Here is a 288,358-nt window from a genome sequence, read left to right as displayed (position 1 = left end):
GTTATCCAATTCAATAGTCAAACAGAAAGTACACATACATATATCTATGTGTATGATTCATCTATGTATCTATCTGATAATAGATACCAGACAATACAGAGTGAAGGAGGTCTCCCTATGGGGCTCAAGGTAACTCAGCTCAAACAAAAGAGAGAGTTCTAGCTCTCACCCGAGGCGAACTTCCCTGAAGTCTCTAGAGAAGCAAGTTGGGGAGGTGAATGTGATGGATTCTGCCAGCTCCTCTCAGGTCTTCCCAGAGTCTTTTCCTTCAACAACCTGAAGAGGAGTTGGCCTCTTCTGTCTTCTTTCTCGAAACTGGAAGCCAGAAGTACATGAAGCAGCTCCAGGGTGAGAAGAGACTCAAAGATGGATGAGAAGTAAAGAGCTTCCTTCTCTCCTACTGTCATCAACTCCACCCTGCCCCTCACCAGGCACGGGACATTGATCTTCACCAATGAAGATGGAGCCCCATGCCAATGGGCTTTGGAACTGGGGTTTTACACATGCAAGCACATACACACACACACACACACACACACACACACACACACACACACCCCTACACACATATAAATAATAGCGATAGATAGAGATATAGAGACATATCATTTTGATCTTCACCAGTATTCTGTGAGGTAGGTGCTATTATCATCTCCATTTTACAGATGAGGGAACTGAGGCTGGCCGGGGTTAAGTGATTTGCCCAGGATTTGAACTCAGGTCTTCCTGACTCAAAGCTCAGTGCTCTATTCATTAGACCGCCTAGATTCTTGATCATGTGGCACTTTCTACTATTTATTTCCAGTGTGTTTACACTCTGTCTTCTCATTTAGATTGTGACTATACTTCTATCTCTGGTACCTGACATAGCACCTCACATATATTAGGTGCTAGGTTAAAGCTATTGTTGATGATATTACCCAGTTTGGGTTCAGGAAATATCTGGGAGCAGGGAGGACCTTTCCTCAGACCTGTCACATTATACCGTATAGTTAACCTGCTGTTCTTATTTTTAAAATGTGGTGATATTGAGGCCCACAAATATTTGCATTCTGGCCGGGCTCCAGGTCCACAAGCAGCCAGCTCTATACTTCTCCCTTCTCTTTTTGAGTTATTTTCAGATGTAGTCCCAGTGTAATATGCATACTCAGGCCCAGCTGCCCTCAGGGGAAGACAGCATCTAGAAAGGCAAATAGGAAGGTAATGGAGTCGACATTGTGAACCCCCAGACTCAGTGGAACATGCTGATGGGAACAGGAGACACATTGCCTGGATGCAAAAACAGAAGTGAAACAAATGGCTGGAAATGGAAAAAAGATTTGTTTGAGCAATACAAGAAAGGAGCATTCTCTTAGCACCCTTGGAGTAGAAGGGTAAGGATTGTGCATAAAATTAGATTTCAACTTAGAGTCAAAAGACCTGGGTTAAAATCCTAGCTCTGTCATTTACTGTATCTGTGATCTTGGATAAATCACTTCATTTCTCTGGGCCTCAGTATTCTCATTCGTTTAAAAAACAAACTAACAAACTTGAATCCAGTACACTCTAAAATCCCTTCTGGTTCTAATCTGCGCCTTGGTGGCTGGAGGCACTCTGTCCAGGAGGTATGTTTTTGAGCAATGACGCTTTCAGATAAGATTTCAAAGTAATCTCTTCCCAGGCCATTTACTGAAGAGCTAGTCTTCTGGTGAAGGGTGGCAAAAATGCACAAGTGAAAAAAGGAGCTGAGCTATAGGAGGTGAGACTATGGAAAACAGTAAATGGGTTCTTTGAGGATCATCCACTAGGACTTGGGGCTGAAGGGGGCTACTGAAGGCAGAGAATGGAGAGCAGCCAGTGATTCCTGAAGAGGGCTGCTGAGGAAGAGACTTAGTATTGAAGGGGAAGGGGCCTTGAAGGTGAACAGTGTTGTAGAGAAGCAAAACCTGGTTTCCTTCCTTGCTGGAGCCCACTTGACCTCTCAATACTGAAGGAGTTCTTGTGGCTGCCATACGACAATGATTCCCATGTTGACTACATAATCCACCCAAACTGGTAGAATTGGTTCACATGAACTGCTATCTAGTCATGCTTTCTCCATCTTGTACTTGTGAAGTTGACTTTTTCAAGTGAAAGACTTTACATTTATCCCTATTAAATTCAACCCAATGTCCTAGCCTGTCCAGATCTTTTTGGATTCTCACTCTGTCACCCAGTATGTAAGCTATCTCTTCTAACTTAGTGTCATGTGTTAGTTTGATAAGTGTACTACTTACACATTTGCCCAAGTCATTGATAAAAATGTTAAATAGAGCAAGCAGCACTTCCCTGGAGACCTCTTTCCAAATTGATATTGAATTATAAAAAACTACAGTTTGGATGGGCAGCTAGGTGACTCAATGGATACAGCATTGGACTGGAGTCAGAAAGACTCATTTTCTTGAGGTCAAATGTGGCCTTAGACACTTAGTAGCTGTATGTGACCTTGAGCAAGTCACTTAACGTGCTTGCCTCAGTTTCTTCATCTGTAAAATGAGCTATAGAAGGAAAGAGCAAACTACATTAGTAATTTTGCTGACAAAACCTCAAGTGAAGTCATGAAGAGTCAGATATGACTGAAAAATGACTTAACAACAACAGTTTGGGTCCAGCTATTTGACTAATTCTGAATCTAATTATAACATTACTTAATCCAGATTTCTCCACCTTTTCCACGGGACTTTTTCAAATACTCTTCTAAGAGATAGGTGGCACGATGGATAAAGCATGGGCTCTGAAATGAGGAGGACCCAAGTTCAAATCTGACCTGAGACACTTGACACTTAACTAGCTGTGTGACCCTGGGTGAGTCACTTAACCCAGATTGCCTCACCAAAAAACATTTAAAAAATCAAATACTCTTCTAAAATCTATGTAAAATATATAGCATTTCCTTGATCTATCAGTCTAGTAACTATCAAAAAGAAAATGAGGTTAGTCTAGATCCATTCTTGATGAAACTATGCTGGAGCTTTATGTTCACTGCTTGAGAGGTGGAATAGGATAGTTATACAGAGCACTGGACTTAGAGTCAGGACACTTGGGTTCAAATCTTACCTCAAATATATTCTAGATGTGTGATCAGAGACTCGGTTTTCTCCTTTGTAAAAGAGGCATAATAATCTCTGTACTACCTATCTCATGGTGTTGTTGTGAGGAAAAAAAAGCATTTTCAAACTTTAAAAGATGAGTTGTTTTTGTCATTATTATTTTGTCCTTGTTGTTGAGTAGTTTCAGTAATGTCTGACTGTTTGTGAACCCTTTGGGGTTTTCTTGGCAAAGATACTAGAGTGGTTTGCCCTTTCCTCTTCCAACTTATTTTGCAGGTGAAGAAACTGAGGCAAAAGGGGTTAAGTGACTTGGCCAGTGTCACATAGCTAGTAAGTGTCTGAGGCCAGATTTGAATTTAAGAAGATGAGTCTTCCTGACTTCAGATCTGGCACTCTATCCACTGTGCCACCTAACTGTCCCCATTATTATTTTGTTATTGTTTTTATTATCACCTTGGTTCTTTGTGGGCTCAAATCAAAGTCCTTTTTATATCCTTTAATTTGTAAATAAATCTGTACTGTTTTGAGCCTTCGGCTACCTTTGGTAAAGTGCTAGATACTGATGTTTCCATGTTCTACCTGGGCGTGAGTAACAAGTCAGGGAAGAAACCCCTTAAATGAAGTCAGACCTTTTGTGTCAGTGGGGAGCTTCTGATATAAGAGTTATATACATTAATTATTTATTATTATTATATGCATTTATTTTTATCATCTTGACTTTCCCTGGGCTCCTCTAAGTTGGGGATTTGTTTTATGTTTTGAGCCTCATGAGTCTGAATGATTATAAAGTGAGCTGATGGCCATCCTTGAAAGAGCGAGATACTTGCAAGCAAAGTGTTTTCTGCAAACCTTTAAAAGTTCCATAGAAATGGGAATGATTAGTATCATTCATTCTACCAGAGGGTAACTTCTGTCAGGTAGGAACATACCTTATCTATCTTTCTATCTATCTAGGTAGCTAGCTAGTTAGCTATTGAACATGTCTTATTTAAACTTGGTTTCTCCCCGATGGTTCTCTACCATGCTCTTCTCACAGGAAGTATCTAATGTTTGTGTTGTCAAAATTGAATTTGAAAAGAAGAGCAATAGAGGAAAGCTGCCCTTCCTTAGAGAGGAAGAAGGTGGCTCAAGGCAACCTGGAGGATGTACCCTCACAATAAACCAAGTTTGAGTCATCAAATGCCTGCCGAACATCTCTAGCGGTGTGTACAATGGACATCTCAAACTCAATATTGACAAACCACAGCTTAAATATCTCTCCCTTCCCTCCATCATTCCATCTCACTTCCTTATGATCTTATTTGTGTCAAGGACACCAGCATCTTTCCAATCACCCAGGTTCTCAACAAAGAAGCCATTTTTGATTCCTCCCTTTCCTTCATCCCACTCTATCTCCAATAAGCCGTGCCTTTTCAGCTCTCCCACAGCATCTCTCAGATCCATATCTTTGTCTCCTCTTGTATAGCCCCATCCTATTTCAGTCTCTCATTGCCTCTTTCAAACTATTACCTCAGCCTCTTATTGTGTCCCCCTGCATTTGATTTCTGTACTCTCCAAACCATTCTTCACAGGGCTGCCAAACTGATGTTCTTAACACACAGTTAGGATCCTAGAGGTTCCTTATTGCTATAGAATAAAATACAAATTCTTTTGGCAGTTAAAGCACTTCACAATCTGCCCTCAACTTTATTTATGGGATAATTATGCACCACTGCCCATTGTACACTCAGTGGTTCAGCCAAACTGGCTTACTCACTGTTTCACTTTACCCAACAGTCATTCTCCCCTTACCATGCCTTTGCACAAGTGGTTACCTACTTACACTCCTTCCTTATCTCCACTTCTTAGATTCCCTAGCTTCCTTCCTTCAGGGTTGTGCTCAAGTGCCACCTCCTATAAAAGTCCTTTTTGATTCTCTATTACTGGTTACCTCCCCACAAGGAGGGAAATTATTATGTGTTTATTTTGTATATATTTTATTTTCGTTTATCTGTCTGTGTTGTTGTTTTCTTTCAGTGAAATGAAAGCTCTTCAAGGGTCCAAATGTTTTGGTTTTTTTCTTCTGTATCTCCAGCACCTAAAGCAATGGTAGGCACATAGTAGGAACTTAAGGAGTACTTGCTGGGATTGGATTGGATGAGATGGATATAAGGCTAAATGTGTGAAGCCACAGGATGTCAGCTGGCAAAGATCTTAGTACATAGAATGTTAGAACTGAAAAGGAGCTTGGAATATACAACATAAAAAGTCAAAGCTGAACAGAGCCTTAGAACCTCCACTATAGAATGTCAAAGGTGAAAGAGGCCTTTGAACATAAAATACAGGATGGTAGAAGTGAAGGGATCTTTGAACATGGAATACAAATAAATATTAGAGTTAGGAGGGTCCTTAAAATATAGAACATGGGGGGCAGCTAGGTGGCGCAGTGGATAGAGCACCGACCTTGAAGTCAGGAGGACCTGAGTTCAAATCCAGCCTCAGACCAAACACTTGACACTTACTAGCTGTGTGAGCCTGGGGAAGTCACTTCACCCCAATTGCCTAAAATATACACATATATGTGTGTGTGTGTGTGTGTGTGTGTGTGTGTGTGTGTGTATATACACACACACACACACAACATAGAAGGTTAGATCTGGAAGGCACCTTAGAACATGGAACACAGAATATCAGAGATAGAAAGGACCTTAGAACATAGAACACAAAATGCTAGTACTAGAATAGAACTTTAAGAACATCTAGACTAGATGAAGAAATATTTTATAGAGCTGAGTCTAAGAGAAGACAAGTGACTCATTCAAAGTCAGGGTTTGAACTTGACCTCAAGCCTCCTCAGCTCATTCCACAGGACCAAATGACTCCCCTTTCCCAGGATCTAGATTTTGCCACTTTCTTAGGGCCCAGAAAGATGGCACTGGCTCTTTAAATGTCATCACACTTTAATTGGATACTTTTGACTCAAGTCTCATCATTTCTTTCTCTCTGTTTTTTTTTCTGATGCAATTTGGCCTGAGATTTCTGTCTTTCCCTCTATTACCCACTCTGATTAACTCAGCTGCACCTGTCAGCTTTTATCCTGCAGAACCAAAGTGGGAGCCCTCAGAAGAAGTTGTTAAAATGCATGAGTTTTATAACCTTCACTCTTTCCTGACCAGTGCCATTCTGAGAAGCAGGGCCACAGTTTGAGCCCCACTATTGTCAGTATTCTCCTCCCTATTTGTGGTGCTTGAACTTCACTGGCCTCTACTGTCTTGGTTACCAAGTGCTCTCATGATGACCTTAGATAACCAGATCCTTCCCCTTTGGGACCTCTTCTCTAGGTGGGAAGTGACCTGTGCTTTCCAACTTTCTGGGCCCCACCAAAAGTAGAAATTATCTCTCTGGCTCCTTCCAATTCTAACATTTTACATTCTACATTCCTTTCTCCCTTTGACATTATATTCTATTTGACATTATGGTCTATGTTCTAAATTCCCTTTCATTCTATGTTCTAAGGTCCTTTGCAGCTCTGGCATTCTGTATGTAAAGGCCTCTGGCCTTTTAACTGGGAATAATCCCTTAACTCTAATGACAGAATTTCAGGCATTGTCATGGCCAGCATGAAGATATTTTGGATGTCAAGTCTTTCCTGAGCCCCTCTCATCATAACATACAGGGGCCACCAATATCTAAGAATTGTGGTTATAAGGTAGACTCTTTTGGTTCCAGGACCATGCTCCTCCTCTAAGTTAAATCCTCATTCATGCAGAAGCAAGATTTCTGGGAGTCCAGAAGAAAGTATTTAGCTGAAAATCGGAGTTTAGAGTTAACTCAACATCTTATACTCTCTAGTTCTACTGTATCCACCCTCATTCATACCCATACAAAGGTATGGTCCTACTTCTGGACTATATTAATAGTGTATTTGTCCTGCCTCCAATAACTTCACTCTCCAATCTATTCTCTGCACTCTTGCCCGAGTAATCTTCATAACTCCTCATGTCACTCAACTTCTGCTAAAACCTTCAACGGGTGAACATTTCCTGTTGAACAAAATTTAAATTCCTGATCCTTACATTTAAGCCCCTCAATAGTCTGGCTCCCAAGTACCCTTTCACCTGTCTATCCATGTCCCATGCTATTCCCTTTCATGTGCTATCCATTCCAGCCAAACTGAATTAATCTCTGTCTTCCTCTTTTGCCTTCTCCAATCTCTGTGTTTTTGTTTACTCTATTGCCCATGTTTGCAATGGACATCCCCACCCAAACCAATCTCATCTGTAGACATCCCTCTCTTTCTTTAAGCTCAAAAGATCCTTCCCTCATGATCCTTTTTTTGACTTCCCACGTCTCCTTCAAAGTGAAACTGATCTCTCTCTCAACTTTTTCATAGTACTTTCTTAGGATGTACTTTCATCACATCCTAACTTGTATCACAGACATTTGTATGCACAGTGATTTACACCGCTCTCTAAAAGAGAAATTCATACCACTCCTTCAGGGTAAGGATTGTATCTTTAATTTTTTGAAATTTTGTTATAAATTTTTATTGATTTTTTTTTGAAGTATCACCTTTGTTTCCAAGCATACCACTCTCCTCACCCCCATGGAGCAGCAGCCCCTTGTAACAAAGAATAAGAAGGAAAGGCAGAAACAGCATTTCAGCACAATTAACCAACACATTGTTCCCTACCCCTGCAAAAAGAAGAGAGGTATATTTTCTCCTCTCTTTTCTAGGGCCAAGCTTGGTCATTATAATTATACAGCTTTCAGTTTCTTTTTTTTCTTTCCATTTCCATTGTTGTAGTCAATTTGTTTTCCCTGTTCTCATTTTACTCTTCATCAGTTCACATAAGTCTTCCCATGCTTTTCTGAATTGTTCATAGTCATGGTTTCTAATAGAGTAGTAATATTCTATAACAATTATCCACCATAATTTTTAGGACTGTGTCTTTTTAAATTTTTCCTTATCAATATATTTATGTTTTTATATCACAATAATCTCCCTGCTCACCCTTCTGTTGTAACAAAGATAAATAGTCAAGAAAAACTAATAGAGCAACTTTCTATCCATATTGGTCACATTCAGCATCTGTAGCCATTTGAGTTCAATATTGGTGATTATATTTATTCTAAATCCTATTGCTTTTTTGTACTTTAAAAAAATAAACATTATTGTAGTCATTATGAATACTATTCTCCTGATTCTCCTTACTTCACTTTGCTTCAATTCATAAATGTCTTTCATCATTTCTCTGAATTCGTTAAGTTTGTAGTTTTTTTTACAATGAAATGACATTCTGTTACAACTTAACTAATATGTTCTACTGCTCCCAAATTAGTGGTGACACACTTTATTTCTAGTTTTTTGCCCTGACAAAATTTTTTACTGTGAATATTTTAGCATGTATAGTATCTTTCTTTTTGTCTCTGACTTGCCTAGAGTAAATGCCTCTTAATGAGATTACTTGGTTTAATGGTATGAGTAATTTAGTAACTTTTCTCACATAATTCCAAATTATTTTCTGGAATGGTTGAACCAATTCACAGATCCTTGACTAGAATACTATCATGGTTGGCTACAGACAGCCCCTCCAACCTTGATTATTTCCATCTTTTATGATCTTTGCAAAGACTGTCTTTCTCATCTTTGGGTCCCCAGAATCAATCAAGAAACACTGCACATAGTAAGCACTTAAAAAGATCTATCCAATTGATTTGAGGTGTTAGATCTGGCTCCTATCCTCAAAAATAGTTAAGACTCACACATAGAAAAAGATCATTCATAATACCAGGTAGGCAATTTATGCCCACTGAGTGATACAGTTAGTAAGGGCTATAGGAGATCAGATCAAATGAGTTAATATATGAAAAGTATTTTAGAAACCACAGAGTTCTTTAATCAATTATTCAAATCAATGACTATTTTATTAAGTACCTACTAAGTGCAAGCCACCATACTGGCCCTGAGATTACAAAGATGAAAAATTATCTGGTGCTTGCTCTGAAGAAGCTGACTTTCTATTGGAGGGAAAATACATCCTATAAATAAATAAATTTAAATTTAGCATGGGTCCCACAAAACTCTAAAACCCCTCACTAACCTAGATTCAATATGATACATTTGTGGGGTAGCATAGCTATAAATATGGCTCAAGGTTCCACCCAGTGCATTCATGAGATCATAGATTTAGAGGCAGAAAGAATTTTAGGTCCAATTCCTCCCCTCTTACACATGAAATATCTGAAGTCCAAAGAAGTCATTATTTATTAACTCACTCTCTCATTCCCCAATTACTATTCTAAACCTTTTCCTCTATTAAACCACCAACTGTACTCATCACACTTAAATAATTTAGTCTTCTCCTTTATTAAGATTATTAGGTCATTTGGGATGAACTCCTTCAAATCCCCTCCTCTATAGTTAAAAACTTCTCAGCATCACCACTTTTTTCTCCTTCCTTCCAATCACAAAGGAAAAGGTATTCCTGTCCATCGACAAAGCTAATACCTTACAGTCTTCTCCAGTACCTTGTTCCAGCATTCTTCTGTTCTCTCTCATGTATCTTCAGTTTCTTCCTCTACACTATTTTCTTCCTACCTGTCAACATATATCCTTAAGCTTTCCAGATCCCAAACACATCCTTCCCTTGATCTTTCTACCTCTTCCAGCTACCATCCTATGTTTTTCCCTGTTCCTTGCCAACTTTCTGAAAGAAAAAAAAAGTTTTCTAAACTTGTCTGTGTTTCGCACTCTATGCACCAGTAAAGGAACTTTATAAAACATTCCAATACCCATCTCTGCCCTCTCACTAGCTGTCCCTCATATTGGAAGTAATGTACTCCTTCTCACCCTCAGCCTTTAGAGTGCCTAGTCGTTCTTAACATGGTACCACACTGGGCTTATCTTGACTATCTCCTCTTTCATTTGCTAGAGGCCCCCTGGAATTATTTTGTATTCACTTTGTATTGGCTTACATGTAAATATGTTGTTTGTCTTCATAGGATGTAAATTCTTTGAGGGTAAAGACTTTTTCATTTTTGTATCTCTGGTGCCTAATAAATGCTCACTGATTGATCCTATGATTGTTTAAGATTGAAGACAACCTGGGGTCTGTTACTCATATTTTTGATAACTTTTTTCAATATGACTGACTTCCTTTGTAATCCCATGTATTTTATTTTATGCATTTAAAAACGATTTTTCTGAGAAGGGGTACCTAGGCTTCATGAGATTGCCAAATAGTGCTAGGACACAAAAAAGGGTAAGAATTCTTCGTCTAAGGTCACACAGGTAAGGTGTTAGAGTCAGGAAACCAAGTCTTCTAACTACAAATATATTATTATTTCCACTTCCACTGCACTGTTCCCTCCCATTCTCTACCAACAGACCAGAAAGGAATCAAATAACAAGGGAAATCCGAAGGGAATAAGCATTTATTAAGTATCTCCTATGTGCCAGGCACTATGCTAAGCACTTTACAATATTATCTCATTTGATGATTGCAAAATAGCACAGTAAATAATAAGGGGAAAACAAGCAGTTTTTCCTCTCTCTCTCCTCCACAAAGGTTCAGTTTCCCACAGATTTCCATACCAATAGAAAAGGAAATGCTTCCTGGACAAGTCACTCTCCTCGGGTTGCATCACAGCTGGAGTTCCTCCTAGGGACACTACACCCCAACTCCATTTTTCTCTGGTTGAACCCCATGCATAAAATACTCTCCCTCTTTATCCGCCTCCTGATTTCCCTGGATTCCTTTGAGTTCCAATTAAAATCTCAGCTTCTACAGGAAGCCTTTCCCAATCCCTCTTAAGTCTAGTGCCTTCTCTTTATTGATTATTTCCTATTTATCCTGTATATAGATTGTTTGTACATATTTGTTTGCTTTTTGTCTCCTCTCCTCCACCTTTGAATATGAGTTCTTTGAGAGCAGAGACTGTCTTTTGTCTTTCTTTGTATCTCTAGTACTTAGCACAGTACCTAGCACAAAGTACATGCTTACTAAATGTTTATTGACTGACCAGCTCTGACTCTGGAAAATTAGTTGTGCCTCCATCCAGTCCGCCTCTAAGGGGATATAGTTCTCCACCAAGCTGCTTCTGCCAGCTTCTATAGCTGTCTGGGATTGCTGGGAGCTCTCAATAATAGTCAATAGCCAGTAAGCATTTATTAAGAGCCTACTGTATTTCAGGCATTGTGATAAGTGCTGGGATACAAATGTGAAAAAAGAAAGTTCCTGCTCTCAAGGAGCTTACAACCTAATGGAGGAAGACAAGATACAAAAAGAAGCTCAGAATCAGGGGGAGGGATGCATGTTGGAAAAGTCAGAGAGGTCTCACAGTAGCACAGCAAAGTGAGAAATAAGATGTCTGAGTTAAGTTCCTCCCTTACATGGAGGTTTTGGCATTCATGGTTCTACCCTCCAATCAGAGAGCCAGAACTTAGTAATGAGGTGGAGTACGAAGGCTGATGGCATCTCTCCAGAGTATGAGATTTTTTGCTGAGCTGCTACTGCCCTCGGCTGTGGAGGCTTCTTTTGCTCAAAGGAAGTATCATTGTTTTTTTTGAAACCTCCCCTCTCCTCAGTACAACATGAGGTGGGGGAGGGAAGAAAGGGGAATGACTGAACAAGCTTTAGTATATGAATATGATAGAATACAGTTGTTCTGTAAGAAATGATGAAGGAGACAGTTTCAGAAAAGCCAGGAAAGACTTGAATGAACTGATGCAGAGCGAAGTTAGGAGAACCATTTATACAATAACACCACTATAAAGTCAAACAGTTTTGAAATACTTGGGAACTCTGACCAAAACAATGACCAACCATAATTCCACAGGACTCATGATGAAACATGCTGCCCACATCCTGATAGAGAGCTGATATACAGATTGACATATTGTTTTTAAAAAGGGGCAGTTCGGGAATTTGTTTTGCTTGACTATACATGTTTGGTTTTGTTGCTTTCTCAGTGGAGGTGGGGAGAAGGAGGTGGGAGGGAGAGAAGGAAGATTTTTGTTTGAAAAATAAAATAAACTTTAAGAAAAAAATGGCAAAACACCTACCCTAATATGGGGGAGGGGGCAGGGCTACTTGACAGACATTTCTTTTGTTGAAAAAAAAAAGATGCAAAAAAAGAGCATCAAGAAAACATTTTAAAAGTACACAGAAGAAAACAAAAAGTTCAAAAGGGGACACAAAAATAGTGTAATTTTTGTTGTCATTTTATTTAACGATAATAGCTGGATGAGGCAAAACAAGATAGGGAAATCAATAGCTGTTAATAATAAACAGAGTAGTTTAATGTTTGCCAAGTGCTTTACTCACTATTTCCTTGCTAAATACTTTACTAATTCTTCTCACTTGATCCTTAACAATAACTCGGTATGATAAGTGCTATTAGTATCCCCATTTTACAGAGGAGAAAACTGAAGTTGAGAGAGATTAAGTGACTTGCCCAGGCTCACGTAACTGAGAAATGTCTGAATCAGGATTTGACTTCAATTCCAAAAAACCAAACAATATGTAATGAGTTCACAGTTTCATATATAATCCTTTTTTGTTCTTCTTTGTGTGTTAAAATGTTCATATTTGTTGATGATTAAGTTCATAATTTTAGAAAAGAAAATGAGAAAAAACCCAAATGATTTAGGAATATTTAAGAAAGGAGAGGACATTTTCAGCTAAGAGGAGCAGGAAAGGCTGTTTACAGAGGAGGGAGCATCTGAGCTGGGGCTGGGAGAGAGGACTTACAGCAATCAGAAATAAGGAGGGAGCTAGCCATAGGTAATGGCCTACAGGAATGCACCAAGGTGGGAGACAGAAGGTCAAGTGTGGGGAACAGTTAGTAATACAGCTTCATTGGAACGCAAGTGGGAGGAATGTGAAATAGGACTGGAAAGGGAGGTGAGAACTAGACTCTGGAGAGCCTTAAATGCCATACTAAAGAATTTGTATTTTTAGCCTATAGGCAGTAGGGAGCCACTATTATTATTGTCACCAACATATTTTTTTTTCTGCACTGGCAGCAAATTGCTGCATGGCATCAAGACATGAAATAGAACATTCTCTGAAGAATCAGAAGAGAGCATTGCAAAAAGGGCAAGGGGAAAATGAGCAGCAGGTGTGAGCAAGCCTAACCAAAGAGGACCTTCAGAGAAGATTAGGAATGAAAAAAGTCATGAAGGAAATGTATAATAAAAGAGAAGATGGGCTGGTAACAGTGAAGGATAATGATGACAATAATAATAACTAGCATTTACATAGTGCTGTAAAATTTGCAAAGCACTTTATAAATATTACATCATTTTATCCTCACAACAACCCTGGATGCTATTATTATCCCCATTTTACAGTTGAGGAAGCTGAGGTAGGCACAAGTTAAGTGGTTTAGAGTCGCACAGCTGACCCTGAATTAGGTCTGCCTAATTCCAGATCCACTGCTGTATCTATTGTCCCACCCAACTGCCAGGATAATGGATGGTCTCCCAGAGTGCTCTACTATTACCCTTTCAATGTCAGGCCAAATCAAGGAAGGTCTCATAGGGTAGATTCCTTTGTGAAAAACTTATGGGAAAATATGGACAGGTATTATACAGGATGGTTTGCCCTTTGCATCATTGGTGGGAACTTCCAAATCAATCCTGTGGGCTACAAGGGTGGGCAGGGTGGTTTTAGGGAAGAATTTCAGGAAGAGATGGGAGCTGGTTTTTAAAGACTGGATAGGATGTGGACTGGTAAAATACAGGCAAGGGAAATGACATGATAAAAATGGGAACCAGGACTGCAGTCATTCAGCATTGTTAGGGGACAGGAATAATTAATTTAGTTTGTTTGAAGAATGGGATCCATGTCAAAAGTAGTGAGAGATGAGAGTGAAAAGGTAAGATAGTGAGGCACCTTGAATGTCAAAGTAAAGAGTTTGAATTTGGTCCTACAGGCAATGGGAGGTCATTGGAAGTGTCTGAGCAAGGCAGGAACAATAGAAGAACAGTGCAATGAGAATATGAGTTTGGTAGCTGTGCAGTATGAGTGGAGAACGTTGAGACTGAAGTCAGGGCAATAGTAGTTACAATATCTGTAGATTCGTAGTGAGCACAAGAAGAGTCTGAAACCCTTGAAAGACTTTGGCAGCTTTGGGAACAAAACTTCCCCACCGTGCACCTCTGGAGCCCCTGGAGCTTTCTGACAGCACTGAACACAATGTTGGAACTAGAATGGACCTATGAACATAGAATGTAGAATATCACAGATGGAATGGCTCTCAGACCATGGAAGTTTAGATTTGTGAAAGGACCTTAGAGATCTTAAACCAATTTGACAGTGAAACATTTGGGGGCTTGAAATATATTGTTAGTCACCTCCCATGCTATAATAAACGCTGTGGCAAATTTCTGGAATAATGGACAAAAATCTCAGATGATGGGCTCACATCTGGAAGGAATTTTCTAATCACTGAAATCACAGATCCTCTGGAATACCTTGGTGATAAAAGGGAGTTGAGAAAATTTTGGAGCAAAATAGAGAAAATTAAGTGTATTTTAGTACTGAATGTTTGCCACAATTTGTAGCATGTATATATAATATACGTACATACATATATACATTTTTATATGTATATATAAAATATATAAAATATTTTAGAGGGGAAAATGTCTCTAGTTATTGAAATTTTCTCACAGAGGCCCTTCCTTTCTTGCAGAGAGCACTAGGGCTTCCACAACACATTTTGGCCAATAATGCTGTAGTCCACCACACCGATGGGGAAACCGAGGCCTGTAAAAGGATGGGGCTTATCTACCACAACAGCCAATTTATGGCATTGTTCCTGGCTCCCGGAAGCTTTCTTCTGCCGCACCCTACAAGGAGCTCCTTTGGGTAAGAGCCATTATATGGCTGCCCCAGCTGCCCCGCAGCTGTAGGGGGATAAGAAAGCGGAGGGGAATCCGGGGGCTTTCTCTGCCTGCTGCCTTTAGCTCTGGGATTAATTTATGTACTCTGGCTCCAGAGTTCTGCAGTGGGAAGGACCGAGTCGTCTGTTAAGGCGCTGCGCCTTCCTCACCCCACCCTCCCCACCACCCCCAGGCAAAATATATTTCCCTGCGGCTGTCCTGGTGCTGAACAGTCGCTAATTTTGTATTCCAATTACAATTTGTTCCTTTTTCCTCCTTTTAATAAAAACGAAAGCATCCGGAAACATCCGGGCGTGGGCCCGGGAAGAGAAAGGATTGCCATAATTAAAAAGTGCCTTCAATCAAGCTCTTCTAATGGATTGTCAGCTCCGCTTGGCCTTCCTCCTCCTCAACCTCCCCCTCCCCAAGCTTGCCCCTCCCCCCGGCCCCACCTCCCAATGCCCACTTCCAGAGGCATCATTTACATTCCTTAATAACCCCTCATTAATATTCATGAGGTGGGGCGGGTAATAATGGCTGAGAGAACTGCACTAATTCAATTTCCCCCGCCTCAGTGTGTTTAGTTAATCACCAGGGGACCTGGGCTACTCAGTACAATTATTTATTCGGAATTAGACCTTGAGGCATCTGGATTGAAAAAGGGAACCAGGAATACAATTAAAATGGGACTGTCTTTGCACCATGGCTTGTTCCTTGCACTCTTCCCAGCCCAGTTCCCTGTCCTCGTGTCTTCCTGTCTCCCTTCCCCCCCCCCACTGCCTGTCTTCCTGTCTGTCTGTCTTTTTCTCTGTCTCTCTATCTGCCTGTCTCATGGTATGCCTGTCTCCCTCTCTCCCTATTGCCTGCCTGTCTGTCTGCCCTTGCCTCCCAGGAGGGCTACATAGAAACGTTGAGAGTTTTTTATGAAGCTTGGGTGGAACTGACTAAAATCAATTCCCGACAAAGAATTGAGTCGAAGTTCTCTAGCTTCAGTCAACTGAATCTTTCCATAGAAATCTTTAGCTTGCTCCTGCCCTGGTCCCTGAAGCAGGAAAGGATGTCAGTCACCAGGGAGAGTGGGAGGGTTGGGGCCAGTGTGGTGCTGGGTCCTGGGCAAATCCACAAAAGGTATACCAGATTTATGCATTCATACATTCATTAATCTCTTTCTTAATTTGTTCCTTTACTCTTTTTCCAAGGGCAGCTAAGTGGGTCAGTGGATAGAGTGCTGGGCCTGGAGTCAGGAAGACTAGTCCAAATCTAGTCTCAGACAAAGCTGTGTGACCCTGGGCAAGTCACGGGCAAGTCACTTAACTCTGTTTGCCTCAGTTTCTCATTTATAAAAAGAGATGGAAAAGGAAATGGCAAACCACTCCAGTATCTCTGCAAGAAAACCCTAAATAGGGTCATGGAGTATAGGATACTATTGGAAAAATGGCTTAACAATATGCACTTCCTTCCTTCCTTCTTTCCTTCCTTCCCACTTCTAGGGTCAGAAATGAATCAGAATTGGATTCTGCCCTCAATAAACACAAGATCTAGTGAGAGAGATGGACAACACACACACACACACACACACACACACACACATTACATGTTCACAACAAAAGGCAGGATATAGAGGTACAAATTGTTATGAACGTTCCGGGGGAAGATCAGAACCATGTAGGGACTCAAGAAGGGCTTCATGGAGGAAGTGATATCTGAGTCCGGCCTTGAAGGATGAGCAGTATTCTACTTCCCCCTGGCTAGGCAAAGGCCCCTGTCTCCTCTACCTGCTCCTCATTCCTGGATTCAGGCTTTTCCTTTAGGCACAAGCAGTAGAAAACAAGGGAAGGAGGGATACAGACAGGACAACTGTTTGCTGTTACGTTGTATTCTATTCTTGCAAAGCTGCATTCATAATTGATTTATCTGATGGTCACAGTGTAGTAAATGTAGAATGAGAGTGAGTGGAAAGGCTGATTCTCCCGGGATTCCCACTGTTTCCCTCCTGACTGGTAGGGATGCTTTTGCCCATATGCTTGTCCATTTCATGCCTCACACCTGATGACTCATCCAGACCATTTTCTGTGCTTCCAGATCTCACCTCCTTCCCCCTACTCTCCCTTCCACTCCCTGTCCCAGGTGCTTGCTCCTTCCCTAGCTCTCCAATCATCTTCATTACCAGCATTATGTTCCTAAACAACAGTTTGCATCTTTCTAATGTACTTTACAAAATATTGTGTATTACAGTTACCTTCTTTGGTGTCTTATTCTCTCATTAGACTGTGAGCTCCATGAGGGCAGAGACCATATCTTTTTCATTCACTCAATTACTGAGCAGATGCTGTGGTTTGCAGAACACTGTGCTTGGGTGTTGTGGGGAGGGATATAAAGTCTAGGTCGGATATATTTGTTTTCTGTTCTCCTGGAACCCAAAGTGTGCTACTTTGCCATTACATAGGCTGTATCTCCTGGCATAGTGCTCTACAAAGAGTAGAGCTTAATACATGTTTGTTGTATTATATTGTGCTCTAATTCACAGTACCCTAGAGAAGGCCCTGGGCCCTAACCCATCTTAGGGATGGATCGTTCTAATCTTCAGATAGAAAGGTTTGTTCGTGAGATCTGTCAACTGACGGTTAGTCCATCATGATAAAATTTATGTAGGTATCATATCAGTCGGAATATAGGCTGTATTTTCTCATTCAAAAGCTAGCTTGTATAAAACATGAGTGTGGCCTATAATCATACATACATAGATACATATATGTATATATACATATATCTCTACATATGTATTTCCCCCTTTGAAAGAGATCTTATTTTAATATAGAGTATATATATAATATATAATATATAGTATATGTATAATATATACTATATGTTATATATATACTATATATAATATAGTATATAAATTAGTGTCTTTACTTACAGCTTCAGCTAAAATTATATATGTATACATTATGCATATACGCACAAACATATGATCAAAAATATGTATGTCACCTACTATGTGCTCATCCCCATATTATCATACCCTTATTCTATTCAACAAATATTTACTAATTAGTTAATAGTAGTTATAGTAATAGTAATAGTAAATTAATAGTAGTAGTTCTACTACTTACTACCAGTTCAACTTAGACAAATCTAGTGGATTGCATGCTCCTTGAGGACAGGGACTGTTTTCATTTTTGTCTTTGTATGCTCAGCACCTGACATACACTTGGTGTTTAATTTTTAAAAAGTTTGTTGAATCAAAGTTTGATATCTAATCTCTTTGGACCTTACTTCCATCATCTATAAAATAAGATTGGACTAGATGATCTCTAAGATTTCTTCCAGTTCCAATGTTCTGTGGTCTGTGATCTCTCTTAGTTTTTTATATTCTATGTAATTTGATTTGACAACACTGAGTTAGGTAGGATTTGGATGGATAGAAAGGAGAAAGGGAAAGAGAGAGGAAGAGATGGGAGGGGCTCTCAAGCAAGGCGAAAGCCAAGAGTAAAAAAGTATGTAGTAGGAGTAGTAATAATAATAATAATTATTATTATTACTATTATTATTATTACAAGAAGGAGGAGGAGGAGGAACAAAGTGCTTTAAGGCTTACAAAATGCTTTATATACATAATTTCATTTGATACTCACAACAACCCTGTGAAGCAGATACCATTATTATCTTCATCATATAGACAAGAATACTAAGGGTGAGAGGCACTAAATGATTTGCCCAGGTTTCACAGCTAATAAATATCTAAAACAGGATGTGAACCCAGGCTTTTCTGAATGTAAATCCAGTGTTCTATCTACCATGCCAGGCTGATTTCTCAGGAATTTGCCCTGCTTTTCTTTTTGAGGCTAGGATCTATTGGAGAGTCAAGGCATAAGCCTTTCTTCTCCCCCTCCAACTCTCCAAGACCAAGCTGTATCTCAACTCAGCCCTTTCCAGCGCCACCAAGCCCATGTCAGAGGCCGTGACAAACAGCTAGCTGATGGCTTATAATGTCGGAGATGATGGAAATGGGGATGTGACAGTTGAAAGAATGGGTTGGGGATGCTTGTCATAACTTTATTTGTGGGAGGTGAGTTCTTGTCAGCAAGTGATGGATCATCCAAGGCCAGGGCACAATGCAAGTCGCAGCAGTCTCTCTCTCTCTCCCTCTCTCTCTCTCTCACTCTCTCTCTCTCTCTCTCCCTCTCTCTCTCTCTCTCTCTCTCTCTCTCTCTCTCTCACACACACACACACACACACACACACACACACACACACACACACACACACACGGACCTACCTTTCTCTCTCTTCTCTGAGAGCCGAATGACTTTGGGGATGACAAATGAGTTTCTCAGCATGAGCAGGTGAAGGGAAATTTGAAGGTAAAGAGGCTGTGTGGCCAAGCACCTCAATGTAGTTTCTGTTTATCCTGCTGCCAGCAGGCATCTACCCACCCTACTGTTCTGGAATATGCCTGGGGCCATAGTGCCCAGTTCTTGGGTTGCCCTCTTACATGACTAGGGCTCTGGCTGGTGGGGGCTGATCTTCATCTGCTCCATGCCCTTGACTTGTCCAGGTAAGGGAGAATTGTTGGGCCTCATGACAGGAAGAAGGATGGAGAGTAAGATGAAATAGCCAAGGGGACACCTTCTCATGGAAGTAGGTTCAAGAAGGAGTTGGGGGAGTAAAATATTAGACTATAGGATGCTAGGACTAGAAGGTGCCTTAGAATATATCATAAACTGTCAGAGCTGAAAGGGACTTTAGAACATAGAATACGGAATGTCAGAGATGACAAGGACCTTAATTTAAAACATTTAATGGTCAAGCTGTAAGGGACCTTAGAACACAGAATAGGAAGACTGGGAGAGGAACATTAAAAAGCTTAGAACATAAAATGAATGAATGATGAATGAAAAATCATTTGTGAGGTATTTCTTATGTGCTGGGCACTGTGCTAAGTGCTGGAGATAAAAATATAAAGAGTGAGATAATTTCTACTCTCAAGGAGCTTATATTCTATCCTAATGAGAGAGACAACACATATAGGGTGGTGGTTGCCAGGGAAGGTTGAAGTCACAGAGATGGTGAGCAATTTGATGGGTAATTTGCTTATTATTCTTGAAACAAGAAATGGAAGGTGTGTTACATCTGAGGTATAACAGGTAACTGGGGTCAGCTAGATAAAATGGTCTCACCAGTCAGCGCATAGAATGTCAGAGTTGGAAGAACCCAATATATCGCCTACTCAAACCCTCTCTTTTTACAGATGAGGAAACTGAAAGCCAGAGAAGTAGTGACTTCAGTAAGGTCATACAGCCAGTTAGTAGTCAAGCTAGCAGTGTAATTCAGGTGGCCTGACTCAAAGCCCAATGTTCTTTTTATCACAGAATGCTGAGTTCCATCTTATCCCAACTTCTCCATCCTACTCCCTCCACCAAAGACGTTCGGAGAAGTATGGCAGGAATAAGGAAGGTATAGACCCTCTTGTTCTCTGCCCTGGTCAGATCACACCTGGAGCATTGCTTTCAGTTCTGGGTGCCGCATTTTTAGGGGAGTTAGGTGGCATTGGTAAACTGAAGAGTTTCTGGAGAAAAGCAACCAGAATGGTGAGTCCATACTATCAATTAAGTCTGAAAAGACTTAATGTGAGGGAGGTACATTATTGCTGTCTTGAAGTATTTGAAAGGAAGTGAGATTAGATTTGTTCTGTTTGGCCTCCCAGGGCAGGACCAGAAACAACGGGTGGAAGCTGTGAAGTGGTCAATGTAGGCTTGACATTAGGAAAATCTTGGTAGTAAAACCAATATCTACTAAGGTCCAGGCTACATAGGTTAGGCTAATTCTTAATTAAAAGGCAAAAAGGATATTGTTCTTGACACTTGATTCATCCAGGGAACCTAAGCTTGAACAGCTGTTGTTTTCTAGCTGTCTAAGTACAAAAGTCCAGCATGTGAGGAGGCATGAGCTTCTCAGATTTGACATACACTTTTGACCGCGGCAAGTATGGAGGCAGGGGAGCCATACTCAAATGAATTAGCACTGTAACCTGACTTAATACCCTTTCCATGTTGTTGTTAAGTAAGTTTCTTTTTGTTAAATGTGTGATGGCCTACCAGTGCTTTGTTTCATCGCAGTCCCGAACCTGAACCATCCTACCAGCCTGAGCCGTACCTAGCTCAGAACAACTTCTCAATAATTAGAGTTATCCATGAGCGGAATGAATCACCTTGCGGGGAAGTAGGTTCTCTCTCCCTGGATGTCTCCAAGCAAAGGCTGGATGCCCACCTGTCGGGGAGGTTGTTAAAGGGATTCCGGTTGGGGTGTGGATTGAACTAGAACACTGCTGAGAGCTTTTCCAACTCTGAGATTCTGTGATTCTCTAGTTCTTTGAAGTACAGTGAGACCTCAGCTAGCTCACTTCCCCCATTTTCTAAAAATGATGATCTTGTGCTGGGAACTATCCTGCATACTTTTCCCTGGGCCTAGGTCTCTTACTTGAGTCAGCCCTGGCTACACAGTCATGTGAGGTGGCAGGGCAGGTTGCTAAATGTGTTTCAGTGCAGACCTGAAGGTCCTGCCATATTCATCCCTCCTTCTCTCCTCCCCCAGCCTTGTGGATGAATGAATTTCTTGGGCCAGCTGTTGTTGTTTCTCTGGGACAGGTCCCCTGAGATGCAAAGAGAAGCATTTTTGCCTCTTCTGGTGTCGAATCTAATTGCTACTTTTTTTTAGCCTTCTGAATTAACTCCTTTAGCATGCTAGAATCTTCTGTTCCTATCAGCCCCAAGCAGAAGTTGAGTCACAGCTGAGTGCCCTTTGTCTCCCCCTCCCCCCTCATTCCCTTTACCTTCTGTCCCCTACTATGGCCTCCCACTCCACCTGTTTAGTTTGGCCAGAGGCGTTCTTAGAACACAGGGACTGGAGTGTAGGCCCTGAGTTTCACAATTTTGGGGAATAAACAGCCTTAGCTGTTTGTTCAGCATCCTTACAAAAAAGATTTACTGATTACCTTTAAAGGGCTTTGTAAACCTTAAAGTACTAGAGAAATAACAGTTATTATTGTTACCCATATGACCTTGGGCAAATCACACAACTTTTCTGGGCCTCAGTGTCTCCATCTGTGAAAGGAAGGGGTTGGACAAGCTGATCTCTAAGGTCCCTTCCAGCTTTAAATCCCATGAGGGCTATGATCTTAGGAATATGATCAGCATCAGCATATAAACCCTGGTGATGCTACATGGCCAAGAATCACAGAACACTAGGCCCTCAGGAGGAGCAAAATTACCAGTCCTAGCATCATATAGAGTTGGAAGATATCCCTACAGGTCGTCTAGTTCACCCCCCTGATTTTACAGATGAGGGAAATGAAGCACTGAGAAGTTAAATGACGTATCCAAGGTTACACAAGTATTAAGTGGCAAAACATAGGCTAGCTGATTCCAAAACCAGCATTCTGTTCACTATACCCCTCTGTCTTCAGGGCATGATCCAAAGGACAATAGGAAGATGCTTTATGTGCATATAAGAAGATTGTAGCACATTTACAAAGCTGATTTGCTCAAGAAGTGTTATAAAATACATTATAGAGGACATGGACAACGAGAAGTAAGATGGACTCATCATATAGTAGGGGCAACTAGGTGGTACAGTGGATAGAATGCCAGGCCTAGAGTCAGGAAGACTTATCTTTCTGAGTTCAAATTTAACCTCAGACACTTAATAGCTGTGTGACCCTGGGCAAGTCACTTAACCCTGTTTACCTCAATTTCCTCATTTGTAAAATGATCTGGAGAAGGAATGACAAACTACTCCAATATTTTTGCCAAGAAAACCCCAAATGGGGTCACAAAGAGTTGGACATGACTGAAAAACAACATGGTGGCAGCAGCAGCAGCAGCAATACCACCACCATATATTGTGAGAGGACCCAGAGGCAAACCCCTTTGCCATGTTCTGTAAATCTTGTATGGAGGAGTTATGGAACACCATGGATGAGACCAGCTTAGGCTAGTGGATCACTTGAGCTTGGGACTTCTGATCTATAGTACAGCTAAAGCTGATTGGGTGTCCACGAAAAGGCTTCCGTGCCATTCGGTAGCAGGATAGGGATGTGAATGACCACTGCACTTCCAGCCTGGGATAGGGAAACTCAGTCTCAAAAGAAAAGAGAAGAAAGAAAGTAAAAGAGGAAAGAAAGAGAAAGACAGAAAGAGAGAGAGATTGACATCTTAGACAGGAAATGTGCTGTACTGGAGAGAGTCCTGTTCTTAGGACCAGAAGTCCAGGGCTCAAACCTGGCTGTCATATTTATTAGTTGTGTGACCTTGGGCAAGTCACTTTCTTTCAGCATCAGTTTTCTTCCTCTGTAAAGTAAAATGAGTAATATTTTCACTGCCTACCCCAGGAATTATGTGAAAAGCCCTTTACAAACCACAAAATGCTATAGGAATGTGAACTATCATAATTATTGTTGTTGGTAGGGGCTCCTTTGTTGGGTCTGTGCTGGTCTTTGCTAGTCATTCTCCCTTTTGTTAGGTATGCCTGGGTGTGAATTACATCTGAAATCACCCTGCTCTGCTGGCCTGGGTCTGCTTCTGAATCACTAGGGAGCACTACTAACCATGGTGAATCAGCCTTTTGTCCTGTTTAGAAGAGGAGTTTCTTTGTGGTACAGATAATTATCCTTCATTCATTCGAAAGGTATTTGGTGAGCATCTGCTCTGGGTTCAGCACTGTGTGCCACATTGAAGAGAAATGAGAGGCAGCGTGGGACCGTGGAAAGAATACTGGCTATGAAGTCAGAAGAGTCAGGCTCAAATTTTGCATCTGACACTTATTACCTCTGTGACCTCAGACAAATTACTTAACCTCTCTAGGCCTCTATTTCCTCCTCTGAAAAATGAGGAATCTGGATTAGATGGCTTCTAAGGTCCCTGCCAACTCCAAATCTATGATCCTATGATATAAGAAAAATTGAGGTGAAATTAATTGCTCAGTGTCACACAGGAAGAAAGCAGCAAAAGCAGGATTTAATAATGATAGCTAGCATTTAAATAGCACCTGCCATGTGCTAGACCCTGTGCTAAGTGCTTACAGATATTATCTCATTTGAGCTTCGCAGCAACTCTGGGAAGTAGGTGCTATTATTATCCCCATTTTACAGTTGAGAAAGCTGAGGCAAACAGAGGTTAAGCAACTTACTGAAGGTCACACAGCTGGTAAGTGTCTGAGGCAGGATTTGAACTCAAATCTTCCTGACTCCAGGCCCAGTATTCTATCCACTGCAACATCTAGTTGTCTTTTGATCTGAACTTAGGTCTTCTGACTCCAAATCCAAGGCTCTTTCCTTTATACCAAGCTGCCACCCATATAAGGACTCATCCTTTGTAAGTTCACAGAATAAATTGGGAGATGACAAAAATATGAGCCAGTTAAAAAAACAACAACTGTGCAATATGGGAATAAAAGCTAAGATTAATGATACATATTTTATCACAGTGTTCAGAGGAGGGGGAGATCCCTGTGGGTTAGAGACATTGGAAAAGGCTTCATAAAGAAGGGAGAACTCTGTTGTTCCTTGAAGCATCCTTGAAGCAAGAATATAGAGAGATGGAAATCAGGGGGTGGGGCAGCAGTGCATTCTGGGCACCATGATGTAATGGAAAGAGCACTGCCATGTGAGTCAGGAGACAGTTCTGCTGCTCGTTAGCTGTATGACTTTGGGCAAATCACTTAGCCTCCCCAGACTTTAGTTTTCACATCTGTAAAATGAGAAGACAGGATTAGATTGTCTCTGAAGATCCTTATTGCTCTGACATTCTGTGATTAGCATGAACAAAGGCTTGAAAGTGGGAATGTGGATGTCGTGTTTGGTGGATCATTTGATTTTTTCCTTAATTTTAAAAAATGTATTTTAACTTGAAAACTATCAATACAAGCAAACATTCAAATGTGGGGAACAGTTTGGAGAATGACAGATAATGAGATCATATAGATGTTTGGAAGTATGTTATTGGCTAATATGGACATATGTTTTGCATGACTGCACATGTATAATCTAGAGCAAATTGCTCATCTTTCTCAAGGAGGGGGGGAGGAGAGGGAAGGAGGGAGATAATTTGGAACTCAGAATTTTAAAAAACAAATGGTGAAAATTGTTTTTACACATGATTGAGAAAAAATAAAGCAAATATCACTGACAAAAAAAGGAAGTATATGTTGTGGCCTGACAATGAGGGGAGCAGGCTTGAATGTCAAGCTGAGTAATTAAGACTTTATGTAGGCAATAGGGAGCTATTTTTTGTTCCTGAATAGCAGCAGGGGAGGGGTATCATGAAAGTTGTGGAAAGGTCTGTTTCTAATGAAATTGCTTTTTCTAGTGATGAATAGGAAGGGTGGTTAGGGTAGGAGGGGGTGACATGACTTGGAGTCCAGAGAGACTCATTCACCAACTTGTACTGATCCCATACTAGTTGCTTGAATGTGCAGTTAATTCTCACTACTTGTCTGCTTCTTGGTAATTTGACCACCTCAGAAGCCATTTTCAAATATGCCCTCCTCACTTCCCATGCAAGACTCAGAGACATACAGAGAAGCTTAATCCTACCAGGGAATTCTGCTTTCCTAAAGTCAAAGCTGCCTGGATCCATGACTTCTGCACCATTGTTCAGAACTTTGGACAATAGCAAGATATGGGGTGGGAGTGGAAAGTCCTCATAGGTGCATAGACAAGCATACAAACAAAACACACACATGTAACATACAAGGAAAAAGGCATCAGTCACCAAGTAGAAAGGGGCCACTATAGCATGGGATAGTGGAAACAGTACTAGATTTAGATTCAGAAGACAGGTTTGGATCCTGGCTCTGCAGCTTACTCCTTATGTGATCTTGGACAAGTCACTTAACCTTTATGGAGATGATGTTGCCTCTTTAAAATGAGGGCATTGGACTTAAATGATCCTTAAGGTCATTTCCCACTCTAAGTTCTATGACATACTTTTGGGGATGAAGAAACAGAGTATCAGAAGTTTTGATATTTCCTTAAGTCCCATTCTTTTAAAGGGCTCCTTTGTAGCATCAGCTACCAATGTCATAGCTCTGAGAAAAACCTCCAAATGGCCTTGAGGCAGCAGCTAGTACTAAGATAAACAACAAGGCTTTGAGTTCCTTAATGGGTCTTTATATGTGCTTTAACTTTATTCTGTAGGCAATGGAATCATTACTGGACAGGCAGGGCTATGGTTTTGCTGCACCGGCTGAAGCTGTGACAAAGGAAATGAAAGGAGGAGCAGATTAACTCCTTGCTTCTCACTGTTAAAGCTTTTCAGACCCTGGACAGCAGTTTTCTTTGTCTGTGAGTTACGACATTTTCAATGCTATCTTACCATCTGAACCTTGTGAGGTAGGCAGTGCAAGTATTTTTATTACTATATTAAAGATGAAAAACTGAAAATCAGGTTAAGTGACTTGTCAGTGGTCACAGGATCATATAATTTGGAGCTTTGAAGTACTCCTGAGATCATTTGTTCACCCCTCCCCCTAAATTATAGATAAGGAAACTGAAGCCCAGAGAGGATATATTACACAGGTAGCAAATAGCAGAGTTGTAATTCAATCCCAGGTCCTCCAATTCCAAATTTTTTAAATTAAATTTATTTTTTAGTAAATAAAAATCTATTTTCTCTCCCTCTCACCCCCATTGTGGGAAAAAAAAAACCTCATAACAAAAAGGCATTATCAAGCAAAACAAATCCCTCCATTGGCTATGTTGTATACACAAACACACTCACACACACATTATAATGTATAATATAATAATTATACATTATGTACACACACATTATTTTTGACCCTGAGTCTATCACTTCTCTATCAGGAGATGGGTAATATGCTTCATAATCAGTCCTCTGGAATCATGCCTCCAACTACAAATTGAGTGGTTTTTCCACTGTAATACACAGCTGTCAGAAACAGGATAGAAATGAACCAAGGTTTTGACTCCAGGTCCAGGGCTTTTTTCATTGCATGCCATTGGCTTGGTGAGCAGAATGGGTTAAAGAAGGAGAGTCTAGTGGCAGGAAGACCAGTTAGACTACAGTCTGTGAAGTGACCAGGACCTGTACTATAGCACTGGCCATGAGAACAGAGAGGATGGGATGAGTTAGAGAGTGGGGATGAGGGCTTCCAAATTCTTCTCTGTGTTCTTTCTAAACAATCATTATTTTTCAACCAGCTGACCACATGCTTTGGTCTTTCCAGATATTCTTGGTTCCTCACTTGCATTTGTCAGTTACTAACCAGGACTTGACCAAGATGGAAAGAGGATGAGATAAAATGAAAGAGTGGTGATTTTGGAGTCAGAGGATTTGGCTTTGAATCCTTCTGCTACTTACTGCCTGTGTGACCTGTGCTGTTGTTCACTTTTTCAGAACCCCAGTTTCCTCATAGGTAAAATGAGAGGGTCAGACTTGTGGATCTCCCTTTCTATAATAACAGCTCACATTTATATTGCCCTTTAGATTCTATCAAATACTTTATAGACATTATCTCATTAATCCTCACAACCAGGCTAAGAAGTAGCAAGTGCCAGAATTATTCTCCTCATTTTGCAGAAGAGAAAACTGAGGCCCCCCAAAACCTAAGTGACTTACAGCTGGTAAGCACTAGATCTGGGACTCAGATGTAGTTCTCCCAACTTCAAGGTCATCTTTTGCTCCACTACACTTTAATTCCTCTCATGGGGACGTGAAATTTATCATGACTGGGGAATGAATGTAAGTGGACAGATGGCTGAACCCATGGGTGGCTGAATGAGGACAGCCTCTTTTGTGTGTCCCAACAAATCTGAACTTATGTCATGGAGGGCAGAGACCTATATTGCATAGCAACCAATGCCCTAAGACATCATTAGAATCATGGAAGGAAGGAAACAAGCATTTATTAAGTGCCTACTGTGTTTAAGGCACTATGCTAAGCACTTTACATTTATTAACACATTTGATCCTCGTATCAACCCTGGGAAGGAGGTGCTATTATTATACCTCCTTTGTAGTTAAGGAAACTAAAGCAGGCAGAGTTTAAGTGACTCACTCAGAATCATACAACTAGTAAGTGTCTGAAGTCAGGTTTGAACTGAGGTCTTCTTGACTCCAACCCCGGAACTCTATCCACCACCTCAACCATTAGAAGTGTTAGATATTGGGTAGTCTTACTCTACTGTCCCCATTTGCAGAAGAGGGAACTGAGGCCCAGAGGGATGAATGATTCACTCACAGTCATACAGGTAAAGTATCAGAGGCAATATCTGAACCCAGGCCCTCTGACTTCAGAGCAAATATTTTCCCCATTGTACTGCACCTGTCCCATTTTACAAATAAAGACTCAGGTCCGGAGAGGTAAAGTCTGTTGCCCAGACTCCCTCATATACTCAGGTGGATCTGTGAGCTCATTGATTTTAATGCTTCCTGCAATGACTGCAGCTCAAAAGGGGAGGGGGGTTTAGGGGTATCCTTTTTCATCCCATGCAACTCTTGTCCGTGTCCTCCCATAAATTTCATCACATGGGCTCTGCTCAACTTGTTGGAAGGCTTCCTTCCTTTCTTCTGACACGGTGAGGACACCAGTAGAGCACTCTGACTATCCACCCTTGCCACATAACCAGCCAGCCCATCTATTCCCAGTGACCCTGATAGGAAATAGCAGAGCTCAGCTCAGGTTATTTGATTCCAAATTAATTGCTCTTTTTACTACACAATGCCATTCTATTCCATTCAACAAATATTTAGTTAGCAACTAATATGTCAATTCTGGTGCCTTCTCCTTCTGCTAATTATTTCATATTTATCCCATATTTAGCTTATTTGTATATATTTGTTTGCATGTTATCTCACTCATTAGATTGTGAGCTCCTTGAAGGCAAGGACTGTCTGTTACCTTCTTTTGTATTGTGCCCCAGCACTTAACATAGTGCCTGGTATATAGTAGGCATTTAATAAATGTTTATTGATTGACTGTGTTCAAAGTACTATGTTGGATGCTAGTGATACAAAGATGAAAAATGATGCAGTCCTCTGCCCTCAAGGAACTTGCCTTTTAATGGGAGAGGTAATTATTGGGATTGTAGGTTTTAGAGTTGAGCCCAGGGCTTCTTAGACTTTTTCCACTCTTGACCCCTTCAGCACTTCTTAAATGGAGAGTCAAGACCCCAAACCAGGTTGTGAAGTCCAACTCCTTGAATTTACAGATGAGGAAACTGAGGTCCAGAGAAGTGCAGCTATTTGCCCAGGATTACACAAAGCCTGTGAGTGACAAAGCTAGGATTTGAATGTAGCTTAAACCCAAGACTTTCGACTTCAAATGATTTCATTGCGTCTCTCTCTCTCTCTCTCTCTCTCTCTCTCTCTCTCTCTCACACACACACACACACACACACACACACACACACACACACACATCCTTAGGAGGATAGCAGCAAAATGATTTGGTCCTTATACCTGTCCTACTGATCAAACTATCACAATTAATAGTTCATATCTAAAGAGATTCTACTTCTATCCTATCCCATTCTGGGTTCTTGCCAAGGAGATGTGATTAGATGGGTGTTTTCTTTTGGACAGCCTGCTTTTCTTTAGTCTCCATTCACCCATTCCCAAGAATCAGCTCTGTCTTGACCTTATCTCTCTCCTACCCATTCCAGCCCTAGACAGAATTTCCACTGAATCAAGTGAATCATTTCCCTGGGGTTTTGGTTACCAATTTACAATGTGAGAGGGAGCCCAGCAGGTTAGCCATTCTTTCGCAGTGCTGATGGGCACCTGCAATCTTCCTGGACTCCACTGTTCTGGTATTGTTTTTAATTCAATATCTTGTCCTCCTATTCAGCCTCTCTTTATTGGATAAGAACACTCTGTTATTGAATCCTGCCCTGCAGGAGAAGATGCAAGTTTCCCAGACAGCAGAGAGGTTGTTTCCGAGGCTTATAAGGTCAGCCACTATATGAAGATGGGAATAAGTCCAAGAAACCTTAGTAGTTACAAACTACCTGCCTGGATAACTGTGACATTGCTTTGGGCATTTCTGGAATTTATTCTGACGTTCATTTTTTGTCCTGTTTTGTGCAATGAAAGAGAGTCAGCATTCTTGAATCCCAGGCCCTCTGTGGCCTTGAGTTATCATCTCCTGATTCGGTGCCTCTTTTCCCTCATTTGCAAAATTGGGATAATTATACTTGCATGCCACGGAGTCTTCTTAAGAGAAGTATTTTGTAAAGTGCTTTAGGTGCCTTGAATATGATAGGTAATTAATAAATGTTTGTTGAATTGACAGTGGGGAGAGAGAGGAAGGCATGGGAATGAGGAAATTCTATGCAAATTGAATTATGCAATTCACAATTCTATAACCTTTTAAAGTTTACTTTAAAAGCACTTTTCTTACAATGACCTTGAAGTACAAACATTGGCTTTGGTTTTGGACCTACTTTTATGTCTTTGTTGGTACGGGGAACTCCCAGTAAGAAAACTGTCAATGTAATTCAGCTTCTGCTCTGTAACTTATAGTCTTGGGGCATTGAGAGATCAAAGTGACTTGTCCCAGAGTCACGAAGTCGGGTATGTGTCAAACGGCAGGGCTTGTACCCAAATCCTTCTGATTCCCAAGCAGACTCTCTGTTCATTCTCTATCTACATTTTACGGATGAGGAAACAGATTGAGGGAGGTTGTTACTTATTCAGGGACATTGTCGCTCAGTTGTGTCTGATTCTTCATGACCCCATGGACCATGGCACACTAGGCCCTTGTATCCTTCATCACCTCCCAAAGTCTGTCCAAGCTCATGTTCATTGTTTCCACGACACTATCCATCTTATCCTCTGCCGTCCCCTTTTCCTTTTGCCTTTAATCTTCCTTTCTCATTATGTGGCCAGAGTATTTAAGTTTCAACTTTAGTATTCAACCTTCTAGTGGATAGTCTGAATACTAAAAGTCTTAAAATGAGATTGTGGATGTGAACCCAGATCCCTCCTGATTCCAAGTCCAGTAGATTTCCCACTACCCGGTGCTGCTTCATACTACAAAGGCCAAGAGATAGAAATGGACACCTGGGACAGGCAGAAGAACTTTGAGAAATGAAACTATCCCCAAACAGGCACTGTGGACAACATCATGATGGTCTGCTCTCCTGAGAACTATTTGGAAACAAAAAAGAGTTAGGATTGCAGAGGTGAAAGGAGTCTCAGAAGATAGGGTTGGAAGGTCACCTGGGCCAACTCCCTCATTTTACACACTAGAAGACCGAGGCCCACAGAGGGAGGTGATTTGCCCAGTTAATTAGTGATAGATCCAGGACTAGGACCCATGTCTCTTGATTCTCAATTTTTTGCTCTTTCAAATGTATCACATTTTCTCTATCTGTTAGAATGAGGAGGGTCAGGGACCTGAATTTTTGAGAGGAGAGGCCAAGAGACGGAATCTTTCTGAGCTTCTAGCAAAGCATTTGGCTTCCCTCCTTCTCCCCCTCCCATTTCTTCCCCCTCCCTATCACCCTCTCAAACAGAAAAGCTGTAATCTCCTCCACTGGATCACTGTGTTTCAAATCAGCACAAGATTGCAGGTAGGAGCTCAATATTGGTGATAAATATATTTTATGAGTGTTTTTTTAAGGATATTTTCTTAAGGGCTGTTCCAATAAATAATTTACTAGGGCAGTGAAAGATGGAGGAAATGCTCAGGCTGCATCTCAGAGCACCTAAATGTTGAAGTTTATGGAACTCCAGGCAGCCCACAGCTATTTAAAAACTTTTGGGAAGGGATAATTCTTCCACATTACATTTTTAAAAAGGTTACAGCCCAGCATGTGGCTCCTCTCCAGCTTGTGAGTGCAGCAGGCAGAATGCTGGGTTAGAGTATTCCATCTATCTTCTATGTCTAGCACTGAAACATGGCTGAGTGGTACTAGAGTGGTAGATACCCAGGAACAAGCAGAGTAGAGTAAACATAGTCCAGGCCCTAGGGGCACTTACAGTCTTAAAGGCAGGAAGGAAACAAGCATTTATTAAGCACCTACTATATGCCAGGCACTTAAAAATATAACACCTTTGGGAGAAAGGTGCTATTATTATCCACATTTTACAGTTAAGAAAACTCAGGCCTATAGTGGTTAAATGACTTGGCCAGGATCATATAGCTAGTAAGTGTCTGAAGCCAAATTTGAACTCAGGTCTTCCTGACTCCAGGCCCAGTGCTCTATCCACACCACACCTTAGCTGTTTCCATTTAGGGAAACAACAGCCCACTTATGAGTACATAAATACATGTACATATAGTCACATATATGCATATATATACACACACACACACACATATATAAAACACAACATAGATAATAAAAACATATGTGTAATAGTGGGAAGATGATTAAGAAGAGACCTGGGTTTTCATTTTGTCTGTGACACTTACTAGCTGTGTGACCCTAGCTAAGTTCAACTCTCTTGAGACTCTATTTCTCCATCTGTTAAGGGGGTATGCAACTTGTAGTCTAGAGCCCCAGACTCTATGCTTACATAAACCAGGTTCAACCTTGGAGGATTCTCAACAATCTTTTTTTTGTTTGGGTACTCATCCATATCTTCCCCTTGGGAGACTCAGAATTTGCCTTATTTTGTTGCTTTATAGGCTTCCCCTGAGACTATCAGAATATAACAAGTGTGGGTTTCTACTGATTTGGGTAAAAGGGTGCTAGCTCCTATGCAAGCCCTCAAAAAACCATATCAGATTCAAGGTGGCCTTTATTTCATCCTGCTGAAAAAAATGCAAAAAAGCAAAGGACTCAGTGGAGCCAGTAAATACCCTTTATTTCCTCTCTGGTGACTTAATCCTGCCTCCTCTCCCTCTACTCCTACATAGGGGCCCATACAGTCCTCTAGAGGCAGAGTAACAAGCTAGAGTTTGAACTCCTCCACCTTAAGCAGAGAACAAACTTGAGGTTGCTAGAAAATTAATTCCTCATCATCTAGTGAGGCCTAGTCTTCCCTAGGACTTATACAGACCTCCACATATATAGCACCACTCTAAGCATGTAGTGCTCCCTGGAAAAGGAATTTTGTACTTGAGGTTGTTACAGAGGCAACCTCATTCCCAGTGGACCTGCAAAGTCCAAATAACTCAGAGTAAGAGGAGATGTCCAGGTTTGTTTCCTTACATCACAGCCCAGTAGTTTTCTGATCCTCCAGCTGCAGGGTGCCTTGCACTTGCTCTTTTTCTCCCTAAGAGGTTTAGTTCAGGGACAAGCACTGTAAAAAGCTCCGCTTGTGTTTCCTTCTCTAGGAACTCCTTCACTGCCTGTAGTATTTGCATCATGTTCAATCCCTCTTTTTCTGAGGCCATATGGTTGAAAGGTTCTACCACCGACCCTCCATGGTTGCTGTTACTGGTGGATTAGATAGACAGGCATCATCCACCCCACCCCTAGGAACTCAGTCAGCTCTCATTTTTCTTAGCTTTGGTGCCTTTATTGCTTATACTTGCTAGATAGCTCTTTCTCTGTCTCTATCTGCTTTCTTCGTCTTGGCTTTTTCCTTTTGTGTTCCTTTTTCTAGGCCCACCCTTGATCCAATCATATCATCCTACTACTCAGTCAATGAAGTATGAACGGATCAATAAGAATCCAGGCCAAGGGTGCTCACTACTTTCATTAAGGCAGTGTCGTGGATCATCTCAGTGAGTTATTATTGGGTATGTCTCTACTTTCTACAAACAGATTGAAGTGCCCAACCTAGTTATGCTATTAAGTTGCCCAAGCTTACTGCTGTTCACACATTTTCAAGTGATAATAATCATTCTACTGCTACCCTCGAAGTTTTATGAGGATCAAATGAGATACTTTGCAAATTGCACAGAGCTATATAGATGTCAATAAACTGGTTCAACAGTACTAGAAAGCAATTTGGAATTATGCTAAGAAAACGACAAGAATGTCCATCCCTGTTTATCAAGAGATCTCACTGCAAAGCTTATGATCCAAGGAGGTCAAAGACAAAGAAAGGTCAAATGTACACCAAAATATTTGTAATAGTATTTTTTGTAGTACAAGGAATTGAAAACAAAGCAGATGCTCATTGACTTGGAAATGGCTAAACGAGTTGTGGTACATGAATATAAGGAAATGAGACTATATATGTATACATACATACATATGTATGTATATGTATATACATATGTTTGCGTATATATATATGTATGTATGAGACAATGAGTATGATGAATACCGAGAAGCATGGGAAGATATATGAACTGATATAAAGTGAAATAAGCAGGACTGGGAAAACGATTGGCACCATGACTATAAGAGTATAAATAGAAAGAACAACAACAGCAAAATAAATGAAACTGGACGCAGTGAAATCATAATGAGCAAGTTTGGCCCTGAAGACGAGATGAACATCCCTCTCTCTTTCTCTGCAGAGGTAGGGTACCAGGATGTGAAACACTCTATATCATGTTAGACTTGGCTGATATGTTGATTGGTTTTGTTGAACTGTCTTTTTTTCTCTTTTAAAATTATTTGTCATGAAGGAGGTTCTCTGGGATGGAAGGAAGAAAAATATAATAGGTAGATGATATAAAAACAAAAGATAGCTATAAGCACTTTTTTAAAAAAGAAAATGGGCTGGAATCTAAGGCTTGGACTGAGTTGGAACAAATATAGGCAATGGTACGTTCTATGCACTTTCCTGTATCTGTGATTTTCTCAGTTGTAAATAGTTGCCATTATTATTATCACTGCAAAGTTTTAAATGTTATTCTCAAGAACACTGTCCTGTGTTGTGTTGCTTTCTATTGAAGTAAACAGTCACTCCTGAATGAATGAATGAATGGATAAATGTCAGTGAAGTGGGAGTCTTGCTTTGGTGTGATTGCATGGTTAAATGTATAGCCTTCCTGGGATTTTAATTGAAGTTAAAGGGAGATAGGGATTCTGGTTAGTGGTACTCTGACTATAAGCCTGGCCACCTTATCATAATTATCATTATCATTTGTCCTGTCATCCTGCCTCCTGGAGGGACACCAGGCCAGAATCAAAAGACCCCATCTGAGACTACCACCTTGTGGGAGACCATCTACTTAAGACCGGAATGAGAGTTGGGGCAGTTCTGACCTGGCTGGTGATTTAAGGGAGTCTCTCAAAAGTGCCTCATTCCCCTCTAATCAGTCAAATCAGTCAGTGAACATTTATTAAGTGCTTACTATGTGCCAGGCACTGTGCTAAGCTCTTGGGGTACAAAGAAAGACAAAAATATCTCCATTCTCAAGGAGCTCACATTCTAATGGAGGAGACAACAAGCAGAAAATGTTTGCGTACAAGATACACAGTGCAAATGAAACCTGGTATAAAAGGGAAGGTGCTGGCAGTGGGTGGGATCAAAAAAGGACCTCCGGCAGAAGGTGGAATTTGGTCTGAGTCTTAAAAGAAGCCAAGGAAACCAGGAGATAGATGTGAGGCAGGAGAACGTTCCAGGCACGGAGGACAGCCAGTGAAAATGCCTGGAGTCAGTTCTGCCAATCCTAACCTTGACCACTAGGCAGGACCAGGGGCTCAACTCAGCCAGGCCTCCGGAAGCCCAGCCTTTTCTATCCTTTCATGTCTTACTTACTCTATTACTCCTCTATTTGTCTCTGTGTGTGTGTGTGTGTGTGTGTGTGTGTGTATATATATATATATACACACATATATGTATATATGTATGTATATATGTATGTATATATGCATGCATGTATATGTATGTATATATGCATATATACACATACACACATACACATACACTATATATATACACAAATACATACAAACATATATATATATATATAAAATATTTTATATATGCACACACATATATTTTGGACGTGTCCAATGCAGGAATTTGTGTAACTTGACTAGGCATATTTATTATTGTAGGCTTTTTTTTTTCCTTCTAGTGCTTGGCAGTGAGGAGGGAGTAAAAATTGATTTTGTTCATTAAAAAAATAAATTTTAACTTAAAAATGAGAAAAAAATCAATTCTATTGCAACAAAAAGGTCTTAAAGGACATGCATAACATAGTGACAGAGTACTGGGCTTGGAGTCAGGAGAACACCTGTTCACATCCTGCTCCTGCAACTTACTAGCTGTGTGACTATGAGCAATTTACTTAACCTCTCTGTACCTGTTTTTTCTTTTGGAAAAAGGAGGATAATAATATCTACAGTACCTTCCTCCCAGGGTTGTTGTGAGGTTCAGATGGGATAATGCATGTGAAACACTTTGCAAACTTTAAAGCTCCATATAAACACTATTAGAGAATGGTGATAGAATAGAAAAAATATATATATATATATTTTTGAGATTAAAATGATAGGTCTTGACAATTTATTGTATTTATAGAGTGAGGGAGGTAGAAGAATCAAAGATTTTCTAAGTTTTCTAGCTTGGGTGATTGGGAGGGAATGATACGGAAGCCAGGAGGAGGGAAGGTTTAGGAGGGAAGATGATGTGTTCAGTTTTGGATCTCTTGGGCTTGAGGCAGGTAGGGAATGGAATATCCTGGTGGTAACATTTAACAGATACTTGGAGATGAGATTAGTTTAAGCTAGATCTAGCACAGTCAATAGAGTGCTAGAGTCAGGAAGACCCAAGTTCAAATATAGCCTCAAACACTTACTAGCTGTGTGAACCTGGGCAAGTCACTTAACCTTTTTTTGCCTCAGTTTCCTCAACTGCAAAACAGGGATAGTAATAGCACCTACCTTGCAAGGTTGTTGTGAGGATCAAATGAGATAATATTTGTTAAAAGTGCTTAGCACAGTACATGGCCTATAATAAATGCTATATAAATACTTATTTCCCTTCTCTTCCCCCTAGACTACTAAGTAGCAAGTGTAAGTCCTTTCTGTACCAGGTCACATAAAAGGATAATAAAGTTTGTAATTAACACATCAATTATTTGTATTTATGGGGATGATTTTAATGTAATTGAAAACATATTTCCTCTTTAATGGTAAAAATCATTTGAAATCTTGCCTACACTATTAGACTCTCGGGAAAACCAAACAACAACAACAAAAAGAAAAGTGTTTGAAGGGCTCACGAATGAAAGAGGGATTGGACTTATTCTGTTTGGTCCCAGAGGACAGAATCAGGAGAAATGGGCAGAAGCTACCAAGAGGCCAATTTAGGCCAAATAATTAGAATTGTTGACAAATGGAATTGATTGCTTCAAGAGGTTGGTTGTTTCAAACCGAAGCTAGCTGATCACTTGTCAGGTGTATTGGAGTGGGTTTCCTTTCTAGTATGACTGGTGAGAGCCCTTTCAACTACCAATTTTGTAGTTCTCTGTGATTGTGTGAGAAGCTTAATCTTTACATGTTAACAAGTCAAGTTGGCAAGCATTTATTAAGTGCTTACAGTGTGTGCCTGGCACTGCAATAAGCACTGGGGATATAAATACAAACTGAAGTAAAGACAGACCCCTCCCTCAGAGAACTTACATTCTAATGGAAGAAGACAACATGTAAAAGGAAGCTGAGAGGGAGAGAAAGGAAGAGATGAAGGTGCCCAGCTGGGTTGGGGAGGGGTGGAGAGAATGGGAGAGAAAGCCCAGAGAGTCAGCACAACCTGAGGAGGACTGAAGAAGTGATTGGCCTGCATTCTAGAGTGCACTGGTAAATGTTTATGTTTAACAACTCAATGGGGGTGAAGGACCTGAAGGAAAACATACACAAGATGTGTTTAATTTGCACTATTAACATTTTTTTCCATCACTTTTTAAAGTCTAGCCAATCATTAAAACAATACATTAAGCCTTTATTTGTAATATTTACTGATTTCTGTGGCATAAATATTCACACTGAAAATTCAACAATCATCTCAATTGGCTCTAGCACACCTTTACCTGCATGCACCTTCCTTAAAAAGCAGATTTTGAGAAGCAGGAAATCTGGAGATACTGCAGGGGCCTAGGGTACTTTTCAACATGTGAAGCCCAGGGCTGGAGTTGATGGGGTACAGGCCCAAGATGAGACCTTTAACCCGTACCCCAAAAAGAATTTGGGTCTCATTTTACTGTGGGCCCTAGAAAACCCCTCCTTGAGCTCCCCTTGAACTCTTCCACTTGATCAAGGGAGTCTCTATGTTTGCCTGAGGCTATAATCCTATCAACTGGCCTTTCACTGTGGCTATGCCCAGTCTCCCAATTCTGTTACCTCTGACCCAGCCCAACCTTCATTGTCTGTTACCTCCCTATCCACCTGGGCCACTTCCCACCCTTACCCCATTCTATCTCTCAGTTGCTCCCTTCAAGATCCTCCCTAGACCACTCCTCACAGTCACCACAAACTACTTGGCCTCTACTAGGTCCCTCCCACAGTCTTTTTGTATATAAAGTCCATCTTGTCTCCATTAAGGTCCTCAGATTCTTAAAATCTAGCCAATGGCTGTGATTCACTCTAAGCCACTTGTCTGTTATAAAGATGACCCCAGACTCAGTTCAGAAGACTGGTGTCTCAAAGACTTTTTATTAAAGAGGTTGAAGTGCGTCATTTCGATTCTCGGAAGAAGCAGGTGCACCTCCTTGGAAGGGGAGAAAATGCTCGAGGTAAAAGAAGCCAGAGCAATCTTTATAGTTAGTAATTGCCTAACTCTTCCTTTCTGGATCAGGATTGGTCCTAATCCTTCTGGGTTACAATCTTCCTTATATGTCCCACCCCTAACATACCTTATGTGCCTAGAATTATGGTATCACTCTACTCCCGGACAGAGAAGTTAGCCTTGTCTGTGCTGATTTCTTATCTACTTATGTGTAAACTTAACTCTTTCATTTCTCACATTGTCTATACCAGCATCACAAATGTTCAGCTTCCTTAAGAATCTGGCCAATATGGGGAATCTTTAATAAACCTTTTCATTGGCTGAAAGAAGGCTTGGGTCAAATTCATTCGGGCAGGACCCATGTGTCTCTATTTCAGGCTCCCAGCACCCCTAAACCTCAAGAAAGTGAGCTTCCAGGTGAAAAAGTTTCTATGGAATATAGAGAAAATCTGGAAAGGAATAAACAGATCTGGACCAATGTATTAAATCACAATATTTTAAGGTTTGCAAAGTTCTTGTTTTCTCATCAGATTCTCTGAACAATCTTGTGAGGCAACTACTACAATTAATATTATCTCCATTTAGCAGGCAAAGTTCAGAGAGAGAAAGACTTGCCCGAGGTTACTCAGCTAGCAAATATTAGAGACTGGATTAAAATCCAGGGCTTCCTGACTCCATTCCCAGCCTTCTTTCCAATAAATCATTTTGGTGGGGGGAGGGACGAGATGGGGAGAAAATTTGGAACTCAAAATCTTGTGGAAGTGAATGTTGAAAACTAAAAATAAATAAATTAATGAAATTCCAATAAACTATTCCACCTTCTCAAAGGGAGGGAGAAAGATTTTTCTTTTTAGAGAAAGATTTTGAAATGATAAAATGCTTATGGGATCCTATGCAAGTGGGTATGTATGAAAGGTCTACTCTGGGTAACATCTTACCAAATACTGATGTGATAAGAATGTCTTGGCCAGCAGCAAAACTCTTTCCCATTACTTTTGGCATGCTCCCAGCCAAGGTGAGTATGTTATTTTTGGCCAGGATACACCTGATAGATGGGGCCATCTCCAGTTGTCCTGATCTATATCTTGCCACTGGACCCAGATGGCTCTGGAGGAAAGAGTGACGCTGGTGACTTTGCACAGCCTTCCCTCATTTAAATCCAATTCACTTGCAAGTCATGGTATCACCTTCCTGATGTCATGGTCCTCTTTGAGAACGAAGGACAAATGACAATACCTGAGAGATATATGTAACAGTGGCTTCCTTGGCCCATACTGCTTGAAAGCCAGATAGGTTACATTTCGCCCTTCCACCTCATACCCTTAAAGGAGACCAGTCTCAGCCATTGGCTTCAGCCCCCCAATGACAGTGTTCCCCCCAATTTTAGGGGGATCCTGCACTCCAGTTCTATTTAGCCATAGTTGGAAAATTTTCCAAAGAAATCTTTACTTCAAAGGTATAGTAAGAACAAATATCACCTCTAACATCTGGCAGCATAATCTCTCCTTCCTTGCCCTCACCTCAGTCTCTGGAAGGAGAAGGGGATTAAGTTTAGTTTAGCTCAATTCCTATATAATCTCACCAAGTTCCAAGTCTAAAGCCCTCTTGGCCTTGAGTTCCAGACTCCCTGGGTTCTCAGAGCTTCCATACTGGGCTGTCTGGCTCTACATCTGGCCTGGAATGCTGATCCTGAGGTCCTCGAGGCTCTTGGGTCTAGGGAATCCACTGCCTGTGCTTAGAATTGAAAAGGACAATGAAATGGACCAAGATTCCAAGCACATTTCTCAGGGCCATGAAGCCGAAAAATGGGGAGAAGAAGATAGTTTTTCTCTTTTCTAGCTCAGTTCATGGTCCCCTGCTGTGGATGAACTTCATTCTCTCTGGATGCAGCTAGAAAGGGAGAGCAAGACTGGTTGTAATCTGGTAGTTTTAAAGACACAGCCAATGGAAAAACCACCATTCCCCTCATGGTAGGGGAATGCAGAGTATCATTTCCCAGAAGTTGGGTGTCCTCATCTTAGGTGATTTGGCCACCCTCATTATACATAGAGAAAAGCAACTAAATCCAGTAAAGATTTGGGAAATCAACCTTTAGGCTACCGAAGTCATTACAGAATCAAATGAGATAAAGTATATAAAGTGCTTTGCAAACCTTAAAGTACCATGTAAATGTTAGCTAAGATGATGATAAAGAAGATGAAATGTCTGAGCTGGAAGGGAATTTAAGGACCTAGTACAATCCGAAGGAACTTTGTGTGAGGGCGCACAAGGAGTCACTAGCAGCGTTGGAAACTTGGAAGATATAAATAACAAGGAAACAGAGAATTCACTCCAAGGATCTCAGGATGTGTGATGTAGAGATATTTAGGGGAACAGAGCAAAGGGGCAATTCCAGGCAACATGATCGGGTAGGTTCTAACCTTCCAGTTTTGTGTATGCTTTTCTCTGCTCATGGCTATCATGGCCTCACAAGAAGCCTCACAATCTTGGGGGTCATGAGCCATAAAAGCATGAAAATAATTACAGTTCTTCAGGGAACATCTCAAAGGCACTTAGTGAATTTTTAGCCTGTTGAATTGTCCAGATCATCAGAAACATATTTTAGTATCCATTACACAACTCCTTGTGTGATGTAGTAGTAAAAGCACTTATCCTGTAATCTTACCTGGATTCAGAATCCAACTCTGCCACTTGTAACCTTGGGCAACTCAGTAACCTCTCCGAGCCTCAGTTTCCTCAACTAGAAAATGGAGATAATAACACTTGAAACCTTATAGGGTTTTTGTGAGAAAAGTTCTTTTTAACCCTGACAATGTAATAGAAAGTGTGGTTGAAGTTATTATTATTATATTATTATTATTATTATTGCCACAGATATCTGGCTCAAAATGAATGATAGCTGTAGTACAGTGGAAAGAACAGTAGACTAGGAGTTGAGTGTGAGACTTAGCTTTATCACAACCATGTATAAGTCACTTGCCCTCTCTGGCCTTCAATTTCCCTTTCTGGGAAATAAGAAAGTTGGGCTTAGTGATCTCTAGGGTCTCTTTTAGCTGTAAGCCCTATGTACCTTTTAATTAAAATGATAATATTAATAAGTATTTATTGTGTCCAGTCACACGTTGACCTCTTGGCTATTCCAAGAACAGGATGCCCTGGCTCTCAGCTCCAGGCATTCTCTCTGGCTGTCTCCCGTGCCTGGAAGGCTCTCCCTCTTCTTCTCTTACTACTGACCTTACTGGCTTCATTTAAGTCCTAACGAAAATCTCATTTTTGACAGGAAGCCTTCCCTAGCATTTCTTAATTCTAGAGTCTTCCTTCTTTCAATTACTTCCTATTTATCCTGTTTACAGCTTGCTTTGTATGTATTGTTTGCATGTTGTCTCCTTCATTAAGTTATAAGCTCCTTGTGGGCGGGGACTGTCTTTTGTCTCTTTTTGTATCCTGAGTGTTTAGTGCTGTGCCTGGGACACAGTAGGTACTTAATACATGTTTATTGAATGAAGGAAGTGTCTCCTATGCTCGAGCACTATGCTTTGAGTATTCTGAGATAAAAATGAAACAGTTTCTGTCTTTAAGGAGTTTGCACCTTACTGAATAGACAATAGCTTACATTTGATTTTACACTTAGAATGCTTAAAACGTGGTCAAAAGCCCATTTTGAGGAGAAACATAGGGTCCTAGGATTTAGAGGTGGAAAGGGCTTCAGAGATTATTTACTCTAACCTCTTTTTATAGATGAAGAAATGAAGGCTCAGAGAAGGTAAATGACTTTGTCTGAGGTTGCAGAATTAGTAAGTGGTGTCCTGACACACTGCAGAAATTTAACCAAGGTTTCAGTATAAGATGTGAAGATTTTAACTGGTTTGCATCTAGACTCATTGATGATACATATTTCTCCATCACTTTAGGGTTCTCAAAGCACTTTCCCTACAACTGAGGTATAGATATTATTTTTCTCATTTTACATATAAAGAACCCAAGGCTTAGAAAGGATAATTAATTTGCTCACATTTGCACAGCTAGCAAGTGTCAGGGCCAGAATTTGAACCCCCAGATCTCCTGACTCTGAAGTCTAACAGATATTTTTTCCCTTGAAAATAAAAGATCTTACTGATACTTTTTTAGTGATTTTTTTTATACTGTCACTACCCAATAAACTCCACTCCCACCATAGAACCTTTTCTAGAAGAGAAAAAGTTAAGTCCCTAATTTCCTAACCCCACAAAACCACACCTACAATATGGGGACTTCGTCTGACAGCACGTGCAACTATTCAAATCCACAGACCACTGTCTCTATGTAAAGGAGGAAAGTGAGTTTCATGATTAATTTTCTGGTATCAAAATTAGGAGTTGTGTAGAGTCTGAATTCTGATGTCTTTTAATGTTTGTGACTATTTCCATTTTTCTTTGAATCCTCAGGACTTAGCACAGTGCTCAGTCAATAGTAGGTGCCTAATAAATGCTTATTCATTTTTATTTGTAGTATTGTAATCACTGGGTATGTTGGTCTTTTGGTTTGTATCATTTTGTTCTGCATCAGTGTCTTAATGTAGTCTGAGGGAGGCTCAGGAGCCCAGGGTGCAGGATGAGGAGTGGGTGGCAGTTTCTGTTATGTGCCACTTATGTTTCTGTGTATATATATGTAATGTACATATGTATATGTAAATATATGTGTATATATATGATATGCATACACACACACACACACACACACACACACACACACATATATATATATATATATATATATATATATATATAATATATACGTATATTGTAGCCACCACAACAGAATATAAGCTCCTAGAGGGCAGAGGGGTTTTTTTTGTCTTTGTAACCCTTTTTTGTCTTTATAACCCTTTTGGGGGTCATAGTAGCACCCGTTAATAAATGCTTGTTGAATTAAACTTAATTGGAAAGGTGCAGATAGGATGCTGTTAGATCTAAAAAGGAAAAAGTAGTTATCAAAATACATATGAGGAATGAGGAAAAACTTAATAGGTAAAGTAGAATTTGAATTGGATTTTTAAAGGATAGGTAGGAATTCAACAGGTGAATGCGGGGGAAGGACATTCTAGGTAGAGGGAACGGCATTAGCAAATGTACCAAGGCAGACACAGGGAATAGTCCATTTTGGCTGGAGTATGTCATTTTGGTGAGGTGCAAGGTTGTTGTAGGCATTGAATGCCATGTTAACAAGTTTGAATTTAGCTGGCAATGGGATTTTGAGCATCAGTGTTACATAATCAGATTTGTACATGAAGAACACAGTAACGTAGTGATAGGAAGTATGAATCAGAGAGGTGAGAGACTGGTGACAGTGAGATGGCACTAGGTTTTGAGCCAGAAGGTTCTCTGCCATTAATTTGCTATGTGACCTTGGGAAAGTCACTTCCACTCTGAGCCTAGGTTTCCTTATAACAATCACTAACATTTACATAGTGTTTCAAGATTTCTGAAATGCTTTACATGCATGACCTTATTTGATCCTTACCATAACCCTGTGAAGTAGGGACTATAGGCATTTTTTTATTCCTAATTTTACAGATTTGGAAGAGAGGATAATTGACTGGTTGCTCAGCTGGTGTCAGAGCAGAGATTCAAATCTTGACTCCAAGTTTTCTTCTTTTATGGTTCATCAGTTGGGGGGGGAGGAAATAAGCACTTATTAAGCACCTACTATGTGCCAGACATTGTCCCAACAACCCTGTGAGGTAGATGCTATTATGATCCTAATTTTACAGTTGAGGAAACTGAGGCAAAGAAAGATTAAATAACATATTCAGGGTCATACATACTAATAAGTGGCTGAGGCTGGATTTGAACTCAGGTCTAACTGACTCCAGCTGCTCTAAGAGCTGGGGATACAAACAGAAAAGCAACCCTTATCTTAAGGTGCTCATACTCTAAAAGGTGGAGATAACATACATAGGAGGCTTCAGCTGCAAATCATATGAAAAGGTCCAATGATCCTTAGGGTGCAGTGACAAAGCAGATGGTAATGCATTTTCTTTAATATATAATTTTCATTTTTAAAAAGTATGTAGATTTTTTATTACATTGAACCATTTGACAATGCCAAAGACTTTGGTGAGCATTTCCTTTTCCCAATATCCTTCATATCTCTGCTAAAATCTCATCTATTGCAAGAAGCCTTTCCTGATCCCTCTTAACGCTAGTGCCTTCCCCCAATATCATCTCCAATTTATCCACTATATATCATTGTTTGCAGTCCGTCTTCCCCATTAGACTGTGAGCTCCTTGAGAGAAGTGAGAATTTTCGTCATCTTTCTATCTCCAGCCTGGTATTAATAAATGTTTATTGACTTGAGTCTAGGTTTTCAGTAGCTTCAGCTGCTGAGAAGCAGGTTGCATCATCTGCAGAGGCAGCTGCTAGGTTCTATCTCCAGAGGGATTGTTTCACTGGATGATGGCTTCTGGAGCTGGAATGAAAGCCAGGCTGTGAGTTTAGAGGCACTACTATTCCTGAGGCTCTTGGGCTCAGGGTCCTGGGCTATCTCCAACAGAGTCTGAGAGCAAGTGGTTATTTATTAAAAACTATTTCAGGCACTAAGCCAAGTGCTGAGGATAGAAAGACAAAAATGAAAAAAGTCCCTACCTTCAAGGATGTTATATTTTACAGAATAATATAGAGAAGTACTTTCGGTAGAAGCTAATTGTTCTAAGAGGCAGAGGTGAAGATGAGCCTGTTAAGTATAGGGGACAACCTGTGCACAAAGTGGGAAAATGGAATATCCTGTGTGAGGAACAGGAAGAACAGTTTGGTTAGAATGAATGAACAAATAAAGCATTAAGCACGCTTACTACATGCAAAGCACTGTCCTAAATGTTGGGGATACAAACAAAAAAGCAAGATAGTTCCAGCTTTCAAAAGTGCTCTCCTTCTAATAGGGGAGACAACTCATATGGAAGGTTTTAGTTTCAAGTCAGATGGAAAAGTCTCACAGTCCTTAGGGTGCAGTGACAAAGCAGTCCTTACCCATACTTCCTGAATGTCACTTCTACTGATCAAAATCATATCAGTTTCTGCTTAGCACAGTGCCTGGCACATAGTAGACACTTAATCAATGTTTAGTGATTGGTTGATGCTGACCAGTGTCGAGGACTTTAGCGGTAAGAACTTTGCTGTCTGGGTCTTCGGGGGCTGTAGCACGTGCAGGAGAGGTTGCGAAGCAGCATCTCCATTGGGGTTGATGTCTGATGATGCACTGTGGCAGAGGTAAAGGTGAGCATGCCCGTCGTGGGGGACAGCCTGTGCCACACCACCACGTGGGAAAATGGAATGTCCTGTGTGAGGAAAAGGAAGGTCCGTTTGGCTCGTCTTTCTATTCTGGCCTGGAAGCACTGCTATCCCCAGGGTTCCTGGGTTCAGGATCCCGGGCTGTCCATCAGAGTCCAGGTGGTAGTGGTGCTGGTTTGACTCTCCGGGCACATGCTGCCTCCTGTCCCTCTCCTGGAGTGCTTTGCTGCTTCACCTAGGCTGGCTTGCCCGCCCTGTGTGGACACAGCATGTTACATATAGGATCCATAACACCGAAAGAGAGAAGTGTGAAGTGAGCCTGGAGGGGTGGTTGGGGCAAGATGAAGGGTTAGACCCACCACCAACTGTTTGGCATTTTAAGACCTTCACAATTAGACGTTCAACAGAAACATCTATTTCTTATCCAACTTGGGAAAAAACACCCATTATTATTGTTCCACAAAGACTGGTGAGAAGCCTGGAAAACTGTTCCTCCACAGGGTCTCCTTTCCCTCCCAGGCGGGTCAGCAGGTCAAAAACAGCCACGCTGTCGTAAAAAAGAGGCACTTTCCGGCGGAGCTTTCTTTTACCGCAGTGTGGCACGCCACTTTTCCTACTCCCCGGGCCGCGGCGCGGTGGCGGCGTGCTTTGCGGCAGTGTGGCTCCAGGGGCAGCGGCGGAAGAGGAATCCAGAACCTAACGCTGAGCGTTGAAGTGGCGGTGGGTCTCGGAAATTATGGACGTAGGAGAGCTGCTGAACTACCAGGTGAGAGGTGGCTTCAGAGAGGACTTTGGGTGAGGGGTGGGCCGGTGGGTTTTCCTGTGCCGTCAAGGAGGAGGCCCCCGCGGCCTGACCCTTCCTCCCGAGGGGGTCTGGGACCCTATAGGAGCTGAACACTCCCTCTCATTGCGGTTCCCTACCCTCAGACCGGGCGCAAGCGCAGACGGGGGCCTTACGCTGAGGCTCCCGGCCCCTCTGCCCCACGCTAGGCCCCTGGAGGACTGGCGCATCTTTTGCTCTGGAAGTTCCCCAGAAGAGGCCTTGCTGTCCGTAATTGCGAAGTGGAAAGAGACCTGGATTTAAAGCCAGAAGATGTGGACTCAAGTTCTAGTTGTACAACTTTACAAGATGTGTGACCTTGGGCAATTCACTTCTCCTGGTCCCACCTCAGTTTCCTCCCCCCCCCAGCAAAATGGGGAGGTTGGGCTAGGTGGTCTCTTCCTACTCTTTTTGTCTCATAGGGTCCCTTAGAACTTTGACATTTCATGATAATGTATTTTAAAAAGTCCCTTTCTGTTATGACTTCTACTTGGATGTCCTGTAAGCATTTCAGATTCTCCAAGACTCATCTACATTGTCCTTCTATCAAACTTTCAAATTTCTGTGGAGGGTACCACCGTCCTTCCAAACACTCAGTTTTACAATCTTGGAGGCATCTTGACTTCTGTCTCCTTCAGCCCCTGTATACAGTTAGATGCGAAGTCTTGTCCATTCTACCCTCCTCCCCTCCCCTCACTCCCATGGCTACCATCCTCGTTTCAAGCCCTCATCACCTCTGATCTGGACTATTCAAATAGCCTCCTAAATGGTCTTCTTGTACCCAATCTTTCCCCTCTCCAGTCCAGCCTCCACAAAACTGCCAGTGATATTCCTAAAGCATAGGTCTGACCATATCACTCTTCTGCTCAGGAAGCTTCAGTGTTTTCCTCTGGTCTTAACATACAAATGACTTGTTTTGGCATTTAAAGTCCTTCATAATGATACTCAAACCTACTTTTCCAGGCTTAGTACACATTATTTCTCTTTCTGAACCTTATGTCGCCACCAGTCTGGCCTTGCTGTTTCTTATAGGACAGTTCCTCTTCTCCTGACTAGATGCTTTTGTATGGACCGTTCCCCATGTTTATAATTCACTTCCTCCTCACCTCTGCCTCTTAAAATCATATCTCCTTTCAGACTAGTCTGAAACACCACCTTTTACATGAGACCTTACTTGATTCTCTCCTCCCCTGCTTAATAGAGCCCCTCAGTTACCTTGTATTTACTTTTAAATAATTTGTGTGCTCATGTTTCCCTTTGTATCCTCAGGGTTTAGCACCGTGCCTGGAATAAAATAGGCATTTAGTAAATGTTTAAAGTTTCATTTGTTGTTCATTTCATACATCTACATCTCTCCCCTCACATAGCTACCAATGTGGTTCAACACCTATAATAGAGACTGTTGGATTAGCCATCTGTATGATTTCCCTGTCTCTAGTCTCTTCAATCTATCCTTTACACTCCTCCCAAATTGATTTTTCTGAAACACAGCTCTGACCATGTCATTAACCTATTCAGAAATCTTTAGTGGCTTCCTTTTGTCCCTAGAATAAAATACAAGCTCCTTAGCTTGACATGTAAAGCTTTCCATGGTGTGCTTTCCACCATCTTTCCATTGTTTTAAATTCCTCTCTTTCACACACTCCAGTTCAGTTAAATACACCTGCTGGCTATACTCTGTTCACAACATTCCATCTATCAACTCTGTGTCTTTGTGCAAGTAGTCTCCCATGTCTGAAATGTACTGTTTTCCTCTGCCTCACTCAGTCCCTGGCTTCTTTTAAAGTACAGCGCAGGTAGCACTTTCTACATGAGGCCTTTTCTGATCTGTCCTCTTTTCTAGTTGTTATTGCCCTTTCTGATTATTTTATGATTTATCTGTGTATATTTGTATCTCGTCTCCCTTCTCAGTTAGAATATAAATGTTTTCTTTCCTTTCTCTGTCTCCCCATGGGAAAAAAAAAAGAAAAACTAAATCCTTGTAACAAATATGCATAGTCAAGGAAAACAAATTACTGCATTGACCACTTTTAAAAAATTGATATCTCATTCTGTACTCTTTAGTCCATCACCAGGAGGTGGGTAGCATGCTTCATTAGGCCTCTGGTATCCTGGCTGGTCATTGCATTGAGCTTGAGATCATTTAGAGTTGTTTGTCTTTACAGTATTACTACTGTTGTATAAATTGTTCTTCTGGTTCTGCTGACTTCACTCTGCTTCGGTTCATACAGGTCTTTTCAGAATCTCTGAAACTGTCCCTTTCTTCGTGTCTTTTAGTACAATAGTATTCCATTACAATAATATACTGTATTTAGCTCAGCCATCCCCCAGTTGATGGGCATCCCCTCATTTTCTACTTCTTCTACCACCACAAAAAGAGCTGACATAAGTATTTTTGTACATATCAGTCCTTTTCCTCTTTTTTTTGCTCTTAATGAATCAAAAGGCTTAGGGAAGGTGAAACCATAACTATATTTATAGTCTCTATGAGATATGTAGTCTCCAGTAGAATGACTGGAGATGTAGTTAATGGGGCAGATGTCAACTTGGAGGGAGGTCTTTAATGGAATTTAGGGATCTGCCCTTGGACCTATACTATTTGACATTTTCATCAATGGTCTGGGTGAAGGCATAGGTAGTATCTCTAATTTACAGATGACACAAAATTGGGAAAGAGAGGTAATAGATTGGAAGATAAGATGCAACAATGCAGCAGACTAGAATGATGGTCTGAATCTAATAAGATGAAAGTAGTGGAGGTAAAATTATGATCCTAGACTTGAATTTAAAAAAAAATCCCATCTTAAATAGAAGATTGGAGAGGAATGGCAAATCAATGGCTCATATGAAAAAATCTTAGGGTCTTAGTGCTTTGCAAGCTCATTAATCAGGGTGATAGACAAAAAGGTAATGCAGTTGAGGATTGCTCTAGAAGAATTGTGTTAAAAAAAAGTTGGTGGTCTCGCTCTATTTTCACCTAAGTTCACATCTGTAGTATTTTGCTTTGGGTGTCACATTTTAGGAAGGATGTTGTCAAGCTGGAGCAGGCAGAGGAGAGTGACCAGGATGTGAAGACATCATGGCATACAAGTTGATGGAAATGAGAATGATTACTCTGTTAAGAGACTTGGGATCATAATAGTCACCTTTAGTTATATGAAGGGCTGTTGGTGGAAGTGTAGCTAAACTTGTTCTGCTTGGCCTGAGGAGAGCAGAATTAGAAGTAATGGGTAGAAGTTGTAGGAAGACAAATTTTGATTTGTTATAAGAAAAACATTTTCTAGCAAAGCTGCCGAGCAGTGGAACAGGCTACCTCAGGAAGTAGTAGGTTAAACTTCATTAGAAGTCTTCAAGGAGAAACTGGATGACCACTTGCCAAGGATTTTGTAGAGGGATTCCTTTTTAGGCATGGGTTGTACTCCCTGGCCTCTGAGTTTCTTTTCTTTTTAGTCCTGGGATTCATTCATTCATAAATCTTTTTTTAAAATTTTTTTATTAATTTATTTTGATTTATCAGCAATCACTTCCGTAAGCTTTTGAGTTTTAAATTTTTCTCTCCCTCCCTCCCACTCACAAATCTTTTACTAAGTTCCTGCTGTGTACAGAGGATAGTGCTAGGTGCTGAGGAATGTTTAGGTAAGATACAGCACTTGTCCTCATGGAGTTTACCATGTAGTAGAAAGATGAGACATACATACAGTTGACCCTGGAATACAGTATTAAATGTTAAATGCATAAAACCTTCATTAATCTTTGTTTTAAAGTTTTTTGTGCTCTAATATTTCATGTTCTATGTCCTAAGGTTTTTTCAGGATGTAATCTAATCATCTGTGATATAGTCAAGAGTGTGCTTCTGTGATAATTCAGTTCATGCTATTATAGAATTTCAGATGTCTTCTGGTTCAAGCTCTATTTGAGTAGGAATTCTCAACAAGAAGGACCCTTCTGCCTCCTCAATGAAGATTTTCTGTGATGGGGTACTAAACATGTTCTCAGTCATTGTCCTTTCTACTTTTTGATTGCTCTAATATTTAGGGATTTTTTTCCCTTATGCAGAATTGAGATCTGCTACTATTATTATCACCTAGGTATAAGCTTGAAGGCAGGGATTATTTTTTGTTTCCTTTTTATCACCAGTGCCTAGCACAGTGACTTGGGCATAGTAGGTACTGACTAAATACTTGTTCAGTATTATTCAGTTTTATAACAGTTGACATTTGTATGTTGTGATAATGTAAGGGTTTGCAAAATGCTTTAGAAACTGCTCACAATAACCCTGTGAGATAAATGCTTATCTTCATTTTACAGATAAGGAAACTGTGGCTTAGTGAGGTCAGCTGACTTTCCCCTAGTCACATAGTGGCTCAGTGGTGGGATCTGGACCCAGGTCTCTCCTGATACCTGGTCTAGCACTCTTTCTAAACCACCACCACCATAATGCCTTTAGTTCTGTTATTTGAGGTGAAGTAGAACAAATCAAATATTCCTACATTATAACTCTTTAGATACTGGAGACAGTTGATATTTCTTCATAAATTTTTCTTTTTTCAGTTCAATCCATATTTATTAAACTATTGCCAAGTACAAGGCACTGTGCTAGGTGTTAGGAATAGAAAGACAATAAAAACAATCCCTTCCCACAAGGAGCTTACATTCCACTTGGGATATATAATGTATAAATAGTTAAGTTTATGCATACATGTGAGAATATGATGAGAGTGAGAGCGCTTTAGGCTAATTAACCTTGATTTCTTCATTGGGTCCCTATTTAGATAGCGTGGGCCCAGGGCCCCTGCTGTACTTTGACTCTCAGCCCCACTACCACCTTTTCAACAATCTTTGGTCAGGGACATGGCTGCTTACTCACACCATTTCTATGAGCAGGGAATTACTAATTACAGTCCTTCCAGTGGTATGGTATGCAGCTGCTCCCTACTATCCATGCTGCCTTGGTCCTTATGGTCCACTGGAGTTTCTGTCTTCTGAACCCCCTAGGCATTTTCATCTGATTTGCCCTTATTCCCTAAGGACTCCTGGGCATTGCTGTCTTTTCTGCTGCTGTAATCCAAGGACACAGGACCACCAGATAAATGAGTGATTAGTTCATGCAGGAGAAGTCATTTGACTTGGTGTAATCAGGGCAGGCTTTGTAGAAGAGGTGGTACCTGAATTGGGTTTGAAGAGATAGATTTTAACAGGCAGAGATGAGGTAGGAGTGGGGGGAGAGGGGCACCCAGATATGTGCAGTATGGTGTAGATGCATGGTTATACTGCAGGATGGGAATAGGAAACCAAGAATAGTCTAGGTTGCTTAGAACATAGTGTATATAAAAGATAGACATAAGTCTGGAATGATTATGTTGAGCCCAAGTTTGGAGGGTAACGCTAGTATGAGGGATGTGGGTTGATAATTGGGGTGATCTTTTGGATTGGGGAGTTGGATTTTTGTATTGGAGTAGAAGTGGAATGACTTAACCATAGACAGATACTAGACAGGCCAGTTTGCTCAGCTGTAGTAGATTTGGTTTCAGGACTGCCCTTCTCTGTGTCAATAATAGTTTTCAGAGCAAGTTCTTTTATTTGAGAAATCTTTAGAAAACCTTGATCAAGGAATGATGGAAAAGGTCCAGTTTAATGATAAGAGGATAGAAGTCAAGCTGAGATCTCCTTGCAGAAGTACATCTGAGGGGCAGCTAGGTGGTGCAGTGGATAGAGCTCCGGCCTTGGAGTTAGGAGTAGCTGAGTTCAAATGGGGCCTCAGACACTTGACACTAGCTGTGTGACCCTGGGCAAGTCACTTAACCCCGATTGCCTCACCAGAAAAAAAAACCACAACCCCCCCCAACACACACAGAAGTACATCTGCAGTAGGTCAATCCTCTGTGACTTTGTTACTGAACTCTGTGCCTTTGTTTCTTCATCTGTAAAGTGGGGCTAATAATTTATCATTTGAAATGGGATTCAAAGAAAGGAAGGCAACTAGGTGGATGTGAAGACACCCTAGTTCATCTTCCATACTGATGCCAAAGTGTATTTTTAAGGGCAGATCAAATCATGGCACTACCCTACTCAGTAAATTCCAGTGGTTCTCTGTGTTGCCTCTAGGATAAAGTATAAACTCCTTTGTTTAACTTTTAAAGGCCTGCATAAACTGACCCCAGTCCATCTTTTCAGTGTTATAATGTACATTACTCTCTCTCCTACACTCTGCCATAATATTGTGTTAAGTGCTTAGCACAGTGCCAGGCACCTAGTGGGTGCTATATAAATGCGAGCTATGATGATGATAATGATGATGATTATCTATCCAATTGTCCCTCTCTGTGTTCCTCACACGTAATATTCCAACTTCTGTTTTCATTTGTTGACTATCTGTCCTCCATGCGTGGAATGTACTCCTTTACCTTTTTGTCCCATAGTAGCCCTTTCTTCAAGATACAGCTCAGGCATTATTTTGTACATGAAGCCTTTCCTGAGCCTCCAACAGCTAGTATCCTCTTTCCCTAGCTACCTTATATTTAACTACGTTGTGCTTTGTATTTATTCTACCTGCTTATCACTATCTCTGTCATCTATATCAACCTCAGTCCCTATCTATGTATCCTTCTTGTCTCCCCCTATTAGAGTGTAAGCTTTTTGAGAGTAGCGATTGTTGAATTCTTTTTATTTGTATCCCTGTGTAGCATAGTGCTTGATAAAGAACAGGTGCTTAACAAATGCTTGTAGAAAAATAATTATAGTAGCTCTTTTTGTGGTGGCTAAGAATTGGAAATTGAGGGGAATGCCTGTCAGTTGGGGAATGGCTGAACAAGTTGTGGTATATAATTGTAATGAAATATTATTGTGCTGTAAGAAATGATGAGCAGAATAATTTCAGAAAAACCTGGAAAGACTTATATGAAATGATGTAAAGGGAAGTGAGAAGAACCAGAAGAATATTGTACACAGTATGATGGACAACTGTGAATGACTTAGATGTTTTCAGCAGTACAGTGATCCAAGACAAACCCAAAGGACTCATGGTGAAAAATGCTGTCCACCTCCAGAGAAAGAACTGATATTGTCTGAACACAGACTGAAGCATACTCCTTCCTTCCTTCCTTCCTTCCTTCCTTCCTTCCTTCCTTCCTTCCTTCCTCAAAATGACTTATATGGAAATGTTTTACATGATTGTTCATGTATAACCTATATCAGATTGCTTACCATCTCAGGTGGGGAAAAGGAAGGAAGGATACAATTTGGAATTCAAAACTTATAAAAAAAACCCAATGAATGTTAAAAGTTGTTTTTATATGTAGTTGGGGGGGGAAGTAAAATACTAAAAAAGAGAAATGTTTGTAGATTGATGTGAGGTCAGAGTTTTTTCCATGAGTATAAGATGACCTGAGAGGTCCTTGTTTTAAGTTATCATTTCATTTAAACCAGACCTGCACAACTTGGCAGTAGGTGGGGGCCAAAATTAAAACAGGCTAAACTTCTTCAGGCCACAGATAGGTTTTTAGCAGCTCACTTTCCAAGTAAAGGTAACTAGAAACAGATTGATGATGGTTGGTTGCTGCAGGTAACGTGACAAATAGGAGAGAGTTCTCAACGGCAGGCCTCAAGCAGCCTGCAGGCCTTATGTTGTGCAGGTCTGATTTAAAGTTTGGTAGTCTTTGTAATTATTGTTCTATTGGTTTTGCTTATTTCATTCTGCACCAGATAATATACATCTGACCATGTTTCTCTGAATCCCTGATAACTCATAATTTAACTTATTTTAGATTGTTTTATTTTTCAGTGAACAGATTTTTTTTTTTTAGGCAGTTGGGGTTAAGTGACTTGCCCAGGGTCACATAGCTAGTAGTGTCAAGTGTTTGGTCTGAGACCAGATTTGAACTCAGGTCTTCCTGACTTCAGGGCTAGTGCTCTATCCACTGCACCACAGCTGCCCCCCAAAATTTGTTTTTCTCTCTCTCTACCATCCACCCTACCATTTGGGGGGAAAAAAAGAAAACTAAAACCCTTGTAACAAATATGCACAGAAAGCCAAAACAAATTTCTGCATTGGCTGTGTCAAAAAATGTCTTATTCTATACCTGGAGTCTAAGTCTATCATTTTTCTGTTGGAAGGTGGGTAAACTTGCTTTCATTATTGGCTCTTTGGAATCATGGTCATTATATTAATCAAAGTTCTTATAACTTTCAGAGTTGTTTTTTTTTTTTAGTGTGGCTATTGTATAAATTGTTCTCCTGGTTCTGTTCCTTCACTGTGCAATTGTCTCCATCATTTCTTATGGCATAATAGTATTCCATTATATTTATATGCCATAATTTGTTCAGCCATTCCCCAGTTAATGAGCACCTTGTTGGTTTCGGGATTCTTTGCTCCAAAAAAAAGAGCTGTTATAATTATTTTTGTATATGTAAATTCTTTTCCTCATTCTTTGAACTCTTTGGAATACTTGGCATGCTTTCTGAATTCCATTTCTGATGAAGCCTTCATTTTACTATTGAGGTATAGTTCTTATAGGAATTAAATCAGAAAAGAAGCACCCCCAAGATAGTGTAGTATAGTCCAAGAGTATTGGATTTAAGATCAGAGTAGTTAGGTTCAGGTCTTGGTTCTGACATGTACTATATAGGTAACCTTGTGTAAGTCTCTAAATTTTTCTCAGGGGCAACAAGGTTATACAGTGTATAGAGCACTGGCCTTGGAGTCAGGAGGACCTGAATTCTAATTTGACACTTTCTAGCTAGAAAGTGTGTGACACTGGGCAAGTCACTTAACCCCAGTTGCCTCACCCGCCCCCCCCCAAATAAACCCAACAACAACAACAACAAAAAACAACTTTTCTTGGCCTGTTTCTTCATTTTTAAGGGGATTTGACTAGACGATTTTAAGATCCCATTGAACTCTGACATTCTATTCTATCTCTGGCTTATATTAATATTCTGTTGCAATGGCTAGAATGTGTAACTTTGGAGTAATGTATTGTGATTAGGAAGTAGTGAAAAAGACTTTAAAAAGAAGACACTCTTCACTGTATGGAAACCTTAACTTTTTGATGCCTTCAGGTTTAGACATCTCATCAAAAGTGTGTGCAGCAATTTCTTGTCTGGAGTTTCTGCTGCCTGGGCATGTTTATGAACTCCGGAGCAGTCTCATTAACACCAGCTCCACAGAAGCAGGAAAAAGTTCTTACCACAAAAGTTTTGTATTAAAGAATTCAGTATATATTGGATGAGTAGCCATTACTTGGTATTTGACATGTGAGGCATAGTCCATTCAATTGAAATATAGTAAATTGAACTTGTACTGATCTGTGATTTTGGTCACATATACATTCTCAGACTTATACCATTTGCTGGTATTTTGAGGTGGCAAGTTCATAGAAAGTCTTTAGTCTCAATATGTAGTTAGTGTCCTCTTTATTCTTATCTGAACTGCCTGCTTCTTTTTAAGATGTTGCTTGATAAGACTCTAAGCAGAGTCATTAGTGGGCCATTGACAGCCTTAAAGAATGAAATATTTTAGTGGAATTCCCAAGGGATCTGTCTTTGGCTCTGGGTTTTTCAACATCAGTGACTTGAAGGCAAAGATGACATGCTTAGTGGATTTGTAGCTGACACAAAATGGGAAGGTATAGTTAATATATGTTGTTAGACAATAGATTCAAGACTCAAAACAGTTTTACAATCTAGAACTATGAGCCAGTTCTAATAAAGTAAATTTAATAGGGATAAATGTGAAGTTCTACAGATGAGTCCAAACTATATCAACTGAAAAAAATATAGAATGGTGAACAGACTAGTCAAGATGGTGGAATGGAAGGAACTAATACAGCTGAACTCTGTCCTACTACTACTCCACACAGATCTAGAAAAATTCCAAGAGTGAGTTGTGATCAAAAAATCCAAGAAAAAAAATCACAGTGAGTCATTTTTCCAGCCTAGGTCAGCATAGGAAGATAGAGTTATCTTTGAATACCTCAAATGGAGTCTAGCAAGGGGTGGCTATGTGCGGCATTCAGTTTCAGGAACTGAATGAAACTTACCTGTGGCTGCGCAACAGGTAGAGAAAAGGTCCCAGGTCTGGCACAGAGGAACAAGTACCAGCCGGCAGCTCTGTCACTCACTGTCTAGTATTAGGTCACAGATCCAGTTCTAAGGTGGGGACCTGTGCCTAAGTGTGGTGGTCTAGGGCAGGGATTAGTCATAATCTCTAGGATGAGTAATGAACGAGGACAGAAACAAGTAGCAGGTGTGGGGCTCTGACTTTGAAAACATTGAGGTCTTTTAAAAAAATTGTTATTATATTTCTCCCCAATTACATGTTAGAACAATTTTTAAAAACATTTTTAAAGTTTTGAGTTCCAAATTTTTTTACATTTTTTATTTAAAGTTTTGATTTCCAAATTCTGTCCTTCTCTTCTTCCCTCCCCTCCCTCCTCCCTGAGATGGTAAGCAGTCAGATAGAGGTTATACATGTGCAACAAGAAGACTTGAATAAAAGAAAAAAAATGAAAGAAAGTGAAAAATAGCATGTTTCAGTCTGTATTCAGTTAATATCAGTTCTTTCTCTGGAGGAGAAGAGTATGTTTCATCATTAGTCCTTTGGGATTGTCTTGGATCATTGTATTACTGAGAATAGCTAAGTCATTCATAGTTCTTCACTGAACAATATTGCTGCTACTGTGTACAATGTTCTCCTGATTTTGTTCACTTCACTGTGCATCAGTTCATGTAAGTGCAGGTTTTTCTGAAATCGTCCTGCTTGTCATTTCTTATAGCAAAATAATATTCCATTACAATCAGATACCACAGCTTGTTTAGCCAGTCCACAATTGATGGGCATCCCTTTGATTTTCAATTCTTAGCCACAACAAAAAGAACTTCTATAAATGTTTTTGTACAAATAGGTTGTTTTCCCTTTTTTTGATGTCTTTGGAATATAGACCTAGCAGTGGTATTGCTGGATCAAAGGGTATGGACAATTTTCTATCCCTTTGGGAATAGTTCCAGATTGCTCTCCAGAATGGTTGGATCAGTTCCCAATTCTACCAACAGTGTATTAGTGCCCCAGTTTTTCCACATCTCCTTCAACATCCAACATTTTCCTTTTTTTGTCACGTTAGCCACTCTGATAGGTGTGAGGTGGTACTTCAGAGTTGTTTTGATTTGCATTTCTCTGATTAGTAGTGATTTAGAGTATTTTTTCATATGACTTTGATTTCTTTGTCTGAAAGCTTCTTCATATCGTTTGACATTTATCAATTGGGGAATGACTTGTATTTTTATAAATTTGACCCAGTTCTCTATATATTTGAGAAATGAGGCCTTTATCAGAGATATTTGTTGCAAAAATTGGCCCCCAGTTGTCTTTTAAGCTTCGTTGAATTTGTTTTATTTGTGTAAAACTTTTTAATTTAATGTAATCAAAATTACTCATTTTGCATTTCATAATGTTCTCTATCTCTTGTTTGGTCATAAATTCTTTCCTTCTCCATAGATCTGACAGGTAAGCTATTCCTTGCTCTTCTAATTTGTTTATGGTTATCACCCTTTATGTGTAAATAATGTACACATTTTGATCTTATCTTGGTATATGGTGTGAAATGTTGGTCTATGTGTAGTATAGTTTCTGCCATACTGTTTTCCAGTTTTCCCAGCAGTTTTTGTCAAATAATGAGCTTTTGTTCCAAAAGGTTGGATCTTTGGGTTTATTATATAGTAGATTACTATAGTCATTTACTATAATGTAATATGTACCTTATCTATTTCATTGCTCCACCACTATATTTCTTAGCCAATACCAGATTGTTTTGATAATTACTGCTTTATAATACAGTTTTAGATCTGGTATGGCTAGACCACCTTTCTTCACATTTTTTTCACTGATTCCCTTGATATCCTTAACCTTTTGTTCTTCCAGATGAATTTTGTTATTATTTTTTCTGGGTCTATAAAATATTTTTTTGGTAGTTTGATTGGTATGGCACCAAATAAATAGATTAATTTAGATAGCATTGTCATTTTTATTATATTGGGTTGGCCTATCCATATGCAATTAATATTTTTTTTCCAGTTGTTTAGATTTGACTTTATTTGTGTGAAAAGTATTTTGTAATTGTATTCATATAGTTCCTGGGTTAGTCTTGACAGGTAGACTCCCAAGTATTTTACTTTGTCTGCATTTTTTTAAATGGAATTTTTTTTAGCTCTCCCTGCTGGACTTTGTTGGTAATATATAGAAATGCTGATAATTTATGTGGGTTTATTTTGTATCCTGCAACTTTGCTAAAATTGTTAATTATTTCCATTAGGTTTAGTTAATTCTCCAGGATTCTCTAAGTATAACATTATATCATATGTAAAGAGTGATAGTTATGTTTCTTCGTTGCCTAGTCTAAATCCTTCAATTTCTTTTTCTTCTCTTATTGCCATAGCTAAAGTTTCTAGTACAGTATTTAATATTAGAGGTGATAGTGGACATCCTTGCTTCACCCCTGATTGTATAGTGCTTGCTGATGGATATTGAGGTCTTAAAGCCAGTGTGAAGGCTTCAGTGGAATAACCAGGGCAGGAATCCCAGACCAAAGGGGAGCCTTTAGTTATATTACTCTGAACCTGAGAGCTGGCTGAGTACAGCAGTAGTCACCTTGAGCTCCAACCAGGGACAGTTGTGTTGATCAGACCCATATCCAGGTCAGGAAGTTATACGGTGCAGATCAGGAAAGCAGAGAACTTTTGCTCCAGATCATATTGCTTTGGGTACCCTGAAAGCTTTTAGTCTCCTATCCCTGAGATCTTGGAATAACACAATGTTCAGTATCTCCGAGAAAGCAGCAGGAGTCAAGAGAACACAAAATAGGACCATGCATAACCCAGCCATTTCCTCCAGCTGGACCCTAACAGAAGGTTCAAAGTCAGGTTTGTTGGGGAGATAACATGAAGACAATTATGTACAAACAAGATATATGTGTATGTATATGTGTGTATATATATGTATATGTATATATACATATGTGATAAATTGGAAACAATAGGAGGAAGACTGTAGCACAGTCATTCTAAAATTTTTGGTCTTCAGAGCCCTTTATACTTTTAAAAATTGAGGACCCCCACAAGAGCTTTTGTTCATGTATTTTATATCTATTGATATTTACTATATAGAAATGAAAACAGTTTTGACATTATGGACCTCCTGAAAGTGTCCCTAGACCATACATTTGGAAAAAAATAATTATTTTTAATGTTCTTTAAAATATATTCTTGAGGGGGCAGCTAGGTGGCGCAGTGGATAGAGCACCGGCCCTGGAGTCAGGAGTAGCTGAGTTCAAATCCGACTTCAGACCAAACACTTGACACTTACTAGCTGTGTGACCCTCTGGGCAAGTCATTTAACCCTAACTGCCTTAAAAAAAAATTCTTGAGTTCTAAATTCTCTCCCTCCCTCCCATCCCCTCCCATGTACTGAGAAGGCAAGCAGTGATATCAATTATACGTGTGAAATCATGTGAAACATATTTTTATATTAGTCATATTGCAAGAAAAAAGCATGAACAATAAAGAAAGTGAAAAATTTTACTTCAATTTGCAGTCAGAGTTCTTTCTATGGAGGTAAATAGCATTTTTTCATCATAGGTCCTTTGGAATTGTCTTTGATCATTTGATTGATCAGAGCATCTAAGTCTTTCACAGTTGATCATCATAATATTTCTGTTACTGTTTACCATAATCTCCTGGTTGTGCTCACTTCAGTTTGTATAGGTCTTCCCAGGTTTTTCTGAAACCATCCCCTTCATCATTTCTTGTAACACAGTAGTACTCCATCATAACAATATGCCACAACTTGTTCAGCCATTCTCCAGTTGATGAGCATCTCCTCAATTTCTAATTCTTTGCCACCACAAAAAGCTGTTATAAATATTCTTTTTGTACATAGAAGACCTTTTCCTTTTCCTTTGATCTCTTTGGGGTGACCTAGTAGTGGTTCCTAGGTCAAAGTTTTATAAAAGTTTTATAATCCTTTGGTCATAGTTCCAAATTCTTCTCTAGAGTGGTTGGACCAGTTCACAACTGCAGCAACAGTTTATTAATGTACCTATTTTCCTTCATCCCCTCTAGCATTTGTCATTTCTGATAGGTGTGAGGTGGTATGTCAGAATTATTTTAATTTGCATTTCTCTAATCATTAATGATTTACAACATTTTTTTCATGTAACCATAGGTAGCTTTGATTTCTTCTTCTGGAAACTACCTATTCGTATGATTTGACAATTTATCAATTAGGGAATGGCTCCTATTTTTATAAATTTAACTCAATTCCCAAATATTTCCATATTTGAGGGATGAGGTCTTTAAAAGAAACACTATAAAAAAAATTTTTTTTTGGATATTCATTATTTTTGGTACCTGTTAGCAAAATATAGTTTCCCTGATTTTCTCCTTTAGTTAGGTCTATTTTTGCTTTTGCTTTGTCTGAGATCATGATCGCTACCCCTGCCTTTTTTTTACTTTAGCTGAAGCATAATAGATTCTGCCTCAATCCCTTATTTTAACTCTGTATAAGTCTTTCTCTTTCAAATGTATCTCTTGTATACAACATATTATTGGATTCTAGTTTGTAATCTATTCTGCTGTATGCTATATTGTGTTTTTTTGGGTGAGCTCATCCTATTTACATTCACAGTAATGATTGCTGTGTATTTCCCTCTATCTTTTCTTCTGTTTTTCCTTCTCTTTTTCTTTACCCTGTCTCTCCTCAAATGTCTGTTTTGCTTCTGACTACTACCTCCCTTAATTCCCCATTCCCCCCTCCCCTCCCCCCGCCCCAGCATCTTTTATCTCCTTACCTCCTATTTCCCTGTTTGGTAAGATAGATTTCTATACCCGACTGTAACAGTAAGGTGTTATGGGCGCAGCACTTATAATTTGTTTCACAGGTTTGGATCTGTACCCACAAAGACACATTCTCACTTTTCCTAGTTTTTAAATGATTTAATAATGGCAATCATCATAAACATACATGCATATAAATATGATGACATATGATTATACAATCTTAGAAGCAGACTATTAACAGAAAGATAGAGAGATAAAGAAGAAATACATCACCAATCTGAGGAAGCACCACCTCCTGAACGTCTGGCTGGGGGAGTCCTGTATCACAGCCGTCAGGGTCTTGGTTGGGAAAGTCCCTATGGCAGAGCCTCTCCTCTCCGAGGGAGACTCCCAAAGTCACTCTCCCAAGAAGGACCCTTTTTATCATCCCTACAAAAAGAAGGCAGGGAGCCAGGGAACAGGTGATTAATCCTAGAGACCTGAGAGTTTTGGCCGAAACTCTCCGTCCTCAAGAACAATCTTTGTTATGTCAAAAAATGTCTCGGATCTACAGCCAGGAATTGCCCAAGTCCCTGGATGTTTACTTCAGGACTTGTTTTTAAGGAATAGTTCCCCAAGGTGGGTCTGGGTTGAAACAAATCGAAGAACAATACTAGAGAAGTTCCTTGTCCCTTGGCTTGGGCTGTGGGTAGGGAAGATCTTATGTTAACCTTTCACCAGCTATGTATAAATATTCTTTCCTCTTTAAACAAATCTGATGAGAGTAAGGTTCAAACATTGCCACCATCCCTCCCTCCCATTTTCTTCTCTTGCATACTCTTTTATGTGAGAAAAATTTCCCCATTCTGCTTTTCCCTTCCCCCTTCTTCCAGTGTGTCTCCCTCACCCCTTCATTTTTTTTTTTTGATATCATCTCAACATAATTGCCTCACACCCATGGCTTCTGTTTATGTAGACTCATTCTAACTGTCCTGATAATGATAAAAGATCTTAGAAATTACAAGTACCATCTTCCCAAGTCCCTTATGATTTCTTTTTTCCTGTTTACCTTTTTTGCTTCTCTTGAGTCTTGTGTTTGAATGTCAGATTTTCTTTTCAGCACTGGTCTTTTTGTCAGGAATGCTTGAAAGACCTCTATTTCATTAAATATCCATTCCCTCCCCTCCCCCCCAGGATTATACTAGGTTTTGCTAGGTGTGTTATTCTAATCCTAGGTACTTTGTCTTCCAGAATATCATATTCCAAACTTTTGCTGCTGTGGAAGCTACTAAATCTTTTGTGATCCTGACTATGACTGCTTGATATTTGACTTATTTCTGGTTGCTTGTAGTATTTTCTCCTTCACCTGGGAGGTCTACAATTTGGCTATAACATTCCTAGGAATTTTCATTTCATTTTCAGATCTGAGGAGGTGATTAGTGGATTCTTTCAATTTCTGTTTAATTTGTATTTTTATCCTCTGGAACTAAGATATTGGGGGCAGTTTTCATTTATAATTTCTTTTTTTTTTTTTTTTGGCTAGGCAGTGGGGTTAAGTGACTTGCCCAGGGTCACACAGCTAGTAAGTATTATGTGTCTGAGGCCAGATTTGAACTCTGGTCCTCCTGAATCCAGGGCCGGTGCTCTATCCACTGCGCCACCTAAATGCCCCTCATTTATAATTTCTTGAAATATAATGTTTAGGCTCTGTTTTTTGATCATGGCTTTCAGATAGTCCAATAATTCTTAAATTTTCTCCCCTCTATTTTCCAGGTCAGTTCTTTTTCCAATGAAATTATTTCATATTTTTTTCTATTTTGTCATTGTTTTATTATATCTTGATGTCTCATTGAGTTGTTAGCTTCCACTTGCCAAATTCTAATTTGTAAGGAATTCTTTTCCGTTTGGTCATTAGAGATTTCTATACACTTGCAAATCCTCAGCAAACCATAACCCGAATGAGCTTACACAGTTTACACATTAAAACAATAACCAACAATAGCCAAATTATTTTAGTGGTAACCAAATTATGAAAAGTTGCTTGACATAATTGATACAAAATTTCACCAGTTTGAAACGTGAAACAAACCCATTACTTGTTAAATTCATTTCCAAATTACCTTGCACAAAGAATCAACATCTCATCATTAACAGTTAAAACTGCAAATTTAAAAGAGCATGCTTACCCAAGTTCAGAGGCTACCTTCTTTACCTTGAGCAGGATGTGGTGAACCTGGGTGATGCTTCCAGGCAAAGGTTGCCCTGCTTTTAAAAGAGTTCTTTTCTTCAGTGAATTTTTGTCCCTTTTTTATTATTAGGCCAATTGTATTTTTTATGGTGTTATTTTCTTCAGTATTTTTTTGTGTGTGCCTCTTTTACCAAGCAGTTAATTCTCTTTTCAACACTCTCATTTCTTTTCTCATTTTTGCTTCTACCACATTAATATCTTTCTTCACCTCTTCCAGGAATTCTTGTTGGCTTGGGTTCAGTTAGCAGTTTATCTTTGGGAGTTTGCTTGTAGCTGTTTTCACATTGTTGTTTTCTTCTGAATTTGCATCTTGGTCTTCCCTGCCACCACAGTAGCTTTTTATAGTCAATTTTTTTTTGTTATTGTTGTTTGCTCATTTCCCCAGCCTATCGCTTGACTTTGAAGTTTATCTTAAAGTTAGACTGTGCCCACCACTATTCTAAGCTTCAGGGGGCTATTTTTCATGGGGCTATTTTTAGAGCTAGTTCTGGGGGTCTTGCAAGTTTTTGGTGTTTCCAAGGTGGTATGATCTGGGGAGAGTTGTGGTTACTGCTCTTCTGCTGTGGTGTTTACCCACTAAGAGCTTCTGTTCTTCTGCAGCTGCAAGTGCTTGGCTCTAGAACTATGAGCAGGGGTCTCCTCTCTGTCCTAGAACTGTGACCTAGAATTGTGTATGGGCAGTAGAGGTGCCAGTCAGTGCCAGCTGCACCCAGTGCCCTGTAATCTCTTCTTGAGCAGTTGTCAGACTCCCATACCACCTTTGGACTGAGAACTTCTGGAGCTGCTTCTGCATGTGCCCACTCCAGTATCATAAACCTCTCCTGCTGACCTCCTGAGTTGTCTTAGGCTGGAAAAATGTCTCACCCTGACTTTTCCAAAATTTGATTTGAGGTATTATTTTAACGTTGGGAGAGTTCGTTTGGGTTACTGCTTCACCTCTGCCATTTTGGTCCACTTTCTAGACCGTACACTGAGAACTGTTGTATTAGCATTAAGTGGGAAAAGCTTCCTCTACAAGGTGGGATTTTAGCTGGGACTTGAGGGAAACCAGGAAAGCTAGGAGGAAGTGCTGAGAAGAGAGAATTCTATGCCTGAGGGACGTCCAACCAATGAAAATGCCTGGAGCTTGAGGTGTCAAGGAATGGTAAGAAGGACAGTATCACTGGATTGTAGAGCATGTGGAGGGCAGTAAGGTGCAAGGAAACTGGAAAGGTAGGAAGGGTACCAGAGTATAAAGGACTTTAAAGGCCAAACAGGATTTTATATTTGATCCGGGAGATGATTGAGATCCTTATTAAATGGGGGTGGGGTGATGACATGTTCAGACCTGTGTTTTAGGAAGATTGCTTTGACAGTGGAACATGGCCTAGAATGGAGAGAGATTTGTGTCACGGACCCAACCAGAAGTCTGTTGCGTTAGACCAGATGTGAGACCATGAGGTCTTGCACCAGATGGTGGCAGTGTTAGAGGAGAGAAGGGAGTGTACGTGACAGATGTTGTGAAGGTAAAATCATAGGACTGGGAAGTAGATTGGATTGGGAGAGAGGAAAGATAATGTGGGGGACAGAGACCACTACTCAAAATCAAGACAAAGACTTAGATACCTTGAAAGCAGAGAGGAGTTTATTACTTTTTCATAAAACCAGCTCTTAGTTTTATTAGTTCAATAGTTTTCTTAATTTCAATTTTCTTAATTTTTCCTTTGGTTTTCAATATTTCTAATTTGGTGTTTAGTTGAGGATCTTTAATTTGTTCTTTTTCTAGTTTTTTTAGTTGTATGCCTAATTCATTAATCTCCTCTTTTTCTATTTTATTTATGTAAGCATTTAGAGATATAAAACTTCCCCTAAGAACTGCTTTCGCTGCATCCCATAGGTTTTGGTATGTTGTCTCATTATTGTCATTCTCGTGAATGAAATTATTGATTGTTTCTATGATTTGTTGTTTGACCCAATCATTTTTTAGGATTAGATTATTTAGTTTCCAATTATTTTTTAGTCTATCTTTCCATGGCCCTTTATTACATATAATTTTTATTGCATCATGATCTGAAAAGGATACATTTAATATTTCTGCCTTTCTGCATTGGACTGTGAGGTTTTTATGCCCTAGTACATGGTCAATTTTTGTGTACATGCCATGTACTGACGAGAAAAAAGTATATTCCAGAGGTCTATCATACCTAACTTTTCTAATGTTCTATTCACCTCCTTAACTTCTTTCTTGTTTATTTTGTGGTTAGACTTATCTAGTGCCGAGAGGGGGAGGTTCAGGTCCCCACTAGTATAGTTTTGCTGTCTATTTCTTCCTGTAACTCCCTGAACTTCTCCTGTAAGAATTTGGATGCTATACCATTTGGTGCATATATATTTAGTAATGATATTACTTCATTGTCTATGGTGCCTTTTAGCAGGATGTAGTTTCCTTCCTTATCTCTTTTGATTAGATCTATTTTTGCTTTTGCTTTATCTGAGATCAGGATTGCTACCCCTGCTTTTTTTTACTTCAGCTGACGCATAATATATTCTGCTCCAGCCTTTTTCTTTTTCAAATGTGTTTCCTGTAAACAGCATATTGTAGGATTATGGTATTTAATCCATTCTGCAATCCGTTTCCGTTTTATGGGAGAGTTCATCCCATTCACATTCACAGTTATGATTACTATCTGTGTCTTTTTCTCCATCCTTTTTCCCCCTATTTATGCTTTTCTTTCTCCTTTTTCCTTTCTCCCCTTCACTAGTGTTTTGCTTTTGACCACCCCTCCTTCAGTCCCTTCCCCCTTTTATTATCCCTTTCCCTTTTCTTCCCCTTTATTCTTACTGCTGCTTCCCTCCCTTCTTTCCCCCCTCCCTTTTCTTTCCCCTTTTCCCTCCTACTGCCTATAGGGCAAGTTAGATTTCTATACCTAACTGATTATATTATGCCCTTCTTGAGCCTAATCTGATGAGAGTAAGGTTCAAACAATGCTCCCCCCCCTTCTTTCCCTCTGCTGTAATAGGATTTTGTGTCTTTTCCTGTAATGTAATTTACCCTTGTCTGCCTCCTCCTTTCTCAGTACCTTTTCTAAGATTAGATTGATCCACTTATTTGGATCCATTTAACCCACTTGATTAGATTTTTTTTATCATTACATCAAAGTCAACTAATATCCACCCTCTTTATGTATACTCCTTTAACAAGGTGTAATAACAATACAGTTCTCAAGGGTTGCAAGTCTCATATTCCCTTGTAGGGGTTTAAACAGCCCCCCCCATTAACAACATATTGTATCCTTCTGTCCCATTTACCTTTTTAAGTCCTTCTTGAGTCCTGTACTTGAAGATCAAATTTTTTGTTGAGCTCTGGTCTTTTTATCAGGAAAGTTTGGAAGTCTCCTATTTCTTGAATATCCACCTCCTCCCTTGAAAAATGATGCTCATTTTTGCTGGGTAATTGATCCTTGGCTGCATTCCAAGCTCCTTTGCCTTACGGAATATCATGTTCCATGCCCTGCGGTCTTTTAATGTAGAAGCTGCAAGGTCCTGTGTAATCCTGACTGTGGTTCCATGATATTTAAATTCTTTCTTTCTGGCTGCTTGCAGCACCTTCTCTTTCATCTGGTAATTTTGGAATTTTGCTATTATATTTCTTGGCGTTGTCAATTTGGGATCTCTTTCAGGTGGTGATCGGTGGATTCTTTCTATGGTTATTTTCCCTTCTGGTTCTAGGACTTCTGGGCAGTTTTCCTTTATGATTTCCTGAAAGATACTGTCCAGGCTCTTTTTTTCATCATGATTTTCAGGTAGTCCAATAATTTTTAAATTGTCTCTCCTGAGTCGATTTTCCAGGTCGGTTGTTTTACTGATGAGGTATTTTACATTTTCATCGATTTTTTCATTTTTTTGTTTCTGTTTGACTGATTCTTGCTCTCTCATAGAGACATTAGTTTCCATTTGTCCAATTCTAGTTTTTAACAGATTGTTTTCTTCTGTTAGTTTTTGTACTTCCTTCTTCAACTGGCCAATTGTGTTTTTTAGGGACTTGTTTCCTTCAGCATACTCTTCTGTTAGATTTTGTACTTCCTTCTTCAACTGGCCAATTGTGTTTTTTAGGGACTTGTTTTCTTCAGTGTACTCTTCTGTTAGTTTTTGTCCTTCCTTCTTCAATTGGCCAATTGTGTTTTTTAGGGACTTGTTTTCTTCAGTGTATTTTTTTTCCAACTGGCCAATTGTATTTTTGAAGGACTCTTTTACCTCTCTCATTTGACTATTAAAATCCTTCTTGAGCTCTTCTAAGAAGGCTTTTTGGGCTTCAGACCAGTTCATATTCCCTTTTGTTGTTGCAGATGTGGGTTTGTTGACAATGTTGTCCTCTTCAGAATTTCTGTCTTGATCTTCACTCTTCTAATATGAATCTATGGTACGTTTCTTTTTACTCATGGTGTTTCTTATTCCCTGGCCTTTAAAGAGATTGAGCTCTCCTGCTGGGGAACAGAGGGTACTGACCCAAGCTTCTTGTGTTGGGAGCCTAGGTCTTGGTCACTGGCTTTGCGTTCTGGGGCCTCTTACGCTGGGATTTGGAAGCTGTAGGTTTCTGGCAGCTTACCTTGTGTTGGGCTGGAATCAGCAAGGCTGGAACTTTCAGGCAATTCTAGGTTGCCTGCTTTTCCTTTCCTTCAGCTTTCTTCTGCTCCTTTTAGATGGCTGCTGCAGGATGTTTATCTGCCTGGGGCCCCCTGCAGTGTTGTCTCCCTCGTTTCTGCGAATGCACTGGGAGATTCCTTTGTGGTGGATTGCTGAGACTCCTGGTGGTTTTCTGAGCTGGTTTCCACCGGTTCCCCCTGCCCTCACTGAGGCACTCAGAGGTCCAGGTGTTGGTGTTTGCCTGCTCTACCACCTGGGCTTCAGGATCTCTTCACAATTGGGGGCTTCAGGGCTCCTACAGCTCACCTGGTGTTGGGTTGGAATCAGCAAGGTCGGGGTTTTAGGAAGCCTTTAGGTTGTTTTCTTCACCTCCTTCCAGATGAATGCCGCAGGGTACTTATCCGCCTGGGGCCCTTCTTTTTACTGAGGCACTGGGAGACCTGTTTGCTGGGCTACTACACGGCTGCTCCTTGTCTTTCTTCTAGTTCAGGTGTTCCAGGTTTTTTTTTTTTCTGGGGTGATATTTTCTGGGTTTTCAGAGGTTGATAGGGGAGAGTGAGAGCGACTACCTTTTCACTCTGCCATCTTGGCTCCCGGAAGCGGAAGTCCGAGTTTATTACTTTCTCATGAGAAAGGGTACCACCCCTTCTGGCACTAATGGCGCCAACCAGGGAGTACAAATTGGTTACAGAAAGCAAGGCTTATTTATACCCTAACTTGAGCTCCTTCTCCTTAACCCCCTTCCCCTTATTCCATTGGCTGGGCTTTAGGGGGCACAATCAATTCACGGAAATCTCCCCCAGCAACAAAAAGGTGGGAAGTTTTGCAAGGGTAAACAGTTTAGGTTGGGGGTAGGGCTATTCTTTCTGCTAAGTGCTTAAAAAACAGGGGGCGGCGGTTTTGACAAGGTCAGAAGGGAGTGTGTTTCAACAATACAACTAAATTCCTTGAGAAGGCGTTTTGCAACAGGTGCCTCCAATTTCTCTCCTCTCACTCTCTTCTTAATCTCTTACTATCTGGCTTCTGACCTTATCATTTAACTGAGCCAGTTCTTTCCAACTGACCAGTGATGTCCTAATTGCTGTCCTTTGTGAGAACTATTAACCCTTTGAGGACGCTTCACTTCTGAGAGATCATTTCTCACAGATAATGAGTTCAGTTTGGGCCCCTCTTTTCCCTTTGATAAACAAATGTCCAAAAAGAGTGATCTGAATGTCCTGATTTTTCCCTCACCATAGATTTCTTTAAGCAGTTTAGCTATCAAGGTTTTCCCCATTATAGTAAAATTTCCTCTCTCAAAAGTCACCTCTGCCTCCAGTGTCCTATATCTTTCAACTTTCTTCTTCCTTGGGTTCTTTGACCATACAATCCTGGTTTTCTCCAGGCAGTTTGTTGAATTAGAAAGAATTTTGGAGGTTAACTAACTTGCTCAAGGTCACACAGTTAGTGAGTAGATTGGGGACTGGAGCCCAGGTTTTCAGATTCCAAGTACATTGCTATTTCCACTCTCATGTTGTCTCTTTGATATGAACCACTCTTTTACCCTTTATCTTAAATTAGAAAGATGATGTTGCAACCATAGCCATGGAGTAGGAAGGAGAATACCTAAAATCTAGCCTTGATTATGCCATTATTAGCTGTGTAAGATGAGGGAAACAACTTCATTTTTCTGAGCCATATTTTCTTAATTTAAGGAAGAGGGTGATTGTATCAGCCCTGCTACCTCACATACTTGTATTAGATAAAATTATGGAAGTAAAAATGCTTTGTAACTGAAAAAGTATTAAGATGTGCTATATACTGAATTATCTGGCCATTAATTATCTGCTTTATGAATTTTCCATGGCAGGAAGGTTGGGCTTTTCATATTTCCTAATCTAGGTCCAGGCATCCTAGCACTAAAATGAAAGGGAAGGGTTTGACATAGGCGCCAGAGTAGAAAGATACCATTCATGGCTGACTGTTTATCTCTGATTAAGATAAAAAACTAGATGTAATTGATTTTTAAATTATCTATGGTCATTCTTAATTGTTTATATCTTTTCTATTAATATAGCTAAATGAAAATTGAAACCAATTTTGTATTTTGTGTGTTTCCGCCCTTATTAAGGGCCATTGGGCTCACATGTTCTCCCTTTTTACATCTTTAACATATTCAGTATTGGTGGCACATTAATTTTGTTTTACTAGTGAAGAGCATGGAATGCTCCCCCTCTGCCCACCTCTTTTAAGGTTCTTTTAAGCTTTTGATCAAAAAATGTGTTGTAGCTACCGGTTGTCATGCTATATTTAAGGTCTTCTGGCCACCTTTTGTGAACATTAATGCTTCCATTGGGCCAGATAATAGCTTTTCAGAATGGATGACACCTTTGGAAGCTTCAAGGTTAGCTATTTATATACAGAGAGAGGGTGTGTGTGTGTGTGTGTGTGTGTGTACACATCAGCAAAATGCAAAAGCTTACCAATAAATGAGGAAAAGATGGATCAAACCATTCATTTTATTGAAGGTGGATGAGGATGAGTCTTCTAAAGAAATTCCTTTCTTTAAAGGGATGAGGGACATATTAAATTAAGGTAACATTTCATTTCTGATATGTAATTGGATGAGAGGTGCAGAATGAGTGAATTTTTAGCTAGCCAAAACTTTATCCCTTTAAAAATCAACATTTTGTTTTAAGCCACTTTTATAGAATTATAGCATGTCAGAGGCAATATATGGTAATGCAAAGAATGCTACATTTTGGAGCCAGGAGACTTGGGTTCAAATCCTAATTCTGAAATTTGTAGGCAAGTCATATCACCTCTTTGAGCCCAGCTTCCACCTATTTCACAGTGTTGTTGTGAGGAATGTGCTTTGTAAGCTCTAAAGTGCTATAGTATTGTAAGCTGCTTTGGAAAGGACTTAAAAAAGATAGTGTCAGAAACAGAGCGAACCTTAGAGATTATTTAGCTCAAACTCCTCATTTTGTATTCTGTGAAAAAACTGAGACTCAGATAAGTTAAGTGACTTGCCCTAAATCCTTCAACTAGTAAAGCTAGTATTTGAATCTCAAGTCCTTGAATCTTAGACTCCAACTTGAGTGCTCTCTCTACCACACATACTACCTTAAGTTCTCAAATTTATAATATTTTCTCTCTCTCCCTTTTTTCATAAAATGAGTACATTTCAAGGATTTCATTGATGTAGGCTTTTTTTTTTTTTACCAATGCAGATCACAGCTCTTCTATAGCGTATAGAAGACCATACATGTGGTCTTTGAGAGTGGCTATGGCTGACTGAAAAATTCATTCCCCTGCAGCTAAGCTTGTGTGAGCCTCTCTGATTTTAGTTAGGCTAGTTCTTAGAGACAGACATAGTCCATTGCTAGGCCCATATAAAAGCCTTTCCAGCTTGGTAGGGTTTTACTAATGCCTGTATTCTGCTAGTATAGAGAACACATGATTACCTCCAGTCTTTGATGAATATATTGAATAATATTTAGCTTTTCATGGTGACTTTGAGGTCATTGTTTTGAATGCCAGTTACGAGAAGAAGACATCAGATATGCATATTTTCCTGCTCATGTCTAAACTCTTTCCCAGCTTAGCCTTGATTAGACCTCTTGAGGTATCAGATGGAAGAATGGAAAGTAGGCCCAATTTGTCACAAATAATCCACAAAATATATTAATCCATGTGTACATGAATGAGGCTGTAATACCACCTTAAATTTATCTAGCATTTTATCTTGGTTACAAGCATGATAAAGTGATGCCTTCAGGATTTACTGAGGTATGTGAAACTGTTTGTTCTTATGATAAATGGCCTCATACTACTATGCTTTTTGAATTCTTCTGTCTGCTTTTTATAGTTTTTCTCTCTTATGGTATTTTATATCACTTACCTCTTTGTATGCTTTTTTCTAGCAGTGTTTTTCTCCTCTCATTTTAATTTTCTAATTCAGTAGTTAAAATCCTCTAAAGTAAGTGTGAAAAGGATCTTTGTGAGGGACTTGCCTATGAGCCAAGGGCATGAAATTCAGTGTGTGAACTTGTTTCCTTCCCAGTTCTCAATGGGGATCTCAATCATTTGTTGTCAGATAAGTGATATCTAGGTAAATGAGGTATTTCTGTATTTGGATTGTATTGGGTTTTTTTTTTTGTGAGGCAATCAGGGTTAAATGACTTGCCCAAAGTCACACATCTAGTATGTGTCAAATGTCTGAGGCTGGATTTGAAGTCAGGTCCTCCAGACTCCGGGGCCAGTGCTCTATCCACCGTGCCACCTAGCTGCCCCTTGGATTGTATTATTCTTGGTCACTTTAGATGACTTTGAAATATAAGAACTTAGATTATTCTGCTGGAAATGTCACTAATATCTGTCTTAGATGGACTTATTAGCATGGTCTTTCCTTCCTTTAGTGTATTTCTGTCAGGGAGGATAAAGAAATTTCAGGACTTCTTCATTTTTAGGACAGTATAATAAGAGGTAGTGGAGTTTTTATGGTTTACTTACCTCTTAATGCTAAGCAGGAGAATACCTCCAACCCAGTATCCTCTAAATTTGGAGCTTCTAAAGGAATGTTGCACTTCAGTAAAGAGGTATTTTCTTTTCTTTTCTTTTCTTTTTTGTTTTATCAATAGCAATTTCCTTTTTTTTAAGACTTAGCTTTTTTAAAAAGATTCATTAATTTATTTTTAGTTTTCAATATTCACATCCACAAGATTTTGAGTTCCAGATTTTCTCCCCATCTCGTCCCTCCCCATCTCCAAGACAGTGCATTCTGAATACCCTTTCCCCTAATCTGCTCTCCCTTCTATCCCTCCTCCCCCAACCCCTTCTCTTATCCCCTTTCTCTTCTATTTTCCTGTAGGGCAGGATAGATTTCTATACCCCATTGCCTGTATATCTTATTTCCCAGTTGCATGTGAAAACAATTTTTTTATATTTGTTTTTAAAACTTTGGGTTCTAAATTTTTCCCCTTCCTCCTTCCCCAACCACCATCATTGAGAAGGCAGGCAAATTGATACATGTTATACTTGTGTAGTGATGTAAAACACTTTCATAGTAGTCATGCTGTGGAAAACTAACTATATTTCCATTCATCCTATCCCGGCACCCTCCCACCCCCATGCTGATCTCTCTTTTGACCCTGTCCCTCCTCAGAAGTGTTTGCTTCTGATTACCCCTCCCCCAATCTTCCTTCCCCTCTATCATTACCCCCTCCGCTCCCCTTATCCTCTTCCCTTCTATTTTCCTGTAGGGTAAGATAGCTTTCCATACCCAGTTGAGTGTGTATGTTCTTCCCTCATTAAGCCAAATTTGATAAGAATAGAATTCACTCATTCCCTCTTACCTTCCCCCACTTCCTCTTGACTGTAAAAGCCTTTTCTTGTAGTGAAGTGATATTTTCCCCCAACTTCTCTGGAGTAACCCTGTAAAGACTTTCTTGGAATCACCTGGGAAGAGAGGTCCTCATCTGTTACCCAGAAGCTTGCCATGCAGTTCCATCTTTTTGATCTTTTCTCTCTCTCCCATTACCAATAATTTCCTGGTCCTTTGCCAAGTGGTGGCTAAGAAGCACAGCTGGGACTCTAGTTTACCTTTACTGTGTAACCAGTATATATATGCCAGTATACCAGGTGCTGTCACCTTCCATGGCTTCTTCTGACCATTAAGCCAGTTCAAATTGTTGGGGTTAGTAAATTTCTTCTCTTCAGTTTAATCTGACAGGTTTGTACTACCAAGAATTATGATGTGGTGGAGTCAAATTAATCTGCTCTGTGACTTACTACCTGAAGTATGAATTTGTGTTATTAATCTATTTAGTGTAATGCTTTGGAAAGAAATACTTAATCTATAATGGTGGTTCTGACTACTGAATTGATCCTAAGTAGATATATATGAATGGTAGGAAAGTGTAGGCAGGGTTTTCTTTGAATATCTCTTTGTTTTCTCTTCCTTGAAAGGGACAGCTGCACCCTATTGACTATAAGTCTGACTAACAGAGGACTATATCTGGATAATATGAAGACATAGTTGCAGGTATTGACAGTTCTGGAGCCAAACTTTACCCAGAATTAAAGTAGTAAAAGAACTTAGACCCAGATAAACTCTGCAAAATCTCTGTAATTCCCAGACTGCTGGCAGGTAGAACAAATTCTATAGTAGGTCTTCGTATTTATTATTTCTTTCCTGCTCCCTGCCTCAGCAGATTACTTTGGTCCTTGGAGATAGTAAAATTCTCCTTGATCTTTTTTGAAGATGTTTAACGTGTATGTGTAGAAGGAAAACAGGAGGGTGGAAAAAGAGCCAGAGATAGAGGAGAGATCTGTGGATCTGTTGTCTTTGCCGTGGCGTGTTACTATTGAAAGTTGTTAAAAGCTAAGTTTCTAATGCATTGTAGTTATATTTAATTGAGCCAGTTCCCATTTTGTTGGAAAATGATTTGCATGCTTATATGTGATATAAAAATTACTAAGTGCGATCAGTGTTATTTTAATTATGTGTGTTTAATTTATTGTTACTATTGTTTGTCCTTTGTTCTTGAAGAGGCATGACATCAGGAAGGTGATGTCATGACTTGCAAGTGAATTGGATTTAAGTGAGGGAGGGCTATGCAAAGTCACCAGCCTCATTTTCTCCTCCGGAGCCATCTGGGTCCAGTGGCAAGATACAGATCAGGACAATTGGAGATGGCCCCCAATGTTTAATTTATATTCCTGTTTTCAAAGAAAGATTTGTGCAAATCATTGAGGACAGTCTTCTAACATGCTCTGTTGCCAAAGTTAGAAAACCTCAAGTTTGAGACTTCAAATATGTATAGAAGCAGCACAACGTTCTTGAGAGGAATCTTGCTAAGGCTTGGAAAAGTCTCTTTTCTCTGGACCTCAGTTTCTTCAGTTGTAAAGCTGATAGGGTTGAATTTAATGGTTTTTTAAAGGTCATTTCTAGCTCTAAACCTTTTGGTTGTATGATGATAGTAATAATCTTAAATACTTTGTAAATTTTGTTATTCCTCTGATCTTCTATCTTGTTTGCTCAAAATCGATTGCCTCTTGATCATAGGCAGCTAGGTGGCAAAGTGTAGAGAACACTAGGCTTAGAATTAGGGAGATTCATCTTGATGAATTCATATCTGGTCTCAGACAGTTACTAGCAGTAAAATGGGCTGGAGAAGGAAATGGCAAACCATTCCAGTTTCTTTGCCAGGAAAATCCCAAATGGGATAACAAAGAGTCAGACACTACTGAAAAACAACTGACCTTAACTGATCATAGGATCATAGGAATTAAAACTGGAATTGGGGTTCACCTTATCCAGCCCCCTCATTTTACAAATGAGGAAACTCAAATTCTGAGGACTTGAGTTACTTTTCCAGGGTCTTACAGATAATGAATAGCAAAGTCTGTATTTGAACTCAAGTCTTTAGATTTCAATCAAATTTCAAATCTGATTTCAGATCAAAATCAAATCACTCTCATGGTACCTTTCTAAATTAAATTGCAACCCCTCAGCCTAGAATTCCAAACCTTTCCTGATGTAGCCTCATAATATTTTTCCTTCCCACCATTTCCCCAATACTTTATTATTCATATCCCTTGCTCCAGCCAAACTACGCTAATCACAATTCTCTCAGACTCATTAGTTTCCCACTCCAATGGTTTGGCTTATTCTTTTTCCTCTGCTTGGACTGTTCTTCCTAATAATCAATCCTTCAAAGAGATGGAGTTTGAAATGATCCTTGAAGACTTTCTATCTCTCTAACTGGATGATTCTTCTTCCTTTGAACCCACCTGATGCTGTTTACCCTTTCCTTTGCTTTATATAAAGATTATTTGTGTACTTGCTTTTTTCTTCCCTTTTCACCTGCCTTCTGCAAAACTGGAAGCACTTGAAAGTAGGTATATCTTTGTATTTCCTTTGTATTTCTTTTTGTTTGTTGAATACCTGGCTTTGGCCTTAGCGGGTACTCAGCAAATATTAATTAAATTGATTTGGATTTGGACCAGTGTTATGGCTCTTACATAAATTCCATTGTAGTAACCCATCTGAAACTTTTGGGCCATTTCAGTTTTGAAAGTAACAGAATTCATCACAATCTGTGGTGCTGCAGAGCCTCATGGCTGAAGCCTGCGCTGTGCCACAGATAATTGCTTTCCCACCTAGGCTGTTTTCGAAATCTCCCCGTTCTAAACATTTAATGTGTTTTCTGGCTTAATCAAGAAGCAGAGCTTCCTTTGTGCCAGACTTGGCATTGAAAATGTAGGCATAGTGCCGTTCATTCTGCACCCTGGGCCTCAGAGAATGGAGAAAGCAACCTCTCGTGGCACAGAAAACAATGCAGCTGACCCCAGCACCTGGCAATCTGTAAGGAGCTGTGGAATCTGTAAACTTTCTCACTACTGCCTAACAGTTGCAGATGGTCTGAACCGATGATTAAATATCGCTGCTGTTTTGCCCAGAACTGCTGTGGCCATACCCTCAGTGTCTGGTTTTACATTCCAGTGGGTAATTAAAGGGGCAGAGCCAACTCCTGTTACTTCCAGGACATCTCTTTCACTTGGCTTAGGAGTGATTTCAGTTTTTGCCAATTGCAAATTCAACTGCAATGAGCAAGGGCTGTGAATGACCATTTTTTGTTTTGAAAATTTAAAAATTGACTTCAAAAGAATGGTCTCTAAAGAAAGTGAATAATTGTTATGGGTTGCTGTCTTCAGGTAGGTGTTCTGCTATCAGACTTGTCAAGGTGATTTGGCAATGGATTTTTCTCCTGAGTTAGCATATGACACTCTGAATGGGCAGAGATAACACAAATTAGCGAATGTTACAGGCATGTCTGCTGAAGAATAGATTTCCTTCTGACTAGATGTGGCATTTCTGGATGTTAGCTTAATACCTTGGTGAATCTCTTATAGGTAATGAGGGGAATTTTCAGCAAACAAAAAGAATTCCTAAAGTGTCACCTGAACAGGGTAGGTTTTTTTTTTAAGAGTCCTTTAAAGTTTGAAAGCTCAGGCTATCGTCTGCTGGTAGTAAATGCCGTGAAGCTATCCCACATTAACTTCCCAACTTCATACCTCACTTCCTTATACCTCAGTCAATATAATGAACTGAGGGAAGCAGGATTCAAAATTCTACTTATTTTTGCCAATGAGGTTGTCATTGTCCACTCCCACAAAACCTGCAAGGGCACAGAACCCTCAGAGAGAAAGATTGTGTCAATTTCCTACCTGACTTGACTTATGACAGTGGCCATATGGGAACCTAATAATGAAGATTGCAATTCATCCTTGTAGAGCCTGTCTAATGATTAGAAGATTAAACATTTTGCTTAAATTAGCAATGTTTTTCTCCCTCTTCTGAGTGTTAAACTACTATCAGTGCAGGGTGGAATCTCCTTAATACTCCTTTACTGGACTCCCACACTCTGGTTGTGATTGTCAGCAGGAGGTTAAGAAAGTCTCATTTTAATTAAAAAAGCAATTTTTAGCAATAGTTGAGATTATGTGTGTGTCAGAAGAGGCACTTCTGATCATGTGAACTCCCTGATGATGGAGAGCAGTGAGTGTAGCTTTCTTCTGGAACATGACAATGAACCTAATAGGAAAACATTGTGATGTGTATAGTAGATATGAAATACTGCCTCTGCATTAATAGCAAATTCTTAGATCTGTCCTTTAACTTGTGGGTTTTGTGTATGGGTTGAAGAGGTTATAAAGATGTGATAGGTTATGTGAAACTGAAGGGGAAAGAATTAATCTGTAGTACTTGTGATATATTAGATATTGGTCTTATTCTTAATCATAATACTGCATTTAACCATTGTTTAAATATCTATGATGTATTTATTTCAATTGTATTGATGTGTTTCTTCTCCCAGCATGAAACTGACTAACTGGAGAAGCAGGTTAAACTTCCAAAGGAAACACTCTTTCTTTTGTTCAGCAAGTCAAGTGATGAGTGTTTCAGATGAAGGCCTAGGATTTGGGCTGATACTGTGTTGTGTTTCAAACTCATCTTTCCTTTCACACCCCGTCCCCCAGTTTTATTCCCTTAGCTGTGGCTGGTTTGTTACAGCAGGATTCCAGGCTGATGGCCCTAAGGGAGATTAGATAACTGTGTACCCTTGTGGGGGGCTCTGTTGTTATTTCATAGAATTTTAGAGCTGGAAAGGACGTTAAAGATCATTTGACTCAGTCCCCTTGAGTCCAGAAAGAGAAAGTGACTTGTCCTAGGTCACATGGCAAGTAAATGACAAACCAGGACCAGAATTCTAGTCTCCTAGTCGGCTACCCCATACTGCTTCCATTGCTGACTAGATCTGATTTCTTGAGTTGATCTTAATCAGAATCCTGGTAACTGGTTTAAAACCAAACTGATTTTCAGAATATTATCAGAGTTCTGAAAGCGTGCTTTTTTTTTTTTCTACCTGTATCTTTTGAGAGTTAGTCATGCAATTCTTGCTCCTGGAAACTAAATCTCAACTCAGTTGCTACCTTCTTCATGAAATTATCTTTGATCCCTGATTCTTCCCCCCACCCCAAAATAATGACCTTTCCTCTTTGGGAGCCCGGGCATGGTGTACCTGGCTGATGTGCTTAATAATTTTATTGTATTGTTATTTATGTATATGTTATATTCCACAGTTAGACATTAGATTGTAAACTATGTGAGATCAGTAATCATACCTTAGCTAAGATTCCCCTCCCCCAGAGCCTATTATTGTACTCTGCACATTCACAGCTCATTTCTTTTATGCTAATTTGGAGGTAACTAAGCCTCACTTGGGTTTTCCTAACTCACTTGCATCCTTGTGTTTTCTGATAACCCCTCCTGTTTGTCTTTTTTGGTCAGTTCTCAGTGGATTCCGTGTAGGTTATCTGTGCTTCTTAGGTCTCTTTGCTCTTGTTACTGCCACACAGCTGGTCTTGGCAAGTTCAGGGTTCTCCCCATTATTGTCTTTCCTGCTACTGCTTCTATGTGTGTGTGGATAAAGATGCACCTGAGTGACAGTGCGGTAGGCAGTGGCAATGGGAAAACCTGCTTTGGGTAAATCCTGCCTAGTGTAAACATTGTAGGTGAGGTAGCACAGTGGAATTAACATAGGAGAGAGGAGAGCATTGTGGTACCTGGGATGTTATGTGATTATTGCCAGTATAGTTGTAGAGATTATACCTTCACAGTTCGAAAGGGGGAGGGAAAGAGGAATCTCAGGCACTTTTGCAATGGTCTAGGTTTCTATATCTGTTCTTCTAATGTTTGTTTCAGAGTTTCTGATTTCTCCTGGTTGTTAGCCTCATCTTTTTGAAATTATTTTGTGTTTATTTATTTGCATGTTGCATCCTTCTAGTAGAATGTAATCTCTTAAGGTCAGAGATGTTGTTGGGTTTTTATTTTGTATCCTCAGTGCTTAATATAGTGCCTTTGCACATAGTAGGGCTTAAACATGTTTGTTGAATTACTGAATTGATCCTTCTCTGGCTCAGGGGTAGGGAACCTGTAGCTGAGGCCCATGTGGCGTCAGGTGCAGCCCTTTGACTGAATCCAAACTTCACAGAACAAATCCTTTTGTTAAGGGGCCACATGTGGCCTCGAGGCTACTGGGTGTTCAGTCAAAGGGCTGCACTTGAGGCCACAAGTGGCCTCAGCAGCAGGTTCCCCATCCCTGCTCTAGCTGTTGCAGTCAGAGAAATCTTTGCTGTCCCAGAGTTGGCCCATTTATACCCTAGTGTAGGGCTTCATAGGATCATAGATTTAGAATTGTAAAGGGTCTCAGAGGTCATCTAGTCCAACCCCCATCATTTTACACATGAGGAAACCAAGGCCTACACAGGCAACTCTCCCATTGTCATACCAAGAGTAAATTGTGCAGGTCAGAGTCAAATCTGGGTCCTTTGACTCCAGATTTTATGTACTTTCCACATTTCTTTTCACTTTTTAAAAAATTCTTCATATTTGTTGTTCCTCAGGACACAATAATATTCTCTTGTATTCATATACCATAGTTTTTTCCAGCTTTCCGTAGTCTTTGGACATAGGTTTGTTCCCAGCTTTTTGCTACCAAACATGTATCAGCTCAGGATTTATGATTTCATCAGTGTAGGTAATTCATGGGTGTGGAAACTCCCTCTGCCATGCAGATTACCAACTGCTTTGTAACATACAGCTCTAGAGAGTTGGGGTGGGGTGGGGGTGGGGGGACTGAGAAGCTAATTGACTTCTCCATAGCCAGTGTCTCTAAGAAGCAGGGCTTCACTCCGGTTCTAAGTGATTCCACTGCCATCCCCTCTAGCTACTAAGCCATGCTGCCTTTATTTACAAATAATGTTGTTGTGAATTTTTGTGTACCTACAAGTCTTTTCTGACTGTTAGTAAGCAATAGTGGACTTGAAACTCAAGAGGATCACTGGGTCAAAGGATATCAAGAATTTTATAAATTTTGTTTTATAATTCCAAATTATTTCCTAGAATGATCTACCAGCAGTGAATTAGTGTAACTTTTCACATAGCCCTATCAACCTTGAATTTTCCATGTTTACTCTCTTTACCAGTTTGGTGAATGTAAGGCAGCAGCTTCAGAGATGTTTTAATTAGTATTTCTCTGATTAATGATTTTTAGCACTTTTTTTCAGATATTTTTTTTTAATAGCACTTTGTCTAGATATGTGGTTCTTAACTTTTTTTGGAGCCTCTGGGCTCAGAATAATGTTTTTAAATGTATAAAATAAAATACACAGGATTACAGAGGAAACTGATTACAAATACTTAACAGAATATTAAAAACAAAAACAAGTTTGCAACCTCTAGTTTAAGAACCTGGTCCAGATCTTTCTATGTCCCTAATCATATTCTACCATTTATTGACTTCACCTACGTGGTAAAGCACCTCATCTCCATTATGTTGTAACTCCTTAAAAGCAGAAACTACTTAAAAAAAAAACTTTGTTTCATCAATGACAGGTACAGATCTCTGCACAAGTAGGTAGGAAGTTCCTTAATAAATGTTTGTTGAAATGAATCAAACGAAGAGGCTACTGGGACTAGATGGGACCTTCAGATCATTAGTTCATCCCCCAGGACTAGTGCAGATAATTAGAAGCTGGCTGTATCTATTCATCTGTCCTTGTCCCAAGACTGTATTCTTTTACTGAAACTGATCTGTTTAAAAAAAAAAAACCAACCAAGATTAGCCTTCTCGCCAGACTGGTCTAAAAAAAAGCCAGCAACACAACCATGAATTCACTTTTTGTTCCTATGTGTTCTTAGTGTTGCTTTCTTATTTATTTGCCATGTCCAGATCCATTTCTTTTATGTTTTAGTATTGAAGTAGTAAACTCCTTATGCCTTTTTTATGTTTTGTGAATTAACTAGCACATGATTTTTCTTTTCTTTTTTTTCTTTTACATAATCTCTTACTACAAAGATTAATTGATGAAGTTTCCCAATAGGTTCTGTAGTCTGTAAGGAACATTCAGGATACGGTCAGGGCTGTGGCAGAGCCTAGGTACCAGGCAGGGCAAGGGCAGGTTGGCATCAGGGCCCTTAAGGGACTTGGTGAGTATGAGATTGGATTTCTGACTTTCCTCATTGGTTTTACCTGCTAGGCTAACCTGCCACTCCAAAGCAGCAGCGGTGAATTCCTTTGTGTAGAGTGTTTTCAGTGTGTCTTGTGCATATTTATCATGAATCTCAAATTCCTAAGCAATTGTAGCCTGAGATGTGTGAGTTTTAGTAGGATTCATGTCAGACTGCTTTAACACAGGTGTTATAAATAAGATTAAGAGGTTGTTGAAAAGATATCGCTAGAGCGCTGGGGCTTACTTTCTCAAGTCATTCTAAATTGACAGCTAATGGGTAGTTTGCTTTGATGACTCTTTCTACCTGGTTGAAACTGACTTGAGACTCTCCCGCAGAGAAAACTGTTGCTTATGAAGATTCACTTTTCAGTCCTTTAACAGATAATGGCTGGGTCTTCTAGTAATAAAGTTTTGTTACTTTGTATCAAACTCAGCATTTACTTGTAGTATTGGGTTAGGCCCCATTTTATAGGTTCACAAATTATTAGAACTGGAAGAGGCCATAGAGATAAAGTTCTCATTTTAGAGCTGAGGAAACTGACTCAGAGGTAAGTGACTTGCTCAGGGTGATAGAATAAGAAACAGGTTTTTGGTGTTTTCATTTTTTAGTTCTACACCTAAAGTTTATCTGCTTTATTCAGATAGAGATCTGGAGAAACAGTAGAAAGAGCCCTGGATTTGGAATCAGAGGCCCTGGGTTCAAATCTCATCTTTTGTACTTAGTACCTCAGTGACCTTGAACATGTAATATCACCCCCTGACCCCAGCCTCAGTTCCTCTTCTGTAAAATAAGGGAGTTATGAGATGGCCTCTAAGGTCGCCTTCAGCTCTAAGTCTATAGTCCTGTGACATGAAGGTTATTACACAGGGAAGTCTCTTTGTTCATTGTTAATGTCACTTGTCATGCTGTTTTAAGAGAATTGCCAAACCTTTTCCTTGTGATGTTGGGGTGTTGCACAACTCTTTCTAAGGTCACAATTGGCATTCCAACAATATTTTTCCAGGACTGTAGCTTGGCATTTTTACTTCACATCTAAGCATGACCACATTGTCTTCCTACTAACAGTAAATGTCATGACATCTAATGACTCACATTTAGGTGATGAAACAGAATGTCATGTTAGAGTTCCTTTCTTTAATGTCTGAAAATCCTTTAAAAGGTGTGGCATTTGATACCTGCTCTGTAAAATGAGTTGGAGAAGGTGAATTCTTCAGAGACCTTCAGAGAAGCAAATCCCCCCCCCAACTATTTTTCAGAATTATTCAAAGAATAATTCTGATAGTTGTGCTTGCCAATGCATTACACTGCTGCTCTAGTAAAGAGTGGTTGAGAATTCTTTGACTGTGGAAGTGAGTCTGTAGTCACTTTGAAATCACTTTATAGTTTCTTGTAATTGTGTTGACTGAATGACTTTGTAGGTGGACAAGAAATACCTCCCTGGTAGTACCATGGGAGTGAGTTTTTGTTTTGTTATCTTTGGTAGAATTTGCATAAACTACCAAACCTTTGAATCATGAAAAGTGAAATGTGAGGAGTTGACATGCAATCATCTCTCTTGATTGTCTTTGATAAAATAATCTACAGAGATGCATTGTGTTCATATTGTTAGATACTTGTTTAATCTAGTAAAATGTGGCAAATTAGTATGCATGTATTGGAAAGAAAATTAATGCAATCATTATAGCTTTTCACACTCTAAAAGAATTGCTTGTAGTATTTGAAAATATTATTTTAAAAAGGATGCTCAAGTTAAATTTTCATATGAGTTTTCTGTTCTTGGAAAAAAGTTATGGTTGCTTGGAGTGATAATAATCAAAACGTGTTGCTTTTCATACATTATCACATTTGATTCTTACAGCAGCCTTTGTGAATCAGTAGTGTAATCATTAATAGTCCCCATTTTACAGATGTGGAAGTTATGCCTTAGAGAAGAATGTGGAGCCTGAGGACCTGAGTTTGAATACTGATCTTGTTACATTTTACCTGTTTATAGAATAAAAAATTAATGATTGAGTTTTTGACAACAATCCTTCCAGGGGTGAATTTACTAATTAAATTATTCTAATTTTAATTGTAAACATCTCTATTTAGAGGCAAGAGAAGATATAAAGGGACAGAAATCTCTATGATATAAGCCTTTTTGAAGTTACAGTTGATAGTTTCCCTTAACAAGATAAAATCTCACAGTAAGACAAAACAGAATTACTAAGTTCCTGCGAAAATCCAGTTAAAGCTTTGCTTCATCCAACACAACAGTCCTTTTCTTAATATTACTTTTTTTCTGAATCTTTTCTGAATGTTGTAACGAGGTCTCAGGTAGAGGGATGGTAATCTTCATTACATGATAATATCCCTTCCAGGAGTTTAGAGAGCCTTCAGCTTTTACTCAGGTTTCCTTCAGAAAGCAGTCAGATCTTTGGTAAGGGGAAGAAAGATTTCTGTACAGTCCCCTTCCTTTTGAAGTATGATTGGGTACTGATAAGGTTTTCTTCATAACAGTAAGCATGAAAGGACTTCAGCCTGGGCTGCTGAGAATATGTTCTTAATACTTTTCAAAAAGGAGCAGGGGTTAATGTGCCATGTTACATGTGTGACTCGTGCAAGTCACTTACCCTCTCTAGGCCCTAGTTTCTTTATCTGTCAAATTAGGAGTTGAACTAGGTAATCTTCAGTGACCTTTCTACCTCTAAATCTTATGATCCTATAAGTGATGTGACTTGCATTAGTTTACACAGTAAGTATCTGAGCTTGGACTTAAACCCAGGTCTTTTGACTCTAACATGAGTGCTCTTTTTACTTTACCATGTTGCCTCTCTCTCTGTGTATGTGTGTGCACATGTATGTGTATGCGTGCATGTGAGGGGGTGTATGAATGTGTGTGTGTGTGTGTGTGCATGTTTGTGTACAAATGCCTGAACGTAGGGGTGTACAGGCCTACGTTAGGCAGGCACATCCACTGCATTTGCTTTATGCTCTAAGTAGATAAACCTTAAGCCTTTAAAGAATTTTATGAGCATTTGTGAAAGACAAATTCCAAAGCTCATCTATAAAGTCAAAATTTATGAAGAACCTCTCCCTCCTCTTCTCCCCCCCCATAATTTTCTGTCTTCTTGTTTCTGAAGAAAGGCATAGTTTGAGTCTTTATAGACTTCTGACTGTGACTTTGGAAATAACTTTGAAAAAAGTAATTGAAGGTTTCCTTGGCCAACTTTTAAAAAAATGAAACCATTGGCTGCTTCAGGCAGTAATCCACTAGGCAGAGTAAGTTCTCTGAGTTCATATGCGAAACAGGTATATCATGTGACTTGAAAAAACCTGATAGTGTACCTGCTGATTGCTAATTGGCTAGTCTTCTTTCCTCCTTCCCCTGCTATTGTAAAGTAGTTATAAAATGTTTTTCTGTCCTTACAAATGTTAAAGTAGATATATTGTGTTATTAGAAGTCAGTGTATAAGATTATGGGTTCTGAGATAAATATTTTCACCAGATAAAAGGTTCTAGGAATCATTTTCAATCTGTTGCAGATGAAACTGTGCTTTATTAGAGCCAGAAAGTTTGAGTTTTAATCCTTTGTACATCTGTAAAATTGTGGGGTTGAACTAGATGAACTCCAAGGTCCCTTCCAGCCTTGTTACCCTAAGCTGTATGTATATGGTATACTTAATTTATCATATAAATTCTCCTGATACTGTGTTGTTCGCAACATTGAAATAATTGAGTTTGGCTAATGGGAAAATCCCATCCTTATCACTTGTTCTTGATTGACTGGGGCCTGTCATCTGTGGTTCTGTAAGCTGACTGACTAGTACTGCTCTATGGAGGATATTCCAGAAGCCTGGAAAGCACTGTGTCACATGTTCTAATAAAAGAACAATCAAGTATTTCCATGATTTCTAGGAGAGCCATAAAGATCTTCTTAAGTCTGTAAGTGTTGGGCAAAGCCATTCAGTCACTGGTTAGTTGGGTAAGGGTTTGCATCTCTTTCTAAGCTGTCAGTTCTCTTCCAAAATCTTTCCTCCAGAGCTCTCATTTCCTTTTTAATATAATTTTAAACTCTGGCTTAATTTCTTATAAACATTTATTTTTATATGCATTTATAATCTCTAATTGTACAACAACAAAACCTTGAAAATTAATTCCTACAAAATAAATTCCTATATTATTCATGTCTGAAAATATGTCTCTTTTCTTTCATTTTAATTTCATCTCTCTGGCAGAAGTTAAGTTTCTTGATTCATTTCTTTTAGGAATTCTAGTTGAATTTCTGGCCAGGTTGTGTGTTTTGCAGCTTAATTGTAGATATGGAGTTATTCTCTTCTTCAGAAGGGTTTGTGATTTAGACTTTGTGTTAGGGTCAGGCTCTTTGTACTTCTAGAGGGTATTGAGTACTATGTTCTTCAGGGATTTCAGAGGTGGTTCATGCCAGGGAGTGCCAAACTTTTAATGGACCCTAAGTATTCTGATCTGGACAGTCCGATTCCATTCTGAGCTTTAAGGGCTTCCAGTCCATTTCAGACGTGACAATACAGCTGCAGGCTTGCCTCTGGTTATAGCTCCAGTAGATATAATTAATGGCCCTAGCCCTTTTCATTTAGTTAGTAGGCTTTGCAGGAGTCAAAGAGCTGAAGACTTAACCTGTGGTCCAAAGTTTCTGCCTTGGTTACTTAGCATTGGGCCCCAACCAGGTTACTCAGCTGCAAGCCTCAGTCCAGTTCCATGGACTTAATTTGCAGATCCTGCTTTAGGGTCACAGTGATAAGAGCTGTAGGCACACTCCTGAATTCCACAGTCCATTTCCTTCTTACTCAACTACATTTCCCAGCTTTAATCTATGCTAATTCTGCCCCACCCTCTCTGTGGTTGGAGCAACACATCTTTGGACTCACTCCCGTTATTGTTTCTTACCTGTACACAGAAGTAGGTCCCAGCACAGTTTTCCATCTGTGGAAGATTTTGTTGATCTTTGTGGCTTTACCTGCTCCCTGGTGGCAGCATGTCTTTGGTTATGTCTCTGTGCCAACCTGGGCTCAAAAAATGACCCACTCTGGATTTCCTTGGATTTCGTGCTCACCACTTCATCTGATTTTCTTCTTCCAACTTTGTTGGAATAGGAGAGAGAGCTGGGCTGTACTTCTCTACTTGCATCTTTCTAGTCTCTCATAACCTTTTGTGTTCTTAAATACTTTGAGGATTCCTAGATGAGCTTGCTTGTTATTTATTTATTTATTTTATTTTAGAGACTTGAATAACAGTTAAGGAATCAAGAAAACAGTAGGCCAAATATCAAGAAGATTCTAGACCCAGAATTTGCACCTAATCAGAAGTGGAGTTTTGGGTTGCTGACATGCATATAATCCACCAGAGATTCATTGGACCAATCAGTCACTCATACTTTACTGAGAATTATTTAAGTCAGATTCCTTTCCTGGTAAATAAATCTATTAAATGTATAAATAATTACGATTCACCTAGCATGCAATAAGCATAAGTTGTGTTATTTCATTATGTAATGCATCCTTGAAAAGAGATGTCCTCGTTGTGGTGGTTGTTGGATTCTCCAAGGCTTTACTGATAGAAGGTTAGCTTGGTTAGGTCCACCAAACTGGTATATTTGTCATCCAGAGACCACTGGCCTGGCTAATCCAAAAGGCCCATCATCAAGTTGATTGGATGGAGATGAATTTTTTGATCCTCAGCAGTTCTCTCAGACCAGCTGTCAAGTTGTTGATGGGCTGTGATCTGTGTCAGTGGACAGAGTGCTCACCTTGATGAACTATAGGGGGCCTGGAGTTTTTTTTTTTTAATTTTGAATGTTGGTTCTTTAACTGGCTGTAAAGAGATGCCAGAGGCACATCTCTAACTTTTGAGGACAGTATCATGGAGGGCAGCTACCAAGTTCTTCCACACACAGTATGCTTTGGTGCTATTCTTACATAGGTTAGCTGTGCTGAATGGTTCATGGGTGTCACCCATAGTAGTACTGTACTGCTTATGTAATTGTGTGAGTGGGGCTTATTTGCTGTATTTACATACTGATAAGTGCTTATGTGTTCTTAATTTCTCCCTATTTGCATAGCACTACTTTATGCTTATTTGTTGCATTGCTTATATACTGTATACTTGTTTATACTAAGGGAGGAGACACAAAGGATGGATAATCTAAAATGGCAGGCAATTCACAAGTTACTTTTAGTTGGCTGTGGAATGTGTTTTGAGTGCATGTTTTAATATTTATGGATGTCTGGTATTCTGGGAATCCACTTCAAACAGAATAATAAAGTCATTGTATAAACCCCTTACTTAGAAGGGAGTTACAGGTCCATTTTGCTTATACTGCCTGTGTTCTCAATATCAGTAACAAACATGATTAAGTTGCTGTTGATGTTAGAATGTCACATCAAACAAGGATGGACTTGAGTACCAGGTACTTAGGTACTAGGATTTATTAGAGGTGGTAATCAGCTTAGAACACCAACCTTTCCAAAAATAGTTTCCTTACCCTTTGAGCTGACTTACTTTAAATTTAGAAATCATTTGGAAATCCAGAAAGCAGGAAAGCTTTTATTTTTCTCTCTGCATATATAAGCTTTAAAAAGTAGTCATTGTCAAATACGATCAGTCAACAAGTAATTTATTCACTGTTTACTTATGTACCAGGTGTTCAGGATGCAAAAAAAGGTAAAAACACCAAAGCTCTTACTGCCCTCAACATGTGAATAAATAGATCTGTGCAAAGGTGGCAGTGGCGTTTCCTGTGCAAGAAACAGCAAGTAGCCTGGTATTATTGCTATAGAATGAGTGGAGGGAGTAAAGTATGGTTAACTGGAAAAACAGAAGGAGGCAGGTTGTGAAGAGATTTAAATGCCAAGCAGAGGACTTTATATTTGATTCTACAAGTAATAGGGACCCAGTGGAGCTCATTTTTGTGAGGAGGTTAATATGATCACACCTACTACACTTTAGAAAAATCACCTTAGCGGCTGTGTAGAGGGTGAATGGGAGTAGAAAGAAATTTGAGGCAGGGAGGAAAATGAGAAGGCAAGTCCAGGTGAGGGGTGGTGGGGGCCTGAACTATGGTGGTGGTTCTGTGAAGGGAGAGAAGGTGCATTTTAAAGGTAGAAATGACAGGATTTGACTTTGTGTGAATGAGTGAGTAAGGATGAGGCATTGAGAGTGACACCAAGATTGTGAACCTGGTGACCTTGGAGAATGCTGGTGCTCTTGATGGTTATAGGCAAGTTTGGACTGAGGGCATATTTTGGAAAAATAGAATGAGTTTTGATTTGGATATGTTGAATTTGAAACTTCTATATACCATCCACTTCAGTAAGTGAAAGAGGCAGTTAGAAATGTGTGATTGTAGTTCAGAGGAGAGACTAGAGTTGGATACATAGATCAGCAAAAGAGATGTTGAACTCTTGGGAGTTGATGAACTTGCCAAGTGAGGTAGTATATAAAGAAAAGAGAAGGGCAGAGTGGGGGGTACAAGGGTGGAGAGCATCCTCCTCCTCCTCCAATTGAGGGAAGGGCAGGACAAGGATGAAAATCCAGCAAAATATAGAAGGATTGGTCATGTAGGTAGGAGAAGAATCAAGAGAGAGGAGAATCCTGAAAACTAAGAAGAGTATCTTTCTGTATCATTAGTAATTTGCAATTAGTAATTTATCATTATATCATTAGTAGTGTCACATACTGCAGAGAGATGAAGAAGGTGAGGATTGAGAAAAGACCAGTATTTTTGGCAATTAAGAATCACTGGTAACTTTGGAAAGGATATTAACAGTTGATTAATGAGGTCAGAAGCCAGATTGCAGGAGTTAGAAAAGAGTGAGAACAAAGTAAATAGTGGCACAAGAGTACAGATCAGTTTTCCAAAGAGTTTGACATAGAAGAGGAGAGATATAGCATGATAGTGAGGATAGTGGGATCAAATAAGGGTGTTTTTTTTTTTTGAATAGGAGACATGATTGTGTTCATGTAGGCAACAGGGAAGAAGCTAGTAGATAAGAGATTGAGGGTTTGAAGGGGGGTAGCATTCTGCTGGAGAAGATGTGACCAAAGGTGCATGAAGAGAGGTTGGCTTTTGAAAGAATGGCTACGTCTTCATTAGAGACTACAGTGAAGAATGAGTTAGTGGGAAGATGACGTCAAAGGATTGTGAGATTAGGAGAATGAGAGTTTGAGACTAACGGATTCAATTTTTTCAGAAAAGTATGAGGCAAAGTCCTTAGTGGAGAGAGTAGGAGGGGAAGGGATGCTGTGACAGGCTTAAGGATAGATGAGAAGGACTGAACAGTCACTGTGATGAGTGAGATTGAGAATTAGTTAGAGAGGACCAAATAGATTGTCTCGCTATCTGGTTGAGAGATTAGATAGATTTTTAGTAGGTCCAATCAGCATGGTTTCTTAGCTCCTTTTAGAAGTATGTATAGATGATTGAAGGAGAATAATGGGAATAATTGAAGTTTGGTTTGGGTAAGGTGTGATCAGTCATAGCTAGAGTAGGGGGTAGGGTAGACTTAGAGCTTAATTTGCTTACCAAGGGGTTGGGATTGGAAAGGGGGGAGATTGCAGTCAGTATAGGGACGTTGTCTTGGCAAAGAATTGAGAAGTGGAGTATTGGTACCTCACTGGAGATTCCATTGAGGACAAAGAACAGGATTAGGAGTCATTGCTCATAAAACATAGGGAAAGATGAACTGATGAAAGATTTTGAACAGTAAGGGATTTATTAAGCATTTATTAAGCACCTGTACGTGTCAGGCATTGTGCTAATTGCTTTACGGATATCTTATTTGATCTTTGTAACAGCCCTGTCAAGTAGGTGCATTATGATCCCCATTTTATGGTTAAGGAAACTGAGGCAGACAGATTAAGTTATTTGCCCAGAGTCGAGAAGTTTGCAAGTGTCTTAATCTGGTTTTGAATTCAGCTCTTTCTTACTCTAGGCCCAGTGCTTTATCCATTGTGCCATTCAGTTGAAAGAATTTCAGAGCTTGGGAACATGGGAATAAAACATTTATGAATTAATGGCAAGATACAGGTTGTGACCATCTCTGTGTAGTTGGGATGGAGTTGAAGAATAGGTCATGGGAATTGAATAGACTAAGCATAACCTATTATTTGATGTTTCTCATGTTATCCTTACTGAAGTTAAACCTTTAATAATTCATATTTGTAACTAAGTTTTAACTATATGTAACTATATAATAACATAATTTGTAACTAATTTGTAAAATTCAAATATGTAATTATTTTAAAATGTTTTTATTTGCTTATTGAAGGAACACATCTAGACTTTAGAAGCATTCTAGTTTTAAACAATTTATATCTTTATTATTTTAGTCATTTATTGATGAGGCGATAATTTTTTTGTATTCAGTCGTTCATTCATGGAGAAAAATATTTTTAAAGCTCTGTCTCTCTCTCTCTCTCTCTCACACACACACACACACACACACTCTCTCTCTCACACTCACACACACACATATAGCCTCTGTACTCAGGGCAATTACAGTTAGAGTCTCAGATAGCTTGAATACAAATTAGTACCTGGTAAGTGGATAGGTGATGTATAAAGTGCTATGAATTTGAAGGAAGGAGAGAACACTTCTTCCTAGAGACTAATCAAGCAAAGCTTTATAACATTTTGTGAGCAATACCCCACTACCTGGTAATACCTACTACAAAAGCAGTGCCTCAATAAAACCTTTTTGAGTGAAAGATAATTATAGTCTGATGCAGCTGGCAAAAACATTCCAAAGTATCCATGATTACTTTTAGTAAAGACTTACCCTGATAATATAGGGTTCTTAAAGATCATGCTAATAAAGCACAAATTCTGATGAATCTTAGCAAGATGGGAAAGAGGAATGATGGGCTGAATGTCTTTTCCCTGAAGACCAGCCTAGTTAAGTCTGGAGAGGCACTTCATCAGAGGGTTGGACCCAGGTCACCACTTTGGCCATAACAACTCATGAAATAGGGGCAAGGAGTATCCAGATGAATCACAGACGTTTAAGCTGTTGTCACGATTTATCATTGGTGATCTTGTCTGTTTCATTTCCTTTACTTTGAAAGGAATCCTGTGTCATTGATAATTTCTTCATGGTTTTATAGAACCTTATAGCCAATCTTTATGAATTGCAGTGGCCAAAAATATGCACATCTCCTTCCCCTGTTTATGAGTCCCCAACTCTCTGGTGAAGATCCCTTGAGGAGGTAGGTTAAACTTAAGGGGTCAGAAAGTGCCAAGCTTGGGTGGCACTGTAAGCCTTTCCAGCTGGGATCATTTCAACCCATCCTTGGCTTAGTCATCAAGAACAGAGAATCCTTTCCTTGCTTTGTTGAGAAATCAGAGGAGAACCTTAGTGGAAGATGTGTTTCAGTTAGCTTTGATAAATGAAACAACCAATTTGTCATTTGGTTTTCTGATGTGGCTGCAGAATTAATCTAAAAATAATCAAAGTCACTTCTTTAACAAGTATAGTGGGTATCTTCTAAAAAAGAAAGCTGTAGTCTTCTAGGAGTTGTGAAGAGTATGGATTAAGGTATAGCAACACTAAAAATGTACTTTTTGTAGGGAAAAAAAGTTGATAATAAAGTCTTGGAGATTTATGATTTGGATCATAAATCCTAATGATAAATGTTAGCTAATCATATTACAAATTTTATCTAAATCTTTCTTTAATTTTGATTTTGGTTATATCAAGTTTTTTGTGTATTAGACACTGTTAAGTATCTTACCATGAGGAGCAATCAGAGCTCTCAGGCATTTAACATATAGTATTGAGTATTTTAAAAACTGCATTTTTATTTTAAAACTTATAGTGAGTTTGTTTTTTGGTTTTGTTTTGTGACTCAGGGTAATTGGTAATTGTTGGTTGTTTCTTTTCCCTTCTGTGTCATTTTTTTGGGTATCTCTGTTCTTAGTGACTGGCTTCATACTTGCTATGTAGATGATAGCTGCTTAATAAATCCTTGTTGAATGAATAGCAACAAAATTGGAATAGAAATGGCTATAACTCACTGGATTCTGTTGTGTGTTTTTCAAATGTTTTTCAAACATTTTGGAAGAAAGTCACACTTGCATATGAATGTATGGTAGGTAACACTGTTCACTGAGGTAGGGTTAAATATAAGATTGGATTTTTTCCTGATTGTGTTTCACAGTTTTCTATTGTAAATTTAGGTTTTGGGGCTCTGTTGCATTAGGGATTATTCACTATTTTACATTGGTACTTTAAGCAAATTTGCAGTGGAGCCCTGATTGTTAACTTTGGATGATTTTTTTCTTTTAACTGCAAATATTGATTAAGCCAGAAGTCCTAGTTCCAAAATGTCATCAGTGAATACATACAGCAAGGGAAAGGGAAAACTCATTATTGTAGATCACTTACAACTTCTGGGTCAGGCCATTTGCTGCAGTCTTTTAAAATGAATGTTTGTAGCCTCTGCTTTAGTCTGACAAATGGTGATAGGAGAAGTTAACAGTAAATGGTTCGTGAGCATTTTAAATTTTGTCAGACCAGTGAATCTTGAACATTATTTGTGTCACTGCATGTAGCTTCATTTATTTCCAGGAGCATCTGGAATCTAAAAACAAAAACCCCCTGCAACATTCCCCCGCCCTCCACCCACCCAAATCAGGGTTGTTTTAAACTCACATGTCTTTGTGTGCATATCTCATGTACATGTATCTCATATGTGCTATGCCACATGGCCTTTTTCAGATGTTAAGAGGGTATTACAAATGCAAAAAAAAAAATTCGAGATTCTCCATGAAGAACTCAAAAATTCATCTTCATTGCCCTGTTATAGAGATTGTAGACCTTTTTTCAAGGGAGGCACCCAAATTGTTATTTGTAGTTGCCTCTTCCTTTCCTCCCCTTTCATCAGCTCATTCCTCAGAATATTAGCATGTATCCTCAACTCTTGTAGCCTCAAATAATTCTGTGATTTTTAGTTCATTTCTAAATGTCTCCCTTTTTACAGGTCTTTAATTCCCAACCCTTTAATTTGAGGTGGTTTGGAGTAATGGAAAGAATATTCACAGAATGGGGAGTTGGGAGACCAGAACTGTAGTCCCAGTTGACACTGTTTATGATCTTAGTCATTCAACATCTTTGGGCCTTCCTTTTCTAATTGCTAAAATATAGGAGTTAAACTAGATGATCTCAAAGGTTCTTAGTTATTTAAACAAAACAAATCTTATTTCCTAGTATTTGCTTCTTTTTCTTTGATTCTTTTCTGAAGTTGTCTGATTTCCTGTGACACTGTGGGAGACCTTTGTAGCTTCAATTTTTTTTTCTGGTTTCTTCACAAAATTGAGTTTATTTTCACATATAATTACAGAATTTCAGAATTTTAAGGAACCTTATTGGTCATCTAACCCAATCTATTATATACCCTCTAGTTCTTTTCTACAGCACGTCCATTGTTTGCTTGAGTACCCCCATTGGGAGGAACCCATTGCTTCCTAAGGCCCTTATTCCACTTCTGAATAGCTCCAATTATTGGGGCATTTCTTCTCAAATCAAGCTCAGTTTACCTCTCTGTAATGTCCACCAGTTGTTTCTAGTACTCCCTGCTAGGGCCAAGCACAAGTCTTTGGTTGCTTTTCCGCAGAACATCCCTTCAGATATTTGAACACAGCTATCATGTCACCCCTGAGTCTTTTTTTCTCCCCCCCCCCCCGGTCAAACATAGCCAGTTCCTTGAATTAATATTAATGGCATGAATTTGAGATTCTTTACCCACTTGGTGGTGCTCCTCTGGACACTTTCTAGTTTGTATTTGTCTTTCCTAAAATATGGTTTCCAGAGTTGAGTGTATAACTCCAGATAAGGTCTGACCAGGGAAAGGTAGAGGAATTAGTCTTTTCCTTTTTCCTGCAAGCTGCACTTCTCTTTCTGTCTCTCTCTCTCTCTCTTTTTTTTTAAAGGCAATTAGGGTTAAGTGACTTTCCCCGTCAGTAAGTGTCAAGTGTTTGGTTCCAGGCCGCATTTGAACTCAGGTCCTCTTGACTTCAGGGCTGGTGTTCTAGTGTTCTATCCACTGCGGCTCCTAGTTGCCCCCTAATTACCAATGATGTTTTTCTCCCTTTTTTTTCCCTTCTTGGTGAGGCAGTTAGGGTTAAGTGACTTGCCCAGAGCCACACAGCTAGCAAGTGTCATGTGTATGAGGTGGTATTTGAACTCAAGTCCTCCTGACTCCAAGGCTGGAGCTCTATCCATTACGCCACCGAGCTGCCCCAAGCTGTGCTTCTCTTAAGGTAATCTAAGAACACATTAACTTTTTTGGCTTTCATGTTACATTGTTGACTTAAGGTGAACTTGCAGACCACCAAAACCTCTATATCTTTTTAAAATTGTTGTCTAGCCTGAACTCCTCCATCTTTTATTTGTGAAGTCAACTTTTTGAATTGTAAGTGTAAGACTCTACATTGATATCAGTTAAATTATGGTTACTACTTTTGTTTTTATGTCAGTTTCATTTCCCAGTACAGTATATCTCACCTCCTTACTCACCCAGAGAACTAATCCTTATAAGAACAAAGAAAAAAGCAGTTCAGCAAAATTAGTGAACACAATCAAATATAATAATCTATATCTAGATGTAGATATAGATTATATATGTATTTGTGTATCTATGGTGTTCTGTACCCATACGTCTCCACTTTGCAAAGAAAGGAGAGGGGCACATTCTGTTATCTTTTCTTTGAGAAGATGTTAGGTCATTAATTGCACCACATTCAGTTTTTTTTTGTTCTTTCCGTTGACATTTTTATAGTCATTATGTATATTGTTTTCTTCGTTCTGCTTATTTCACTTTGTATCAGCTCATAGAAGTCTTCTGTTTCTCTTCTTTTTGTGTTTAGCATTTCTTATAGCTGTTACATTCCATTTCATTCTTATACCACAGTTTCTTTGACCTTTCCCCACTCAGTGGGCATCTGTTTTCATTTCCAGTTCTTTGCTATTACAAATAGTGCTTCTATAAATATTTTGGAGTATATAGGACCCTTGCTTTTTTATCTTCTAGGTAGATGGTAGTGGTAGTGGTAGTATATGCTTAGCACTGGAATCTCTAGATCAGAAGGCTTGGGCATTTTAGTCACTTTTTTAAAGCATAATTCCAAATTGCTTTTCAGAGTAATTAGATTAATTTACCACCACCAATGTATTGGTGTGCCTGTGTCTCTGCAGCTCATTGGACTAGTTCCAGTTTTTTGCCATCTTTGTCAGTTTGTGGGTATGAGATGAAGTGTCGGGTTTTTTTTTAAATTTTAATTTCTCTTTATTTTTAGTGATTGTGGAGCAATCTTTCCTGTGGTTGTTAATAGTTTGCATTTCTTTTGAGAATGCTTGTACATATCCTTTGACTCTTTATCCATTAGGAATGTGATACTCTTTATCCATTAGGAATATGAGACTCCTGCTCTTAGACATTTGTGTTAGTCCTATTTCTGTTTTGACTGTCAAGTTGGTATTCAGTGTATTAGCCATCTTTTTGTGCTTCCTGCAGATTTGGTAAACATTCCATCTATACCTTTACCCAAATTATTGTTAAACAGCAGAGAACCCCCCCCCCCACACACATAAACACAGAGTATTTTGGGAAACTCCACTGGAAATTTCCAAGTTGACAAGGGACCACTAATGGCTAGTCTTTGAAACAGTGTTAAGAATTCAGAATGCACGTAAAGGTGGACTTTTCTACAATTAGTTTAAAAAGTTTGGCTGTATAAATATAAGATAGGGGAGACATGGCTAGCCAGCAGTTTAGTTATAGAAAATCTGGGTTTTTAATGGACTCCAGACTTTATTTGAATTGGCAATGTGATATGGCAGTCAAGAAAATAAGTTCAATATTAGACTGCATTAAAAGATACAATGAGGTGATAGATTAACTGTGCTTTGCCCTAGTCAGATTATATCCCCAGTGTTCCAGGCCCTGCATTTTATGAAGAGCCGTGCTAAGCCTGAGAATATCCAGAGGTGGGACAACCAGCATGGTGAATGGCCTCAAATTAATGTTGTGTAGAATCACTTAGAGTTAGAAGGGATTTTAAAGGTTTTGAGTCTAACCCTTTCATTTGTACAAATGAGGAAACAGGTACAGAGAGGTTAAATGACTTGCTCAGGGCCATAGAGCTATCACTTGTCTGAGGCAGGATTTGAACCCAGCTCTTTCTGACTACTAAATCCAGTGATCTCTCTGTTATGCCATGCTTCCTTTCATTTGAAGATTGGTTGAAAGAGTGAGATGTTTAGCTTGCAGAAGATAAGACAAGGAGACATGAGAACTGTCTTCAAGTATGTGAAAATTGCTTGTCCCTAGAAGGTAGAACTAAGATCAGAAGGTAGAAGTTGCAAAGGGGTAAAGTGAGGTTTAATGTTAGGAAAAACTTCCCAGCCATTAGAGCTGTCCCATAGTAGAACCGGGATGCCTTGGGAGGAGGTGTTAGGGTCCGTACTACCTACTTGAGGCCTTTAACCAAAGACTGAATAACCTGCCCCATGACAGTTAAATTATAGGGAAGGGATACTTTTTAAGGTTTGGGTTGGACTAAATGTCCTGGAGTCTCTTCCAGCTGTGAAGTTTTGTAATTCTATGAATTAGGCCAGTCTGCCAGTTTCATATGCATCTAATTATATTGTCATCTAGCTCACACAGCTCACCATGTTTTTCTTTTTTTCTTTTTTTTTGCTAGGCAATCGGGGTTAAATGACTTGCCCAGGGTCACACAGCTAGTAAGTGTCAAGTGTCTGAGGCGGGATTTGAACTCAGGTCCTCCTGACTCCAAGGCCAGAGCTCTATCCACCTAGCTGCCCCCTCACCATGTTTTTCTTAAGAATGGCATGAGAGACTTTGACAAATGCTTTGTTACGTATAGGAAAACTATGTCTTCTTCCTTCCTTTGTGCTAGCAGTTTAGTATCCATGTCAAAATAGCACATAAAGTTATTCCCAGAATGACCTGTTTTGATTAAGCCATGCTGGCTTTTTGTGATCTCTGATTACTTTTCTAGATACTCTCTCACCTTCCCCTTGCTTCTGCCTTCTAGAATTTTGCCAGGAGTCGAAGTCAAGCTCACTGACTCATAATTGCAATTTACATTCTTTCTTTGCCCTTCTTTAAAAACTTCAAGACATTTGCCCATCTCTAGTCTTGAAATACTCCTTCAGTTCTCCATAATCTTTCAGGTATCACACATAGGGTCAACAATTATTTGCTAGCTATTTTGGTACTTGAGGATGTTGTTTGGGGCAGATGACTACAACTTTCACGGGCATTGAGGTACTTTTTTATTGTGCCTGCACTCATCTTGAGTGTCAGCTTCCCATTAGCCATTTTTGTTCTCTCTAATGCATAAGTCAGGCTCCTTTCCAGGAGAAACAGAAGCAGAATAAGAAATGAGCTGCTCTCCTTTCCCACTCTTGTCAGTTATCATCCTTCCTTCCATTCATCCAGAGTAGCAGTCCTATCTGTCCTTTGGCCTTTCTCATTTCTCCCCTCACTCTCAAAACCCCTTTTTTGTGGTCCTTCACTTTCATCACCATCTCAGCTTCTTCTAAATATTCATACACTTGGCACTTCTGAAAGTATTGTGACACACTTTTGTATCCATCCTTTAGTACCTGCTCTTGTTTGCCTCTTCTTTACATGTCTTCTTAAACTCCAAGTCAGTAGATAAGTTCTGTATATCAATCTACAACAGTCTCTGCAAACTATTGCTCTTTTTTTCCTCTTTTTTCCCCCACATTGTTTCTATTACCTGTCTTCAGTATTTCATCCTTGAGAACTTCTTCCTTTCCCTGGTTGAGTTTTCTTTGTAGAATTTTAGTCCATGAAATTCTACTTCTCTTTTTTCTCTTAATCCTTTTGAAGTATGTTAGATCTGGAATAGAATTCCCCCTTGTTGGTTCCTCTACCAGATGAAATGATCATTAAGACAGGTCAAAAAATTATTAGCTGCCCTTGCCTTTGGCAAAGAGAGGGAGAGAGAGATACTGAGAGAGAACACACTTCAGTAGGTATCTGGATCATTTAAGTCCCCCATCACTATAGCTCCTTGAGTGCAGGGTTTTTCCTTCCTTCTCTCCTTCCTTCTTCCCTTCCTAACTTCCCCCCTCCCTCCTTCTCTTTTTCACACCCTCTCTTTATTCTCTGCTTCTGTTTCTTCTTTCCTCTCGTCTCTCCCTGCAAAGACCTGGGGCAAGGCAGTAGCAGGGGAGAAATGGAGAGTGTGAAGTGAATCATGATTGAAATCTTTCCTAAAATGGTGGTTCTGGGAATGGAATTACCAATCAGATAGATGTAGCCTCAGGGTAGAGGTTACTCTAGGATGGGAAAATGGCAGATGAGGAGGAAAGCAATCCAGGCAAGAAACAGGTGACTTCTTCATTACTGTTATCAGGTCAACAAATAACTGCTGTGGAACCCCTCAGTTATGAGTTACTAACTGCTACTAATTTTCTCTTCTTGCCTTGGCCTTTCCTGGATGATCTCTTATCTGACAGAACATGTGGATCTACATCATCATTCTTTGAAGGACAAATGAGGTTCTTTTTCCTTAGACAATCCATCCAAGAGCTGAAAATTTGTTGTTTTTAAGCTCCAGATGTTTAGTTTGTTCCTTTTAAATTTCTTCTTCTTCTGTGTGACATTTTTTTCTACTCTCCAATTTCCTTTCTGCCTCTTCTGATCCTTTTATGATTTTTTTCAGAGCCTTCTTTAGGAGTGGTAGGCTGCATTTTGCCATTTATTTTTATTTTAAATTGTTATTGATATCTTTGTTGTTACACATCACTTTCATTTCCAAATATGTCCTTCCTCTTTCCCTACACAGAAAGTTATCCAACTTAACAAATAATGATAATAATAATAATAATAATAATAACTTTTAGAAAAAGGTGAAGGAGAAGCAGTTGAGCAAAACTGACATTATACTCAACCAAAAAAAAAGCCCCAAACAAACATTTGTGCCTTTATTAAAAAACAAAACTTATACACATATCTATGATTTCACCCATATAGTGAAATCTGTAGGAAATCATATAGGGAATCCTTCCACATGACACTTCATCACTCAGCTTTGTGTCTTTTTGATTCTGGCTTCAATGCCTGGAATTCTGTCCCTCCTCACTTCAATGTCCTGTCTTCCCTGGCCTCCTTCAAAATTTGGTTCAAATCTCCTACTCCTCTCCTTCCTCTTTCTGCTTTACCTCCCTCCAGTGCCTTTCCTTGAGATCTCCTTAGACTCACTCACTCACTCTGTCTGTATCTTGTATGTACCTTTTTTTTTAACCTTTTTTTTAACCTTTTTTTAAAGAAACCCTTCTTTATATCCTCAGCACTTTACACTGTGTCTGGTGCAGTGTAAGTGCTTACTAAATACTTGTTTCTTGTTTGCTATTTGCATACTGTCTTCTTTAGAATGTGAGCTTTTTGAAGGTAGGGACTCTGTTTTTGCATTTCCTTGAATCACAAGCCCTTAATGCAATGCTTGTTACTTTGTAAATGCTCAATAAATGCTTGTTGAGTTTACTTCTTATTCTTCTGTGAATTCTTCATTTTTGTAGTTTTTTATAACATAGTAATATTTTAGAACATTCATGTACCACAACTTGTTTAGGTATTCACCCAGTGGACGGACATTTGCTTTCTTTCTAGTGCTTCCCTAACACAAAAAAGTGTTACTATGGATATTTTGATGTATAGCATCTTTTTTTCTTTGACTTTTGCAGGGGTGTGGGGTGTGAGAAAGATTCTTTTAGCTGTGAGGTCTCTGGGTGTAGACATCTTAGTTAACTTTTTAAAAACACAAAACCCCATATTGCTTCTCAGAATGTTTGGAGCAATTTATAGATCTACTAATAGTATTAGTGTGTCTGTTTTTTGTCCATATCCCTAATATTGGCTGTTGTCCTCAGACATGTCATGTAAGTCCCTTTCTCTCCTCTGACACTGCTATGACCCTGTGGTACAGACCCTCCTCACTTCCCTCCTGGATTATTGCAGTAGCCTGCTGGTTGGTCTCTGTGCCACGAGGCTCTCCCCACTGCAGTCTGTCTTCCACTCAGTGATCAAAGTGATCTTTCTAAAGCAAAGGTCTGAACATGTGTAAGGTGGATTTTAGTGTGTGTAAGGAGGATTTTCTTATTCCCTTTTAGATGATAGTTCCAGGATCCTAGATAATATTTCCCATTAATTAAGGTTGAAAACAACTTATACCACAAAGTCACAGTAGAGATATAGGGTTGACATAATGTATGCTTGTGCTGTGCTAGGTCATGATGATATTGCTGAAGTTAACCTGTGAGCTTAATGTTGGCAATTTGCCTTCTTTGTTTGTTGCCCTATAAAGCAAGTGGGCCCTGGTCAGTGAGTGGGGGACCCATTTTGAGATTTGGGTAATGCATAGGTGAATGCATGTACCTGCCTTGATCGGCCCCCATCAAGGCTTGGGGGGAATCTGTGTGCTTGCCTCAACTGGCCCCCATTGAGGCTTAAGGGGACTGGTAGGAGTCGCAGCTTCTACCAGTAGGACTCCTACCATTCTTACCTGCCCCTGCAAGTAGTGTGATTAGGGAATGCTGTAGGAGTTGGAGCTCCTGTTATCAGCAACCCTTTTGAGAAGACTAGACTAGAATAAAGTAAGCTTATTTCACCTCTCAGAAGCTGTTTTCCTGTGTGACTGGATCAAGTGAACCTGTGCTAGAATACCTGTTGATGTTAGGAGCCCTTCTGTGTTCTTCTGCCCAACAAACAGTGTTATCTGTGTGTTTGCCTGTGAAACATGTCACACCCCCACCCCTACCCCACTCAACAGATTCCAGAGGCTCCCTGTAATCTGCAGGCTCAAAAATGAAATCCTCTGTTTAACATTCAAAACCTGTCATTAATCCTCTCCCCCCTCTTCTTACACCTCACCCTCATATGCTCTGAGATCCAGTGATGCAGATCTCTATACAAAATACTCTTACCTTCTGGCTAGACATTTCACTGTCCTCCATTTCTTGAATGCTCTCCCTCCCCATCTCTGCCTTCTGGCTTCCTTCAAGTCCCTTAATGCTAGTATCTTCCCTCTATTGATTATGTTCAGTTTATCCTTTATATATCTTGATAGTATATAGTTGTTTGCATGTTGCTTACTCTGTTAAAATATGAACTATTTGAGAGTAGCAACTGTTCTATATCTTTTTCTGTCTCTAGTCCTTAGCAGAACCTGGCACATAGTAGATGCTTAGCAAATGTTTATTGCCTAAGACTACACTTTGAATATAGTTGCAGTCATTTGGCCATGGCAGAAATGCAAATTGTACACATTTACTTTGAGTCATTTCAAAATTACCCCTACTTTTCAATCTGCAGCTATGCTCAAAAAGTCACAAAACTGTACGTGCTTTTTGGCCCACCACTGTTGTTGCTAGGCCTCTACCCCAAAAGATTTTTTTAAAAAGAGTTAAAGGGCATGTATGTAGAAGAAATAGGTATAACAGCTTATTTTTTTTGTTTTTTTTGTTATATCGAACTGAAAACTATAGGCAATAGCTAAACAACTTAAGGTAGATGAATATAATAGAATATTAATATATAATCCAAACTGGTGAAGGGGATGGTTTTAGTAAAAGCTGGGAAGATTTATATATGCAAATACAGAATAAAGTGAGCAAATCCAAGAGAACAGCTTATACGGTAATAACAACTTTGTAAAGACAAACAATTTTTTTTTTTTTGGTGAGGCAGTTGAGGTTAAGTAACCTGCCCAGAGTCACACAGCTAGTGAGTGTTATGTGTCTGAGGCTGAATTTGAACTTAGGTCCTCCTGACTCCAGGGCTGGTGCTCTATGCACTGCACCACCTAGCTGCCCGAAGACAATTTTGAAAGAATTAAAACTCATAATTCCAGACTTCTGAAGATGAAGCCTGCTCCTCACCTCCTCGTTGAGAGTAGCTGGACTCAAGATGCAGAATGAATCACATATTTTTAGATATGGCCAGTGTAGGAATTTGTTTTGCTTGACTATGCATGTTTGTTTCAAAGGGATATGTTTTTCTTTTTCTTAATTAATGGGATATCTTTTTCTTTTTTCTTCCATTCCAGGGTGGAATGGCAAGCAGAGGGGGAGTTAGGTATATGGTAGCAAATAAAAAAAAGGATCACTGAAAAAAATGTGTGTGTGTGTGTGTGTATGCGCTGAAAAGAATACAAGCAAGGCCAGAAAGAATTACAAAGATGAGTTTTAAGATTATATGTGTTTATTACATATTTAAAAGACAAACTATACATCACAGAGATCTGGACTTTTGCATACAGTCTTGTTATATGAAATGTATGGAAATGCCCATTTTATTTGGTGTTAAATTTCAGAATAAAAAATAAAAATTAAGAACTTATTCCTGCCTTTTTACTAAAATTAAAATACCCTTATGAATATACCTCTTCTTTTAAAATTTTAGTTATACTTTTTTGTAGAAGTCAGCAAATAAATCAAAATCATCATATTGTCTACATGAGCAGAGATTTATTAATTTTTAAATGCCATATCGTTGATTACTATATTATAAATACTTTTATCAGAGGAAGCTACAGGGATTTAGAAGAGTTCGTAAAATCTTCTGGGCTTGGGACACAGATTTACCTCTTTCCTGTAACTTTGTATGTCAGATTAATTTTGGTCTTCTTTTCCGCCTGTCTTCATTCCTCTGTACCATTACTTACGTAGTTATATTCTGATACAAATGTAGTCTTTGTATTAATAATTACATTCTGTGTATTTTTGTAATTTATCATAATGATACTCTTATTGCATATTATAGAAATCTCTTTTTTGACACCCCTTAGCCCCAGATTGTAATTGAGGTCGAGACAGATCGTAAATGCTGATAATATAGATTGCATGCTCAGAGGAAATGGAGTTGGTTTCATAGTGGAGTTTTAATTTAGGATTCGTTCTGGTGATGTAGCCTCTTCCTATGGTACATTACTTTAAACCCAATATAACTGCATGTTCTCATAGCACCTCATTATAGCTATAACCTCTCACTGCTTTTTAATTAAAAAAAAAAGGAGAGAGAGAGAGAGAGAGAGAGAGAGAGAGAGAGAGAGAGAGAGAGAGAGAGAGAGAGAGAGAAATGAACCTGAAGCTTAGGTTGGATATTGTCTGGGTATGCAGGGAGTAGCTTAGGCAAATAAATGCTTATTTAATTTTTAACTCTTTCAGAGATTTCATGTGAGAAATCTTATTTCTGTTTCCAGTGGGAATATTTTTTATAAAATGCTTTTAGTTTGCAGCCGTTATGAAACGTCTCATAAGCTTTGTCTGTTTGGAAATCTATCTACCCTTGAAGGTTGACCAGCTCTGAGGTTAGAACCCAACAAATAGTAGATGTTACCACTCTACAATAGTCCTAAAAGAGAGAGTTAAGAATCTTGTGTGTCTAGGTCAGTATATTGGTATTACAGACATTAACAGTTAATTATTTTTTCTAGTTTTGTGGGCAGCAGAAGTAAAAAGATGACTTTATTAAAAGCAATTTCTCCTGACATTTCTTTGTCTTGAAGGTTTCCAAACACTTTGCAAAATACGAAAAATAAATCCTCAGAGGTGACCTGTATGAATCAATCAACAAGTATTTATTAAATACTTAGTAGGTACTAGACACTGCTTGGAAGTGAGGATACAGATATAAAGAATGAAGCAGTCTCGCCTCTCAGGAACTTAAATAACCTTGGGATCGGCCTTGTACAACAAAGTAAAGGGACAGGTGTTAGTGCCAGCCACCTTTCTTTGGCTGTCTCTTGGAGTGAGAAGTAGTTTGGCATTTGTTTCTTGCTAACTTGTGTTATCTTTCTTTGTCTTTTGGAGCTGGTAATTTTCTTCTGATGGCTTCTGGTTTAGGAGGACTTTATTATACCTTTCTTGTGCAGGTTGCTACTGCTAATGGCTGGGTTTTGTTTTGGGATTGGAGTAGAGATTGAAAACAAAATGTTACAGAGCTAGAATGAATCTTAGAAATAAAATCCAACCTTCTCAGTTTACAAATGAGCAAATAGGTCCAGAGAAGGAAAGTAATGGGTCTTAGAATATAAAATTCCCCTAGATTGTAAACTCTTTAGGGCAGGAATTGTGTCTTTTGTAGCTAATCTTCAGCATTGCTTAGTACGGGGCCATGCATTTAGTAACTGCTTTGTAAATGTGTCTTGAATTGAATTGCCCTAAAACTCTTTTGGAGTAGTTAAAACTTAGACTCTCAGGGTCATAATAATATCAAAGAATTTGGAGCTAGAAAGAGACTTTAGGGATCACCTGATCCAGTCTTTCCATTTTATAGATAAGGAAACTAGGACCCCCCAAATTAAAATGACTTGTCCAAGATCTTACAGGTAGTAAGTGGCAGAACTAGATTCCAGCTCAGGTTTTCTGACTCCAAATCAGTGCTCTTTCCCTTATACCACTTCATTTTCCCATGATTTAATGTTGAATGCTGTCCATAACCCTGAGGATTGGTTCCAAATAAACTAGAATCCCACCGATGGTCTTGGAGGGGTGGGGCGGGTCGAGGGGAGAGGGAGGAGTTGTGAAGTGATGTTCTGACTACGTTTATTATTGAATGGACACTTATTTCAACCTCATGAAGAATCTCCTAGGTGTGTTGCCTGATAGGACTCAGGATCATATCTTTTAAGGCCTTATTTAGCTCTGTGACTGGCCTTTTGTTTAGCTTGACCAAGTGATGACAGGGTTTTTTAGTTACATCATCTTGTTCTGCAAAGAGGTATGGCTTACAGGAATCATTATTGATTGAGCCCTCTCTAGAGAGCAGCTTCAGAAACTACTGTTTTGGGAAGGCCCATCAGATCAGGAAAAAGCAGACTTAGGAATTGTAGACTTTTAGGTCTTTGTAGTAGTTCTTATTGTATAATCTTCAATATGCTCTCTATCCATTTGTAAAATAGAAATATAGTGATAGCAACTCCAGGATTGTGGTAAAGATGAAAGAACCTACTTTAGATCCCTCAGAGGAAGATGCTGTTTCATTAGATATTATTAGAGGTAGAAAGTGTTTTCTAGGTATGACTATAACGTATGTTTCAAAGGACTGAGTTTATATGTATGTTGGGAGATATGTATAAAAGGGAGGTTGCCACTCGACATCCATTTTGCATTTCGTGATTATGGCACTGTTTTCTTTTTTTTCCTTTTAATAGTAGTCCACTGCTTTTTTCCTCTGCCCCTAATGAATAAACAATCCTGAAATCTGCTTTTCATGGTGAGTCTGTCTAACTTGGCTGCTGCAGCAAGCTCACGCTAATCAGAATCACAGCAGGCCTGATTTTATGAACCTAAAAGAATTAGTGTTCCTGAGGGGCTGAAGTTCTTACCTGCTGGGGAGCTGCAGATTTCCAGTTTGAAGACATTATTGTGGAATCAAGCAAGTTTTCACTCTTTTTTTTTTCCATGTGGAAATGATTTCATATTTTTTGATAGTCTTAAATTATTGGCATGTTTTCAACAGTTTTTTTTAAAGGGTTGATCTATAATGACTATAGTGCATTTTTATACTCATAGAAATAGGTTGTGATCATATCAAATTATTATCTATCCCGGGAAGACTGGGAATAGAGTGAAGAAAAGCAGGTGGTGCCCTACAAACCAAATTGTATAATTTGAATTTGCTAAGCAATGTCATATGCTTAGTATAGCTGAAGCACCTGGTATGTGTAGTCACCAGAAGCTTAACTATAGAGGGGAATGGCCTTTCACCCCTGGCATGACTGGGCAGTCATAAGTCAGATGTGTAATATATACAGTGGAAATTTATCTGTATTACCAAATCAGTTAGCTGACTGGAGACTTATGTGACATCATCTGTTTGATGGTAGTGTGCCTTGCAGTACCTAGCATCCTCTTGACAGTCATCCACAATGGTAAATGTCTAGGGATGAAGCCGGGAACTAAGAAGAATTTTGTATTCCAGGGAAGATGGTTAGAGCCATATCAGTTGCTATATGTAAGGAAATTTCTGGTTTTATAAGTCTTATTTTAGTGAATATTATTTATGAATTGTCACCTCCCACCTTTTAAAATTGGGAAAAGGTCTGATCAGCCAAGGCAGGGGTATAGAACACAAAATCAAGTTCTGTTGCTATAGTGGAAAGGGCATTGACTGAAGAATCAAGAGTCCTGGGTTTTAGTTTCAACTCTACTATTTTTTTTCCTTTTGAAATATTTTTAAAAATTAGTTTATTTATTTTTAGTTTTCGACATTCACTTCCGCAAGATTTTGAGTTCCAAATTTTCTCCCCATCTTGTCCCTCCCCCCTACCCCAAGATGGCATGCATTCTGAATACCCCTTCTTTTAATCTGCCTTCTCTTCTATCTCTCCCTCCCTTTCCTTTCAGTTTTCTTGTAGGGCAGGGTAGATTTCTATACCCCATTTCCTGTATATCTTATTTCCCAGTTGCATGTGAAAATTTTTTTTACTTTTGTTTTTAAAACTTTGGGTTCCAAATTTTCTCACTTCCTCCCCCCCCCCATTGAGAAGGCAAGCAACTTGATACAGGTTATGCATGTATAGTCATGCAAAACACTTCCATACTAGTCATGTTGTGGAAAACTAAGTATATTTCCCTTAATCCCATCCTGCCCCCCATTTATTCTATTCTCTCTTTTGACCCTGTCCCTCCTTAGAAGTGTTTGCTTCTGATTACCCCCTCACCCAATCTACCCTCCCCTCTATCATCCTCCTGCTCTCTTGTCTCCTTCCCCCCTGTTTTCCTGTAGGGTAAGATAGATTTCCATACCCAATTGAGTGTGTATGTTATTCCATCCTTAAGCCAAATCCGATGAGAATAAAATTCACTCATTCCCTTTCACCTTCCCTTGTTTCCCCTCCACTGTAAAAGCCTTTTCTTGTCTGTTTTATATGAGATAATTTACCCCATTCTACCTCTCCCTTTCTCCTTCTCTAAGTATAATCCTCTTTCACCCCCTTAATTTTATTCTCCAGATATCACCCCTTTATCTTCAACTCACTCTGTGCCCTCTACGTGTCTATGTATCTGTCTATGTATCTGTGTATCTATGTATCTATCTGTCTATCTACTTACATATAAATTTTTTCCCTCCAGCTACTCTAATACTGACAAAGGACTCATGAGTTACAAATATCATCTTTCTATGCAGAATGTAAACAGTTCATCCTTAATAAGTCTTTTATAATTTCTCTTTCCTGTTTACCTCTTCATATTTCTTTTCAGTCTTGTATCTGATTTTCTATTTAGCTCTGGTCTTTTCATCAAGAATGCTTGAAAGTCCTCTATTTCACTGAATATCCATTTTTTCCCCTGAAAGATTATGCTCGGTTTTGCTGGGTTCAGCTCTACTGTTAAATAACTCCCTGTGCTTTGCTGATCTAGCATTTCCTCATCAAAAATGAAGGGTTAGGTGACTGCTAAGTTCCCTTCCAGCTTGACGTGCTGTGATTCTGTTTTCTCTTAGCCCAACAGGGGTACAAAACGGCCCCGAGATGATGAAGAGGAGGAATTAAAGACGCGGCGGAAGCAAGCTGGAGCCCGAGAGCGAAATCGCTATAGAGAAGAGGAAGGGGTGGCAGTGGAAGAAGCTGATGATGACAAGAAGAAACTTCTTCAGATGATTGACAAAGAGGGAGAGGAGGAAGAAGAAGAGGTGAGGGTTAGGGTAAGGACTGATGAAAACTTGGAGAGCCTTGTCTTCAGAAATGAATTGTGACAAAAGAATAGTATTTGTTATAATTCTTTTCTTGAGACAAGTTAGATGTATTTTCTTCTTATATCTCTTAGTTCTTTGAAAACTTCAAACTTTTTCCACTGTAAAGGAATAGTTTTAACATTAATGCATCAACGAATTAAAAACAAAGCAAAAATATACCCTTTACCTTTGTTGTTTAAACAACTTTATTCCTTTCTGATATTTTGCTCCATTCGAATTAAGAAAATTCATTCTTAACTGTTTTGGAGTTCTCATGTATTTGAATTTCATTACTATTGAGCATCTACTATGTGTGAGGTACTATACTAGGTGTTTGGGTGGGATGCTAAGATACAATTCCTGTCCTCAAAGAATTTATCATAGAAGGGAATAAGGCTAATGGCTTTCATTTTTATAGTGCATGAGGTGTGAAACAGGCTTGAAGGGCAGATGTTTTTCTGAATCATAGGATTATCACATCAGAGATTTAGAGTTGGAAGAGCCTTACTGGGCTTCTGGTTCAACCATCTCATTTTACAGATGAGGAAACTGAGCTACAGAGAGGCTAAATGCCTTGACTAATGTCACACAGCTAGCAAGTCTAGGCAAGAAGAGCCTAGCTCTTCTGTCTCTAAACCCCATTGCTCTTTCTACTACATCATGCCGTCTATCAAAACACGTACATAAATATGACACAAAGTGGAGTGTAAAAGTATGCAAGAGAGTTGAGGGGCAGGGGGAATCACCCTTGGCTGAGGGGATAAGGAAAGACTTGGTGGGGCGGAGGATATCACAGATGATCCCCAAAAGATGAATAGGGTTTTAACTGTCTTGCTTTGTGATCTTATGAATATATGGCATGTGAATTTAGTCAAAACTAAACTAAAAACTAAGCTACAGAAACAGTTTTATTTTTATTTACCATCTCATAAAAAGCCTTTCATCAGTCCTGATTTGGGGGCCTGACTCTCCTGACATTTTCAAAATTGTAGAGGGAAATGTTTTTTGGACTCCTCACAGGCCTTTCAAAATTCAGCAGCTCTGTGAGGATTTAGGCGGCATGTAGTACTCTTTCCTCCTGCCTCCTTCCCAGCTCTTCTTCAATCTGTTAGCCCTGCAGCAACAGTTAATTGGCAGGCATAATTCCCATGTAGGGCAAGGCCTAGACTAAAGGATTAGGATAGTAGCTGTCATGGGTAAGTGGTTTCAAGCCTAGGAGACAGAAATCTAATGTGGGACTAGTCCTTCTGTTAAGGGACAGGGGAAAAGAGATCATTTTGTAAAAATGACACATGGATGGCTACAAGTCCAGGAGTTATTTTCTCCCTGCCACCAAAGTCCTATTTGATGAAAAACAAGTGATATTTGCCACTGTGAAGTCATGTGACCTTGTAAAATATTATTGTCCTTTTTGTACTGCATCACCAACATTCATCTTTCTGAAATCTGCCTCTGGTTTCTGATGTTGAGCTCTTGGTGATGCTGCTGTGGCTGATGGTAGAGACTGATAATTCGCTATTCCCCTGCTGTTTGAGAGAATTTCCAGGAGGAAAGTGAAAGCCTGGGAGAGGCTAGGAATAGGGGAGGCCTGTAAGCCTCTCTTCTGGGTTAGCCAAGAGAAATAAAGCCTGTCTTTATCTGAGCCATTTGAGGATCATGTAACCCTCCTTTATCAATCCAGATAATGTTAATAAAAGTTTAGTGGTGGTATTGGATCATTTTGCCACAGTGGCCAAATCGTAGTTTGCTTTGGATACATAGATAGCAGGACTCAACAAATGACTCCAGAGACCTTTAAGTGAACAATTGCTAAAGTGAATGTATAGGTAGAGGTTTTCCCCATTTCAGAATAGCTAACCAAATCAAAATTGGAATTTGCAAAATTGGAGGGGCAATAATTTGTTTTTCAAAAGGACTACTTTTAGGGTCTTCTAAATAGCAGTTCGTCTGAATTTAAGTATATGCTGTGGTTAGGAACTGCTTGGCATGAAACTTGAGGTTAAAAAGAGAGTAGGGGAGATATGGGGAGGACTGGAGCAAATGAAATCTATACCTCATTGAATCCCTATCTTCCTAAAAAGAATAGCTCAGAAGCTGCCTCCTATATAGACCTGATGTCTATGATCACCCCATGATTCACCCCCTTGCCCCCAAGTAGTCAGTGCCCAGTCCATTTTAAAATTAATTTGCATTGTTACTTTGTTTAAATTTCCCATTTACTTATCTGCATATATAGTTGCATCCCCCCAGTAGAACATAAGCTCCTTGGAAGGGGTTGTCTTATTTTTGTCTTTATATTTATAGAACTTTGCACATAGTAGGCACTTAAATATTTATGGAATTGAATTGAATGTGAGCAGCAAGATGGAGGACTAGACATTTTCTGTGATCCCCATGACCTCTCAGACCTCTACAAAACAGCAGTTATGTGTGCTAAAGATAAAGTAAGTTCATCTGTCTCCATAGTCTAAGACACTCAGAATCCAAAAGAAGGTAAAAAAACTCGGTACCCCTCTGCCACTTCCCGTGCTACTGGCACTGAGGCTGCACTAGCACTTGTCTTCACACACAGGTCAGGGCTTACAACAAAATCTAACCTCACACCCAGGTCCCCACTCCTTCTTCTCAGTGCCATCTCTAGGCTTTGGAAATTTGCTTGGACAGTGACAAATAGTCAGCTCAGCAAGTGGCAACTCTTCAGTAGCAAGAGCCTGCTGGAAGCCACAGCCCTGTAGCACTACCTCGGCAAAGCACCCAGCTGCTTGCTGGCTCTGGGGCAGGCAACCCAGTAGCGCTAGCAACAACCCAAAGCACCAGCAGCTCTCCGAACTGCCCAGAGGGAGGACAGGATGTTATGTGTAGGGAGGTTGGGGGGCAGCTGTTCAGCACTCCACTGAGCCTGAGGGAAAGAGTACAGCATATAGCTGGAGCCATTTCTGACTATCCCAGAATCACTCAGGCTAGAGACCTAGGCTGATGAACCGTGCATGTGGTGGGGAGGAGGCTGAGACACTTTGAAATCCAGCCCTCAAGGAAACCGCCATCAGAGGGAACAGAGTTAGAAAGTGAATAGGGGAAAATCAGGGGGAAAAAAAGACCAAATTTACTTAAGATCTCCAGAAGAAGAAAACTCGGAGACCTTGAACATAAGCAGATAAATCAGCTGGGAAAACATTAACCACAAAAGGAAATATGGCCTCTTGATCTAGTAAATGAGTTCAGGCATCTATGAATAAATAAATAACTGCAAAACAAATTGAAAATATTCAAAATTTGATGAGACAGAGGGTCTTATGGATTGTGATGAGGACATGGCAGGCACCACAACACATTGTCCCTGAGTGGTTCAAAAGAGAAATTAGAATTATGAGAGCAGAAGTGAAGGACAATCTAGAAGAAGAGAAGCAAAAACCAAAAACATTAAAAAGAATTGAATTAAAATGAAATGAAAACTAAAATGAAATGGTTGTAAGGAATCTCTGAAATACTAATGCTCATCTTTGGGGATGGTGTTCAATTTACACAAATTTAATTTGTCTACTTTTCTAGAAACCCATCTTCCTAGTGCCTCTTTGTGGGCTTTCAGCTGTTGCTGCTTTGGGGAGTCAGTCGTCTGCTTGGTTCTTAGCGCTATGACTAGCAGGCAACTGGGGAACAGTGGGCAGATTCCTAATAAAGCACCAGTGGAAATACTGAAGAAACAGCAAACGGTGACTTGAGCCAGTTTTATAGTTAATGCTTGAGTATAAAATTTGAATTACACCTTAGCTTTTACCCTGTATAATTGGAGACAGATAGTAGAGCATCAATAGGAGACTCACACCTTAGTGTAGTGCTAGTTTTGCTATTCATTATCTGAGTGATCATGGACAAGTCACAAAACCTTACTGAGCCTCAGTTTCCTCATTTATAAAATGAAGTTAGAGTTTTCTCTTCTTCCCTTCCCTTCTCTTCTTCCCTTCTCTGGTTCTGTGAATTTCATTTTTATAAGTAATTACTTTAATGATTTCTTTTATCCTCTTTAAATAGTTGCTGGCTCTGTGTAATATATAATGCTAGATGTTGGGGAGATGTAAAACTAAACAAGATATGGTTCTCGATCTCAAAGAACTTAGAGTTATAGATTGCTATCGGAAGACTAGGGATGAGTTGGCTTAAATCTTAAGCAGTTCTTTATTTTTCTTCCAACTCTCCTCCTTTAGTTAATCTGAGTCAGTTAACACATTTCTATGTACAGAGCTTTTTTTAGCTGCTTTGGAAAATTCAGAGGTGTTTACGACTTGAGCCTTGGCCTCTAGAATTTGCATTCTAGTTTCAGAGACAAGATATACACTTCACACTAGGCAGCCAACAATATAAGGCATGATATAAATGCCAAATGAAGGACAGATAATAAATGAAGGCTAGTAGAGTTCAGAGAAGAAGATATCACTGAGGGCTGAAGTTGTTGATTTTTATTTATGTGTTTATTTTGAACCAGGATGAACCACTAGATGAAAGCTCAGTGAAGAAAATGATTCTCACATTTGAGAAGAGGTCCTATAAAAACCAAGAGCTACGTATCAAGTTTCCAGACAATCCTGAGAAGTAAGATATCCTTTGCTTTACTGTTACATTCCCTTCCCCCACCCCTTCCCAATCATTATTTCTTTCCAAGTGTTTGCTTTTTTAATTCATCTCAAAGCCTTTGTTTACTAAGGAGAGCTGTATCCCTGGCATTCTTTGACTTTAAGGTTGTATTTGAAAATTTTTCTAATTTAAAAATCGTTATTCCCTTGACTGCTGTTAATGGTGGGGCCTGTAGTGGCTCAGTAGCTAGAGCATTGGGCCTGGAGTCAGGAAGACTTGAATTCAAATATGACCTCAGACACTTGCTAGCCGTGTGACACTAAGCAAGTCACTTAACCCTGAGATGAGTTTCCTCGTCTGCACAATGAGCTGGAGGAGGAAATGGCAAACCACTCCAGTGTCTTTGCCAAAAAAACCCAAATTGGGTCACAAAGAGTCAGACGTGAAGGAAACAATTGAACCACAACTGTTAATGGTGGTGATGTCATTGACAAAATGAAGTAATTCAGAACTGGAGCTGTTAGAGAGACCCTTGAGGTTAGGTCAGTCTGTCTTCCTCTTATATTAGCTTAGCTATCACCAAGGAGCCATTTGAAAAAGCTCTTTGTTTTCTAAATTGCTTTTCCTACAATGGCAGTTCACTATAGCATAGTTTGTTAATAAGGTGGATTTTGATGTGACCTAGGTATATTTTGTCCCTCGTTTAACTAGATTTGCTTTCTGGAAAGCTGGAAGGGCATATAAGTAGAGGCCCAATAAACTATCTCTTGTTAGAGACCCATCTAACAAAGTGTGGAGAAATTTTATCATCTGATGATTGGCCACCAGGTACATGATTTCTCAGTGAGAACAACTAGTGAAATATGGAGGGATTTTGATATTCATTAATGAAGGGAGAACCAAGATCAATGAGCTTGTGGCTCTTTCAAAGTTCAAAATGTAGACGAGGAAACTGAGGCATTAAAAGGTGACATGACAAGTCAAAGTCACAGTAGAAACAGAACCAAAACCCAGATTTTCTCATTCCCAGTCTGAAGTCTCCCTGCCACATCAGATTGCCTCACAATATCTGGTTATTGCCCAGTCTTGCCTTTAACACATTTCAATGGCCCGAACATGGAAGGTGGAAGTTAGAAGAGGCCTTTGGTGTATGCTCACCATTGACTGACAAAACTGGAGGCCTTCAAACTCCAACTTATGTGTTCACCACTTTACTTACTTAATGCATTTTAGCTGGCTTGAACTAGTGTTGCTTTGAAGGTGAGTGCTCCTGTTGGCATCTTATGGGATGTGAGGGGAGCTCTGCATTTGTTGTATACAACACTTAAGGGAAATTATTTTTAATGAAAAGAACCTTTAAAAAATCATACCCCTTTCCATTCTTATAATGTATTTCCATTTTAGACATTTGAACATTTGAAGACCAAATTTAAATGTGAAAAATATTTTTTGATGGTTAAATGCAGTTCAGAAGCTACATTGTGTTTTAACCTTGAGCTTTTGAATTCTTACTGGTACAGTGTTTTTGGTAATTCTGTAGTCTCAGTGAGGTGCAATTAAGATGAAAATTGCTTGAGCGTATTTGAATGAACCTCTCCGATCAAGATTGGAAACATTCAAATTTATTTTTCCATAGATGCAATTGTTATTTTGATCGAATACCCAGAAATGCCTCTTTTCATTTGTCTGCATTTAAAATACAATTGACAATTCTCTTCATATAACCATCACTTTTCACTCTGTGCCCTTTCCACCCAGTACCATCTTTCTCGAGGATACGTTGTTTGCTGTTAAACTTTGGGCAACTTTGTTCTTTTTTTTCTATGTATTGCCTGTCTTTTTTAGGGTTATAGTTGGATTGGTTGGTTGGATGCAGTGAGCTCCAAAGTGTCAGAAGTCCTTATGGTGATTTTTGTTTCTGTGGTTGGAGCTGGTACTCGCCCATTGCATTTGCTTTGCTGGTCAGTGCTGACACTCGATGTGTGGTTAAAAGATTGCTTTCGGGCATTTGGAAGGAAATCCATTGAAAGAGACACGACACATTTTTTGTCATACTGGATAGAGTCATTGACTGGCTGACTGTTGTAATATGTAGCTCTAATACTTTGCCATTGCCTTCTCACTTTGCCCTTCATACATTGTTGGATGTATGCCTAATGTCCAGTCTTCTCAGAAGGAGAGCATCCCGAAGAAATGGATTTTGTGGAAGGAAACTTTATCTGCCTAGAAGAGCACACTTGAAAACACATAAGAATCACTGGTAGCTGTGGATTTGTAATCTTTGTTTTACATTTACTTTTTATTTTTCTAGGAATTTGTTAAATTTTTAAGTTTTTAGTACTAGATCATATATTTAGGGAAAAATATTCTTGATCTCTGTACTCAGATGTAACTTGTATTGCTGTGTGGGACTACCTGTATTCTTTATAACCTCAGATGTAGCTCTTCCATAAGACTGTAAGATAAAGAACAGAAAGTTAGTGGGTAAGTCAGGTAGTTTATGTCCAAAGTAATGGATCGTATTGTAGCCCTGTGGAATAACGATAGCCAGCTCACAGGACTGTATGAGGTTCATTTGATGTTGCAGAATGCTTTGAAAGGCAGTTTGTGACTGTGGGAACAAGGAGCACGATGTAATGAGATCTGAATCCAGGATTGATTTTTGTAATGAGGAGATCGATTTTCCAGCGAAATTGTGTGACAGTATGATGTTAGTTTGAGTGTACTTCTTGGTTGGTCTGTTGTGGACACTTTGACAGATTCTCTCTCTCTTTAGGTTGTGCAGATATTTCTTCTTTAGTACTAAAAGATCTTTTGCTACATTATAAGGGTGGTAGGATTTGCTTTTTGCTGGGACTTTACACTAATGTTATACATTTTTATTTTCATCCACAGGTTTATGGAATCTGAACTGGATTTAAATGACATCATTCAAGAGATGCATGTGGTGGCTACCATGCCGGACCTCTATCACTTATTAGTGGAGCTCAATGCTGTGCAGTCTCTTCTCGGGCTTCTTGGGCATGACAATACAGATATCCTAACATTTCTGTTGTTAGTAGGAAACTGGCTACTTTTGAGGTGGCTACATTTAACTTTCTCTCCTGTATATCTTATCTGATTTTTCACAACCTAATTTTCTGTTTCCATACTAATTATCTCCTATCTTGAAATTTACATCGATCTTTGTTCATTTTTAGTCTATTAATAAATCTTAAACAATCATTCTCTTATTTATCCCCATTAGTTCTTAGATTTTCCGTCATATGTTTTTTCATGTGATAACTAGCTTTATATTTCATTGTTAGGATTTGGGGATTTATAATAGAGACAAGCAAGACAGCCTTGTAGTTCTTCATCTACCCACCAGGATGCTGCCCTCCCCTAAATGTCTGTTGTGTTGGTTCCTTGTATACGTTTTCTCTCGTGGTGCCTGTCCAGTGAAACTCTGCTGTGTGTTTTTCATCTGCCTGTGCAGAACCCTCAGGTAGTTTTTAAAAATACGGATATGTGTTTAAGGATTAGGTAAAGTTCTCCAAATTGTATTCTTTTTCATTTACACCTGAATCCTGATTTCCAGAGGTGGGAAACAAGAGTAGTTAGCCTGCTTGAGTAATATTCTTGGGTGAATCTGCTGCTTCTTCAGGTTATGTTCATCTTTCTGGTAATCTCTCTCATGAGAGCATGTTCTAACTAGATTCTTTTCTGGCTGATAATTCTCATCGAAATAAATTAGTGGATACTCTTAACATAAGCTTCTTGGGAGAGTGATCTTAAGACATTTCCATTGCTTCATATAGACTTGTAATACGATAGCATTAAGGATCATTTTGCAGGTAATAGGATCATAGCATAACAGGTTTTGAGCTATTAGGGACTTTAGAGGACTTGTGGTCAAAAAGTGTCAGACATGCGGCATGCAGCTGTCAGCTGTCTGGAGTGGAGTCTAAACCGTTTGAAAATTTAATTGATAAACATTTAATAAAATAGATAACAATACAATAGGACATAGATAATGCTAATATGTGGTTTTCTAAATCAATATGCAGCTTACAGGGATCCTTATGTATGGTTTAGTGGCTTCCATTTCTGTTTCATTTTCACACCACTGCTCTAGTCATTTTACAGATCAGAAACTGAGGCCACAAAGAAGAGGTCAAGTGATTTTTCTCAGATCCCTTCATATAGTAAGTGGCAGAACCCAGGAGTTGAACCCAGGTCTTCTGATTCTAAATTCTGTATATATTCTTCAGTGTGAAATAGATGTCCAGTGAGATCAGCATTAATGTAGTATAACCACAAATTAGCCTATAGCTAAGGATGCATTGTTTGAGGCATTCTGGAATAGGAAACAGTTTAGAACCTGTATTTAAGTCTTTTGAGTAACCATTATAGACTGGTGATGAAAAGTTTCTGTTGTGAGTACCTTTTCTAGTTCCCCAAACTTATTTATTGTAATTTCTTCTTTCGAAGGGATCAATGGCTAGAAAATTCAGTATGCACCCCAAAAGGCTTGTAGATTCTTGGCTGGCCTGTGTATTACCACCAGTTTTGCCAAAATAGTTCTTAGGAATATGATTTGGAAGGTTCTCATTCTCCACTTTTGTGAACTCCAAATGATGGTGGTGGCTTTCTGAAGACAATGACATTTTGCTGATTCACCAGCTTGGTTCCTGCTGGGAAGAAGACTGATATAGGAAATGCTATTCTATTTTGGCATACATAGGAAAGGCAAGGGCACAGATGTTCAAAGTTGTTAAGTTCTGGTCTTTAAAAAAGAAAAAAAAAGTTATCCTGTAATAACTTTGACATACTGCTGTTCTCCTCCTGCTTTCTGATGGCAGAGCTGTTTCCCCCCTGTGTTCTAACCTTCTCCTAACTGCCATAATAGTATTTTGTTTAAAAAAAAATCTGATTTTTAATTATTCTCTCCATCACATTTAAAGCTTGGTTGGATTTTTTAATTGGCTTAATCTTTATAATTAGATGCAGCAGTTAGTATATATCTCATCCCAAAAACGTAGTTTTTCTTTAAAGCAGTTTCTGGAAAGGATACTCCTCTTGACTTACCTCTGACATAACCTTGATGGGCTGGAACTCAAATCTGCCAACCACCATGTACTGTCTGCTTTCTTGTCTTAGCCATGATCTATAATGGAAATGATTTTCTAGGTAATGGTTGTTAACAGTTTACTGTTGTACAGCTGTAACTGCCTGAAACACCTACCATGAATAAACAATTTCATGGCAGTCATGACTTAATTTTTTTAACTCTTCATCTTTCAACCAGGCCTGTACAGGACCAGTTATGTTCTCAGCAGGGGCAGGTCATCTTGGTGCTGTCCTTTTCAGGGGAAACATAAACCACAGGGATTTTAATTGGTATCAGAGAGCTGGTTTGTTGTGACCTTAAGAGCTAGAGAATATAGGAATACAGCTTGTGTCTTGTCCTTTCAACCATGAAGCGCTGCTTCAGTGTATTCTGTCGCTTTGCATCTCTGCGGCTGCTACTGCTACTACTGCTGAGGGCTTGTCAGTATTTCTGTTACTGGCCCCTCCCCTGAGAATACTGGAGCTCAGCCATCGTTTTGCTTCAGGGTGGGATTTTAGAGTATAAAGAATAACCCTGGAGGTAGGAAATGGGGAGAAAAATATGCTTACAAATTTTTGGTCGATCCTGTCTGGAGTACATAGGAAAGGCAAAGGCACAGATGTGGGGAGAAAAATATGCTTACAAATTTTTGGTGGATCCTGTCTGGAGTACATAGGAAAGGCAAGGGCACAGATGTTCAAAGTTGTTAAGTTCTGGTCTTTAAAAAAAGGGGAGCCTAGCACAAGGTAGAGCTGTGTATCCGTTGGCATTTTTAAATATAGCTGATTTAAAACAGCCGATTTCTCTAAAGATATGTCATTTATATTCATTCCCTTTGTGTGAACCTTTGGGGGTGCTTTTTACAGAATGACAAAACCAAAGATGCATTTTAAGATATTCTTATAAGGTGATACTAAACAAATAGTTGTTTTGACTTAATGTAAGTAGAACTATCTCAAGGAGCCTAATTAGTGAGAGAGATATAAGGAGGGACAAAGAGATAGCAGTAGCTCAGACAACACAGAAGTGGAATGTGGAAGTGTGGTGCTCACTTTGTATATTTTAGATTACAGTGTGGAGTTGTATCAAGTGCTCTGTGTGATGCCCTAAATGCAACATCTGTAATTTGCATTATCATGAAGAAAGTAATTATTAACTGTGTATCAATTATTCACTGTAACTTTGGGCAGATCTCTTAATTTCTGTGAGCTTCTTTTTCTTTACCTGTGAAACAAGGATAATGATACTCCGTAACTTTCAGAGTCATTGTGAGATAAGCACTTACATTCTAAATTGCAATATGAGGCAGGATGTAGGTAAGTATTAAGTGGCACATACAAGAATAACAGGAGTTCAGTGGAGGGAATGATTATTGTGGTCTGGGAGTTGATGATCAGTGAATGATTCTGGTTAAATTTGAATTATGAAGGTAGATGGGGTTATAAATACAGTCATCTCTCAACATTCGTGGGGCTTAGGGGTATGGAACCCCTATGAATGTGAAAAACATTGAATAACTCAAGGCCCCACCCCAGACCTTTATTTTTGTAATTCCGATCATATTTATTTAACACACAAAACAGGTAATAAAAAAAAAAAACACACACTACATCCACATTGCATACGAGAGAGAGATTAGTATCTCTTACACTCTACAGTCTTTGCTGTTGCCTGTGTAGCTGTAGCTTCTGCTTCATAAATTTCCTTGTACAAAGAGCGAAAGATACAAAGATCACTGGGGCAGCTGGGTGGAGTACCGGCCCTGGAGTCAGGAAGATCTGTGTTCAAATCCAATGCTTACTAGCTGTGTGACCCTGGGCAATTCACTTAACCCTGTTTGCCTCAGTTTCCTCATCTGTAAAATGAACTGGAGAAGGAAATGGCAAACCACTCCAATGTCTTTGCCAAGGAAACCCCTCAGAGAGTTGGACATGGTTGAAACAACTCAACAACAAAATCAGAGATCAGTACGAGAGAAAAATCATGTGACTAAATCTGGATGGTAGATAGACAAAAAGAGATCGCATACCTTAGTTCTTTAGCTCGCTGAAAAGTTTAACAAGTTAAATTATGTGTGTATACTTATGATAGTAAATTATAAAATAGATTAATGACATACAACGTTTATATATTTGTGACTTACTAAAATTATTTTTCTGTATTGTCTCTGATTTCCTGCAGTATGCCATAAATCACCAAAAATTCCCATTTAATTATTGATGGCCAATCTGAGAATAACCAAAACTGCAAATATGAAACCCTCCAATGTTGAATAAGAACAGTGCTGGCATTTGACTTAATCATCTTTTAATTTGTCAGAGATTGGTTTTTTGAAAGAACTGGGCATTCGCTTCCCTGAAAGTTGATGAACAAGCCAAGGAAAATTATCCTTAGGTTCTTCTTGATTATGTATGGTACAGTCCCATTAAGCAATCTGTTGCTTTATACAGAATAACAAGATTTGAATCTTTCCCCCTTGACTTAGGTGCCTATTACTTTAATAAGAATATTGGGTAATTGGGGCAGCTAGGTGCCACAGTGGATAGAGCATTGGCCTTAACGTCAGGAGGACCTGAGTTCAAATCTGGCCTCAGACCAAACACTTGACACTTACTAGCTGTGTGACCCTGGGCAAGTCACTTAACCCCAACTGCCTTAAAAAAAAAAAAGAATATTGGGTAATTTCAGCTTGGTTTAGGGAGCCTGTTTTTCTCTAGTCCATTGTGATTCAAATTAGTGAAGGCTTTCTTAATTTTAATCTGTGAAGGCAACCTGTACTTTTGAAAGTTGCATGGTAAATATTCTGGAGAGAAGAACTTTGTTGTGTTTGTGGTTCAGAGTGCAAAGTAGATACCCTTTCACTGTTTAGGGAATCCTTTGTTGTCTCTGATAATTAGGGAGTAGACTTTCGATTTTATTTATTTAGACTGTTACTAAGTGGGGAAGCATGATGTAGAAAAAGTATTGATTTTGGAATCAAAAATCTTGACTCCTCCTCTTTGTATTTGTTGTAGAGAAGAACTATATTCTCTCAGTTGGCTTCAGGTAAGGAAAAACTTCCTTAAGGAGTCAGTGAAGTCTTTTTTTTTTTAATTTTATTTTTATTTTGATTTATTAACAATCACTTCCATATGCTTTTGAGTTGAAATTTTTTCTCCCCCTTCCCCCGCACTGTCCCCAAGACAGCGCACAATCTGGTATAGGCTTTACATTTACATACCCATTAAACATATTTTCACATTAGTGAAGTTGTAAGTAAAAATTAAAACCAATAGAAGGAACCATCAGAAAGATGAAACAAAACTCAACAGAAGAATAAGTGATAACGATTCAACTTCCATAGTTCTTTCTTTAGATGTGGACAGCATTTTCCATCCCGAGGCCTCTGGAAATATCTTAGATCTTTGTAATACTGAGAAGGGTTCAGTTTAACAATATTAGTCATTGTATAACGTGGCTGTTATTGTGTACAAAGCCCTCTTGGTTCTGCTCACTTCACTCAGCATCATACCGTATAAGTCTTTCCAGGCTTTTCTGAAGTCAGCCTGTTATCATTTCTTATAGCACAATAGTATTCCATTACATTCATATACCACAACTTGCTCAGCCATTCCCCGAGTCAGTGAAGTCTTGAAGTGATATTGTATTGGTGATATTGTAAAGGGGAGTTCTGTTAGGCTGGGCTGGGAATAAGTGGGATCTTCAGTTCCTTCCAGTAACTCTGAGGAGATACTATCATTCTAGTATGTCCTGGGGCACAGCTGTCGTTTAACCTCCCAGAGTCTCAGTTTCCTCACGTGTAAAATGGAAATATATAATCATCTGGTATATAAATATACCAGAATAGAGAAAGAAAGAAAAACCAAAGAAAAGTAAGAAGAATTGGCAAAGCTATACAATTATGATTTGTAATGAAGTACTTTTAAGCAACTGTTAGAATACTTTGTAAATTTGGGCCTTCTAGACTAGTGGGTATCAAGCAAACCAAATGTATTTTTCTTAAATCTGAGAATGATAAACTGGCTTTCACAAGAAGGCTTATGTGTGGCTATTCAGGGCTTGGGGATGGGAATCTTGTGTTATGTAGTCTAATGCTAATGACTGAGAATTGGACTGGTAGTATTCTTCTGGGGCCTTCCCTTAATTGGGCTGGCAGGAAGTGGGTTATTACTCCAGTCGTTTCCTGCAGCACGAGCCCTTCTAACAAGGTTTATCATGAGCATTTGTAGACTATTTGCTGTTTCCCAGTTTAGTGTTTCCTGTATCAACATTGCATTGGAATAAAATGCACTTTCACTCTTTACTCTTCAGTCTTTAAACAGCTGTTACACCATACATTGATAAGTAGCTCATTTTACTTGAGCAACTCATTAGCCAATTAAACATGCTATGATGAAAGGCAAGTGTCAGTAGGAAATCGCAAAATGTTAGTGCAAGAAAACACAACTTGGTATATACTCACTGTCTTGTATATAGGCACTTAATTATCTCTTGAATTCCTTTTTTTTTTTTAAACCTGTTTGTGAATTTCACATGACTTTCATGTCTTTGGAAGTTAGGGCTAGTATTTAGGCTCATTGGGGACACATCTTCTAGGGACACATTACTATTGCTCTGAATTTTTTCCTTCTACTTTAAACTACAGAGTCCTTCAAACAGGGACAAAAATAGATTCCAGGTCTAGGCTGGGTGGTTATGTGACATAGGCAGCTCTCATTTGCTAGGGAGACCATCTTTACACTCTGAAAGGAAGCATGGCATCTGTATTTGTTGAGCTCCTGATAGGTACCCTAAACTGTAACGTTTTCAAAGGAAATTGCAAACAAAAGAAAATTTGTGTCATTAGATCAGTTGTATCACCTTTGTATACATGGGAGTTCATTTTCTTCAAGGAAACTTTTTCATTATGACTTTGTGTAAGTTGTTTATTTCCTCTTTTCTTTTTTCTGTCTTTTTTCTTTAAAAGAAACTTTGTTCCTTGTGGACATTTTTATTGGTGTTTGGTGAGATTAATATTCAGTTTTTGTACAGAGGCTCTAAATGGTATCAAGAGAGAAGCAAGTACCTAGACAAAAACTGGGGGAAAAAAATCTCTGTTGCTTCTGAGACATTGTATAAGACACTCAGGTACAGCTTGTCTTTTCTTTCTTTAGCTTATTATTATAGTAGCTTATTGTCCTAGTAGTAGATGGAGGAGGAGTGAGTGGGATAGCCTTTTTTACCTGACATGGTAAAATAGGCCATCCAAAGCTGTATTATAGTAATTTGCTGGGAAACAGACTCTTGGTTTTCTTATCATCTATGGCTGGAAGAGCCTTTTACTTTCTGAGATGAAATTGTAAGTACAGTGGCAAAGCCTGTTGCCTTTGCCTACATCTGCTTATGGAGAAATGCTAGGTGGTCAGGGGCTATACTGAACATTCTCATGTTTGAGAGCTTTTCAACCTTTTGTCTGATTTTTCACTTTCTTTCTTGGTCATCTTCAAGTGACCTTTGCTCTTGGTCAGATTAGATTATCCATGAATTGGTGATTGCAATCACTAATTGCTGCCTTTTTGAAGTTCTGTTTGGGGAGCTTGGGGAATTTATGTGAAATTAGTTAGTGGAGGGATTGATTAGAAATCTGCCAGGCGCAGTGGGTAGCCAGTATCTTGCTTGAGTTCTTACTTGAGGTCTGGAAATTGGATAGGGAGATACCCACTGGAGCCTTCTAGGGCAAGATGTTTTTTAGAAAAATTCACAAATTCACCCTTACTCTGTACGACAGTCATGATGATGACGATGATGGTGATGATGATGATTATGATTGCCAAAGGGTGATTGTCTTGTGTGGTAGTTTTTTCAAATGTCTGTGACATGTTTCTTATGACTTTGTAGCACCAATGAGAGAAAGGCATACTTTCCCTAAAAAAGATAATAAAAGTATGTTGAATTAATAAATATTAATTTGTATATTGGTGATGAGACTGAACTGTGAGATTACATCTTCCAACCTGTTGTGACCTAGAATGAAGGAATTTAGAGTAGTTTTCTAACTTAGATTTTAGAATTCTGAGACTTTACAGGAAAATGAACAAAGCAGCAGACATTTTTACCCTTTAATTCTTAACTATTTATGAAGAAAAAGTTTCAGAATGGAAAGACCTGTAATTAATCTAGATATCAATTAGCAATTATTAAGTATCGGATGATGGATAGTGTTTTATAACATTGCATGCAAAGAGGATAATGATATTGTAGTACCCGCTGTGTGTTGAGCCTGATGATAAAGCTGAACCTTCATTTAGATATAGGCAGGCATTGACTTACTTTGATGCCCTGAGGGATCTGTGACCTGTCCTTGCATTTCTTGTCTTTTGGTTGCTCACAGGTAAGTCCATTACAGGGGTCCAGTTAACTTGCTGAGCTCCAGATCTCTTGACATTAGATGGCTAACATTGGACACATTAAGTTGTCCTGTTGGCTGTTTGCTTTTTTCTTCACGACCAGCGTACCTTTATCCCCATGTCATACATTTCTTTGATAGCTTTTATACTACTTCCAGTGCACAGTTCTTCCTTAGAAATACATTGCAATCTGCTCGTGTTTCTCCTGTGCCTTTTGCTCATGTGCCAATGCTTTCTCACTGTCCTTTGGATGAACCTTAAATTCATTCTTCAGAGAATTTAGTTTTCTAGGACTACCAACATTCTCAAGTCTTCTCTTACAAAAACAAACAAACAAAACTTCATTAGAGTAGGTGCTATGTGGCCCAGTGGATAGACTATTGGGCCTGGAGTCAGGAATAGTTGAGTTCAGATCTAGCTTCATACTCTTAATAACTGTGTGATCTTGGGCAAGTGACTTAACCTCTGTCTGCCTTAGTTCCCTCAAGTATAAATTGAGGATGTGGTTAGCACAGTGTCTGAAACATTGTAGGTGCTTAATAAATGCTCCTTTCTTTTCTTTCCTTGTTACCTCCCTCCCTTCTTCCTTTCTTTTCTCCCCCAGTCCTTCCTTTCCTTCCATCTGTCCTGTTTTCCTTCTTCTTTCCTTCCTTACTACCTACCCTACATTCCTCCTTCTCTCCTTTCCTTCCTCTTTTCCTCCTTCCTTCCCTCCCTCTGTTCCTTCCTGGCTGCTTCCTTTCTTTAACCTCCTTATTGTATTGAAACTGTCCCCCCCCAAGTTACCAGTAGTTCCTTTAAAAAAATACATTTCTATCAAAATTTTTTTAATATTTCTCTCTATAACCATCTCCCCTCCAATAAAGCCTTCATTTAGAAGAAGAGAAAAGAAATAGAGCAAAAGTGAATAATACATGGAGGAAATCTGATATTACATGCAGTGTTCCATACTCAAAGTCTCGGTCCTCAGTAAAGGAGCCAGGAGAAAGATGTTTTCTCATACTTTTTCTTTGGGGCCACATTTGTTCTTTATAATTTTGCAACATTCAGTTTTGGTTGTTTTGTGGTTGTTCTTTAAATTTGTATTATTTTGTAGTCATTGAGTTTGTTGTTTTCCTGTCTCTGCTTACTTCACTTTGTATCAGTTCATGTAAGTCTTTCCATGCTTCTTTATATTCATCATGCTCATAGCTTCTTACAGCACAGTAGCATTCCATGACATTCATGCATGTAGTTTGTTTAACCATTCTCCAATTGATGGGTGTCTGTTGTGTTTTCAGTTCTTTGCTACTACAAAACATGCTTGTGTAAATGTTTTGGTATATATGGAACCTTTCTTTTTATCAGTGACCTCCTTGGGGTATATACTAATAATAGCTAGTATTTATATAGTGCCTGCTATGTGCTAGACAGTGTGCTAAGCACTTTACAAATGTTATCTCTTTTGATCCTCACAGCAGCCGTGGGAGGGAGGCTTCTATTTTATAGTTGAGGAAACTGAGGTAAGCAGAGGTTGAGTGACTTGCTTAGGGCCACACAGCTAGTTTGAGGTCAGCTTTGAACCCAGATCTTCCTGACTTCAGACCCACCACTCTATCCATTGTATGACTTAGCTGCCTAGGTCTTTGTGTAACAGTAGAATCTTTTGCTCAAAGGGTGTAGACATTTTAATAATTTTATTTAAGTAGTTCCACATTGCTTTCCAGAATACAAATTTACAGCTCGTCCAACAGTGTATTTGTGTGCCTGCGTTTTCTGTCATTGCTGAATTTTTGAGTGTAAAATGAAGTCTCAGCATTGTTTTGATTTGTATTCCTCTTGTTATTAGTGATTTTGAACATTTTTTCTTATAGTTGTTAATATCTTGCAATTCATCTTTTGAGACCTGTTTGTTCATGTTCTTTGACTAGTCCTCTATTGGAGAAACAACCTTTGGCCTTGTATATTTCTCTTAGCTGTCTATATATCTTGGATACCAGGCCCCTATTAGAGATGTTTGATGCACAGTCTGACATATCCCTCCCATTCTCAGTAAATTCCAGTGGTTTCCCATCTCCTCCAGGATCAAATACACAATCCTGTTTAGCATTCAGAGTCCTTTATATCCTAGCCCCCTCCTACCTTTCCAGTCTTCACCTTGCACCCTGCCATGTACTCTGACCCAGTGACTCTGGCCTCCTGGCTGTTCATTCCATTTCATTTTCTCTGGCTGTCCCTCATGCCTAGAATATTCTCCTTTTTCATCTTTGCCTACTAGCTTCCTTTCCTAACTCCTTTTAATTCTAGTGCCTTCCCTCTCTTAAGTATTTCCTATTTATCCTGTAGATAACTTTTTTGTATATATTTGCTTGTTGTCTTCCCTATTAGATTGTGAGTTCCTTGATGGCTGAGATTATCTTTTGCTGTTTTTGGTAACCTTAGCACATTGTAGGCACTTAATAAATGTTTATTGACTTTTAAGTGACTTTCCTCGTTGGATTGCTTCCTTTTTTATCCTAGATGCATTAACTTCGTGCAAAAACTTTGCATTTTCATGTAACTGAAATGATCTGTTTTGTCTTTTGTGATTGCCTGTATCCCATATTTGGTTAAGAATTAATTCCTATTTATAGCTGTAAAAATATGTGATCTGCTTATCTTCTAATTTTTCATGGTATATTCTTTAATATTCAGGTTACATGCATTTTGAATTTATTATGTATTGTTGTAAGTGTGATTTTTGCCATATTACTTAACAGTTTTCACAATAGATATCAAATAGAGAGTTCTTTCCTAGATAATTTATGTTTTTGGGTTTAGTGAACACTGGTTTATTGAGTTCAGATATTTCTGATTCTTTGTCTAGTGTATTTCATTGATCTAATTTTCTGTTTTTTTTCACCAGTGCCAAATGGCTTTGATGATTGAAATTTTTAATATACTTTGAGATCTAAAAGTCCCATTCTTTCCTACCTTTTTATTATTTCCTTGATATTCTAGATCTTTTGTTTCTTCAGATGAATTTCCTAATTATTTCATTTAGCTCTATAAAGTATTCTCTAGTTATATAATATAACAGCAGTACATCTATAAATTAACTTTGGTAGTATTATCATTTTTATTATATTGGTATTACCTAGCCACAAGCACTGAATATTTGTCCAGCTATTTAAATTATTAAGAGAGCTATTTAAGGAATGTTTTGTGATTGAACCTATGTAAGTATTGAGTGTACTTTGAAGGATTTACTCCCAAATATTTTATTCATTTGGTAATTATTTTGAATGAGACTTCCCTTTCTATTATTGTTTTCTGGATTTTGTTGTTATTATATAGAAATGCTCTTGATTTTTGTGGGTTTATTTTGTAGCCTACAACTTTACTGACACAATTGTTTCAGTTTCTTTGCTCATTTCTTAGAATTTTCTAAGTAAACAATCGTGTAATCAGGAGATTGGGATTGTTTTGTCTCCCATAAGCCTTTCCTTTATTCATCTCATCTTTTTGCTATTGCTAGCATTTCTAGAACTATGTCAAATAGTAATGGGAACAATGAGAATCCTTGCTTTACTGTTGTACTTATTGGGAGAATTTCTATGTTTCCTCATTGCATATAGTTAGTAGTTGCTTTTCTTTTTAGTTACTTTTTATCATATTTTAAAAATCTCCCTATACCCATGCTTTGTGAGTTTTTTTAATTAATGAGTATTGTGCTTTGTAAAAGGCTCTTTTTGCATCTGTTGATAATCACTAGGTTTTAGATAATTTTGTTCTAAATATGATCTATCATACTGATTGTTTTCCTTACTTTGAACCATGCCTGGTATAAATCAAACTTGATCATAACAAATTATTTCCTTTACAAATTACTGTAGTATCTGTTTGCCATGATTTGCCATATTGAAAATTTTGTATTGATGTTCGTTAATGATATTAATCTATTGTTCTCTTTCTTTGCTTTTCATTCCCTGGTTTAGGTATTAGAACTATATTTATCTCATAAAAGGAGATTAATAGAGTTCTTTATTTCTCAGTTCTTGAGAATAATTTGTATAGTCTATGAATGAATTGTTCGGCAAAAGTTTGATAAAATTTTCTTGTAAATTCATCAGGAGTACAAGGTTTTTTTGGTAGTTCCTTTATTGCTGGTTTTATTTCTTTTTCTGAAGTCAGATTATTTAAGATCTTTACTTGGTGTTGTATCACTGTAAGTATTTTATATTTCTGAAGGTAATCCTCTATTTTGCATGTACATCATAGGTCCTGGTATTTAAAAAATTTTTTATTCTGGTTTTGTTGTACCAGTGATCTTTTAATTGCCAAACCTGTAGGGGTTTTTTCTCATTCTTTGTTCTTCTTGACATCTTTGCTGCTTTTGATAATACTTGCCACCTAGATACTTTCTCCTGTCTTTGTTTTTCTGACATTACTCTCTCTCCTTTTCCTCCTCATATCTATCTCATAGCTCCTTTTTTACCCAAATTTTTAAAACATTTTTATTTAAAATTTTGAGTTACAAATTCTATCCTTCTCTTCTTCCCCTCTCCCCTTCCTGAGATGGTAAGCAGTCAGATATAGTTTGTACACATGCAGTTATGTAAAACATTTCCAAATTAGACTTGAATAGAGGGGGAAAAAATGAAAGTCAAAAATAGCATTCTTCAGTCTGTATTCAATCAATATCAGCTGCATCATTAGTCCTTTGGGATTGTCTTGGATCATTGTGTTGCTGAGAATAGCTAAGTCATTCACAGTTCTTCATTATACAATATTGCTGTTGTTGTGTACAATGTTCTCCTGGTTCTGTTCACTTCACTATCCATCAGTTCCTGTAAGTCTTCTCAGATCGTTCTGAAATCATCCTGCTTGTCATTTCTTACAGCACAATAATACTCCATTACAATCAAATACCACGGTTTGTTTAACCATTCCACAATTGATGGTCATCTCTTTGATTTCCAGTTCTTAGTCACCACAAAAAGAGCTGCTATAAATATTTTTGTACATATAGGTCCCTTTCCCTTTTTTTGATCTTTTTGGGATATAGACCTAGCAGTGGTATCGCTGGATCACAGGGTGTGTACAGTTTTATAGCCCTTTGGGCATAGTTCCAAATTGCTGTCCAGAGTGGTTCACAACTCTACCAATAATGCATTAGTGTCCCAGTTTTCCTACATCCCCTCCAACATTTATTATTTTCCTTTTTTGTCATATTAGCCACTCTCATAGCTTCTTCTCATCTCCTTTATTTGCTAATCATTCATATTACAAGCATTAATTGTAGGTGTTACTCAAGGCTCTGGCCTGAGCACTCTTCTCTCTCTACACTTTCAGTGATTGTATAACCTTACTTGGTTTTAATTATCACCTTCATGAATAGACTCCCAGGTCTATAGAACTAGCCCCACTGTCCTCTTAGTTTCATTCTCATATTACTAGTTGCCTAGTGGACATTTCAGACTGGATACCCTGGAAACTTCTTAGACTTAATATGTCTGAAACAGAGTTCATTATTTCCTTCCTCTGCCTTATTTTACATTATTCCCACTTTCCCCTTTTAAAATATGACTTAGCACCTCTCATCTCATTGCCCTTTCTCTGGCTATCTCCTATACCTAGAATATACTCACTCCTTACTTCCATCTCATGGAATGAATCATCTTTTCCTTCTTACATAGCTCAAGGGCAACTTCTAACCAATACTTTTCCTGATGACCCTCCACATCGTGCAAACTGCTAGTGCCCTTTCTCCCAATCTATTGTATCTAACTACCTAGTATTTATTTGTATTTATTCTCTCTATATTTAGTTTGCATATATATGTATATACATGGATCTATATCTATGTCAGTATACACACAGGTTATCTTCCATGTTAGAGTATAAGCTTTTTGAGAGTTAGGGATTGTTCTTTCTTTGTATTCTATCCCCAACAACTAGTGCCTAGCACTGAATAAATACTTGTTGATTGATACATCGACTGTGATGTATGATGATAGCATCATTAAAAGAATGTTGTTAGGGGCGGCTGGGTTGCTCAGTGGATAGAGCTTTGACCTTGGAGTCAGGAGGGCCTGGGTTCAAATCTGGCCTCAGACACTTGACATTTACTAGCTGTGTGACCGCGGGCAAGTCACTTAACCCTGATTGCCTAAGCAAAAAAACAAAAACAAAAAAAATGTTTTTGTTCAGTTGATAGATCTTTGTTTCATTGAGAAGCTTGGGTAATTAAAAGCTGCATTGTGTCTCAAATGCAATCCTGCCTGCTTTCTTTCTTCATTCTGGGTAGCTGTGTATAAATGATATTGTGCTCAATTTCATCAAGTCCTGAAGTACTGCAGAACCTTCTAAATGCTCTCTGTAATCTGTCTAAAGAGTTTAGTGTAACGACTGACACAGGAGAAGCTTTGTGGTTGCAGAACGCTTGGGTACCAGATCTGTTATACAGTTGAATGCTGGTCTTTTGAGTACATGTATTTTGAACACACACAGCAGATGAACAGTGGCTTAGACCCCAAAATAAATAAGAGGACAGTGGGCTAGGTTGCATTTATTAAATTGTGCAGTACTTGTGATCATCTTAGGGTGTTCTTAGATGCCAAAATCCATCTTTTTTGGCACTAGTGATACTCCATGGCTGAAAGTCAGACATAAACAAGCATATAAAAATATACTAGACATGGAAAAATTAAAGAAGTACATTTATGTATAGTAAAGCATATACACACACATACACATATGTGTGTGTACATCCATCGTGTGTGTGTGTTAGTTTGCGGGAGTTCCACAGACTTAAGTGGGGTAAAGGGAAACATTAACTCTCACTTTTCCCCTTGGAAGTCTAATAGTTTATATTGGAAATAAGTGTCGGTTCAGAGTCATGGTAGAGTCTATATAGCTACTATTTGTCTGGATCTGGTCTAATTTAAGCCTTCCCAATACTCCCCCTTTCTATCAATAATTTGAATCTTAGAGAGGAAGAATTACACATGCTCACTTTTTATTCAGGAGTTGCCCTTAATTTCAGGGTTACGTGACCCATTTGTAAGTGACTCAAGTAACTTATGTATTGTAGTTTACAACATGTCGGGTACGACTGATTATCCTCTGTGTTAGCAGCCTTTTGATTACTTTTCTGATAAGAACCACAAGCTTGAAAGAGATTTCATACTAAGATCTTAAAGCTCTTTTCATGCATTAAGTAGTTTGAATTTCCCTGTGTTTCAGGGAAATACCATTGACCCATCTTTTCCTGTGGAACAGGAACAAAGGAACGCAGTCTAGGAACTTACCCACTTTGGACAGCTGGTCATTCGTAGGTCCAGAAAGAAAACCATAACCGAATAAATTTATGTATGTATTTTAGTGTAAGGCATTTGGGAATGCCTGGAACTTCATTAGTCACCTCTTGATTTTACCTTCATATCATCTGTGACTTCTGTCTCTTCTATTTTCTTTTCTACTTTGACTTTAGTTCACTTCATGCCTAGAGATGTTAGTGTTCTAATTAGCCTCTCTGCCTTTGTTCTCTTTTCCATCCAATTCATCACCCATGCCACTCTCAGATTAATCTTTATAAAATGTAACTTCATTTTGCTTCTTCTTAGTTGGAAACATTCAATAGCTCCCCATTACTTACAACATAAAGGTAAGTCTCTTTAGCCTTTCATTCATGGTCCTTTATGACTTGATCCAAATTTACCTTTCCAGCTAGTTAGCAAATTTTACTTTATTTAAAACCTAAATTTGCCTCTTTGTGACTTCTACCTATCGATCCTTTTGGGCCAGGCGGAATAAGTTTAATATCTCCTTCACAAAAGAACCCTGTTATTACTTGAAGACAGTAATTCTTTCCCCTTTAAGTCTTTTACAAGAGGTAGAAGCATAATGGATTAAGAATCAGAAAGACTTGGATTTGGGTTCTATCTCTGACTCAACAACTGTATGATGCTGAGTGAGTTGGTCAGCCTTTCAGTGCATCAGGCAACTCTCTCAGACTATTAAGTTTCAGAGTAGTGCCGTAAAGGATGTTTCTTGCTTGGGAGCTCCCTGTACTGATGAAATTACAGGTCCAGTCAGAAACTAAAAAGAAAGAAAAACTTCTCCAGGCTCTATACACCTACTTTCCTTAGGGAACTGGACTTGCTATTAGGAAGACCTGGGTTCAGATCCTTCTTTAGACATTAGCTATGTGACCCAGGACAAGTCACTTAACATCCTTGAGTTTCTTCACCTGTAAAATGAAGGGATTGGACTCGATGGTCCTTTCTAGCTCAAGAGATGTATGATGTCATGATCTCTTAATTGAAAATTTTTTGATCTTTTCTTGATCCTCATCCTTTTTGTCCTCTGCTTCATTTGATACTGTTGATCAGTTTCGGGATACTTTCTTCTCTGGGTTTTCATGACACTGCTTTCCCTTAGTTCTCTTAATTGTTAGAGTTTTCTCTCTCTGACTCTTTTGCTGCATCTTCATCCATGTCACACCTCCTAACTGTGGTTGTTTCTTATTATCCTGCACCCTCTTCCTTCCTCTCCATTATCTCTCATTGATCTCATCTGCTACTCTGGGTTCAGTTATCATCTCTGTGCACATGACCCCCAGATGTTGTATGTTCATCTCTAGTCTCTCGGCTGAGTTTCAGTTCCATGTTACCAGTTGTCTTTTGGACATTTCAAACTAGATGGTCCCATAGGCATCTTAAACTCAGCATGCCTAAAAATATAATTTATTACCTTTCCCTAAATCCACCCCTCTTCCAAACTTCCCAGCTGTACTCCATGCTCTGAGTGCTGTCTTTCCTCGTCACTCCCTCTTAGAATCCCGGGCTTTCATTAAGGCTCAGCTCAAATGTTAGCCTGTACAAGTGGCCTTTCCTAGTCCCTCAGCTGCTAGTGTCTTCCTCTCTCATGTTACATTGTATTTACTTATTTATGTACATGTTGTTTCTCCATTTTGAAAATTAGCTCTTCCAGATCAATGAGTGTTGTTGCTTTTTTCCTTTGTATTCCTGGTCCCAGTGCCTGGCACAGAGAGTGGGTACTTACAACTAGCATTTATATAGTACTTTTTTTAAGGTTTGCAATGAGCTTTACTTGTTATCTTATTTAATCCTAACGACCCTGGGAGGAAGATGCTGTTATCCATATTTTACAGTCAAAGAAACTGAGGCTGAGAAAAGTCAAGAGACTTGTCTAGGGGTCACATAACTAGGAATTGTCAGAGTCAGAATTTGAACTGAAGTCTTCCTGACTCTGGGCCCAACACTTTACCTGCCATGCTAACTATAAATACATGCTTGCTTATTTGGTTAGTTGTCTCCAACTAAATTATATACTTTTTGAGGCTCTCTCTGCTTTTTTTTCCCCCCTACACATAGTACTATAATTCCTTGCATATGATATGTGTTCAGTAAAAATTTGTTGATTTGAGTTTGGGCAAGAGGGGAGTAGTGCTTTTTCTACTTTGATGGCTTTAGCCATATATCTCAATTTCTGAGAAAGTTGAGATTGTGTTTTTTCTCTTTCTTCCCTACTTTTCCCTACTCCTTCTTATTAGTCCAATTCTCTTTAATTCAAAGTGGTATGTTGGAGGAGGGTGGGTAAGGAGGGAATGTTGTTATAACCAGGACTGGTAGGGTGGGGAGAAGGGTTCCAATGATTTTTTTCCTTATCCTAGCCTAACTTAAATCCATTCTATCTTATGCTGTTCAGTGAAATACTTTGGAAGCACCAGGCATCACATCACAGAAATCATTACTGCCTTTGAAGGCGACCTGTACGGAGTAGTTAAGATTATACTGAGTTTCAAGAATTTAAATTATGGGCTAAGGTTAAGGGTGTTGGCCTGTTTCTCAGATCACTCAGAAAAGAGACTTCTGGCTGATTTATTTGAAGTTATGAAATTTATGAAGGTGTAGTGAACATATGGATTAACTTACTAAGGAAGGTGATGTAAAGGAAGAAAATGAGTCTGTCATTTAACATTTATTGAACACCCACTGTGGGCAGAGTAGCGTTGAAGATGGTGATGAAGCGATTAACTAGAAATACAGAAGGGAACCAGATTTTTGAAAATAAAATGTCTGTAGGATTTCCATATGTAGTTAATGCCCTTAACATTTTTCACATGTGTCTATAGCTGTGGTTGATTTGCTGCAGGAATTAACAGATATTGATACACTCCATGAGAGTGAAGAGGGAGCGGAGGTGCTCATTGATGCTCTGGTAAGTTGCATATTCACTACCTTGGAATTCCTTTCATTCTTTATGAGTTGGTAACTATTACTGCCATCTTAATCAGTTAGTGATGAGGGTTTAAATTGGGGGCTTAAACTGACTTCAAGCTCAAGGTGACTCAACTTTGGGTTAATGCAGAAATCTAGGACTATTTTAGTAGAAATCTTGTTTCCAGAACAAAGGGGTTTTAGAGTGGATCAGTTCTCAAATTGAGGGACACCAGACTGTGTACATTGAATCCATTGTGTCATCATATGGGGGGTGCTATCCTTTGGAAATAAGCTGGTTATCAAGACTGAACTTGAGAGTATCCTCTGTTACAATGGTGTCAAACTGAATGATAACAGGGGCCACTAAACCATCCATAAGGATCCTAAAGGAGCATATTGACTTAGAAAACCACATATTAACATTATCTGTGTTTTATTGTATTTGTATTTATTTTGTTAAAAATTTCCCAATTACGTTTTAATTTGGTTTTGGTGTTACTGAGAAGTAGGTTATGTGTTTGACACCTCTGCTTTACTAAATATCAAGAGAATGCAAATACAAATTATTGAGATTGCTAGCACTTTGCCATGCAGGGACTTATGTGTTTTCTCATTCAATCTTAGACAAGTCAAGGCCTCTAGAATTTACTTTCCCTCATTGTAAAAGGAAGATATTGGACTAAATTATCACTAAATTCCCTTGTAATTCTAACATCATTCTTCTCATGGCACCATGTAAGGTAAGGGATTTAAAGTCAAAGGACTTCAGTTCCCATTCTCATAATTCCATTGGATGACCTAGGGCAAGGCCCTCAGCCTCCCTAAGCCTTATCTGAAAAATGAGGGAATTGGACCTGCTGAACTCTAAGGTTCCTTCTGGCTCTTAATATATGATTGTTTTGCAGATGGAGAAGCTGAAAGTCAGAGGTTAAGTAATTTGAGTAGGGTCACACAGCTGGTTAGTGGTAAAGATATCAGGATTCAGGTCCCTTGACTCCTGGCATGATGTTTTTTTCTCTTCTGTAGGTTTTCCTGGTTAGTCTTTTTCTAGAAACTTCCAATTAATAGTGATTTGGTTGAGGTCCTTATCTTAGTGAGCAGATACAGTATCAGCTTCACTGACTTAATCCGTTTCTCTTCTGCTCTTTGTATTAGACTTTTCCCATGCACTCTGGTTCCTGGTATTTGGAATGAGTAGAAGGGTCATGAACTGAGTGGATATGAAGAACTGTATCTTACATAGAAAGAGGTGTCCAGCAGAGCCAATAACAATTGAGTATGATGAAAATTCCTGTGGCCATTTTTCTTTCTAGCCGCTTCCTGGAGTGACTGGCCACGTTTGTAGAACACAGGGTTGTTTTTTTTTTTTTATTGGGCTTTGGAATGATTGTGTTGAGAGAAAAGAAATCAGATGGGCTTTTGTTTGGAGGGGTGTTGGGGGAAGGCAGCTGCACTTGCTTTTCCATCAAATCCCTGTGGTGTCATCCACACAGGCTTACCTTCCAAAGGTTAATTGCGGTGGCCCTGAATGCATCTTCCTGTGTAGTCCCTATGCTGTTTTTAATTACCATCCTTTGCCTAGACGGTTGTTGCATGAAAAGGATTGAGGAGAAAGGAGCAGGTAGCCCGCCTGCTGCTTGTAAAAATGGACCTGGAAACAGCCATTTGAATAAAAGCTCCTTTTCTGTTTTCCATGTTGCCAAAACCACTAACAAAAGCTGGATTCTGCAGATTTTATTGTTCACTTAGAAAGAACACAGTTCATCTACAGCCTGGGGAGTCATTAGGTAGCTCCTGCTTAGGAGCTTTTAATTTTTAATTTTTATTATTATTATTTTTAAGATTTTGGCACTAATCTCTTTATTCCAGTGGGATTTATATGTATCACAAGCAGTTGAAAATTTCAGAATTAGGATAGATTATTTGCTTGTCTGTACCAGTGGAAAACACTTGGTAAATACTAGGGAGTTAGGGAAAGGTAGATTTAAATATATTTTTGTATCCCCGTTTTTATTCTTTATTAGGAAACTTTTATAAGAATTCTTAATATTGAAAAGACATTGATTTCTTTGTAGGTTTAATTTGGGGGCCAATATCAAAGTCATGAAATGGCATGAATAGCAGCTAGAGGGCATCTGGTAGAATTTATTGTGAGATGCAGTTTGTAGTTATTGCCTCTATCTTTTCCCCAGTTGGAAATTATAAGCTATAGAAAAGCCCTGTTGGGGGGAAGAGTGCAGTATTGGCATTCTCAGGGTTCCTTTAGTGTTTTATCTTGGTTACACGAAAGCAAAATTAAATAGCCATCTTTAGATATTTGCAGGGCTACCATGGGTGAAAGAGATTAGACTTGTTCTGCTTTGTGCCTGAAGACAACTAATGGATGGAAGCTGTAAAGAGGCAGAGTTTGACTATAAGGAAAAACTTGCAAAAAAAAATTAGTTATCCAGAAGTGAAATTTGCTTCTGTGGTAGATGGTGGGTTCCCCAATATTGTAAGTCTTTCAGGGAAATGCTGGATGAGTGCTTGTCAGGAATTTGTAGAGGCAGTTCTTAACTCAGGTATAGGTTGAAATAGATGGTCTTGGAGGCGTCTTTCAACATTCTAATTCTGTGAAGACTTCTCCAACACTTAGCAACAATGTAAGGTACCCATAAGTTCCTAAATAAGAAAAAAAAATATGAGAAATTCCTATCCATGTCAGTGATTTTTTTTCAGATTGTTCTGAGGAAACCTAGTGTTTTGGAAACTTACCAGTGCTTTGTAGAGACATTTTACAAGTTGTTAGTCTTTCATTGATTCATTCATTCATTCAGTCAGTGAAAAAATATTTATAAACCTATAAATTGTTATAGCTGAAAAGGATCATTCAGTCTAACCCCTGCATTTTTTTAATTAACTGACACTGCTACTGCTGTTGTTATTATTTTGCTTTAAGGAATGTAAAATGCTTCTTTCACAACCTGTGAAGGAAGGTGATGTAAGTATTATTAGCCTCAATTTACAGATGAGGAAAGGGAGCTTAAATGACTTGCTTGTAGTCACACAGACAAATCCAAGTCGTGCTCATTGAACATGTTTTCTTGATTATGTGTGCAGTGCTTTATTTATTATACCTCACTACCTCTCATATTAGTATTTAGGTGTATTTGTTTTTTGCGAGGCAATTGGGGTTAAGTGACTTGCCCAGGGTCACACAGCTAGTGAGGATCATGTGTCTGAGGTCAAATTTGAACTCAGGTCCTCCTGACTACAGGGTTAGTGCTCTATCCATGTGCCACCTAGCTGCCCATGTTAGTAGATTTAGGTATTTTTGTGATAGTATTGAATTTTCCCACATATTTAGACTGTGTGAGGACATTGTTCTGAATCCAATTCCTTTTGTATTTAAAAGTGCATGGGATCATATACTTAGAGCCTAAAGAAAACTTAGAAGTTGCCTGTACCAATACCCTTATGGGGAAACTGAGGTAAAGAGAGGTAAAGTGACTTGATCAGCTTCCCTCCATGGCCTTACATTGATTCCAGATGAAATCTAAAGCCGTTTCTGGAAGCAAAGAGATACAAATATTTCTTCTCATAGCCAGGAGATGTATATTACATTTGTTTTCCTGGAAAAGAATAAGGAATATTATAAAAATAAAAGATTTTCTTAGAACCTCTACTACCTTTGTCTCTGATGCTGCTAGTGAGTGATTTATCTATCTGTTTATTTGTTTATTATTTCAGATAGCCTCTTTGTCTTAACATTTCTAACTGGCTACAAATTAATATAAACATGGGTATATTTTAAATTATACTGTTGCTCAAGATTCTAATTTTTAAAAACTTCATAAGGGGCAGCTAGGTGGCACAGGGGATAGAGCACCAGCCCTAGACCCAGGAGGACCTGAGTTCAAATCTGGCCTTAGACACATAACACTTACTAGCTGTGTGTGACTCTGGGCAAGTCACTTAACCCCATTGCCTAACCAAAAAAACAAAACAAAACAAAAAAACCTTCATAGATTGCTTTGTAACCTTGAGCAAGAGGTTTTTCCCTCTTTGGGCTTAGTTTCTTTATTTTCAGAAATCTGAGCATTGGCCTTTGAAGTGCCCTTTCTAGCTCTTTCATTGTATGATTCTAGCCTTCATGACTCCAGAATTTGCTGTTCCTTGGTCTAGACAGGAAAGAGAAGGTGAGAAAAGCTCATTGGTAGGTCATCCATGCTTCTTACAAAGCCCTTCCACCTTCTTTTTCTTCTTCTTATCTCCTCACCCTTTTTGGACAAATAAAAAAGGTCATCTGTCTGTGTTCTTGTCTCATTGGAGGCTGCTGGAGTGTCATTTTGAAGACCTGTTAACAAGTGGAGATAACCAGTAAACTTATTAGAACACCCTGTGACTGAATTCAACCTGATTTTGCAAACCAGAATTACTTTCTTCTTTGTGATATGGTTCCCAGGCCTGATTTGTTTTTTAGTATCAGACTTAGCCACAGTCCCTGAAAATAGGGGTGAAGGTAGACAGGAGGGGTTAAAGGAGTAGGATAGAATGCCAATTTGTGCTGCTTACCAGCAGATTTATAGGGCTATACCTAGAACAATTATTTTTCCAAGGGTTCTTTTGAGCTAAATGCATTTTGACTTTCCTTTCCTCCCAGTGCAATCAGGTAAAATTGAATTTAACCCAATGAAACATAAAATTTTACATAATGCAAGTGCAGAAAAGCACACTCTTAAAAGTTCTATTTTTATAACAAGAAATAAGATTTTTCTCCTGTGTGACTCCCATCATACATATAACAGCGCAGCTCTTAGATTTTTGTGTATCCTTCACAGTCACTGTCACTGCCACTTTTTAGACGGTGGAGATGGAAGACATAACTAAGAATCAAGAGGGAGGAAAAATATGTAGATAAAATGAGCAATGAGCAATTGAAATTAGTGAGGCGACTTATAGAACTGACAAGTGAGTGATACCTACTGGAGCTCAAGTGTTTGCTACCTCAGAATTCAGGGAGATTATAAGTCAATCAGGGTGATTTTGGGGGGAAAACATCTGATATCGTTCATTCTCCTCCTTTTCTTCCTCCTCCCAAAGTTTTTCTGTTTTGTCTCACCTCATATACCCAAACTGTCCAATTCATTAAGAAAAGCTTTATGCTGGGTTTGCATAGTGAAGCTGTTAAAGAAAAGATTTGAGAGCAGGCCTGCTAATATCCTCGTTCATAGGTGGAAACCACCCAGATAAGTAGTGGAATGAGCATTGTAGGTAGGGTCAAAAGGAACCTGGGTTTGAATCTCCATTATTCTTTTTATTACCTTGGTGATCTTTGGCAAGTCACTTAACATTTCTGATCCTGTTTGCTTATCTCTAAAATGAAGGGTTTGCATTAGATGACCTATGAAGTGTGCCTTGCAGCTCTAAATCTTTCTTTTTGTGTTTGAGCATTCATTAAACACTTGTTTGAGTGTTATCTGCCACATGGGAAAAAGTGAAACTAAAGATAAAATTCACTCATTTACCAGTAATATTTATCAGTAGTTTCAACTTCTTTTATATGTATTCTTCCTTAACTTCTAAGAAATAGCAAAATTAACTAATTTAAGCCCCCCCCCCCAGCAAATTCTGGAATATGGAAGTCACCAACAAACGTGAATCAATTCAATTCAGCAAATATCAGTAAGCACCTAATCATATAAGGTGCAAAGTACTGTAAGCTATTTGTATCTTTGGGAACATAAAATACAAGGACCCTGCACACAAGGAGCTTACAGTCTAAGCACTACAGCCCCTGGGAACTGATAGACTGGAAAATTGGCTGGTTAAATAGCTATCATTTGTTTCTCTATCAAGTGTGGTAAATGGCAGTTTTGCTGAGTCAGGGAGAGCTTGAATAGGGGAGGCAGGCATCCTGGTATAGGGGGAAAACATTGCACTAGAAATTAAAACTTCATTCTTGTCTCAACTCTAAATTAATTAGCTGTATGGCTTAATGATCTGTGACTTTACCTGTCTGAGCCACAGTTTCCTTTTCTGTAAAGTGAGGATAATACCATGCCTTCTCTCCTACCCATGTGGAAGGGTCGTTTTGAGAGTGAAATATGACAACAGATGTGAAAGTAGTTTGCCAAATACAAAAAGTTCAATTCACTAAGTCATATGCTCCATGTTCAACAGACAAATGAAAGGGACTCTTAAAATACAATTAAGCTCAAGAAGGATTTACATATTAGATTCTGATTAAGTTATAGAAGTTAGGAATGTTTCCTACTACGAACCTAGGCTCTTAAGGTCAGTGTTTGGAGAAGACCCACTTTTGGCATTACTACCAGAGAGACAACGGTGGACCAATTGGATGGTTGAGGTGACCCTATGTAAGATTTCTTATCTTCTTAAGTACCATAATAATTTATGATGCCAAGTAGTAAAATATAATAATTTGAAGAATGTCAGAGCAAGAAAGGATCTTGAATATCATCTTGTCCAACACCCTCATTTTACAGATAGTTAAACAGATCGAGAAAAGAGAAATGACTTGTTCAGGGTTTTGTCTCCTAGTTAGCGACAGGATGATGACTTACCCAGGTTGCATGGCTCTCCGTTCTCTACCCTTTCCAGAACATTCTCTTTCTGTTGAGAAGGCAGCCTGGTGTATTAGAAAGAATTAAAGAGAATCTGGGTTCACGTTCCCCTCCTGGGCATGTCACTTAACCTTAACTGGGTCTTAGTTTTCTCATCTGCAAAATGAGGGGGTTTGACTGTGTAGCGTCAAGGTTCCTTCCCAGCCCTGCTGTAAATCTGTTTGGTAATCTCTGAAGTTCCTTCCAGCTCTAATTCTGTCATCTTTGTTTTTTCTATTTCCTGAGGTTTCTTCTTGGGGAAGAGTACAGGAGTGTAGGAATGGGGAAGGGATTCATCTAGGTTAGATGGGGAATGGCAAAGGAGAGATGGTAGTCCATTTGGGGGTCTTTTCAGAGTCTTTTCCATCTTGTCTGTTTTGCTTTCTTTATGGATCTTGCAGGTGGATGGTCAGGTGGCAGCTTTGCTTGTTCAGAATTTAGAGCGACTAGATGAATCTGTGAAAGAAGAGGCGGATGGAGTCCATAACACGCTGGGTAAGGGGATGCACACATATTATCTTTTTGCTTTGTTTGTTTTCTCTATAATAGAGTCAACAGCCGGATGTTTTTTCCTCCTGCTCCCAAACTGCCTCTTCAGAAATAAAGGCCCTTGTGTAAATTTCATATAACTGCAGCTTGGATTCAGCTTGGAGGTAATAAAGCAGAAATCCACTAAATAGGTAACCTTCCTAGACTGAAATAATAGATTCCTTTTAGTAGACCTGCTCCAGGAAAACTCCAATTTTGATGGAAGGACTCTGCTGGGTGACATTTTGGGATTTGGAAAGTATTCATTTTGTGATTTTATTCCCTTAATACATTAGTTTTCCTTCTGATTCTCCTGCACTAGAACGGCAAACTTTTGAGCAATTATGCTCCTTTATAGGGCATTTTATTTAGAAAATCTTCAGTGTTTCTTTCTTTATGTATAGTTTATTGCACAAACTTGGAATTGAAATACTGCTTTTAACTTGTCTGCCTATTTCTTTTGTGTTCATTTAAGGAGATTCCTTTGCAGTATATGTCCTCATTTTCCTTGAATTTCTCCCATCCTTCCTTCTTGCAAAGATGTTGAAACTAAAGCTTACTTAAGACAGTGTTTTCAAGTATTCCTCTTGATCACTACAGTTTGTCTTATAAAAACAAAGATGACCCATAACCAGAGCCTGAGAAATGAATGAGACCCTAGAGAAGTAGAAATTTTGATGAAATTAGGTTTTTATTTCCCTTCTCTTTGCTTGTAACTAATTTCTCTCATAGTTTCAGGATCTGTCGGTAAGGATTATTATAAGGAAGTTGCAGAGTTGTGAGAGTAAGTGAAAGGGGAGTATTACAATATAGAAATGCAGGGGTCTATTGTAGTTATTTCTAGTCAGAATTAATTTTTTGTTTTGCCATTTTCTGCTGGAGAATTTTACCAGGATAGCAACCCTAAAATGATCCTGGCAGTAAGAATTGGTGGGCCCTGTGTAAAGAGCAGTTTTGTTGGTAGTCAAAACCTATGGGTTCTAGTCCCAGTTCTGTTACTTGCTAGCCTTGGGCAAGTCACTTCTCCTTTTTGGGCCTTAGTTTCCTCATCTGTAAAGTAAGATAATTGGATTAGATGATCTTTTTTGGTTGCTTGTTAGCTCTACTTTCCTGAGAATTTAATCTGAAATGACATATTAAAATTTTGGCCAAAGCAGATTTACTGGAAATAAAGTGAGTTTCTACAGAAATAGTGAAAGCAGTGACAAAGTGTTTGCATAACAAAAGATGAAACCTTAAAGACATGGAAAATGTGACTTAATGGATTGATTTTTCTTTTCCATTCGATGAGAAAAGAGGAGAAAACAGAAAAACCAGCATCAAGTGCTTTTGGGAGTGACATACCCCCTTCCCTGACTGGGGAAGCCATGGCTGGAATCCTCCTGCATCTCACATGAGAGATATGGGAATTATCTGAAGTAATTTGGCCAAAGGTTACACACTAGTGATTGAATGAATTTTCTTAGTCTTCTCTTACTTCTCTCTTATAACTCAAAGCTTCCTCCACTCCCCAACCCACTGTCCTCCCCCTCCAAACCCCAGACTTTACTTTTACCTGTTTTTGCTCTTCCATAGTTTAATTTCTGGCAGGTAGGTATGAAGGATTTAGGAAGATGGTAGAAGAAGTAGGTGACTGCCTCAGTGGTCTTTTCAGATGCCCATCAGATAAATATTTTAAAATAAGAATTTTTAAGTGGTACTTTAGAGATAACAAGCCTATTAATATTTACAATTGTGTGCCTGATATTCCCCTCAGCTGACTATTTTCCTTCCCCTTGTGCAAAAATTGTTAGTGAGGAAGATTATATTTTCCTTTAACGTGATCATGTTTCTTAATGATGCAAAGAAAGGGAATGTGAAAGGTACCAATTAGACAGGTGAGGGAAAGGCTTTGTTATCTACTCTTAGACTCTTACTCTTGACTACTTCATAGTTCCTGATGGCCCGGTATTATACTGAAGATCTTGAATTGGGCACATCGAAGTGAGGAGATTCTTAGGACAATTGTCCTTCATTTTGTATTTTCTGAACTAAGGCCATGCTCTGTTAGCACAGTCCTCCTCCCCCCTTCCCCCCCTTGCCATGTACTACATAATTTCTTTTGACTTACATTACTTCTAGTTGTGTGATGTTTGTCTACAAATGTAGCTTGTTTTAAAAAAAAGTAAAAAAAAACCCTTAAAAATACCATGGATCAGGTAAAAATACCTATAGCATCTGACGATCAGGGCGGAGTGTAGGGAACTAGAGAAAGAAAGACATGAACATTACAGTGAATTAGTGTACTTACTAGTAAAAGCAGAATTACTTTTGCATGTTAATGGTTTCTTCTCTTCCTTCAGCTATTGTAGAAAATATGGCTGAGTTCCGACCAGAAATGTGCACAGAAGCTGCTCAACAGGGCCTCATGCAGTGGTTGCTGAAGAGACTGAAGGTGAGTTTTTCCATTGGTGTAACTTCTGAAGGACTTTGATGAACATTATCCCTCTCCCTCTTTTAGGCATTGTGACATCAAGAATTAGTCAAATGAAAATGTATCCACCTTCAGTGTTTCATCAGCTGCTTGTTCAGTTTGTGGCTGTTAGTTTTTTGCTTTTTCCTTTGGTCCTTTGAACTATTTTATTGTATATTATTGCCTCTTTGAGAGAATGAACAAGAGATGAAATTGAAATATATTTCTATTGCTGTTTCAGAATGGCTTTCATTTGAAGTTGGTAGCATGAATCACTTAGAGTTCTTAGGGAAGAGGCCCCAGACTTTTTGTGAAGGGGATCCTACTTTTTAGTTTTCCAAATCCTTGAGATCTTTGGATGTGGAAGTTATTGATGGTAGGGAAGAGGGAAGAAGAAAGGGCTAATGGCAGAGTCCCCGATGTGGGTGTGGGATCTTTTTGGCTGCTTAGAAATTCCTGCCTGGGCATAAAAATTGCTAATATAATAATACGTAGGAGATGGGAGTCATGATTTATCATCCTCATTTATAAGGGGAAGCTGGAACAAAGGAGAAAGGGCATTTGTCTTGGAGTTCTGGTTCTGTTGAACTACATGATCTTGGGTGAGTCACTTATTCACTCAGCCTCAATTTCTTCTTCTGTAAAATAAGCACAGTAATACTTTGTCTACCTCGTAGAGTTGTGAAAATAATTTCTGTCCACTGATGCAGACTGTACCGCCTTATATTTCATATGTTGTACCACCTTATATTTCATGTCTTGCCATGGCTGGAAAATGAGACAGGAGATGAAATCTGATGGTCAACTTTCTTGTGGTGATTACTTTTTTTCTTAGCAAGTCTACTTCTCAGAAAGCAGGCACACTGAGTCTAGACTGATTACCAGCTTGTTTGAACCTGTAAGAATTTGCAAATCTGCTGGAACAGCCTTTCAGAACCCAGAATCACTTTGATATTCATTGTGTGTCCATTAGGGACAGGGCACTATTACCTCACACTACCTGGAGTGGTTCTATAAGAAGGAAGTTCTATCTTAAAGGAGCTCTCTGAGGAGTGGAGTGATCTTTTTAAGTAGCAACATACACATATGTAGGTGAAACTCTGCATTCACATAATGAACCTGGATAATTTATCCCATTGTAACCAGATGATTGAATTAATTGACTTAGTAAGTGAGCAGATAAACATCACTTAAGAACCAAAGAAATGGCATCACAGTGTGTGTGTGTGTGTGTGTGTGTGTGTGTGTGTGTGTGTTTTAAAACAGCTAGGGATCCAGTGCATTGACTATATTACTATGAAAGATTGTCTTTAATATTAATTTTTGCTTGCAAAAATGGATAATTTTTTCTGTTTCAAAACGTAAAATCTGTATCATCTGTCATTAAATTAGTGCTTGAAAAGAAATTGAGAACGTGGAGCATATGGATTAGTGAATTGAGAGTTACCTTTATAATGTGTGTGTGACATAGTGATTGTAAGTCATATGTTCTTAGCCTCCTGATACTGGGAACTGGGATTTTACAAAGTAAAATCTGTTTCAACAATAGCCTAGGGCTGTAGATGTATCTGAACATGCCCTTTGTGGTCTGAGTAATCAAGAGTTTCTGAGGATGGGTGGTAGCATCATTTTTGTGTCTCTTTCTCCCAAAATGATAATGTTTTATCTCTTTCCCTTTTCCAAAAAAATGTGAAATTTAATTTATTCTAGATAAGTATATGTTCAATGCAAATCTATTCTCTGCTGATTATTTTGTATGACACCCCCAAGACTTAAGAACTCTAGGAAGCAAAGGGGATAGGGGACCAAATAAGACCCATTTAAATCAAAATTTCATTGGTAAATATGGAAAAATCCAAACCGTTGTGACTAAGTCCTTGTATTTCCTATTTCTGGCGTAATGTCTTCATGGTTTAGGAACTGGTATTAGGTGTTAAATAAGCTAAATTATGGTCATTTCTGACTGTTAAATAAGTAGTAATAAAATCTCTGTATTAACCTGTGCTTTTAGCACATCAGGAAAAGATGATCTTATTCTACCTCCCACCTTGCCTTTAAATTTAAAAAAACATTTTTTTTTTGCTACATTCCTTATTTCTGATCTTCACCCACTAGCTAGGATGTCATATTGAGAAATAATGGGTGGGAGATGGGGGTTATGATTTATCATCCTCAAGTACAGTTATTCCCTTTTCAAATGCAAGTTTCACTTTTCTTATCTATGATAGCATTTCCCAACCATTTTGAAGCTGAAGAACCTTGTCATTGTTCGATTTCATGACAGCTCTTTCCACTTCTCCCACCGCTTCCATGAGTATATATTTAAAAACACACATACAACAAAAAGTAAATGGACATTTAATTTTTTCAGTGCTGTTTTAAAACCGTATAGCAGCATGGTTCACATAACCAACAGAGTAAGAGGACTAGACATTTCCTTCAATCCTCATAAACTTGCGGACCTCTCCAAAATAGGAGTTATAGGCAAAGATATAAAGCAATTTCAGTTGTTCCCACAGTCTAGGACATTAAAACCCCTAATGAGGTAGCAAATCAGTGAACTAACAGCAGAGAAAGCTAATCCCTATCCCTTAACATGCTCACTTTTCATCCTCTCCTCCATCATTCATAGTGTTCAGGTAGCTGGGCTGCACAAGCTGACTTATAGGCTTGCAACAAGATTTAACACCATCCCATCCTCAGTGCTCTCCCAATGGCTGGAAACCAAAAGGCATATATATGATTGCTCAGACTGGGATAGCAGCACCACAGCGCTCTGTGCTACAATAAAGCCTATCCAAAGAACTGAGGAACAGAGAGGATAAATTAGTAATAATCAACAGAAGAAAGGCATTAGAGGATCTTTCTGTAGAAGGTGGAATTTTAGCTGAGATTTGAAGGAAACCAGGGAAGCCAGGAGAGGAGGGCATTCCAGGCATGGAGGCTAGCCAGTAACAATGCCTGGAGTCAGGAGATATAACATCTTCTTTCAGTAACATTAAGGACATCAGTTTTACTGGGTCACAGAGTATGTGGTCAGGGAAGAGGGGGAAGATAATGTGTAGGAAGACTGAAAAGATATATATGTGAGGTTGGGCAGATTATAAAGGACTTTGAAAGATACACAAGATTTTATATTTGATCCTGGAGGTGAGTAAGAGTCACTAGAATTTAATGAGTAGGGGAGTGACATTGTACTTTAGGAAGATCACTTTGACAGCGGAGTAGAGGATTGATTAGAGTGGGGAAGGACTTCTGGCAGGCACACCAGGAGACTATTGTATTAGTCCAGATGTAAGATGATAAGATTGTAGTGGAAAGATGAGTGTGTGTGTGTGTGTGTCTCTGTGTGTGTATAGATGGGGGTAGATGATGCTGGAGGTGTTAGAAAAGTAAAATGTATGGGCCTTGGCAAGATATTGGATATGGATGGGGAGAGAGTGAGGAGACAGAAATGAGGAAGGAAATACTGGTAGAAGGCCCATGGAACTGAGAAACAGGAGAGAAGAGGGAGTGCTCTGAATGGCCTCAGTTTTTTTTTCAGTGACATATGAGGCAAGGTTCTCAGCTGAGAGATTGATTGTAGGAGGGGGAGTTGTGGGAAGTTTGAGGAAAGATGAAGGGGTTTGGAGTAGTCATTGTGGTAAGTGATATAGTGAATCAGTCAGTGAAAGGATTGCCTTGCAGCAGTGAGGGCCCATTGGAGGTTTGTAGTTGGCTCATTTAGCACTGTTTGTGATTTTATGACATTGCATGGACCTAGGGAGGAGATTTCAAGGAAAATGGAGGGGAAAATTAGCATGGGGAAGGCAAAGGTTAATAATAAACTACCCAGTCAGGAACATAGGAAAATCCCTAACAATGGGGCATTATACTTTTCATAACCTACAGGAATTGGTATTTCTAAGAATGAAGCACAACAGAATAAAATTAGCAGTGGGCAAGATCTAGAAAGCTATAATATAGAAACTATTTAGAATAAGGCACCCAAAATATCTACTTTAGAAGTTTTAATTCCATTAGAAACACAGAAACTAAAGAAGCGCTAAATAAATATAGGTACCAGGAATCAAAGAAAAAAGTCTAAGAGAAATAATGAAGTGAATGAAGTACATGAAGGTACAGAAAATAAAATTGAAAAAAAAAAGACGAATGAGTAAAACAGGTTGAAGGGGAGGAGAGAAGGGAGGTGGGAATTTACTCAAATACTTAACCTGAGAGAAAAAAAAAGGAAGAAGAATTAGTAACTAGATATAAAAAGAGAGAGGACAGACACTAAGTTAAGCAAAATTTCAGAACTAGAGAGAAGGGTAACAAAGAAGTGATTTGAAGGTGAGAAGAGAACCAGTAGGGATAGGATTGCCTTAAAGTAGTTTAATCCAAAATAACTTAAGAGCCATAGGACTGTCTTTACAGAGGAAGAGAGGAGGAAAATTAGAGACAAACAGGAGAAAATATAGAGCTAACTCTATTTTAAATGTGAATGGTTTAAACAATCTAGTAAAATGAAAATGAATGACAGATTGGATAAGGAAAAAAAACCCTACAAGCTGTTGCTTATAAGACATACGTTTAAAAAAAGAAAGCTATAAATAGAATAAGAATGAGGAACTGGAAAAAATTACTTTGCATTAAGCAAATCTAAAATAGGGAGAGTTGCAGTCATATTATCCGACAAAACAAAAACAAGTATTTGCAACAAAAATGGATAAACAAGGAAACCACGATTTGCTGAAATGACCCAAAGAAAAAATTTCCACAAAGTAAAAATGAACAAGAGACATTAATAGTAATGAAACAGTGGCAGGAAATCTGAGTGTCTGTCTGTCTGTCTCTCTCAGTTTTGGATAAATATAAATAAAGATATAAGCAGTAGGGAAACTATAGAACTGAACAAATTGCTGGAGATGCCAGAACTAAGACTTATGACATCTTCTAAATATTATGTGTAGTTCTCAACCACACATAGAACTTTTATGAAAACTGACCATGTATCGGAATAGAGATATTGTAAACAAATGTAGAAAGGCAGAAATAGTAAACTTGTCCTTTACAGACTCTAATGCCAGAAAAATAGTACTCAAGTTAGGGAGCACAAACAAAATACGCAGACCCAAATGGACACTTAACAGTATGTCCTAAATAATGAGTGGGGTCAAAGGATAAATTGTTTCTGTAAAGTTAAAGAAAGGCACAATGGACAGAGCCTGGAGTCAGGAAGACCTTAGTTCAAATATGACCTCAGACACTTAGTAGCAGTGGACCCTGGGCAAGTCACTTAATCTCTCTATGCTTCAGTTTCGTCATCTGTAAAACAGGGGTTAATAATTAGCGTCTACCTCCCAGGGTTGTTGTGGGGATCAAATGAGATCCTAATCAAAGCGCTTAGCACAGTGCCTGGCACATAGTAAACCCTTTATAAACATTAGATATTATTAGCTGTTATTATGAAACAACACACCAGAAGTTCTGGGATGCAGCTAAAATAATCTTCAAGGGAAAAGGTTTATATCCCTATAAACATACATTAACAAAATAGAAAAAGAGATTAATGAACTGAATATTGTATAAAAAATTTGAAACCCAATAAGTAAACCTTTAAAAGCACAAAATAGGAAATATTAAAATTGTAGCAGAAACAGTTAAGAGGAAACCCTTCCCTCTAAAAAACCCCACCCAGCATAGAAATGATAAATGAAACTAAGAATCTGGTTCTTAGACATGGCTGACAAAATTACTGAACCTTTAGCCAATCTGTCTAAAAAGAGAGTAGAAATCAACAAAATAGCAAATGAACAGATGAAATCGCAACAAAACAAAAAAAAAAAGAATTACCAGAACTCATTATGCATAGTTATATGCTAACAAAATTGAGAACACAGAAGAAATCAAGGAATACCTTCAAAAATATAAAATACCCAAACTAATAAAAGACCAATTAGAGTCTTAAATAACTCAATCTCAGAAAAGAAAATAGAACTAGCTATAAAGGAAATAATGAAAGAAAAAACTCCTATTCCTAATAAAATCACAGGAGATCTGTTAAACTTCTTAAGAACAGTTAGTACCTATACTACACAAATTATTCTTGAAAACTGTGAAAACACTCTGCCAGAATCCTTTTGTGCAACAAATATAGTTCTGATATGTAGACAAAGATAAAGCATTATCATTATCATATATTATCATTATGACTTTTGATTAAAATTTTTTAAATAAAATTCTGTCAAACAGTATCCAAGAAATCATTCATTGTGACCATGTTGGATTTATACCAGGCATGCACAAATATTTCAACATCAGAAAAACAGTCAACCCAATCATGTTAAAAATGAAAGCATCCAAAACCACATGACTGTCTTAATAGATGTGGAAAAAATATCTTTGATAAAGTACAACACCTACTCATGCCAAAAAGAAAGAAAGAAATGAGTAAATGAATGAACTAAAACATATAGCTGTAGAAGGACATTTTTAAATTTAATAAAATCAGTCAATCAGCAAACATTTATTGAGTGCCTGCTGTATGCCAGGTACTGTGCTAAGCACTAGAAATACAAAAAGAGGCAAAAGATAGTTCCTGCCATCAAGGAGCTCAGTCTAATTAGGAAAACAACAGGCAAACAAATATATACAAAGCAAGCTACCTACAGGATAAGTAGGAATTAATTAACAGAAGGAAAGCACTGGAATTAAGATAGATTGGGAAAGGCTTCCTATAGAAGGTGGAATTTTAGTTGCAACTTGAGGGCAGCCAGGGAGGTAAGTGGTCAGAACAGGGAAGGAAGCCATTCTAGGCATGGAGACAGGGAGAGAGAATGCCTGGAACTGAGAGCTAGAGTGTCTTGTTCCTGGAACAGCCAGGAAATCCATGTCCCTGGATATGTTGGGAAGTAAGTTATAAGGAGATTGGAAAGGTAGGAAGGGCCTAGTTTAGAAAGGGCTATGAATGCCAGAAAGAGCCTTTCATATTTGCTCCTGGAGGCAATAGGAAGCCACTGGAGTTTATTGAATGAGGGAGGGACTAGGGATATATGTGACATGATCACATCTGTATTTTAGGAAAATCACTTTAGCTGAATGGAGGATGGATTGATATGGGGAGAAGATAGTTGAGGCAGGCAGACTCACCTGCAAGCTATTTCGGTAATCCAGGTGTGAGGTGATAAGGGCCTGTACTAGAGTGATGGTAGTGTCAGAAGAGAGAAGGGGATGTATTCAAGAGATGTTGCAGAGGTGAAATCAGTAGGCCTTGGCAATAACTTGAAATGGGGGAGTGGTGGTGACATGTAGTGAGTGAAGAATCCAGGATAACTCCGAGGTTGTGAGCCTGAGGGACTGATGATTATTGCACTCTAATAGGGAAGGGGTTGGGCCAGCTGGGTGGTTCAGTGGTTAGAGTGCCAGGCTTCGAGTCAGAAAGGCTCATTTTCTTGAGTTCAAGTCTGGCTTCAGACACTTACTATTGTGTGACTCTAAGCAAGTCATTTAACCCTGTTTTTGCCTCAATTTCTTCATCTGCCAAATGAGCTGGAGAAGGAAATGGCAAACCACTCCAGTATCTTTATCAAGAAAATCCCAAGTGGGGTCACAAAGAGTTGGACAAGACTGAAATGACTGAACAACAGCAACAGGAGAGGGGTAAGGGTTTAGGTGGAAAGATAGTGAGTTCTGTTTTGGATATATTGTGTTTAAGATATCTACTGGACATTTAGTTTGAGATATCAAAACGGCAATTAGAGATGCAAGATTGGAGGTCAGCAGACAGATTGGGTCAAGAAAGATAGATTTGAGAATCCACAGCATAGAAATGGTAATTAAATCCATGAGCTGTTGGGATCACCAACGGAAATAATATAAAATGAGAAATGAAAAGGGCTAGGACAGACCCCGAAGGAACACCTATGGTTAGAGAGTGTGATCTGAAGGAGGATTCAGCAAAAGAGACAGCGTAGGAGTGTTCAAATAGGAGGAGAACCAAGAGAGGGGGTGGTATCCTGAAAACCTAGAGAGAGGAGATTATCACGGAGGAGGAAGTGATCAGTAGTGTCAGAAGCTGCAGAGAGAGTAAGGAGAATGAGGATGGAGAAAAGGTCATTAATTTGGTAAGTAAGAGAGATCAATAGTAACTTCGGAGAGAGCAGTTTTGGTGGAATGACAAGGTCGGAAGCTAAATTATGTAGGAGGTAAAGAAAAGAATGAGAAGAGAAAAAAATGTAGATGGCCTTTTCAAGGAATTAGCTATAAAAGGCAGAAGCGATATAGGACAATAGTTGGCAGGGATGGAAAGATTAAGTGAGTTTTCAGAATGGAGCAGACATGGGCATGTTTCTAGGCAGTAGGAAATGAGCCCTGTAAGAGGAGAGATTGAATATAAATGAAAGGGAGGAGACAGATGGGAACAATATGTTGGAGGAGATAGGATGGACTGGGATCACTTGAATAAGTAAAGGGGTTAGCCTTGGTAAGGAGTAAAGTCACTTATCATATGAGATGGGGTCAAAGAGGAGATAATGAAAAGAATGTACCTGAGTGTTAGGAGATGAGAAAGAGGGAAGAAAAGGGAGTTCATGGTGAATGGCTTCAGTTTCTTTCTGTAAAATATGAAGTAAAGTTCTCAGCTGAGAGAGTGTGGAAGAGGGTGAGCCATTAGAGCTTTGAGGAGAGATGAAAAGTTTTAGAAGAGCCACTGTGGAGAGTGGGATAATGAGTTGATAAGGGAGGTATAGTAGGATTGCCAAGCAGCAGTGAGGGTCTATTGAAGTTACGTAACATAAATTTGTAGTGAACCCAGTCAGAACAAATGTATGATTTTCTCCATCTTCGTTCAGCAGCACATATGTAGCCTAGAAGGCAACAAATGGTGGAAGTGATCCAAGGCTGAGGTTTGAGTGGGCATGATCGGCCATATGATAAGGGGGTTTGGGATTCAGTAGAGGAGGACTGTCACATGCAATGGAGATACATTAGAATCTTTCCCAATACTGGATTAAGGTAAGAATTCCCATTCTCTCCACTGTTATTTGATTCAGTTCTAGAAATGCTGTCATTGGAAATAAGAGAAGAAAAAGAAATAAAGATAGAAAAAGAACAGATAAAACTACATCTTTTTACTGATAATATGATAGTTTACTTAGAAAATCTTAGGTAATCAGAAAAGATGCTAATTGAGAAAATAGCTTCATGCAATGTTTCAATTATAAAATAAATCCTCAAAAATGAACAACATATCTATATTATAATAACAAAAACCAAGAAGCTATACTAGAAAGGGAAATCCCATTCCAGATAACTATAAAATGCATAAAATATCTGGGGATCAGAATATCTAGGAAAGCACAGAAAATACTTATTTGGATTCAGTTACAGAGTGTTCTTTAAAGAAATAAAGAACAATTTAAATAGCTAGGAGAATATTCAGTGTATATGGCTGGGCCATGCCAATATAATAAAAATGGTAATACTGTCAAAGTTAATTTATATTTTAATGCTATAATAATTAACTTATTAAAAGGATATTTAACAGAACTTGGTAAAATAATATCAAAATTCATTTGGAAAAATAAAAGTTCTAAAATATCTAGGGAAGTAATGAAAAGAGGTAGGGATAAAGGGGATAATCACTTTGAGATCTCTTAACTATTATAAAGCAGAAGTCATCAAAGCCATCTGATATGAGTTTGAAAAATAGAGAAATAGATTAATGGAACAGATTAGATAAGGAAAATCAGAGGCAATGGAACTCAACTACATACTGTTTGATAAACCAGAAAGCATAACTTACTTAGGAAAAATTCCGTTTGCTAAAAACTACGGCAACAATTGGAATGGCTGAACAAGTTGTGGTATATGATGATGATGGAATACTATTGTGATATAAGAAATGATGAGCTCAGTGATCTTCAGAAAACATTGAAAGACTTGCACGAAATAATGAAAAGCAAAATGAGAACCAAGAGAACATTGTATACAGTCACAGCAATATTGTTTTAAGAATGACTTTGAGAGGGGCAGCTAGGTGTCACAGTGGATAGAGCTCCAGCCTTGGAGTTAGGAGGATGTGGGTTCAAACCCAGTCTCAGATATATGACGCTAGCTGTGTGACCCTGGGCAAGCCACTTAACCACAATTGCCTAAGCAAAAAAAAAAAAAAGAATGACTTTGAGGAAAACCAAACAGCAATCTGGCAAAAATTAGGGCTACACCATTCACTATATTCCACAATACATTCTAAATAGATAAATGACTTTAATATTAACGATGGAAGAACAAGTCATATCAATTGATGCAAAAGCTTTAATTTTACTTTAAATAAACATTTTCATCCTATTTTCTGTGACTTAAGAATAAAAAAAAAATTCACTGGGTCAATTTGACACAAGTTTGACCCTCAAGGTATTCTTTGGTTCTGGTCTATCTAGTGTTTAGGAATTATATCTTAAAAATAATTAGAAGAGAATCAGATCATATGCCTCTCATAGCTATAGGTAAGAAATATATTCTTAACCAAATAAGGGATAGCAGCAATTAACGAAGATAAAATAGATAACTTTGATTACATGAAACCTGAAAAGCTTTCATAGAAACAAAATTAATGTACCTAGGATAAAAAGGGAAATGATAGAATAGAGAAAAAAATCTTTGTATCTTAGTGCTCTGATAAGAGTTTATTATCCAAGATATGTAAACAATTAACAGTTATATACGTAGTATCACAGATGGCTTAGTGTGGCTTTAAACTTTAACAGCTTATATATAATAAGCATTTATTAAGCTCTTACTCTGTTCCAGGCACATTAGTAAACCCAGGAAATACAAATTAAAGCAAGAAGAAAGTCAGTTCCTACTCATGGGGAAGTAAACACATAAAAGGAAGCTGAAAAGGAAGGCAGGGAGGGAGAAAGTTCCTGGATAGGGAGGCATAGTGGAGAATGCAGAGGAGTGCAGCCTGCTAAGAAATGAAGAGGTGGCTGGCCTGGGTTCCCTGCCTAAATGGAGATTTTTGGAGGAGCCTTCCAAGCAGAGGGAGAAGCTGCAGAAGAAGAGAGGATACTTCCAAGGTATAAGTCTCAGGGCTGAAGTGATCTTTCAAAATGAAGAAGTTTCTGGATCATGTAGCCTGGTTGGAAATGAAATATGTACCTATCTATCTCTCTATCCATCCAAAAGCCATTTCCTAATAGATAAACCATTCCCAAAAGATATGAACAAATAGTGAATGTAAATTATTAACAACTATATGAAAGAATGCTCCATATCACTAGCAGTAAGAGAAAAAAGCAAATCAAAACACTGTACCTTATAACCTGCAATTTGGCTAAGATAACAAAAGGTAAGATATCGATGTTGGATGGATTATGGGAAGATAGGCACACTAGCGTATTGTTGGTGGAACTGTGAATCAGTACAACCATTTTGGAAAGCAGTTTGGAATTTGGCAAATAAAGTGACTGAAATGTCCATACTCTTTGGCCCAGATTCCATTACTAAGTATATTCCCCAAGGAGGACATTGATAAGAAGAAAGTCCCTGTATGCACCAAAGTATTTACAGCAGTACTTTTTGTGATAGCCAGGAATGGGAAACAAAGTAGATACCCATCATTTGGGGAATGGCTAAACAAACTGTGCTAATGTGAATAAATGGAACACTATTGTGCTATAAGAAATGACAAACGTGACAGACATAGAGAAGGATGAAAGACCTAGCTGAACTGATGCAGAGTGAAGTATGTAAAGTCAAGGAAACAATAAACATAATGACTACAGTAATATAAACAAGAACAAGCACACACAAAAAATCAAAAGTGAATGTTTCAGAATTGTAAAGAAAATATGACTTAACAGATATAAGAAGACACTCCCACCCTCGCCCTGTGAAGAGGGGGAGGTCCATGAGTGTTGTACATTGTGTAATATTTTCAGATTTTTTTTGATGTATAGATAAATTGCACTTCCTTTTTTTTGCTTTAAAAATGCTGTTTGTTATGTAGGGTGGCTCTAGCATGAAGAGGGGGAGAGATACTGGGGAAAATTATGATGATGTAAAAAAAAGCAGCGTCAATAAAAATTTATTTTAAAAAATAAAAAGCCAGAAAAAAAATTACAGCAATCAGTGGTGAAATCACTGAAGAAGTCTCAGAGTGTCATCAAATAGTAGCTGAAAATCTTGATGTAAAGTATCTCACAATTTGTCTTCTAACTCCACCACAGCCAATACTCTTCTAAGGTAATTAGCTGTTATCATTCTTAAATCCAATGACCCTTTCTTGATCCTTAATCATTCTTGGCTTTTCTACCATTTTCAATGCTGTTGACTACCTTAGATACCCTCTTTTTATGTCTTCACTGATAATATTCTTTACTCATTCACCTATCTCCCTATCTTAATATTCCTTCTCATTCTCCTTTGCCAAATTATAGTCTAGTTCCCTACCCCTTAGTTTGAGTGTCCAACCATGCTGTCCTGGGTCGCTTCTCTTTCTTCATTCTTTCTTGGAGAACTACTCCCATTGGTTGAGTTATCACTTTTAGGCAAATGTCTCGAAAATCTCTATATTCAACTCTCATCTCTCCTCTTTTTTCCCCCTGCCCCTCTTAGGCAATTGGGATTAAGTGACTTGCCCAGGGTCACACAGCTAGTGTCAAGTGTTTGGTCTGTGGTCGGATTTGAACTCAGGTCCTCCTGACTTCAGGGCTGGTGCTCTATCCACTGCGCCACCTAGCGGCCTCTCATCTCTCTTCTTAATTGAAGTCCTGCATCTCCAAGTGTCTGCTGGCCATCTCCACCAGAATCTTTTCCTAGCACGTCAAACACTACATGTGCAAAACTGAATTGTTTATCTTCCCCCAAACTCCATTTTGCTGTGTTTTCCTATTTCTTTTGATTCACTACCATCATTAGAGTAACTGAGAATCTCAGTCTATTAGACTGTTCCCCTTTTCTTCACCTTCCATATATAATCAGTTGCTGAGTCTTTTGGATTCTGCCTCCACATCTCTCTCATCCATCTCTTCTTAATTGTTATTTATTTTTTTAAGACTATCATTATCTTTCCTCAGGACTAGCCTCCTAACTAACTGGTTTTCCTGCCTCTGGTCTATTAGAGAAGTTCCAGAATAATTTACCCAGGGCTTAATGACCATGTCACTCTCCTGCTCAGAAGTCATCAGTGTGTCTCCCTGTTGCTTGCAAAGTGAATGCAGATTCCTTAGTTTGACACCCAAGAACCTTTACAATCTTGTTCCAGCCTATCTTATAGCTTTATTTCACATTACTCTCCTTCATGTACTGTTTTTTAAAATTTTTTTTCATTTTAAAAAATATTTATTTTTAGTTTTCAACATTCACTTTTATAAGATTATTGAGTTCTAAATCCCCCTTCTGCCTTCCTTCCCTCCCTGTTCCCCAAGAGAGCATGCACTCCGATATAGGCTATACATATGTACTCTGTGTTTTAGCCAAAATAAACCTCACAACTATTTCTGAACTTTTTATACTGTCCTCTGTTCTGTGCATTTGTGCCAAAGGGCATGGAATATATTCCTTCCTCACCTGCCTTTTCAGAATAATTTTCTTCCTTTAAGGCTCAGCTAAAGTACCACCTCTTTGGATAGGCTTCCCTCATTCTACTTCCCACCTTGCCCTTCCTCCTCCCCCTCAAGATTCCCTAGAGCACTTGACTTACCTGTGTATCTGTTGAAGAGATAGTGATTTGCCCAGAGTCACGCACAACTTTGAACATGTTAACCAAGTTAACCCTCATTCCACAATATCAAGCTGCCTGTTACTTAAGTAGATTGCCCTTTCTTTCGAGAAGGTTATGGTATGGTTGGGGAAATTAAGTGTGTACACATAATCTTGATCTGGGTAGAATATAGTTAAGAGCTACAGAGTATTATAGAGTTATAGGAGGATGAGATAATTTCTGGCTTGGGGAATAAGAGAAGGCTTCTTGATGGATGTAGAATTTTGTTTGGCCCCAAAAATGTGAGTGATATTTCAATGGGTCGATGTGCTGGGGAGAATATTCCAGGAGTAGAGAACAGGGATCCAGAAGTCAAGAGGGTAAGAATTTGTAACATGGTATGTGTTCAGGAAATTGTGAGTAATTCAGTTTATATAAGTTTCAACTTTTTGTTAGAAATCAGATTCTCTTGAAGGCATATCTCAAATTGAATTTAGGTTTTTAAAAATTTCCTGGTGCAAAGTTATATGCTCACCCAGGGATCTATACCTTGTAGTCAATCCACGTCAGCCTTCAGTTTTATGGATCTCTTAAGTTAAGCTGGGTCACTCATATTCAGCCTACTGAAAACTCAGTGGGGTACACTTGTACTTGATATAGAAAGTGTGTTAAGAATACTAAAGAGGGACAGGATGTGGGATTTTTGGTGGAGTAGGTGCAAGGATGGAACATTTCTTCTTAATATAAAATCAGTTATTGAACCTTGAGTTTTGAACAGCATTAAGCTTGTAGAGTGCCTGGTCTGGAGTCAGGAAGGCCTGATTTCAAATCTGGTCTTAAGGCACTTGCTAGCTGTATGACCCTGGGCAAGTCACTTAACCCTGTTTGCCTCAGTTTTCTCATCTGTAAAATGAGTTGAAGAAGGAAAAACAGTATCTTTGCCATGGAAACCCAAATGGGGTTATGAAGAGTTGGCCATGAATGAAAAATGACTGAACAGGGACTGAGCTGTCCCTGAGGTGATCACTTCCCTCACCATTTTCAGTTATAGAAAACTGGAAAGGGGAAGAATCAAGATTACTTCAGATTAGCTGTCATGTCCCATCCCAGAGACAGCTCCATTTAAAGGACCATGGGTACCAGAAATTGTAGAACACTGGTGAAGCTTACTCAGTTCTGCAGCTTTATCAAGTTCTGCAATTTCTTGTTTTTATAATAGTGAGATGTTTAGTTCTTGGATTATAACAGTATAGATCGAAGTAATTTCAAAACAGATGAATCTTTGCAATAGACATGTCCTCATTTAAACTCTTTGGGTGAACACACACACACACACACACACACACACACACACACATACATATATATATGCTTTAGAAAAAGAGTTGTGGGTAGCAATTTGGCTTTTAAAATATTAACACATTTTTGCATATTTCATGCCGTTTCTTTTTAAGTAGGAAGATTATAGTTTAGGATGTGATAGATTTATATTTTCAAATTAAATTCTGAGCATTAAAATTTTTTTTCCCAAAAGGAATCATTTTGTCCTTTATAAGTATTTTTAGTGAAACTCATCAAACTAATTAAAATGCTTTTCTTTCAACACAGCTAACTTGTTAACTAATTTGTAGTCTAGTTTTGTGGTCTAGTAGCTTTCATACTTGACCCGAAGTTGTTGAGCCTTAGACTTTGTTGGCCGTTTTTACTACCTTTTCTGTGTTTTTTTTACAGGAGAGAGTACCAACTTGAATTCTCTCATTCATCTCCTCCCCCTTCTAATCTTCAGTTTCTCGCCTTCTCTGATCACCTGCAGCCTCACAGGCTGTGTTGCCCTCTTCCAGACTACTCCACAACCTCCTGGTTGTGGTAGTAGAGTTGGATTACTCCTTGCTCCTCTTTGCCACTTTTAGACTTTCCCTTTACCACTATCATTCAGTATCCTTGCCTCTTGAGATTCCTTCAATTCATATTTATCATCCAGACAGGATTCTGGTAACTGTTTGTCATAGATTTCCAGGACATTTTCCTACCTTCTGCAGTGAATTCAGTGCTTGGCCCATAGTGTTTCTCTCCTGTGCTAATACTGGGGATCTTCAGCTTACATAGTGATTTTCCCTCATGTACCTAACTTCCCAACTTACTCATTTCCCACGACCTACTCCTCCACCCCACCACATTTATACACAGAGATGGTCATATGCTTGATCTTGCCATTATCTAAAATGTTCCACAATCATGTTCATGATATCTGAAATTCCTTTATCTGATAACAATCTGTTTTTACTTTACCTCTCCTTCTGCCTTTCAACTTCAAACCCTGTTCTTTCTCCTCACTACAACCTCCAATCTCTCCACCCCTTACTTTTTCTTCAGGCCCTTTATTCTGCACTGGCTATACTCTCTTCCCTTCTCTATCTTGGCACTTCAGCCAGTTCAATCTTTCAAAGATCTTGCCTTTCCAACCCCCTGCCTTATATTACTCTCTGTTTTAGCTCTTTCTCATTTGCTCTCAAATGAAGCTGGAGAAAATCACAAAATTGTGCTGACTGGTCCACTGCTAATATAAGTTACAAAATCTCAACTGGGCCCTCACTGCAGCAAGGCAATCTTTTTACACCTTTTATACTTTCCTATTTAATTCACTATCCTTCTCACCACAGTGACTTTTCCAGACCTTTTTATCCTTCCTTAAATCCCCCCAACTCCCCTTGCCTTCTGCCTTCTGCCACTGTCTCCTTCACCCCATTTCACATGAAGAGGTGGCTCTTCTTCTTGCCAAGGCAAACCCCTCTACCTATACACACAATCCCATTCCATCCCATCTTCTTCAACACATTGCCTCCTCTGGCATCCACACTCTCTCACTTATCTTCAATTGCTCATGGTCTACTGGCTACTTCTGTGTTGTCTACCATGTTGTCTCCCACATCCTCAAAAACCCCTCATCCATCTATCCCTGTTAGTTATAATCCTTTTTGTGGCTGAACTTCTTGAGAAAGCTGTCTACAATAGGTGTTTCCACTCCATTCACTCTCTTTTTTACTCTTTGCAGTGTGCTTCCAAACTAATGATTTAAACAAAATTGCTCTCTCCAGTTTCCTTAAATTGCTAAATTGCTAAGGCCTTTTCTCTCTTTGACCTCTGCAGCTTTTGATATTGTTGATCTACCTCTACTCTTTGATACTCTTGTCTCCCTAGGTCACATTGTCATTCTTGGTTCTTCTCTTACCTGTCTGACCACTGCTTCTCTGTCTGCTTTGCTGGATCTCTGTTGTAGTCATGCTCACTAACTGTGGATGTCTCACAGTGCTCTGTTTTGGGTTCTCTATACGATTTCATTTAGTGATCTCATCAGCTCCTATGGTTTCAGTTATCACCATGCAGATTATTCTTAGATCAGTAGCCTTAACTGCCTATTAGACATCTCAAACTGGTTGTCCTATAGATGTCTTAAAATCAATATGTCTAAAACAGAACTTACCTTTTCCTTTCAATACCTCCTTTCTTTTTTACTTCTACTTACTATAGAAGGTACCACTATCTTTACAGTCACTAACCTAGGTTTTTTAATATCTTTTAGACTTGGTTCCAACCTAACATTAAATTCCCATCTGCATTCAAGCTAAACCGTTCTTTTCTCTCTCTCTGTCTCTCTCTGTCTCTCTCTCAGTGAGGCCACTCGGGTTAAGTGACTTGTCCAGAGTCACACAGCTAGGAATCATGTGTCTGAGGCCACCTTTGAACTCAGGTCCTCCTGACTCCACGGCTGGTGCTCCATCTACTGCACCACCTAGCTGCTCCTTGTTCTTCTCTTTGTTCTTCACATTTGGTGTTCCATCTTTCACCTCCCATGTCTTTGCACTAGCTGTCTCTCATATCTGAAATGCATTCCCTCTCCACCTCTACCTCATAGTTACCTTAAAGACACTCCTCAAATACCTCTCAACCAGTGCTTTTCCTGATACTTCCCCAATCCCAACTGCTGTTGCCCTCCCTAACTTGTCTTTATTTTGTATTTTTTATTGAAGTTTATTTTTTTATTAATAGAAATCTGTTTTTTCTCCATCCCACCTTCCCACCCCATTAAAAAAATAGATAAATGTCTTTCTTGGCCCCATATGGAAAAAATAAATATATATGTTTCATTCTGCACCCTTAGTCCATCACCTCTCTGTCAGGAGATGAATAGCACATTTCATCATCCGTCCTCTGAAATCATAGGTAGTCATTGCATTAATTATAGTTCTTACAACTTTCAAAGTTGTTTGTTTTTAGTGTTGTTGTTTTATAAATTATTTTTCTTGTTCTGCCTACTTCATTCTTCATTAGTTTATAAAAGTTCAAAATTGTTCCCTTTTATAATGAACATATTATAATATTTATAATATAATAGAGTATAAATTGGTTTTCTGGTTCTGCTTAGTTCATTCCATATCAGTTCATGCAAGTCTTTCCATCTCTCTTTGAAATCATGTTTCCTCATTTCTTACAGCAGAATAGTGTTGCATCATATTCATATAACACAATTTGCTCAGCCATTTTTATTCTCCGTATATTCATTCTGTATATACTTATATGTACATGTTTTCTATGCCAATAAAATGTAAACTCCTTGAGTGGAGGGATGATTTCCTTTTTTGTCTTTGTATCCCTGGGATCTAGCATAGTGCCTGCCACATAGTGATTAATAAATTCTTGTTGATTGTTTGGCTAATCATATTATTGTTTTGGTTCTCTCTTTCCATAGTCCCTCCAGATCTGTGAGAATTAATACTTTTCTGATTTGCCCTAGAGGAGTGGTATTAAGTTATATGATGAAGGCCAAATAGATCTAATTCTTATATGCCCAGTAGAATAAATGAATGAATGAATAAAAAGTATTTTTAATTGCTTACAATACAGAATATATGTTGTATGCTGATACAGGCATTTCTCTACTACAGTGCTATTCCAATTTATTGTCATTTGGGAGTGACCCTGTGTTGCTGAGGGTAAACGAAAGGGCTTCAGTGGGTCTGGTGGGCTGAGTGTCTTTTATCCAAGGAGTCTAGCTTAGCTAAATGCAGAGAAGCTCATCCCAAGAAGTTTGACTGTCAGGTGATTTTTATTTTTTTTGGCCTTCACAGTTCATCAACATCACTTGTTAAGGTATGGAGGAAGGAGCACCTATACTAATGAAAGTGCTGAGGTTTTTAAGCACTCAAGTCATATGGACATTAGTGATCTTAAAGAGCTCCAGGGTGCCCAGAAAGGAATCACGTGTGAGCCGTGGCCTCAATGCCTTTTAGTGACTGATGTCATCTTCATTCTGGCCTATTAAATGCTATTCTCTTTCCCCCTAACCCTGACCTCATGCCCATCGAAACCCTATTCTGGAATATTAGTCTCTTCATCATTCATGGATTTAATCATGTAGCATTGGATGCATAGTGAAAGGTGATGCAGTGGTGGCCATTTCTTTGGCCCTTAAAATCTCTCTTCCTTTTCTTATTCCAAGCCTTGATTTTGGCAGTTATGTAAAAACTCATTCTGTTGCCTTGATATCCCAATTATGATTTTCTCATTTACTGTATTTCCCAACAGGCAAAAATGCCTTTTGATGCCAACAAGCTCTACTGCAGTGAGGTGCTAGCCATTCTGCTCCAGGATAATGATGGTAAGGTGTCATCCCACCCCCGCCATATTGATATTCTGTTAGGTTAGGAGCAAGGCTTGTTTCAGATCATGACTGTGTTCGCCTGTCTTTGGTGTCCCCTTTGCTTTTTCTCTTGCTCTCTCTGCAGCTTTGTACCCTGTCAAGCTGTATTGATTTTGTTTGCTGATGTATCAGTGTTAGACGGCTGTAAAATCTGACAGTTAGCTTCATTTTTTTTCTCCCATTTTTTTTTTCCTTTTTAGACAACAGGGAATTGCTTGGGGAACTGGATGGAATCGATGTGCTTCTTCAGCAGTTATCTGTGAGTAATTCTCATGCTTCCTACCTGCCATTAAGATACACAGCCTAGTTTAAATGAGAGGTGGGGCAATAGTGGCAGGAGATTTATGACATGTGATATAAACAGGTTTGGAGATGAGTTGGCAGGCCAGAGGTTGTTTGCTGCAGTCCCATTGGAGGCACGTGGTTTGCCTCTACCTCTGGAGCCATTTGCTCTCTAAGCTATACTTGCTTCCCTGTATTTCGTTTTGATTATTATATGCTAGGCAGCTTATGCACCAAAAAAGGGTGTATCTCACCTCCCAAAATATCTGGCTGAGATACCACATTATCTGATTTTCATATTTCCAACCCTTCTTTCTCACCAAGATGGATTCTATTGATGCAAAGTACTTAAAAGTTCTGGTGAGAGAGGAGCGGATTTCAAACTTTTGGAAATGGCCTGGGTTGGGATGTAGGGAAAGAATAGTATTTGGAGAATGGTATTATAAGTTGGTGATTACCCTCTGTAAATAGTTAGGCAAGAAAGACAGTTGAAACATTGGTACTCTGACAGCCTCTGAACTAGTAGTTCTCAAATACTGGCAAGATTTCTTCTGGCAAGTCTCATCTGAGCTACTCTGAAAACAGAACTTAAAAGATCTTTTGGATGAAATATTGTGGTTATTGGGGAGTTGCTGGGTTTTCCTTGGGAGTTTGCATACAGCTCCATTTTTGGTGCTGGCAACATAAGTGACTTGGCTTCATTCTGAGGAGAGAACTGCTAAATATCCATAAATTTCACAGTTTTGGAAGGTGCTTAGTCAAATTCCTCTCAGATTAGATTTAGCTGTAGTAGATCATATGGATGTTCATACATTATTCAGTTTTTCCACTGGTTATTTCTAACCAGTGGGCAAAAGAATATAAGGATCAGTTTCTCTCAAATGGAAATTAGTTAATAGCAAGTGGTAGATTCAGATGATCAAGCTGCGGAGCCATGCATGTGAAAGAGACTAACTTAAAGCAGCATTCATGGTTATTTACTAAAAGAAATTCTTTATGAGCATGAAGTCTCTGCTGCTGTTTGGAATTGCAGGTATTTAAACGGCACAATCCTGGTACAGCAGAAGAGCAGGAAATGATGGAGAACTTGTTTGATTCACTCTGTTCCTGTTTAATGCTTAGTTCAAATCGTGAGCGTTTCTTGAAGGGAGAAGGTCTCCAGCTGATGAATCTCATGCTCAGGTGCGTTGGGCTGATCTTTTGGATTGCATCTTTCTGGACTCTTTCCCTCGCTATTCTATCAATGTAAACATCCAAGCACTCTGACTAAGGGCTTTTCGTCCTATGAGCTTCTTGACCTTGTAAGATGTTAAAGTATCTCTCCCTCCCTTCCTGTTTCCCCCCATCCCATCATGGTGTTTGAACTTCTTTTAATAGCTTCTGAGGGACGAAGTCATTGTGAGCTGTTTATCACCCATTGTTACATCTTATTCTTATTAAATCTCCAATAAATTTGGTGATACTTGGTGTTTTTCTTTTCTTGAATACAGGAGTGTCTGGAAATTCTAGTGATTGATCTGCTTCTTTAAAGTTAAACCACATTTTTCTTATAGTGTTCCCCCCTATATTTGTGATTTTTTGCCACTAATTAACATATTATGCCAGGGAGCTGTTGTTGTTGTTTGTCCTTCATTCTTGAAGAGTACCGTGGCATCAGGAAGGTGATGCCAACAGTCGCAAGTGAATTGGATTTAAGTGAGGGAGGGCTGAGCAGGGTCCCCAGCCTCACTTTCCCCTCCAGAGCCGTCTGGGTCCAATGGCAAAATACAGATCAGAACACCTGGAGATGGCTCCCCTTCTCTGCCGCCCCTCACTCCGGCAGCTCTGTGTCACGGTGGATAGAGTATTGGACCTGGAATCAGGAAGACCTGAGTTCAAATCCAGCCTCAGACACTTACTAGTTCTGTGACTCTAGGCAAATCATGTAACCACTTTGCCTCAGTTTCCTCATCTGTAAAATGGGGATAATAATAGCACCTACCTGCCAGAGCTTTTGTGAGGATCAAATGAGCCTCACAAATTATAGTTTGCAAACCTTAAAGCACTATATAAATGCTAGCTGCTGCTACTACTATCACCACCACTACCACCACCACTACTACTGTTATTACATCTAACTATATTTTACAGGATTGTATGACTTCAAAGTTGAAAGGGGCTACATTGGTCATCTTCTCCAGGACCGCATCTAATCAGTAATCCCCTGTACAAGAGTCCTTGACAGGGGTTCTCCTATGGCTAGTTGATCACTTTTACTGTCATGATTCTCATAACTCCAGTGATTCATAGAACCTGTGGATAGATATTAGAGTTCATTTTTCCCAAACACCTTATTTTCCAGATGAAAAAACTGAGGACAAAAGAGGGGAAGCTACTTACCCAAAATCAGTGTGTAAGAGACAATGCCAAGACTTTAATCCAGGACTCCGTCTGGTACCCTTCCCAGTGTGCCACTGTACCTTCCAGTTGTTGGATAGCAGTGATTGTTAGTTCTTCATATTAAACCACACAATGTGCTTCCCTGGGACTTTAACCTGGAGGTCTTCTTTAAAGGAAAACATTTCTAAAATCTTTCTTATAAGGCATAATTGTCCATAGTGGGCCAGGTATGATCCCATGCTTAAGTAGTTAAGCTTATTGTGGTAATAAGTTTTTGTTTTTTGGTTTTTTTTTTTTTTGATGGTATTTGGATAAAATGAGTTGCCATTAGGGACATTGGCAAATTTTTAGTAGATTATAGGCAAGGGTCATATAGGATGGGAAGGAGTAGAGGGGCTGTGATTTATGCTTGTTGGAAGGAGTACTCATAAGTAATATCAAAAACAAGTGGATACAGGGCTTCCAGGTGGCACGGTGGATAGAGCACTGGCCCTGGAGTCAGGAGGACATGAGTTCAAATGTGGCCTCAGACACATAACACTCACTAGCTTTAACCCCCATTGCCTCACCGAAAAAGCAAAAAAAAAAAGTGACTCCAAGGCCTCTAGTGTTTGGTTGATTCTTTTTCTAATAATATTCTCTTAAAGCCTCTGGGTTGTTTATCCCTGTTAGCACTCTAATTGTCTTTATTTTGTTGAAATGACCACACAAAATAAATTGAAAAGATACTTTCTAACCTTAAAACTGCATTCTTTGGGGACTTTTCCATATTGTCTGAATGGTGCTAAATTGCCACTGTCTTCCAACTGTTGTGTGCAAATATGAAGTGATGTATTCTTGTAGCATATGGTTTCATAATGTGCACCAGTGGGAAGCTGAATAAATAACCAGAAATAGAGATTGTTCAAACAGGAATGTTCAGATTTTTTTAAAAGATAATTATAAAGCAAAGCTCCAAATCAAAAGGATGAAGGACTCCACTTCTCAAAGATCTTTGAACTTTTTAATTTTAAATGTTAAAGTTGATGCTGTGTTTGTCTTGAAACTCTAATTAGCTGAATTGCCTGACTCAGCATTTCCTTTTTCTTCTCTTTTGGTCATGGTTGTTTTTCTTCTTCAGCGTCTGAAATGAAAGGTTTAATTGGGAAGATTTTTTTTTTAAATAACTATACCATGCCTGACTGAAGAGAGCCACTAAATTGTTTTCAGAGAACCTAGAACTGAATGCAACTGCATAATTTTAAAGATTAAGAAACTGAGGCCTAGAGAGGTAAAGTGACTTTCCCAGAGCCACATTGCTAGTAAGTGGCCGATCAAGGAGCTGAATCCAAGTTATCCTTAAATATAGGGCACTTTCCCTTATACCCTACTGCTCACCACACACTTGAGAAAGTTCTTCTAGGATGGTATATGTTGTAAAGGAAGAGGCAATTGAAATGGGCCCTGGCATCCAGAAATTGTTTTGCCTCCACATTTGCAAATTCCAACTTCTTCTATGTTGGTAACAAGTGACTTGGATGTAAGGAACATTGCTTTTCCTTTAGTATGACTTATTATAGTAATAATTGGTGTAGGATTCAAATTGCCTGGCCATTAAATTTTGTCAGTGACATCAGATTTTGGTGCAGTTTGAGTTATTGAGGCAATTAGGTTGGGCAGTTGATAGAGTTCTGGGCCTAGAATCAGAAAGACCTGAGTTCAAGGTAGAACTCAGATGTTCACTAGCTATATGATCCTGGGCAAGTCACTTAACCCTTTGTTTGTGTTAATTTTCTCAACTTTAAAATGGGGATGCTGGAATACCTACCTTTCAGGGTAGTTATGAGGATCAAATGAGATAATATCTGTAAAGTGCTTACCGTAGTACTTGGTAGGTAGTCCTCCCTCCCACCCCTTTCTATCTCCCTTTCTGCTCACCCTTTCCATTTCTACTCCTCACCAATCCTTTTGTTGTTTCCACCTGGACTGCTGTGTTGGAGATGGTTTGTTTCTTTTCACACCATTAGGAGAACTCAGCTACTGTTGAATATTCCCAAATGTGAAGTCTAGGGGAACTGCAGGCCTTCTCTTTATCATTTTTTCCTTGCCTAGTAAAAACAAAACAAACAACCAGTCTGTTTTTTTTTCTGACCCTCAAGGCATGGTTGTCTCAGTGAAGGAAAGCTGAACATATTGTAACTATAATGATCAGTCTCAGCTTCCAAGAACAGATATGGAAATGCATCCTCTTCCTTTTCACTGGAGAGGTGGGAAGACCTTGGGTTGCAGTACTGCATGTGCTGTCAGATGTGATTGTGGTAGGGTTGGTTTTTCTGACCTGTTTTCCTTTGTTACAAGGGAAGGCTCATCACAGGAGTGGAGTGGGCAATTGGTATACTTAGAAATGACTATGAGGTAAAACCAAAAGCCATCAAAAAAACTTTTTTTATAAGAGAATGAGATTTTAGAAGACTGCATTTTAACATATTTCAAAATTGCAAAAGTATTCTGGTTTATCTGCTCTAATAACTTTTTAAGTTTTGGTACTAGTTCCCTGAGGCATTTTCAAGAAGGATACATTTAAAAATAAAACTATTTAAAAAAAAGAAATAAGAGAGATGTCACAAACATATGATCACATTTAGATCTGGAAAGATCTATGAGATCACAAGGGCACAGTCCATGCCTTTATGGAACTTAAAATGTAATTGAGGAATAAGCATACACAGGTAACTAAGTGTATTAGAGAGGTGCAAATTTCAGTTTTAGCACCTAATGAATCAGGTTTTCACACCGTTGTAGGGTCAAATTACTTGCAAATAACACCTTTTATGCTAATTGTATTGTAGGTTGAAAGTGTTATTTTCAGGAAAACATTTTACAAACAAAAAGTTGAAAAGGGACCTTAGTCATCATCTAGATCAGTTTCCTATTTTATATGCAGGAAACTAAGGCCAGGTGAGTCTGGGGGCCCCTCACAGAATAAGACATACTGAACATTTCCTTAAATCATTAGGTGCATGAAAAGCTCTGAGGAGTGGAGCTGGTGGTGGGCTGTACAGTGTTGTTGCTCTTGCAGACTGGAGGGTGAGGTTACTTCGGGTGAGTATGGGGTGGTAGAAAGTGCTCTGGATTTGGAGTCAGGTCCAAAGGCACCTCTGGCACTTAAAGGCTGAGTACAGACAGGGAGTGAGTCGTGGACACTCTGAACAGCTAGCTATTCACCTGTAAAAACAATAGCTGCATCAACTTCACAAGGTAGTTGTAAGGATCAGGTGGGAAAATAATATAAACAAAGTGCTTTACAACCTGCCAAATGTTAGACAAACATTACTTGTTAAAATGCTGCCATGCACAGGCTTTTGTGAGAAGTCTTGTGTTCCTAATATACTAGTGTCTTTGATAATAGGGTATTTTTTTTACTCTTGGGAGTCACCAGTTTTAAAAAGGGCTTTGGAGTTTAAAAAGAGATTTGTTTGTTTAGCTAGTCTTTTAACATATAGCATGTGCTCAGCACTGTGCTAGGCCCTTTAGGGGTATGTAAGGTGTAGCGCGCAGAATATGAAAGTTAATATGTAATCTTTCAGAATCCCAACAGTTTTTTTGTTTAGGGAAGATGTGCAAGCTAATGCCAAAAATTAAGAGCATTTGGCAGTTGTCCCTGAGAGAGGGAGTCTCTAAAGCAAAAAAAAAAAAATCCTGTTTGCTATGCTGGGATCTTTCTAATTGTATTTCAATAATACTTAATGGCTCTGTGATTTGATTGATATGGGTGCCATCTTTGTCAGTGCAGATCTAGATCCCATATATCTCAGTAAATGTTCCATAGTTGCTGTGGCTGAAAAAAATAATCATTTGGTGGCCATGATTATTCTTCTGTAAATGACCCTTTCTGCACTCAGGCAGGCTGATCTTATAGCCATCCTTGCTGGCATTGAAGTTACCTTGGATTCTTGAAGACTATCCTAAGCAAATGCAAAGTGCTAGACTATCCCCATTCTCTCTAACTCACTCCCCTCGCCCCCCATGCCCCCATATCATTTGTTGAAGTTGAATCCTTAAAAGCCAAATTCAGATACTACTTTCTCCATGGAATCTTCCCTAATCCTCCCTCCTCAGTTAGTAAAGTCTTCCCAGCCAGACCTCACCTAGCATTTTGTTTTAAAGCTGTCTAATTCACTTAATGTGGATTATTGTGTATTTTAGTTATATATTTATGTATGTTTTCTTATTGTTCTACTAGACTTTAAGCTCCCTGAGGGCAATAACTGTACCTTACGTAAACTTTGTATCTTCTTAGAACATCATTAAATAGCATTTAATAAATGTTTGTTGAATTGAAGCTCTGGCAGGTCCTACTAAGCTGGAAAGACTTCAAGTATGGGTATGGTGATGGACCGGATATCTGCTCCTCAGGGTCTGCGTCTTGAGGATCTACCTCCTTCGGATTTCAGAATTCTCTCTAATGTCAAGTTCATTGTTTTTTTGCCTAAGCCTCTTCAATTTAACAAATATTTATTAACTACCTACTATGGGCTAGGGTGTACAACCAGACCCTACTCTCTAGGAGCTTATATTCTAATGGTTGTTGGGGGGTGGGGATGATATATGCCAGTCAGTGTGATAATAGGGAGCTTAGTACAAAGGAAAAGGTCAGGTAAAACACTTTAGAGAATTTTGAGGGCAGGGGATAGGTGGGGGAGCAGAAGAAGGGGAAGGGAGTATAAAAGGGAAAGAATAATATTCACAATAATAGCCTTTATGTACATTTATGTCGCCCTGTGTACTGGCACTGTGCTAAGCTAAGTGCTTTTTTACAGAGCTCTCGTTTGGTCCTCACAACAATCTTGGGATTGTTGATGTTATTATCCCCATTTTACAGATGAGGAAACTGAGGCAAACAGCTAAGCAACTTGCCCAAGGTCACACAGCTAGAAAGTATCTGAGGCTGCATTTGAACTGGGGTCTTCCTGACTGCAGTCATGGAGCTCCATCTACTGTACCACCTAGCTGCCTGAGGAGTCCAGTTTGTCTGGAACATAAAGTCTGTGAAGAGAAGCAGTATGAAAAAGGGATGAATACATAGGTGGGCTGGCAGATGGTAGAAGGCCTTGAATGCCAACTAACTGGATGTATTCAGAGAGGGAAATGTCAAAGATTATTGAGATTTCAATCCTGAATGACTGGGAAGATGACAGTGCCCTCAGAAGAGATAGCAGTTAGAAGGAGCAGTCAATTTTGGGACAGGAGTTGAGGAAGATGGTAAGTTCAATTTTGAAAATGTTAAGTTTGAAGTTTCAGCACATCTGGGTGAAGATATTCTGTAGGCAGTTGAGCTAGATCTAGGAGGAAGGTGAAGGTGGAGCTGTGATAATTGAAGCCCTGGGAGTAGATGAGATTGAGTGCAGAAAGAAGAGACTCGGACCAAGGGCAGAACCTTAGGGGGTATGCATATTTAAGGGGTGGAAGGATATTTCTACTTTGTAGTTTAGGTATTTATTTCCTATAACTTTTATATACATAAATTTTGAGGTTTTAGGGTATTTTTTTTCCCTTTCAGGTATCTTTTGTGTGTGTGTGGTTATTGGTACCATTTTCTCCTGCCTTACAAGACCTTTATCTCTCTATCACCATCTTTGAATCTACCCTCTACCCTAAGTGCTATTTTAGTTGTCTTGACTGCTTATTTTCATTCATCTGTTAGAATATCTGGATTTCAGAATCTTTGACAGGATCAATACTGAGAAAGCTAGCCTTTTGTTTTGTTTTGTTTTGTTTTTAAAGACAGCAGGAGAGATGAAGAGATCTAGGAAAAACACAAAGGTTTGCTGAGGTGATATTTTAAAATGATGTTAGTGCAGCAAAAAAAAAATGTGAATGGGGTCCTAGAGATAGGAGCCATTGAAAAAAGAGCTCTAGTATAAGGAAGCCAGAGAGGCAAGAAGGAGGGGGAGGGTGTGGTGAAAGGGAAGCAATGTCCAGGCCTTTCAAGGTTTGAAGTATGTTTTGGGGTCTCTAGAAATAATTCTAGGGTACGTGGGAATGTGAACAACTGAGAGGAGGATAGGAAACATCTCTTTGGGGCCCGTGTGTCTTCAGATGTTGCAGTTTATGCTAGAAATGAAATGAGAATTTTATGTACAATATTGGTTCAGATATATGTATATAGTGTTTTCACAAATCTGATTTGCACAAAACCTCTGACCTCTAATTGTTTTCTGGTTGGTTTTCATTTGCACAGGTTCTAATGTTCCCAAAGCAAAGTGCTTTGTTAGGCACTGCTTAATAAATGCTTTTGCAGTCATTCATTCATTCATTCATGAAGTAGAGTGTGTATAATTTACAGTTTGTCTGCACCCCTTGATAGTATTTAATTGTTAAAAACACAGTGAGACATCTTTTTCTACACAGTTGGGGTTATTCTTAGACAAACACACCCCAACACTCCAGCAGTCTTATCTCTCCTTCTCTGCTTCCCTCCCTTCTTCACTCTTTCTCTCATCTCCAATTATATGTTTCACAGCAAGTACGTGTTTTTTTATACAACAGCTTTCTATACTTCCATTAATAGCATCTCCAGGTGCCTTATGGTGGCATAGAGAAAATGCTAGATCTTCAAAAGCTGTAACAGCAAAGTACAAGCTCTGGCTGGTCCTCCTAAGCATGAAAAGTTTTAAGTATAAGTGCCATCCCCCAGTAGATAATTGGTCACAAGATATGAACAAACAGTTCAAAAAAGAATTGCAAACTATTAACAACCACATGAAAAAATCTGCCAGGTCACTAATAATAAAAGAAATGCAAATTACAACAGCCCCTAGCTTTCACCTCACAACTGCAAATTGGCAAAGATGACAAAAGATTAGATGCTGATGTTGGAGTGGTTATGGGTAGATAAGACACACTGGTACATTAATGGTGGAACTCTGAATCAGTACAACCATTTTGGAAAGCAATTTGGAAATTATGCAAATAAAGTGACTAAAGTATCCTTTAGTCCCAGAGATTCTTTTATTGGGCTTATATCCCAAGGAGACCACTGATAAGGAAAAAAATCCTCACATACTAAATATTTCTAGCAGCACTTGTGATAGCAAAGAAATAATTGAAAACAAAGTAGGTGCCAACAGTTGGGGAATGCCTAAACAAACTGTGCTGCATGAATGTAATGGGATACTATGGTGCTGTAAGAAATGACAAATGTGATGACTACAGAGAAGCATGAAAAGATCTAACAACCGATGCAGAGTAAAGTAAGCCGAGTCAAGAAAGCAGTAAACACAATGACTGTGATAATGTAATTGGAAAGAACAAGCACACAAAAAATCGAAAGTGAATATTTCAAAACTATAAAGAATAAGCATGACTCAAAAGAATAGAAATGGAAAGACTACCGCCCCAGCCCTGTGGCAAGGGGGAGGTCCACAAGTGTCACACATCATACATATTTTCAGACTTTTTTTGATGTATTGATCAGGGTTTTGTTTCATCCTTGTCTTTAAAAATGCTGTTTGTTATGTGAGCTGGCTCTCTGACATGGAGATGGGGAGGGATACTGGGGAAATCATGGTGATGTAAAAATGCAAAAGACATCAGTAAAAACTTATTTTTTCAAAATTTACCAGTTCAGTGATACACTATATGGCTCAATTCAGAGAATCTCACCACTAAAGTCAGGCCACTAGGTTCCAGTTTTTGCATGTAGTAACTCATGAAGCCAACTTTCTGTGGTGTAGAGGCATTGAGATCTGTGTTGGTGAAGTGGGTGGGTGGGGCAATAAGCTAATTGCTCCTTTTTGAAGCACTGAAGTAATTTTTGTGCAGCTAATTTTTTCACTGTCTACCTGCATTATTACTTTTCCTTCTAAAGAGATCTGATTTTAGGGATATTCAGTAAGGCCTGTGTTTGGACCAATACCCAATACTGTGACTGATGTTATATATAAGCAGTGCTCTTTCATGTGTATAAGGTAGCTCAGTTATTGTTCTTTGTCTTTGGAGATTTGAGAGTCCTAGGGCAAGAAGAGAAAGGTTTGGAGAGTTAGACTGGACAGCGGTCTAGGCATGCCTCCACACAGTGGCAAAGGACTGATTGATACTTTTGCAGGTGGCAGATTTGGGGACAGTATTCACATGTGGGGAAATTAAGTTTGTGCAGTTTTTAAAAGCTCCCCAAAATCTTGGTGGCCTGTTACAGTGACCGAAACAAAAATGCATTTATAGACAAAGGTGGAAAATAGCAGTTGAGGTGCAGCAGGAGATTAAGTTTTAGAAGATGTGCTCTTTGCCACTGAATGCAGCTGGATGTTTTGTCCTTAAGAAGCATTTATTAAGTGCATTCTTTGTGCCAGGCACTGTACCAAGTGCTTTATAAATGTTTCATTTGGATCTTACAACAAACCTGCGAAGTTGGTGCTATTGTTATCCCCATTTTACAGTTGAAGGAAACTGGGGCAATAAGTGGTTAAGTGACTTGCCCAGGGTCTTACAGGTAAGTGTAAGTGTCTGAAGCTGGATTTGAATTCAGCTCTTCTTGACTCTTAAGTCGAGCATGTTGGTTGCAGATGTCAAGGGTCTTTAAGATAGTTGCCACAGAAAAAAGGTTCAGAAATGCCAGGCTTCATTAAAGTGTATTTCCCCAAATCACTCAATTCTTACAAACATAAAACCCTTAAAATAATATGTCCTTGGAGTAAAATAGGTGTTAAGTAGTTTTTTGTTTTTGGTTTTTTTTGGTTTGTTTTTTAAAGCAACAAAGGAGGGGAAAAATAGAAGAATTACATTGTCACTTTCCTTGAAAATGTTGACATGAGGCTTATTACTTTTGCTGTAAAACCCTGTTCCAGTTAGAGAGAGAAGAGACTACTCTGTTCCCAAGGGATGTGTACAGAAGCATCTTTTGGTTGTGTAGCAGAAATGCAGTGAACCTGTCTCAGATATTAACTGAAAGCAAAAAAGGGAGAGAAGATGGCTCAGTACTTCCTTTCTGAGGATGATAGGGGTTTTGTTGGTATTCTGAGGTGCTTGTGTTGTTTTTGTTACCATGCAAAAAGCCCTTCCTGATAGAGGAAAAATGAATAAAGTGGATATGTTATATACAAATAAATCTTTCCCATTGTTTTGAACTGTGTGATTCTGTCAGAGCACATAGATTAATGTTGAAAAGTTTAGCCTAGGTTGTGTGGTTTTTGTTTGATTTTATTTATGGGGTCTTGTTTTGAATGAGCTACAAGCCAAATTGTTATATTGAATTGTTTTTGGTAATGTTTTCATTTAAAAAAAAAATCAGGGGCTCCTTCTTTTCTAGTCTCACTTCCCCTAGGATTCAGGTGCACAAGGATAATAGCAATCCAAACCTCTTTGAAGTGAGTCGTCCTTCCTGATGGGACTGTCTACAGTTCTGTGCTCCAAGCTGTGCACACAGGTCTGTTTGTTGTTCCACCAACAACAAATGTTGCCTTTCTTCTCCTCCCACTACCCCCTTCCCCAGCTGAGTAGCTCTTTTCTCTCCTGGATGGATAGTAATAGTTTGCACCTGTTAGCTAGGAATCAGGAAAACACTCCACAAACATCAAGTAATCCTTCCAACAGCCCTCGAGGCTGGCTTAGCCATTTCACAAATGAGAAACTGTGATGGCTGTGAGGCACAGTTACTGAATCGAGATTTCATGGTGAGGGGATGATTTAGGGTCTAGTGGTTTGGAACTAACTATTTTCCTTGATAATGAACCTTCCATGTAATCTTAATTCCCAGTCAAGTGTAAGGGGAACCCATTGGTAGAGTGAGTCAAAAGCCAGGATATTTTTCCAGTTCTGTTTGTAGATGTTTATAGTCTTGGTTCAACTAAATTCTTGGTGTCTTGCCTGGGAAATGATGTGTTTTGGAATCTGAAAATGAAAGGCAACTTTTATTTGTAAGCTTTAAAAGACCTATGTCATGCATCAAGTAAGATTAATCTCATAGATTGCTGTCTGCACTTCTTGAATATTAGTCAACTGTGAGATATGGTAACATCACAGTAAATGGATGTACGAAAAGAGGTCATGGTTCATTGCAGAGACCATGGTACGGTTGGAACAAGCCAGTCAGAAAAAAATGAACTTTTTTCCCCTCCAAAAGTATAATAGGAAGGAAAACAGGCATCAGTGAAATGTTTCTCTGAGATATTTCTACAAGCGCTTCAAGTCATATAGGCTGGTTTCTGAATTGGTAGTTGAATGAAAGACAACTTGATGAACCCAGGCGAGACTAAGATAAACTGCTTGTGCCCCAGTAGAATAAATATTTCAGATAAAGTCAACCCATGATAGTCCAGCCAAACAGCTATTGATCACTAAAAGCCTGAACTTAAGACTAATGAATATTCCAGAGTTCACTTCTCTGCAGGTTGCTTAAATGGTGATCAATATACAATTACTGTCCCTTTAAATGTTCCTTATATTGCCTCCTTGGAAAAGGGCTTTGTTTTTAAAGTTTTCTTTTGGTAAATTTACCTAGGCCAGAAAATGAGAGAAACTTCACTAGATAGGTGGCTTTCATTTTAATGCATGCAATAATTTTGTGTTGTTCATGGAGTGGTTTGAATGCGTGGTGAACATGTAACCGAAAATGCCCTATTTTGTGATAGGCATTCATTTCAAGTGGTGTCTGCCCACACAGGAGAACAATGAGGACAACAGGGACAGACTATACCAATTTCTTAATTTCTGTTCATGTTGATTGTCTTATTATAGTAATAATCTGAAGGAAATAATAATATTTCATCTCATATCAAGTTAAATGCTAAACTAGTTACATGGGAAGGGGGAGCAGGTAGATACTTTGGATAGAGCACTGGGTTTAGGATCAGGAAAACTCATCTTCATGAATTCAAATCTGGCCTCAGACACTTACTAGCTGTGTAACCCTGGGTTTACCCTGTTTACCTGAGTTTCCTCATCTGTAAAATGAGCTGGTGAAGGAAATGGCAAGCCACTCCAGTTGCCAAGAAAACCCCAGATGGGGTCATGAAGAGTCGGACATGACTGAAACAATTGAACAACAGCAACAGTGGTGTATGGGATTGAACACATTAATTTATCCAGCTTTCAAGTTAGAATTTCAGTTGTGTTATATTTTTGGGGCATGCCACATTTTCTTTTAGATTTAGAACCTTGTCTATTCTGTACTAAACTTGTGAAACTCAAGTATTCATAGAATAGTAGCATCGGAAGGCCCTTGGAAATTTTCTAGTTGAACTCCTGTATAAAATTTCACAGAGGGAGAAGTCACCCAAGGTCACACCCAAGTTGGTGGCAAAGCTTAAGATTAGACCTCAAGTCAGCTCCATGATCCTAGTGTTCTTTCCACTATGTTGCAGCTGTTGATGGAGATAGGAAAGTATTGGTTGATCATTTTAATCAATCCACATGGAATTAATAAAGGGGAATTGGAAAGGTTAACTTTTTTACATGGGGTCCACTATCATGCCCTCTTACAAACTGCCTTGTTGTCTTACCTCCTGAGACAGAATACTCTGCTGGATGAACCATTGGCCTGGCTGGGTTTGAAAAGAGTGAAGAGACTTGGGTTATGTTCCAGTTTTGCCACTTGCTAGCTACTTGATCTTGGAGGCAGGCATTGATAAGCCTCAGTTTTCTCTCCTGTAAAATAGTGATTATCGTAACTGTCCTGTGTAGGACCATTACAGAGAACAAATGAAATATTTATAAGCTTTGAAACTGTAACTTGCTACGTTAGTATTGTTACAAGAGACAACATTCAGAAGGTAAATTCTTCATTAACTAAGTATTCTCCTTGACTACTCCAGCTCCTGGAGTGAGGTAGTACTACACCTTTCACGTTTAGTTGTATACTTTAGTACTTGGATGGGTTGGTGATCTCCTTGATATGCTTACTTGCTGCACCAGTACAGATCATGACCTAACCACACCTTCCTAAGTTGTGTGGCTCTTGTCCATGGATTCACTCACTCTGCCAGGGAACTTGTTCTCTGTCTCCTGACATTGTATGAGTACTGAGGAGTGTGCATGTTGTCTCTCAGTCACTCCTCCCTTAGTCCACGTGACTGGCTCACCTTCTCTTGTTTTCCAGGTCTCTGACATGCTTTTCTTTATTTCTTTTGCATAATTCCTTGTTGGTAAAGTGTTACAGCCCACCTATATACCTTTGCCTGTTGAGTGGCTCTCAACTTAATCCCTCAGAGATGGTAACATTCTTTCAGTCACCTCCTTTGAGTCTCTGAAAGGTCAAATGATTTGCAGAAGCTTTCTGTGAACCTTGTTTAGGCAGCTCTCACTTTTTTTTTTCTTTAATTTAAAATTTTTAAAAATAATTTATTTTTAGTTTTCAACATTTACTTATATGAGATTTTGAGTTTTAAATTTTGTACCCCCCTCTCCCCCCCCCGTTCCTCTCCCCTTCCCAAGACAGCTTGCAATCTGGGATAGGCTCTGCTTATACATTCATATTGAGCATATTTTCACATTAGTCATGATGTATAGAAGAATTAGAACTAATGGGAGGAATCACAAGGAAGAAAAAATAAAACAAAACAACAGAAGAAAAGGAGAACAAATAGTATGTATGCTTCCATCTGCATTCAGATTCCATGGTTCTTTTTCTGGATGTGGATAGCATTTTCCATCTTGAGTCTTTTGGAGTTGTCTTAGATTCTTGTATTACTGAGAAGAGCTGAGTCTGTCAAAGTCAGTCATCACACAATGTGGCTGTTACTGTGTACAGTGTTCTCCTGGTTCTGCTGATTTCACTTAGTCTGAGTTCATGTAAGTCTGTCCAGGTTTTTCTGAAGTCAGCCTGTTCATCCTTTCTTGTAGCACAATAGTATTCCATTACATTCATTTACCACACCTTGTTCAGCCATTCCCCAACTGATGGGCGTCCCCTCAATTTCCAATTCTTTGCTACCATACAAAGGAGCTCTCACTTTAAATAGAGGATTAGATAAATGCTGTTCCGTGGCTTTCCTTTGGGCATTTTTACATGGCCCCTTCAGATTGATTATTTTTGGTTTTTTGTCTTACAAAAACCCTTTCTTTCTCTAGGGAAAAGAAGATTTCTCGAAGTAGTGCCCTGAAGGTATTGGATCATGCTATGATTGGACCTGAGGGCACTGACAACTGCCATAAATTTGTTGACATCTTAGGTTTGCGAACCATCTTCCCTCTCTTCATGAAATCTCCCAAGAAAATCAAGAAAGTAGGAACCACAGAAAAGGAACATGAAGGTAAGATCAGTCCAGGAACTGGGGAAAACAGGGTGGAGAATATCACGTCCTTGAGAGCAGACACTTCTTCACTTTGTTCTTATGTCCGCCATCTGTCTGACACCGTGCCCTACACGTAGTAGAACTTCGCAAGCGCTTGTTGAATTGGTTTGGTTGAATCTGACTTTTAAAAACCAATATACTTTCAATTGAATGAAGAAAGATTGGCATTGAAACATTCTTGGTTTTTGACTAACCCTTCAGTGGGTGTGAAAAATCTACCCCATAGCATGATGCAGTGAGGTACGTTGTCTTTAGAGTCAAGAGATATGAAGTTTAGTCTCAGTTCTGTTCCTGACTGGCTGTGTAGCCCCTGGCATGGTACATCACTTCCCTGTGCCTCAGTTTACTCACCTGTAAAATTAAGGAGTTAAGACTAGATGTACTGACAACTGATATAGCAACTATTTCATGCTTGGGAGTCCTGGTGTCCTTCCTTATGGCCTGTTAATAAGTCTGTGTCTGGGAGTTTTGTTTTCTTAGCTATAATTTGTAGCTGGGTGTCTCTCTGATGGAAGACCCTTTTGAAAAGAGTTATGAGGTGGTAACAAATGTCATTTCCAAAGTGGTGCTTTCATGGATTTCTGCATTAAAGTATGATTCAACTAACATCAGGAATTGCAGGAATAAACTATTTATAGCCTAAGTTCTCCTTTTTATGTTTCACCTCCCCAATGGAACACACTCCTTACAAAATGCTTCCATGAATTGCAGTTGTGCTCTGAGACACTGTAACCAGAGTAGTTACTGTAGGGCCAGTTCCTTTCTGCCACAATCTGGAGGGATGGGAATTTATGAGCACTGGCAGTGGTATTTGAAGCTTGTGCCGAGTGTCTCTCTAGGGGATATAGATTATTGGCACAGTGTAAGGAGTTGGAAGTTGGAGACAGGGATGAATGTGGAAGTAGGGACTATGGCATTAAAACATAAATTGTGGCCAATGGACCTTTCTAAAGCAAAGGGACCTTGAGAATCTAAAGCTCTTAAGAAGTTACTGTAGGATTTTTAAAGATAGAATAAGCCTAGAGATGATCTAGTCCATCACTTAACAGAGAAGGAAATTGAGGATCACACAGTTAAGAAGTGGCAGAATCAGGATTTGGACCCAGGTCTTCTTGACTTTTAAGTACTTCGCTCTTTCCACTATACTTTGCTGCATCACTTGGAATAAAGATGTTTGAATTATATTTGGTGAGTTCTGTAGCACATTGAAAAGTCATATGGTCCTTAATTATAGTATTTCTGAAAGTGAACCGTTAGCAAATATGTTTCAACTTAGCTTACAGTAATTCCTGTTTATTGATAAAGATTAGAAAAAAGGATGTTTTGATTAACTGGGAGTTGTTTTATTTATCTATATCTATATATCTCAATCATATATGACACATATCATATTTATCATCTATATAATATCTATATATGCCAAGAGTGGGCAAACGATATCATATTGACTGGTTGCTAGTGTTTGCATTGAGTTGGAAGTCAGTCCAAAACTGGTACCCCTTTCTATCTTCAGCACCTTTATAGCATCAACATTGAGTGCCTACTGTATGCAAGGTTCTTTGTAAACATTAGGTAGGGTTAGGGGTACAGAGGAAAAAGACAGGTAAGACTTTGCCCCTGTCCTCAATTAGCTAATGGTTTTATAGAGGGTAAATAAGAAATATACACAAATATAACACAAGAATGCATGATAAGCATAAACAAAGGGATACAAGAATCTAGAAGATGGAGAATATACTGATAAGTAAGGGGAAGGGTACTGTGTTTGAGAGTCAGAGGACCTGGGTTTAAACCCTGGCTGTGCTAATTAATTATTTCACCTTGGGCAAGTCACCTCCCCTCTTCAAGTCCATTTCCTAATTACTAAAATGAGGATTGGACAAGAACATTGTCTACCAGGTGATGAATTTCTTTTGCCCACTGCTACTCATAAAATTGTTTACTAAAAAATGAAGAAGTTGTTGTCTTCATTGGTGGTGGAAGCACCACCTGGATAAAATTACAGATTTCTAAAAGTATTTGAAGTTGAAGTAATAGGCTTGACATTGTTGGGATAGGGTAGGTGGCAAGGGTACAAAAGAAGTAGTAGGCCCTCAAGGAATGCATGAAAACACATATGAAAGAGAGGGAACAATAAAATAATGCAGTTCATGGTTAATCAAGGACTGGCATAATGGTACAGACAATATATGCTATAGAAGTTTAGAAAAGATACCAGTAAGAATAATTGGGAAAGGAGGTGGAATTGAGGCTGGCCTAGAAGCATAACTAAGATTTGGATGGGGAAGGTGAAGTGTATTCTAGCTGGACAGGTAGAGTGAAGAGGCAAAAAGGCAGCCTGGTATAGAACGTGAGTTGAATTTCTGCCACCCGATGTCTGCTGCTCTTGGAACATTTTCCAAGCAAGTCATGGAATCTATATAGGCTTCGTATATAAACTGAGTGGGTGGGCTAGAGCAGAGGTTCTAAGCCTTGAGTGCAGCCTAAACCAGATCAAAATGTAATTGGGTAATGCTTAAAAAAATAAATAAAACTACAAAAAAATAGATAAGATCACATTTTAAAACCAAGTTAATATACAGCCCATAGGGATCCTTTTGTGTAGTTTGTTGTCGTTGTTGAGTTGTTAGTCTTGTCAGACTCTTCATGACCTCATCTGGGGTTTTCTTGGCAAAGATACTAGAATGGTTTATCATTTCCTTCTTATATATGAAGAAACTGAGGCAAAAAGGGTTAAGTGACTTGTCCAGGGTCACACCACTAATAAATATTTGAAGCTGGATTTGAACTCGGGAAGATAAGTCTTCCTGACTCCAGGTCCAGCATTCTAGTCACTGTGCAACCTACCTGCCCCAGATTAGTGCGCCCCATTTCTTTTTGACTTTGACACCATTGGACTAGATATCATTTGTAGTCCTTTCCTTTTCTCATTCTATGATCCCATGATTAGAGAATTTCTAAAGATCCCTCAGGTTCAGAATCCCCTGATCATTACTAGCTAGAACAGTCAGGAAGGATTGTACATAAGAGGTGGCGTTTATTTAGGTAAGCCTTAAAAGGTGATAAGCGTTTTAATTGGCAAGAATGTGGATGGATTGGGGGAGGGTATTTTAGGCATAGAGAGTTGCCTATGAGTAAGGTCACAGAAGCAAGGAATGGAGAGATACCTTTGTTGAGGAAATGGTGAATTTGCCTAGAGTGTAAACTATGTAAAGAAGGGATGTGTTAGGGAAATAGAGATTGGAGCCAGATTGTGGAGAGGATTTTCAGATTTATTCACACCAGATAGAAAGGGAACACGATCTCTGCATACCACTTTTGAAAGGTTTCTGTGTCCTGATCTATGCCATACTTGGAGGACCAGTTTTCAGGCAATTAGTCTTGATACTAAAGCTGTACTGAAGATAGTTTAATCACTGGTAATTCATAAAGCCTTTCAAGATCATATAGTACCTCTCAGTCATCATTTTGGATGTCAGTTATTGTAAATGTTAAGATTTATGATAATGAGTTGTGTTGTCACTGAATCTATGATATTCCCCGAAAGTTGCTTTTTAAAGATTTTTATTTTTCAGTATTTTCCTCATAGAAGTAGAATATGGAGAAACAAAGTTCTGGCTATTTGTGTTTCCTAATCATTTGGATTCTGGGTAAACTGATATTTACTGTTAAAAATGTAATACTGTCTCTACTTTTATTTTTGGTTTAAATTCTTAATATTTAATGTCCTTCAATTCAGTGAGCATTTTTAAAAGCATCTACTACATACTAAGCTTAGGTGCCCAGGAGCACAAAGACAAAAAAGAAACAGTCCCTCTTCTCAGAGAGCTTATGTTCTATGTCTTCATTAACATTTTGTCCAAAGTAGCACTGTTCTTTTCATTAATTCTCTCTTAATTAGGTCTATTTTTGCTTTTACTTTGTCTAAGATCATAATTGCTACTGTTGCCTTTTTTACCTCAGTGGAAGCATAGTAGATTTTGCTGTAACCCCTTATTTTAATTTTGTTTGTCCCTTCTTTTTCCATTGTGGTGTTGTAAACAACATATTGTTGGATTCTGGTTTCTAATCCATTCTGCTATCCTTTGTTTTATGAGTGAGTTCATCCTATTCACATTCACAGTTATGGTAATTAACTGTATTTTCCTCCATCCTATTCTCTTCTATCTGTCCTTCTCTCTTCTACCCTGTCCCCTTCTTAAAAATGGATTTGGCTTCTGACAGCTGTCCCCTTTAATTAACCTTCCCTCTTATAATTCATTCCCCCCATTTCTATGAGCCTTTTCCACCTCTTTTCTCTCCTTGAATTTTCTATCCTTGAACCAATTTAGATGAGAGTGAGGTTTGAGTGTTGCCTACAGTAGGAGTCTCATTCTCCTTTCCATTGTAAAAAACTCTTCTTTGCACGTCTCTTATGTGAGAGAACTTTCCATTGTCTTCCTTTCCTTTTCCCCTTGTCTAAGTGCATCCCTCTTTCTTACCCTTCCATTCTTCCTTTGAGATCATCTCACCATAAGAAGACTCTCTCATATCCATGCCCTCTATTTAAGTAGACTCTTTCAAATTGCCTTAATGATGATAATGTTCTTAGAGGTTATATGTATCATCTTCCCATATGGGAATGTAAACAGTTTAACCTTGTTAAATCTCTTGTGATTTTTCACTCATGTTTACGTTTTTATGCTTCTCTTGAGTCTTATTATTAAATGTCATTCTGTTCAGCTCTAGTCTTTTCATCAGGAATACTTGAAATTCCTTCTATTTCATTAAATGTAAATTTTTTCTCTGGTAGAATTACAGTCATTTTTTGCTTTGTAAGTTATTCTTGGTTGTAATCTTAGCTCTTTTGCCTTCCGGAAAATGACATTCCAAGCTTTCTGCTCCTTTGTAGTGGTAACTGCTAAATCTTGTGTGATGCTGACTGTGGTTTCATAATGTTTGAATTGTTTCTTTCTGGATGCTTTTGATATTTTCTCCTTGACTCAGGAGTTCTGGATTTTGCCCATAATATTCCTGAGAGTTTTTTTTTCTGGGATTTCTTTCAGGGGTTAGTTAATGGATCCTTTTAATTTCTACTTTAACCTCTGGTTCTAAGTTATTTGGACAGTTTTCCTATATTATTTCTTGAAATATGATGTCTATGCTCTTTTTTGACCATCACTTTCAAGTAGTCCAATATTTCTTAAATTATTTCTCAGTCTATTTTCCAGTTCAGTTGTTTTTCTGATGAGATATTTTACATTTTCTTCTATTTTTCATTCTTTTGGTTTTATTTTATTGGTTCTTGATATTTCATGGAGTCATTTGCTTCCACTTAACCAATCCTAATTCTTACGGAGTTATTTTCTTCAGTGAGGTTTTGTACCTCTTTAATAATTTGGCCAGTTCTGATTTTTAAGGTGTTATTTTCTTCAATTTTTGGGGGGCCTCTTTTACTGAGCTATTAATTTTCTTCATCATTTTATTGCATGGCTCTCATTATTTTTTCAAGTTTTTCGTCTGCCCCTCTGATTTCTAAAATCTTTTTTTTTCTCTTTTGAAAATCTTTCTTTAGCTCTTTGAGCAATTCTTGTTAGATTTGTGTCCAATCTGTATTTTTTTTCTTTGCTTGTAGATGTTTTCATGTCATTGTTTTGTAAGTTTGTGTCTTGATATTGTCTGTTACAGAAACTTTTTATGGTCAGGTTCTTTTTTTTCTTGTTTGCTCATTTTTCCAGCCCATTTCTTTACTTTGGACTTTATGTTAGTGTTGGGCTTTGCTCACTTCTGTGGGGTGTGACTGGCCTGAGCTTCTGTATCTTGATCTGGGGGCCTGTTGGTGTTTGGTGTGTCCAAGGTGGTGTGATATAGAGAGAAGTCTGGTCAGGACCTTCCTGGCTTACACTCTGGTCTTTCCCCAGGTTGAACCTCTCCTTCCTCATGACCATATTTGCTCTTTTCTGGAACTGTGACCTGAACTTGGGTAATAGGCTATGTAGCTGCCAAATGGTGCCTGATCTTATACCCAGTGCTCCACAAGAGTCCCTTGGAATCTCTTTTGGAACAGAAATTCAGTCATCTTATTATTTCTATGTGTTGAGTGTGCCTAATGCTCATGCTGCTACTGTAGTTATATCCTCTAAGGCCCACCACCAATGCTGTTTTCACCGAACTGTCTTTTTGTAGGAGAGGTTTTGGGGGAAATTTGGCAATTGTGATTCTTTGCTTTACCATCTTGACTCTACTCTCCACCATTAATTCTCATTAGTGTTTATTAGAATAATGGTGTAAAGAAACTTCTATATCCTCCATAAGTAACTCCTCCAGAATGTGAGAACCATTGATATGTCCTTGTGCAACCTGTTTTGCTTTTGTTGTTGACCAAACTTTTAATCTGCCTAGGCAAGTATTAGCCAAAAGCTAGTAGGGAGGTGTGGAGAAGAATATGTGATGTGATTTTCCTCAGCTGTCACCTTCCATGACTGTATTTATGGTGAAATAGAATTCCCAGAGAAGGCAGGAAATATGGCAGGTTTAGAAGGAGAATTATGCTCAGTACTCTGAGAAACTGGCAGTAAGTAAGTAAAGGCCCTATCCTGGTCAGTTATGCTTTAGTCAAATTCTCAGGCTTTTATTCTGAGTGGTATTGAGGCAAGTGTGAAGAACAGAAGTCTTCAGCAGGATCTTATTTTGTATTTGTTCTTGAGAAGGGGAAAAAGTGACAGATTCAGTGAGCAGCTGTTTTCCTTCTGAAAAATGTGTCAGTGGTGTGCTGGTAACAGTACATTTGCTTTAGAGCACCCGCCTTAGAAATTGGATAACATTATATTAGTGAGGGCAATGGCTTGGTAAGACAGCCCCTGCAAGGCATGTTTGGGCTCTGATAGCTCTTGAGGATGAGTTGTGAATCTTGAATACCACACAAAAGAGAGTTGCTGCTGCTGACTTGCTCTGTGGCTGCACTAGTCAAGCTATTGACCAGGCATGAGTGGAAGTAAGTGTAGCACAAGTATTCCTTTAGCTACTCTTCTCTTTTTTATAAAGCTCTATAGTTTTGTGAACCTTAGAGGAAGTTTCTCACTACTCTAACTAAGCCTTCTTAGCCTGAACCAGGTTCAATTCTGTGGAATTTACCAAATATTTGCTTTATACCTGCTGTGTGCCAGGTATTGTTTTGTAGGTAAGAGCATTTTGTAACAAGATTATTACTTACCTCCTCATCAAGAGTGAGAGAGAGAAAATCAGTTTTCTTATTTAGTAACTTAGGTCCTACTTTTTCAAAATACCCTCGGTCTTGGCCACCTTAGGCCCTTCCCTACACACTTCTCTTTGCTGCTGCCAGAAGTCATTCCTTAAAGCTAACCCTACTGTCATCCTGGACCCCACCAGAGATAGGGCTTAGCACCTTCCAGGGTTGATCTCCCAACTTTTTCCTCATCCTGAGAATCTATCAAGATCTAAAAATATGGATTGTCAGGAAAGGTCTGGATGGGTAGGAATCTGTGATGCTTAGACTTTTCTACCTAGGGGTAAGGTAGAAGAGATTTGGATTTCCCCTGGTGGCCTTCCTAGTCTGAGGTTGAGATTTCCCCAGTTCCTTCCTCTGAAATCCCTTCCTCACATTCTTTCATAATCTAGTAATACATGAGAAGAAGGCAGACCATTTCCTATTGAATGTGAGTGTTCTAAAAGCAGTGTGCTATATTTTAGAGTAAGAAGGAATAGTGGTTCTGGAACCAGAAAGGCAGGTTGTGGAGGAAGAGAACTTGTGGCAGGTTGTGGTATATATGAAGAGTGAGAGAAAAAAAAGACAGCCCACATACCCCAGTATTGTATATGATTGAGTCTCTGTTTTGGGAGCTGGTTGTAGGAGGAATGGTTGGAATTGAAATCCATTCAGGTTTGCATAATAAAACCGTTAGAAATAGATCAGGGGAGGCACTTGGCTTGGGGATGGGTCAGAGAGAAATAATTTGCCCTTGGATATGGTATTATGATTGATTACTTCCTTGGTTTTATAAAGAAGAGTACAATATATTGTCTCTTTGGTGTTAACTACTTCAGAATAGGAGGGAAGGGAAGAGATGGAATCCAGAAATGGTATTTGACCTTTATTTCTTGTCTCTCCTAAAAAAATTCTTATTAAAATAAGTCCAATTTTCCTTGTATTGCTTCATTAGGTAGGTGAGTTATTGAGCTTGTAGCAGTTCAAGTTAATTGAGCTGTTTTAACATGGTTTCCCTGGAGGCTGTTAAGAGCTTTAACTCTCTGAGTGACAGAGCTGAGAAGGGTATGCAGAGTGAGCAAGTGCATGTGGTTACATGCACCCTTTGTCTTGTTAAAAATCCCATGAGAAGATGCTGGATGACCATGATGAGTTCTCACTCTAAAGGTTTCATCTCTACTGATCTCAGAAGGTTCTTTCACAGATCGGGCACAAATAGTTTGTTTGAAAATTTGAAATGGAAATATCTCTAGATTTGCACATCTCATGTTTCCTAGTCATGTCTTGACTTGCGCGCATATTGCATTTAAGTGAGGCATGGTTGTGCAAAGTTGTCAGACTCACTCTTCCAGATTAATTGAAGTCCAGTGACAAGACAGAAGTCAAGGTGACTGGCAGTGGCCTACAATATGGGGGATGACCTTGGCATCTTTGATGTCTGACCTGGTTCTAAGCGAGGTTATGATCCATTTTGCTGGGGGAAGTCTTCACATGCTTGGTGTAGACATCCCCATAACTCACTCACATATTTGAGGCCCAACAGTTACATTCCAGTTAGTCCATCTGCCAAGATGGTTTTACCAAGGTGTGGTCATACACTGAAGCTTCTTGGAGACACAGGTGAGGGTTGGGTGACAGGTGGACCCCAAAGGTGAATGAGCAGTCCTGAGAAGGGCTTAGCAAGTCCTCACAACAGAGGTGCTGGTTCTCCGTGAACATGGGGGCTATTAGGATTATAGTCGCTCAAAATAAACTCAGAAGTGAATGATTCCAGAACATCTACAAGCAAAGCCTAAAAATAAAACACATGAAGGCTAAAAATTCAACCAGATGTCCTAGAAGATATGAAGTAAGTAGTCATGTACTTAGATTCCTGGAGGACATCTGAAAAAAGACCAAGATTCCTACCCTGAGAAACATTTACTCTAATTAAATGAAAGCAACTTGAAAAGATAATACAAATGCAAAATGTTAGCAGTCAAATTAAGCACTCAGGTACAATAGGGGAAGGCAGAACAAAGGAGTGGTCAGAGTGGTTTTAAATAAAAGGCTTATTGAAGGAGGTGAAATGATGATCTGGATTGATGGTTTCCACACTAGGCTTTTGGCTCTCCATTCCACTTTTTTTAAAAAATTGTCTCTGCTCATCAACATTGCAGGAGCAATGAAAAGAGGCCTGGGAGTAGGAATTGAAGGACTTGAATTCTAGGGCCATCTCTTCCATTTGCTAAGTGGCTGGGACAATTATTTTATTCTTCTGAGCTTGTTTTCTCACTTGTAAAATAGGGATAATAACATACTGTTTACATAAGGTCTATTGTAAAGTTGAAATGAGATCATATTTGTGTGTGAAGGGAATTGGGAAAGTGCTCTACTAGTTGCTGTTATTGTTGGTAGGTGTCCTCCAGCACTGGTTACCTGCATGCCGTCCAAAGCATCTTTATTGTGTTATTGTCAGTCAACCAGTCACTCTGTTAGCATTTATTAAATGCCCACTTTATGCCAGGTACTGTGCTAAGTGCTAGTATTTTGCTGTATATTTTTACCATATGGCCTAATTCTCTAAGGTTACTGGAACCAGGTTTATCTAGGGGCGTTAATAATGGGGATGACAAGAATTGGCTAATGTGGCTGGAATAATAATAATAATACTACATACATTGTCGCAAAAACAACATAAGATTATCAGGTATGGTCCTAATCGTTTCTTTCTTACCTTGTATGATTTTAAAGTTTAGCAAATCAAAGCCATGCTGTCTCAAATAATAGTGAGTTGTTAAAGTGCTGTCCACCCCTTGCTTTCCCAGAAAGGGACATCATTGTAGTGTGAAGAGATGATCATCCTTGTGTTTGCCATTTACAGAATAGATGTTTCAAGATTCTTTTCCTACATAGATTTCTCTAGCTATATATGTCATTCCTTCCTTGGTTGGTGAGGAGCCCCCAGTGCCTCCCTCTTCAACAGTCCTTTTTCACCCTTCCTGACACCCCCTCCCATCTTACCCCACCCAAGAACACCAAGGATGTTTTTTTCTGTTCTTGTTTTCCTAAACCTTCAAAATTATAGAGGAGATTTTGGCAGTGAAAGCTGGAACAATGAACTGTGGGAAGAGTGAACGGTGTTTAATTTTAAGAATAGCATTAAAGCCATTTACTAACAGCCACTTTATGTTAAACAAGGATTAAAATGTCTTGCTGTTGTTTTTGTTGCTATTTGAAAACCTTATAAATGGACTGTTTCTGGATCAGTTCCCTTTCCCCCCCTCCAGCTGGCTGTCTCATTTTTGACCTGGGATGATAGAAATACAAGGATACAGAAATGTACAATGTGTTTGGATTTGGGGACTTTCCTCAAAATTCAGGCTAGAGGGGATGATTTTGAGCATTGCACATCTGGTTTGCTAACTGGTTAAAGCCTTGGAAAGGATTAATCCACATATATTTCCCAGGGAGAAAGTTGTTTGTCACTGTTGTTTATTTCCCAATGAGGAAAACATTTCAGCAGAGAGACTATTTATTGTCAAGAACGCAGATGTTTTTTTCAGAAGGTTACGACAGTCACTCCTTTTACCTTCCACAGTCATAGAACAACTGAGCTGGAAGAGCCTCTAGAGATCATCTGGTCCCAGGCCATCCTTTTGCAAAAAAGGAAACTGGAACCCAGAAAGCACTTTGTCTTTTCCTTATTGTACTTTCAGATTCTGCCTTGTGACGTAATCGTTTGTGTGCATGTCTTGTGTGTTCCTATTAGTCTGTAAGCTCTCTAAAGGCAGAGACTGTGTCCTTTTCTTTGTATTCCCCATGGCTTTAGATCCTTTCATCTGGTAGGCACTTAATAAATATTTGTTGAATGAATAAATCAAATGACTTTTCTAATTCACATGGGCACACAGGGGCAGGCACCTATGTTAGAACCCCGAACTTCCAACTCCCATACCAAACGTTCAGTCCCCAGCTATTCCACATGCAACAGGAGTCTTTTGATGTTACAACAGTAGTCTTTAAGTATGAAATATTAATGTCTTGGCCCTTGTGCTTATGAAGTTAGGCCATGGACCATGACTTCATTGGGCCAGCAGGCCAAGAGACTAAAAACAATAGCAACCAAATGAAGGGCTGCTGTTTGTCTTAATGGACTATTAACTTTGAAGCTTAATCGCAAACCCTTAAACCCCATCCTTTTTAAAATGTCTCACGGCTTGAATGGTGTCCCAAATCCCCTCCATTTAATTTTTAAAAATGCTTCCTACTGACAACTTCCTCGAGGTTTATTAATTTGTATCCTTCAGAAGAGGAACTAACCAGGTTGCCAAAGGTTTTCCTAAATCATTTCTGTAGTACCAGTTTGATTATTTAAGTATTTCAATTAGTGAAGCTTGATTCTTATTTTTGTGTTGGGAAGCTGTGTGGATAAGACAAAGAAGGGAATAATTGGTGTTTGTGGTTTCTTCTTGTCTGGAGTGTGTTCTCTGTTGTGCAGAGGTAGAATTCTTACTTTGACTACAAAATTTCCCACTAATGACTTTATCATTTTATCAGGATAACTAATTTTCATTTATAACTTAGATCAAATTTTATAGGAATAGTTTGTATAATATAGGAAAGTGTGTGTGTGTATAAAGGTAAAAATTATAATCTCTGATGGAATGATTTGCAGATATCTTTAAATTCTGTACCCCTTGGTTTGTCAGTACTTCAGTTATTACCTATTCATTTTAGGTTGTCGGAGAAGATCAGGGTTTTGTTGGGCATGGTAAGAAGTGAGTCATTGGGGCAGCTAGGTGGCACAATAGATAGAGCACTGGCCCTGAAGTCAGTAGGAATTCAAATCCGGCCTCAGACCAAACACTTAACACTTACTAGTTGTGTGACCCTGGGCAAGTCACTTAACCCCAATTGCCTAAAAGCAAAAAAATTTTAAAAAAAAGTGAGTCATACTTTAAGGATACTGAATCTGTGAGAAGTCCTGCATCTCTAAATTAGCTGATGGGCACTTGCATCACTAAAGGATTTTTCTCTTCACAAATGTCTTCACTGTGGAGTTCCTTTAAATAGTTATGCCCTAATAAATCTAAAATCCAATTGAATTTAATAAATTTGATTTGTGCATATAAGCATTCAGTTGCAAAACTAAATGCAGCTCCATTGGATTCCTTATTCACAGTGGAGTGAAGTGAAGGATCCACGAGCAGGAGATTTAGAATATCCTTTTTTTATACCTTCTATACTCCAAGATCCATGAGGAGGAGGAGGATTATCAATACAGGTAGGGGAAAAAACCCCATCTCTGAAAGACTTCAGAAGATAGCATAGTGTTTTCTGAAGAAGGCATAATGATTTCTAGATTGGATAGTGAGGTCGTGGAGTTAATGCTTGAGAGGAATGAAACTCTCTCAAGTCTGATTATTGAGCAGAAAGGGGTCTGGGAGACATGTTTTTTAAAGGATTTTTTTAAAATGTGAAAATATTTGATTGTACGTAGTAGTAAAAGGCAACAAATGATAATGTAAAGAACACTGGCCAAGCAGTCAGGATCCTTAGATTTATGCCAATTAACCTTTTAGGGCTTCAATATCTTCACCCATAAAATGAGGGTATTAAACTAAGTAGATGGTCTTCATAGGCCCTGTTAGCTTTAAAATTTTGATCCCAGTGACGTAATACCTTGTACGTAGTAGGTGTTTAATGAATATTTGTTGATTTAATTTGGTAGAAAAGATAGTTGTTGTCCTTCGTTCTAGAAGAGGACCAAAATGACATCACTATGTCAACGTCAGGTTACAATTCACCTGACTGTGGCTTATCAGACCAATACGAGCTTGGAACACTCTACCACAGATCAGGTACAAATAGTCCATGTGAGTATTTGGGGTGGATTCTCTAAATTTGTGCATCTCGAGTTTCTTTTGAGCTACTTCAATTTTGCTTTGCTAATAGAGCACAGCACTTTCTCTGATGAGGGCATGCCATGCTGGGTGGTCCTGTGCCATTGTCTCCCATGTTACACAGTCACTTCCAGAGTTCTTAAGAGAGACCTTGAGAGTGTCCTTATATCACTTCTTCTTACCAGCATGTGAATGCTTGCCCTGTGTGAGTTTTCCATAAAATAGTCTTTTAGGGAAGCATACATTTGATGTTCAAACAACGTGGTCAGCCCAGTGGAGTTGTGCTCTCTGAAGTAGAGTTTGAATGCTTGGCAGTTTAGAATCTGCCAGGTGATCTTCAGAATCTTCCTAAGAGAATTCAAATGGAAGTGATTCACTTTCCTGGCATGGCACCACTATACTGTCCAGATTTCATAGGCATACAACAATGAGGTCAGAACAATGGCTCTCTAGACCTTCAGTTTGGTAGTCAATCTAATACCTTTTCTGTCCCATACTTTCCTTTGGAGCCTCCCAAACATTGAACTAACTCTGGCAACGCCTGCATCAACCTCATTATCAGTGTGTTTATAATTCTAGAAAGTATACTATCAAGGTAAGTGAACTTATCCACAGCATTCAAAACTGCTCCATTTGCTGTAACCAATGGTTCCATGTGTGGATGGTGTGGTGGTGGCTGATGGAGAACCTGTGTCTTCTTGGTGTTAATTGTTAGGCCAAAATTAGCACAAGCAGCAGAGAAACGACCCATACTTTGTTGCATCTCAGCTTCAGAGGCTGCATTGAGTGCACAGTCATCTGTGAATAAAAAAACATGCACCAACATTCTGTCTACTTTGGTTTTGGCTTGTAGCCTTTTCAAGTTGAAGAGTTTACCATCGGTGTGGTTGGTAGCTGACCTTGATGTCACGGTCATCCTCATTGAAGGCGTTTGACAACATGACTGAAAACGTTATGCCAAAAAGCATGAGAGCAAGATAGGAAGAAAAGAATAAGAAGAACAAAAAATGTCTACTGCTAAAAGCAGTAGTAATAGTACAATTAAATATTGGAAACATTTTCTTTTACCTTTTGGACTAATACTGAATGAGATTTTTATATATGGTATGCTGTAGGATGTTAGGGAAGTGTTCTATGTAATCATTTATAATGCAGAATTGTATTTTTTAATGGCATATATACATGTATGTATGCGTGCGTGGGCGCACGCGCACACACACACACACACACACCCCTATGGCTTGCATTTGTAGTAAGATTGATTTTGCTTCTGGGTATCCAGATGTTGATAACTTCAGATAGCATAACAATGGAAAGAAGTTGAGCAGTCTACGTATTGTCAAAAAATCCTCAAGTAAAAATCATTTTCAGGTACCATCATTTAAAAGAAACAAAAAAAGGGTTCTTTACATAGCTACCATCTTACATGTTGGATTGTTAAAATATGTATGTTCTATACTGATTTTAAAATTCTAAGTAAATCCTCATTTTAAAAACTAGATGCTTTGGAGGAGTCATAGGGTGTGACTTGCATCCCAACAACTGTGTTTCTGATTGTAAGTTGCCCGAATTCTTCTTGTTAAATATCTCTTAATCCACTTCCATCTCCTTCCCATACTTTCACCTGCTTCTCCCATTTAGAATGAAACAGAGGTTCAAGCTAAATTTTCCAATAAGTATACAACTGTTTTCCCTTCCTTGCCAAGAAAATGGAAAGAAAAGGATTAATAATTTTGTAAGGCAAAAGCTTGAAATCAAATTAATTACGTATATCCTTTTGATAATTACTAAAAAAAAATTCCTGTACCTTTCTTAAATGTATTGATCACTGATAAATCATGTCCCTCATAAGTATGCCTAGTGGCAAGTAAATCTAGAAAAACAATATTCACAAACCTAGTTAGCAGCCTTCCGGATGATAAATCATTGGGAGATAGATGCGAAAGACCATATAGCTAATTTGTTTTAACTTTAAAAAAAACCACCACAATTCAGTAACTTGATATTTCTGATGAAGTATAATTTTGAATGTTGGGAGAGGACTAAAATCTGCCTTATGTGGAAGCTATATCATATGTGTTTTGGGTTTTGTGTGTGTGTGTGTGTGTGTGTGTGTGTGTGTGTATAGTCATATATGATATTTTAGGCAATATGACTTTTATATGAATTTGTAGAATAAGATCACATTATAGCAAGGTTTATTGTCTTTATTTTATCCATACTTAATTGCTAGTGGATAGAGCACTGGGTCTGGAGTCAGAAATATCCATCTTCCTGAGTTTCAAATCTGGCTCACACACTTACTAGCTGGGTGACCCTGGGCAAGTCGCTTATTTGCTTCAGTTTCCTCATCTGTAAAAAGAGCTGGAGAAGGAAATGGCAAACCACTCTAGTATTTTTGCGAAGAAAACCCCAAATGGAGTCACAAAGAGTTGGACACAACTGAAATGACTGAACAACAACAAAATTGCCATGCTGACTCTTTCCTTATATACTGTGACCCTCTAAGTTGGATGCCTAATGTAATATTTTCCTTACCTTTTCTCCAACAGTTTCTGTGCCTAAATGATGTTTCTCATGTATGTTATCTTCCCCAAATGATATCAGAAGCGTTCTAGTTTCAGCAAGAATTAAGTTAATTTTAAATCTGGTTTCTAGCAAATTGTTCAGTTATCAAATAACAAGTGAAATATTAATATAAATACCCAAATTCTCAGAATTACCCAGTTTTGTCAATAGTAGTATACTACAGAAGGCTTATGGAAATTATGAGCCCAGCATTAAGCTTTAAAATGAGGCAGGAAGGGGCAGGTAGGTGGTACAGTGGATAGAGCACTGGCCTTGGAGTCAGGAGGATCCGAGTTCAAATTCGGCCTCAGATATTTGCCACTTACTAGCTGTGTGATCCTGGGCAAGTCACTTAACCCCATTGCCTAGCCCCCCAAAGTAAAATAAAATAAAATAAAATGAGGCAGGATACATCTTCCTGCCATTTAATAACCCCTGGGCTTATCTGAAAAAATGATATCCCCACCCAAGAGGCTGCTCAGTTTGGGGATACAACCTGGTGAATCCTATATCCCCCAATGTGAAGTGTTGGCAGCCTGGAAGCCAGTAAAAGAGGAATGTGATGTAAAAAATGAATGATCAGAGAACACAAAAAAGGGCAACACTAAAGATTTCAATGAAGAAACCTTCAAAAGCCTAGAGAAGAAAGAGGATGCTAAAAATAGAGAAAGGATGAGTAATAAATCCTTAAACATAATTGAGAGTCCTCTTAAATACTGTTAGACAAAGGAAAGTGAACACTCTGATGAAATACAGAATCCTGTGGTCTCCCAAGAGAATGTGGAACAACAACAAACCCTGGTATAGTTCAAAAGAGAAATGAAGAAATTAACAGCAAATATAGGTCAGAACTTACAGCTCTCTGCAGAATTAAAAGCTCATTTAGCAAATGAGAAGAAATTGGAAACATAATAGAGAATTTCTCTAAAGAATCAAAAGAGAGATTAACAGATTTGGAACACAAAAAATGCTGAAGAAGAGGAGAATCTAGCAAAGGAGAAGTAAAAGGCAACAGTTGTTAAAAGAACATGTGAACGCAATACAAGCCAAAGTGATTGACCTCAAAAACAGGATATGGAGACAGTTTAAGAATCATAGGCCTCCCAGAAGATCATATTTAATTAAAAAGCAAAAACAAAAAACAACAGGATACCATAATTCAGGAAACATTCAAGAAAACAGCATGGTAATTTTTTCAGAAAAATCTGAGAAAACTCATATGGACTGAAGCAAAGTGAAATGAGCTTAACAAGGAGAAAGAACATTGTACACAGTAACAACAGTATTGCAATGATGACAGTTGTCAAAGACTTAACTACTCTGACTAGGACAATGATCCAAGACAGTTGCAAAGCACCTGTGATGAAAAATGTTATCTACTTCCAGAGAGAGAACTGTTGAATTCTGAGTGCAGGTTGAAGCATACTTTATTTTTCTTGATTTTTTTTTTTTGCAGTATGGCTAATATGGAAATGTTTTGCATGATTTTGCATGTGTGCTTCATAATATACAGTTTGCCTTCTCAATAAGTGGGGAAAGAGTAAGAAGAAGGGTAGAGAATTCTGAACTCAAAATTTTAAAAAATGAATGTTAAAAACAGAAGATTAAAAGGAAAAAATTGCTTAGAACTACAGAAAAAAATCAATTTGAGAGAATCCACAGATCATACCTTCAGAAAACAAATGAAAAAAAAATAAAACAAATAAAACCCTGCTCTTAAAGTTCCAAGACACATTGTTGTTAAATTTAACAGTTTAGTGACAAATTCTACAAGTGACCAGAAGTTCAAGTATAAAGAAATGAAAATTCAAATAACTTAAGATTATTTTGCATCCCTGAGAAACTGCAGAAGGGAATGGAATAACATATTTAGAAAAGCAAGGGAGCCCAAGCTGCAGCCCCAAATGACATACCTGGCCTACCTGAACTCAGTCATCAGCAAGAAGAGATGCATATTCAGTAAGAGAGGCATCAGTGGCATTCTTGTGAGGGAAACAGTCAGACATGAGCATTTAGCCTCTTCCACCCTCAGTTTCCTTAATTTCCCTGTCTACCTCATAGAATCTTTATGAGGATTAAATAAGATTACATATGCAAAATTCCTTTTAAACTTTAAATGTCAGCTAATATTATTATTGTTATAGGCCAGGAAAGAGAGAAATCCTATTCAAAAATATCGGGCCATGGCTGCAGAAAGGAAAAAAGGCAGGCTAGACCCCCTGTGTCTCCTTGGCTACAGCCCCTATAGATTCTTCTTGTATTCCCCTCATATTCTCCCCTTCTTCCCCCATTCCCTGCCCTTTGGGGTCCTTGTTGCTACTCTTGGCAGTTGGAGGGTAGAGAGTGTGTGTGTGGGAATCTTTGATGTAGCTTATTGTGGGTGGGGTGAAAGGAGAGGGAGGGAGGAAGTACATCCCAGCATTCCACTTCAGCCTTTTGATAGTTATGCCCTCAATCAGTGGTTCTCAGCCAAAGATTTCATAGACCTACTCCCATCCCCGCCAGCTGGAAGAGTCATCAGAAGGCATTTCATCTGATCTTTACATTTACACATGAGATATTTTGGGCCCAGAGAAGTTCAGTGACTTACCTAAGACTCACATAGGTATCGGTGGCAGAGCTGGATCCTGGGACTCAGTTCCTTTCACTCTAAGTTCAGTAATTCACTAACGCTTTTGATATACATTTGACAAAGATACATTTGAAAGACAGTACATGCATGTGAGAGACATGATTGAATCTACAGAAAGTATGTTTATTATGCTGAACCATATTGCATATTTTGTTGGGAAAAAGATCAGAAAGATTGTGATCATTATGCGTAGATATTCTTGTATGCTTTGCATTACATCAACAGATTGGGAACCACTGTTCCCATGGAATCTAGACTATTAGCAATACACTTGAGATTATCTTAGACTAATTAATGAGGATTTTTTGGGTGGCCCATATATTGTTTCTATAAAAAGACATATTTCAAATTCCAAACCACCCACTTACAAATCAGTTTTTGAGATAAAATCTTTTTGTGATTTGATGACTGCTGTATACATTATACATACATAAGTGTTACATTGAGCTCCCTTGATGCTATGATATTTTCAGAGGATGAAAGAGTTGAGCAACTAAGGAGATCTAGAAAGGCTTTGTGTATCAGATATGGCTTGAGAAGAGTTTTGAAAGAAATAAGGGATTCTAAGAGAGTGGGAGTGAGGTAGGCATTCATTCCAGGTGTGGGGGACAGAGTAGTTTTGTCTGTGAGGAACAGTAGGAAGGCCAGTTGGGCTGAACTGTAGAGAGTATATTGTGAGAGAGAGAGAGAGAGAGAGAGAGAGAGAGAGAGAAAGTGTGTGTGTGTGTGTGTGTGTGTGTGTGTGTGTGTGTGTGTGTGTGTAAAAGGTTGGAAAAAGAGACTGGGACCCAGCCTTTCAAAGCTAAACAAAAGAATTTATATTTTATCTTAGAGAGTAGAATGATATGGTCACATTTGTAACTTTAGGAATGTGAATGAATAAATGAGTGAATGAACAAATATTTATTAATTAATAAACATTTATTAGGTGTTTACATGTGGTGGGCACTGTGCTGAGCTCTGGAGATATAGATACAAGCAAACAAGACAGTCCCTGCCTTTAAGGAGTTTACTTTCTAATCTGGGAGATAACACTTAGGAGAATGGTGGTGAGGGAGTAAAGGAGTGTTTTGGGCCAGGAAGTCGACATTAGTTGATTGACACTTCCCTTCCAAAGATGATAGTGTTGATTTGAATACTGTTGTCCAAAAGCTGCCCTAGGACAGCTCCACTTGAAGATGAACCCTTGTGGACAATGACAACCTGTCCAAACTCATTCCCCAGTGATGAGCATACTTTTACCCCATTGCGCCCAACCCAGTTCAGTGATTCTGAGCTCCCACTTGCCACTGCCGTTGTGAAAACCCAGTTCTCCATCTCCCTCAACTGCTCAAATATTCCCATCCTTTTCACCCCCGAACCCCAAATTCCACTCTAAATTAGCTACCCAGCCCTTCTCTATGCCTGCTACTTAGGTAACAAGCTGAGTTTCATCTTAAAAAACCTTTTCCTTTCTTGCTTCCCCCATCTTCTTGCACTTGCTGAGACCTGACCTCATGATGACAGAGCTTCCCTTGCTATGCTTTTTAGTACCGGTTGTACTTTTGCTTATAGCCCCTGACTCACTTAATTGCAAAATTAGTAGCCATTTCTTAAAAATCCTCATCTTTCTTGGCTTCTCTGCAGCTTTTAACACTGTTAATCACTCTTTTCTCCCACTCTTTCCTCCTTGATACTCCATTCTCTCTAGGTGTTTTAGAATATTACTCTTACCTCCTTATCAGGAGGTGTGGGTAGCATGTTTTATCATTAGTTTTCTGGAATGGTTGGTCATTACTCTGATCAGAGATCCTTATTCTTTGAAAGTTGTCTTTATCGTATTGTTGTCACTGTATAAATTGGTATCCTGGTTTTGTTCACTTACTTGTCCATCAGTTCATTTAAGTCCTCCCAGGTCTGTCTGAAACCATTGCCTTCTTTATTTCTTACAGCATAGTAATTTTCCATCATAATCATATAATACAACTTGTTCAGCCATTCCCCAATTGATGGGCACTCCCTTAGATTCCCATTCTTTGTCACCCCAAAACAACAACAACAACAACACTACAAATATTTTTGCACATCCATAATTAGAATTTGTTTTGCTTAGGGCTAATCTCTTCCTTAATGTATGAGGAACATTCCCTCTTCTCTTCTTTCCTTCTTATTTTCCTGTTGAGTGAAATGTATTTCCATACCTAATTCTGTATATGTATGTGTATTCTTCCCACTTTTGACCAGTTCCAATGAGAATAAGGCTCAAGTGTTAGCCTCTCTCTTTTACTCATCCCCCCTTCATCCTTGTTTTTCTAGATGCCTAGAGATTCTTTTCCTTAACCTTCCTTTCGTTTTTCCTCTCAGGGTATTTGTCTTCCTCTCTCTTTCCATTCTTATATAATTAGACTCCCTCTGTGATTCCTGATAATGATAGGCTTCAGAGGGAACACACGTATCCTCTCCCCATATTTGAATGTAATCAGTTTTTCCTTGTTTAGGCCCTTAGGATTGTTCATTTGCATTTACCTTTTTATGTTTCTCTTAACTGCTATTTATGAACTTCAGAGTTGCTACACAGCTCTAGTCTTTTTTGTCAGGAATGCTTGGAAGTCCTGTATTTCATTAAAGGTTCATTTCCCCCCCGTAAGATTATATTTAGTTTTGCTTGGTAAGTTGTTCTTGGCTGTAAGCCTATATCCTTTGTCTTCTGGAATATTATATTCCAAGCTCTCTGCTTCTTTGTAGTTGTAGCTACTAAATCACATGTGATCCTGACTGTGGCTTCTTAGTGTTTGATTTTTTTTTTTCCTGTCTGCTTGCAGTATTTTTCTTTGACCTGTAAGCTCTAGATTTTGGCTGTGATGTTTCTGGGAGTTTTCCCTTTGAGGATTCAGGAAGTAACTGATGGATTCTTTCTATTTATACTTTGCCCTCTGGTTCTAAGAGATCTAGACAGTTTCCTTATAAGATTTCTTGAAATATTATGTCTAGACTCTTTACCCAGGTGGGGGAGGAAGAGACACAGCAGGCAGGCTTATGGCATTCGGGTAGTCCAATAATTCTTTCTTTTTGTTTGAGGCCATTAACTTTGAGGCAAGTTAAGTGACTCACCAGGGTCACACAATTGTAAGTGTCGAATGTCTGAGGTTGAATTTGAATTCAGATCCTCCTGACCCCAGGGCTGGTACTCTATCGACTATGCCACTTAGCTGCCCCTTAGTCCAATGATTTCTTTCATTTTTTCAGTCATTGGATGTTGTTTTAGCGTTTCTTATTGTCTCGTGGAAGCATTGGCTTCTGTTTGGTCTGTTCTAATTTTCAGTGAGTTTGTGGCTTAGGAAAGTTTTGTACTTTGCCAAGTTGTTAATTCCCTTTCCAATTCTTTCTTCCATAGCCCTCACTTATTTTCCAGATTTTTCCTCTAGCACTCTCATTTTATTGATTTAAAACATTTTTAAACTCTTCTTTTCTCCTAGGAATTCTTGTTGAATTTGTGCCCTCTCTGTTTTTCTTTAAGGTTTTGCTTCTAGCTGTTTTGTAGTAATTTTTGTCTTCTGGGTTTTTTGTTTTGAGTCTTCCTGTCACCATAATAGCTTTTTATAGTGGGATTCTTTTTTGTTTGCTCATTCTTCCATCCTACTTTCTGACTTCAGACTTTGTGTGCTTCTGGAGGGAAGGTCTGAGCTAGTCCTGTTGCTACTTTCCTAGGGTATTGAGTGCTGGATCAGTCTAGGATCTTAGGGACAGTTCAGATTGGTGACCTTCAGGCTTCCAGTGTTCCCAAAGTAATCTAAGGCATGCACTGGTTCCTCTCCCTCCCGCACCTCCTCCAATCTCTGCAAGTTCCTGATATTGGTTTAGGTCTGAGAAATAGTACCCTGCTGCTGGACTCAGCTATAGCTAGCTGGTTCAGATTGACAGGACTGCTGTTCTCCTTTGATCTGGGATCCGTGTCCTGGTTATTATTCTGTAGGCCTTAGACTGTGAGTTTCTTTTTTTTTTTTAATTTATTTTTAGTTTTTAACAGTAACTTCCATAAACTTTTGAGTTTTAAATTTTCTCCCCCTCCCTACCCACCTCTCTTCCCAAGACAGTGCGCAATCTGATATAGACTACATATACATTCCTATTAAACCTATTTTCACATTAGGCATCTTGTAAAGAAGAATTAGAACCAAAAGGAGGAACCACAAGAAAGAGTAAACAAAACAAAACAGAAGGAAAAAAAAGAGCAAATAGTATGCCTCGATCTGCATTCAAACTCCATAGTTCTTTCTCTGGATGTGGATAGCATTTTCCATCATGAGACTTTTGGAGATGTCTTAGATCCTTGCATTGCTGAGAAGAGCTGAGTCTGTCAAAGTTAGTCATTGCACAACATGGCTGTTACTGTGTGCAGTGTTCTCCTGGTTCTGCTCACTTCACTGAGCATCAGACTGTAAGTTTCTTGGAGAGCAGGGGCTGTGTTTGCCTTTCTTTGTTCTCTCATCATTTAATGAGACTAGCACATAGTAGGCACATTTATTTACTGACTGTCCCCATCACCTAACATAGTACCTGGCATATAGTAGGCACTTAACAAATACCTGTTGATTGGTTGATATGACCTTACAGGTTCCTTCCCTCTCATGAGAGCCTGTGAGCTAGCTTTTAATTCAGAAAGCATGTAATAAGCAGTTATTTATATGCCAGGCACTGTAGTGGGCACTGAGATATAAAGACTCAACCGAAAAATAGTCCTGACTTCAGGGAGATTTCACTGTTTTGAAATATGTTTGAGGAGTACACTAGCATTCAAGGGAATCATTGGAACTGGTACCTAAACTGAGCCTTGAAAGAAGCTAAGGATTCTGAGATTTGGAAGTGAGGAGGCAATCCATTCCAACCACTGGCACAGTCATTGCACAGGTACAGGGACAGAATGTAGGAGGCCAGATTTAGAGAACAGTGATTGGGTAGATCAGCTTGACTAGAGCATAAAGTACATGAAGGGGAATAATGTGAATTATGTATCGAAAGGTCAGCTGAAGCCAGACTCTGAAGGGCTTTAAAAGCCAAGCTGAGGATTTTGTATTGTATTATAAAGGCACTTGGGAGTAGTTGAACATTCCTGAACTGTTAAAAGGAGGCTTTAATTATGTAGGGTCTTTTTTTTTTTTTAACTTTTCTACCATTTAAAATTCTGAAGACATGGCATGAAGACAGTTCTAGATTTGTAGTCAGAGGACCTGAGTGTGAATCCCAGCTCTTCTGTTTAATAGTCTCTCTGAGTCTCCATTTTCTCATTTATAAAATGGAAGATTTGGACTAGCTGAGAGAGGTAGCGTGGTATAGTGGTTAGAGCTAGCCTCAAAGCCAGGAGGACTTGGGTTCAAGCCCCACCTCCAGCATGTACTATCTGTGTTATATTGGGCAGATCACTTAACTTCTCAGTACATTATTGTGAGCAACTCTTTAAGACAGTAAGTTGCCAAGAAGGTGTGGACCTGTATTGTTGAAGGAATTTCCTCATCAGAAATCACAGGTCCAGATCTAATCCCTATTCCTTTAACTAGATGATGTCTAAGGGCCCTTTGGGCTCTAAGTACTATGTTCCTTATAATCCATTTTAGGCTTATGTTTTATCAAGTTCTTTTGAGTGAATAGAAGCATCATGAGTAAGTAGAAAAAGCTGTATGACCTGGGTTCTTGTCCTGGTTCTGTCACTGACAATATGACCTTATGATCATTTCTTCTTTGTTTCTTAACCTGAAAAAAAAATTAAGATATGAGCCTAATCAGCCTCACAGAATGTTTGTGAAAATAAAACAAAACAGTATGTAATAATAGATGAGAAAACACCAACAGCATCTTATATTCTTGATTCTTTGATACTGTCTTCCCCAGATTTTTCATTACTCCATACCCACTTGATTCTCTTACTCTGTCTCTTTTGCATTTTCCCCCACTTTAGCCTCAGCTTTCCTCTCTGCTCTAGATTTGTTACTTGCCAGTCTGATCCACTCATTTGGCTTTACTGTTTCTTTCATCTTATTTCAATTCAACACATATTTATTAAACACATCCCTGTGTAAGACACTGTACCTAGGTACCGGGGTTGTAAAGGTAGAAAATAAACAGTCTTGCCTTCAAAGAGTTTACATTTTATTGAAATGACTCCTAAATTTCTGTTTCTAGTCCTGTTCTCTCTCTTGAGCTATAAATCAGCTTTTCCAAATGTCCACTGGGCTTTTCCACCTATATGTTCTATCCATATCTCAAACTCAGCATATTTAAAACAAAACTCATTATCTTCCTCCCCCAAACCTATTCTTTCTCACATCTTTCCTCTTTCTGTTAATGGTACCCACCAGTCATTCAGGTGTGAATAATTTTTTACTCCTATCTCTTTGCCACTTAATCAGTTACCAAATCCTGTTGATTCTGATTTTGTAATAACTTCTCACAAGCATCTTATCCTTACTATTCTCACTGCTATGACCCTAATTCAAGTCCTTATTCCTTCTTATTTGGATTATTATAATAGCTTTCTACCAGTCTCTTCACATCTCCATAATCCATCCTGTATAGCACTGTCATATTAATCTTCCTAATATGCATTTCTTATCATATTACTCTATTGCTCAGAATCTTTTAGTAGCTCCCCATTGTCTAGTCGATAAAGCCCAAATTCCTGAGCCTGGTATGCAAAGTCTCACTCACACTCTGACACCAGTCAACCTTTCCAGACTTATTTCCCACTGCTTCTTTTCATGGACATCCTATGCTGATCAGATTTGACTATTCATCATTACCTGAGACTGCTCACTTGTAGAAAATCCTTCCCATCTTTCAAGGTCTGCCTGAGACACTGTTTCCTCCCTGAAGCCTTCCTTGCATCCCATCCCTGACCAAAGATGTTCTCTCCTCCCTTTTAACTGTCAAAGCAGTAGTTTTTAATGAGAGTTCTTTATGTGTGTATTCTGTGTCCTCTACTAGACCATGAGCTCCTTGAAGGTAGGGACATGGTGCTAGTTCCCTTAACTCCTTGTATGTAGCAAATATTTCATAAATGTTTGTTAAATTGACTTGAATTTGAAAAATGATAAAAGCACCATGTGCGTCTAGTGTTGTTATGCTGTGGACATATGTTTTGATACATGACTTATCAGAATCTTAGTATGCTGTTCTAAAGCACAGCACTATCGTATGCTACCTGCTTCATAAGATGGTTTTAAAGATACAAAGAAATACGTAATAAAAATTGCTTTGAAAAGTGAAATTATTGTTGATTTGAGATCCAGATATTTTCTTGAAAGAACTTTGCAGTTTTCCAAATTCCTCTTGTCCTCTGCAAGACGTACCGACACAGTGGAGTCTGTTGAAATGAATTTCTATTAAAGGAATTCCCAGGGTACCTGGAAATGATGTTCTATAGGAAACTAACCTGTGAACCAACCACATTGTGTCATAAAACTGTCCTCTTCAATGGGTACTTACTAAAGAAATCAATCTGGCAAAAGTCAAAAAACCCTTTTCCATGTTTCCTGACACTTGTTCTTCATAGCCCCCTAGAGTATTGCTTAGGTGCACGCTTCCAGTAGTTCAATGCTGAGGTCAAAGATGGTATAACCTCTTACTTTCCTCCCTTCATCCTTTAATCTCAAAGCCCTTCACAGGTTAATTTTTGCCATTGTCCAGAGGCAGATTCATAAATACCAGTAACACCTTGAGTTACATATATTCATATGCAGCATTGACTGGGCTCTATCAGTTTTTCCTTCCTCTCCCCTAGAAATGGAGAAGTATTCCCTGAGTTCTTGCTTTGAAAAAACACATTTTTCTAATGTGTTTTTTCGGTATCACAAGTGGGACCTTAGTTATCAGGCTATCCTATAAATCCATAATGGAACCCAGAGTATTATGGCAAAAGGAAGAAAAAGACCCTGTTAGGTCAGTGACAGTGGGTAGATCAAGTCAGAGGCGCAAAGCACAGGGCTTGAGCGTAGCAGATATTCGATAAAAGTTTGTTGAAAAAAAGAGAGTACTTTTTAAAAATCTGTATCATGGGTTAAATCCTCCACTAAAGTCTGGTGCCTCAAAGTATTGATCTTCAGTATTATGCTGACTTCTCTCTAGTAAGTCCTAACAAGCATGTGTTTTGTGGTGTTTGTCATCTGAAAACCAGCCTAGCTCATTGTGCTAGAGGCTCATCTCCGGTTGACCACCACGAAAGGAATTTTTTGAAAATGACGATTATTAAGAAATTAGAAGGGGTTGTAATGTATGTCATTGGAAGTCACAAATCATTCATTGGTAAATATGGGTTAAATGGGTTTTTATGAGTTAATAGGGAACTTAAATAATATTTGTAACATGGGAACATACATCTGGTTTCCAAAGGAATTTTTGGAACATAACCCATTGACTACTTGAAGATTCTCTGTATGCATCGAATCCCAACTTGTTAAAAGGGCCAAGTAGGGAACTGAGTCTTAGATTCAAATGCTTGCTTGATTCATGCTGTTGGGAAGGGAGCAAATGTACTACTTGTTGAAGGATCATTAACTTTTTCAGGTTACTTAGGAATCGTTTAGAATCCTAAGAGAGCATCCAGAGATACTAACTGCATTTACTTCAAGGATTTGTGGTTTTTTCAGTGTGGATGCTCTTTCTCCAGATGTGGATCATAAGTTCACGCTACTCCTTAATTAAGAGGATGCTCAAGAATTGCTGTGGCTTAAAACAAAACAAAACAAACCATTGCCTAGTAGTCAACCCTTTGATAACAAACATCTCTGAGCTTAGAGGCCAGTCGTCAGAGAACATTTGCACAGCCTGTCCATCACTGGGCTGGACTTTGAAGCTTCTCTAGCTCAGTAGGACCTGCCAGAGCTTGGGCTCCACTGGCAGAAACTTCAGGTCCAAGTCACCTCAGTGACATGATAAAACACCGGAAGACTTTAGTGAAGTGGTCTTCATGAGATATAAACATGGTCGTACGTGTGTGTGTGTGTGTGTGTATGTGTGCTCATGTATATATGATTGTGTGGTGTAACGTGTGTACCTACATATTACATGTACACTTATGTAAATGAAAGTAATTACATATGAGAGGCAGTAGATAAGTGGATACCAGGTGTTAGTTTCAAGGAGACCTGGGTTCAAGTTCTGCTTCTGATATACCAGCTGTGTGTCTCTAGGTGTATCACTTAACTTCTCAAGGCTCCAAGCAACTCCCTAAGCCTGAGGGGGTGACCTGCGATCTTGAGGCCACATGTGGCCCTCTAGCCCTTTGACCGAATCCAGACTTCACAAAACAAATCCCATGAATAAAAGGATTTGTTCTGTAAAACTTGGACTCAGTCAAAAGGCTGGACCCAAGGACCTAGAAGGCCATGTATGGCAGGTTCCCTATCCTTGCTAAGTCTTTAAGTTACAGAGCAAGTGTTGATCTGCATTGGTAAAGAGAGTTCTTTATTGGCCCTTCCCTGTATTGATAAAAATCACAGGTCAAATCACTCACACACACACACACACACACACACAAAATATCTTCCTTTAGGACAATGTTTGGTTTGACTCACATCAGTATTCACCTAGAGTGCCAGCACTCACATGTGTGACTCTGCCTGGGTTGCTGCATCCCCTGCTAGGCAGATGTCCATTATAATGAAATGTAAAAAAGGGAAAAAAATAATAAAAAAGGCAGAGGAGTGTAATGTTATGACTTGATTTGACAGGACCTCCTGCTGCTACAGCTGCCAGTGCCAGGCATGGAACAGATTAATCTGTATTCCAACACGCCACTGCTGAAGTCAAGATCGATCTAATTAGGGTATTTTAAACACCCTGTTTGCATCCAGAGTCTTCCCAGAAACGAGGATGTCTGTCCATCTGGGGAAGCAGTGGGAGAGGCAGCAAGGTTCAAAAATAATACAGAGATAGCTTAAATTTGGGGAATGAAAGATATCGGTGCAAGAGCTGTATGAGTATATGTTTTCCTTAGAACAAAAGAGCTAATGGTTTGAATGTTCGCTGGAAACAAAGGCAATTTTGCAGCATTACTTTGAATTTTAAAGTGGATACAGTCTAGCTTGCCAAAATGATGAAATTGATTGCTCTGTGAAGACTGGAGCTTTTGTTGACCCTGTTGCTGCTGCCTGCCCACACCCCCATCACTTTGTCCAAGGTCCTGGAGGCAGGCAGGTTCATTATAGAAAGCCAGAGGAGGAAGAGTGAGCTAGGGTTTGCTTTACTAACTTGTGTGGTTTACCCTTCGCAAAGCAATGAGGTAGGTTCCCAAGAAATACCAGCTAGGCATTTTGGTAGCACAGGCCTTACTGATTCCTTTCTAGTTCCCTTCTACCATCTTGGAAAAGTACAGAGCATCCTGACTTTGATAGACTTAGCTCTTCTCAGCAATGTAAGGACCTTAGCCTAGGCACTTCCAAAAGACTCATATTGGAAAATGCTATCCATATCCAGAGAAAGAACTTTGGAGTCTGAATGCAGATGGAAGCAGATTATTTGCTCTCCTTTTCTTTTGTTTTTTTGTTTTGTTTCTTCTTTCTCGTGGTTCCTCACATTAGTTCTAATTCTACTTTACATCATGACTAATGTGAAAATATGCTTAATATGAATATGTAAGTAGAGCCTATACCAAATTGCACTGGGAGGGGGGAGGAGAGGAAGGGGGAGAAGTTTTAAAACTCAAAATCTTGTGGAAGTGAATGTTGAAAACTAAAAATAAATTATTATTATTTTTTTAAAAGTACAGATCATCTCCTAATCATTAGAAAATTCCAGACTTGTTCAATTCTGTCAACTGGATGACCTCACCTTTTGTCAGGATACCTGAATAGTTTTTACCACAATCCCTTCCATAGGTGTTCAGTTTTTGTATTAGATAGTGACTCTGGAAATTCACTCAGTGATGGAAAATAGTGGAGCAGCGCCCTTCAGGGTTTTGGAGGCATGATGTTGGTATGTCGTGGTGAGGAAAACATGGTAAGGATTTAGATAGTAACTCTGAAAGGGGAAGAAAATGGTGTTTTCTGGAGTTTGTGTCCTCTCAGATACAAATTCCTAGGAGGTGTGCATGTGGGCATGAACGTATCTCTTCAACAAGCACTTACTAAATGCTTCTCATATAGTAGACATCTCATCTGGCCCTCTAGATGCAAAGACAATGACACAGCCTCTGCTATCCAGGAGCTGACATTCTCTTGGAGGCAGATGGAATAGCAATAGATACATAGTAGCATGATACCAGACGGGGCATATTGGGCAAAGGAAAGATTCACAGTGTTCAAGGAAAATTTCAGTTGGTGAGAAGAGAGAAGCCTTCATAGAGGAGGTGGCACCTAAGCACAGAGGGTGGTTAATGTTTGCTGAATTAAGGAGCTGTTGTTTTACTGCAGTGTGGTTTATTAGAAAGAACATTAGGGTGTTTATTGAAAGGTAATTTTGTGTCAAAACAGTGTATTTTTAGAAAAGCATTAGACTCCCAGGAAGAAGAACAGGGTTTGAGTCTCAGCCCCAGTACTTTCTGGTTGAGAGACTATGGGCAAGTTAGTTAATCTCTTAGAAGCTGTTAACCTTTTTTGTGTCCTTGGACCCCTTTGATAGACTGGTGAAAGCAGCCTTTCTCATTCATATTTTTAAATGCATTAATAAATACATAGAATTACAAAGGAAATTAATTATATTGAAATAGTTATCAGAATTTTTTTGAGTTCACAAGACCTAGTGACTTAGAACTTTTTTCTTCTCATCTGTAGAATGAGACTAATGATACTTAGTACTGTCTATCTCATAAGGCTGTTGTGAGGAAAGTGCTTTGAAAACCTTAAAGTGCTATGGAAATGTGAACTGTTTGGGGTCATGTTAATAGTTCAGGCCTTTATTGTGTGGATTTTACATTTTAGGATTGTGTATGAGAGCCGTACCTCAAGAATCAGCTATGCCCCAGACCCCTGGATTATGGCCTGGAGTTATTCTGGTTCTGTTATTGACAAGGTAGTGTAATCTGTCTGAAGTTCAAGATGCTTTTCTTTTTCTGTACTGATCATAAAATGCAGCTTCTGTTTTGTTGCAGGATCAAAGGGCAGGTGATTACCATGGCCGAATACATTTATTTTTATTAAACAGTAGGGCTATTTCCATGTAGATTTTCAGTGACCCTCTGGCTGCTAGTAAATTGCCACCACCACCCCCAGGGCTGTCTGATGTGAGTCTGGTATCATTTGATTTTATTGGCAGTCACACAGGCCCTTCTACTTTAATTTATTAAGGGATTAAAGAGTAAGAATGGAACTGGCCTTGCTCTATCTTAGGGTAACAACAAATCCCCAGCGATAAAAAGTTAGGCCACCAGCTGAGAACATTCACTGGTCTGAGCACCATTTTTTATCTGTAGGGGCTGGTTAGAATACCACAAGCAGGCTTAAATGAGTTCATAGGGACATGTACATAATAGGGTTATTTAATAGAAAACAAGTCAAGTATTTAAGAGATGACATTGAATGCTATAGATATTTCACATATCTGTGTGAGAATAGCTGTGAAGACACTATTTGTTTATGCAGAATTTTTTTTTTTGAAACACCCACTGGTGTTTATGGAACATACATGCTTGGAGATAGCTGAACCTGGCCTGTCTGCTTGGGAGAGTAACACTCTTTGATATTTAAAATCAACAACAGCAACAAAACCCAAGCCTAATATTATTTCGGTGTTTACTGAGGAGTGGGAATAGGTTGTATTGATCTAGCCACACTCTCCCTCTATATGCCCCCCAAACAGCATGCCTGTTAGGCGGTGTTGAGAGGTCAGCCAAAGTTTGGAAGTACTCCCTGTGACTACAAAAAAGGGAGCAGAGCTATCTGAGGATCAGGACCATGTTCTGTTTAAGCTTTTTGTCTGCTAACACCTGGTACATAGTAGATGCTTAGTGTTTGTTGAATATATCAGTCCAGTGGGCTTCTCCTTAGTACTGAGCTTTTACCCATTGAGCTAACGCCTCATATCAGAAAGAAACCTGAAAGAGAAGTCCTCTTCAAAGGCTTAAGCATCACATTAATCCCCTTTTGAGGGGAGTATGATCAGGCTGCCCCTTCATACAACTTTCAGTAATTAGAGTCTGAAATAGACAGTGATCTGACAGCAAAGCTGGACATGGCAGGAGTTTGCACTGGCACAGTGAAAATAACTTGGCATGTTGCAACTCTGGTGAGTTACTAGTGACTGGCAAGTGTAGATTTGATTTCACTTCCCCAAAACCATGTTAATTCCTTAACACTGACTCTTATTTAATAGAAGGGAAGGGGACTATTTATGTATATACTGTCACTGTCTTAGAGGTTGCAATGCAAGCCACATCCGCCCAGTCTGCATTGACGCATCCATAGCCATCCTTCACCTCCATTTTATCCTGTCGAAATGACAGAGCAGCTGAATGGTGCTGGCCACCAGATAAACCTGTTATCTCCCCTGCTCTTCCTGCCAGCAGCTCTCCCAATCTCCTTGGTGCATGAAAAATTGACACCACCTTGGGCTGAAATCTGTTCCTGTGGAAGCTACATTTATTAGTAGCTAATGAAACTCTGTGTGTGTGTGTGTGTGTGTGTGTGTGTGTGTGTGTGTGTGTGTGTGTGTGTGTGTGTGGGTGCTTAAAATAGCCTCCTTTCTGTTTGGCAGACGGGTAACCTGTAAGTCAAAAGAGGGTAATATTCCTGGTGGAATATGTGGCACAAATATAGGTAGCTTCAGCATACTGTAAATTGACAACCTATCCTCTACTTACAGTCCAAAATAAATAGGTAAATGTCATTTGTCCTTAGTACACCATTGCAATTGATCAAGGTGTCTCATGCCTGAGGCTAGGAGGAGCCGAGGAAGTGCATGCTAATCTAGTTTGATGCCAGAAAAGATGATTCTTCTATATATTACATTTTCCTTGGTGACAGTAACAGATTCTGACATCCTTTCTCCTTTGCCTTGCTTCCCCTGTTCCTTGGTGAGGTATAGGAGGAGAGTTTTATTGCAGCTCTTTGTTATCAATCTTAATCAACAAGATTAGTGGAAAGAAATCATTGAGAAATTCCCGTTCAGTGTCTGTTGAACTGCCTGGAATCCGGAGTCTTTTCCAATTTGGAAAGGATGATTCTATAAAAGGGGAAGACTAATATATAGTTTCCATGTGGCTTTTTTTTTATCTTATTAAAACTTATTCTTTGATAAAAATGCACATTTATCCCCTACCTGTTTTGGGTATGCTGTTCTTCCATTTTCAAACCTTTCATAATTCTCTTTTGTTCTTTCTCCTATCTTTAACAGTTTCACAGGATCTTATATCTAGTGCTGGAAGAAACCTCTGATCATCTAATGCAGCCTTCTTACTTTACTCGTAAGAAGACTAACATGCATGAAGAGGCCCAGGATCACCTATGTAGTAAATAGAAAAGTTAGGATTTTGAACCCAGGTCTTCTGACTCCAAATAAAAGCTCTTTCCACAATGCTGCCTACCTCATACTTAATAAATTGATCATTATCTGGTTTTAAATGGGAACAGCAAGGCAAACCTAAGATTTGAAAAGCCTTGGTGCACATATAATCTGTATAGCAAGAAATAACTCACATTGTGTTCTTGTGTGCTTTTCTAGTATTTAAGTGAAAAAACACTGGTTTCCATATGACATCTGGGGTTTACATTTGAATTATTTGCTTAGAAGTTTTTCTTGGAATATAACACATATCCAAGCAAAGAATGTCATACTTTCCCTGTTCTGTCCATCAAAGCCTGCTGGAGAAAACCAGTTGGTTAGCACCTATGCCTTTTTTGTCAAGGAATAAGCCCTATACATATGTCCAGCCCAAATACAGAAACCGTTAAGAACCATTCACATCCTGCTGACATGTCCACACCCTTGGTAAGAAAGGCAAATGTGACCTTACCTGCTTTTATAATTTAAAAAAAAAAATGACAGCATCCAATAGGAGGTCCTTGTGAGACATTCAGGTGTACATCTTGGCTTTAAAAGAAGAGGAAAAATAGAGAAACTTGACCAAGTTCCTTCTTCTTTCTAGTCTTCAGTTACTTCATCTGTAAAATGTAGAGATTGGACTGATTTCCAAGTCCCTTCCCAGGTCTATGATTTTGTACCCTATCTACAGGGATTAGGTTTATTTCTATAACACACCTCTCAGAACTTTGCAGGTTCCCTGTGCCTGCCAAATGAAACCATATAGTTTTCAAAAATGGATTTGGGTACCTTGCCTAGGAGAGCAGAGTTGTTGTGTATGTACATTTTCCATTTACAAAACAAGGCTATGCTAAAGTGAGAAAAAAGGAGCCATTTAGAGGAGAGAGTTTGCCTAATTGTGACCTCCTTAGCAGTGTTGAATGAATGACTATAAAGGAAACCAAAGGTGACATTGGAATATAGAGATGCCTTTAAACTGTCTTGTGTTTGAAAATAAACTGCTCAAACCAAGAGAATGTTGTACACAATAACAGCCACATTGTGCGATGACTAATATTGATAAACTTAACCCTTCCCAGCAGTACAAGGATCTAAGACATCTACAGAGGCCTTGTGATGGAAAATGCTATCCACATCCAAAGAAGAACTATGGAAGTTGAATTGCTATTTTTTTCCCCTCTTCTGTTGAGTTTTGTTTCCTCTTTCTGATGGTTCCTCCTATTGGTTTTAATTTTTACTTACAACATCACTAATGTGAAAATATGTTTAAATAGGAATGTAGATGTATAGCCTATATCAGATTGTGTGCCATCTTGGGGAGGAAGGGGGAGAAAAATTTTAAACTCAAAAGCGTATGGAAGTGATTATTGGTAAATCAAAATAAATTAATAAAAATTTTTTAAAAGGACAAAAAAATTTTAAAAAAAGAAAATAAACTGCTGAAATTTTTCACCATTGGCAAGATTCTGCCCCCCCCTTTTTTTTAGCAAGCCCTTCTTGATTCTTTTAAAAGGCAAAAAAAAAAAAGAAAGAAAGAAATAACAACTAGCATTTATATAGTGCTTCAACCCTGTGGGAGATAGGTGATATTATTATCCCTATTTTATAGATGAGAAAACTGAAACAGGGAAGTTAAGTGATATGGCCAGGATCACACAGCTAGTAAGTGTCTGAGGCAGAATTCAAATTCAGGTCTTCATGACTCTAAATCCAGCACTTTATGCACTGTGCCAGCTAGCTGCCTAAAAGAAAGATAATGATTCATTCCCAGAGCCCAGTTGGTATGATGCATTAGTGAAACAGCTTGGTGAGAGCTAGCCTTGGTACCAAGAAGAACTAGGTTCATCTTTTGCTTCTGACACATACTTGTTTGTGCTCTGGACAAGTCATTTAATTTCTCAGTGACGTAGGCAGTTCTCTAAGATTATAAATTGCAGAAGAGGTGCTAACCTGGTTTGGTAGAGGAAGTTTTCTCATTAGGAATCCTGTACGAGAAATCACTGGTCTGATCTCTAACCCTGTAATTTTGAAGTTCATAAATGATTCAAATGCTTCCAGACTTGAAACTGGGATTTTAGCTGTGTATGAAGGATCATTCTAACTTGTGGGGATGGTGCCCTGTCATGTGTCTTTTTCAATTCTTGGATATTTACGTAGAAAAGTTATAAGATGAATTGAGAATTTGGTAGAATCAGTCTTATTTATTCATTATTTTCATATTAAATGGATGGGATTAATAGTCTGTTCACAGATCATTTCTGTAAATAAAGGCTTTATTTGAAATTATGCTGTAGGAAAATTGACTATCAATTAATGTGAGGCAAAATTGGGATTCTAACTCATTTTGATTCTGAAGGTGCCTTTGAAGAGAGCGTTCTTTTGGAATTGATATTTCTTGCTCTTCTAAATAAAGATCCTTCGTTTCCAGGTGATATAATTTGGGTTCTTACTTAGTTAATCAACAGTAGCAGTCCAAGAAGGCTTCTTAATTTTACCCTTGGTAGGATCACACTCAAGCTAATGAGAGTAATAATCTGACCTCTGACCTCAGTGTGTTCTTTTTCCTTCCCAACCCAGAGCATGTCTGTTCAATCCTGGCCTCCCTCCTGAGGAATCTGAGAGGGCAGCAACGAACTCGTCTGCTGAACAAATTCACAGAAAATGATAGTGAAAAGGTGAGAGTACTCTAGTATTTTTGGACTGTGATGGCCAGCCTGGTACCCAAAATGGAGTTGAATCCTTTGGTGAATAAGGAGGTGCTGAACAGGAGTGCTGGCCACAGATTGTCTAGTTCTTGAAGCAGTTAATTCCTTATGATTGAATCAGAAGGTCTTGTGGGAATATTATATTGAAACCCTGGGAGGGGAGAGTAACCAGACCTGGAAGGGGTAACCAGGACTAGGGAGCATAGCCCTTGATGAAAGTAGATATCACCAACTACTTCATAATTTTGCACAAGGCCAGTCACTTATGAGCCATGGTATAAGGTATAGTGAAACGTGGGATCAAATATATATTCTTTTTTTTTTTTTTGGCTAGGCAGTGGGGTTAAGTGACTTGCCCAGGGTCACACAGCTAGTAAGTGTTATGTGTCTGAGGCCGGATTTGAACTCAGGTCCTCCTGATTCCAGGGCCAGTAGTCTATCCACTCTACCACCTGGCTGCCCCTCAAATATATGTTCTTATTTGAAAAGCAGAGTATGAGAATTATATAGACTTGGACATAGGCAGCTTTTAGCCATGATTGTTGTGTGTGTCACTCAGGGCCAGAACACCCCAGTTTGGCCTCCTGGGTTTTCATTTTCTGCCTATGTTGCGGTAGAAAACATTGTCGTTGCCATTTGTCCCTGTCTTACAGAGAGATATGAGGCCCTTTCTTTTGACCCATATTTTGCCACCTGTGGCCTTACTTGGCCCCAGCTTAGACATAGGCTGTACCTTTAAACAACCATAGGTTCCCAGAGACCGTGTGTATGTGTTTTAAAAACCACATCTGAAGTTAGTCTTATTCAGTCAACTCTTGGATAAATACTAGGGCAGCCACGAGTCTGATGATACAAGCCTAATAAACAGACAGGTCAGTATTCTGGGCATACTTCAAAACGATTTTTCAATCACTTAGATGTCTTAGAGAAAATGAAACTTTTTTTCTTTTTCAAACCTACATAGGGTTCCTTAGGTCCAAGTTTGAAGCCTTGCTTTTCCAAGTTTGAAACTGATGTTTGAGTTATTTGCTGAGCAGAAGTCGGGGTTCTTTTTTTTTTAAGCTGCTGAGAGAGCTTTCTTCTATTCTCCTATGACTTAAAAATCAACAAAAGAAATTTTTTTCATACCTTAAAAAAAATCAGCTTTGGGGCAAATCCCAAATATGAAAGATTTTTGCTTGAAAGGAGAAACCTCTGGAAAGTTCTCAGTGAAAGTCAAGTATATGACTTCAAGTCCCTCCTCTTTGCAGGGCAGGGCAAGGGCTCTTTTTTTTTTTTAAATACTTGAAATCCTAGTAGGTCTGTGAGTAATGGAATGTGTCATGTCCTGTTGGAAACAGGCTGAAATTCAAGAAACCTTCATCTTGAGTGCTCACTTTGTTCTTTGTTGTCTGTTTTCTTTAATTTTTCCCTAAGCTGTTCCTAAGCAGAGAATTTCTTGGATGTGAGGAGCAGAGATGTGTGGTTCCCTTTGTGAGAACAGGCCTTGTGGGATACAAGAAATGGCCAATAGATGAATAGGAAATGAATTGCTCCTTTCTCTTGGTGTTTTCTTTCCCTCTCACTCATGTCTGTGTATCTTTCTTTCTCTCATAGGTTGACAGACTAATGGAGTTGCATTTTAAATACCTGGATGCAATGCAAGTGGCTGACAAGAAAATTGAAGGGGAAAAACATGTAAGCATCTTTACAGCTATTGATTCTAACTTTTTGCCTGTATTTTGGAACAGATGGGGCAGAGGTACTTTGAGTGTGAGATAGGGGCACTTACTAGATTTTTGTGGTTGTTATAATTGTTCTTCTGACAGGAATTTCAGTCCTTTGGGAGTAAGTAAGTGTGTCATTGATCTGGGCCAGATATGGAGTCTATATGAATGGCAAAAATACCCTTGATGGCAGATCTGGTCAAAATGGAGTGAAATTTAAAAATCTTGAGCACCGTTATAGTGATCGGTGTCTTTGTGCTGAATTGGCTTCATCTTGTTGCTCATAAGATAGACCTTTATAACCATTGTTTTTCATTGGCACAGAGAGAATCATTTGATTGGGGAATAATTTTTTTGTGTTATTAATGAATTGTAGAATCATAAAAACATTGGAACCACTTAAATACTTGAATGATCTGTGATCTCATCATTGTGGATGTTCCCTCAAATGATGAAGACCACAATGTGTTTATGTCTGCCTGTTGCCTCATGAGTTCATCTCAAAGGATTCACCCAGTGTGTTCAAGGACTTCTTCCTGTTCTCATATCATAAGGATACCAGTAGAACACAGAGACTGGACCTGGTTGTCCCTCACTCTCTCCATGTGATCAGCCTATATTCTTTTTTGATTATATGTTTCTTTGAGGACATCCTCATCTTTCACTGTGGCTCTTCTTTGTAGTTCCTCATTTGTAAACACTCTGCATCTATCCCCTGGAGCTGTAGGAGAGCTTAAAGATCAGTTAGTCCTTCATTTTACATAGAATGGACTGAGTCACAGAAGAGAAAGTGAACTCAAGGCCACTCGGCTTGTGTGGCTCATTTGTTCACTTGCTGAAAGATGTAGATTGTTTTGAGAAAGGTAAGATCTGTCTGATTGCCTTTCTTGGCTATCTCCTCATAACTTGCAAATCTGTATCTCATGTAATTAGGTCTTACAGTCTCCTTATTCATTACTGACTTCTGCCATTTTCTTCTTCTGTTGCTGTAACTAGGGTTAGCTTTTTTCATCTCTTGTGTTTTATGTATGGTATGACTTCTAACCATGAAATTCCTTATTCTAACCTCCGGTCATGCTTTAAAGCTGTCCCTTGTGTCTCATTCTCATAGCTGTGTCATCCCATTTGTCGTTTGCTATCTCTTAAGTATATGCTTCAGGCTTTTATGTCTGAGTCTTTGGGGTGTTTTTTTGTTTTTGTGTTTGTTTTTTGCTTAGGTGATCCGAGGTTAAGGGACTTACCCAGGGTCACACAGCTAGTAAGTGTTAAGTGTTTGAGGCTGGATTTGAACTCAGGTCCTCCTGACACCAAGGCCAGAGCTTTATTCACTGTGCTACCTAGCTGCCCTCAAGTCTTTGGAATAAGTCTTTTTGACCCCTAGTTCCATGCTTGTGATGGGCAAGGAGCTGTTATATGTGCATGGAGTAGGTGAGTGAGAGTATGTATATATGTGTGTGTGTGTGTGTGTGTGTGTGTGTGTGTGTGTGTAGCAGTAAATGGATAATCCTTCCAACAAGCCTGTACATACCTTCCTTCTCTGAACCATTTTGTATGCTGTACTTCGTTAAACAGTCATTCAGTGGTTTAGCAACCATTTATTAAGCACATACTATGTGCAAAGCACTGTGTAGGTACTTGGGGAGATAGAAAGATAATTAAAGCATAGTCCCTGCCTTAATGGAGCTTATAGTCCATTGGGAAATATAATAACTATAGTGTAGAAGAGACTGTAATAGCAAAATGAAGGTACAGATTGCTACACAGGCAGGTGATGAAGCATTTGGGGTAGACATACTGCTAACTCAGTTGTCTTTTTTTATCTCCTACCACAATCTGCCCTGTGTCTTATAGTATCTACATTTAGATTCCTTATGAGTGCAGTTACTATAATTTACATTTTGTAACTTAAAATTTTAGAATTGCAGAATTGGAATGGACCTCAAAGGTCTCTAACTGAATCTGCACCTTAATCATGAATCTTATCTTTAGCACAGAGGCAGCTAGGTGGTGCAGTTTATAGAGCGGTGGGCTCAGAGTCAGGAAGACTTGAGTTCAAATTCTCCTCAAACACTTCCTAGCCTTGTGTCCTTAGGCAAGTCACTTAATATCTCATGTGCCTCAGTTTCCTCAACTATAAAACAGAGATAATAAAAGCACCTACATCCCAGGGCTGCTGTAAGAATCAAATGAGGTTATGTAAAATGCTTAGCTCAATGCCTGGTAATAGGTGCTATATAGATACGATCATTATTATTATTAACGTTATTATTGTCATCAATATGTCACTAAAGACCACTAGTCACACGGAACTCACTGTCTACTGGGGAATCTCATGCCATTTTTGGACGGCTTCAGTTGTTTCATAATATTTCCACATATTGAATCAAAATCTGCCTCCCTATAACTAACTTCCACTTCTAGTTGTACCCCTCAGGATGAAGTAAAATAAGTCTAATTCCTGTTCCATGTGACCACTCTTCAGATAGTTGTCATGATCTTTCCTGTTCCCCAAGACTTCTTCAGACTCAGAATTCCTAGCTCCTTCAGTTGATTCTCATAAAACATGATTTTGAAACCCCTTAACCATCCTGGTAATCCTCTTTTGGGATGTATTTCAGCTTGTCAAGATCTTTTTAAAATGAGATGCCCAGAACTGAACATAGTGCTCCAGATGTGGTTTGACGGGCCAAAGTACGATGGAATTCTCACTTACGTTGGTCTGAAACTAATATTAATGCACCTCAAGATTGGATCAGTTTGGGTTTTTTTTTAAATCACATTTCTGACTCATGTAATGTGCAGTACAGTAATACCCCCAACAGTTTTTAGTCATATGCACTGTTTTCTAGACATATCTTCTTGATCCTGTGTTTGTACAATTGATTTTTTGAATCTCGGTGCAGGACTTTACTTTTTTCCCTGTTTAATTTCATCCTTTTAAGTTTCAGCTCACTGTTCTGTTAAGCCTCTTTTTGCTCCTGATTATAATCTTTCAAGTATCCCTGTAGTACTCATACTTAATGAGTCTTCAAATGTTTGTTTATTCTGTTTGACTAACAATGACTTTTTTTGTGTGCCCTGATTTTTTTCTTCTTTTCTTTTATTCATTAATTCTATATGCTAGTACTTGACACAGTAAGAATATGGATCCACCAAATACTAGCATTTATTATCTTGTGTTCATTGTTTCTTCTTTTGTCAGAATAGCCAAACCTTTTTCCTGTTATACAGAATTTTTGGCCTTCCAGTTGACTGTGGTCTCATGGGATTCCACCTTCAAATTGGATGGTGCATCTGTTTTCTGTTCATTGTACATCCAAAGTGTTTGCTACTGAAAATGTCTTCTACAAGAAAGTAATGGGGAAAAAAACCCCCTAATATCTAATAAACTATATGGACTACAGATTCTAAAGCTGAACTTTAGGTGCTGGTCTATTCAGATACTTTGTTCTGGTCTTTTTTCTTGTATCTTGCTCAGATTCATTTTCAGTTGTGGTTTTGTTTGTGGTTGTTGTAGAGTTAATCTTTTCTTCTGGGTTTGTGTCTTGATCATCACTGCCTTCCGTTTGCTCATAATTCCAGCCTTATTTCCTGAATTGGGACTTTGTGTCATTTCCCAAAAAGAATGTTTGCCTTATTTAATCCTTATATCTGGTCCTTCCTCTAGGCACTGACCATGATATTCTTCAAGGAGTTCAGGGACAGCTCAGGTCATTGAGCTGTACTTTCAGAACTTTAAGGCACAATCATATCTAGGGCATTTTCTGTTGCATGTCTCCTACCCTCCCCCCCCTCCCCCAAGTCTGAGTTCTGCAGCCTCTTAAACACTGTCTGGTATCAGTGCAACATAGCTGTAGACTCTAGGTTCCTCTCATTTCATCCCTGGTCTGGGCTTCTGTCTGCCTTCCAGATATATAGCTGCAAGCTCCAGGTGTCACTGCTTGTACCCCTTCCCTAGTGCCTGCAGGTTTCTAGTCGTCCTTTTGTGCAGACTTGGGCTGGAAAAGGCGCATAGAATTATTTCTACTTGAATTTCTTGATTATTACTCCTTCCAGTGTTTTTTTTTGATCCTTGCTAAAGTAGTCAGAGCTTATCTGTTCCACTGCCATTCATTCCACCATCTGAGCTGTGAATCTCAACGGCTAATTTTCTGTCTCACTTTTATTCTTACTATGTCGTACCTAATACATGATAAACACTTAACAATTATTTAAAATTTGAAATGATATACTCCATCTTTTTGTCTTAATGAAAATTCTTACCAAGGTTGGATCATACCTATAGGTTTGCTTTCATTTCTGGCTGCTTTATTATAAGGGGGATATTGGCAAAATGGAGCACATTGGAAACCAGAAGGGTAAGGAGATTGGAGATGATGTCGGATGAGGCATAGTTGAAGGAATTGGAGATATTTTAGCCCGGAAAAGAGGTTGGGAGTGGAGAGAGGTGTAGTTATTACCTTAAAGTATCTGAAAAACTGTTACATGAAAGGATTGTATTTTCAGAATTATGCCAATTTACCTGTCTCATGTGCTGGGGAAGATATTCTTTTTTGAGGTAGGAGGGTAGACTGTATGGCCTTTGCATTCCTTCCTAGCTCTCAGCCTCTGTGATTCCATAATTAAAAACAAATTAAATTATCCATTGAATTATGCAGGGTTCTAGCAGTTAGGTGAATGGGACTAGCACCATTGGCACTTTCTGTTGGATGAGGCTATAGTTGACTTTTAAATTTTTTTTCTGTTTTCATTTTTTGAATTTTGTCAAGGCGACAATGTGAAAACAGTGTAACAGTGATTGGCGATTGGTGACTGACTTCTAATCTTTCACACCTTCCTTTGGGAAGTCCGCTGCTTTGAAGGGGAGACATTTTTCAGATTAACTAGATAGTGCTGAACCCAGAGTTGAGCTCTCATTCAATATAACCCCCAAATTCAAGTCTGGGAGGCTTAGGTCCTGTTACCAACTAACATTTCCTTTGAGATAAAGCTGGAACAGAGTTTTGAGGACAGAACAAGTAAGCTGTTGGGAATCAGGAAGCAGCTTGCTGAACTGTTTGTAAGCTTGGCCTGCTTCCCACAAGATTATCTGTATCAGCATTGAAGAGGGTGTGAAATTGATTAGCACTGACGGAATGTAATCACCACAGCCACTCTCCCCAGCATACAAGGAGCCCCTATGTGCCATGGGCTCCAGTGCCCCTGCCATTTTCCGGCAACATCTGTCTCTTTGATGCCAAGGCCATTTTGCTGGGCACTGGCAAACGTTCCAAGACCATTAGTACTCAGCAGCTTCACTGCTGCTCAAAGAGACACACGGGTGAGGGATGAATATGTGAGTCAAGTTCGCCACCAGCATTCAGACTCCATATGGACGGCTGCTGCTTCACAAATGTAACATGGCTTAGAGCAAAACAGCTTTACCCTGCTGTTTTTGTCTCCACGTTACCCCTTTTTTATTAGAATTTTTCCCATTATATTTGAATTTGTATATATTTTAACTGTTTGTTAAAGAGTGGGTGAAATTAAGTATAAACCAGGTATGGTTTTATCTCTCTTTATCCTTTATGAAAATTTCAGTGTAAGTAAACCATAATCAGACTCAGATCAGTCATTGCTAGAGTCTGTCCAAAGTCGTTTCATTGAACTGTGTATCATCTTCCTTTTTGACCTTATCACAGATATGATGTAAGTACCCATATTTTGAGGTTGATCAAAATTTGTGGTAGAAAACTTGAGTAAGATTGTCATCATTTAGCAGATATTTATAGAAGAGTCCTGTGTTTGGCTCTGTACAGAACAGCCCCCCTGGTATTTACAAAATAAGGTAAGATATGTACACATATAACTACAAAACAAGGCAGAAAGTGATCAGTGCCATATGGGTGCTGTAGACTTGGGTAGGGAAGTGTAAAGGGAATAAATATTTACATAGCACCTACTATGTGCCATACACTTTGCTAAGTGCTTTATAAATCTTATCCTATTTAATTTTCACAACAATCCTGTGGGGTAAGTGCTATTATCTTCATTTTACAGTTGAAGAAACTGAGGCAAATAGAAGTTAAATGACTTAACCAGGGTCACATGGCTAGTAAATGTTGGAGGCCATATTTGGTTTCAGGTTTTACTGACTAAAGCCCAGAGTACTATCTACCATTTAATTGCTAAGTACCATAGAAATTCAGAGGAGAGAGAACTCATTTTCAACCAAAGGTCTTAAGCGTAGGGTTTTAAGGAAGTTTTTATGAAGTAGATAAGATCTAAACTGAGATGAAAAGTATAAAGAAAATTTTGAGGTTAGAGTCAATCAGTCAACAAGAATTTATTAAGCACTTAATCAGGTGCCAAATACTGTTCTAAGTCCTGAGAATACAAGCTGAAATACAGATAGTACGTGCCCTCAAGGAGCTTGCATTCTAATGGGGATAGATAATACATATAAGGAACGTGAAGGGAGTGAAGAGGGGATTGAAGGTACCCAGCCCTGGAGCAGCCCTGGAAAGGAATGAGATGTGGCTGGGCTGGGCACCCTCCTTAAATTGACATTATGGAAGGAGCCATCCAGTCAGAGGAAGAGGCTGCAGGGTTAGAGGGTGGTTGGAATTTGTGATTTCAAGGACTGGAGTGAACTTCCAAAATGAAGAGGGCGTGTCTAAAGTGCGGTCCAGAGACAAATGAGGAAGGATGGCACAGGAAAATTTGGCATTCACAACTAGAGCACAAAGATGGAAAAGTAGAGAGTATGTTTGGAGCATTGTGAATAGATCCGTTTAGCTGGAGCAGGGAGTCTGCTCCAGGAATGTTAGCCCTCATGCTTCTGGTTCCTTTAAACTTGAGTCACTGATAAAAGTTAGATATTTGTACTGGAGTAGGGATGGAGGAATAGTGTGTATGAATCACTGGATGTCTAAGTTCTACTTTCTCACCCCTTAGCTTTGTTCTCTGTTATGTTTGTTATTGGCATCCTCAATAAATACAACATAATTCTGGCCTACAAGGGTAAGTTTCTGTAAGGTTACATGTTAAGGAGGAGAATCCATCTTAACCTTGAGTTTATAAAACAAAACTGGCAGATCATTTTATACACTAGGGTCAATTCTCATTATTGAAAAAACCTTTGACTAACAAAGATTTCCATGTCACAGCTAATAGCACACTTCTTTCGAGCAAATTTAGAGACATTCCATCTCAGCCAAAGCCCAGAGCTACACAAGAATCTGGACAAGTCCCCTGGGCTGTTTTGTTAACGGGATTTGACCCGGACTTTTAAAGGGCTTGTATTTCTTAAGACTCTTGTACTGAGTAGTGGTTCTCTTTCAATCTGTAAATATCCAGTGGTGCTTGTCTCAGCAGATTTCATCCAAATGCTCAGCAAAATGAAGCCCAGAACATACAGCCCTACATTGCAGGGAAGATGTTTTGCCCTTTAATGCTCCTTTTAGGCAGAGGTGCAGATCACCCCTGGCTCCTAACTGTCTGAAAAGAAACATAATTATAGAGGTACTGGCAGCAATTTCTAAAAAGGGGAGGAAAGGCCAAGAGAAAGGTTTTCCTTTTTTTAGTTCCTGAGAAATATATGCTCAGCAGGTTTATTCAATAAAGTGTTCTCACCACATACTTTGCACTGTAATGACTTACAAATTACATGCTAATTGTGCTACAGTTAAATCGTTTCAGGCTTTATCCTTGAAAGGGAAGGATGGACTCCTTGTATGGAAATGGAGTCCACAGAATTTGATGTCTTAAACAGGCTTTTAATATTTTCCTGGCATTTGAAACTAGTTTAAAATGGCTTGATTTGTATGAAAGAAGGTGGAGCAAGGGAATTAATGTGTGGGGAGACTGATTTGGAAGCACTTAGATAGGATGTAGACTGATATAAGTGTGAGGCTGTCATTGATTCTTTTGCTAACTGCACTCAAACCTTCTGGAGCAAACTTTCAAAGAGCATCCTGCTGATAGTGAGATTCATCCATTCTTTAACCCAGTGTTTCATGGTAGATTTCAGTCATATATATATATATATATATATATAGATATATATATATAGATATCTATATATATATATATGTATATATATATCTGTGACCTCACTGGGGCACACATGGCCAGGTGACTGGCCAGGTCACATAGCCTTTTCCCTAGCCGTATGTGCACTGGTCCAACCACAAGTCCATGCAAGTTGCTGTCCTTTCCTAACTTGCAGGCATCACATGGGCACAAGAGTGTGTGTGTGTGTGTGTGTGTGTGTGTGTGCGCGCGCGCGCATACACATGCGTTACCTTCTGTATCCATATAATCTAAAAGGGAACATGCAGCCCACTAAGGATATCATGATAACAATGCTATACATCGTATAGTATTTTATATTTTTAAAAAACCCAGCAATTTTTTCATATTCTTTTATTTGATCTTCAAAATATACCATGGGCCTGACAGGGGTTGGGAAAAATGTTTGATTCCCTGTCAAAATGAAAGAAATAGAGAAGTAGAAGAAATTCCAAAGTTTTTCTTCTGCCCTATTTATCCTGCTCATGGGAAAGACTTCGATACCGACCAAGTTTAACACAGGAGCTCTTGAATAGTTTCTTCCCTCACTCTTATTAAGGTATAAGGTGTGCAACATTTAGTTTGTTTTCCAATTGAGAACATTAGGCACTGTAGCTGAATATTTAGCAGTCACAAGTTGGTCTGTCCACTTGATAACAGAGGCATAAGTCTGTCTGAACATCTAGGAAACAGACCTAATTATTTATACAGAATAACTGGGTCATTTTTATCTTGTACATACTTTTGAGCAGAGCTGCTGTGTTGACATGACCTAGATGTAGCCCTGCTGTTCTGGCTAGAGTAGGATATCCTGATCCTTCTCAGTCTTTGCACATGTTTGTCCAGAGTTCCTTTGATAACACATGGTATGGTATGTGTCTTTTATGTCAGCCTGACTCTGAAAGGCTTCTTGAGAAAAAAAGGCAACTCCTCATTTTGTCCATGTGCTCAGCCTCTGCACATCTTGTCATATCCTGAGAGCATCATGGTTTCAATTAAGTAGGAGTTGTCACGGTTCTCCTAATAACACCATATGGGGCCTAATGCCCCTTTCTGTCCTCAGCATGAATTTACCAGAGCCTTCCTTATGGTTTGGTGAAATCTTTTTGGAACACTGTTTCTGTGATATAGGAGATTTTGCTAATTCTTTCCATTGATTCTCCATTTGCCTTCCTTATCCCTCCCAAATCATCACTTTGCTACCTGTTAAGAAAGTCAGATTTTAATAATGTAGCAGAATACTTCATTTATAGCATCCTGAATATTAGTCTTTAAACTTAGTAGTAACAGTACCCTGTCATTATCATAGCCTACCTCCTCATGGCTTTAAAGAGCCATTGTGATTGGGTTTGAAATCACCTTATGCTAATTTAGGATTTGAAACAAATTGATTATTGTCTAATTTTCAATCTCAGTATTCCCTTGGTAACTCCCTCATTCCTTGATACTGTAATTAGTGAAATTGTGCAGTTATTCTACTTTATCAGTTGAATGAAAATGGGATGTGAGATTATGGTTTATACTTTCCTTTAGTCATTGGTTCATTTCAAGACCATGTGATCTTGTAGGCTTCCTAATCTTTTTCCATTGCAGTTCAGTAAACATTTATTAAGCTCCTACTTTATGCAGTGTGCTGTGTTGGGTCCTGGTAGTACAAAAATAAAAAATTAGCTGTCTTCAAGGTACTTAGATTTTACTGCGAAGAAAAATATTATAGCTAAGTAAATAGGTAATTTAAGGAAGGATGAACCACAAACAAAGGACTACTTGTATAGCAAGTGATACCTGAGCTCTGAGCCTTGTATGAAGAGAAGAATCCAGAGAGATGGTGGTAAAGAGGATAGTCCACTTCTGGAATGGAAGCTGTGGAGACATGGGGATGGGAGGTGGGACGCCAAGTTTGAGGAATAGCTACTCGTCCAGTTTGGCTGGAACAGAGATTGTGTGAAGGGGAGTAATTTGAAATAAACATATAAAGTTAGGCTAGATTCAAACTGTGAATGGCTTTAAATGTCAGTGTCAGGGGGTTTATATTTTGTCCCTGAAGATAACAGGTAGTCACTAAAGATGAGTGGCAACATGGCAGAAGAGTTAGAGGGCTGTATTTTTTTTTAATTAATTTATTTATTTTTGGTTTTCAACATTCACTTCCACAAGATTTTGAGTTCCAAATTTTCTCCCTATCTTCTTCCTCCCCCATCCCAAGATGGCGTGCACTCTGAATACCCTTTCCCCTAATCTGGCCTCCTTTCTGTACCCCCCACTTTTCTGTTATCCACTTCCGCTTCTGTTTCCCTGTAGGGCAGGATAGATTTCTATACCCGACTGCCTGTATATCTTATTTCCAAGTTGCATGTGAAAACAATTTTTAACATTTGTTTTTAAAACTTTGGGTTCCAAATTTTCTCCCTTCCTCCCTCCCCACCCACCCTCATTGAGAAGGTAAGCAACTAGATACAGGTTATACATGTGTAGTCATGCAAAACACTTCCATAGTAGTCATGTGGTGAAAAACTAACTATATTTCCCTTCATCCTTTCTCATCCCCCATTTATTCTATTCTCTCTTTTTGCTCTGTCCCTTCTCAGAAGTATTTGTTTCTGATTACCCCCCCCAATCTTCCCTCCCCTCTATCATTCTTCCCCTTATCCCCTTGCCCCCTATTTTCCTGCAGGGTAAGATAGATTTCCATACCCAATTGAGTGTGTGTGTTCTTCCCTCCTTAAGCCAAATCTGATGAGAATAAGATTCACTCATTCCCTCTCACCTTCCCCCACTTCCCCTCTACTGTAAAAGCCTTTTCTTGTCTGTTCCATGTGAGATAGTTTACCTCTACCTTTCTCCTTCTCCCAGTATAATCCTCTCTCACTCCTTAATTTTATTCTCCAGATATCATCCCTTCGTCCTCAACTTACCCTGTGCCTCTATCTGTCTTGTCTGTCTGTCTGTCTATCTATCTATCCATATAATTTTTTTCCCTACAACTACTCTAATACTGACAAAGATCTCATGAGTTACAAATTTTATCTTTCCATGTAGGAATGTAAACAGCCCAACCTTAGTAAGTCCCATATGATTTCTCTTTCCTATTTACCTCTTCATGCTTCTCTTGAGTCTTGTATTTGAAAGTCGAATTTTCTATGCAGCTCTAGTCATTTCATCAGGAATGCTTGAAAGTCCTCTATTTAACTGAAAGTCCATTTTTTCTCCCTGATGCCTTATACTCAGTTTTGCTGGGTAGGCGATTCTTGGCTGTAATCCTATCTCCTTTGACCTCTGGAATATTATATTTCAAGCCCTCTGGTCCCTTAATGTAGAAGCTACTAAATCTTGTGTTATCCTGATTGTGTTTCCACAATCTTGAATTGTTTCTTTCTGGCTGCTTGCAATATTTTCTCCTTGACTTGGGAACTCTGCAATTTGGCTATAATATTCCTAGGAGTTTTCCTTTGGGGAGCTCTTTCAGGAGGTGATCAGTGGATTCTTTCAATTTCTGTTTTACCCTCTGGTTCTAGAATATCAGGGCAGTTTTCTCTTTTTTTGGTCATGGCTTTCAGATAGTCCAGTAATTTTTAAATTCTCTCTGTTGGATCAGTTTTCCAAGCCATTTGTTTTTCCTGTGAGATATTTCACTTTGTCTTCTATTTTTTCATTCTTTTGGTTTTGTTACAATGTCTTGATTTCTCATAAAGTTACTAACTTCCATTTACTCCATTCTCATTTTTAATTTTAATCAAATCTAGTTTTAAGGAAGTAGTTTCTTCACTGAGCTTTTGGACTTCCTTTTCCATTTGGCCAATTCTGCTTTTTAAGGCATTGTTCTCATTGACTTTTTGGACCTATTTTGCCATTTGGGTTAAGTTATTTTTTAAGGTGTTATTTTCTTCAGGTTTTTTTGGGGGTCTCCTTTAGCAAGCTGTTGACTTGTTTTTCATGATTTTCTTGCTTCACTCATTTCTCTTCCCAGTTTTTCCTCTGCTTCTCTTACTTGCTTCTCAGAATCTTTTTTGAGCTCTTCCATGGCCTGGGACTGATTTGTATTTTTCTTGAAGGCTTTGGATGTAGGGGCTTTGGCTTTGTTGTCTTCTTCTGCCTGTGTGTTTTGATCTTCTTTGTCACCAAAGTAAGATAATATAGTCTGACTCTTTTTGCACTGCTTGCTCATGATCCTGGCCAATTACTTGAGTTATAAACTCTTTGTTAAGGTAGGGTTCTGCTTCCAGTGTGGAGAATATACTGTCTCAGACTTTGGGGGTTTTGTGCAGCTGTTTTCAGAGATACTTCTAGGGACCTGTAGATTTTCTGTTCTTCAAGAGCGAGGTGTTTACTCCCTTCCTGGCCTATGTTCTCATCTGTGAGTGACCACAAGCACTCTTTTCTACCTTGGAACTGTGAGGAGGATTCTTCTTCACTGCTACTACAAGCTCCACCATGCCAGCACTCCTCCTTGCCCCAGGACTGCCACCCAGAACTGTGACCCAGATCCAAGCATGGGCAAAGCAAGAGATTCCTGCCTCAGCACCAGCGAAGAGTTCCTTGCAATCCCCTTCTGATCAGCCGCTTGATTCCCCCTCTATTTGTGTGCTGAGAGCTCCAGAAGCAGCCACCAACCCTGGGGCTGTGCAGAGATTTAGCTTCTTTCTCATCGTGGTCACAGACCTTTCCTACTGATCTTCTAAGCTGTCTTTGGTGTTTGTGGGTTGAGAAGTATGGAAACTGCCACAGTTGCCCATGATTCAGTCCCCTGAGGCCTGGTCTTTGCCTGTGCATCCACATTGAGCTGCACTCCTCCCCAGCTTGGCACAGTGGACCTTTCCAATCAACCATCCAGGTTGTCTTGGGCTGGAGATTTGTTTCACTCTGTGTTTTTGTGGGTTCTGGTGCTCTAGACTTTGTTTAGAGCCATTTTTTACAGGTATCTGGAGGGGTTTGGGGGAGTGCTCAAGCTAGTCACTGCTTTTACTCTGCCATCTTGGCTCCCCATTCTGTCCCAAACACTTAATAGCTAAATTATCACAATTAACCTTACTAAGAGCCTCATTTTTCTGCCTTTTCTCATTCACCCAGTTCTCCAAAGGCAATCCTTTAAAATAACTTTCTCCCTGTAGCAGTGCTGTTCAAGTTTAGGCTCAAAAGCTCCGTGTCTTTCATTTTTCCTTCATTATGTTGTCTTCATTAGAGAAAAGATAATGAAATAATTCTTTTTCTGTATATGTATCCATATAGATCTGCATTTGTGGAATAAGAATGGTGGAATCTTAAGGGGTTGTAGCCATGTCTTTGTATGCATTCAGGTTACCATATATCCTATTGGAACATGAGACTTGTGACTGTGTTGGACCTTATGTTTATGAGACTGGCTGTTCCAGATCCAGATGATGGCAAGTCCTATGATGATAAAGGCAGTACACTACTATTCCTCCCATTGTTATTAATTGGTTATTAAAAACACACGGCATTTCGCAAAATGACTTCACAATGGGCACTGAGTTTCTTATGAACAATTTTATCAGGGTTATATGCAGTATCAGGTGTTGATTACAATTTATTAATATTACATTGTTCTGGGCAATATTATGTTAGCTGAAGACATTTAGAAGCTTTAGGAGTTAGGGTATGTGTTTAGGGAGGTGGGTTTTATGGCCTGTGTTTGAGATCAAACTTTACACATAGGTTAAACTGAGAGCACCTTTCACAACTTTCACAAGTGTCGTCAGTTCCCTTCCAGGAGAAGGGTAACCCATCATTTTCAGAATGTTGAGGAACATAGGCAGAAATGTTATTTTCTTACATGGTGACATTAGATTGGTCTTCATCTTTAGTTTCTAAGTCATGTCCCACTTCATTAATGCGAGAGAAATTCATGTTACCTTCATAACAGCCCATCTTATAGTTGTCTCCTTCCATCAGTAAGAGGGCAGCACAGTGTGTATTGGTGTCATATTAAAAATGGCATTTGAGTACTCGTTTGGAAGTTCACGACTTGACAGCTTAGAGACAGAGGCAAACATAAAGGTGGTTATTTGGTAGTACTTCAGAAGACATTTTCACAACATTTTGGGTGTGAATATGATTGGGGGGAAAAACTCACTGCAAAAATGGCATCTTGGTATTGCATATACCTCTTCTTATATATCTTTGGGGTTCAGTCTATTTATTTTACCAGACCCAGGCTGGCTTCTGTTGTTGTGAATTGCAGTCTCTTTACCATTATAGAATTATCAGCTAAGGTTTTATTCAGTTCTCCCTTCTTGTGGAATCTGCAAAACCAAACCTGTCAGGGGTGTTCATACATTTGCTTTCCTCCACCACCAAGACTACATGTTGAATTTTCACATCCTGCACTAGATTTTCATTTTAGATTTTTAAAAATGTATTAATTCATAGGTAAGAATATATAGTGAAATCTAGATGACTTTATGTTTTATGCTATTGGTTTGCTCCTGGTTGTGTATGTGATGGGGAAATCTCATCTTTATTTTCATAAGCCTTAAGAATTAGAAATGAAAGAATCACATTAAAGGAAAAAGCTGATACCTCCCTAAAAGAGTTTGTACTTTCATCCCCTTTCCCCCAGCCCCTGAATGAGTGCTTCCTAAGTGTTCCTTTAAAATAGTAGAATATCAACAATCTCCTCTATAGCTTTTTAGTTTGCCATATTCTAGGCCCCACTTTTTAGGAAAGACTTGTACAAACCTGAGTACATCCAGAGGAAGGTGACTAGGATGCTCAAAACTCTGGAGGCCATCCCATGCAGTTTTACTTGAAGGAACTAGTCATGTTTAGCCTAGAGAAGGCAGGACTTTGGAGGGACAAAGTAGCTGTCTTCAAGCATTTGAAGAACTGTCATTTGGAAGAGAGATTATACTTGTTCTGCATGGTCTCGGGACACAGAACTAACAGTAATAGGGAGAGGTGGCAAATAAGGCAGATTTCAGCTCGCCATAAGGAAAACATGGTAAAAATTGGAACAGTCCAGAGGTGGAATGGACTACGTCAGGAGGATAGTGGGTTCACTTTCAGTGGAGATCTTTAGTTGCAGATTGGATGACTATTTGTCTAGGGGTATTATAGAGGGAGGTTCATATTTAGGGATTAGTTGAATTAGATAATAATAATTTTCCTTTATATAGTACTTTGAGGTATACATAGAGCTTTATATATAACAACCCTGTGAGGTAGTCGGTATATTTGTACCTTATTTTACTGATGAGTAAACTGAGACCCTAAGAGGTTAAGTTACGTAGGGTCATACAGATAGCACCTGTGTGAGTAAGGAGTTTAAACTCAGATCTTTCTAACTCCCAAGTTCAACTGGCTCTTTCTACTATTCCACAGTACCTTGCCCTAACTTGCCTTTGAGATCCTTTTCCTCTCTAAGATTCTGTGATTCTTGGAAGGTTAAAGGATCCTGGTAGGGTAATGTGGTGAAAACACAAACAAAACCATTAGACTTGCAGACAAGAGGTCTGTATTCAGATCCTGATATCATCAGTGACTCATAGTATGACTTCAGTTCAGTGAGCAAAGTTCATTGTGTCTCAGTTCTTCCATCTGTAAAATGAGGGTAATAATAGTTGTCTGAATCTGCCTCACTCAGAATTATTGTGAGGTTCAGATGAAATTACTATGTGGAAAATACTATGAAAAGTAAAACCTATTATATAAACATAACTTGTTATGTGACATAAATATCACTGTTCAACTTCACCCTTCTCAAAGAGATTCACAGCTTTGTTGATGCATTCAAAATATGATTCCCTGTATAGCTAAGTTTTCATGGAAATGTTGTGTAAAGAAAAGCATATATGAATTGCATGAAGTGCCCACTTGACTCTTGGACTGTGTTTTACTTATGGTAATCTCAGTCCTTGGTGAGATGGGTTTGATTTAGATTCTCAGGTCATTTTGAAACAATGAGGATGATGAAACACATCCAGAGCCTGTGTACTCGCCAAAGGGAAATTCACTTTTCTGATGAGAAGGTAAGTTGATTGGCATTGTGGCCTGTAGGTTCCTAGTGTGACATCTGCAAGTAGCTCCAGGCTGGAATTCTTTGTACATCAAAACAACCATCCTTTTGAGTTATCAGTCAAAAGCTTTAGACCATCCATACAGTATACGTACTTAGAACAAATATTATTATTAGGATACAGTGACAAAAACTAGTTTTAGTTCTCTAAGGCCAAGAGTTTGGTTGTTTATGAATTTGCTTCAGTTTATGAGTATTGTGCCTATAGTATTTAGTTGAATTGAGTGATGTTGATGTCTAAATGCAGTTTTGAGGTTTCTTGAGAACTACTAAAGAACACTGCCTCTAATGCCAGGGGCATTATAAGCTAGGACATTTATTAGCCTTTTTGCTGCTGGTAGGACCATGATCTTTGTATCTTGGATGTGTGTAGCAGAAATAGAGGAAGTTGGACTCCTTGATGTACCATATCAGAAATGTTTGAAATTAAATGGGAGAAGAGCGTACCACATATTGCATAAGTTGGAAGAGTTTACCAAAGCTGTATAACTTAGCCCATGCCTGAATCACACTCTCTCGTACAACATACCTGGCAAGTGGTCATTGACTTTTTTTTGAAGACCTCTAGTAGTGAAGAGCCTACTATTCAAAACCAAGGCAGGCAGCATGTTCTACTTGTTGTATATAGCTCTAATTCTTTTCTTTTTTTTAGTTCTGAACTTAAACACTTAAAAAATGTAAAATAACATTTCTATAACACAGCAGAGCACAAAAAAATATTGATTCTATATGAAACCATAAATCGCCATTTCGTACCTCTTGCTTAAACAAAAGTATAAAATTCTACACATTACTTTCAAAACCATCCTGCCTATCTATATTGCTTTCAGAACTTCTTTCTCTTCTGTGAATTTTAAAGTGTTGTGGTGACCTTTTTTTCACATCACTATTGTTCTTTCTCCTTCTCTCCACTTTTTTTCCAACTCCCCTCATTGACAGGGAGAAATAACTTCAAAAATAACATCTATAGGCAAGAAATACAAATAAGTATAGTTAGGCAAAATGGATTCATACAGTTTAAATTTCACTCATGTTTAAAAAAAATGTCTCTAAACCCTGTTTCTCTTCACCTCTCTGTCAGGGAATGAATTACGTGCATACTTCATCATAGGTACTCTAGGTACATGTTTGGTAATTGCATTGATCAGAGTTCTTAAGAAAATCTTTCAGAGTTGTTTGTCTTTATAATCTTGTTCTTGTATAAATTGTTCTCCTTGTTCTGATTACTTCCCTCTGTGTTAGTTCATACTCCCTAGGATTCTTTGAAATCATCTCTTTCATCATTCCTTACAGTGCAATAATATTCTATTACATTCACATGCCACAATTTGTTCAGACTTTCCCTAGTTGTCTTTTGCCTCTCTTTGATTCTATTTCTTTTTCTTTTCTATCCATTTTAATCCCTGTCAGGATTAGAAAGTTTGTTCTGCTTTGCTTCCCTCCCCAATATTATTCTTTCTCTTAACCTACTCTCCCATTCCCCCCTTTTTTTTCCTGTTGGTTTGATATATTTCCACACAAAACTGTGTGTTTGTGTGTGTTCAACCTAGCGTCCATGTCAGATAATAATAAGATTGATCTGATGTCAACTCCTCTGACTCTTTCCTCCGTGTTTATATATCCTTCTTAAGAGAAGTTCCCAACTATGAGAAAAAGCAAGTTTTCTCCTCATCTTCCTCCCTTTTGTACTATGTACTCCTCCTTTCACCACCAAAACCCCACCCCACGCTCCTTTTTTCCTCCTCTTAAAATCATCAGAACAGAGCTATTCCACCCTCAGGACCTCTGTTTTTCTTATTTTGGGTTCAGTATCCTTTGAAGACATTATAGTTCTAAAGGGATGCTTGTTTCTTCTCCTTCTATTAGGATGTTAGCTGTAAATCACCATATAGCTCCTTCTAATTGCTTAAATAGGTTTCTTTGGACTCATATTTGTATTTTAAAGTTCCTGCTCGGCTCTAGTCTTTTAATCAAAAATGTTAGAAAGAGCCCTATTCTACTAAAGGTCCACCTTTTCCCCTATCGGATTATACTCAGTTTTTTAAGTGAAATTATTCTTGGTTGTAAGCCCTTGTCTTTTGCATTTTGTAATATTGTATTCTAAGATGTCCTTTCATTTATAGTGGAAGCTGTTGGGTCTTGTGTGGTCCTGACTGTAGTTCTTGGTTCTTGAACTGCTTCCTTCTGGATACTTCAGTATTTTTTCTTTAATCTGGGAGCTCTGGATTTTGGTTATAGTGTTTCTAGGGCTTTTCCTTTTAGATTTCTTTTAGAAGATGACTGGTGGAGTATTTCTGTTTTCACTTTGCCCTCTGGTTCTAGTAGAGTTGAGCATTTTTCATTTGTGCTTTTTTTGAAATACAGTGTCCAGTATTTTTTTTCTGTTATTGTTGTTATGATTTTGGAGGAATTCAGTGATTGTTTTTTTTTCCCTTGACTTATTTTTCAGATCAGTTGTTTTTGATAAAAGATACCCTTCAGTTTCTTCTAGTTTTTTGTTTTTGTTTTTGTTTTTTTGCTTTTTTTTCTAATATTGATGGAATAATTGGTTTCTATTTGATCTCTTCTGGTTTTCAGGGATTCCATTTCTTGGATAAGGTTTGCCACTTTCTCTTCAAAGTTACTTATTCTCCTTTTAATTCTTTGATTTTGTCATTTATCATGTTTCATTTCTTTTAGGTATTAATGTCCTTGTGGAAAATCCTTTTTTTTTTCCCATTTGGATCTCTGCTTGCAGTTCTTATGGAGTCAGATTTATAATAATATTTGATACTAGTCAGTGTTTTATTTTATTCATCACTCCAACTTTAGTTCCTGAGTTGAGGCTAGGTTCTGCTCTCTGCTGAGTTTTTGGATGGGTTGGTTGGCCCTACTGAGTCTCACCCTGAATCACCTGGTTTCTTGTACCGACCTCCACTTTCCCTGGTTCTGCCCTTCTGGGTTTTTACAGTTTGGAGTCAGCTGGATTTTCAGGACCTTCTTAAGGTGACCCAGGAAAGAGATTGAAGGACAAGTTGGCTTGTCCAGGCCTTGGCACTGCTGCATTACACTGCTTGCTGCCCTCCCAGGGGCTTCCAAGGTCCCTACTCAGGGGCCTTCCAACAGCCCTGGGGCTTTCTCAAGGCATCTTGCTGCTCTTGCTGCCTCTGGATGTAGAACCTTTAGGCTACATATGGTCCTGGCTATCACTAGTCACTGGGGCTTTGTGTAAGTAGATCCTTTTCTTATTGCCCTTAGGCTTCTGGCTGACTTTTGATATTTAAGAAGTCATTTATTGTAGGTTTTCATTGGATTTCTTAGGTCTGGTGCAAACTTTAGAGCTTTACAGGAGTAGGTATATGGGAGCAAGGTAGTGTGTCCCCCATTCAGGTAGCCATCTTGGCTAATCCCTTTTCCGTATTGCAGCCCTTCAGATAATTGAAGACAAATATGTCCCTCCTAAATTGTCTCTTCTCTAGGTTTCACATCTCAGTACCTTCAGCTCATCCTCTGAACTAGAAGTTCTTCTCCATCCTGGTTGCCCTATTCTGGGCACTCTCTATTTTATCATTATCCTTCCTAAGATGTTTCCAGAATTGAAAACAGGATTTTAGATGTGGTCTGACCAGGGGAAAAGTAGAGTAGGGCTATCACTTTCTTAATCCTGAAAACTATGCCTCTGAATACAACCTAATTATATTGACTCTGAATACAGCCTAATTATATTAACTTTTTTAGCTTCCGTGCCACACACTGTTGATTTATTGAGCTTATAGTCCACTAAACATCCAGTTCTTTTTCAGAAAAGCTAGTATCCAGCACCATCTCTTCTAATTTTTACTTGTGAAGTTAGTGTTTTGACTCCAAATGTGTAACTTGACATTGATCACTATTAAATTTTGTCATATTAATATGATTTTTAATCTATGTTTTAGCCTGTCAAGGTGTTTTTGTTTTTGTTTTTTATTTTGTCTCTTATTTTTAACCTTTTGAAGGTTCCAAAGCTGCTCTCTCCAAAGTTAATGATCTCTAAGTGCCTCGTTTAATGACCTTTTCTCAATCCTCATTCTTCCTGACTTCTCTACAGCCTTTGACACAGTTGATCACCTTCTCCTTGACACTCTCTTCTCCCTAGGTTTTAGTGATACTATGCTCTCCTGGTTCTGCTGCTACCTATCTGATCACTCCTCAGTTTCCTTTGCTTGATCTTCATCCAAGTCATGCCCACTAATTGTGGGTGTCCAGCAGTTCTTTGTGCTGCGCCATCTTTTCTTCTTCTATATTATTTTACTTGGTGATCTCATCAATTCCTGTGGATTTAGTTATCATCTCTATGCTGGTGATCCTCAAATCCACTTATCCATTCCTAACCTCTCTGCTGACTTCCAGACTTGACTCTCCAACATCCAGACTGGATGCTCTGTAGACATCTTAAATTCAGCATGTCCAAAACTGAACTCATTATTATCCCCTATACCCTCCTCCTTCCAAACTTCCATATTACTATTGAGATTACCACCATCCTCTCAGTCCTCCAGGCTTACAATCCATATAGTAGCACCTCTGCCCCCCTCATCTCCCACATTCAACCAGTGGTCAGACACTTGTTTCTGTCTTTGTAACATTTCTCATATGTGCTCCCCTCTGAAGCAGTCACCATTCTAGTGCAGTCTCTGATCACTTCATGCCTGGACAATTGCAGTAGCCTGCTGGTTTTTTTCCTTGTCACAAGCATCTCCCCTATCAGGCCATCCTCCACTCAGCTGGCAAATTGATCTTCCTAAAATGCATGTCCAACTGTCATTCCCCTATTCATTATATTCCAGTGGCTCCCTGTCATCTCTGGGATCAAATATAAAATCCTCTGGCTTTCAGAGCTTTTCATAATCTGGCCCCTCCTTACCTTCCAGTCTTCCTATGCCTTATTCCCCTCCACGTGTTCTGTGATCTATTGACACTGGCCTTCTTGCTGTTTTTCACACATAGCACTTTATCTCTTGACTCTGAGCATTTTCACTGGCCTGAAACATTCCCTCTCCTTATCTCTGCCTCCTAGCTTCCCTGGCATCCCACCTTCTCCAAGAAGCCTTTTCCAGTCTTCCTTATGAAATAACCCTCAATTTATCCAGTATCTGTCTTGTTTGTACACAGTTGCTTGCATGTTGTTTCCCCCATTGGACTGAGCTCTTAGACTTTTTTTTTAACCTTTCTTTCTATGCTCAGTACTTAGCACAGTACCCTGTACGTAGTAGGCATTTAATAAATGCTAGTTGCTAGTTGATTAGCATCATTTCTGAACTTAGAGATCTTTTTGAATCCCAGCTCTATTATTCAGTGTGTTAGGTAACTCTCATTGCTTTGTGTTATCAATGCCTTTGATAAATGTGGCATCTAAGTCATTGAAAAAATATTAGCACAGGGCCAAACACAGGTCCCTGGGGCATTCCACTTGAAACTTATTTCCAAGTTGACATCGAAGTGTTAAGCTGCTTTTTTAGGTTCAGCCATTCAAGTGGCTCTAAATGTATTTAATTGCACTGTCATCTCTCCATCTTTCCATCTTTTCCACAATGATAACATGAGACATTTTGTCAAATGCCTTATGAAAATCTAGATTAACTGTTTCTATGGCATTCCCTTAATTTACAAGTATAGTAATCCAGTAAAAGAAAAAAAATAAGGTAGACTGGCATGACCTTTTCTTGATGAAGCCAGGCTTGTTCAGCTCTGAGATCTTTTTAGAAATGAGGTCAGATGCTATCTCACTTTTTTTTTTTAAAGTATCTGAAACCATCAAGTTATAGCTAGAATACCGGACCTGAAGTTAGAAGAGCTAGGTTTGAAGACCTAAGCTATATTGTTTATCAACCATTTGTGACCTTGGAAAAGTTATTTCACCTTTTAAAAATTCAGCTTCCTTAACTATAAAATGAGGATAAAAATGCCTTCCCTATCTCCCACCTGGAGTTGTTGTGAGCATCAAGTGAGGGAGTAAACATAAGCACTGTATAAATGTTAAAATGTTATATAAATATGACCTGTTATTGTTATCATTATCCCTACCTTTCCTTTTGAGGAATTGCTGAAAATGATTGTGTAAACCTTCCCACTTTTCTCTTATTGAAATGATATATTAACCATCCCACTTCTTTTTTTTCCTTTTACTTCAAGCACTCTGTATAGCTGTGTGCTCAACACCCTTGAGGCCCTTCAACAATGAGCATCTTAAGCTGTGGAGTTATAACAGGGTAGATAAGTTGCTTTTGTGACAATAGCAGGTTGTATTTCATGTCAGTTTCTGTGGCTCTTCTGAAAGTGTTGGCATAGAATTTGAGCTGTCAGCAGCCAATATCCATTTCATCTTTCTCTGTGCTTAATGTGCCTCCAGTGATCTTTTTCTTGATGATGATTTGTAGTCCTAGCTGAGATATGCATTTTAAAATGTAGCTTTTGAATACACACTCACTGCCGTGTGTCTGCAAGCAGTGTGCCTGCTTTGCCAGAGTTTAGAAGTTATGTGAAGAAAAAGAAAACTGGTAGAGTCTGGCCCTACACTTTTGACTTTACCCTATCGATTTGCAAGAGCCATATTTAGAAAGATCCTAGAGAACAGTGTGCAGTTGCCTTGTTGTGAGAAAGATCAACTTGTGTGAAAGAAAAAGCCACCAGTGACACTTTTGACCTGATTGAAGAAACTTAATTTAATTTAGCTAGCCTTAGTGTCTTGCTCTCCCTTTTTTATTCCCTTGGTGGACTTATGCATGCACAGCTTCCATTATTAGTTCATATTATTCAATTTCAACTGGGCACTCATTACAGCAAGGTAGTCATTTTGTTCTTCCCTAATTATGTATCTTACTCCCCACAAAAGCCATTCCAAACTTTCTCCTCTTTCCTCCTCATTCGTCTCATACCCTCCCTTTGTCCACTTTCACTCATTTGAGGACCTGGACTCTTATATTAGTGAGGGATTTGAGGCTCCTCTTCCATTCTTTTCATCTCAAAAATCTTTTATACCGTCCTGTTCTCTTTCCTCCTCTCTCTCATTCTCTGACACAAGTGACTGACTGTTCTTATTGCCTCATCTAATTCCTATACATGTGCTTTTGATCTCATCCCCTCTGGTTTTTTTCTTTTTTTTTCATTCCTATTAAACATATTTTCACATTAGTGATGTCGTAAGTAAGAATTAGAACCAATAGGAAGAACCACTAGAAAGAGGAAACAAAACACAACAGAAGGAAAAAAATAGCAAATAGTATGCTTCAATCTGCATTCAGACTCCATAGTTCTTTCTTCTTCATGGATAGCATTTTCCGTCATGAGACCTTTGGAGATGTGTTAGATCCTTGTATTGCTGAGAAGGGTTAAGTCTATCAATATTAGTCATCTCACAACATGGCTGTTATTGTGTACAACATTCTCCTGGTTCTGCTCACTTCACTCAGCATCAGACTATACAAGTCTTTCCAGGTTTTTCTAAAGTCAGCCTGTTCATCATTTCTTATAGCACAGTAGTATTCTATTACATTCATATACCACAACTTGTTCAGCCATTCCCCAGTTGATGGGCATCCTCTCAATTTTCAATTCTTTGTCACCACAAAAAGAGCTGCTATAAATATTTTTGTACACATCTCACTCATCCGTTCTGGATAAGCTTCGTCCTTTCACAGTCTACTGATTCCTTCCATATTGGCTTTCAAGCAATTCTTAAAATGCTTTAAAAACTCCTAAACCTCATTCTTTTTAAAAAAATTTCCATATCTTTATTTTTTTTTGTTTTTAAAATTTTATTTCTTTTATTCTGACCTTAAGAAATAAAGCAAGCATTTCCATAACAGTAGAATAGGAAAAAAAAAAGATGATTGTGCATGAAACTGCAAATCTATTATTTTCAACTTGCTATTCCTTTTTAAAAAATTAATTAATTATAATTTTCAACATTCACTTCCACAAGATTTTGAGTTCCAAATTTTCTCCTCATCTCTCCCCTCTTCCTACCCCAACATGGCAGGCATTCTGAATGCCCTTTCCCCCAATCTGCCCTCCCTTCTCTCACCCCCCCCCCACTTCTGTCCCTTTCCCCTTGTATTTTCCTGTAGGGCAGGATAGATTTCTATACTCCTTTGCCTATATATCTTATTTTCTGCAAACCCCATTCTTAAAAAAAAGTCCAAACCCCAACCTCAAGTTTTCATTTTATAGCTTCCCCCTACCCCCAAGCCAGACTCCTGGAAAAAGCCATCTACACTTGCTGCCTCTACTTCCTCTCTTTTGACCCACTTCCTTAACAGTTTGTAATCTGACCTTGATCTCATCACTCTATTGCAACTGCTCTCTCCAAAGTTATGATTGATCTCTCCTATTTGCAAAATCTAATGGTCTTTTTTCAGTCTTCATCCTCCCTCTTCTCCTAGATATTCTTTCCTCTCTGAGTTTCCATGATGCTACTTTCTCCTGGTTTGTCTCTCAACTATCTGACTTTTCGCTAATTGTGGGTGATCCCTAAAATTCTGCCTTACACCCTCCCTTCCTCTCTCTTCTCTCCCACTCTCACTCTCCTCCTTCCCATAGTTTTAACTATAATCTCTGTGTAGATGACTCTGTCCCACATCACCAGTTACGTATTAGCCATTTTAAACTGAATGTCCCAGTGACGTAACAAACCTGTCATGTCCAAACTGAATGTATTATCTTTCCCCCAAAATGTTCCCATTTTCCAGACTTCTCTACTTCTACTTGATGGTACCACCATTGTTTGTAACTTAAGTACTATCCTCAACTCTTCATTTTCTCTCAGCCTGCATATCCAGTCATTTACCAAATCTTGCCTTTTCTACCATAATTCACATTCATATCTTTCCTTCTACTTACACAGCTAACAATTAAATTCAGATGCTGATCACCTTGATCATATTATTAAAGGAGCCTCTTAATCAGTCTCCTTGGCTTAAGTCTCTTCCTACTCTAGTCAACTCCATTTGGCTTCCTGTTGCCTCTATTATTGCATATAAACTCCTCTGTTTAGCTTTTAAATCCTTTCATAATGTGGCCCAAGCAGATCTCTCTAGTCTTCTTCCCTTCTGACACTCTGAACCAGCCAAACTGGCCTTCTCTCTGTTCCTCACACATAAGACTCCATCTCCCAAATCTTTGCCTTTGTGCTGACCATAGCAAATGCCTGGAGTATACTCCCTCCTCAACTTTGACTCATACAGTCTCTTTGGATTAAATTTTTTTTTTATTTTAAGTGTTTAAAGAATGATTTTACCACCTCCCCCAGATTAGAAGTAGAGGGACTCCTCATGGGCCTAATACCCTGCTGCTTACTGATCAGCTCCAAAGTTTTGACCTGCTCTGTTGCTGACATGGGCCAGTTGGCCCCTCCTTCAGCACCTGCTGGCCCCCCCTTCCCAGGAGCTCACCATATTGATTCCTATCTTAGTGGGAACACCCAATCATCATATCCCAGTGTAGCTCAGAACTGCCAAGAAGTCCAGGGGCTGGGATTGCAGGGTCATGTACCACCATCTTCTACATGAGTCATTCAGTCACTAGATATTTATCAGATGCTTACTACATGCCAGGCACTGTGCTGAGCACTGGGGACATGAGAAGCATAAGACAGGTCCCCACTTACAAGAAGCTCACAATCTAATGGGAGAAGACGACACATAAAAACAAGCTGAAAGGGGGTTGGAGAGGGTGGTTACTTGGCTGAGGCATGATGAAGTCCTGCAACTGGCATGGGAGATTATCTGACCAAGAGGAGTTACAGAGGGGATTTCATCTTGCAGGGTGATGAGTTTCTGGAGATCATGAAGTGCAGGAGTGAGGCTGGGTGGGAAACAATGAGATGAATGCCCTGGGCACTCTTCTTAAATGGTGTACGGTCTAGATGAGCTCGCGGGTGCTGTCCACCTTCCACTCCCTTCAGCCAGAGAGAGAGAGGCTCCAGGGGCAGGGGTTGGGAGGAGGTAAGGATTTCAGCGTTGATTTCATTTTTCAGAATGGTAAGTTTCTGCACGATGAAATCAACTCTAAAACTCACATGTAGCCTTTTCTGATGCCCCTCAACTGCTAGTGTCCTCTGTCCCCCTTTGCTTTTAATCGTTTAGTGTTTACTCTCTTTATGTGGGCACGCGCACGTGCACACACACACACACACACACACACACACACACACACACACACAAATATGTGCTTGTTATCTTCCCTGTTAGAATCTAAATGATTTGTAATGAGAAATTGCTCAGTCTTTGTATTCATATCACCAGCACCTGGCATGTAATCATTACATACTTAATAAATGCTTGTAAGCATATGATTCCTAAGCCTACACCTCCAGCTCTGACCTTGGACTCTTTTTTTTCCATTGGTTTATTTGACATCTTCAATCTTTTTGATAACTGACATTTAACATGTAAAATCTGACTTACCCCAAAATTGTATCCCTTCCCAAAAGCTGTTTTTGTCAGTGGGTTAACCAACTTTCCAGCCCTCATGTTTGCCTGCAGGGTCTAATGCATTTTCTCCATTCTTTTTCTTCCTCACATCTACTGTAACTGTGTGTTTCTACCTGGTTTTCCTCAAATACAAAAACAAGAAAGATTGAACTAGATAATCTTTGAGGTCCTCAATAGCTGTTAAGATTTTGACTCTGTGTCCTACCAGTTCTTTTTTTCATAACGTCTCTGAAATCTATCCTCTGGCCATAAATCTCACTGCCACTGTCTTAATCTAGACCTGAATATCCACACTTTTACAGCTGCTTTCTAGCTAATTTCTCTGTCTCTACTTGCTTCCAACTACTGATCATCTGTACAACTAGAATATCCTTGCTCTAACAATGTTTGCATTGTGATTCCACCCCCACCTTTCCAGCTCAAGAACCTCTGTTGCTGGTAATTTCAAATATAAGCTTCTCGAAGCACTCCATTAATTGACCCCTTGCCACTTCTCAGACATCTTTAATTACTCCTCAGTGTGGCACCTCTGTCCCATCCAAACCAATTCGAACACAGCTCACTAATTTCCTGCCTGTGTCTATACAATGCTAGATCAATACCTAAATTAAAACATTTCTTCCAGAAAGCCCTCCAAGACTAACTCACACTGATTTTATAGCTTCTTGGATCCTCTGGAACCTAGGAAGTTCATTTTTACTTAAGGATATATTGCATTTTATTGTTCTGATATTATATGTGCATGCATGGTCACCTCAGATGGATTACAAACTCCTCAAGGACAAAGACAGTTTTCTATTTCTTTGACATTCTTCCTTGTGTTCCCCCAAAACACCGTAGTACCTAGTTACCCTATTCTAAAAATAGGTATATTCACACAGTGAAAATGAGATATTTTCCTGTCAATTCGCCATGTTTATGGACTCTTAGGAGTCCTGAAGCAGGAAGCTGTGATTGTGCATTAATCAGAAACAAAAGAGGTCCTCTTATTTTTAAAATGCTTTGGATATCATGCTTTGCTAATGGCCTGTACTACAAGACTACCATGTGAGTGTGTTAATACTCTTACAAAATGACCAAACGATTTGCTACTGAATGAAGCTGGGAATTAGTGTTGGTGGTCTGCAGGGCTTGGCAGGCCTCTTGCTTTTTTTAAACTAGCAGCAACAGAGTAGAATCCTTTAGGAGGGAGAAGTAAAGCAACAACTTGTATTGCTATGGGCTGGCCCCCTGGGCAAATAAAGAGCAGCACTGTCTGCTTCTAAACAGCCTCCCGGGCTCCTTGTTGATGACTGATGGGCATGATACCGGCTCCTAGGAATGTTTGGAGAATAGGAAGCAAAGAGAAGTAATAGGATCCCCAGGGGAGGTTTGTTCATAAAAGGCTACACTGAAGAAGAGGAAAGAAAAAGAGCCAAGAATTAAGAAGTACATGACAACACATTCCCTGAACTTGACCTACCCTTTCCCAGCTATGTGTATTTGTTCCATATGTTTAAAATGTCACCATCCCCACGTCTGCCAATTGATGCCAGTTGATCCATCCTTTAGGCCCAACTCATCTACCACTTGCTCAGGAGAGCCTTCCTTTCTTCTTTCCTTCCTTTGTTCCTTCATTCCTTTGTTTCTTCCTTCCTTCCTAGCCATTAGTTATTTTTTCTTCCTCAGATCTCTCATGGCACTTTGTGTCCCTTCTATATACTTATTATTGATTGTGTCAGTTATCTGTGATATGTATGTGCCTTGTCTCCCTTGCTACGCTGTCCTTCTTATATGTAGAGAGACCCACCTCTTACTTTATCTTATTTATCTTATATGTTGTATATCCCTATACTCAACAGAGCTGTTTACATAGTAGACAGCAAAATATGTGAATTGAATTGAATTCTTGTTAGATAGTATTTATTTATCTATCTATTTATTTATCTATCTACTTATTTATTTATTTGTTTGTTTGTTTGTTTTGTTTGTTTGTTTGTTTTAGGCAGTTGGGGTTAAGTGACTTGCCCAGGGTCACACAAGCTAGTAAGTGTCAAGTGTTTGGTCTGAGGCCACATTTGAACTCAGGTCCTCCTGACTTCAGGGCCGGCACTTTATCCACTGCACCACCTAGCTGCCCCTAGATAGTATTTATTAAGAGCCCAATTTTTCAGGCCACTATGCTGATTGCTATACAAAAAGAATTAACAGTCATATTTCCTTCCCTCAAGGAGCTTATAGTGTAGTGGGGGAGAATAAGAGGCATATTATTATAATACAGGGTAGTGCACTAAGTGCTATAAGAGAGCTACCAATAAATGGTTGCAAGAGTTCAGAAGAGCGAGAGACGACAAGGATACAGGGAAGGTTTCGTGGGTGAAGTGACATACAAATGAGGGACCTTCTGGGATTTAATAGTGTATTCAGAAGCATTCCTGCCTCCTAGGATACTAAGGAAGAAAAGTGTTATAGTGCAAGGACTCAAGGAAAAGATAACCTTTGGCTTGGGTAACAACTAGAGGAGAATAATACTAGAGACAGAGTACATGGGAAGAAGTTGCATGAATTTAGGCAAGAGATTCTTTATAACCAGGGTCCTATCTAGGCCCTAGTTTAAAGAGGAAGGAAGGACTAGATTTGTACAATCTTCAGGAAAAGTCAATAGAGTGTGTGGAAAGTAGAAAGAAACAGATTGAGGTTCAGTTTAGGAAAAACTTGAAATAATTAGAACTGTCCCAAAGTAGACTGGGCTACCTTAGCAGGTAGGTAGTGGGTTCCTCTTCCTCAGACATCATTAGACAAGAGACCACTCTTACTCCCTTGTTGGGGATATTGTGGAAGGCATTCCTGTTCATGTACAGATTGGTCTAGTTGACCTTGGAAGTTTTAGTCTTTCCTTCCCTCTGAGAGTCTGTGATTTTATTAATTCCTTCAACAAACTTTAAGTACCTACTAATGCTTACCTTAGGTGATAGAAGCTTTAGATTAAACAGTTTCTTGTCTTTATGGTACTTATAGACTAGTTACAGGGGTGGGGAACCTGCGGCCTGGAGGCTACATGTGGTCCTCAGGTGCCTCCCTTTCACTGAATCCAGACTTCATAGAACAAATTCCCTTAATAAGAGTATTTGTTTGGATTACATACATACATGTATACGTGTGTGTGTGTGTGTGTGTGTGTGTGTGTGTGTGTGTGTATTTGCTTGGCTGCAAAGTAGTCATAGAATCAGGGTCCTCCACAATCTATGGATATGAATTTTCTAGACCACACACACGTGCGCAGACACACACACACACATGTAATATTTTAACAAGTCAGAAGTTCACTTTAGTTGCTTGTGAAGAAAGATACAATGATCAGGTGATCTGTCACCATGTATAATTTGAGTAGAATTGTCAGAGGAACAGCTGCGCCATTGTGCGATGGCATCCCGCCCTCACATGGCCTTCTAAGGTAAAAGAAAAACTTAGAATGAGCCTGGATTTATCCAGATAGTTTAATGAACCCACATATCTCTAGCACATATGTATGGAGAATGAGTTTGCTCTGCATGGATTGTTAGAGTTTTCTCTTCTTCTAGATATATGCTCTTATATGAAGCTACTTCCCATTCACTGATCTCATCATATTAGAAAATTTCACTGTTTGATCACAAAAGACATAGAATAGATAACTTCAGTTACATGAAATTGAAAAACTTTCACATGAACAAAACCAATACATTAAATATCTCTGATGAGGGTTTGATATCCAATACTCATAGGAAATTAACATAAATCCATAAGACCAAGAGCCATTCCCAGGGGATAAGTAGTCAGAAGATAAAGAATTACAAACTATAAATAGCCATATAAGACTATTCCAAATCACTAATAATAGAAAAGTAATCAGAACAGCACTAAGTTTCACCATAAACCCAGCAAATTGGTAAAGACAGAAGATGGAAAGAGTATTAGAGGGGCTGTGGAAAGGCAGGCACACTAATGCATTATTGGGGTAGAGCTTTGAATTGGTCCAACCATTCTAAAAGCAATTTGAGATTTTGCTTTAAAGGTGACTAAAATGTCCATGCCCTTTGACTCAAAGATCCTACTGTTAGGTATATATCCTAAGGAAGTAAAAAACAGAAAGAGAGGTCTCATGTACACCAAAATATTCATAGCAGGATTTTTGTGGTAGCAAAGAATTTTCAACAAAGTTTCCATGGATTGGGAAGTGGCTAATGTGATACATGAATGTAATAGAATATTACTGTTTGGGGAAAACTATGGAGACTTATATAAACTGATGCAGACTGAAGTAAACAGAACCAGGAAAACAATATATATACACAATGCCTACGATAACGTAAACAGAACAGAAAAACAAAACTGAACGTTGTATGATCAGAATTGGCCTTGAAGATGAATTGAGAATGTGTACTTTTTTCCCCTCGTTGCAGAAGTGGGACCCAACAAGTATGAAATATTCAACTCACCAAGTATTTATTAAGCCCTCACTATGTGCCAGGCACTTGCCCTGGGGGTACAAAGAAGAGCAGAAGCAGTCCTTGCCCTCTAGGAGCTCATATTGCAGTGAGGGAGATAGCTTGCAATCACCTACTCACAGACTTGATGTTCTGGAGGAAGTGGATGAACTTAAGTACTGTGGGTTTGGAAAAAAACATGTTTCCCTTAGATAAGGTAACCTCTAAGACCAAAGAAACAGAGCTCTAGGGTTTGTACTTGACTTGCTTCCCTATTGGCAACAATGGATGAATAGACTATTTTAAAAGAGGCCTCCATCATCCTAGAGATTCGTGCCTGCGTGGGGAAATCTGATAAGACTAACCTCAAGAGAAATGTATTTCTTATAGGAACAAACTTGATCTTTAACAGCTTTTGTGACCTCAAGAGTTGCACGTTTCCCCATTTCTGCTACAGAATGCCACTAAGTGGCACTGTACTCTGAGCAAGTCTTAAAAAGCTATAAAAATCCAATCTGTGCTATAAAGAGTTGAAGCTGCAGCCAGCCCAAGCAGTCTTCCTTAGTGCACTAATAAATTTCTTTTCTGTTTAGTCTGACTATTTACTTTTGACCCCCTGCTTTATAGATACGATAATAGATAAGATTCTCTCAGAGCTTTCAAGGAACAAGGCTAGGAAACTCTCAAAACAACGTATATAAGCTAAATTGGAGATGGTCTCAGGAGGATGGAAACTAACATTAAGGAGGACTGAGAAAGGCTTCTTGCAGAAGGTGTGATTTTTAGCTCAGACTTGAAGGAAGTCAGGAAGTTGAGGGAAGGAAGAAGGGAATTTTAGGCATCGAATGTTGTATATGGTCAGACCGATTTGCTGAAGTGCCTTTTTTCTCCTTTTTTGATTTTATTGGAAGGGATAGCTCTCTAGGTTGTTTGGTGGTGATTGTTCAGTCGTTTTTCAGTCATATCTAATTCTTTGTGATCCATTTTGGGGTTTTCTTGGGGCAGAGATACTGGAGTGAGTTGCCATTTCCTTCTCCGGCTCATTTTACAGATGAGAAACTGAGGTGAACAGGGTTAACTGACTTGTGCAGGGTCACACAGCTAGTAAGTTTCTGAGGACAGATTTGAACTCAGGAAGATTCCTGAATGCAAGCCCAGCTCTCTATCCACTTTGCCACCTACCTGTCCTTGGTGTTTCGGGGCGGGGGGAGGGTAGGGCAGAGCGAAAATTTGGAAATTAATATGATATGAAAAACAAAAGGTATTAGTTTAAAAAGTCTGTCCTCTCTTTCCTCTCCCCAGATGCCATTCCAACATCAGCCCTGAATCAACCCTGTCCTGTACTGTTTATTGCATTTGCTTAGCCCAGCTTTCAGTCCATGATCTATTGTCCTTGTAATCTTCCTACTGTACCTGTGTAGGCAAAAAGCATTTATCAAGTACCTCCTAAGTTTAAGGCACTGTAAGAGGTGCTGGGGATACAAAGAAAAAATGAAGCAGTCCCTCCTTGCAGGAAACTTTCATACTATTGAACAAGATGACATGTGCATAAGTATAGACATGTTTGTTTGAAGGCAATAGAGAAGGAAGGAACTAGTGAGAAGATAGGGAGAAATTAAAAGATAGGGAGTGGTGACTGAGGGATCAGTCTACTAGAGGACAGGAGGGGAGAGGATATGGGATCAAGGACATATATAGGAAGGTTAATGTAAACAAAAAAGACAATCTTGTCAAAGATTGGAGGAAATATTTTTACAAAAATATTTATAGCAGCTCTTTTCGTAGTGGCAAAAAAATTGGAAATTGAGAGGATGCCCATCAGTTGGGGAGTGTCTGAACAAGTTGTGGTATTTGATTGTAATATAATATTCCTATGCTATAAGAAATAATTAACAGGCTGATTTCAGAAAAACTTGGAAAGATTTATATGAACTGATGCAAAGTGAAGTGAGCAGAGCCAGGAGAATATTGTACACAGTAACAGCAGTGCTGTATGATGATCAACTGTGAATAACTTGGCTATTCTCAGCAATATGGTGATCTAAGACAGTTGCAAAGGGGTCATGATGAAAAATGCTGTCCATCTCCAGAGAAAGAACTGATGGAGTCTGAATGCATATTGAAGCATACTATTTTTCACTTTCTGTATTTTTTCCATGGGTTTTTCCCCTTTTAGGTTTGTGTCATCTTTCACAACATGAATAATATGACAATATGTTTTGCATGATTGAACATGTATAATCTGTATCAAATTACCATTTCAGGAAAGGGGAAGGTGAGAGAGGGAGAAAGAAAATTTGGAACTCAAAATTTTTTCAAAATGAATGTTAAAAATTGTCATTGTAGGGGCAGCTAGGTGGCGCAGTGGATAGAGCACCGGCCGTGGATTCAGGAGGACCTGAGTTCAAATCCGGCCTCAGACACATAACACTTACTAGCTATGTGACCCTGGGCAAGTCACAACCCCATTGCCTAGCCAAAAAAAAAAAATTGTCATTACATATAACTGGGGCGAGGGGGAAAGACTGGAGGAAAGGAAAAGAGAGCCAAGGATAATATCAAGGAGTTTTGAAAAGTAAGTGGGGAGAGGAAGCTAACAACAGATGACCTCAGTTTTCTCAATATTGTAAGAAGTGAGATTCTCACCTCAACTGGGGTCCACGGGAAGCTTGATGAGAAGAAGTTTGAAATAACAGTGAGCATTCAGTTGAATCTTAGTTTGTATTTTATTCATCTTGGGTTTGCATTTTGTTGTTATCTACATTCTTGTGATCTTTCTTGTGGCTATTTCCTGGAAGGTGGTCTGTGCAATTTATTTCATTTTTCAAGAGAAAGGGTAGTGGATAGAAGCCTTGGATTTAGAGAAAGGATAACCTGGATTCAAATTCTGCCTCAGATACTCAAATACCCTGTGACTCTGAGCAGATCACTTAACCTCTCTGAGCCTTAGTTTACTTAATCTGTAAAATGGAAATCAGTCAACAAGTCAATCAGTAAGTATTTCTTAAACGTGTGCTATGTTCAGGCACTGTCTAGGAATGACAGTACAATGATGATAATAAACAACACTTATGGGCTTGTGAGAATTAAATGAGATAATATGTTTAAACACTTGGCAAACATGAAAATGCTAAATAAATTTGAGCTATTATTATCCCTTCTCTCTCTATAGCGAAAACATGACACACATTTTGAACATGAAACTAGCCGAAGTGGACATTCCTTTAGGAACTTACTTTCTTCCATCTTAACCTAATCCCATGTGAGCCTTTTGATAAGTCCTTTTCGTGTCTCAGTCCTTGACCAGTAGTTGTCTTTCAGTCACCATTACACAGCAGGATGTCTTATCAGAATATCATGCAGGATGGACTTGAGTGGAAGGAGGATAATGAGAGCACACTGGGATAAGTAGACTTGTGTGTCTTGTGGATTGACAGAGGAATGGGTGACTTCACCTAGATGTGTTATGTAAAATAATAACATAATATACACCAACAGTTCGCAAAATGTTGTCTGAGGGATCCTGAAGTAAAAACTGTTTTAATAATAATACTAAGATGTTTTAATTTTTAATATGTTAAGTATCAACATACACAACATAAACAAAAGCTCTTCCTCCGTAATTAGAGTGTAAGGGTCTTGAGACCAAAAAGTTTGGTAACTGCTGTTAAACACAGTATTGGGGGTTTATGAAAATTGTCAAGAAACATCTGACATTACCAAAAGGCCACTTAGTTTGGTTCTGGGGAGACTGGAAGGAATAGGTGAAGTTTGTAAGAGAATTGCCTGTTGTTTCTGTCTCTATCCCTATCCTTATTCTTGGACTTTAATTTGTTTCCAGGACATGGTGCGACGAGGAGAGATCATTGATGATGACATAGAAGATGAATTCTATCTCCGTCGCTTAGATGCTGGGCTCTTTGTCCTGCAACACATCTGTTACATCATGGCAGAGATCTGTAATGCCAGTGTCCCCCAGGTAAAAGACCTTTCTGTGCTTCTTCCTTTTTGACATGTGTAGATCATCTGAAAAGAACAATATTGAGACTGATCCCATCCTTGCTTTGTCCTTGTACTGCCCTTACTTTCCCACAGGCACCATCCATAGCACATTGGCTGGAGGAGAAAGAGCTTTGCTAAGATAGTCTGCTAAGAAAAATTAATCCTTTTCTTTTTTTTTTCTTCTTTGTCAGATTCGCCAAAGGGTACATCAGATCCTGAACATGCGTGGAAGCTCCATCAAGATTGTCCGACACATCATTAAAGGTGAGCCCTTTGCAGTCAGCTCTGGAGAACAGGGCTTCCTCTGTTTGAACCCTTGACACTTTTGTCCATTTTGCTACATGTCTAGATCACCTTGTCTGTTTTAGGTCCCTCTTTCTCCTCTAAATTTCTATCTCTGTTCATGAATTCAAGAGGCCAGAATTTACAAAAAAATAATGCCTTCTAATATATCACCAGGGATAAATCTTCGTCACCTCTCACCTGGAATGTCCTGAGAGCCTCCTAATTGGTGTCTCTGACTCCAGTCTTTGCCTGCCTCTAACCTCTTCTTCATACCACTGCCAAAGTAAGAAGTGGAACCATTATGTTGGTCTAAATATGGGCCACACCCATAAAATGCAATCTCCTTTGGAAGGAACAAAATAAGTAGCTATACGCTGGAAAGTAACACCAATTATAGTTCACATAAATCAGATTTGGGGGAGCAGTGTGGTATGTGTTTGAACCCATATGATCATTCGGCATAATGACCTGGCACAGGGCCACTGGTAGCCCACTTGCATCCACCAGATATTCATCCTTCTACACCAGATTAATATGGATTACTGCATTAAAATACTGCTCTTAAATTTGAAGATGTAGCTGTTGTGATTTGCAGTTTTATCTTTTAAATGGCATTTACCTTTAACGCCCACATGTTCAATTAGAATTTTTATTATTTTCAGCTCTCCCTTCATGCAGCCCTTCTTTTCCCTGTACTTCCCCCCTATAGTCAAAATAGTGAGAGTGGATTTGGTGATCTGCAGGGAAGGAAATGAGCATGTTTATGAGGAGTTATCACAAAGTAGGCAGGATGTTTTTCCCTTTCTGAATTCCTTCTTCCCATTATTGCATGGGTAACTTCAACTGATTGCCTGTTCATTTTAGATACTCAGTTTTAAACAGTATGTAGGACCCTCCCTCTTCTCTAGCATCATCTTGGCCTCTACTGCCTCATAAACATGTTGAGGTCATTTTCACTTTTATTACTGTTCTTTTGCCCAATACACTTTTCTCTTCTTGCTGTACAAATCCATGCAGTCTTCAAGGCCCAGCTCAAGTTTTACTTCCTCCATGCAGCCTTCCCTGATTTCTGTCTTTTCTGAACTCCTTGAAGACTAAACTATACCATACACTTGGCAGTTCGGGATTATTCTGTGATACTCTTGGGTTAATATGACTGACTTTCCCTAGCAAGATTGTAAGTTCCTGTAAGGCAATAACTGTTTTATACCTCTGTATCTTATAAACCCTAGCAATGTTCTGAACACATGGCAGATATCTGAGTCCTCAGTTCCTCATCTGGAACTGATTTTTTTTGGTGTACTGGGTGTCTTAGGCTGGTAAGACAAAAGAGTTAATGCCATCTGCACAATGGTACATTAAAGTAACCAAAGAGGAACATATCTGATGTGAAAGCCCCAGCATGTTTATTTCAGATGGTATATATAATAGAGAAAAAAATGTTTCTTCTCACTGATGGTTGACTAGAGGAGCCTAATCATCCATACTCCTAACCATACTCATCTTTTCCTCTTCTCTCCCTTATCCAATCACATACCAACTCTCTGCTTTCTCTGTTGAGGACTTCGCCTCATGTTTCACCAAAACAATTAAGATCATTTGCCAAGAGCTCCATCTTCCATCCACTTCATGTCACATCGCTCAGATGTCTTCTCCCCTATCACTTCCTTCACCTTCCTGTCTAATCCCTTCCTTTTGCAAAACAAACCCCTCTACACTCCTAAGCAATCCCATCCCACCCATCTTCTTTTCTATTAGTGTTCTCTAGATCCTAATAATTAAAATTCTCTTTGGAATCCAAACTAGCTTTCCATCCCATCCTATATTTTCCAGTAAGTTACCACATTCTCCCCCTCCTCCTCCTCTAATCATCCCCACTCTCTCACAAATCTTCACTCTTTCCCTCTCAACAAGCTGTTTTCCTGCTTTCTACAAAAAAAAAACATATGTCTCTCCTTATCCTTAAGAAAACCCTCACTTGATTTGACAGTCCCTGCAAGCTGTCATCTTCTATGTCTCCTCTTTTTCATGGCTAAATTCCTCAAGAAAGCCATTCACAGTTGGTGCCTCCACATCTCCTCTTACTCTCTTCCATACTCTCTCCAGCTGACTTTGGTCCTCATCATTCAACTGAAACTGCTGTATCCAAAATTAGCGACGATATCTTAATTGTCAGATCTAGTGACTTTTTCTCAATTCTCATCCTGACCTCTTAACCTCTCTGCAGTCTTTGACACTGCTCAATCACCCTCTTCGCCTGACTGCTCTTTTCGAGGTTTTCATAACACTCTTCTCTCCTGGTTTTCCTCCTGTCTGTCTGAGTGTTCCTTCTTAGTCTTCTTTGCTGAACCTTCATTTAGGCCATGCTCACTGTGGGTGTTCAGTTTACTTGGTGTCATCATTAGCTCCCTTAGGTTCAGTTATCATCTCTACGCAGATCATTCTCGGATATATTTATCAATTTTAACTTCTCTCCCGACTTCTAGTCTCGTATCACCAATGCTTATTGGACATCTTGAGCTGGATGTTCTGAAGACATCTCAAACTAAGCCTGTCCAAAGCAGAATTCCCTGTCTTTGTTCCCCAAGCCTTGTCTTGTTTCCTGACTTTCCTGGCTTTCTTTTCTTTTCTTTTCTTTTTTTTTTGTTTTTTGCAGTTGGGGTTAAGTGACTTGCCCAGGGTCATACACCTAGTGAGTGTCAAGTACTTGATCTGAGGCCGGATTTGAACTCAGGTCCTCCTGACTTCAGGGCTGGTGGTGTATCCAGTGCGTCACCTAGTTGCCCCCTCCTGGCTTTCTTTAAAACACAGCTCAAATCCCACTTTCTACAAGAGGCCTTTCCAGGATCCTATTACCTCCCACTCACTGTTAGTGCCTTCCCTCTAAGATTATATCTTATTTACACTGTCTGTGCCTTTTTTTTTTCGTGAGGCAGTTAGGGTTAAGTGACTTGCCCAGGGTCAGACACTGTATATGTCTTGTGTATAAATAGTTATTTCATGTTATCTCCTCCATTAGAATGTAAGTTCCATGAAGACCTTTCTTTGTTTCCCCAGAGCTAAGTACAGAGCCTAGCACATAGTAAGTGCTTAAAGAATGCTTGTGGATTGGCTGTTGACAGACATGGAAGGTAGCTTGTGTGAATGTATAGGTGTGGGAGATGGTGCATCAAGTTCAGAGAAAATCTAGTAGTCCAGTTTGGCCAGTAAATAGAGTTCACACATGGGAGTCATAGTCAGGAGCTAGATTATGTAGAGCCTGAAATGTCAAGTTGAGGAGTAGAAGGAAAAAACCCAGAAAGTTTTTGAGCAGGGAAGAACATTCGGAACTATGTCTTGGGAAGGTGATTTTGACAGCTCATTGGAGAAGAGTGGATGAGGGAGGAGAGAGACTAGAAGCAGACTATTGAGGCTGTTACTGTAGTCCAGATGATGAGTCTGAACTAGCCTGTTAGCTCTGTAAAGGGGATGCATATGAAAGATGATATGGAGGTAGAATTGACAAGATAATCCATTGGCTGTGGAAAGGTAGTGGTGGTAAAAAGGCAAGTATGACTAGAATTATAAACCTGAATGCCTGAGAAGATGGTGGTGCCCTTACAAAATATAGGATAATTCGGAGGGGACCAGGTTTAAGGGACCAAGTTGAACATGTTGGGTTTGAGATGGCTACAGGACATCCAGGGAGAGTTATCCAGCAAGTATTTGTTGATTTAGTGCTGGAGTTTAGGGGAGAGATTAGGATTATGTTTATATTATAGATTTGGGAATCATCTGTGTAGAGTTGATATTTGAACCCATGGGAGCAGAAGAAGATAGCCAAGGGTGGAAATGTATAGATAGAAAAGGGTCCAAGACATAGCATTAGAAAATATTCTTGGAAAGAGAACGGGAAAGAGAGGATGATCCCAGAAAGGAGACTGAGAAGAAGCAGTCAGATGGTAGGAGGAAGAACAGGAGAGAAGCCAAGGAAGAAGAAACTGTTCAAAAGAGTGTGATCAGCAGCATCAGAAGCTGCCAAGAGGTAAAACAGGATAAGAACTGAAAAAAGGCCATTGGATTTATCAGTTAAATCATTGGTAATGTCATGGAGATCATTTCAGTAGAATGGTGAGGGTTAGAAGCCCAAATGTAGTGAGTTGAGAAGGGAGTAGGTGGGGAGGAAGTAGGAGCAATGAGTGTGGCACTGTTCTTTCTAGGAATTTGTCAGTGAAACACAGGGGAGAGAGATAGACAGATAGACACGATGGGGTAGACTTGAGCATGCTTGTAGGGAGAGGCTGAAGATGAGAGAAAGGAAACAATCGGTGGCATCAACTACTAGAGGAGACACAATGGAGATGGAGGTGTGGATACAAATAAAAGGCATTGGCCTGGGCAGGTAGTTTGAGAAGCTTCTCTTCCTCAGATGCCAAAGTAAAGGAGGACCTCTCATCTGGACTACTGTAATAGTCTTAACTGTTCTGCCTAGTGTCTTACTATTTTGGTCTATCCTACACAGAGGTCCTTCCTAATGCATGACTGATCACAGCATTCTCCTGCTCTAAATCCTTCGGTGGCTTTCCATCACTTACCAGGTTAAAGCCCACAGTCACTGTAGTGACATTCAAGGCCGTCCACAATTTTACTCCAAGTCGTCTTTCTTTTCAGTTCAGTTCAACAAAGACTCATTAAAAATCTACATGGACACTGTGTGATAAGTGCTGAAGGTGGAAAATGCTAGTAAGTTTAGGGTGGGAGAAAGGTGGGTAGCCTTATCTCATACTACACCCATTCTGTGGATTACAGCTAAACTAGACTATTCACCAAACATACCTTGTATTTTCTTGCCTTCCTGCTTTTGCTCAGACCGTTACTTCTGTCCATCAGACCCTGCTTCACCTCCTCTTCCTGAGCTGAACATCTTCTAGGAAGACTTCCCTCGTTCTTCTCAGCTAGAAGTGATTCCTGCCATCTCATCAGTCTCATACTCCTTTTATAAATTAACAATGCTAGTTTCTATTATAGTTATCTTGTCTTTTTCTTATTTTCTTTCTACTAGATGCTGTGTACATTAGAGAATGCTTAATAAGTGTTTATTGATGCATGAAACTAGGTGCTAGAAATACCACATTGTTGGTGTCCCAACCTCAGTCATGCGTCTTAGAATTTTTTGTTTTTCAATACGCTGACAAACTGCAGATGAAAAGTTAGGCGAAGCACTGAGCACAGTGGAGGCTCATCTTGTCCACCTTGGTGGGTGATGCCAGTTGCCTGCAGTCTGTACCATCCAGTCCAAAGCAAGATATATCTGGACAGCTTGGTGTATTTGCATAGATGCTGCCAGGAAACAAATGTAAATGTGATGGAATTGAGTGGGTGTATGTATTGAGGTGGTAAATAAGACGTGGTTGTGATGTACTGGGGGAGTGAGGGGCCTTAGCAGCATGCTCAGCTCTAGGAGTGTAGCACCCATCTGTTATTCCTTCCCTCCCCAAAAAATCCAACTGAAAACAAAAGCTCATAAAGAGAACCAGCTCATCAGTCTGTCCTTCAGATTTAATTTTGTTTTTCAGTTCGGGTTGCTTTCTTATTTCATTTTGTTTGCATACTAATTAGATGTGAGCTTTTGACTTTGATTTTATGGCCTACATATTTTCTAAGGTTTGCTGGCAGCATGACAGCTGATGTATCCCTTGAGGTCTCAGAAAAGCGCTGATGATGCAAGCACAGCAGGGTCTTTTTTTCCTTTATTTTTTGATTTCCTCCCTCCCTGCATTGGGGTTGCCAAGCAAACTGGGAATAATTGATGGCTCATTAAAGCCCCTTTCTGCAGACGGCTTCTTAGTGTTTCCAAAGTACAGCTTCCCTTGTTGCAGACTGCCTGGTAGGTTCTGAGGGATGAGTGGTACTTAACATGGACTTGAGAATTAGTGCTAGTTTCCTTGCCCATCTTACTCAAGGGCCAAGTACTGACATGATGACATCTTTGTACACATTCAAAAAGTTTATATAACTGTGGATAGAGAAAGCTTTGTGTGTTGTCATGTTTAATTGTCATCTTGCAATGAGGAAAGTATCACCATTCCAAGCCATAAGGGGAAAAAAGGGAAGAGAATCCCCAGAATTATGGAAAATGAAAATTCAGGAGAGCAATTTAAAGTTGTGGAGGGCCGTCATATCAAAGAAGGTTTAGGTTTGTTTTGTTTGGGCCCATATGGTAGAACTTGGAGAAATGGTTGGGAGTTACAGAAGGCTAGATTATGAGGAAAAGTTTCCAATGGTTAGAGCTGTTGAAAAGAAGAGTAGGCTACCTTAAGAGTTGGTTCCTCATCCTTGGGTTCCTCATCACTGGAGATGGGATGACTGCTTCTATTCACTGGGTATCTGTTTATAGAAAGTAGCCTTGTTCAATTATGTGTTGGGATAGATGAACTCTGAGATTCTAGGATTCTGTGAATTACAACTTCAGAGCCTTTTAAGTTTTGAAATGTTCCTAGCAAAAGTTAATAGTAATCCCTTGGATTCGTATATCGCTTGGTGGTTTACATAGCCTTTCCTGACTGCCTACTGCTCACTGCGATCTGCCCCTCCCCTCTACCTCTAGCTGATTACAACACTTTCTTCCTCAGGACTTTCATAGTTCTTTATTTGAACTCCTCGCTCCATTAATAGTTCTTTGAGCATATGTCTCATTCTCCCTGGTAGTCTTAAACTCCTTAAGGGTAGGGTCACCTCATTATATCCCCTGCAGTGCTAAATCAGTGATTCAATGCATAGTAAGGACTCAGTAAGTATTTATTGAATATAATTAGGAGATGTTCTCAAATGTAATGCTCACAGCAAATATATTATCCCCATTTTACAGATGAGGAAGATCAGCCTTGACAGAATAAGTGAATTGGCCAAGGCCACATAGTTATTAGTAGTGCAAACAAAACCAGAACTCAGATTTTATGACGTATGAGGCTCTTTCCACTGTACTTCTCTGACATGTAGGAGTTCCTTAAAGACTTTTAAATCTCAGGTGAAAATTGCTAACAGAATCTAACCCCAAATTGCATTTGGAAATTAAGAGGAGATATTAGGAGGAGACAACTATTATATAAGGGACCAGGGTGATTTTGCATAGAAGAGCACTGAAGATTTTGGAAGCAAATATAATCAGTAGCGAGCCAGAAAGACATAAGGACTGTAAAATTATTTTAGAAATTGGCCCTTGGCCCTTTAATTTGCTTGTGCTCTTTGTGGTTTGAAATATCCTCCTAGATCCCTGTAAACAAGCATTTTCGTATTGATTTTTATCCACTTGGTAACCAGTGCGTTTCCTCTGGGTTTTTAATGCCACACAAGCCAATAGGTTTATCCTTTGTTGTGTACGCAACATACACAGTCTTGGGAGTTGCAAGGAGCAGCTGCTTCAGGCAAACTCCCACTTGAATATTTGGCCATTGAAAAGGAGCCAGGAAAGAGAAAAGGCAGCCAGCTAGAATCCCAGCTCATCCTGAAATCCCAACTCTTCCTCAGCCTGAAGCTGCCACCCCTGTAGTACAGTGGCCTTTCTTTAAGCTTTAGAGAAGGAAATGCTCACATCTGCATTTGGAGGCAGCCAAGGCTTCAAACAGGTCAACGGGTCTGTCAGCTTCTGCCCTGGAGCTGAATCCAGTAGTTAGAACACAGACAGGGTCTGGGTTTCTTTGTGTTGTCTCCATAAAAAAGGCAATAACAGAAAATCTTATGGCTTTGGCTGTGAAATGCGTTGTCACAGGCTAATCCCACCCCCACCCCCCTCCCAGCCCCACAACAGACCTTCAGGATTGTTGCTTTGCTGCCATGGCAAGGTAGCACAAGCAGCAGCATAGGAGTAACCATAACCATAATAGGGTTGTTGTTTGATTGGCTGGATTTTCATGAAATCTCCAGTGGATTTTCATTCTGTTCCTTGCGATTTCATTTGTTCTCGCTCTGGCTAAAATATCCTCCTCTTCCTCAAGAAATGGAATTTCTAGAATTTCTAAGTCTTGTTTTTTTAAAGTAATTTCCATTTGGCAAAACCCTTAAGACTTCTCTTCCTACCTAAACTTTGTTTTTGTTTGGTAGAGATTTCTCTAACTTTCTTTCTTTAAGGTTAGAGTGTCTTCTTTATAGCCTTGGGAGAAAGATAACTTCGACTCCTTCAGGATTCCCCCATAATCATTAGTAGTTTCTAGGCAAAAATATTATTGCTTTCCTTTCCCACTGTGCTCTTTTAGAGGGTAGGAATTTGGATCTAGAAGTCCCACAGATCTGAAGAAGATTTGTGAGATCTTCTGGTAAATGCTTGCCTGGGAAGATAGCACTTTCCCATCCACCATCTTCATCTCTCCCTCCTCCCTCTTTCTTAACATAAACAGAACAGCTTGTATTCAGTGTCTGAATAGTAAACCTGCTGTCGAAAGTTTGCTTTAATATTTATGTGTTCAGCACTGCTACATGTTTTGAGCTCCATCAAAGCTTTTATTATAAGAGCATTTGAAAAGGCTGTGGAAGTAGAGAAGCTGCTGATGTGTGTGCCGTCTCTTACACTCTCTCTCCATCTGACTCATCCTCCCTTACCATCGCCTCCTCTCTCCCCTCTTCCCCCTCCCCAAGTGCATCTCCCCCATTCCCTGCCCCCCCCAACACACACAGAAAGCAAAGAGAACTCTCTCCTCAAGACCTCTGGGAGAAATCTGTTTAATATTTATAAACTGCTACTGTAGCTGTAATAACCAGAGGTAGCTAGCACTACCAAGATTTGCTGCAAATAGGACTGTACTGTGAAAACAAAGGGTGATGATGGATAAAATGGAAAACTGGTACCCTTCTCCTGTTTTCATGGGGAAGGAAATAGGTATGGGATAAACTGATCAGAGAGACTAAATCTGGTATATGTAGGCTTGAGAAATCACCAGCCATCTGTGCAGTGACCAAAGGATGGAGATACTTTCATTCAACCAGCATTTACTGAGTCCCTGCTATAGGAGGCACCTAGGTGGTGCCCAGGTTAGAGCTAGAGTCAGAAAGGCCTGAATTCAAATTTGACCTCAATCACTTACTAGCTGTGGGACCCTGGACAAGTCTCTGTTTGCCTGTTTCCTCATCTGTAAAATGGGGGTAATAATAGCACCTACCTCCTAGGGTTGTTTTGAGGCTCAAATGAGATAATAGTTGTAAAGCACTTAACACAGTGCCTGGCACATAGTAAGTGCTGTATAAATGTTAGCTAAAATTATTATATACAATACCCTGTGTTTATATACCTTTGTTTAAAGTGAGTAAGCCCCATCTAAGTTCTGATGAGTTCAGAACCTGATAGGGGAAATAAAGTGTATTCAGATAACTATGTCTGGGAGCATGTGTTCATTGCCTAAGAGGTACAAACAATGCTCTGGTAGTTCAGAGGTGAGAGGGTCACTTGTAACTATAAAGGATGACATTTGAAAAAGCAGTACCTTTATGTGGACAACTCCCAAATCTCCAACCTTGACCTCTCCTGAACTTCAGACTTTCATTTTCAGCTGCTTAACAGACAATTCCACTTAGATGTCTTATCAGCGCCTCAAATTCAGCATATCTGTGACTAAACTTCTCTAAACTTGTCCCCCATTGTGACTTCATGCTTCTTGTGGCACTACCAATCTCCTGGTCACTTGTCACAAAACTTTAGAGCTGTCTTTGACTCTTCCTTTCCCCCCTCACCACTCAAATCCAGGTCACATCCACTAAGTATAGGTGTCCCCCAGGGTTCTGTCCTGGGCCGTCTTCTCTTCTCCCTTTATATTCTTTCATCTGGTGACTTCATCAGCTTTCATAAATTCTGTTTATATTTAAGATCATTTTGAAATCTGTTTATCCAAACCTAACCTCTCTTTGACTGCCAGTCTCATGCCTCTGACTACCTGTTGGACATCTTGAACTGGATGTCCCATAGACGTCTTAAACTCAACATGTTCAAAACTGAAACCATTGCCTTCCTCCCAACCTACCCCCACTTCTTAACTTTGCTGTTAAGACCTTAACTTAAGGCCTGTTGAGGCCTTTATCATCCTCCCACTCACCCAGGCTCATAACCTAGGTATTATTCTTGACTTTTCCTTTTCCTCATTCTCCATGTCTAATGTCTTGCTAAGGCCTGCTGATTTTACCATCATAATATCTCTCATATACGCTCCCTTCCCTCTTCTGACATTGCCTGGTGTGGGTCCTTATCACTTCATGCCTGGGTGGTCTCCCTGCCATGAGCTTCTCCTCACTCCAGTCTATCCTGCCCTCAACTGCCAAAGTGATTTTCCTAATGCTAATCATGTTACCTCCTAGTCAGTTAACTCCAGTGGCTCCGTATTGCCTCTTGGATCAGATAGAAAAATCTTCTGCTTGACATTCAAAGTCCTTCATAACCTGTCCCCCTACTAACAACACCTTTCCAGTCTTCTTACAACTAAGACCACACCCACCACCACCCTATCACCACATATTCTTTATTCTATCTACATTGACTTCTGTGCTGTTCCTTGAGGAAGACACTCATCTCCCATCTCAGAGTATTTTTACTGGTTGTCTTCCATCCTCCCCCCCATTCCCCCGTGCCTGGAATGCTCTCCCTCATCTCAGCCTACTGGCTTCCTTCAAGTCCCAGCTAAAATATCATCTTCTACAGGAAGTATTTGTCAGTTCCCTTTTACACTGTTGATTTATTTCCAATTTATTCTGTCTATAGTTTCCTTGTACACCATTCTTTGCAGGTTGTTTTCTCCATTAGACTGTTCGCTCCTTGAGAGCAGGGGCTGTCTTTTGCCTTTCTTTTCATTTCATAGTGGTTGGTACCTAGTAGATGCTTAATAAATGTGTATTGAGTCACTGCTTTAGGGAAGCTTGCTCTGTTAAGCTGTTCAGAATGGATTGGATGGAAGGACACTGGAGTCAAGATAATGGTAGGAGGCTGTTCTGGTATATCCTAGGAGAGAAGTAATGAGGCCTTGAGTCAGGGTGGTGACGTAGGAGTGCAGAGGACAGGACAGGGCTTGTTGGAGGGCGATTGCCATGATAGAATTGCCGTGGTAGGAGTTGGCAACTCAAAACTACCTTGGTACTTGAAGTGACTTTGCTCAGAGGTATTCTTGTTACATGCTTGCCTCTTTATAAGGTCATTGTGTCCAGGTGCCCTAAAAGAGTTTTGCTTCTTTTAAACACTCAGTGCACTTTATAAATAACAGACTTAGCTAAGAGAGCCTAAGAGGCCCCTCTTGAAAGATGACTATCATACTGAAAGGGCTTTCATTTATGAGAGGGAGTGCTTTACGGGGCTCACCAGCGTTACCATATATAACCATTAAGGGAAGGGCAGTTTTCTCCTCACCTTAAAATTAAAAAATCTATTAAAGGTGACTTTTCTTTTCAGGAATATTTTACAATAGTGTTCTTAGACAAAGTAGAATCATCTAGCTTTGGGGGTCTCTTCAGGGGAAAGATGGTTTTTTCTGGGCCCGTATATAAAAACAGCCTATTTGTCAAAATGCACAGAACGTACAGTCATTGCCTTTACAGAAAGCACCTTCAATTTTGAGCAGGTCTGGGTCTGTCTGTTTTTCTGCTTCCTCTCTTATTGGATGCTCAGTGTTTGTCTGAAGATCTTAGTGGAGATAATTCAGCAAGTAGATTGCCTCAGACTTTGGTTTTCCTTCTGTTTTGCATTTACCCTGGAAGTGATTCAGGGTCTTCCAGGGAGGCCAACTTTACTATTGGAGAATCATCACCCCAGAGGGGCAGTTTCTTCCTACTCCCTTCCCTCAGAGGTCACAAAGCATTAGAGGAACAAAGTGTTAGTTCATTTCATTAAGACTCTTACCATAAGAAAGTACCCCAAGGGTATTAAACACCACACTGTTTCGTAATGGTTCTTTCTCTATCTCTCCTGGGGATGTGACAGCATTCCTGGCAGGTGAAGATGACACATCACTCACCGATCTTCTCTTCCAGTTATTTCTTCCTTGCTTCCTGTTGCCTATTTCCTGAAGGTTCTTTAATATCAAGCATCACGTTTGTTTGCTGTTGAGGTGGCGGAAATCTGTAATAAGGGATGATGGTTTCAGGTGGAAAATGCACAGCTGGACCATGTCTGCAGCCCAGATCGTGTTTTCCTGCAGATGTCTGTAGTAATAAAGAGTAAGAGGAGGAATTACAGAAAGTGGCAGTAGCAGAATTGTTTCCAAATTGTAATAAGGTTATTTTTTCTCTTTTCTCCTTCCCAAGTGTTTTTCTACTCAGGATCAGTAGATGCTTTCATAGTGCAAAAACTTTTCGCCACCTGAGAGAATACCTGAGAGAGACAAATCCATTGCTCACTTTTTAGAGACATCCCAGCTAGGGGTGAAATGAAACCCATTCAGCACACTACCCATGGTGAATTCTGATGCACACACAGGCAACTGGATTTAGCTCCCCCCCAGTCCATCACATACTGATTACTCTTCTTCTACCTTTGTTTCCTCAGAATACGCAGAAAACATTGGTGATGGGAAGAACCAGGAATTCCAGGAGAATGAACAGAAGCGTATTCTGGAACTGCTGGAGAATTTTTAGTCCTATTCTGCCTTTCCTTTCACCCCTCAGACTGTGAGCTCCATGTCTGCTTCTGATCCCTTCAACCTGAAATGCCTTTTCTAGGACACAAATTTTAATTTGGCTTTTGGACACATTAAAGTTAGTTTTGGTATTCCTGGCCTTGTGTTTTTTGTATATGTGCATGAATACTTTTCATAAAAAGAATGGTGAGTTTATGGTGCCTCACAGTACCGTCAGTTTTCTCATATGTAATATGAGAAGTTTGGACTAGATCTCTAATGCCCCGTACAGTTCTAACCATCTGATTCTTGCAACCTTCAGCATACAGAATGTGACTGTGAAGTCCTGAGACTAATTTAATAAGCAAACAAGGAATAAGGCATTCAACTAAGTGTTGTCAAACAAAATAATCACCCTGAGTGACTTCATGCTTATTCCAGTAAGGTTGTCATTGCTCAGAAACATTTTTGGAAATTAGCTTCAGAGCCCATTTATGACCCTTGTGAGAAAATTAGCCTCCAAGATTTATAGTCATAACTTCGTTCTTCACCAAAAATAAGCTCCAATTTGACTACTTTCCTTACTCACTAGCTAAGACTTGAGTATCTTCTATTTCCAAAAATTAAATCCATCACCTTTAAAAGAAGATTTTTTTAAAAAACTCACTGTTGAGTTTAAAAATAAGGTACTATAGGGTTTGAAGGCAATTCCAAGATGAAGATGCAAAAAATATTTTGAGTAAGAGTGCTATCCTAAGGATAAATGAATAACTAGGAGGAAAGAAAGGGGTTAAATATCTATTCTGGGGGTATGGATTAAATTAGGTCCAAGAGTGGTAAAATGTACTTTATATTTGGGGATGGTTGAAGAGAGAAGAGGTACCTGAGGGGTAGGGAATGTGAAGAACTAGAGGCTTGTCTCAAGTACAGTGCTCTTCTAGAAAGTCCTATCATCACTGTATAATAGCTTAATATGAAACCATGGAAGCTGAAACTACAGAAGGGTTTTTGGTTTTTGTAGGTGAATGTCATTCTGGTTTCAATTCATCCTGGGCCTTTTTTCTATTTAAAAAAGTTGGCTTTTTTTTTATAAAGTATATATTGTTTAGACCCTTACTGTTGAATTATAACAATAGGAAAAACAAGTTAGAAGCAGAGAAATAGAAGCTCCTAAGTACAAATTAAGTACTCTTGTCACCAAATTTCAGTCAGCATGTTTCTACCATTTGATGGTCTTTCTTAGGATTTGTTCAAAGCTGCTGATTGTGTTCGTAGCTGCTCATGTAGGAGAAATGTTAATTATCTCATTAACACTTCCTTCCCCTCCTCCCTTCAATCCTGTGAGCACTTCCTCTTATAATTACCCCTTTTGTCAGGGAAAGAGTGCTTATTGATTTTTTCCAACAAAGGTCATTCGTGCATTATTTTCTGAGTTGTCCATTAGATCACTAGTCTCAAAATGGAAACAGTTAATGCCTTGCACATAGTAAACCCTTGATAAACATTTGTTGAATTGAGTTAATGTCTCAGTGTCCACCGCTATAAACTCACTCACCCAGCACTCTCTTTCATAGTGAATGATGCCTTCATTTTGCAGACTAGCTTCTCTAATCCCTTTTTTGTTGTTGTTGTTCAGAGAATTCTGGGAGCCCCAAACATACATGGCTTTCAAACAGTGTTGTGCACTCGTTTCACAGAGGTAATGAAGAATGGTTAGCTCTTCCCTCTGGATTCAGTAACAGTAAGCTCACAAGAGCAGCAAGATCGTCCTTGTCTCATTTATAGAGATTTGCATGCGGGTCAGGTTTGTGCTTTTTATCTCAGAGAAAAATGCATCATCAGGGGAGCTTAAAGGCTTCATTCAAACAGGACATAAGTAGGCACCAGTGTCCTGGGTACCATTTTCTGCTCTTAGGAGACCAACTTCATTTCAGCTTGCTAACTTTCCTTTAAGGCAGAAATCCCTAACATGATTTGCTCACTCTGCTTACCTCTTGGGCCGGGTAGTAGAGTTGGTGGCAGATTCCTGCATTAAAAAGATAGTTTGGTACAGTAGGAAGAAAGCCGCCTTGGATCCAAATCCCTACTGCTATATCTGTCAGATGTGTGACTTTAGGTAGGTCATTTAACTTGAGAGTCTCTCTCCTCATCTGTAAAATGAAGATGATGACAGTACTTGTACTGATGACCTCAATTCAATATGATGAACTTTTACCTCCCTAATAGGTGTGAATTCATCATAGGATTCTCTTTTTTTGGGGGGGGAGGGGCGGGGGATGAGGCAATCAGGGTTAAGAGACTTGCCCAGGATCACACAGCTAGTAAGTGTCAAGTGTCTGAGGCCGGATTTGAACTCAGGTCCTCCTGACTCCAAGGCCAGAGCTCTATCCACTGTGCCATCTAGCTTCCCCCATCATAGGATTCTTAGGAGAAGAGCATTGAACACAGGCCTTAGTATATAGAAGACAAGGAGTATTTTTTTAAATTGAAACTGAAAACATTTGGTAAGGGATAAACTTTCTTAAATTTTCTCCAAGGAGAGGAAATGTGAGTTGCTATTTATTATAATTTCTAGCCTCCTGTCCTTCAGCCCAGGACCTCAGCTCTAGGCAACTCTTTGCATCAGCATAGAATAAAACAAAATTTCTATTGTAAGGCCTTCAGCTCTCAGTCTGCCTCCCAGGAAGGATGCACTGGTTCTGATAGTATACTGCCAGGAGAGGGACCACGCCCATTGTTGCACAGAGCCAGAAGCCTGGACCTCCTGGGCTGGAGAGTTGCTACCGTGCCCTGAGAAGCTCTTCACGTATCGGAACACACCAATTGAAAAACAGCTTCAGGGTCGGCCGTGCATATAAAATGGTTTCCAAAGGTCCCATCTATAGGAGAAAAACATCCCCACAGAGAGTTATGTGTCTCTAGGAGGCTTCAAACGTTCGTTAAATGTTTATTATGGATAAGGTACTGCTTGCTTGAAAGACATCCTCTATTGGGCTTTTTGTAGTTAAATTTGCTAGAGTGCCGTTTAACCCACAGTCTGTCATAAGCCATGTTATAGTGATCCTAATGCATTTATGTTTGATTGATGAGCAACAGGCAGAAATGAAGGGAGAAGAATTGAGTAAAAGGATGACCTCTGCAATCATAGATTGCTTTTAGCCTTCATCCCTTAATTACAGAGTAACCATTTATTAAGCACTTTCTGTATGCATAGCACTCACTGTGCTCACACCTTGAGGGAAATACGGAGTTTAACTAGGACAAGGACATACAGAGATACTGTAATCTCAGTATGCCACCAACATCTTGGAGCAACTGTTGAACTTACATTCTATGCAGCTGCATTTGGCAGTGTCAGATTGATTATCTCCTCCCATAGATCCATCAGGGCTTGAGTGGGTTTGGCTGGTTCCTTCTTAGAACTCATCAGAATCAAACTTTCAGGAAGGATATCTTAAGGAAGACAAAGCTCAATTGTGAAAACCATGGAATATTCGGCTAGGACTGGAAGGAACGTTAGACCTCAGTTAGTCTGAACCCCTCGCCTGTAACCAGGCAAAAACTGGGCCCAGAAGAGGGGGAGGATGGGAGGGGACATTGCCAGTTCCCTCAAGGAATGTGGGAAGACATGATCAGGCCTGGACATGTGCTGAACCTCTCAGCCTTAGTTTCCTCATCTGTAAAAACAGGGATAATCATAGCGCCTGCCTCCCAGGGTTGATGTAAGGGAAAAACTGAGCTAACATATGTAAGGTGCTTTACAATTATGATAATAATCATAATGATTTCTATTGGTAGAAGAGGAGGAGATAGGATTGGACCCCTTACAAACATGGCTGCAGTGAGTCTTCCTGTCCTGTTTCATTGTTTTTCAACTAGTATGTCACAAAGATACCTCGGTGCATGGTGCCATTCAGAATTTCTTTTCTCCCCTTTGGTAAATTGAACCCTTTGAAAGGTTAAGTTTAGGAGAAATATATTTATATGTTAAACTTACTTTAAATGGCAGAAAGTAAACACATGGAATGACCTACCCCAGGATGGGGTTCAGGGTAAAACTGATGTAACTTCAAAAAAATCTTAAAATCCTCACCGGTGCTGGAGGGCAGAGCAAAGAACTTCTCCCAAAGCTTCCATTTTTAAAGGCCTCCCAGGCTGGCCAGCTTTTAATTTCCTCCCAGTTTGCACCCTTAGACCAAACTCCATCGTGCCCCTGGGTACTTTCTTCCCTCTCCCCCCTCCACCCAGCCCCTTCCTCACCCTGCTTTTTCTTTTGTGTGTTGTCTTCCCCTGCTAGATTATAAGCTCCTTGAGTACAGGGACTATTTTTTTCATATTTCATATTTGTCCTGAATGTTTAACATGGTGTATGGTATATAGTTGGCACTTAATAAGTGTTTATTGTAGAGCAGGTAGGTGGCACAGTAGATAGAGCACCAGCCCTGAAGTCAGGAGGACCTGAGTTCAAATGCGACCTCAAACCAAACACTTAACACGTCCTAGCTGTGTGACCCTGGGCAAGTCACTTAACCCCAATTGCCTAAAAAAAAAAAATGATGACGTTGAGGCCCAGGGAAGGTGAGTGACTTATCCAAGGTCACAGGCAGCAAGCCTATCAGAAACAGGCTTCTTCCACTACCACACAGAAAGGAGTGTGGATGGCAAGTGTTTGTGCAGTTAGATGGGAAGTGTGAAAATAGACAGGTTGTTTGAAGGAAGAGGGTAGGTTTCTCCCTGTTCTGTTGAGTGCCACCCTTGTGGGAAGTTGTAAAACGCCCCTCTGGTATGTCCCTTTCAGGAAGTTCCCAAGTGTGTCAGACCAGAAGAAAAAAATTGGCACTGAGCAGAGGCCACCAGTAGTAGCCTCTGCTCAGTACCAGCAAGAAGTATGTTGTCTGGTCACCACACTCAGCCTTGACCGCCACCTTCTGCCCCTTGCTGCCACCCTAAATGGGGGGTTAATTCCCCAGGCTTCACTGACAGGCCTGGCCTGAGAAGCCTGTAGTATATAAATATCTCTAATGAAGAAACAGAAGGGCTTTTAGGTCATGGAAGTCCCTTCATTTCCGCCTGCAGTAAAATTTCATTAACAAAAGGCACTGCAGGGCCATCAGAATGAGAGCTATAAATCATGCTCTTTGTGTGGGACTTAGCCCAGGACCAGGGGTTCTATCCTCTCTGGGGCCTGCAAGAGAGGAACCCCTCTTGCTAGGGCCAGAATTCGGGCTGGGGTGGCCAGTGCCTGGGAAGAAAAGGGGCTCCCTCTGGCCAGCTGCCCACCTGGGCCCTCTGTTATTAATTAAGCTAATTATGCAGCTTTTATGGGCTGTTGCTAAGGGCCAGCTTGATTTTTTTTCCTACTGATATCTCTGCAGCCGGCAGCCTGGGAGTCCCAAGGAGAAGTGCAACAGGTTCTGCCAGCTGCAAGTAAACATCATTATTGTAATTGGAGAAGGATTAAAAGGACCTTGATAATTAGCTCCCTCACAAAGCCTTTTAGCTGGTGAGCTGTGGCCTCTGACTGGTCAGCCTTCCGCTCTAACTTGGTGCCTCAACTGGAAGCGACTGCCCACCGTGGCAAGTAGCTGGAGAACGGGCCCCCATGTAGAGTGCTCCTGTAAGGGCAGTTATGTTATGACTAGAGTAAGGGCCAAGAGCCAGTCTGTCCTTTTCCTCTAGTAGCCCAGGGAATAGCAAAAATCATGACACTCTTTAAAAAATTCTGAACTTAACAAACCAACCCCTAACAAAATAATTATCTCCGTATACATAATAGAGCATGAAAAGGATTGCAGACTTGTTCTGTACAGTTTGCTTTTCTTTTTAAGCACATAACAAATACAAGTAACTTTAAACACTCCTGCTTGTCTTTTTCCTATTGACCTTCCTTCTGTTCTTTTCTTTGTTATACTTTTAAAAAAATGATGACCTTCTTCTTTACTTTTTTTTTCTTTCAGTGGGGTATGGGGAGTTACAATGCTATTGCTTAATCCCCTTCTACCTTTCCCCTATCAGATGAGATATCTGGAGGGGTTTTAAGGGCTTAGCACAGAGACTAGCACATGGTAGACACTACTAGAATAAAAAAAGGGAAAAAAACCACTTTGTGAAAAATATGCATAGTCAATCAAAACAAATTCTCACATTGGCCACATCCAAAAATGTGTATCTCATTCTGCACCTTAGGTCTTCTCTATCAGGAGGTGGGTAAAGTGCTTCATCCTGGGTACTTGGAAAGAGTGATTCATTATTGCATTGATTGGAGTCCTTAAATCTTAGAAGTTTTTACTTGTAGTGTTTTTAATCATGTAAGTTCTCCTTGTTCTCATTTATTCTACATCATTTCATACAGATCTTCTCAGGTTTCTCTGAAATCATCCCAGTCTTTTTTTTTTTACAGGACAAGAAAATTGAATTACATTTTTCCCTTTCTCTGTCTTTGGTATCTTTGAGGGATGTGCCTAGTAGTGATATGGTTGAGTCAGTGGTTACATATACATGATTTAATGACTTTCAGGAGCATGGATCCAGATTCCTTTCCAGAATTACTAGACTTACTCATAGGTCCACCAACAGTACGTTAGTGTGCCTGTTTTCCTTCAGCTCCTCTGACAATCTTTTTCATTCCTTTTGTCATTTTTGCCAAACTGATAAATAGGATGTGGAACCCCAGAGTTGTTGATTTGTATTTCTCTAAGTATTAGTGATTTGGAACATTTTTTTCCCATATGGTTGCTGATAACTTGAACTGCTTCCTTCAAGGCCTTCTTATTCATGTCCTTAGACCATATATACCTCAAAGAAAGAGCAGGATCTATATGTACCAAAGTATTTATAGAAGCACCTTTTGTTATAACAAAGAATTCCATCCATTGGGGAATGGCTGGACAAATTATATCATATGAATGTAATGAAGTGTTATGGCATCACAAGAAATGACAGAAGGGATAGCTTCAGAGAAACCTGGGAAGACCTGTATGAACTGATGCAGAATGAAGTGAATAAAATTAGAACAATTTATATGAAAAAACTGTAAAGAAAAACAGCTAAGAAAAACTTAAGATGTCTGATCAATGCAATAATAAATCAATGTTTTGTTTTTCTTTCATTGAGTTGAGGAAGGTTGGGAAAGGAAGAAGAGAGCTAGTATGATAGTTACCAATATAAAGAAATGAGAGTCATTGAAGCATTGTAAAAAATACACAGAAGTGAATAAAAGGAAGATCAGTAGTAAACAGACACACAGGACAACTTTGAAAATAACATGTTGAATTTATATACTTCAGAAAAGTAAGCTTTATTTAATACAGCTTCACAGCTTTATACACAATTTTCTGGTCTACTTTGTATATTGAAATATATTTCTTGGTGTTTGTTAAGTTCAGAATTTTTAAAAAAACCTCATATGGGCTATAACCAAGACTTGACTTGGAAAAATGGATTGTCCATCAAAGGCACACTTAATATCCAATGTGATAAAAGTATGGTTTCATGAAGAAGAATTAAATGGGTCAAAATTTTGTGAATTTAACACCAGATCATGTAAAACAAGTGTTTACAGCAAAGGGACATACTGGTTTTTAAATAGATAAATAAAAATATAAATACAAAAGATCATAAGGTTTATTTCATGTCAATAAATTTATTTTCTTTTGTTCCCTTCCTTTCCAAAATGAACTTGCTTTAAAAAAAAAAAAAGAAAGAGGAAACTTAGGGTAAGTTATAATTAGGTAGTGAGTAATATATCCAAGGTCTGGAAATCTGAATCTTCCATTATGAAACATTGGAACATTCATTCATTCATTCAATAAACATTTATTAAGTGTCTACTCTGTCCTAAGCACTGTGCTAAGAGGAAGGAGTAATAGATATGGCCAAAGTACTGATGAATATCTGGGAACTCAATATCTGAAAAATTTGTTAGGGTCATTTACTACATATGCTTTCCAAGTTGACTTACTTAGCTATGTAATCATGCTGTGGAAGACCTAGGGCTTGGGGCTGGTCCTGCCGCTGTTGCAGATTTTTGCCGAGGCTTCAGCTCTGGACAGCTCCCAGCAGCTGTTTCTATGGGGCTCAGCAACAGACACTGTGTTTTCCTTTAATCCTAGGCAAGGGGTTGCCAACCTTTGAAGTATGGCATGCCAAGATCCTGAATCTTGTGCTTTAGGGGAGTTGTAGGGAAAGTATTGGTGGCAGGCATGATGTGCCAATGGCAACCAGCCTAAATTTAATCTTTCACCAAAGTTCATAAAATTATAGATTTAGAGCTAGAAAGGAACTTGGAGGTCATCAAAAGCCACACTCTGGCCATCCTGCCCCCCTCATTATACAGATGAAGAAGCAGTTCTAGAGAGGCTAAGTCACTTCCCCAAGGTCACATAGGGATTAAGTGACAGAAGTAGGATTTAAACCCAAGTCTTTTGGCTCCTTCCACTGTGCAACATTGCCAATCCCTGTCCTGGAATAACAGAATATTAGCGCTAGAAGGGACCCCAGAGATGATCTCAAAACTCCACACTTGCTGGAGGAAAAAGCTTAGGCCTAGAGTGGGCAAGGACTTCATTCAACAAACATTTACAAAGTATCTTCTATATGCCCAAGTACTGTGCTAGAGACTAGGGTGCAAAAAAAAAAAAAAAAAGAATGTCTCTGCCTTTAGGAAGCTTACAATCTATTGGGGAAAGAACACGCAGCTCAAACATAGCACACATGGTAAATATAGATCTTGAACCTATGTCTTCTCATTCCAAGTACTGTTTTCTTTCTGCCACACCACGTTGTTTCCTTGAAACAATGGGAAGTTGTGACACTCTAACAGAGTCTCTTGCTCTGGTATATGAGTGTCATTGGGACTAGCTAAGTAGGCAAAAAAGCAAATGTCTCTGAAATCTATCTCACCCTTCTAACTTGGAATCATAATGGGCGGAACAGCCAGGCTGAGTGGGCCCCAGGGGGAACAGAGCACCAGGGAGAGCAGGCAAAGAGAGCATTTAGTTGGTATTCAGCGTAATCCCATCTGTAACCAATCTACTTTTTTGGAGGTTAACCAGAAAAAAATTGCAGTGCGGGAAAGAAACAGATAAGGTCACCACACCCGGGAGCGAGAGACCGTTAATTGAGCATAGACAAAGTAGTGGTAGAGAGAGCCAGGATAAGTGTCTGCCCATTGGCAGCAGGGGTCTGAATAATCCTGCACCCGATGGAAGACCTTAGTACCCTCAAGCTGGCCCATGGTGGGGGGTGGAGGGTGGGAAGGGGGGGATGGGGCACAGTGCAAGTTTAGCATGGAAAAATTGGAATAGGCACAAGCTTGGCTAGGGCTTTTCTTTCCCAAGCTCTTACATGTAAAAATAATACTATCTTTCCATTTCCCACCCAATGTCTTTTACCTAAATCATCTTCCCTGATCTTCATGGCTATCTGTGAGATAAGGCGGTCAGGTGATATCCCCTTTGGACAAATAAGGAAATGAAGGCTTGAAGGAATTAGAACCTGGGTCTCTTGACTCCCAATTTAGCATAGCCTTTGCTGTGGAGGGAGCATTGAATTTGGGGTTCAGAAGACTTGGATTCAAGTAGGTCTCTAACATTTGCTAGTCCTATCTCTGTGGGCAGGTCATTTAACTTAAGTCTGATTTCTTGTTTGTAAAATAGTGATGATAATATTTGGCTGCCCATCTCATGAAGTAACTATGATTGAAACTCTGTAAGCCTTAAAATGCCATAGAAATATGTGCTATTGTTACTATTGTCAAATAGATTTCATTTTTGATCTGAGTTTTCTCACTCCTTTCATTCTCCGCAAACCTATTCCTGAGTCCAATACTGATCCCATGAGAAAGACAAATTAAAAAGATCTGTCCAAAGTCGCATAGGTACAAGGCAGAGAGAGAGAAAGGAACAGTCCACTGAGCAAGGACTATATCTGCCTTCTCCTGTAAGGTGTTTGGGAACTTCATGGACCTCGGGGGAACAGACTCTGCTGCCTGAAGAATGCCCAAATGATGATTCCATTTATGTCTACAGTCAGCAGCTCCCTATACTCATTCTTGCTCTGAATGCCTTCTCCATCCAAGACCTTCCCCTCTCTCAAAACCTGATCCCAAATCCATGTCTTCCAAGAAGACTTCCCTGATTATGTTTGCCTTAACTTGATTATCTCTGAAGATGGTGTAACCCTGGCTCTCATCCAGTGAGCACCATCTCATTCTGCTGCTTAATTGGGAAATTGCTAGTGTGTTATTTTCTGTGGTTGCACTTTTGCCTTTCAAACTGGATTGTAAATATCACAAAGACAACCTGTTTTTGTGTGTCCTTTATCTCCTGACTCTTCTCCACTTGTCCGGGTATCTACCTAGTAAAGATCTCTGGGAACATTTGGTGATAATGATAGGAAGCATTCATTCACAGATATAATGATCACCTGCCCTTAAGATTCAGTTCAAATCCTGGCTTTTTGCTCCCAGAGTCTTCCTGGAACACTCCACCCATAATAAATATTTCTTCTCCCTGAACTCCTTATAGGTCTCTTTAGGGCCACACTACATGAGATGGTTAGTGACTTTTACTTATATGTGTCTCTCCCATCTAGATTATAAGCTCCCAGAAGGCAGTGGCCTTTCATAGCACTTTGGGCTCCTACACACAGTAGGTACTCAAACATCTTATTGATAATGACAAAGATAATAAAGTTTGAAGCCCTAAGTTGGGATGGAGTTGCTGTGCTCCTCTGGGTAAGAGGAGACTGTGCAGCAGCACCTACCTTTCCTCATTGAGTTCAAGTCCTCAGTTCTGGGTGAATTATATTTAAGGTACTAAAGAACTGGTAAGTGTGATCACTAAGATGCTTTCAGTGATATTTGAATGGTCTTAAATAACAAGAGAGATACCTCAGGATGGAGAGGTGAAAATGTCCCAATTTTTTAAAAGAGGGAAGCAGAGAAGTCTATAGATTATGAACTAGTGAGCTCGACTTGTATTACTGGCAAAATTCAGTTTAAGGAAATAGTTTATGAGTATTCAGAAAGTGGAACTGTGATAACTAAGACCCAGAATTACTTCATCAAGGCCTGCTTGTACAGATGGGTAGAATGGAAGAAAGGAGACTTAGATTTCATGCTAACCTAATAGGAAAGATGATGAGAGATAGGTTACATGATAGTACAGTTAGGTGGATTTGAAACTGGTTCAATGACTGGACTCAAAGAGTAATGAGCAATGGATTAATTTCAACTAGGAAAAAGGTCTGTAATGGAGTTCCCCAGGGACCAAATCCATAGTGTTCTATTGTTCAACATCTCTATTGTGACCTGGATGAAAGTGACAGTCACATGCTTGTGAAATTTACAGGTGACATAAAGCTTGGAGGAATAGTGGATATGTTAACCAAGACTAAAACCAAAAAAAGATCTCAAGCTAGGGCAATAGGCAAAGCTGAATAAAATGGAATCTAATAGGGATAAATGTAAAGTTCTGCACATAGGTCCTAGTAGTCTCTCAATGGACTGAATATGCACTTTTAAAAGCTCATATCAACAAATTCAAGTCAAGGTAAGCACAAAAGAAGAAAAAAATTAAACTAGAGGAGAAAGAGATAAAATGAGAAAAAGACTATAAAAGTCATGAAACTAAAAGCTGGTTCTTTGGGGGGGGGGATGAACTAACAAGACTGATAAAACTTTAGATGCTCTAGGAAAAAAAAGTTAAAAGAGGACAATCAAATTGCCCAATAAAAAAATGAACAAGATGAAATCACAGCCATTTTCTCAATAACCTCATCAACACTTTGATGTCCACACCAAGGACTATGCCCTACAGGTTTTAATCCTTTCATCTGTAGAATTTCTGCCCTGAAGACTCTGCTATTCTGATTGATGATTTATTTATTCTTTCAACCCATTATTTCAGAAAGGGCCCATCCCTTTTCCATCTCACTTCCTACTCTCTGTTCAACACTTTGCCAACCACCTGGATGCCATGTGAGTATCCTTTCTCAATTCTCCCACCCTTTTCAGTTTTGGAATCCTGATAAAATCAACTCTGCCATTATTACTGGAAGAGGTGTGCCGATGTACTTCCCCACCCCCTCATATCCCTGAAAATTTCAGGACCCAAGTGCCCCTTTCTGGCCATAATTCCTATATGTGTATTTTCTGCTCTATTAGAATGTAGGCCCCTTGAGTACAAGCACTATTATCCTTTTATATTTGTACTTTCAGTGCTTGCCATATAGAGCTTAATAAATGCTTTTTTCATTTATTTGTTCAAGAAATAAAAAGAATCATAAAAACTTACTGTATACAATTATGTGCTAGCAGAATCAAGATGTTTTAAAGAGAATTGCAAAAAACAAAGTTGTACAAACCGCATAGGAACACTACCAAACTCTTTTTAATAGACAAAAATGGTCCTAATGCATAAACTATAGAAGGGCCAAGTAAAGAAAGAAAACTATAGACAAATATCCCTAATGAATATTAATGTAAATTTAAAAAATAAATTCATAGAAAAAAATTATCCATTGTGACCAAGTTGGAGTAACACCAACAATTCAAGAATGGTCCAACATTAAGAAAACAACATAATCATTAAAAAACAAAACCAACTCAAACCATGTGATTATATCAATAGATGCAGAAAAGGCCTTTGACAAAATATAACACTCATTTCTACTTAAAAGACCTAGACATTGGAGGGCAATGTTAACATTATAAAACATGTATACCCCAAACCAAAATGTGTTAAGATTTGCAATGTGTAGAGACAGAAATAAACCAAAGATGTCCTCTCACATTATTTGACATACTGCTAAAAATGCTAACAATAGCAATAAACACAAGAGAAAGGAATTAAAGGCATAAACATTGGCTAAGATTTCATCCTAAGAAGGAATGACATTATTTACTATGCAAAAAATCAGTTAACAATAAGCATTTATTAAGTGCTTACTATGTGACAGGCCCTATACCAGGCACCAGGGATACAAAGAAAGGCAAAAACAGTTCCTGCCCTCAAGGAGTTCATGTTTAAGTAAGGGAGACAATATATTAATAATTAGGTACTTATAAGATATGTGCAAGATTGATGGAATCTCAGAGGGAGGGCACAAAGGAGTGGGAAAGGCTTCTTGCAGAAGGTGTAATTTTAGCTGAGTCTTGAAGGAAGCCAGAAGAGTCAGAAGGCAGAGTTAAGAGGAAGAACATCCCAGTCATGGGGAAAGCCAGTGAAAATGCCGAGTTGGGAGATGGAGTGTCTTGTTCAAACAACAGCAGGGAGGCCAATGTAACTGGATCACATACACCATGATAGTTTACTTAGAAAACCCCAGAGAATAAGCAATGAAACTAATTGAGACAATAACTTCAGTAAAATAGTAGGAGATGAAATACATCAAACAAATCTACAAAAAGCATCCATATTTCTATATGATAATAGCAAAAACCAGGATGAAAGAATAGAAAAAGAAATCCCATTGAAAATAACTATAAAAATCCATAAAATATCCCAAAGTCAAACTGCCAAGATGCTCTAAACATATATAAATACAATTACAAAACATTATTAAGAAAAATAATGGCAGATAATTGGTTGGACTGAAGCAATGTAATAAAAATGAGGATACCATCCAAATTGATTTATAGATTTTACTAATTAAACTGTCAATAGTTTGTTTTTTAATTTTTTAAAAATCTGAACTTAAGTACCAAAGAAATAAGTATATCCATAGTTATATTAGAATAGACAAGGAAGATCGTGTCTGAAATTTTGATTTATTATTTACAGCTTGTTTCTCTTTTAAAGTATGTATTTTACACTTAAATTTAAATATAAATGATAATTTCAAAGCTGTATTGCCTGTCTGTGATTCTCTCTGACCTTCCTTCTGTTCTCTTTGGTGCATTAAAAAAATGCTTCAATGACTTTTATTCTTCCTTCCTTCCTTCCTTCCTTGTTTCCTTCCTTCCTTCTTCCTTTCCTTCCTCCTTCCTTTTCTTCCTTCCTTCTTTCCATCCTATCCTTACCCATCTCCCTTCAACATGCCTCCATTGGAAAAAAATTCCCACATTGGCCATGACCAAAAACGTTTCTGAAGGCGCTTACTTTGTAGACTCAAACAAAATAATAATATTCATTTGGAGGCCCACATATTCTAGAATCTTAAAGGAAAGAGTGAAAAAAGTAGGAATTAAGGGGGAACAATAACACTTCCTGACCTCAAATCATATTTTAAAGCATTAACCGTCGCAGCTATCTGATACTGATCAAAAGTAAAAAAGAAAGCAGTAGAACATACTAGATAAATAAGATTTTTAAAAAAGACTGAACTCATTAATGTAGTGTTTGATAAACCTGAGAAGAAAAACTACTTTGAGAAGGATTCTCTATTCAACAAAAATTGCCAAAAAGACTAGAAAGCAGTTTGGGGGGAAAATAGGTTTAGACCAGCATCATCCATCCTATACCAGAATAAGTTCCAAATGGAAACTTAAATATAAAACGTTACACCATTAAAAAAAAATTGTAAGTAAAGCAACGTAGGTATCTTTTACAATTATAGCTCGGGGGAAAATTCTTAACCAAACAAACGATACAGAAGACATCAAAAGACAAATAGATAATTTCAGGTACATGAAATTAAAAAGCTTTTACATGAGCAAAATCATTACAACTAAAATGATGAGAGAAACATTGCATCAGATATCTCTGATAAGGGCTTCCAGTCCAAGATTTGTAGGGAATTAACATAAATACCTAAGAGCAAGAGGCACTCCCCAGTGGATAATTGTACAAAGGATATGAACAAGTGGTTCTTAAAAGAAGAATTGCAAACCATTAGCAATCATATGAAAGTTTGCTCTAAGTCACTAATAAAAAGAGAAATGCAAAACAAAACAACTCTTAGGTTTCACATCACAACCAGCAAATTGTCAAAGATGATGAAAGATGAGAATAGCCAATGTTTGAGAGCAAATGGAAAGCAATTTGGAATTATACTTAGAAAAAAATGACTAAAGTGTTCATACCCTTTGACATGTAGGTCCTACTATGGACATACACCGTAAGGAGGTCAAAGATTAAAAAAAAGGTCCAACATACAGCAAAATATTTCTAGCAGTAATTTTTGCAGTAGCAAAGAACTGGGGAAAAACCAGATGCCCATAAATTGGGTAATGGCTAAGCAAATTGTGTTACATGAATGTGATGGAATATTAATGCACCATAAGAAATGATGAATATCTACAGGAAACCATGGGAAGACGTGTGAAATAATCCAGAGGGAAGTAAACAGAACAAGGGAAAAATATACACCATGACTACAGCAATGTATACATAACCACAATAGCAAAAATTGAAACTGAATGCTATGTAATTCTACTGCCCAAGTTTGACCCCATTAAAGGGAGGTAGGATTGCACCTCCTCTCCTTCTTTGCAGGGGGCAGAGGGGATGGGAGAGGACACAGTGGTCATGTAACATTGCATTTACTGTCAGATTTGATTGATGTGTTGATTAGTTTTGCTGAACTCTAAGTTCCCCTCTGTAACATCCACACATTGGCTCTCATTCTTCCTTTTGGTGCTATACAGATAGCTCTAATCCCACTTCCACTAGCCTTCAAATATTTGAAAGGATGATGATAACAACAACAATACAACAATATTTGGAGAAATCAGTCATATTTCCCATAAGTCTTATTGCAGTCACAGGCACAGATATATAAAATATGGTTGAGCTATGCTGCAAACTTGCTTTGCTCCATAAATGACAGAGAGGGAAATGGACATCTTGGGATCCCTTCCTATATGCTCTAGCTGCTACCCCAACCCCCACCTGAAATAGCCCCATCTGGACCAGAGACCATGCCTACCTGTCTGGGTGAGTTGATTCACTCAGTTTGAAACTCTGCACCAGGGATAAGCTTGATTGGCCAATCAAGTGCAAATTTGCCTAAAGGAGTATGTCTGACTGGCTTTAGCCATAATACCTTGGACAGCTCTCTATACACCTTACTTCCCCTCCTCTCCTTTCCTCTCTTGGTCCAGGAACAGTAATCAAATCAATACTGGTATTGTCTCTGGAAAGGCCATACCGAAGGACTGCACTGTAACTCCTCTCACCATTCCTGTGACAACTCAGACAAAAACTCACCACTTTTCTATGTGTGTTACCTCTTCATATTAGAATGCAAACAACTTGAGGGTAAGAACTGTCTTACTATGTGATTTTCTGTCTCCAGAGCCCAACACATTGTAGGTGTTTAATGCTTTTTTTTTCATTCTTCTATTATTCATTATAAGGGATGACTCTTTGGGTGTATGGGGAAGGGATATATGGTGAAATGGATGTTGGAAAAATGAAAACTATTAATAAAAATGAATAAAAAGCAAAGTGGCTGAAATGCCAACACATTTTGACCCAGAAATCCCACTGCTAAGCCAAAGAAGATCAAAGTCAAAAAGAAAACTCCCATGTACATCAAAGTAATAATTGCAGAACTTTCTGTGGTACTCAAAGAATTGTAAACAAAGTAGGTGCCTATGGATTAAGAGAAGATTAAACAAATTGTGGAACATGAATGTTCCTCTACCATAAGAAATAATGTATATGAGGAATTCAGAGAAACATAGGAAGACTTATATGAACTGATGAGTGAATTAAGCAGAACCAGGAAAACAATATATACAATGACTACAACAATGTAAAGAGAAAATATGCTAAAATTTCATGGAATACCTCATAGTTATAATGAGAAAATTTTCCCAAGGAAAAGTTAAGAAAAAGTACCTCTGTCCTTGCAGAGGGAGGGAAGGAAACATATTAATTAAACATCTACTATATGCCAGGCATTTTCTAAATATTATCTCATTTGACCCTCATAACAACTCCCTGGGAAGTAGATGTTATTATTATCCCCATTTTACAGTTAAACACATTGAGGTAGATAGAGGTTAAGTGATTTGCCCAGGGTCACACAACTACTAAGTGTCTGAGACCAGATTTGGACTCAGAAAGATGGTTCTTCCTGCCTCCAGACCCAGCACTCTCTCCACTGAGTCACCTAGCTACCTAACCCTTAATCCACACTCATAAGCAGGGACTCTGAGTGTGGAATGCCACATATGCTGTCAGATTTGGTCTGTGTGTTCTTTGTCTTGCTGAATTTTTTTCTTCTTTTTTAATCTTTGTTATAAAGGAAAGTAGTGATAGGAAGCTAGGTGATGCAATGGGTAGAGTGCTAAGCCTGGAGTCAGGAAACCTCATCTTCCTGAGTTCAAATCTGGCCTCAGACACTTAAAGCTGTGTGACCCTGGGCAAGTCACTCCTCAATTTCCTCAACCTGTGAAATGAGTTGGAGAAGGAAATGGCAAATCACTCCAATATGTTTGCCAAGAAAACCCCAAATGGGGACCCTAAAGAGTCAAATATAACTGAAATGACTGAACAGCAAAGTGATATATTTGAACATAAATTGATATTTTAAAAAGGCAATAATCAAACCAACAAAACAAACAAAAAGGAGCTGGAAAGGAACTTAGCAGCCATCTTGGTCCAAAAGATGAGGAAGCCAAGTTGCAGGGTGATGCAGTGGCTTGCCCAATGTTACACTTGCCCAGTGATTTATTGATAACCCCAGGATCGGAATCCGAGCCTCTTGACTCCTAGGGTTTCACTGGAGGCAGTGACTAAGCGTGCCTGTCTTCTCTTTTTCCAGGGCTGTGTCTCTGGCCAGAGCTTCCCTTCATCTCTAATAGCACTTTCTAACTTGAGGAACATCAGGGTGGTCCTGGGTGTGATGAGCTGGTTATCGTATTGCTTGGACCAACACTGGACTGAGTGGAAATCATTTATATTGAAGTTGATCTTATTTGTGGTGCAAAATGGTATGTCTTGCCTGGGGAGTAGAGCAGAGATGACAGGTTCTGGGGATGACAATGATTCCTTGGTCATTCTGCCACTTGTACACTTGTTTATCCATATTTCTATTTCCTCTGCTTCTGATCCTCGGTCCAGACCGTATAATTAGGTGTCCAGGAGTGTCTATGACTCCGTCCTGATAGAATTTGTCTTGCTTCATCTGTAAGAGAATGGCTGAGTCTGACAGCTGTTTTTCCTGAAAATTGGCTGTTTTCAAGAAAGGCATTTCTTTTGAAGTCCGTTAGGCTGGCTCAGAGGAGGATGGGAGAATTTGGATTGGCTGAGGGGGTTGAGAGAATGCTGCCAGTTACCTGATTTCTCCTGGCCTGGTGAAAAGAGGATTGGTCTAGACATCAGGTAACCTGGGATTTACCCTTTTGAAAGCCCTTCCATTCTTCATGGCCTGATTAAAATGCCTCTTCTATGAAGCTTTCTCTGATCCCACATGGTTAGAAATCATTATTCCTTCCTCTGATTCCAAATGGCATTTTGTACCTGTCTCATCTTCTTTTTTTAAATATATTTTTATTTATTTTTAAACATTCTTTTCTTTTTAAATTTTGAATTCCAAATTCTCTCCCTCCTTCCCACCCCTCTCCTGATACACTGAGAAGGCAAACAATCATATCAATTATATACATGAAATCATGTAGAATGTATTTCCATTAGCCACATTTTTTTAAAGCAAGAAACTTATCCTTCAGTTTATTCTCAGAGTTCATCAGTTCTCTCTCTGGAGATGGATAGCATTTTTTCATCATGAGTCCTTTGGAATTGTCTTAGGTCATTGTATCGATCAGAGTAGACAGATCGTTCACAACATTGCCATCACTGTATACAATGATCTCCTAGTTCTGCTCATTTTACTTTGCATCAGTTCACGTATGTCTTTCTACATTTTCCTGAAAACATCCTGCTCATCATTTCACATAGAACAATAGTACTCCATCACAATCATATGCCACAACTTGTTCAGCCATTCTCCAATTAATGAACATCCCCCTGATTTCCCATTCTTTTTTTTTTAATTTTAAACAGGAAGTTTATTTAAACAACAAGATGTTTGACTTGAAGGGAAAACTATCTAGAATCAATTTCTTTATAGTAATTTATTCCTACTGAGAGACAGAGATTGCCCTACATGTAACAAGCTACACACAAAAAAGTTATAAAATTGTCCTTGGTTTTACAATGATAAAAGAAAAATATTGAAATTACCCAATCAAAGAAGGTATGCAAGGATTTTTTTGTGTTTTTTTTGTTTTGTTGTTGTCAAACAGTGAGAACAAAATGACTTACTGGAATATAAAGATGAAAGTTGAATGAGCATGCCACTAATGGAGAAAAGGGATATTTTTCACAGAGCCAGTTTGTTTTTTCCCTTCCCCATCTCCATTTGATGTTGATCAAAACATACCATTGGCCATTTAGTTTAAAAAATATGCCTTATGCCTGTGCACATACATCTGTTACTTTATGTACAATAAAAGAATGGGGGAAGGGAATCAAAGAAGAGAGAAAACTATACTGCAGTAGTCAGGAAGTGGATGAACCAAATCTTGGTTTTCTAATTATGAATGGATTGTTTTCCTTGGGAGCACAGTTCTGGAGTGGAGTTGCAGGTTCTCTTTATAGTAAGCGCCTCCTGTCTGCTGCTGGAATACATCAATTGCATCTTCATCCTCCATTTCCAACTGTGCAGGTGTGTCTGTTTCATTGATTGGTTGCCCATCAAACTGGAATCTGATCTGCCTCACTGACAAACCCTGTCACTCACAATACGCTTTCATTAGTTTATTAAGTGGTGTGTGCCTCTTAATCTTAAATTGCACCACCTGAACCATCTTGCCCTGCCACCTTCAAATTAATGTGGTCGTTTTCAGTCTTGACTCCTTCCTTCAGCTGAGTGAGTCGGGGTTGGGGGGGAGAAGCAACAGTGGGGGGGAGAAGCAACAGTGGCAGGATTAGGAGCATGAGGAGGAGGAGGAGGAAGATGATGGTGGTGATGGTGAGGAAGAGGAGGAGAAGGAGAAAGAGGAGGAGGAGGAAGAGCTCCAATTCTTTACCACCACAAAAGAGCTGCTATAAATATTTTAGTACATATAGGTACTTCTCATTTTTTATTGGTCTCTTTGGGATATAGACCTAGTAGTGATGGGTATGCAAAGTTTTATAGCTCCTTGGGCCTATTTGCAAATTGTTCTCCAGAATGGTTAGAACAGTTCACTACTCCACCAACAATTCATTAGTGTACCTATTTTTCCCTCATCCCCTCCAGCATTTGTCATTTCTGATGGGTATGAGGTGGTATACTTCAGAGTTGTTTTAATTTGCCTTTTTCTAATCAGTAGTGATTTAGAGCATTTTTTCATATGACTGTAGATAGTTTTGATTTCTTCTGAAAACTGCCTGTTTATATCCTTTAACCATTTATCAATTGGAGAATGGCTCTTATTTTTATAAATTTGACTCAGTTTTATACTTAGTATATATTTGAGAAATGAGACTTTTATCAGAGAAACTTGCTATAAAATTTTTTATGTTATTCATTGTCTATTATACCTTTTCTCAAAATGTAGTTTCCTTAATTATCTCTTTTAATTAGGTCTATTTTTGCTTTTGCTTTGTCTGAGATAATGATTGGTACCCCTGCCTTTTTTAGTTCAGTTGAAGCATATTAGATTCTACACTAGCCATTTATTTTAACTCTATGTGTGTCTTTCTATGTCAAGTGTGTCTCTGTAACCACTATATTGTTGGATTCTGGTTTCTAATCCATCCTGCTCTCTGCTTCCACTTTTATGGATGAGTTCATCCCATTCATTTTTACACATGATTAGTAACTGTTTTTCCCTCCCTCCCTTTTTCTTCTGTTTTTTTGCTTCTCATTTTTTTCATCCTGTTATTCCTTAAAGTTCTATTTGCTTCTAACCACTGCCTCCTTTAATCTGTCCTCCCATTTATCATTCCCCCTCCCCTTTCTCTTATCCCTTTCTACTCCTATTTTCCTATTGGGTTAATTACATTTCTGTACCCACTGAGTGTGTGTGTGTGTGTGTGTGTGTATTCTTCCCTCTTTGAACCAATTCCAATGAGAATGAGGTTCAAGCATTGCTTGCCTTCATTTTCCCCTCCACTGTAAAAGCTCTTCCTTGCTCACTTCTTTTATGTAAGAAAATTTTCCCGATTCCTCCTCTCCTTTCCTCCCCTCAGTGCATCCCTCTTTCTCACCCCTTAATTTTTAGGGGGAGATCATTCCAACATAATTGACTCATATCCATGCCCTCTATGTAAACTCCTTTTAACTGCCCTAATAATGATGAAGTTCTTAGGAATTACATGTTCCATCTTCCCATATAGGGGTGTAAACAGTTTAACTTTATTGAGACCTTTATTACTTTTTCATGTTTACCTTTTTATACTTTTTTTTGAGTCTTGTATTTGAATGTCAAATTTTCTGTTCAGCTCTGGTCTTTTCATCATGAATGCTTGAAACTCCTCTATTTCATTCAATATTCATTCCCCCCCCCCGAAGGATTATACACAGTTTTTCTGAGTAGGTTATTCTTGGTTATAATCCTAGCAAAGGCCTTCCTGAACATCATATTCCAAGCCCTTTCACATGGAAGCTGCTAAATCTTGTATGATCCTGTCTGTGGCACCATGATATTTGAATTGTTTCTCTCTAGCTGTTTGAAGTGGTTTCTCTTTGATTTGGGAGCTCTGGAATTTGGCTATAATATTTCTTGGAGTCTTCATTTTGAGATGTCTTTCAATGGATTCTTTCAGTTTCTACTTTACCCTCTAGATCTAAGACATTGAGGCAGTTTTCCTTGAAAATTTCTTGAAATATGATGTCTAGGCTCTTTCTTTGATCATAGTTTTCAGGTAATACAATAATTCTTAAATTATCTCTCCTTGATCTATTTTCCAGGTCAGTTGTTTTTCCAATAAGATATTTCATATTTTCTTCTATTTTTTCCCCCATTCTTTTGGCTTGGTTTTATTGTTCCTTGAAGTCTCATTGAGTCATTAGCATCCACTTTCCCAATTCTAATTTTTAAGGAATTATTTTCTTCAGTTAATTTTTGTACCCCCTTTTTCATTTGGCCTAGTGTGCTTTTTAAGGTGTTCATTTCTTCAGTATTTTTTGTGCCTCTGTTTATTTTTCTTTCATATTTTTCTTGCATTTTCCTCATTTCTTCTCCCATTTTTCTTGTCCCCCTCTTATCTCTTTCTAGAATGCTTCCAGGAATTCTTGTTGGGCTTGCGTCGAATTATCATTTTTCTTTGAGGCTTTGTTTTTTATTTTATTTTATTTTTTATTTTTAGGCAATTGGGGTTAAGTGACTTGCTCAGGGTCACACAGCTAGTAAGTGTCAAGTGTTTGGTCTGAGGCCAGATTTGAACTCGAGTCCTGCTGACTTCAGGGTTGGTGCTTTATCCACTGCACCACCTAGCTGCCCCTCTTTGAGGCTTTAAAAAAAAAAAAAGCTGTGTTCAAATTGTTGTCTTCTTCTGAGTTTATGTCTTGGTCTTCCCAGACACCGAAGTAGCTTTTTAAGGTCAAATTTTATTTTGTTGTATGCTCATTTTTCTGCCTATTTCTTGATCTTTATGTTAAAGTTGGGCTGTGTTCACCTGGGGGTGGGGAGGCACTGTCCTAAGCTTCAGACTTTTTTTTTTTTTAGTGAGGGAATTGGGGTTAAGGGACTTGCCCAGAGTCACACAGCTAGGAAGTGTCATGTGTCTGAGGCCGCATTTGAACTCAGGTCCTCCTGACTCCAGGGCCGGTGCTCTATCCACTGCACCACCTAGCTGCCCCGAGCTTTGGACTCTTTTGTGCTGCTATTTTCAGAGCTAGTTCTTGGAAGTCTGCTAGTTTTTGGCATCTCCAAAGTGGTGTGATCCTGGGAGAAGTGTGGTCACTGCTTTCCTGGTCTGCACTCTGGTCTTTACTCAGGAAGGGCCCCTGGTCCCTTGCAGCTGCAAGCATTAGTGCTCCTATTGGTCGTGGAACCATGGCCAGGTCTCCTTCTCTCTTGTAGCTGCCATTGCTAGCACTTCTCTCCTTCCTGGAACTTCAACCCAGAACTGCATATGGGCAATAGAGGTGCTAATCTGGGCTGGTTGCCCCAGTGCCAAGCAAAGGATCCCCTGTCATTTTTTTCTGACCAGTTGTCCAACCTCCTTACCATCTCTGGCTTGAGAGCTCCCAAAGCTGCTGCTGCTGCTGCTGCTGCTGCTCCAGACAAGCTGCCGCTCGGTATCACAAACTTTACCTGCTGACTTCCTAAATTTTATTAGGCTAGGAAAATGTCTCAGCCTGACCTTTTGTTGGCTCTGCTGCTCCAAAATTTAATTTGAGGCGTTATTTTATAGTTGTTTGGAGGGGAATGTTGAGACAGTCAGTGGGGTTACCACTAATCCACCCCCCCTCTCATTTTCTACTCAATTATATTAAACAAGCATTTATTAGGCCCTTATTATATGCTAGGCATTGTGCTAAGAATAGAGATTTAAAACCGAAAAGAACATAGCCCTTGCCGTCACAGGATTTACATTCCATTGAGAGGAAATAATGTGTAAGCTAATAAATAAATACAAAGTAATTGTAATTGGGGGGAGGGGAGGTGCTAACAACTGGGGAGGGATTAAAAAAGTCCTTTGTAGGAAAGGGGGAGGTGACCCTTGACCTGGATC

The 288,358-nt window shown here is 39.0% G+C and overlaps 1 protein-coding gene and 2 long non-coding RNA genes across 3 annotated transcripts; 2 read left to right on the top strand and 1 right to left on the bottom strand.

Annotated features, from left to right (window-relative positions):
- The first annotated feature begins 46,450 nt into the window (after window positions 1-46,450).
- Window positions 46,451-264,889, top strand: CTNNBL1 (catenin beta like 1). Its single transcript, XM_078150210.1, has 16 exons — window positions 46,451-46,578; window positions 108,384-108,572; window positions 113,095-113,201; window positions 116,079-116,220; window positions 134,772-134,867; window positions 141,876-141,969; window positions 144,345-144,436; window positions 163,725-163,797; window positions 164,040-164,098; window positions 165,155-165,303; window positions 179,545-179,726; window positions 215,080-215,177; window positions 216,804-216,884; window positions 251,732-251,869; window positions 252,084-252,156; window positions 264,668-264,889. Exons 1-16 carry the CDS (start codon window positions 46,549-46,551, stop codon window positions 264,754-264,756), a joined length of 1,692 nt encoding a protein of 563 aa, XP_078006336.1. The 5' UTR covers window positions 46,451-46,548; the 3' UTR covers window positions 264,757-264,889.
- Window positions 137,463-144,369, bottom strand: LOC110211449 (uncharacterized). Its single transcript, XR_002325399.2, has 3 exons — window positions 144,293-144,369; window positions 139,128-139,205; window positions 137,463-137,530 (listed from the first exon to the last, which is right to left on the bottom strand). It is a non-coding gene; the product is annotated as an uncharacterized LOC110211449 (long non-coding RNA).
- LOC110211450 (uncharacterized) lies at window positions 144,443-159,673 on the top strand. The gene is made up of 3 exons (XR_002325400.2): window positions 144,443-145,621; window positions 153,286-153,448; window positions 155,246-159,673. It is a non-coding gene; the product is annotated as an uncharacterized LOC110211450 (long non-coding RNA).
- Window positions 264,890-288,358: the final 23,469 nt, after the last annotated feature.

The sequence above is a fragment of the Phascolarctos cinereus genome, unplaced genomic scaffold (genome assembly GCF_003287225.1).
Source record: "Phascolarctos cinereus isolate Bilbo 61053 unplaced genomic scaffold, phaCin_HiC Scaffold_2;HRSCAF=192, whole genome shotgun sequence".
Taxonomy (NCBI): domain Eukaryota; kingdom Metazoa; phylum Chordata; class Mammalia; order Diprotodontia; family Phascolarctidae; genus Phascolarctos; species Phascolarctos cinereus.
Note: the sequence above shows the minus strand (reverse complement) of the source record. Positions and strands in the feature narration are given on the sequence as shown.

Excerpts from the sequence above, each read along its gene's own strand:
- CTNNBL1 (XM_078150210.1), top strand. The coding sequence starts at position 46,549 with ATGGACGTAGGAGAGCTGCTGAACTACCAG. Across the intron at positions 164,099-165,154 it reads TGCTTCTTCAGCAGTTATCT|GTATTTAAACGGCACAATCC; the intron begins GTGAGTAATTCT and ends TTGGAATTGCAG. Across the intron at positions 179,727-215,079 it reads CACAGAAAAGGAACATGAAG|AGCATGTCTGTTCAATCCTG; the intron begins GTAAGATCAGTC and ends TTCCCAACCCAG.